The 252,552-nt window shown below is 39.7% G+C and overlaps 5 protein-coding genes across 13 annotated transcripts; 3 read left to right on the top strand and 2 right to left on the bottom strand.

Moving 5' to 3' along the window:
* The first annotated feature begins 14,808 nt into the window (after positions 1-14,808).
* On the top strand, positions 14,809-52,840 carry EMILIN2 (elastin microfibril interfacer 2). Of its 2 annotated transcripts, XM_074899130.1 has the most exons (9): positions 14,809-14,993; positions 15,168-15,290; positions 28,865-29,040; positions 31,770-33,704; positions 39,606-39,941; positions 40,529-40,567; positions 46,925-47,059; positions 47,713-48,074; positions 52,719-52,840. In XM_074899130.1, the coding sequence occupies exons 1-8, from the start codon at positions 14,869-14,871 to the stop codon at positions 48,048-48,050; spliced, it is 3,207 nt and encodes a 1,068-aa protein (XP_074755231.1). In that variant the 5' UTR covers positions 14,809-14,868; the 3' UTR covers positions 48,051-48,074; positions 52,719-52,840. The 2 variants fall into 2 exon arrangements, with proteins under 2 accessions (XP_074755231.1, XP_074755230.1); XM_074899129.1 differs by having other exon boundaries at positions 47,713-52,840.
* Positions 52,841-56,221: 3,381 nt separating this feature from the next.
* On the bottom strand, positions 56,222-102,216 carry LPIN2 (lipin 2). 5 transcript variants are annotated; one of them, XM_074899132.1, is made up of 20 exons: positions 93,427-93,510; positions 87,487-87,687; positions 84,198-84,293; positions 80,498-80,796; positions 77,118-77,225; positions 72,950-73,073; positions 71,979-72,300; positions 71,638-71,737; positions 70,328-70,515; positions 69,061-69,154; positions 68,580-68,649; positions 68,382-68,471; positions 67,562-67,644; positions 66,293-66,437; positions 65,258-65,406; positions 64,717-64,803; positions 62,800-62,952; positions 61,671-61,785; positions 60,873-60,976; positions 56,222-60,551 (listed from the first exon to the last, which is right to left on the bottom strand). In XM_074899132.1, exons 1-20 carry the CDS (start codon positions 93,508-93,510, stop codon positions 60,407-60,409), a joined length of 2,757 nt encoding a protein of 918 aa, XP_074755233.1. In that variant the 3' UTR covers positions 56,222-60,406. The 5 variants fall into 5 exon arrangements, with proteins under 5 accessions (XP_074755233.1, XP_074755235.1, XP_074755234.1 ...); XM_074899134.1 differs by lacking the exon at positions 93,427-93,510 and adding an exon at positions 102,034-102,216 and having other exon boundaries at positions 68,382-68,649; XM_074899133.1 differs by lacking the exon at positions 93,427-93,510 and adding an exon at positions 102,034-102,137 and having other exon boundaries at positions 61,671-61,710; positions 68,382-68,649.
* Positions 102,217-107,255: 5,039 nt separating this feature from the next.
* Positions 107,256-185,941, bottom strand: MYOM1 (myomesin 1). 3 transcript variants are annotated; one of them, XM_074899137.1, is made up of 40 exons: positions 185,815-185,941; positions 181,822-182,310; positions 172,443-172,580; positions 168,065-168,275; positions 166,206-166,363; positions 162,145-162,237; positions 161,126-161,214; positions 160,941-161,000; positions 159,187-159,351; positions 158,435-158,596; positions 154,850-154,991; positions 152,765-152,964; positions 151,070-151,126; positions 150,568-150,692; positions 148,844-149,027; positions 147,654-147,828; positions 145,298-145,419; positions 144,336-144,353; positions 142,226-142,422; positions 141,323-141,449; positions 140,397-140,581; positions 139,249-139,363; positions 134,293-134,449; positions 133,262-133,368; positions 133,106-133,150; positions 129,297-129,433; positions 128,280-128,424; positions 127,600-127,659; positions 127,276-127,343; positions 126,591-126,704; positions 125,829-125,916; positions 125,075-125,113; positions 124,878-124,983; positions 122,955-123,118; positions 121,496-121,532; positions 121,165-121,187; positions 119,500-119,555; positions 114,238-114,453; positions 111,416-111,539; positions 107,256-110,206 (listed from the first exon to the last, which is right to left on the bottom strand). In XM_074899137.1, the coding sequence occupies exons 2-40, from the start codon at positions 182,244-182,246 to the stop codon at positions 109,995-109,997; spliced, it is 5,046 nt and encodes a 1,681-aa protein (XP_074755238.1). In that variant the 5' UTR covers positions 182,247-182,310; positions 185,815-185,941; the 3' UTR covers positions 107,256-109,994. The 3 variants fall into 3 exon arrangements, with proteins under 3 accessions (XP_074755238.1, XP_074755237.1, XP_074755239.1); XM_074899136.1 differs by having other exon boundaries at positions 144,027-144,353; XM_074899138.1 differs by lacking the exon at positions 144,336-144,353.
* A 21,786-nt stretch (positions 185,942-207,727) lies between these two features.
* On the top strand, positions 207,728-214,307 carry LOC141956895 (myosin regulatory light chain 2, smooth muscle minor isoform). 2 transcript variants are annotated; one of them, XM_074897760.1, is made up of 4 exons: positions 207,728-207,863; positions 212,232-212,429; positions 212,591-212,752; positions 213,798-214,307. In XM_074897760.1, exons 2-4 carry the CDS (start codon positions 212,246-212,248, stop codon positions 213,968-213,970), a joined length of 519 nt encoding a protein of 172 aa, XP_074753861.1. In that variant the 5' UTR covers positions 207,728-207,863; positions 212,232-212,245; the 3' UTR covers positions 213,971-214,307. The 2 variants fall into 2 exon arrangements, with proteins under 2 accessions (XP_074753861.1, XP_074753859.1); XM_074897758.1 differs by lacking the exon at positions 207,728-207,863 and adding an exon at positions 210,465-210,601.
* Positions 214,308-224,840: 10,533 nt separating this feature from the next.
* Positions 224,841-232,172, top strand: LOC141957520 (myosin regulatory light chain 2, smooth muscle minor isoform-like). Its single transcript, XM_074899139.1, has 4 exons — positions 224,841-224,947; positions 226,524-226,722; positions 226,880-227,041; positions 230,683-232,172. Exons 2-4 carry the CDS (start codon positions 226,539-226,541, stop codon positions 230,853-230,855), a joined length of 519 nt encoding a protein of 172 aa, XP_074755240.1. The 5' UTR covers positions 224,841-224,947; positions 226,524-226,538; the 3' UTR covers positions 230,856-232,172.
* Positions 232,173-252,552: the final 20,380 nt, after the last annotated feature.

A 252,552-nucleotide genomic window follows, 5' to 3' on the forward strand; every position in this document is an offset into this window, starting at 1 on the left:
GCCTCTGTTGTTGGACACTTCCAGGACTGAAGTGGCTTGGTGTTACACCTGGAGGCTACTGGCAGGTGACTTCAAGAGCCCCCAAGAGACTCAGGTCTGTGGTAGGAACTCCCTACAATTAGATGCTGATGGCAGGGAGAACACAAGCAGATAAACCAGAAACTGCTGGAGTTCCTGAAAATAAAATCCCAGGCAAGTATGTATGCAAGAAATGTGAAAGCTGAACTGAGAGATGGACACATCTATCAACATGAGAGAGAGCTACTGTGGTAGATTTATGGATGATCTCACCAGCAAGAATCCTAAAGCCTATTTCTGTTTCCACACTGACAGGTAGGTGCAGATTTGGGATTCTAGTAATTATACATTGCAAAATCTCTATGCAGTGGATTTCCAACTTATTCCAAGTACCCTGTCCCAAAAGACTTTTTATGGGCCAATTTTCCTCACAGTTGTGATCATGTAACTTCCCTGGGTTTCTGAAAGGTCACACAGAATCAATTTTAAACAAGGTTTAGGGCTACAATAAGCCAGTTTTCTTATGGGAAAGAAAACACTCTGATTTTTTCAAATTTTGTATCTTCCTTGTGGGGTTTTTTGTGGCTCTCCAGTTACTCAACCACCCACTGAATCATAGCGTGGGAACATGTGTTCTAGGCTATGCAAGTCCGAATCACTTTTTATGTTAATATTTCTGAAGTGTAAGTAGTATTTTTAGAAAATTAAGTTAAATGGGCTTGGAGAAAGAGAAATAACCATGAATATATGCATATATACTTCATGTGCTTTACATACAAAATGTCAGGTAATTCTGGAGATGAGTTGCTCCTTATATATTGATACACTGATTCATAAATCCCATAAATTATTTTAAATTGTTCATGATGATTTTTTTTTTCTGAAGTGCTCTACTTTTTCTTTTTTTTAGAATGGCAAAACATATGACTTCTTGTGTAAAGAAAGATTGGAAATATTATTTTAACCAAATGTGTTGAAGTGCAAATAACAAGTGAACTTTTGAACTCTTTTGCATTCTCTGGGTGTCCAGAGAGGTCTCTGCCAGGCTTGGAGAAAAAGCAGAACGTGGATGCTTTTGTTGTAATTTTGGCAAATAGAATTATCTGGAATTAACATAGTTTATTCAGATTTGTTTATATTCCGACTTTTACACTCAGAATGCTACTAAGGAAATTCAAACCTCATTCATGCTTCATGATGTTGAATCAAATGGTATGTTTTCACATCACTTCTTTTCTTTTTGCTTTTTCAGATGGATCTTGTCAATACCAGAACAATGTTTTCAAGTGATCTGTCAGGATTGTTTCCTATTTTAGATCCTCTTGCACTCAGCAGATAAGAAAAATAGCATAGCCATAAACCAAAGGATATTTGCAACATATTTGTTTTGGGGTCCAGTTTATCACTTCAAACTGGATTTCTCTCAAATAAGTGTTACCCAGTTTCTCTTCTTGAAGTTTCTTGTATGTAAGAGAGTAACAGTGACCCTGTGTCAAATGCATGATAACATTATCAAAATAGAGGAATTTGGGGTCAGAGAGTTTGCTGGTTAGCTCTGTTGCCAAAACTGACTGATCCAGATCCTTATAAAGACATGCTGACACATCTATGTAGTGTGTCAAGGACCTGCTGATATGTACATTTTCCACAGCACTAACTTGAAATATGAGCCGTTCCTTTGTTGAAAAACTCTCCTGCATGTTTAACGGTTCCATGTGAAAAATATGCCACCTTCCTGCAGGGTAAGAACTGGAAAGAAATCTTGGCTTTTTCCTGATTTGGCAAAGCAGAAAGCAGTTGTGTTCTGCATTAAAATGCAATTTTGCAAAATATTTTCAATACAGTTAGAGCTTTGGAACCAGCAAGTTTATTAATTGTTACCTCTTTCTTTTGTTCTCAGCTTTCATAATGTTTCTGAATTTCAAAATCACAGCTATCGCTTTTAAGTTTTCTCTGTCTTTGGAACATATTTGCCATATTTTGCATGCACACTGACTGTATATCTCCCTTCACTCCTTCCAGCAGTGCTCCTGATTCCTGGGAAAGAAGGAAATTTGTGAGAACATTCCTCAGGTTTTAGGCAATGCCCATTATTGCTCTTGGAACACTTTGACAAGGCAACTACACAAAAAGAAAGATACAGAAGTAGTCATATCCCATTAAAATTCACTTAGGTGAAAAATAAGCAATGCCATCTCAGAATCCATAATATCTAGAGCTTTTGGCTGCATAATTTCTTCTGTCTGCTTAACTTTTAAAAAACAGCTGGTTTTTAATCCTTTGCATATATATATATATATATATTTAGTAAAGACTGAGAAAGATTTGTGAGTGGTAAATGTAAGTTTCCTCTCAAAAGGAAAAAGGAAAACCAAAATCTTTAGGATGAAAACTATCAGATTATCTCTGCCAAAGGGGCCAAAAGGCTTTGAAGATGAAGTGCTGGATGTCACTTCACAAGATTAATTTTTTTCTTTCTTAAACTTCAGGTTAACTTTGCTGGTATAAACTCCTCCAGGATAGAAATTAAAGATGATTAAATGGGATTCATTCCTCTAGGCAGTGGAGCAGTAGAATTCTGTGGCTGCCAGCTATCCTGTACTACTGAAAATCAAGCCATTGGATTTCCACCCCCAGAACACAATATGGTGGCTCTCTTTAGGTACCCATTTGTGTACACGATGGTGACAACAAGAAGACTTGCTCTGTTTATCATTCACTGTTATAGCTGCAAAATCTACCTGTTTTGGATGATCTAACTATTATTTAGTAACAAAATGCTTTCTCCCTTTTTTTTTGTTTAAAGTATCACAAAAAGAACCAAGGTTCTAATAATTACCAGAGAGCAGCTGAGGATGATGTCTTTTTCAACAGTCTGGCCCTCTACTACACTAGATAAATGTCTTGGCCAGAGGTAGAAGCTATCATTCATTTACATATGTACAATTTTGAATGTTCCAACAGTCCGTATTTTCAGCAGCAGCAGATCCATACAGCCACATCAGATGCTAACGCCTTAAACCACAGGCACAGGGGTCCAGAATTCAGGCTTCCCATCTGAAATGGCTCCCAGGTCCTACAAACCAAGATGTACTCTATACAAATTGCTTCCCTGTATTGTACAATCAAATTCACTGTCTAGTAGAAAAAGCAAATTTAAATGTTTTTTATATTTTGCCTAGTTTCACAGCAACTGCCCACTTTTCTCAATACCCTGCAGATCAGTCTGCTAGTGGTCTAAGAAGCACAAATGGATATATTGTGCATTACCAACAGTCTCAGCTACAGCACCAGCTGCACATGCACTGAGCAACTTCGCACTTACTGCTTTTCTCAGTTTCACAGACCGCGTATGCTTCGTGCAGAGCATGGAACCTGCAGAGGCCCCACACCTTCAAAAGGCCCAAGCCAACCTTGTCCTTAACAGCAGTGAGGTTTTGTTGTCCGTGTAATATCTTTTATAACCATTTTTTGCCAATTGCAAAACAGGACCAGACCCTAGAGACAGTCCGTAGAAAAGGATTGTTTTGTTTCCACCCCTGGATGCGTGTCCAACCTATGTTGCAATGTTTGGCTGTGGACTTTTGTCTTTTTTTCTTTTTTTTTTCTTTTGTTTTGTTTTGGTTCTGGTTTTTTTGGTTTTTGGTTTTTTTTTTAACTGCCTAAAACCAAAAGAGTATATCCATGCAAAGGATCTAGGCTTGAATTTTAAGCTGAGCTCCTCACACTTGGAATCACTAAAGCCTGGAAACAATTATGAAGCCTGAACACTTACTCATCTCAGGAGAGTTTTGCAAGTCACCAACAAATGAGTTAGGCATGAAGTGCTGTCTGTAGATGTAGGGGGCAGCTGAAATATAAATACCTAGTTACCACAGACTGAACTGAGGGAAAAGTACAGTAAGTACCTATGCTATAAGTTTCACACCAATAAGTTAACCCAGATAAATGACCTGTACCAGAGAAAGCTTACACACAAGGAAAATGGAATAAAGTAAATGTAAAGGAAGGCTGAACCGTAAGATAGAAGAGTGAAGAACTCTGATTCCATAATTGGATAGAGAATTTAATTAAAGTCTTTGTTGCCTTTTAATATGCCACATAGCAAATAGTGCATTATTCATTGACAACTTCGGAAGAGCAACTCCACAGGATTGCTGAAAGTCAGAAGCAGTTGGATAAAGACAGTAAGGTACTGCAAAGCTCCAGCAATTAAAAAAAAAAAAAAAATCAGGACACTGGCTTAAAAGTCAGAAGATTTTAAAAGAATACAATTCTTTCTACTTGACTTTTTGTTTCTGAGTCTGTAGGATGGTTTTGAGTCAGGTTTTCAAATTACTCTCTGCAAAGGAATGCCAGAACTAACTTTTTCTTGCAATACAATCTGAAGTGCTCAAATCACAGTGGAATTCCAGGAACTGGGGCTTGAATGAAAAAGCAAAATGTATGAGATGCTGCAATACTAAAAAAAATGTAAAGACGAAGCACAGTAGTTGCAGAGATTATTTTTTCTGCCTCATTTTTTTGAAGAGAACTATGTAACAAAATACATCCCATAAGCTGACAATGATAAGACATTCCTCCTCCATCAGTGTTTCACTGTAATAACTCATGAAGTCCATTGAACTGATCAGATCTCTCTAGGAATAAAGGTCTTGGGAGCATTCCCACTCCAAAAAGGACAACTCATGCATGAGGCAGTGAAGTTTTGGCTGTCTCAGGATACAGTCAGTGAAGTGGCTCTTGTGAGTGATCTAAAACTAATCTAAACCTCTTCAATTACACACATTTGATGTTTCTAGACTTTTAACTTGCTGTAGGCTCTGGATGCAGATGTCTTCTGTGAAAAAGAATTGTCTCCATAATTTGAGCAAATCTTCTACCGTATACTATTTGCAGTGAAATTACAGTGTAATAATTTGCACTGACTTCCTTGACCTCCAATTAGGAAACTTCTTAATGTATTTCAGACAATTTATTTTCCCCTAGTGCAGGGGGGGGATAGCCTACATCTACAAGAATAAGCCTACATCTACAGCCTCTGTGATATTATTTCTTTACTAATTACAATCTTCAGGGAAACAGTAGGAATGAGAGAGTGTGACTTACTAATTGCATGTTTGCCTTCAAGTAGCCTATTGTTTGTAACATTGAAAAACTGTTCGGACTGATTGTGTAGACTGACATGAAGTAAGGTGACATCTCACAGCAGAGATTGTCCCATTTCTCCACAATTAAATTTGAAAGGAGAGAGACGATAGCCAATATATTTCTAAACAGCAATTACAGTGTAAGCTTTTCATTTCTTTTAGAAAGAATATACCAAAACTCCCTATTCCTCCTCTGCTTCCTTCTCACTGCCTCCCCCTCCATCCCAAACTCAGCTGGCCTACAACACTTAGTGTGGGTGCTGTTATTACTGGGATACAGGGAATTTCGTCTGGTACAGAGTTTAACCACTTCCCAAACTGAAAGAGGCTCTACCAGTTTATGCATGATAACCATGTATATATCTACTGATCTTTTTCTGGCTTTAATGCTGTTAATATAACTGAAGTGGCAAAACTCTCTGTAGAGACCAGGCCTTGGCACAAAGCTTGTGGCTGTGTAACAATGAAGACAACAGAGCTCTGATTTTATTCATATCCTTTAGTATCACTGACAGGTACCTGTAAAACCACAGGACTCCTAATGATTTCTCAGCCCAGAGCAGTAATGACCCCACCATGTTCTGTAAATGGCTAAAGGGAATTAGGCTAAAGCCTAACACCAACAGGCACAGAGAGTATTAACAATCCCTGATAGAGTTCATCCTAAAGTTTGGGTTCAATTTTAACTGTCATAAAGAGTATTTTAAATAACACTCTACAAGCCTGAAATTATGTCCTCTTAAAAGTAAAAGCGAATGCTGTAAATAATGCCAGATGCCCTGAATTGAGTCCATGACTGAGTTCATTCTTGAACGCATGCTGCTATACGTAAATTTTTCGTATCTTATGTTCTCTTAAGTAAATTCTGAAGCCATGAGTTCATTTTACCACTACGACATATAGTCTTCTTGTTCAGTGGAAGCATTACAGTCATTTACTGGGTTTCAGTCCACCACACAGGAAACACACCAGCAACATTCATAATTTTTAATTTCTACTCATTCAACCATCATTCCTGTAGTGGTTGCTCTTCCAAAATGATATAAAGGACACACCCTCTTTTGGCAATGGATATTTCCTTTTAACAATAAAAGACAAACTGAAAAAGATACAAGTTGGTGGTTGATCAAAAACACTCATCCGTACAGCCTGCAGCAGGAAGGGTGCTCAAGTGTAGGACACGTCTGAAAGAATGAGAGGAAATGGTGTCACCAGGAGGTTTTGGTCTTGGGGGAAAAAGGAAATTCAAGACTGAGCTGGACTCATCTCTTAGATAACTTACAGATACTGCTGAAATCTCTGAGATGATCTTAGTATTTATCACTATTAATAAATACTTAGCTAAAGGATATTTTGATGCAGAATGGAAATGTCAATGATTAGATATGATACAGTTTAAATACATTAAATACATATTTAGATATTCCTCACTTTCTACTATTTGCAATTAACTACATGGCTATTGCTTCTTAGGAGACATGTATTTAAACCGACTTACCCACCTCTCTCAGTACTGGAAAGAAATAACCAATAAGGCCATCTTATGTGGAAAACACTCTGAACTTCCCCATTCTCATGGGTCATGGAATGGCTTTAATCCAGCATGTCTGAACAAAAGAATATTTGGGTTCGTTTAATTAAACTATTGATTCTTGCCTGAAATTTTCAGAAGAAGGTGACGGAGTGAGGTGCACAATGCACTCAGATATCCAGTGATATTATCCAGCAGAACTTTGATTGAAACAGATCTTGGGTGCTTAAGCTCTAGTTTTCAGGGAAATGTGGGCTGTTAACTCCCATCAAGATTGGTGGAAGTACTTACCTACTTTATGGTGTTGCCCTTGGCTCATTTAGAGTCCTTAACTGATCAGATCAGAGCACTGCTATCACCTGTTTATTTAATTGCAGCCCTGAGAAATCCAATACAAATGGTTTGCATAGTCTGATTAACACACAATCAGACACACAATTAGGATACAATGCAAAACATTTCACAAGAGTAATTTCTTGAGAATAATTTCTGAATAAACACAGATAATTTTTTTTGTGAACTCCGTAAACAAATTAAGATGCAAACTTTCTTTTTTTTTTTTTTTTTTTTTTCCAGTTTAACACACTTCTTTGTATATTTGTCTTTGCAACCACACATCCCTTCAGAACGTGTCTAGGGCTTAATAGCAGAACATTTACAGCCGGACTCTCCCCAGCATACAGGGAGCCTGAGGAAGAACACTTTCCTCTCAGCCCCAACGAACAAACATTCATGTTAGAGTACAAGAAAGTACAATACAATAAGGCAATGTGTGAATAATGACGTTTCTCAGGGTTTGAGCATATGATCCGAGCAATATGCTGCCCATCCTTACACTGCAGAGCACAGCACCTCCTCCTTCCACACCTTACCTCCAACACTTTTTTGTCTTATCCCCAGTTACACTCTTGTGCAGCCCCTTCCATTTAACTTCATCTTCTTCCTTCGTTTAGCTTCTCATTTTTTAAAATTGCCACCTCCTCTGAAAGTCTCAAATCATAAACAAAGAATCAAAACTAACTGCAAAAAAAGATCAGATAGTTTCCTTAGCATTTCACATTACAACAAAACAAGATATGATTTGTCACAATTTGTCAGCTGGATCTTACAGGTGTGCTGAGAAACATTTGCTGCCTGAGTCTGATTTAACTGTAAACTCTTTTGGGTAGAAGCTATGTGTTCATGTTTTATGAATTGGAGTGTGATAGCCTTACTATTACATAGCAAGTCCTGCTCCTTTAGTAGGTCTGTGCACATAAAAGTATTAGAGCCTCCTCCTGCATTTGTAGGAGGTTGCCAATGTCCTTCCACACAAAAGCACCTTTGGGGACTGACTAGGTGCAGAAAAGTGCCTTGGGGAAGGGTGAAGAGAGTGATCTGCTAAAAGGGACTCTCCTCCCCCCTTCCTCCCCATAACTGTCTCTGGTGAGCAATCTCACTGGTTGCAGGCACTGGGGCCTGGAGCTGGCATTTCGCTTTGTTCACCAGAAGCTGCAGACATACATTTTGAGTTGTAGTTTTTGAGATTAAGGACTGCCACATATCATTATCATCCAGTGATAAAATAAGATTGGAGAAAGCAGATTTTAAAAAGAGATTTTGGTTTTGTTCTTGTCTTTCATTTGGATTTTTGCACCTTCAAGCTGCTGTAATCTTAAAAATTTACAGGACAAATAATGAGCAGCACCTTCTACCAGGGAGAAGCCAGGCAGAAACTAGAGAAGCTGAAGAAATTTGTTCAGTTTCCAAATGGCTGAATTAGAAAAATGAACTACCCTATATAAATCCTCTTCCAAAAACACAGTGTGACTTGCAGAGAGGCATGAAATATTTGTGGCCATGGTCTTTACTTAATGAGGTCTTATTTAAAATATTCCAGGTAATTTTGCATTTGGTTAGAGCTCACTTTGAAACACAAAATTTCTTTAAGAACCTTTAATCTTCTTTACAGTGTGCAACTTGCACAGAAGTTAAATTTAACCTTGCTTTTGCATGCAAACCAGATAAGAATCAGAAGAAATGTACAGAAGGCTTCCTTAAAATTAGCAGTCATTTTTTTTTGATTGGGAAATAATTAGGCCAGAATTTATTTTTTCCAAGGAAGCAAGAACGATGTTGTGAATTGCAGTATTAGTTCTTATCAACATCAAGAATTTACACCTCTTCAGGAAGAGCTTCTTATTGTGATTTGAAGTGGATTTACTGCATTTTTAATCAATTCCTTGAAATAACCCAACATCTATTATGCCTAAACTGAGATTGTAATCTCTGCATAGAAACTTGCACCTGTTGTGGTTAAACTTCTGTAATTTACCTGCTTAGACAAAACACCAGGAACTTCAGCAAGAGACTGGATAAACTGATGAAAAGGAATTAAAGCTTCAGAATCATGTAATTTTCTATCAGGAAAAATGTAATTGTTTAAAAATCTGTTGACAACTTTGTCCTAAACACTGCAAAGTCATGGGCCACTCCCTTTCTCTCCTTTCCAGCTCATCTCTAAAAAATTGTGAAAGCTGAATTTTTTCTGACACATGAAATCAGAGAGGCACACCAAGAAGGGCAGTACGTGCTGTGAAACCCTGAAAGCTGCCCTGCATTGGAGGTAGGGACTGCACAGCAATTAATGCCCTCTGTTTTATTCTTTATTCTGAAATACTGCACTACCATCAGAGGTGAGAAATCAAAAACAATACAACAATTCTTGATTTCATAACAAGATCAGAAGAAACTCTTTACAACAAGGGTAAGCAATGCATACAGTTTCAGACTCAGTCTTTAAGTATTTGAATGGTCTGTGTGCAGGCAGCAGAGGTAGCTTTGTATGAACCAACTTTGTCCTACTGTATGTGCAGGTTAGAGCAGTAGTAGCTGTGGAAAGAACAAAAGAGCATATGATGCATCTTCTCCACTGAAGTCACTTGGCAATTCCACCAAATCAAAGATAAGCAGACACAAAAGAAACCTCTTCGCCATACCTCCTCTACCCTCCCACCCTCAACCCATCTGCCAAGAAATGCTGATCTCCTCTGATCTTCTTTCCAGTGCTCTTTAACTTCTTCCACCATTGTGCATGTGTCAGCCAGCCTCAGGCTCTTCACCGAAAGATCTTGCAGAGCATTAAAATGTTTTCTTCTGATTGTCATCCTATACTCTGATGTCTTCTCTCTGCTCAGACTCCAGACTTGCTGTGCTCAGAAATCCATGGTAACAGCGGATGGTATGTCATTCAGTCCTCTCACGTTATATAGCAATTAATACGAGAGAGTGTTTATCATTCCTATGCAAGCAGTGTAGACCTTAACCACTATTTCTTTTGTTGTTATGACTATTCATTACGAAGTAGAAAGGATGTTCCACAGGTGTGGCATACTTGTGGTTTATGATGATCCAACACTCGGGCAGATCATTCTTCCTGGTGGAGAATAATGAATATTGATCTCCGCTGTCCTGCCTTGAAGCCTTGAGCAGACTGTAACAGTGTACTCAGCTAGCTGTTCCCAGAAACTAGCCGTTGTTTGTTTTGTTCTCTAGTCAAAACCATAACTATGACAATAAAGAACATCAGTTTTAATATGAACACTTAATGTATGCCACAGCTGGGCAATGTTAGGGCTGTTTGTAATACACTGATTTGTTTTCTTGTTTAAATAAGTAAACTTAACACAAATGTTTTCCCTCAAAAAGTAAATAACACCAAGAAAGTCTGGAGTTGCCAGGTTGCCCACCCATGCACCAAAACATCCCCAAGCCTGTTCCACGGAGCCCATATTACACCATGTCATCAGTACATAGATAGGCAAATACTTCAGCTAGGTGAAGATGTGACCTAAGCACTGGTCAGGACAACATGGGTATTTCTCTGCGTACTCCAAAGCTGTTAGAGTGGATGTCCACTACAGACCTTTTTTGTGGAAATAACAAATTCTTTATAGTTGCATAACTGTTATGGCCCTCCAAGATTGTTCTCCACTAAAAAGAAAACCAAAATCTTCTGCTCTCCCTCATTTCCTTTGCTTATTCACCCCTCACTAGAGCTTTGATGCTTTTCTTTAAGTTAACATGTTTATAAATAGTGATTTCATTAACATCTGTTATTTATTTTTCATTCGGTCATTAATTTTCGTTAAACATTCACAGCTAAATATGTGTCTGGCTGACTTTAGTGAGGTGATTACGCATTAAAATTTCAAACTGAAACCTGAGTCTTGGAAAAATTTTTTAAAAGATGTTGCAAAAAAAGCTCATGATCTGATCTGAGAGGGGAGAAGTTGGAGGACACCAGTCCTAGACTCAAATTAGAAATGTTAAGATTGCTACGTAGCAACCTATACATCGGGCCAAATGAATAGGACAGGGCTGTGTCATGTCTGCAAAACAATATTCATACTCCTTTTTCCCCACGGAGTGCTTTTCCCAGTATATCCAAACCAGCATGCGTCATACACCTCAATCCAAGCCTTCCTCTGTTAACTTGGAATTTCCTACAGCTTCCTTTCAAACTTCTCTCTGTTCTCTAATATCAGTTTCATCTTTCCAGAGAGACAACTGTGACCTGCTTTGACTCATGGATGGAGTTAATGCAGCACCAAATGTAAAGGCAGACTACACATAGCTATTGGTTGGCCTCTTGTGTCTGATGTCCAGGTGAGAAGTACCTGAAAGACTTTCTGTGCCACAGACAATATTTCTAGATTAGAGAGCTTTTTTATTAAAGAGAATAATCAAGGGAGTACAAACATCTCTCTAAAGGCCACTCACCTCAGGTTATTTTGGCAATCTTTTTAGGTGCTGAACCTGAAGAAAAGGAACCCAGAATTCACAAGGCAATTTATTGCTGAAATCTGCAGAAAGAGCTGATACATAAGAGAGGTAAACTGCAGGGAGAACACCATTTCCCCTCCATGCACCACACCGTTAAAGACACATTTATCTTTTTGAGTTCTGCTATAAACACTCTGATAATGTTTTTGCTATTTATTCTGTCCGCCTGCTCTGTGCACCTTTCTCTCTCCATGAGACCCTTGCACATGGCCCCAGTTGTTTCCCCATCATTATTCTGTAACGAAGTATGAAAGTGTGATTGGTCTTGATGTTGAAAACACAGACAGACTGCCTAGAAAAGAAACTTTAAAACAACTTAAAAGGATTTATCCTTTTAAGAGATCATGTCTGTGATCTGTCTCCCAAGGATGCGCGTACTGACCTCGCCAGTCATCAGAGGCCTCCTCAGTGCACTCGCACACTACACGCTCCATTTGGAGGGAGGGGTGGAGGGATGCTTTCCATGTTCTGTAAGAATCATCTGTCTTGGGATTTCTGTGAATTTTAGAGATGAGAGGATATAGCACAGAAAAATAAAGTGTGAGAGTTGCCGTCTCGTTGAGAGCACAATTAACCTTCATACTTACACTCTGAAATAAAACTAGTTCCACCCACAGAAAAAATGCAGTCATGAGCAGATCTGGGACCACATGTTCAGTGTGCACCTGAGCTGAAGATTCTCCTGGCAAAGTCCAATTTCTCTACTGGTTGTTGTTGAATCAGCTGATATCATAGGCCCAGTGTGAATATCAGAGGAGTTGAGGTCAGCTCTATTCATCTGCCCAAATTCATCCATTTCTATTCAGCTCAATACTTCTCAGAACAAGTCATCCTCTGCTGTCACTCCTTACTGAGCCATCATGCAGCCAAGCATAAAACTTCAGCACTTGCATTCCAGTTGCCACAGACCTCTGGTTTCAGCAAGGAGAAGCAAAGGGTCCTACAGGATTTTGGTTTTCATTGTTATGATTTATTTTAAAAGAAACAAACTCAGAAATACACCATGCTTTGCAGTGGAAGAAGTCTCACATACCCTTTTAAAATAATGGCAGAAAATACTATCAAAGTCCTGTTTCATAATATTTACAAAGTAGTTGATCCAGGCAGTAAAGGCATAACTCCTCTATATCAAGATAGAGAGTTTCTTGTACAGTTCTTTAGCGAACAAATATTCACAGAGTCCTGAAGTTACAGGCAACTCCTGACTCATTATCTGCCATATCCATGGGGTAAGCAAAGGCTGTAATGGCTCTTTTTCTAATAGTGCCTTATGTTATGTTTGATCATGAATCGAGCTTGTGGTTCACAGATTAGAAGGGTGCCCTCATGGTAAATCAGGTAACATCTGCTTTACCTCCCTTCACCAGAATATAAGCTCAGTGTTTTGTGTATGGAAACATACTGTTGCTTCATGCTCATTTTGTTTAAATCAGCCTATTAATTTTTGTACAATGCAGTCATTCTCAAGACAAGCATGACCTCAGTCTTTCATTATTTAATGACTTTCCCTTTGTGGGACAATGTACAGCTCTTCCATGTTGCTCATCGCTTCTGGAAAAGGACCAACTTCATGAGTTTCTTGACTGGATGAGGACGGGAAAAAGGAAGATCGAGCCTTCTTCATTGCTTTTTAGGGACTGAAGACTGTAGTCTTGCTTTCTTCAGGTTGGAGAAACTCCAAATCATTTCTGCTGGCACAAATAATGACGCCTGAATGGCATGCTCTTGCAAATGTAAACAGTGGCACAGCAAATTGTTTAACCTTTGCCTGAAGTGTAATTTCTTCAACAGTGAGGTGCTACCCTCTCCAAAGCACCTGCAGAGCATTAAGAAGGTGCCATTTTTTCAAGTGAAACAGGGCAGATTGAAGTGACAGTAATAATTTCATATTTTCCCATTGCTACTTATCACCAGCGAAATGTTCCTATATAGCTGTAATGGGACATGTTTCTCTTGGGATCAGAAAGCTTTAGTGTATGTTTCCAGTGAAACAATTAAAAACAGACTGAAAGCATAATTTTGACCTCAGCATTTAAAGTTTAATTCCCTGTCAGACTCAGAGGCCGAGTGAAGTTGCAGGGTGAGACCGACTGTAAGACTGGCAGATGAACCCTGCTTGTTCCAGCAGGTTGGGGCAGACAGAGACGTCCAGGTTCAGCGCAGGCAGGCTGCTGCCCACAGCAGAAGGGCCTGGCCCTGCTGCCTGCTTTGCCTGCACACGAGACCCGGGCAGCCTGAGCGGTTGTGGTGGGCAGGGGATGCCCTGGCACTCGTGGGTAGGGTTGGGACTGGTCAGGCTTGGCAGCAGCAGCAGGCACTTCTCCCACATCTCCCCCTTGACCTCTTCTCCACCCAAGCACCGCTCTCTCCCTTCCCTCTGGTGGGAGCAGTCTGCCCTGGCCCAGCCTTGATGCTTTGTTCAGTTTTGCCCGAATCCAAGGCAATTTCTTCAAAAGAGTGGGAGCTGAGGAGGACAGAGGGACCTTCCTGTGGTGCCAGCCATGGTGGCACCCACTGCAGATGGCCTTGCATGGGCAGGTTGCCCAGTCAAGGTGCTCGAGTTAGATTTTCACACCCGAGTGAATTTGAGTGCCCATTGTTCTCTCACCCAGAGAACGGTTCTCCTTACGGTAATGGCCAACCGTACACGGCTGGCAGAGGCAGCCATCCCAAGAGTCAGAACGAGCAGCTGGGCCACGCAAGGGAACAGTGACCACGTCAAGGCGGTGGCGTCAAGCGGGACCAGAGGGCCGCAACACGCACCACGAGTCCGCCGTGCCCCTGCCAGCCCCAGTTGAAGGCAAACCGGGTGCCCCACATGCCAGCGGTTTGGGGGCTGCCCTCTGCCCTGGGGAGGACACGGGCCCTGCCTGCTCCGCTCTTCCCCGGGCGCTCGACCCTCTCCCATCAGCTTTCCCGTGGGAAAAACAGGCCCCGGGGCGACCGCCGGGAGTTCGGGCAGGGGACGGGCAGCAGGGGCTGTCCCCGGGGGGCCCCGCTCATGGCGACCAGGCGCCGTGTGGGGCCGGCGGCTGCCCCTCCGCCTGCGCGCAGCGCCGGTCCTCCTCGGCCGGGGGGCGAGAGCGGAGCGGGGGGCCGGGAGCGAGCGGGGCCGGGGCCGTGGCCGGGGCCGGCCGGGCGGGGGTGGAGGGGAGCGGCGCCTCGGCCGGAGGGGGGTGCGGAGCCGCCGTGGAGGGCGGAAACGGGGTGGGGGGGATTTGCGTCAGTGAGGGAGCTGGGAGCGGGCGAGGGCGGGCGGGACGGACGGAGGGACAGACAGACGGACGGAGGGAGCCCGCGGAGAGGCACCGGCCCTGCCCGCTCGCTCGCTGCCGCCGCTGCCCCATGGAGCTGTGCCCGGGCTCCCCGGCGCCCTCGGGCTGGGCGCTGCCGCTCCTCCTCGCCCTGGGCGCCGGGCTCAGCCACGCCAGCCCGCACCTGCGCTACACCCGACCGGGGTCCCGCAGCAAGTGAGTACCGGCCCGCCCCGGGGGGTCGCGGGAGCCGCTGCCGGCGGCGGGGCGAGCCGGGACGGGCTGGGGCAGCCGGGGGTGCCGGGGCGGGCGGGCTGGGGCGGCGTGTGGGCCCCTTCATGCCGCTGCCCGTTCCTGACGGCCGTTGTCTTACCCACCCCCCCTCCCTAGGAACTGGTGCGCCTACATCGTGAACAGGAACGTCAGCTGCTCGGTGCTGGACGGGACGGAGAGCTACGTCCAGGCCCAGTACAAGTGTGCCTGGAACCAGTTCCCCTGCCAGCCCACCCCGGTGTAAGTAGCCGAGGAGGCGACCTCGGGAGGGAAAGCGCTTGGCCACCCACTGCCAAGCCCCAGCGGAGAAGCGGCCGCTGCAGCCGCGCTCGGGCCCTTCCCTGGCACCCCAAAAAGCCAACGGCCAGGGCGGGAGGGCGCGTACCGCCTTCTGGTTCCCCAGCACGCCCCAAACAAAGCGCTCGCTCTCATGGCAAACATAAGGCTGCCGAAGCTAATTAGAGCCAGATTGAGCGCGTCGCTGGACCGTGCAGCCAGTCCGCTGCGCGCAGCTGGAAGGGAGCCGCGGCTGGCACACCTCGGCAGGCCGCCCTGCCCTGCCCTGCCCTGCCCTGCCCCGCTGCCCTGGAGGCACTGGCCGCGCAGGCCGCCTTCCACGGGCCTTGGGAATGCCAGTGCCTGCTGGGAACGCACCTCCGCTCCCTGGTCCAGATTTGCCAGGGTACACCGGCGCTCAAAACCGGTTTTGTAGTCGCTCTGTGTTGCTGGATCGGTGCGTAACAGCAAGGGAGAACCAGGAACGTGAGCCAGGACATTTACAATCTGTGTATCCCTGTCAGTTGTCCAGCAAGGAGAGAAGCCAGCGCAGAGATTTTTACAGGGGGTAGTAGAAGTTTACTTGTTTGATTTTAAGCTTCACGCTCTGGCGTGTGACCACGTGGTAGTCTGTAGAGTGACCACCTGTGGTGTGCTGTGCTGTAGCGAGGCTGTGTGAGCCTGCAGGTACAGCAGGAGTCAGGGAACAGCAGTATCTCACATCTTCTGGCTAATCTCAGGCAAATCCCCTTTCCTCAGTTTCCCACTTGAAAAGCAGTAATATTTGCAGACTTCTGTTTGAAAGCTGTAGGTGAGAAGCACTCCCTGAAACCATTTCACCTGCCCCAGAATTCAGTGGAAGGACATCTGTAGATTTTTGTGGAATTAGGCTCAGAGTTGGACTGAGGTGATGGTAAGGGTTCTTTTACAACAAAGAATAACTAGTTTTTATTTTGACACAAACCACTGAGGATGAGACTGATACTGATAGGTCCTGGATGTGGCTAAAATAAGACTGCAAACATCGATGATGCTGCCACCCTGGGGCCTGTGACAATAGGTTTTGGGCGTTAGGCATTCAAATGCACTGTTTTGTGTTTGTTTGGATTGTTATTTTTGTTAATAAACCCCCCAAACTTTACTGGAATATATAAACACTGGAATTTGAGGGAAATAACAAAGGCTACAGACATCTGAGTAACACCGTCTTGTGTAATTTCCCTCGATTCTCTTTGGAGTGTCGAACTGGCCATTTTGGACTTCTGACTGAGTTTATGGGCTGTGTAATGGGGTGTGCCCTCTGCTGTGCGGAGTCTCAGTAGTGGAGCTATGGAGGAGTGAGGAGTGGTTGAAACCGAGATCTTTGAACACATAAATCAGCAAGCATTAAGATAAGGAATTTCAGAGGCAGTAAATTAGGATTTTCTTGGACTATCTGCTAGCAGATAATGAAGAAAGTGCAAAGGCATTGCTTCTAGCTTGGGAAATTCCTGAACCAAGAACTGCTTGAGTGGATGAGATCTTTGGCAGGAGTCAGAAGGGGAAGCCCAGCTTGAGCAGGGGGCTGAACTGGGTGACCTCTAGAAGTCCCATCCCTTCCAGATTACTCTGTGGTTCTGTGAAATGGTCTGTCCTTGTGCTTCTGAACATCTGGAGTTGGCTTCTGTGAGAGAGACAGTAAGGGGCTGAAGAGGCATTTGGTCTCGCCTGCTGTGGCCAATCTCATGGTTTTTTTTTTTTTCTTTTGAGAATGGAATTACATACTTATCATAAGCTTTTGTTTCTTCAATTTGACTTTCTTTGGTGAACATCACTGTTATTTTCTTCATAACCATAATGGCAACTGCAAAATAATTCCTTATCTTAACATAAGATATTTTAAATACCTGTCACAGCACCAGCTAATTAACATTGAAAGCAGCTGGAATATCAAAATCTAACCCCCTGTTTATAGGCTGTGACTTTTATTTTTCTGTCTGTTGTTGGTATACACATTCTCTTAGTGGCAGAGTAAGAAAGGAACTAATCCATTTGAAATACACAGTTCAAATCCTGCAAACCCCTAACTTCATTCTTGTGAAAAATATTGTTGAATTCTGTACGAGTAGTGGTCTGAATAACAAAATGTGTTTATATATGTTTCTTAGCTAATGTTGACAAAAATAGAACAGGAAAGAGCTATAAAAGCATCAAAGAAATGACTGTGAGCACTTTTGTGAAATTATTCTCTTTTTTCCTTTATGCGCTTACATAGAGAAGTTAAAAATGAACTAAATAGCAGATATTCATTGGAATAAACTACCGTCCCTGTGTAGTCTCCTCCTGATACCCGTGGTTCATCTAAGAGCTCATTCTGCTGCAGACAGTGGGGACAGTGAGATCCAAATCAAACAAAGAGTTTGTTAACTGTGTCAGAGATGTAGGGGTTTTATTAGTACTTAAGTACTATTAGGGCTTTTTTTTAATGAGTTAGTGGATTTACTGTTGATTTAAATTAGTTTAAGACTAAGTTTAAAGAGCCCTTTAATGTTTAGGTACAATCTAGGTTATGCATAACAATTACTTAAATTTAAAAGCTCACTGTATTTTACATGGGAGCATTTCACTGCCTCGGACAAACAGTGTATACTCCTGAATGCCGTGTGTTCTTCACATACAAGAGAGTGTGTATTGCAACTATGGATTACAGTCAGCACTGATTTTAAAAAAAAATAATTTTTTAGAAATAAAAAGTTCTGGTGGTTAAGTGTAAAAATCCTATGCATGCATGAACCCTTCTTATCTACCCTTTAGGCCCATTAAAATATCAGTTGTCTGAAAAAATCCCCACTGCTGGAATGACAGCACTTCTAGGAGTGTTAACTGTAATTTCAGTTTGGCTTCAGGCTTTATTTCCTGATATGTGAAGTTGAAATTCAGGAAATTATTACACTTCATCGTTTAACTGCTTTATAGTTATTTGGGCTCAATAGTACATTTCCGCACTGAAAAGTTAGTGAATGCTTTGGCTGATTAAGGTGTCAAGGATAAATGTGAGTTGAAGTGTGGCTGCTTAAGAGATAGGAAGAGAGAGAGACAAAAAAAAAAAAGCAGAAGGGCCCTTTGAAGTATGCTCCCTTTGAAGTATCGGGGGCTCCTGATTTATTTTTCTTAAAATGTGACTAAGCAGAGGAGGGAAGAACTTTGTTATTAGTGGGTCACTGGACTGAAAGATACTTATACCAAAATATTAGTGGTTTTACCCACTAAAAATACCTCATATCTTTTGAAATTTAATATTGCTTCATAAATGACTCTTCCTCACGTATTTTGCTGTGAATTTCCTTTCCTAGTTTTCTTATGAGTGATTTAGTAACTTAATTAGCATTATTAGCCGTTTGTAGCTAATAGCGTTGTCTGATTCTAAAAGAAAAAGGTATTGCCCTTCTGGCTAGATCCTACACACTCTTGAGGGTTGTGGCTTCTCTTGGACATCCTCTGGTCAATGTAGCCACTTCAGGGTAGGATGTTGTTATACCAGTTGTTTTGCCTCTTGTGCTGTAGAGTATGTTGGGAGACCTGGCTGTACCATAGGTGCTCCAATTTATGGCCCAGCATTTTTTGTCAAAGCCGCTTTCACTATTAAGGTTTTAATTTTGAAGTGAACTGAAGCGGCTGAGGCAGAGGGATGTTTTCCGGCTTTCCGTCTTTGCTACAGAACTGGCAAATGGGACTTCCCCGCATAAGCTAGTAAATCAAACAGAAAAAAAATCAGATTGGGAAAAACCTCTGGAGGTCATGTAATCTGCCCCCATAGTCCCCAGCTAACAGCAGAGCCAGCTTTAAAGTTTGATCAGGTTGTTCAGGGACTTGAAGAAAGGATGTTCTATCAGATCCCCTGATTCAAGTACCAGCCTCCATTAATTCTGCTCATGTGAGTAAAGATGTTTTTGTGCTCGAGTGTGTAACGAGTCAGGTCACCTACCCTTAGCTTGTGGGGAGTGGATTTCATGATTCAGTGTGAGCGTCTCATCTTAACACTAATGATAAATGTACAATAAGCAAACCCATTATTTTACTAGGTTACGCATACTTAGGAAATGGTCAGGAAAATGATGAATGAATCAATAACTAAATTAGCAAGCCTCTCCAAATCTCTCATTGAGCAATATTTTCCAACTTCTTGTCATTTAATACTTTCAAATGACTGTAAATAATCCCGCTGCCAAACTAATCATAGTTTTATTATTAATTATTTAATTATTGCCAAGAGGAAGATTTAGGGCAAAAGATTGAAATAACTTTAGAGACTGTTACTGCCTGTTTTCTGTAATCATAAATACTGGGATATATGACTATACTTATGAGTAACACTCAGCTTTTAATAAGCAGTATTCAATTTTTATTAATAAAATAATATTGAGTAAAAGTGGAAATTTTATTACTGAAAAGAAGCATATCAGACTTCCAGTTCAAGTTAAATGGCTTCGTCAATTTACCATTTTCTGGAAACCCCAAAATGACCTGGGTGGACCATGTCAGCCCCTGTCTAGGAACATGTAGGAAATCCACACATAGTTTTCAACCCTTCAACGGTCCTAATGTTGTTTTCTTGGAGTCTGTTCAGTTGCTCGAAAGTGCTCAGAGTGCTCAGCACCTGGCAGGATCAACCCCAAGATACACAAGTCAGCACAGATCAGAGCCTATGTTTGCCACTGGCTTCTAGCAATGCATATCTCATAAGAAAAACTTTCAGGATGCACAAAAACTTGAAGGGTAAGTGAGAGCTGTTTAATGTTTCCCCTCCAAATATCTAGAAAGGTCTTTAGGATTTTTTTTTTTTCCTACATGGTGTATTTTGTATGAAGCAGAATTTCTTTGTACAGGCTCCAGCTAGCTGACTACATGGGGAGGTTAGCCTAAAGGGTTGTGCATTGAAAACACTAAGGAAACTTAAAAAACTTCAGAACGTACTTAAGTGTCCTGGAGTGCTTGTTTGAAAATCTTTGAGCGCCTGCTGGGTGTGGTAAACTTTCCTGGCTGCCTCCCTGAGCTTGAAATTGTGCATCTCTGCTCCATGCACTGAATGCAACAGAGTGTTTCTTTTTTTGTGAACTGGACAGGGATTTTTAATTTCACACATCATTCGAGTTTGTTGCAATAATTAAAAAAAATCACAAACTGCTCCTCAGTTCACATTAATATACATAATTAGAATTTTTATGCTTTTCTGGTTTGAGAAATGTGTGACCTGGAGGTCTGGGGCCTCTTCTGTTAAGCACCAAGGTGTTGCCAAAATAACAAATTGTTAATTTTAGGGAGCTGCTGACCTGTTTAAGGCCTGTTTTGTCATAAATCACCCAAATAACCAAGGAACATTCTGCACCATTAGAAAGTGGGCAGTACCAGTATTACATGTTGCAGATTATTACTCCCACCTGACTTTTTTGCATTCACATATTAATTTTCCTCTCCCCTCTGGTTCACTTTTGACCTGGTGTCTTGAAAAGTATCAGCTCTCAAAACAAAGCTGCATTTTATTCTGGAAATTGATGTCCCAGCTAATCCCACAGGTTAGCTCTTGCTTTCATGAAAGTATTGGTTATCTATTCTATCTGTTTATGTTTTCAGGTAATCTGTAGCTCTTTATTGGAATGATCCTAGAAATAAGCTTATTTCACGGGCAGAGAAGCAGAGGCGATACTACTGGAGCTCAGTTTCTCAGGCAGCTTTATCAGGAACAGTGCTCTGCATCCTCACTTGACCTTTCCACTGGTGTAAGGTGAGAAACTTGATCCTTGCTGCTGGAAGAGGCAGGTGAGGATGTCGTTAACACATAACCTGTTGCAAAACTGCTCCTGTTCCATCACTGTTAGACTACATCACAGTCCTGCTCTACAAAATTTTTCTAAAATCCTTTTGAGAGGACTATATTTTCAGGGTTCTCCTATCCTGTTTTATTTAGTGGATTTTTAGCAATTTACTGTTGGTCTGTCAGCATGTAGTTGACTGGCATAGGTTTATCTTGTGCCAAAATGGAAGGAAGCAACTGTGTAAGATAATTCTAGATTGTAAATCCCAAGAATGAAGCTCTTTGAGCCTTGCCACAGACTGTCTGTGACTGTAAGTTACTTAAATTTATCCTATGTCTTGGTTTCTCTGCTCATAAGAACAGGATGCCTACCTTGCTTTCAGGAATGGTAATTTATGAACATTAAGAGTACTAACATTTTAAACCTGAAAAATTTTTGGGGCATTTCCTACTGGACTTCAGGAGTCAGCGTTTTAAAAATAAAATCCTTGGCAGCGGAGAGAGCTAGATACATACATGTGTGCATGCGTGGATATATATAAAAAACAACTAGAAATAACTGGTATGAGACATGGGGACATGTTTCAGAGTGTACAAGCCTTTTGTTGTTTCTTTCCAAGAGGAAGCATTTCTTTCCCAAGAGAGAAAATTGGTTTTTGGATAGAAGAATTCTAACTGAGTGGCATCAAAATCCACTGTGTAAGTAATGAACAATGGCACTTCTGGAGATTTTGAATGGAACTACAAATGAAACCCTGTGGTGTTGTCAGAACAGTTGAGCATTTTTTGTCTTCTACCCCTTCCTGTAAATTCTTCCCCTCTTACTGAAAAAACCCAAACTCCACAGTAAAATTTATCCAGATTCTCTTGAATGTATTGATGTTCAGCATTAAGTAGAACTATGTGAGAGGGACCAGGATGTAGTCAGCTGATTTGGCACCATGATTCTCAGCTTCTTCTCTGGCACCAACAGATGAGGAGACAGTGTTCTTTAGGGGTAAAGGAACTTTTCTCTCTCCGTCCGGAGAGCTGATACACTGGGGATGTAGTGGGAGGGAGGAATGCAAGTCACCTGTGCCAGATCTTTGCCCCCAGCAATTTCTTCCAGACCAAAGGCTCCCATTGTGCTTCCCAGGTGTCGAGAAGGCACAGAATAAATAAACGCTGGAAGAAGTACCTAGTCTCTAACGCTCATTCCTATTTTATGACACATTTAGTAAAATTACAGTGCTTTTGTAGTCTGATACTGAAGGGCTCTTTGCAGTGACCTGAATGGGTGATTTCTTGGTTGTGTATGCAACAGGGAGTTGTGTTCCTGCAGATGTGTAGTGCTTTGATTTGTTCACTTGCTTTCCTTCAGTTTCAGTCCCTGTTAATGCGGTCAGCCAGTAGCAGTTTTTATTCAGGATTTAGCTCAGGGTAGGTCTGGTGCAAATGTTGGCTATGCTGTACGTTAGCGCAAACTTTATTAAAAACACCCTTATGTGCCTGGGTGAGCTCAGAGAAGCTGAGCCTCCATGGTAATATGCACTAGTGGGGGTCATTGTAAATTTATGTATTCCACAGGGCTGCCTCAAATTGTGTTTTTTCCCAGCACAAACAATTTTTACATGCTCTCTGCTTGCTTTTGTTAATGTATATTAGAACCTGATTATTATGTGATGTAAAGACCTGACCATGGCCTTTCAGAAACTTAACTGAGATGGCTGTATCTGGGCCAGGCACTGGACTAGTGGGTAAAGTCAGTGGCATTTTTTTTAAGACAAAGTAATTCCCCAGACCCCATCCCCTGCAAACACATGTACTGACCTTTTTTATATAGATTTTGGAAAGCAAAAATGCTGGCTAAAGGAAAAGTATCAGTGGAAAGATAAGGTGTCTCTAATACCAGATCAAAATTTAAAACTATTTTGGGGTTCACTAGGATTCTTTTTAAGTAGATTTTTGCTGCAGCTTAAAATTGGGATTTATTACTGACTCCACAACTTCCTTTCACTGAACACCTAGACTTCTGTAGACCACTTGCCATAAATGCCTTAGGATAAACTCTTAGTAAAGACATATTTTTCTCAAATGAAGCTCATCTGTGGGCTGGAACACAAGCTAGCTGCCAACACTGCTTGTGTAGTAGCAAGGTTGTAAAAGAACAAAATCCAGAGGTGAGATACAGCTTACCCTAAATTCTACCAGTTGTCTACCAGACAGAGGGATGAATTTAGCATGGGAGCTTAGACACCTGCAGTAGTGGTGACTCAAATGCAAGTCAGTGGTGTCCAGCATGCTTTTTAGATAATCAGATGTAAATAATGATGTTAGGATGAGATGCAGCCCTGTTTCGACTCTGCTAGCTGTATTGTTTATATTTCTGTTGGCCATAATGGACATACAACTAGTGCCTATCCATACCTACACAGCAGGCACCTTAGATTCAGGTGTGCTGAAACTCACTGTTACAGACAATCGCTAAAAGTCTCCATGATTTCAGTGGAACTGTGGTTTCTGCCACCTTTTGTAGGGGTTGCAGTTAGGCCTGCACTCTTGGGAAACAAAACTTGGGATCAACTGGTTCTAGTTTAGTAACTGTGTAGTGTAAATGGCCAATTTACTTAGGTATATTTTCAGCAGAAGCCTTTGCAGCCTACAAAATAATAAACGCTTGGTCAAAATATGATTTAATTTAATTATATCTTCTAGGTAGTATTTTTGGGGGGTGTCTGTGTGGTACTTCAGCACTTCCATTGCAATATATTGGAGACTTAGATGACTGGAACATGCCAGAGCAGACTATAATTTACAAAGAATGGATCTACGCTTAATAAAAGCATTAAATAATGAAGATTCATTATCGTCTATTTGATAAGACTGTGATTTGCAGGCTGCTGAAGTTATGGGACCTGTTCCAATCACTACAGAATTTTGGACCAACCTTAAAGTTTTGTGCTCAGAATAAACATTTTATATGTTGCTTATGTAGAAACATATGCTGATTCTGCAGTCCTTTCCTCACAGTGAGGATGTGGTGGCACTTATCTCCATGCATTTCCCGAAAGGTTGAATGTTAATATCTAGTTACAGAACACAGCCATATGTTTTCCCACCAATTTCGTCCAAATGTTTCTGATTTGTTTTATCGCTATTAGGTGACATTCCAAATATCAGTGCTAACTGCTTCCTTCTGTGGTTTAGCACCATGAGAAAATTATAGCTCATTCCCTAGTCAAAATGTCTAGCATTTGCAGCAAACATGTATTTTTAATTAAGCATTTTCCTAAGAAAATACTTTCCTCTCAAAGAGGAGGAATATTTGAATGCTGTTGCCACGCAGTATGACTTTATTTCAGCTGTGAAATACATAGATATTAAAAGTGGAGATTTGCATTAGCGTTCTGAACAAGTTTTCTCATTTGATCAGCATGTGGAATTCATGGTGAAGGTAGTACGTGTTGGTAGTTATAAGCCTGTTGTGGAAAGACTCTTAAAAACCAGCTGTTCTAATTTTCTCTCTTGTGAGGAAAGATTAGAGACTGTTGAAATCATCTTTTATTCATGCTTGCTAAAAGAATTATGTCATTTGTAATATTTAGCTCAATTTACCACAAGGATATGACCATTGTTTTGGGCTGGAAGTCCACAAGAGGAAGGGGTGACTAGGCACAATAAATGCTGGTGTATTGTATGTAACTTTTAACCACGTAAGATTTTTTTTTTTTTTTAAGTAACTTTGAGACACTTGTAAAAATAATTGTGTTTATTAACACTTACGCGAATAGCAGAAATCCAAGTCACTTGGAAGAAGGTTTATTGTTTTACTATTTTTTAATTACATTCCAGCATATACAGGCATTAAAGTGGAGCCTCAGTTCTTTTAAGAGCTTAACAAAACTTTTGAGAACCCTTTTGACCAAATTGCCTCAGTAGGTAACTGTGTAAAGATTCATACCTACAAGATAAAAGATATGAAACTTGGGCATGTTATGTTCTAACTATGTAATTTTATTTGGCAGCATAGACAGGCAACATTCAGTCTCTCTGGCTACACTGAGTGCCTTTTGTATGTTCTGTATGTTTGTGTTTGTATGTTATGTATCGGCTGTGACTATGAGTGAGCAAATGGATTCAGAATACTGCAAATGTAAATAAAGACATGTCTGATTTCTATGTTCTGGTGGCTCCCAGTCCTATATCATTGTAATATGTAGAATCACAGATTATTCTCAGGATGCGGTCCTTAGCAGAAAGTTATGGTTTGTTTTGTTAGAACTGTAACCAAGAATGTAATTGTGTTCAGTGCTGTTAGACTGTTACATCCTGTCAAAATCCTGGAAGTCTCTAGCTCCTCCAGTGAAATCCACTGAGTGAGCAAAGTTCTGTCTTTAAAAAACTTGTATGACTGAGAATCTCCCTTGGGCGGGATGCATGCTGGTGACTCTCATTTATTAGTGCATCTGGACAGTGCAGGCACAGTGATGCCATTCCCTGCATGGGCAACTTCCACAGCAGCTGGAAGCATATCATTGCTAGAGAAGCTGTAGCAATGAAGCTGTGATTTTTAAGAAACTGTAATGTGACTGAATTCAAATTAGAAAAGTGTTAGGGTAAGTTCCTGTTTCCCAGCCTTACGTGACTAGCCTTGCTGAAGTAAACAGGACTAGATGTGTGATGCATTCAGCTGGACTGGCAGTACAGAGGAGCAATACTTCTTGGTATGTAAATCCCAGTTTAATTTCTGAGCCATCCATAAGTATAGCTGTCTTGTTACCATAGTTCAAGATGTAAAATATGAAAGCTATTCTGCATCTGATTTTGAAACATTTTGATTCTAGCTTATTTTTGCTCTAGGAAAATTGTGGTTTAGGATTCGGGTTAGTCTGTATTTGATGTGCCTAGCTGAAATCGAAACAGATCCAATTCGTGTATTTGCTTGAGCTCTCAGACTTGCAAGAATTTGTAAGGAATAGACTACTACAACGTTTTAAAAGTTGTAGATACACAGTGTTCATATTTTGTAATTTAGAATGGGAGGATTCTGCATTTCAAGTAATTTTTGTCTTAAATCATATTAAAACATTTTACGTCTATTAGGATCATGAAACTATGAAATAAATGAAATACAAGCAAGAATGTTGAATTTGCTTATTTTTTATTTTTAAGGTGGAGTTTGGAAAAGTTTTATAATTTGCCCATATGAAAAATACTAAGCTTGATTTCTTTTAATTTGTTTGTATTCTTTTATATTTGGTTGTGTCTTATGATTTGGTTGAATGTTGAAGTCATCTGAGGGTGTCTACACTGATGAATATGACTACAGAGAAGGTATACAAAACAAAATTGTCAAAAGTGTGATAGGAATGGCAGAAACGGTACAAGGAAAATCTTCATTCTGCAATTTGAGCAAAGAAGTGCACAATTTGCATAAAAGTAGTTCTTATTCCTTTTATAAATTTTGTTCCTAAAACTTTGTTAGGAAAAAATAGAGAAGTGTAATGGTGTTTGAATATCATCAAAATACTGTAATTTTCAGGAAGGAGTTTGGCCCTGAAAGTATGGAGAGGAACACACACAAAGTTTGGAGCAGTTAAGTGTTTTATGGAAATCAGAGGAAAGTATGTCCGACCATTTCCGGCATGTGAAAATTGATCTGGAAGTTCAAAGTTTGCATTTCAGTAATGTGGTGGTTGTGAGAGAGGTTGTAATAACTCTGAAAACCACTTCAAAACACTAAAGCATCTAGCTAATCCTGTCAGTCCTCTGACTCTGGCAGCTAGTTGGAAAGAAAGGAATCAAACCCAAATTACCTACACGAGATGTGGTTTAATGCTTTAGATAAGGGAGAAGGAAAAGGAAGTTCCTGGGTGGCCGGGATGTTTTCCTTCCCAATGGTGCCCTCTACATTGCACTCCTCTATTTAATTTTTAAAGCACTTGACCTTGGGGATGTCTGTACTTTACATTTGTAAACAGGATTTAGCAGATGTTTCAGTGAAAATTGTAAAATAAATGATGAGCTGGAGTGCAGCCTACAGCTGTTTCATATATGGTGTTGCAAAGGTAAAAAAGGATTGGAAGCTCTCTCTGAGTTTACGTGCTTCAAGTCAGAATCTGAAAAGCTGAGAACCACGGCAAACCACTGCAGTTATGAGCAGCTAATAGAGTTGCAGCCTAGCCTTCCCCTGCCTTCCTATGAAGATTCACAGAAGTGAATCTAGAGAGGCTTATTGGAATAAACTGCTCTTTGGCCCAAAAAATAGTTGGGAAAAAAATGATGTCTCTAGTCAAAGTAACTTTTTCCCCTTAAATGAGAAGTCATAGATAAAGTAATAATGCTAAAGAACAGAGTATTTCCTGAGTGCAAAAATTAAAATATATTGTGGCAGAATTGGGAAAGATATTGTTGGAAAAGAAACTGATTCATAATTAATAGTTAACATTTTAACACCTCCACCCCAAGTTTGCTAAGCAGCTTACCAACAAGGGACAGCAAATGGCTATCAGATGTGGGATGTTATATTGAAACTATGTCTCTGAAGGTGAAAGATGCTAAATAAAAAAATACAGAATTATTTCATCAATTATTTGCACACATGTCAAGAGAACCTTTGAAAAGTAACAGTTAAACTCTTAGTCCATGACTTTCAATAGTAAGTCACTCATTATTGGATGCAAAAGTGTTGTTCTAATCTGAAATAAGAGAAAAAAATCTGAAAATGCCATAAGGACGTTAGTAGTATGATACTACTTTTATTCTGAGAAAGGAACTCACGTGAGAAATTGGGGTAACTTTTTTGTTTCTGTGTGTTCCAAGTATACCAATTTATAGAGCACAGATGGCAAATCCCTGTTTTACTTATTTTCCTCACCTCTCAACCTGAAATGAGGTGTGCCTTAAACTGATTTAGTTTTTAAAAAACAGCACAGCCTCTGCTTATGGTCTGGTGGGATACCATAGTGACTGACTGCAGTTGAACATGCAGGACATGTACTGAAGGAAAGTTACAGAAGAAGTCTGTGGTTAAAGAAAATTACACAACCAGAATCAGTTTGCCATTTATTAACTTTTGAGTGATTAATCAGGGAAACTTAAGGTTGTATGTACATAACATATGCATAGTTTTGTCTGCAAGACCCTCTTCAGCTTAACCAGTGAAGTAGGAAAGAGTTGATTCCTTCATTGGTTGTAGCCTTTCATCTGACTCCCTCTTTCATGTCCTTATCTGACTCGTGCTTTCAGTGTTTTGTCTTTCCCTGGAATATCCATCTTAGCTTTGACATTCTGAGGAATGGTTTTAAGTGGAGACTGTGGAAAGACAAGTGGGACAAAGCAGGCAGAAACATGTTTTGATGTCCAGAAGAGTGGCCTCCAGAGCAGCCCTGTGGGTGGGTTTGCGATGAAAAGCAGTTAGTTAGAGGGAAAAGGTTTTTAATTTGTAGAGTGATATATTGGTGGTTACTGTTATTCTCAGCAATGTCTGATGAGTTGAACCTTCACTTCCCGCAGTATGTTATCCCTCTACCCATACATGAAAGCCCCTGTTCTATGGCCATAACTGCTCTCCCTGACATGACTGTGCTGAGTGCAGGTAACTTTAAAACCTAGACAGAAGCATTTGTTCATTTGATGTTTGAAGGACAAAATTTATCATAGATGAAAGTAATTTATTTTCATTTTTTAAAAAGCTGTTTTAATTTTAGCTTTAATGTAAACAGCAGATTAGGTTAAGGATCATTTAAAATGCTTTCTGATTTGGCAGATACCGAACAAGTTTCAGACCTCGGTACACAGTTGCATATAAGACAGTAACAGAGCTGGAGTGGAGATGTTGTCCTGGGTACAAAGGGGAAGACTGCAAAGAAGGCCCAGCAGAAAAGCCAAACACTGCTCGTCGTCCCACAACACCAGCAAAAGCTGTTGTGAAGAAAGGCTTGGGTAACTTTTTCTTTGAATTTTGGTATGCATGATCACGTCTAGTTTGTTCTTTTGTCTTCTAAGTATAAGAACCGTTATGGTTTCTATTAAACTCAGCTACGGGCAGGTACAAAAGCCATATGGAGAACACTGCACGATGGGAAAATAATAGCCAGGCAGTCACAGTCTTGATACAGAGAATTTCCTGAAGAATAATGGAGGGGTGGCTCTAGAACATTGGTCATAAATGCCAGCTGGCTACTCATGGTTCAGGAAAGTCTTTGTGTTAAGGTTGTTTTTTTTGTGGTTTCTTCAATGTTCAGCAAAAAGATGGTATTTGAGAGGAACTATTATTAAAACAAAAAAGAACAGGTACTAATTTTAATGATATATCATGCTCCCTAGCAGTTTCACAGTGGTTTGTTTGTTCAAGGGCTTGTGCAGATTTTACAGATTCATGTTAGATTATCTCTCTTAATACTAAGGAGTAAGGGAATGGTTTCTGAAAAAAATACCTTAAAGAATGAATGATGTTTGTATAAGATACTCTCTTCTGAAAGGGTAAGAAGGAATGCTGTTACTTCAGTATTATGCATTTTCTGCATTAACAAAAAACAATAAACAGGTATTTCCTTCTGAAGGACTTTTCCCCAACATCACTAGACATGAGCGTCACGTATAGCGCTTAGTCAGATTTCCACTTGCATTTTTTGTGTAGTGGAATGGATTGGGACAGAATACTGGTTTCAAACCAGTCCTGTAGATTATATATCTGCTTTAAAAATAATCTTTCAAAATACTTTGTTAGCCTACCTGAAATATTACATCCAAAAGATGATAATAAAACACAGTGATATCTTTAAGTAAGTTGCACACTGCTTATGTCTGGTGGTCTTTTTTCTGCTCTGACCCTGAAAGAACTGTAACGCACTGCAAAAATAGACCAGTGTATATTTAATAGCTACACTCTGTGTGTGCATACTTTTTTGTTATTAAAGGAATTGGCCACCCTGCCAGTCTTGAAGAGTACATTTGTGACTTCCCACCTTTTTTGTAATGTCTTTAAGCTGAAATCCAGTCTAAAACTAAGAAAAATTATAACTGCATGTCCTTCAGACCCTATCTCATGTTGCTCTCCACTGTCTGTCTAGCATGCGTAGCTTGGAACCAGTGTTAAAATACTTTTGTCTGAAGATTTAACACCACTTGTCATCTGAAAGAGTTATTCTAATGCTAACAATTTGTGTGTCTGTTTTCTGTCATGTTTAAAGTAGCATGTTTTCTTCTTCGCTTCTTCATTTACTTTTTTTATTCTGCAATAGTATGACTTCACTGTGCAAAGCTTTTAGGATTACGCGTTGCATAAAAGGTGTCATGCAAAATCCCAATCAGGATTATACATGAAGTCTTCATAGAGTATACTCCTCTGTGCATGATGGCAAAGATACATGGGAGTATGCGAATCAATATGGCATGTAGGTCTATACATTAAAGTGGTATTAAATGTTTGTTAAACTTAAACAATTGGTGGTCTAGCTGCAGGTCTGATAAATACTGGATGATTATTTGGGATCACACTCAGTGTCTTGGCTTACTAGTGCCTTGTTGCTGAGAATCCCAGAAAATAGGATTAGAGGGATTTTAAGAGGTCTGTTTATCCATTGCCTAAGGTAGGGTCAGCTATGTCAGTCCAGCCTCCAGTGGTGGAAATTCTGCTGCTCAAGCAGGCCGTGTCTTCTGGCATTTCACTTTCTGTATAGATATCAGGCCTCACCTTACTTGCTCCAGTTGAAGCCTGTTCTTGTGCTGTAAGTAGCAGATACAGAAGACAATTTATTCCCTACCAGTGTGCAGATGTCTTTCAGAATATCACTCTATCCTCCTCTCTTCTAGCCTAAATATTACTTTGACTTTTCCTGCAGTTTATACTTTCTTGACTGTTTCTTTCTTTCTTCTGGATTTTCTACAATTGCACATTTTGCTTGAAATTGAACATCCATAATTATATGTGGCTCTGCAAATGAGGTGCTGCCAATGACAAATGGATTGGAAGAATGGTTTCAGATTCATTAATAGATTTGTGCTAGGTAAAAAGTAGATTTTACTTTTTTACTGCTTTTACTTTTTTTTTTCATTCAATGAGGATAGTGCTGGTGTTATTTTAATCTAACCGTTTTGGATGTATAAAGTTTATGCTTTTATAAACATTTTTATTGCCTACTTAAATGTGTCAAATAATTAGGTATTTTTGAAGCAAGTGTGATAACTGGAATATCTTGCAGAACGCCATACAGTATATGAATTTGGACCCCAGTTCATCAAAATACTGGAGCACAAACACACTTTAGGCACATAAATTATTGCCACTTAAGTTTTCAATGGGAATTCAGGAGCAGCAAATCATTATTATAGGAGATGGAGTGGCTCAAAGGTGATTGTGATATGTACGGATCTATAATGGTCTGTTATATATGCTATAGGTTAGATTCTTTGCTGAACAAGGAGGGTTCTGCTTGCTTATTTATTTATTTGTTGCCATTGTATCTTGGCAGGAATTGGTCAATGTGCTCAAACGTTCAGTTTCAAGTGTTTTGAAATGATAAAGTAGTGAAAACAAGACTAGAAAATGGAACAAGCTTTATGCAATTTAAATCATATTTGTCTTTTTAAAAAAGTGAAATTATCTGATTAAAAGAGACACCATTGGGAATATTTACATCAAGACTTTGTCTATTATTTCCATGAAATAGATGCAGAACCAACAGAAGAGCCAGAACCTCCACCATATGAGAAGAAAATGCAATTTCTTGAGGATGAATTGTTTAGACTTACACGATCAGTGCTTGAACTTCAGTCCTCTGTGGCAGGTGTGAATGAAAACCTAAAATTGACTGTCCAAGAAGATGCTAGTAAGATGTTAGTCACTTGGTTGAACAATCTTTATGACCGCCCAGAGCCTGATAGTGCAGTTGGTGGTGAAACAGACACTATTCATCTGCCCGGACTCCTCAGCAATAAAGATCAGAAAGACCCTTTTATTGATTTTGAAATGGAAGATATAAAGTCTGAGCTAGCTGAGGTCAAAGAAGCCTTGAAGATGAGGAATGACAAGCTGGAGGAACTGAATGGAAAAGTCAAAGGTTATGAAGGACAATTAAAACAGCTGCAGGAGGCAGCACAAGGGCCTACAATAACAATGCCCAGTGACAATATATATCAGGAGTATATAGACTCAAAATTTGAGTCCCTTAGACAGGAAATACTGGAAGGATTTGAAAAGAAAATGGCAGATCTGAAGAGCTCCTGTGAATACAAACTACAGGATATCCAGCAGCAGTGTGATGACAATGAAAATACCTGTTTAGGAATAATTGATGTTATAAAAGGAAAACAGAATGACTTGAGGAAGGAAATAAATACTCTCCTAACTCAGATTCCATCAAATAAGTCCATTTGTTGCAGGGAGGGTGAGAGAAGTGACTTTGACCAACAAATAAAAGATTTAGATAAGAAGATTGACAGAGTTGCAGAAGCACACAGGATCTTGAACGTCAGAATAGATAATGAAATTATTCGATTGTCAACTCCAGATCTAGAAGACATGTTTGGTGAGAGGTTGGAGGAGCTAGATGCGAGGATGAATGTTACAGAACGAAATGCTGAAGAACATTGCTTTTATGTTGAGGAAACCCTCCGTGGTGCTATAGCCTCTGAGGTAGATGAATTGAGAGACTTGTTTGACCATAAACTGCGGTCCCTAGAAGATAGGCTAGGTGGCACTATTTTAGAGATTGCTAATACCACAGACCCAGATGGAATGTATATTAATCCTGGGCCCATCTTTCCCAGTGATGCAGGATTTGCAAATGAGCAATTCACAGCAGAGATTAATTTCCTGAAGAACAAACTGCTGTCGCTTGAACACCAATGTGGGCAAAAGTGTCAGTCTGTACCACAAGGTAGGGAGGACCTTCAGAAAGAGCTGGAAAATTGTAACAACAGATACAATCACTTGCTTTTGAAAACAGAGAATAACTCTGTTCTCCTGCAGTCTCTAAATAGCTCTCTTAATGAGAAACTCAACTTAATTAAGGGTAACCAACGTGACATCCAGAAAATGCAGAGAGACGTACGTGTATTCCGATATAGTCTAAATGTTATGGATAAAGATATGAAAAATCTTCAGGAAGGCTTGAGTAGCTGCAGGGAGCAGCTTCTGGGTGTCAATTCTACCTGTAGAAAAACACAGCGAGGTGTCTTCCGAAAAATTGATCAAATGCAGAGGACATTTGCAAATCAAACTGCTCATCCCAGTGATAATTGCTGTGGCGAAGTGAAAGAGAGACTAGAACACTTGAATGACCATATCCTGAATGATCTTAGCAAGTGCAAAGAAAAGACCCAAGGTATCCAGGAGGGTGTTTCAGATATTGAGAGCAGAGTCTCGCATGTTGAAAACGTTTGCAGCAAGCTGGACTCTGTCTCGGGTAGCTTGCAGAAGATAAAGGAAGGTCTGAATAAGCACGTAAGCAGCTTATGGAACTGCATCCGTGAAATGAATGGAACTATAGCATCTCATTCCACTGATATTTCTGGCCTCAAAAATTCTGTCCAACATTTCTATAGTCAGGTCTCCAAAATCACCACAGACATTGAAGGCGTGCTGAAATCCCAGCCTGACACAAGTAAGTTTTTTGCTTTTTAAATGCTTTTTATGTTTGTTTTTCAGCTGGCTTTCTTTTCTGAATCATTTATAAAGGAGCTAAACAGGGGAGGAAAAATTTAATATTACACAATTTCTACTTTGTTTTTACAGTGACTCTAATTTTGGCTGTTTGCTCTAGAATGCCATAGAGGACTTTGAATACTTTTAAAAGTATTCTAAAATAAATTAAAAAAAGAAGTCTTATATGCTTTCATGTTTACCTTGAGCTAGAATAAAGAAAGTGGAAAAACTAATATTTTTGGATACTGAGTTTAAAGTAATAATTATCTGTAGATATTATTCCAGTTCATTTGATTTTATTTTTTGTTCTGGTTTATGTTGTTGCGTGAGATTATTCTTGATTCCTCGGGGGAAATTGAAAAGTAAATGGAGAAAACTGAAGTCAAAGGAATTCAAATTTATGATAAGAAAGATTCCCTGTAAGTTTTGTTCCTAGCATGAATTAATGATTATAATTCAGCACCAACTCTTTGAGTTAGGACTTTCGCAAACAAGCTCTGGCATATCTTGGTGTGGCAATGTAAGACTTCTGCTTCATGGCTTTCCCAGAAGTTTGCATTCCCACAATGTAGTTGGCAAGTTGGCAATAGGTGCACACCCCAGCTGGCAGTGTTTTCACACCTTAGCTAATTCTATTAGTAGAACATGTTAGTTCAAATCTACCTCCACAGGTGGTTTAAAGTTTGCGTTAAAGTGGTTGAGAAGCAGAGACACATTACCTTTGGCTCAAAATGCTGCTAACCTCAACATGTTGGTGAACCTTGCCATGAAGGTGTAGAGACCTTGCCAAATGTCACTCAGTTGCCTCTGCAGTTCTTGCTTCAAGTTTCAGCAATGGATTGTTTTTCTGAGAGAGTCAGAGTTTACAGAAGGAAGCTGAGTTCTTGTTAATGTTAGCATAACGTAAAAACGTAGGAATTGGAGATTGTTTTGAAACGGCACTCTTCAGTTGGTTGTGATGCTTCTGGTTTTAATTCTGTGCATGTATGAGATAAATAAGAGGCTGATTTCTGTGACTGGCCTTAAATCAGAAGAAGAGGTGCTGAGGGAAGAGCCTCTGGGCTCTTGCAGCTGATTGTGGGTGGGGGAGATCAGATGCAGGACCATGAGTGCTCTTGCTTGAATGGACAAGTTGTGCTTCATGAAAGGTCTGAAAGTAATTTCCTTAGGGAAGAATATCCTTCTCTCTCCAAGGCAGAGACTTGAAAGCCTGTGATAGATGTATTTCTTTTGAGTGTTTTTTTAAAACCGAATGTATTGCAGTGTTTGACACAAAATCCTTCTGAGTTGAGAAGCTCTTGTGTGAAATTAAAAAAAAAAAAAAAAAAGTTTCTCTTCCTTTAAAGGAAGAAGTGGAAGGGAATGGAGGGTGTCCATAATCCTCAGATAATTCTTTTGGTGAATTCTTGACTTAAACTCAACAGGATTAGAACTTTCACCCCTAGATCTTGCAGAAGCAGACCCAGTCCCCATTAAAATGCAGTATGATGTATCTATGTAATGCTGTTTTTCATCCATCTTGCCCAAAATAAATTTGCACTAAGGACCAACATTGGAGGAGGGTCCAAGATACACACAGTAATATTTCTTCTGCTGTTTAAAGCAGATGTTTGAGTAGCCTCATGGGTTGTATTTATCAGCCCCTATTAGAATGTTGCAAAGCATTAAAAAGCCTCAGCATGCCTGGGTTTCCCTAAAACAATGCCATGTCAGGGCAGAGTTTTCCATCCACCATTGGTTGTTAAGAGCCCATGGAAGGACGCTGCTGCTGGAGGTGGGGTGCAGGCACTCTGGGCATCCCTCACTGCTCTGGGGTGCCTCTGGCCTCTGAGGGATTCATGGAGCGCTCACTTCAGTCCCCAAATGTTTCCAATTACAACAACACTGTCTGGCACAGCAGTCCAAGTAAGTTTTGACGGCTGGAGTTGCAGAAAGATTTTGGCAAAAGAGCCTTTTTTTGGAAGTAGTTTGGGAACCTTGTTATGTGAGTTGAGGTATGGCTTTAACTATTTTTACATTCGTGATCTGAAGCACCGTCTCTTGATACCGATGTTATTTGAAAGGGAAGACTGTCAGTCCTGGCCGTAGATTGGTGTAGAATTTCTTATGCACTATTTGCCAGCATATCGTAGCATTCAAATGATGTCATTTGACTTCAGAAGGGCCGAAACAGAAACAAGTTGTTACTAGCAACAGTAGTTGAGGGCAGTAAGGCAGGGATATGTTGCAAGAAATACAATATAAAATCTTATCAAGCAGTGTAAGCCCACCACACTGTAAACCTGAGCAAAGTCAGATGTCCCTGATTTTAGGAATATGGGCATCTTTTCTTCCAAATTTTATATTACAGGGTTTCAGGTGCCTCAGTCCAAACTAACAAGCCAGGGTAGTGATTGTATGTCAGATATGGACCCAGAGACCCAGAGACCAGAAATGTATTTAATTTTTTATAATTTCTGGTGAAGGTAGTGCAGCGTCCTGCCATACCCAAGGCAGTGGTGGCAGCAGGTGGTGGTCTGCTCTAAGCGTGTAGGGGACCACACACAACGAACTCACCAAGGTAATGTAACCTATCAGCTCCTCATCCGCATTAAATGCTGACTGCCCCCAGCTCCACACCTTGTAGGATAACTTGTTCTCATTGCACTGTGTGCCTCTCTGCATGTATGTTTGCTCTTCAAATGGCATGAAACTGAAAGCCTTGTTATAGTGGTCTCTTTAACGTACTCTGCCTATTCGTATAGATTCATGAAGTTTCCAGGAATCAGAATTGTGGTCTTGCAGCCAGATACCATGCTGGGAGTGCAGTTTGCTTTGGTTACAGTTACTTGACCTGAACTGCAATTACTCTGGTAATGGTCTCTGTAGCAAGGTTTTGAAAGCAACATCAAAATGTTGTCTGGTGAAGTTATGGTCTAAGAAACCAAATATACATCCTGCATTACAGCATCAATAAAGGGCAACATAAAATCTTAATGTTGTAGTGTGAATAGTCATGTAGTCAGTTCCTCTAGGCTCCCTGTGAGCTTGTGCAAAATGGTGCTTTGTAACTTAATTGTCAAATCCCTTTGGTATGTATAAGAAAATTCAAATCAGGTCGTTTTGGCTTCTTGTGAGTGCAGTCACAGATTCGTTTACTCGCAGTTTGTTTCTGTGTGTTTTGGGGGCTGAGGAGAGAACGGTCAGGGCAGAACAGCACTAGAAACAGATGTACCCTGAAGATCTACCTGCTTCATGCATCCAGGTCACTGCTCATCTTCCTTCTAGCAAATCATTCGTCCTTCAGTGAACTGCAGGTTAAAGCTGCCTGGCTGAACAAACTGAATAAAATAAAATATTTTTAAGGGGGGGAGGGGAACAAAAGCATTCTTGTTTTCAGCCAGGGAGGGAAACCTTTCCTTCTGTTTTCAGTTGTGGATGGACATCTGAGGGCAGAAGCTGTTGTGTGACATGGTAACCTAACTGTCACTTACACCAGTGATGACAACTGGAGCAGCAAGGATGCCGCTGCTGAGGACAGTGCTACTGTTCTCAGCTGTGTGATGATCTCAGCTCTGCTCTTTACCTTCTCAGATAGATGGGAAGATGATGGGAAGTATTTCTGGTTTGTCTGCAGTTCAGTAAAGCTTAAGCAGGTCCAGCTAGATTGACTGCAGCCTTCGCTGGGCATTCCTTTTCTCATTGTCTTGTGAATTGAAAAGGTGTTATGGAATTCGGCATCAGGATAGGGTGACTCTAGTGTTACTGTCTTTATCTAGTGATTTATTGGTCCTTTATCTTGTTATGATGCATCTGAGAAGAGGCCAAAAAGGTTGGCAAAGGTGGCAGACTGGATCCCTCTCAACCCACATGTATCTGTTTACTGGCACTTTCAGTTGAGCTTTAGACAGGTAATTCTGGATATAGCTTTATAAAGATGTAGCTGAATAATTCTGAATATTGCAGTATTGACATTGCATGCAAGGAAGCAGTTTGCACAGGATATGGGATTTGAGCTGTTGATTGTTACTTAAAGGTTTAGAAAAGGAAGCAGAGAAATATATTTCTTTTCCCTGTGTCAGCCCAAATTGTTGTCTTAATAAAGCTCAACTTAATTGACTAGAGAAGTGACAAGTACATGCATCCCAAGGTAAAGTATTTTGTTAATTCGCATTTTGAATGAGTTTAATCTGAAGAGTTTAGTTGAAGGTCTAAATCTATGCCACTGTGGACAGATGTCTCACTAAATTAACAACTTTGTTAAACAATTCACTTGGATACTTTCAGCTTTTTTTTGAAAATTTTTATAAGATTTTTTTAAATCCTGGGATTTTTATGAAGGTGATTTTAATCTGCATAAAGCGAAAATTTCACTTCTTAGTCCTCTGCCTTGTGGATAGAGTTACTGAGTGAGCTTCAGTCCAGCTTTGTGGTGCATTGCTTGTTTCAATTCTCATGACAATTAAAAGTCAGCGAGCAAAGTTTAGGAAGATTTTTTTCTAGCAGGCATATCTAGCAAATGAATGCAGGTGGTGTGAGACTGTGACTTCATACAGCCTCTCAGTACTCTGGAAGGCTTACATGGACTTTTTATGAGACTGAAAACGAAATGAGATTCACAAGGGTAAAGTGCAGGTGTCGAGTAGTCACGAAACATCACGTGGGTTGGTGGTGACACCGTCTGGACCCCAGCTGTATGTCATGGACAATACCTGCATGACTTGGTTGTAAGATATCACCCAAAGGTGCAGCATAAGGCCCTCCTGGGGATCCCCAGCGGTGCAGCAGAGCCAGGGGAAGCCTCACACCACATCTGCTTCTAAGCACAGCCATTCAGTTTATCCCTAGCTATTGCTGAATTCAGTCAGGCTGATTTGGGGCTGTGATGAATTAAAATGCTTCTTTCTGACCGCTGAGACCTTAGAGAGGTGGTCTCCACTGTGGACCATGGTGAGCATCTCTGGTGTGATGAGTTGCATTAGACAAGTTCGCAAGGGGCTGTCTGTCCATTTCCCCAGAAACTCACTTCCATCCCTGCACATAAAGCCATGCTTTAGTCTTAAAATGTAACCAAAATAACCAATGCTAATGTTTAATTTAGAATGAAATTCTAATTATTCTTTGTAAAAGCTGTCATTGCATCTGCTGAAATCTACACATTTGTAAATTCCTGTTCTAAATGTAGATTTAGTTCAGCTTCATTCTTGGGAGGAGATTGCATCCTTAAATGTCATCTAGGACTTCATTTTTATGAATAAGCTGTAGTTCCTATAAAGGGCCCAGAACTGGACCAGATACACAAATACAGCCGTGTCAGTGCTGTTCAACCCTGATGTCATATGTCTTGGCTGCCCTACTGGAAAAGTTTTTTAATGGTATCTCTTCTCTTTAAACAATAAAGGCTTTTCTGGTAGATCCTGTCCTAGGGTTCTGCCTTCGTTGTCAGAAAATATTAGTAATGGGAGTACTTGGAATTTTAAGTTTGTTGCTTTTCAAATTAGGGGAAAAAAACCTTGTAGGTTGGTGTTCATTTAATCATTTTTTTTTGCTGTGGGAATAGGTGTGATACACTGCAGAAAGTCAAAGCTGGACTAGCGGGTGAATGTTCACAGGTTATTTGACTGCTGCTTGTTCTGTCTCCAGGCGGTATTCATGCCTTTCCCTGTGTCACAGGCTGGGAAAGAGGGGAGTCTGTAGTACTGCAGGAGTCGAATGGAGTTTTGCCAGTGCAGCCTTGGGTCTGAAGGGAAAGGTGGCCTCAAACTGAGTCCTGTTTTATTTTAAAGTTTGGGGGGGGTGTTTTTTGACAAAAATATGCAATTTTATATAATACTGTAGGTAAATAATTCTGTATCTTTCCTCTTCTTTCATCATTTCAAAGGGCGATCAGAAGTACCACAGCAGCCGTTGCCACCAAGACCACCTCTGCAGCCCCACCCTGGCATATCCCTGCTGCCATCAAGGCCGAGGATACAACCGCCGCGACAGAGGACCCCCCACCTCCAGCCACCGCAGCCAAGACCTCTTCCACGCCCAGCACTGCCAGGGTCAGGAGTTGCACCATTTCTGCCTGGAACAACCGGGATCATCTTGGAGACTGGAGAGGCAGGGCCTCCTGGAACTGTTTTAATGTCAGGAAGAGGGCGGCTTAGGAGTGTGGATGGTCAGGCTGGGCAAAGTACCATGCCCATCACTGAAGGGTTTGCCGGAGCACCAGGTGAGAGAAGCAAACTACTAGTGAATCACTCCTGTCTAAGTGCAGTAGCCGTTCTAGGTCTTGCTGGAGGGGTGACACTGAGATCTGTTGCGCTTTACCAGCCGCCTTTCAGCCTTTCGTGGATGCCCATTAGAGCTGTTGCCGTTGGGAATGGGCTTACGGCAGAGGTGATTTGTGAATGGGCCTTTGCAGCCTCCAGCTGGCTCCAGAAGTAGGGAAAACACATTCAGTGCCAGTTTTGTTGCTTTTGCCAAGGCTACACAAAGCATGAGGTCACCAGGGCTGATGTAAAATCCTTGGTAACTACTGCAGTCTTTGCCATTAGGGAAACTTAATTTTTTTTTTTTTTTTTTTTTGCCACAGCGCTTGCAGTAGATTTAGTACATTGTAGTAAAAATTTGATTTTTCTTTGCTGTGGCCACCCCAGCTTAATGATAATTGAGCATTACATAGGAGATGCTATTTGGTAGCTATTTTGGTAGGTTCCTGTTTGGTAACAAAGGGTGCTTTTTAGAAGACTGCAGCGATATTTTGTCATAATGTACTCCATTATGTACTGTGTAACACATGCTACCTTCTCTTTGTAGGATATCCAAAGTTATCTCCTCCTACCACAGACTCACAAGGTAAGGCAACTGTCTCCTAGAAATTCTTTACAGAGGTATTTAATGTTTATTTCAGTCCTTAGAAAGTCGTGGTTGAGAGAACAAAGTGTTGATTTTCAGTATTTAAGTTTAGCATTGAGGAAAATCAGACAGATTGCATCCTTTGAAAATATGGGTGTTTTGAGGTTTTGAAAAACAATTCATTTTGGGTTATTGTTACTTAATTCAGTGTTTGGGTTTATTTAAATACAAAGGGTTTCTATTTCCTAGCAAATATCCGTAATGACTTTTTTTCCCTTTTAAAAGAGAAAATATATGTTTCTTTCTGATTAATATTTCTTTAATAAGATATGGATAAGGCCAAGACTAAAATCTAGAAGCATTGCTAGTATCTGAGCTAGTGCATGAGTTAGTCCTCCTTATGGAAGAGATTCTGGCTTTGTTAGAATCACAAGGGCTCGTGTTCCTGACTTCAGTGAAAGCAGGAGGGCTGCCACTGAATCATGGTTTAAAAAAATTCAAAATGCAGTTTTCTTGGTTCAGTGGGGGTTTTTTATTTTTTATAATTCTTAGTATTACCGTTCATTTAGGGATTTGTGTGATAAACAGGTATAAATTTTGTGTGGGGCATGCTAGTTGGCCTTGACAAATTAGGTTGATTGGATGCTGCCTGCCCTACAACCTCATACTCAAGATATTATCAAACCCCGGGGAATGGTATCCTGGATCAGAGTGAATATCCCCACACCCTTTTCAAAAAGAATTATTTCATCTAAATTTGTTTGAGGAAATATGAGAAATAGATGAAAATAAAACATGAGGGCTTTATGGCATCCAAAATCCTACCCTTGGGACTTAGTTTGATGGCCCTAACAAAATCACAGACACACGTCCTGAAGACTGGTCTGGGGACTGACAAAAAGAGTTGTAAAGAGTTCACACCGTAATTCTGATATTTATACTTTCTAATTAAAAATCTGTCATAGCCTTAAAGCAATCTTTTTTGCATTTGAGGATTGTGGTGGTAGGAACAAGCAGTAATAGATGAGGCTTCTGGAAGAGGATAAGAAGTAAAGAAATGTTCATTTATCTTGATGCTAGCAAATCCAATATAGATGTCTAGATTTTGGTGATAAATGGATTTCCTGGGGGGTTTTTTCCACTTTGTACAATCTACTATCACTTATAGACAACAGTATTTTAATAAGTTTATGCTAAAACTGTGTGAATCAGTAGGTGGATGTTAAAAGTCTTGAAAAGGCAGGCTGTAGCAGGCAGTGTGCCTGTTTGCTGCTTGGTGGAACATGTTGCAAGAAACATTGTCACCCTGAGATCCAGCGAGAGGTGGGCTTGACCAAGAAGTTCCTTTTCCTGATCTGTGCCCCTGAAGACCTACCTAAATATAAGACATACCTGCTGATCTGTTCTATAACTTCCCCCAAAACGCCTTCCAAACCCCGATGGCAGGTACAGTCATAGAAAACAGAGAGGTAAGGATGGTGCAAATAGCTATTGAACTTCTATGGAGTTAGAATATTTACAACAACTGTCCCTAATCATCAGTGTCCACTTATAAACAGCAAAGAAAGTGAGTGTTCTGGGGCAGAATTCAGCAATTAACAGTGGTGAGGAAATTAACAACTGGAGAAGGGAAGATTTTTGGCTTATTGGAGGATGAACTTAATGCTGAAATAAGGCATCAAGGAATCCTTGATATCTAATTTGTGCAGGACCACAGTTTATGATGTCTTTGTCAGTCTTCACCCAGTACATTTTGTGGTACTGAAATTCAAATTTGAAAGAAGATCAGACCTTCTTGTACTAGAATTCCTAAAATAAGCAGCTTGTACTATTAAATTGGCCTTCTGAGTACTCCCTTTCATTTCTGTTTCTGAATAGCTGTAGTTATATAAAAGCACTGCTCAGGAAGAAGTTGAGGGCTCCAACTCTGTCCTCAGGGATTAAACTAGCCTGCTTTAGTGCTCTTCTTGACTGTTAAGGCACGATTTGCATACTTTCAATACCAAAGTATTTATTGAGTTCTTTCAGATTCATTAGCTATCTGTCTGCATGCATCTCACAATATGACGTTGTAGGTTAAGATCTTCAAGGATTTACAAGTATTAATGAGACAGTACAAGGTACAATACCACACATTAGCTCTCTTTTCACAGGCAATGAGTTTATGACAAAAGTGCGTTAAGTGTCAGGACCTAAGTGCATCTACCTAATACCTTTTACCATAGACAGAGTTGAACCAATGTCAAAACACCAGCAGCAAATGTTATTGAAGCATGGCAGTTTTACAGTTATGAGAATTTTTGTTTGCTGGAGCAAAGAAAATTGCAGAGGCAGAAGTAATGAATTGGCTGATGAACTGGTCTGGGAACTGATGAGAAAATGCTTGTAAGATCCCAGATCACACAACTAGGCAAGGACAGAGCCAAGAAGAGGATCTGGACATTCTGATCGGCATACAGAGGGTCACAGTGAAAAAAATTCACTGAAAGCACAAATTGCCTTTCCCGCCCTCCCCCTTCATGCAGTCTGCAGTGTTACTTGTGTCCTTAACCCTGCAGCTTCAATGGAGAGTGCTTGCTCCTCTCTAAAAGAAACTCCTTGTATGGTGTAATAAAGAAAATAGCTGTGCTTGTAAGGCCTACCACTGTGCAAATGCTGCTGTATATATCCGTGCAGATAAAGGGCTGCACCAAGATTTTGGTTTGGGCTTTTTAATTCTTTTTACTTGTCTGATACCCAACCATCTTTACTTTCTCCATGTGTCTCCAGGCAGCAAGCCTGCAGGACATGTTTCATTATAAAGGCATGATGTTATTGTAATGTAAGATTTATGTTGTTATAGGTGGTTCTTGATTTGAAGAAAGAGTTTACTGAGTACATAAATTACTGTGCTGTGCTTGTGACAGGTTCTGCTGCATGTTTAGCTCTTTTCTTTTGATCCCTGGACAGGGAGCAGTATTCTTGTTAGTACACATTAGTGGTCTAGCACAGGGGAAAGCATATTTGCTGACTTTGAGGTAAAGAAGATGGTATCACCCGCAGTTGCACCAGTGGTTGTGTTTTGCTGCTGTTTGCATCAAAGAACAGGGCAATTAACAGAAGGATGGGGTAGGAGATGGGCATTTGTGTAAGAAGCAGTAGGTAGAAAAGTGCTAGGGCAAACCTCTTGCTGCAATGTGAAAGGTAGGATTTGTAAGAGCAGAAAGGGCTGTTACTAACAGACTGAAGAGAAAAGTAGCTGTGCTTTCATAACACACTGAGTTATCATCCACATCAGAAACACAGTGACTTCGCAGAGCTAATGGGCCCAGCTTCGTTGAGCACTGTCTCATGGAAATCATTGGCACTGAGCTGTGCTGCTTGGCCATCCCATAAACAGAGGGAATGTTCCTGAAAATGAGATGTGTTAGGGTCAAACTGAAGAGTTGTGGGTTTTTTTTTTAAAAAAAGGCAGAAAAAGCATGGAGGTGATAAATTGCTTTATTTTTGTCCCATTTGTTCTAACTGAAATTATGCACTTTGGCCTTATTTAGATTTAGGAGTATTGGCCAAACAGAGGAAATGGGACATCTCCTGCCTACTCCTGCCATATGGAAAGGAGTCATAAGTGCATACTGACAAACTAATTACATACTTATTCTCTTATACTCTTCTGAGTAGATTCTTGAAGAGTCCTCATTCCAGTTGCTGAGCAATTGTCAGCAGCACCATCACACTCTCATTTTTTTCTCCTTTCATCTTGATAGAGAGTGCCTGTGCTGTGCACTGTTTTGTTCTGCATGATGTTTTTTTTCTTCTTTTTCTCCTTCTGGCCCTTGGGCTCTGTGGGAGGCATGAACTGTGCTGGGAAGTCAAAAGAGAGGTGGAGAACCAGAAATACAACTAGCAGATGGTTGGAAGTAGATGTAACCTAACAAAGGCCACCCATGTACCTTCTGTGGTCTTTTGACTTCCCAGAATGCATTATATTAGCTTAGATTGCCATGAACATACATACCTGCTCCTGCTTACGTAGATATATATCAAGTGAAACTTCCTTGTATACATCTAAAGTCAAAGAGTTTTCTATTCCCTAGAAGCTGTAAAACTGTGGTTGAATCTTTTGTGAAACTTTTTGTCTCTGTAGCAGTTTCTTCATCAGTGCATGAGGTTCCCAGCTTTTAAATGCTCTAAAACTTTTCTTCCTGATTTTTATATTTCCACAACACTAACTGCTTAAGTGGAAGCGGTTTCCAAGCCTGGACCTTGCCTAGAGAAACTGGACTTTGATCTTTGCATGAGGAAAAGTGTTTGCAAGTGGGGACATACAAGAGAAGGTGATTCTATAAGGTTCTGCAGAAGCACTGCTGTGAGCTGTTGGTAGGACTTGTGAAAGCTTCGAACAAACAGGCAGAGTTCTAGCTGGGAGGAGGGTAAGAGAGCAGAGACATACTGAGTCTTTACTGCACCTCCTTATAGTGCCCGCTGAACTGATCTGCAGGATATTTAGTTGGGTTTAAGATTTCTCATTTGGACAAACACAGATGGTGTGTTAAACTAGGCTGCAGCTCTGAAGCAATTTCAGCAGCAAACTCCAATAATTATTCTAGCAATCTCTATAGGAAAATCTTGAAGGAAGCCATGGTGAGCCAGGGCAGGAGTCGCTCCCTTATTCAGATGACACCAACCCGAACAGAACTGTAGCTACTCTAAATGGAGAGGACAGCGTTTCTGGGCTGGCAGCAGATAAGTTTGTGCAGTACTGTCTGTGTAGTATGACTGCAGTGCAGAGAAACCTTTACAAGTGAGCCAACAAGAAGTTTGAGGTGCATTTTCAGTTGATTTGTGTCTCAAGGTAAGCTGAGAATACAGAGATGCTTTCTGTAAGTAGCGTGGTATTAAGATGGTAGAGCTTTACAGAAGCTGCTTAAGTAGACTTCCTGCAATTGATTTTGGTCCTTTCAAATAACCTGATTTTAGCTTACAGGAGCACTTGCAGGCACGCTGGCAGGTAGGAGTAATGAAACAGGGCCTCTTGTCTGTTTTCTGAGCATGAGACAAAATACTGAATAAGGAGATTTCCAAAGGTACATGAGGCAGATGGTTACTAGCCCCTGAGGGAAATCAAGGTAGTTACTTGCCATCTCTGAAGTTGCAGGCATGTCTTCCCCTCCTAGCCCCCCATGCCAAATTATTCACACACACACACAAATAATAGCAGGGCATTTGTATACGTACATTTTAGATGAAGTTTTGACACTTTTTAACTTCAACTTTTAAGTGATACAATCTGAATTGAACATTGGTTGCTGACGGGCATCTCAGATTGAGAGAAAGAGAAAACCAAACATTTATTTTAAGGAAGGCAGAAGAAGGGACCCAGTGTGAAACAGTGTGGAGAAGACATGGATCTTAACCTGAACAGGGTGGAACAGAAAGATCAACTAAGGACAACGTTAAGTGTATTTGTTGTTTACCTAGTTGCCTGAACAAAGTTAACAAGCGTTGACTAGTTCTAGAAGTGTGTCCTGCCTTAGGGGAAATGTTTAGAGGGAAGGAATCTAAAATGGGATTAATAAGTGGTCGATCACTAAACACATGCCATTAAATCAGTCTGTTAAAAGTAAAAATTTGTCTTAATTGTCCAAATTGGTTTTTATCCAACACTAGTCTGAGAGCAGTGTTTAGCCAGTAAGCAGATAGCCACTATAAAATATCTAAGTGTCTGATCTGCTGAGAAAAGAAGAAAAAAACGTGGAGTGAGAAGTCCCCCAAAAGAGAAGTGCCACAGAGGGAGAAAAGCCCCAATGATGGTTCTTTCTGCTTTGTTACTTTTTAAAAGAAGTTACTTTTAAATTTAAAAATTGTTACTTTGTTTAAAAAGTGTTACTTTTTGTAGCTATTTTCAGTACCCTTCAGGTGGAGAAGGTAAGAGATACAAGCTGTGTGCAGCTTCTCAGTGTGAGTAGGAAAGCTGGCACGAGCTATATACCTTTAGCACTCCTGTTGCCATTGTGATAGTGACAGAGAACAGGAGATGTCTAAGGGCAGCCTCAGTCCTGAAGAGGGTCCATGGCAGAAGCCTTAATGAATTGAGAGGTGCCAGAATTTCCACTGCCAGCATTGACAAGCCACATACCTTTTCCTTAGAAGGCTGTGGCCAAGGGGGGAATTTTATGGTGCTCAGTAAATTTTATGGTGAGACACCTGGGACCTGGCCAGCAATACGTATTCTGCTAATTCTGGCATTCCTCAAGTGACAGGGTTAGTCCAAGTGGAGTATGTGCAGGAACAGAGAGACTGGATTGTAAGCCATCACAAGGAGAGGCTGTGTTGTCATCCTGATGTGACTCTGACTCATGTTGTTACCCATTTTAGGACCTGCTGCTGCCGCGGCCTCTCTGGTGTCATTTTCTGCTGGGCTCACCCAGAAGCCTTTCTCCAGTGACGTTGGCGTCGTTCACTTTAACAAAGTGCTTGTGAATGACGGGGACTATTATAACCCCGATACAGGTAACAGCCAAAGAATGGACCCGCAGAGATGGCAGACAGGCAGTAGCATGGGTTACTGGTGTTTGATGCTATCTCAGGCCTTGCTGGCATATTGAACAAACAAAGTAAATCCATCTAAACCAGACACACCAGGGTAAAAGCTTCCTGTGGATGTGGACAGGCACGCATTTTGCCACTGCCGGTTTTCCACAACTGCCCTGTAATACTGAGGCCCAGCTCACCACTGCCTCTGCTCTGCCAGCACAGCTGCTTGTGCCTCCCCAGCAGCAGTAACCGCGGGCTGCCTCCTTCCCCAGCAGTGTCATGTCACTTGAGGGTGTTAGACATGCCTTAACCTCCTGGGGATTTGCACAGCTTGTGGGTGCCTCTCACCTCTTCACCCAGCTCTGAGTCATGGCAGCTGCTTAGGCCAGGAGGTTTCTGAATGTGGACAAGACCTGCATAGGTCCTGAAGGACTGGCGGGCTCTAACACAAAAGCAGCAACCCTTTGCCTTCATGACTGCTGACAGTTGGTCAGCAGCCCAGGCTGACCTTGTCACAGTTATCTGTACATAGCAACGGCTAACCCATGTTATGTTTGTCATCGTCCTTAGAGCGATCAGGTCTCTCCATTTTTAATAACTCTGAAAAGCTCAGTCTGTCTCTTCTGCAGGCATTTTCACGTCACCATATGAAGGGCGCTACCTGATCACTGCTGTGCTGGCCCCAGAGAGGGATGAGTATGTAGAAGCAGTGCTGTCTGTCTCCAACGCAAGCGTGGCTCAGCTCCACACAGCTGGGTACAGGAGAGAACTGCTGGAGTATCACAAACCCTACTCGGGGAAACGGACCTGTGGTGGACCCGGGACGTTCCACCTTGTTCTTCACCTCAAAGCAGGAGATGAAGTAAATGTCGTCGTAACAGGAGGCAAACTGGCCTATACAGACTCTGACGAAATGTACTCCACGTTTAGTGGAGTTCTCCTTTATCCTTCCATTTCTCATGTTTAGGTTTACCTTGAACAGGAGAGAAGGGTAAGATATTCAGAAGAAATTAAGTGTAATAAAATTCAAAGCTTTAATATATTCAGTTTATATATTTGATTTCAGTGATGGGTTTATAGTCTGTACTGAGACCTTTTCCTTGTCCCTTGCTTCCAGAGGTAGCTAAAAGACATGTTTCTGTAGCTAAAGTAACTCCTTCCCAAGCCCTTGTTTACTTGTACAAGCAGAACCACTCTTAAACAACAAATATGTTCTCAGTAGATACTTTTCCACTGTGCTCTTGCTCTTCCCTATTAAATTGCCTTTGCAGTCTTCTCCCTAGTTTATCAAATTGTCCCTAGTCTATCAAAGTTTACATCTTCACTTAAGTTTACAGTTGTGGTCACCTATTTTCATGTTTTCAGTAAAGTAGGGGTCAAGAAGGCGAGGTTGTATTGGACATGGTTGATGACTTCTTAGTTCTCGTGTTACTTAATAACAAGTTGGATCAAGTGCATTTGCACAGTTTGTTCAAAGCAATTGCTAACTATGGTGGTGCAAAGCAAAACGATACTTACCTGCATCAGTTTTCTTTCTTCGCTTAAGGGCCAAACACAGTGCTAAGAGACAAAGATGAGTGACTCATTCCAGTCAAATGGAAGCAGCTGTGCAGGCAGAAACTTAACCTTGCCACAGCTTTCCACTAGGCAGACGTGAGTGTAAGGTGCAGTTGCTACTATGGAAAGATTTAGAACAGTTATTTTCAATTGATACAGTAAAAAAGACGCTCACTTAAGCATGATGCCCTTGAGATTAAAGCTTGGTGTTTGAAATGAGTAAAACGGGTCAGAAAAATCTCAATTGTCTGTGCTTAGCTTGAAAAACTGTCATTTCGAAGTTTAAAAAATTTTCCAAAGTTTGTTTCTGGCAGTCTTACAGTATTTGCATTAAAAAGGAAATTTTGTCTTTGTTGCATTGTAGAAAACAAATCAGAGAAAAAATTGTTGATAATAGGAAAATATTATTAGCCAATACCGTCAAACATACAAACCATCTGCAGTGTGCTGTAACAGCCTCCTGCATCAGTGCTTTTGAGTGAGGTTTGTTTTAATATTCAGCATCTGTTTATATGGATGAAGCAACTAGCTTAAACAGATAAACACATTTGGAGCAACAGTATTTTATTTCTCATTCTAGCCACTTCTCAGTGGAGGTAACAAAAATGATGTTTTGGCTCTTTCGAGTTAGCATTTTGATCTCTTTCATGGCTGAAAACAAAATCCAGCCGTGTTTTACTGAGAGCAGGACTATTCCACTGTCACCTATAGCTTCTTATATAAACTTACCTTTTTAATAGTCTGTTCATGCCTCATAGAGTTGTATTTATCGTAGTGGTTTGTGTAGTGTGTTTTCCTTCTTACAAATCCAGAACAGCTGTTTATAGCCTCAGAACAAACAATTCCTTTAGGTGAAGGAAGAACTCCCTGTGCTGTAAGCAGCACAGTGTGGTTTAGCTGAAGCCCTTCCCATCTGAGGAGGTCAGATGAAGATTTATGCCTTTGCTGGTTTTGGAATAGATACTCCCTAATAACTCTGTTTCCAGGCAATGAGATGGGGCCTTCCCACAACAAACTTGCATCCTGGAAGTTGAACTGCTTGTGAGAAAAGCAGGCAGAAAAAGCTTTCTCTGCACAGAGGAACTCTTGAGTCAATCCCTGTGCTAGAATTGTGAGCACAGGAAGGAAACTGAGTGGAGTTTTAAAGCACCTGGTTTAGGAAGATCTCTTGGTACCTCTTTTTCAGAAATGATGGTGTTACTGATACGTAGAAGCCAGGACTGGATGTGTTTTGTAGCAGGAAGGCTGTTTCTCTGAACAGCCGTTAGTCAGTAGCCAAAGACGTACAGTGAACTTGCATTTCACAGCTCGATAAAGGGAGCCACCCCCGTCTCATTTCCCTGCACCTTTGTCTTGAGCTGTGCTGGAGTGTGGTGCGTTAGCATGCAGTTAGCAACCACATGCTTTTTCAAGGGGGCCTGAGTTTTCTCCCTAAATTAACATAGCCCCTTTCTGTCCCATGCCTTTCTAGGTCTCAAAATTGAAGGGGCAGAGAGGAAAGATTGTTTTCTGTATTTTCAAAAGCCAATTACATCAACCACTTTTTTTTAAACATGATTTCTTATGTACAAAAGCCAGAGAGAGGCACTTTTCCTTTTAGGATATTTTTCACTTGCCTCAAGAAAGCTGTGTTCTCTAAGAAGTTGGCTCCAGACTATGTGTGACTCAAGTATTGTTAGATTATTGTTGCCTGTTCTAAAAATGACTCATGGAAACAAACAAAATGAGATGAGTGCTTAGGGAGACCTATCTGGCAAACAACGGGGGGTTTTTTTCCCCCTCCAAGTGAGACATTTTTAAGAATTGGCAGTGCAAGTTTAGTGCTGGAGTTGCAAAAATTGTATCATCTAGTTCTTACCTAACCATTCCGGTAGATTTCAAAATCTAATCCACAGATCTTCACATGCCCAGTTCCACTAATGGGACGGGGTCATCTTCTACCAGAAAGCCTCTCCTTGAAGCCAGGATCTGCTGCTGATGCTGAGATTGTACAAGCCTTCACAGTGCAGCAGCGTAACTGGTATTTGTACACAGGTATAAAGCATTCGCTAAACTATGTCACAGCAGGGCCCAGTCTCAGCGGCATATTTTGAGGACACGTTTTTAGAGCTTTTAGGGATACTTTCCCATCCACAATCTCTAGTAGTGCAGTGGCTAAAGCTATGACCTTTGACAAGAAACCTCTGTCTTAGATTCCTGCCTTTGTTGAGGGAGACCTGACCCTTAATTTCCACTTTCTTGGTAATTGCTGTAATCAGGGTAGGTGGCTCAGTTCCTCCTGAGGAGGATATTTTCCTGGAGCTTACAAGGTGGAATATTCACCCAGCTGGGAAGACCACAATGCTGTAGCCCCTGAATAGCAAAGGGAGGAAAGAACCCGAGTTCCAGTCTCTGCTCCAGTGAGTGCTTGGGTAAAACATTCATTAAAGCAGCAGCTGGAACAGATGCAAGCACAGATGTATTCATGGGCCTTCTGAGTATTTGCTCCATAGAGAACAGCCCAGCTTCAAAGGAAAGAGCCAGATCCCTGCTCCAGAATACCCTGAACCCACTGACAGCACCTTTGTATCTTTGGTGAGAATCAGCAACAGAACAAGGAAATACCTGCACTGAAAGGAACATTTCACACTGTGGGTCCATGATTTGACTACCACACCCAAGGGCATTCACAAGCGCAAATAGGAAGCATCTGTTAACCAAGAAAGCCTTAAAAAAAAAAAAAAAATGCTGTAGGTGGGAGCTCTAAGGCAGGTATGCCGTCTGTTTCATAAATCACAGTGCTACCTTTTAGATCGGCTTTGTGGGTAGTTTTGTAATAGAGTGTATGAGGATTGCAAGATTCTTAGGCAAAACAGTTATCTGTTGTGCCAGGTGCTCATTTGACATCAAAACAGGAAGAAAACCAAACCATACCAGGTGAAGCTGTACAGATATGTGTCTGGCAGCCCCTTAGCCAGGCACCAGGCACAGTGGTTTCTCAGGGACTGTCCACATATCAAAACCAGAGGGGTAGCCAAGGCAGCATCACTTGTCAGACAGACGCATTCCCACAGCCTGGTCATTAGCAGAACACCTGAAGACAAGCCAGCGTACCAGCAGCCGGAGAGACTGCTCTGGCCAAACATGGAAAGTGTATCCTAGAGCAGGTATGAGGAAAGGCAACAAAGCAACATACAAACTATCCCTATCCCCGGGAAAGCTTGGAGCAGAACAGAAATGCCAATTTTCACCACAAAACATGTAAAAAACCTACCTCATTATTTTAATTTGCTGTTGAGACTTCAGAGACAGTGGAGACATGTCTATGCTGACCACTCAAAGCAATGGGGATTTTCTGTGCTATTCCACCTTTAAATGTACACCAGGTTACTTGCAGCAATCTTGTGCATTTTTTTCTGAGACTAGTCAGCTCGGTGAAGTCAACCAGCTATTCAAGAAGAATTACAAATAGTCAAAGAACTAGAACGAGCTAAGTGGAAAGCATAGGAAGGCAACTTGAAACAAAATGCCTGTTGCCACCCGCTGCAGTTTTAAAATGCACTGGGAATGCAAGGTAAAGGGCTCCACAGCTGCAACCAAGAGATTCAAATCAGGATTGAATTGTTTCCCAAGGATACATCATGCATTTGGAAGTGTGTTTCATCTGCTGAGTAAGTAAATCCTTATGTTACAGCACAGTAGTGGATACGGATATATTCCACCAAAACTACAAGTGCATTTACAGTCTCAGGTTGGAGACGGGATGAATGTGCGCTCCACTGAGAGCTGATCAGCAGGTACGCTTTGGCTGCTAGTTGCTCCCAGATAATGGCACAGAGTTCAAATTGTCAAGTTAGCAGGAATACCTGGGGGCTGTGTCCTGTCATCACAAGACAGACTTGCACGCAAGCCAACACCAACCCTCCTGCAATGTACCCTGCAGACTTGAGATGAGATGCAGAACAGCTCTGCCAATTCTTTGTATATGGGAGACTTCAAAGAACATCTTGTAACATGTTACTACATAAGCAGGTTTTGGCGTTTATCCATTTTCCTGTCTTGATTGTGGAAAAAAAAGGAACATTACTATGTTTTTCAGCAAAGAAGAGCACATTTGAAAGAATGCTTTATGACTGTATGTGTATACATATATACATGGATAGCGAGAGTGTGACATCCAGGAACATGAAGAAAACTGTGATGAAAAACAACTGCAGATATGTCCAAATAAAGCCTACCTGTTGTGTGATGTCTTGATGCTCCTTCACTTTCCAGTGAACACAGCAGCACTGTAAGCCAAAATTTTTGCTCTCTCCTCCACAACCTTTAAAACTGCAGTTTCTGGCTCCTCAGTCAAGCTTGCATGTGTATTTTAAGTGTTTATTTTTGGTGTCAAGCACTGTTAGATAGGCTATAGGCTTTGTGGTACAAAGCATAGAAGTTCTGCCAATACAGTTCTTACTGGTCTTGGTTGCTCATTCAGTGCCCTAATTCCTGGGGAATGGAATGGAATAGAATAGACTCAGTTGAAAGGGACCTACAGCAATCATCTAGTCCAACTTCAGGACTGACCAAAGTTAAAGAATGTTGTTAAGGGCATCGCCCAAAAGCCTCTTAAACACTGACAGGCTTGGGCAATCGACCATCTCTCTAGGAAGCCTGTCCCAGTGTTTGACCACCTCCTCGGTAAAGAAATGCTTCCTCAGGTGCAGTCTAAACATCCCCTGGCACAGCTTTGAACCATTCCCATGCATCCTGTCACTGGATACCCAGGGAGAAGAGACCAGCACCTCCCTCTCCCCTTCCCCTCCTCAGGAAGCTGCAGAGAGCAGTGAGGTCGCCCCTCAGCCTCCTTCTCTCCAAACTAGACAGGTCCAAAGTCCTCAGCTGCTCCTCACAGCACATGCTTCCAGCCCTTTCACCAGCTTTGTTGCCCTCCTCTGGATGCATTCAAAGACCTTCACATCCTTCTTAAATTGTGGGGCCCAGAACTGCACACAGTACTCCAGGTGAGGCCGCACCAACTCTGAATACAGCGGGATAATCACCTCTTCTGATCAGCTGGTTTTCGATGCACCCCAGGATGAGATTTGCCCCCTGGGCTGCCAGGGCACGCTCCTGATTCATATTGAGCCTGCTGCTGACCAGCACCCTCAGGTCCCTTTCCTGCAGGGCTGCTCTCCAGGTGCTCTTCTCCCACTTTATACTTGTGCCTGGCTTTACTCCATCCTAGGTGCAGAATCCAGCATTTGACTTGTTAAGTTTCATCCCATTAATTGTTGCCCAGTGCTCCAATCTATCTAGATCCTTCTGCAAGGCCTCTTGTCCCTCAAGAGAGTCAACAGCACCTCCCAGATCGCTGATAAATATACTGAGCAGAACTGGCTCTAGAACTGAACCCTGAGGAACATTGCTGGTGAGCGGTCCCCAGCCAGATGTAGCCCAAATCACCACAACCCTTTGAGCCCTGCCCTTCAGCCAGTTCTAGGCTGAACAGTTCAGGCTACGTTGCTTATTCTCACCAGAACATGCACAGATGAAGTAATAGCATCAGAAGTGGGGAATGTAAGATCAAAGAACAGTGAGATAGGAAGGAGAAGGAAAATAAGGCAGGAAAAGACTGGAACAAAATAAATGCCTAAGAAAACATGAGGTGCACCGGCAATCAGTGCTGGGTTGAGACTGGCAGCCACCCCATCCTTCAAGCAGAATTCAGATGAAATCAGAAAAAAAAACCATTTAGTCAAAACCCTATCTATCTGGCATACTTCCTTACAAGCAAAGGCTTCTGTAGCACTCCTGAAGAGGTGGCTTTGCATAGTTTGTAATTAGCCCAACACACAGTTAATTGTGCCCCATTCAAAGCACTATACCCGAAAGCCATTAACAAGTCCTCCTCGCTCCACACGTGTTAACCCCCCCGAGCCGCTCGGGCTGGGAGGCCCTTCCCACCGCACCGCAGCCCGGGGCCTCGACCCGGCCTGGGCCAGCAGCCACTTCAGCCATGAAGGAAAATACTGCGTGGGGTTATAGCGCCGGAGTCTTTCTGCTACTCTTTGCTACAGCCCCTTGCATGATTAGAGGGGTCTTGGGCATCTCTGGTATGGGGCAGAAACATCACTGTGAGTTTGATTAGTCTAAGGCGAGAGGAGCGGAGGAAATGCTGCTGGTATTGTCATGCTTAGAAAACACATTGCATGGAAGTGCCTGCCCCTGCCAGACAGAAGGCCCTGACAGGCCCTTGCTGTGAAACAGTGAACACCTTCAGAAGCTCTGACCCATCCCGCTCCCTCCCGTGCAGGACATCTGCCCAGAAAACCCTTCTGAGCAGCAGCTGACTCACAGCCTCAGCTCACCCCTGGTCTGACAGCTCGGCCCACAACTGCAACAAGTGGGAGCACACATGTACTTCCCAACCCAAATGCAGCCCCCAGGGCCCTAGGTGTCCAAACTGCAGAGCACAACTCTAGACACGGTGCCCTGCACACACAGAGGAAAGTCCCTGTTCTTGGAAACTGCGATTCTATTCTTCATGCATTTAAGACGGTTGCTTCAAGACCAAAAAATCCATCCACCATGACCAAGATTACCCCAGTAGGAGTCCCAACAGGTCAACAGGGCAAGATGGACAGAGGAGAGAGAATGCCAGCTCAGAAATGTTTTTGCAACAGATCTGAACATTTAGCATGCACAGAACACGCCACCCTTCTCCTGCTTGCACTGGCGCAGTTGCTCACTGCAGGACAAGCAAGTAGACAGGCAGTGAAGAGTGTGTTGTGAGGAGTAAAGTGCCCTCGGTGTGAAGAGAAGGAGAAGGGTGAAGCCTGTGAGCAGAATCACAGGGGAAACCCAACAGAAATGCAGATGATCCAACGACAGCAGAAACCTGCGTCTAGGCACGAGGAAAGCAAGGTGCTGGGAGTAGCAACACAAATGACACACACTGTAGAAGGATCAAAAGGCACAACAGAGTTTACACTTCCATGCAGATCTGCCATACTTTTATGTGTGACTGAAGTGGTTGAATTTTCTAAAGGTAGGCTGCTAATTAGTTGTATTTATCAACAGCAGCAAGAGACCAGGAAGAATAAGTTTCTACTGAAAGCTCCAGGCCCCTTTTTCAAGATGGTCTCACAGTAACTGCCTCAAGCAATTCAACTGTAATGGAAGACAATACCCTCTACCTTTAAAGGAAAAAGTTAACTTTGATGGAATTAGGATAAAACTCCAAATAAGGGCAGATGTACAGGAGCTCAAACTGTGCAGTTGCAAGATTTTTTTCAAGGCAGCTTATGTATTCCCAAATCATGCATCTGTTACCTGATATTCTGTATTATTAAAACCTGTTTCCTTTTCTTTATACTTATAACACAATATTGGTACTGGCACACAATGTAAGTTGGATGACAGCAATTATTTATCAGTTGTATCAATACTCTGAAAAAAGTAAATTGAGTGCAAGAGAAAGCAAGTGTATCATAGTCCTTAGAAGAGCAACTTGAATTCCATGTAAAATTTAAATAACCCCACATTTACTAAATTGGCAATACAAGAATGGAATTCACAAGTACAAAGAGAAGAAAAATTTTAGTTTATGTTTGTTTATTGTGATAATGTTGGTCTGAACATCAATAAACATTGCACTGAAGTATGGGTTACAGTACCCAAGATAGTCCAGTCTTAACAAAAACCACTGTATTGGTATGATCACAGATTTGACAGTTTTAAACACACTACCTTATTAGTGATTGGGTTGCTTAACAATCAAATATTCCACATCTTCAACATAAAAATGAAACGACTGAAGAGAGTTTTCCCACCCTCAAAATAAACCAGCGTTTAACTTTCATCTGGAAGTAATTAACACTGTAAAAAAAATTCAAAACAATTCCATTCTATTCAGCAGATTTTCACTCTGGAAACTAAAACTTCTTCAGGCAAAAGTGACACTTCAAAGGCATCTCAGATTCACTGTGTATTTTTGATGTTTCATTATGAATTTGCATTACAATCGTTTAAACAACTCTCACTCATATGACAACATTTTCTAGAAGACTTGTATGAAATATTAACATGAAATCTCATCTCTTTTGTCTTTACCATAAGCGGATTCAGAGTTTGCTTCAGAAGTTCCATAACAGAGTTGACACAAGTGTTAAAACTTTTCCAGTTGACAAAAGAAAAAGTTTTAGAAGGAATATACTGATGACAGGAAGCTAAGGATACGTGAGCCAAGATTGCACATGCAATTGTATACTGTTAGGGATGAGAGCCCAACCTTTCGAAGTACAAACATGCTCGGTACAATAAAAAAAATAAATATCCAGAAATGTGTACCACTTTAGTTACTGATCGTTAAATCATTATAGAAATGGGTAATGTCCAAGTTACTAAAGTTTTGAATTGCAGTGTTCCTTGTTTATTTCCAGACAGGTATCATTGACTCAGCTTTTGACACGGTTCCAATGCTAAGAGGATCTGCATCTTCAACAACACAGTCTTAACAGGGGTGTGCATGTGCCTACAGGCACATACACTTAGAAGTTCCTCTTTCACAGAAAGAATGATTTAGCTTGCGCTGATTTTAAGTAAGTGTAGCACAACTTGTCCTCAAACATCAGTTTCAGGCCACTTCTCTTGGCTAAGGTAACAAAGGGCAGGCTAATGCATAATTCTTATTTACTCCAATTCATATTAATATTGCAGCACAAGCCTACGGGTTGATAGTAATGAGATGTCTTTTCTAGAGTCAGTAAAGTGCCCAGCAGTCCAAATTACATAGGTATGCAATGACAGGTACAGTGCCCCCCTATTCTGTCCCTAAACAGGGTTAACAAACAATCTGAAAAGCTTCAAATACAAGCCAGATTTAGAAAAACAGAACAAAACTCCACCCTACTCGTATCAGAAATACTGAAGAACACTATTATATTTTATCAAAAAACGTATATCAAAACTGTAGCTGTTACAGAGCAGAAAAAGAAATATTTTAAACTAAGCAACTTGTTGGACATCCCTGTAATGCAAAGTAACAGGTTAGCAGAATGGGGAGCTCTCTACCACTCAACCCCCATATTCAGACCACCTTAAATTATATGTGTTTTGGGATATACCTGATACTATTTTTCCACACTGCTCATTTACTCAAGTGCCCATCTTAAATCCACAACTTGCCTTTATGACAAGCTGAAAAGATGAATGGAACTGAAGAGAAAAAAATTAACCAAGAAAGATACAGACAAATCTTGGTAATAACCTGTCCCATTTGGAAACTTATCCCAGTTTCATGAAGTGCTCTTATTTTTAGAAAAAACCCAGGTAATATCAGGGCCACCAAGAACAAGTTAAGCGCAGTAAAGAAAATTTTGACATCCACTGTTTTAGGAGAGGCAGCTTCACTCCCTTTATGTAAAATATAATCTTTAGATAGAATATTTCATCTTGTAATTAAAATATTATGTTGGATTCTTATTTAAAGTATTTTAGTGACTTAAAAGCTCAAATCCCATTGATATTCAAAGCACTTGGTGATCATGAAAATGTCAGTTTCTAATGAAATCTATGGAATAAAAGGTAAGAAAAGGAGGAAAAAAAAGAGGAATTATGTTTGTAAGTGAAAAAAATAAAAGGAAAAAAAGAAGCGGTAAGAGCAAAATATTCTTTCAGTTGAATCCTGTGAAATCTACTTGAACACTGAGTAGATTGGTGACAGGACCAAGAATATGCTGAAACAGTCACAGGAAGTATTGTTCTCACTGTACAAGAAGGATAGTGCCTTTCAACCCCCATCATGACAGATAGGTATGTTTTCTTTCCCACTCTCATACTCCTGCTTTAAAAGAGAGGTTCCATGTTGGTTTTGCTTGCCCCCAATTCTTTTGTTTTATAAACACAGGAATACACTAGAGTTTTATAAGGGGGGGGGGGGGGGGGAGAGGGGAGTTATTTATTTATATAGTGATCTAAAAATTTACCCCCTCACCAAGCAGTTCACCAATTGTCTAGCATTAGCTGGTGTTACAACAGAACTGTGGGTTAAGACTACTCGGCCCGATAGAAGAAAAATATTCCTGGGGATGGGGATGGGGGGTAAAATCCTCTAAATGTGCCCTTTTGCAGGTAGTGAAACAGAGAGCTCCTTTCCTACAGTAAGCTGAAGCAGAAGGGCCTGCCCAAGCTGTCTCCGAGAAGAGCAGCCCTGGTGCAGGTGCCGCATCAGGTAGCCATACAAACGTCCTCTAAAGATCACTCACACTTCCCTGCTCCCACAGGGAGCTGCGTATGGGGAGCAGTGGGGGAGCTTGCCCCAGAGCCTGGTGGAAATTCTGGGTGTTGCCCCTAGAAGGATATTTCATGTATGGCCCCAGCAACTTGCTTAAGGAGTGACAGAAAAGACTGTGTGCCCAGAAAGCCCAGGATTGACGTTTAAATGACTGTAGTCCTTAAACACTCTGGGCTGGTAGAATGATACATTCTCACCATAGATTTGTCTGAAGGAGGTTAAATGCAATAACTCAAAAAGCAGAACTACCTTTGCCTTCAACTATTTTTTTGGAAAGAGAAATGCTAGCTGCTTTTACAGCTGATAAACACTAGACTTGGAATGCAGTTTGTTCACAGGCTCTGATCTGAACCTGAGGAATGATCAGCACAATGTTTATGAATAACCCAAACCCAAAAAGGTTTATTCTGCTCTGCAGCATTTAACCATTCTCATACCTGGAATCTCACTATTGAGCTGCATTTCCTTCCAGCTACTGAAAACCTGCAATACAGAATTCTGGAAAGACCTGCAGTAGACAATTAAAAAATTAAATACATTATTTTTTTAGTATTACAATTCCCTGAATATAATCTGTACATACATTTTACTGGCCTACACAGCATCACACACATATGCATCATCTCTGTTGAAAAAGGAAATAAAAATGCCAGCTCCCCAACTCTTACAGAAATGTTCAAGATTTTTCTTGATGGAAATTTTACATGACATAGTGCAGCCTGAAAACAACAAAAGCCATACAAGTATCTGAAGACAACTTCCATTTTAACAAGCTCATGAAATAGTTTAAACACTGCATGTAAAAAAAGTAATAAGCAGAGTTAGTTTGAGCGTGAATTGTAAAAGCACAGTCTCGTACATGTGACAAAAGGCATATTTACATTTAAAGAGGCATTTTATGTCTTCAGAGTTTGTCAGGCTAGTAACCTCTACACATTTTCTGTGTTTTAGCTGAGAAAGAGCACACTGGTCTTAGGTTCTGGCTCCTTTCGGAAATGGCCTAATTGCCCACCTGAACATTAGACCACACTTTTTGTTAACAGGTCTGACATTCTATTTGGCAGTTTCCATACACTTTTTGGCTTCATTTTAGAAAATACACTATTAAGACTAATACAAAAAAACACCCCAACAACCTATGTTTACAATAAGGTCTGTATTGATGAAAATGCAAAATCATAGTTTACCTCAGCATTTCGTTGCCTGGAAGCACTTGGGTACCATGACCATCAATGACAGGCCAATCTCAAGTGCCTTAGAACAGGTATATAAAGACAAGCGATAAAGAAACAAACAAACAAAAAAATCAAATCCCCCCCCCCCAAAAAAATAAGACAGTAGCTTTGCATTTTCTTTGTTTTAAACCAACGGAGTTAAAGTGATTTCTTAAGTAAGACTTACGGTACCAGTATATAAATTTGCATCTTCATTAAGAAAGTTCTTCACATTTAAACTGAAGTTGAGTAGCTGAATATGAAATTCCATCTCTAGGTGAGAAGTATTTTTCAGGCCAGGTCGTCCATGTTAAGGTCAGGAAGAGGCTCTCTCCAATAGCAAAAGGAGCTGAATTCTGGGCACGGAAATGCAGAGCTCTGTTCTTTATTAAGCAATGGGAACACATGTTCCACAAGCTCACTTAGTCTGTAATACCTATATTAAAAAAGAAAGATCAATATTTAACAGTCTAGTCACTGTTCAACTGTAAGCCAAAAAGGAGCTTTAGAAGTCTAGACCAGAAAGCTATAGTCAAATAAGGCATCACTATTGAAGAAGCAATTTTCAATTTTATTTTGCCAGTTTACTTTTCTTTTTGAAAACTTTCAGTCAAGTATCCAAAGCTGTAAGTCTCTGGCAAATAAGATTTTTATGTGTTGTATGTAATAGATCAAATCATCACAGTCACAAATGCAAATATTTGGTAATCTCATTCCTAAATACTTTCTTTAGTTGAAATAACAAAAATGATCTTACGAAGATTTGTTTCCCTTAGTCCGTTCTTGGATCAGTTCACCCTTTGGATTCACAGTGAATATTCTGCAGTCTGGAACTCCCACTTGCATGTAGGCATACACATCCTGCAAAAAGCATGAACAGCACATGCTTCAACATCACCTTATTAAACGTATATCACAAACAATTTATTGAAGAAACGAAAAAAGCTGATCCAAAAAGGGTGCAGTAAAACTGCCCCTTTATTAAAAGTCCCCTAAACAACAGCCAAAAAATATAACAAAAAAACCCCAAAGAACATACACACACCATAACAAAACAATCCCCCCGCCTCCAAACATTTAATTCCTGTTCCCGAGCCTGGGACCACAAACGTACCCAAAATCTATACCACACAATACCATTCCTTCTGACAATATTCCTCTTACAATACTCTCTCTCTAGCTCAATTACAAAAGCCTTGAGCTGCAGAAAAAAAATACAGGAACTGTAAAACAGGAAAAAGAATTTGAGACTGAAGAGCACTGAATTAATACCCTTAGGGTATAAAGCTGTCAAAAATGCTAAAAATGAATATGGAATATATTTAATAAAATTCTGAGAATACTAACGCATATTTGTAACCTGTCTCACATAAGCAGTTCTAGCTGCTTTTATTTAAAGTATCTGCATGTGGGCTTTCCTGACCAAACCCATAAAAGCACCAGTGTCCTATTTCCTTACTCAAATTTAAATAGAAACAAAAAGAAAAGTCTATTTCTTTTGCTTCCCAAGTACTTCATGCATTTTAACCCTTCAATTAGAAAGGGGCAGACTTACATTGGGTCTGTTTCCAAAAGCAGCATAGAAAGGCTGTTTACTGGGAGCAAACAAATTCTTGATATCATTCAAACATTCGATTTTGAACTTTTCAGGCTTCTTTTCTATTACTTCCCTAAAATAAAATTTCAACAGTCAAATTCTAAATCATGATTTTATAGAGGGTATTCTCCTTCCCCCATTTATCTGATATTTATATTTTCATTGCTTCCTGTTGCTAGGGTTGGTAGTTATATAGACATTGGTCAGTAGTTATCCAAGAATGATACGAGACAATGAAACAATAAAACATTTGCTGGTTTTGCAACATCCACAGTGAAAAAAACAGGTGAATAACCTGTGTGCAGGCTACATAAATGGGATGAAATTACCAGCTGTGAATGGAGTTTGTGAACACCTTTTATTGTAGATGACCATATGAATAAGAAGACCTGATCAAGTACACATAAGCTCATTACACCTCCTGTCCCTGACAATATTACGGAAGGCCTTAGTGACTTTAACAGAAGTTGCTGTTATTGCTAGCCATGAATCAGTTGTTTTTACTAAAAACCAAGCAAAAACAAAAAGACTTTCCCCCTATTAGCTCTTCCCATCAAGAACAATTGACTATGATTGGTTCAAAAGATCAACTCAGTTGAACCATAGCCAAACTGCATATTGCTTTTTAAGTAGTCATGTACAGAGCACTCCCAATACTGCAAGATCATTTAGTATACCGTCTATAATATTCCCCAGATTTTCTTCTTTTCCCTCTAACTTGTGTAGTAGCATTGCACTACAATCCTTACAGATATGCTTAAAAAGACAAATTTGTACTGATATAAACAGTATTCAGTCATGGACTGGAAAAATTAATAAAAAAGGGAAAATGAGCTGCTCTATGATATTTTGTGTTTTGTGGCCACTTCTAACACGCTCTCAGAAACAGAAGTACACAACAAGTGAAATTCAGACAAAACAAAGAGCTTGTAAATGATGACTAGAGGGACATCAAGTCTCAGTAGCAAATCTAACACTGAGTGGAATGGTTACAGCTGTAATGGTCAGCAAGCCAAATCTTTTTATTTTGCTTCTTTCTCTGAGATGGGGAGGGAACCGATGTATGAAATCCCACAAGCTTACTTACCTATGCAAGGCAGAAAACAAACTGCTAGGGGACAACATGAGAGGGCCCCTGGGGAGAATTGTTCCTTTGTCATTCACCCAGTGTAGGTATCCTCTGGTCATATCTGCCATCCCAATGGCACGGGCAGAACAGTACAGGAACTTGTAGCCATTTCTAGAAAAGAATTATCAGCTTAGTTCATATTCCCACTGAGGAGTTTCTTTGCAACTGTAAGTATATGTTTATAGCAATGTCCAGAGGCACCAGTTTAGGTAGCGACCCATTGCAGTGCTCTGCACACAGGAGAAGACTGTTTCACTGTTAAAAAATCTGCAAGGCATATAATACTTTAAAATGCGTAACTCAATCAAAACCAAGAAACAGGAAAGTAAAAAAAAAAAACCAACAAACCAAAACAAAGTCAAAAAAACCAGCTAGGGATGGTAATATAGAGATGACACAATTAAATGGACTAAAGTGTGTTTAAACAAGTGCCACACTGCTTTTATCCAGCTAAGTGTGTTTAAACAAGTGCCACATTGGTTTTAGCCCAGCTGCAGGATGATAGCAATTATTTAAATTATCTGCATCACATAATACTGGATGCCAGATCTCCTGTCTTAGTTGTTGGACTTTTCAGGTTGTTGGCAGAATTTCCAGTGCAGAGTGAAGTATGGATAACAAGAAGCATTCATCAAGCCCCCAAATTTTTCCTGCAGACTTCATAGGTTTATCCGTCACCCAGATTTGTACAGTTACTGTATGCACAAAAGTCTTAAGTGTCATGTGCATTTTCAAAGACTTGATTCAATTTGGCAAGTAATTCCAAAACTACTCTTCTATTATGCACTGAAAACAAAAAAAAGTTCAGGTTATCTCCCATAGACTGCAAGGAGTCACAGCTGAAATTTAGCCACAGAATGAAGGCCAACAATAGATTCTAAGATCCCAAATATTTTTTGGGGAAAGTAAGACTACTAAACTTAAAATCAAAGATAAGAGTTGATTATTTCAAGTGGATCATTAAGTGTTTAACGATCATCCTGTGATCCTCCCAGTAGCATTATTTCTGGCATCACTATACTTTGAAAAAAAAAGTTTTCTAAAGGATCAAATCTGAAAGAGGAGGAAATATGTAGGTTTATTCTGCCCTGAGTTACTGGACATAAGTATTACAAGGCTATATACCTCTTAGATGAACAGTAAATTTATCAAGGTGTGGTTCATGACACTTTTGAACTAAGCAAACACGTCACCACTGCGGCAAGGGCACATGGGCTGCCTATGCAAGTTCTTGCAGATCACAAGGTGAGCACTTTCACTTGACTAACCCAGAGTGGGGAAGGGGAAATTGCCATTTTGCAGAGTTATTTTTCTACTGCATCAGCTTATGTCAGAAGTACAAATGACAGAAAACTTCCCTTCGTGGCAGTGGCGAGTTGCTCTGAAACAAGCCTAATTAGGATAGTTTTCATGTTAAGGAGCATTCAGCTTGAGTTTGGTAGCAAACACGTTAAAATCATTTATTCATTGGAAGGACACAATTTAGGTTTGAATTTAGACTGTAAAATGTTTGTAACAGGCTTTGTGATCAGTCTGAGCTGGCGGACACAGAGATATGCATGGCTGTTCAAGAAATTATTGCTATTATGGTTCTCTTTTGTAGTCACAACAATATTACGCATAGATGTTAAGAACTAAAATGCAGAATCAAACATTTGAGAAGGGAACTAGTAGAAGTGGTGTCTTCCATTCCTGTAGAAGTATACATCTGGGAAAAGAACTTGGTTTTGTTTGTGAATGACAGAAATAGCTCACTTCCCCACATTTAGCCCAACAAATTGTAATAAACTGCATAATTATTAACAACAATCCAATTATGTGCCCATTAATCCCCAAATTCCAGAAAACCCTATCTATGTTTCATAGATTACATACTCATTTATGGAATGATAGAGTTTTGCAATGCCCTGATGAGTCCAGTCCTTGCCAAGCTGAGGGAGGATCTGTCCTAAAGCATCAGACCTAAAAGCAAAATCAGAGATAGCTGATACTAAGTATATGAGTTTTGTTAAAGTGAATCACTAATAAATGTACAATTTATATTAAGTTTTATGGAAATATCTCTACAGATGGTCTTAATGATTTCAAAAGGGAATTAGTAACTACTCCAGACACAGCAACTAGTGGGGTCATACAACACAGGTTGGTTTTCAAGTTAACCTATGGCTGCTAAACCTGGAGAAGTCTAACTGAAAGGGCAATAATCACATAGTAAACATTATCTCCTTTACATTATTCTTTTAAAAGACATTTTCTAGTTTGCTGTAAATGCAAGTACAAATTAAAAATCAAAGCGGTTTCTTTCATGACAATGAACATTCTTTAATAGTCTTCTTAAATCAAGTTTCTTTATCTTATTTTGAAAAGCAGGATAGGATCAATAAAGCAAGATAAGAAAAAAAGCAATGATACTTACTTGGTTATTGTTCCATCAATGTCTGATATAATGATTTTATCATTCCAGTTCCAGAGATATATTGTTCCTGCACAACGGCAGGTCCCTTGATACTGGGTTGTAATACTAAAAACAACATCATTAGGGCCATCTCTGAGCTTCAACTTTGCCTTTAGAATAAATCAAAATAATTGAAAATATAAGTTGCCCTTACTAGAAAATTGTTAGAATCATAAATGAGCTACAGAAAATGGTTCATAAACTCTTCCTTGTCTATTTTAACTCATCAAGAAGCAAACCATAGTTTAATGCTGGCACAGCTTTGCTAGCAAGTCTGTTTTGTAGATTGGGTACGTGTATTTGTCCATAGCTCCTATATCTGCTTACAGCAGCAGATATTTGACTCTCTGCTACTGTAACTCTTGCTATTACAAGAGACTTACAGAACTATCAAATGGACCTCCTAGTTTGCTATAGGATGCAATAGTATTTTCTCCTTAATGGATGTTTTCATCAAAATTCTTCCCTGATGAAAATCACATTTACACAGTAGCAGAGCTACCTTGCAAGTTAGACTGCAATGAATAAACTGCATACCAATTTAAAGGTACCTTATTGGAACATTCAGAACCTAGGATATCCAAATTGTAGAAGCCAACAATGTCAGCTTTTTGGCAAAATTTTAATACATAAGTTTGATGATAGAACTTTGTAAGAAATTATTCTTTTCAATCCAAAATTAATAAACTAAGAAATTATTCTTTTTAAACCCCAAAATCCAGATTCTTGAAAAATACATAAGAAAAAAATTAATCAACAGTTCCTTGCAGTTGCCCACACTAGCACAAGAAAATACTTTAAATTTCCTTTTAAATTTTAAATTTCCCTATTCCTTTTTTCTACTGCTGTCACATCCCTTAGGAAAGTAACCCAAAGATCATTTTTAATTTGTGATACATACTTATGTGTCACTTCTAAAAAGCAGAAAAAGTCCAACTCTTAGAACCAGAGTGGAATTATGAAGCATCCTATGTACAAGAAAGGCATGCCACTTACTATTTGGTCTGAAGAGAGTCTAAGTGACTTCTTATAAGATGTAATGTTTCCATGGGTTGGATGCTCTACTGGGGCAGAATCTATTTTCAGGGATTCCTTCAACTCCTGTGATGCTTCATCACTAGAAGAGTCATCTTCTGGAGGTCTAATGTGACATCAACCAGAACAAACATAAGCTACAGAAAATCTTTCTTTATTGGTGTAACATTCTCATGCAAGAGTAATTTCTGCTTATGTTGAGGATGTGCTACTAGCCTGATAGCACAGATTAACAAAGTCCATGGTCTAGTGAATGCCCAAATAAAGCTAATATATGCCAGTAAGCAAGTAAGACTTGTAATGCACACTAGTATTGGTGGAGCTCTAAAAATTACTATTACTAGCTGGCTCCACGCATGATGGGTTTAGTAAAGACACGGAGGTCACAAATACTGTGTTGATGAATTAGGTAAACTACAGATGAAAAGGGATACTGAATAAGTAACAGTGTTTTGTTTTTTAAAAAAGCTGCCAGTTACTACATAATTTAAACTGTGGGTGATAAGTTAGTGGAGTAGCTCACCTTTTAAGGTTATTCACAGACTTATTTTTCTGCTAATTAGAGATTTCAAGATTAAAAGCAGCATTTAATTTCCCTAAAGTATTCAATCACAATATATTTAGGTTTTTAAATCTTTAAGACACCAACAACATTTACAAGTATCTTCATAAAATCAGGGGAGAATATGACTATGCATAATAAATTAGCGAGACTGGGACAGTTTTGTGCTAAATACTGCTAGTTTCCAACCACAATCTTGGGCAACTTGTGCACTGTAATTAATACTATTTTATTGTTTCAATTATTTAATGTTACAAAAAACGTCACATGGTTTAAATTATTAATACAATATTAAGCACTTTTTTTTAAAAAAAAAAAAGTCAAACAGTATCTCAGAAACAATACCACTATATTTACAGAGTAGTGGCCCATTGCTAAATGTTACCATATATGTCTTTGTTGTTCTGTTAGTTATGTTATGATTTAAGAAATAAACACAATAGGATTTAGGAAATTACTGTAGTGTATTTGTAGTTCCTACAGTGTTTGCTGCCACATTATTTTGCTTAATGTTTGCTAAACAAATCTAGTTCGTCTTCAGTATCTTAGAGGAAAACATTTCTTCCCACAGTAAAGTCCTACTGAATTCTTCACTCAAAAAAAAAGAGAAAGAAACAGAAAAAAAGATGCTATTCAGTCCACAAAATAGTCTTCAGACAGGAACACACCTACTATTAACTTGCTCTTTTATAGTTGCTGGCAGCTCATTTGCTCTTTGCGTCTCAGCTTTCCCCTCTTTTGCCTCTGGTATCTAAAGCAACACGGTAACAAAGAACATATTGACATTTTAAGCATTTTAAACCAATCCAAGTGAATTCATAGTTCACACTTAAACAGTTATCAATATAGTACATAAACTATATTGTCTCAGAATCGCTCATTCTCTAAATTATTTAACAAAAGGATGCTTAAGAAGGAATGATTCATTGCAGCTTTTTATTATTTCAGGAAATACAACTGTGCATGCCAGAAATGGAGAACTGCTAGTTTACACATGATGAATTTAGCAGTAAGGGAGCTGTCAACCTCTAAGCTTATAAAATTCACTTGGGGGGGGGGGGCAAGTAAATTTAAGGCATAGATGCAAAGTTTAGAAAGCTTAATTTAGTCTAAAATGGGGTCTATCAGTATAACATCTATTATGCAGCACAGCACCTAATTACTTATTTGTGTATACATTCCTAAAACATACCGCAGTGACTGAAAAGTAGCTCTGACAACTGCTTATGGCTTAAAAGAAGAAATTTTAAGAATATTGTACAACAGCTGAATGCAATAAATTTTGTTGAAGCAATCAGTAACAGCAAATAAAGATGTGTTTAAGACTAAATATAAAGAAGCAGCTACAGCAACACTAAGTAACTCTCAGCTGTCAATCAGTGACACGGAGCTGTATGAGCAGAGTTCCGAGGCACTTCTGTCAAATTACAATTTTTTCATCTTTTAACAGCTAAGGAAAGAAAAAAAAATTCAAAACAGGCCTGTTACCTGTTTAGTCATGCTTTCTCTCTTGCGCCAGAACCACCACCTTCCAGACTTCTTTGGCATCTTTTCTTTGACCCAGGACTCAACAGTAGCCTGAAAAGTTAGGCATGTTTTTAAATTGTATAGAAAAAACAAAATAAAGAGATAATAATTTGTTACTACATACGAAATCGTAAAAAAAGTATACGTGTATCTATTTACCTTAGGCAAACTCTTCTGAAACACCTGCAAACTCAGAATCATTGGAGCAGCCAACGCCCAGTTATAATACCTGTTTTAAAACAGCCAACGCCCAGTTATAATACCTGTTTTAAAACATGTTATCGATAAAGATATTACAAAACCTGACTAGAGGTCAATAAATATCAGTGTGCAAACTGCCCTTTCATTGATGAAAAAATATATTTGCTGCCAGCAACTAATATTAATGTTTTCTGCAGCCAGGGTTATTTTAAATATACACAATTCAACATCAGTGGTAACTGCTGAAAAAAAAAATATCTCACTTCAGTTAAAGCTAAATTTACTGCAAATCTTCATTTCAAATTTATTCCCTTTGAGACTGAGAAACAGATCCATCAAAAGCACAAATTGCAATGGAAGCTGAGAAATGCACTCACTTTAAAGGGTAGATTTTAAATGAGACCCTCTATGACCTAATTACATGATATAGAGAATTTACCTGTTATAAATCCTTATTACCAAATTAGGATTGTCTATGAGTCCAGGGTTTTCAGCAAATTCATGATAAGTAATAATATGTTCCATGAATTTTTCTGTAATAGAAGCAGATTTTAATTAGAATAATAATATAAAAATCCCAAGATGACTGATTAGTTTCTATCTAGGAAAATGCTTTCTGTCATTTCAGTCTTTGCTGATCCTGCAACATCACTCAAGATATGCTAATATGGCCTACCTGTCAAGAGTCTTGTGACTGCCTCCTCAGTAACAGGAAAAGCCTTGTATCACTTCAACACTCACAGTAATGAAAATTAAGAAATTAGAAGAGGGAGGATAAGGAGGAGTGGGAACTTATTCAGTTTGCAGGCTGGAAAAGGAGAGTCATGGTTGTCTAAACAATTTTTCTTGAAAAATTATGGCAGGTAAGGGGCCTACATAGTGCAATAAAGGGGAGGGGGAAGGATGTTGTCAGCTTTTCATGTTTGTTTAATCACTGACTACTAATAGCTTTTTCACAACTAGCAACTATACAAATTTGCAGAAATTCATGATTTAGTGTAAGACTCCTGCAAGGAAGACATAATTTTTCAAATCAAATCCAGTATTACTACCACATTACAAAGAGAGCAATTCTGAGCCTTTATTAATAAGTAAATTTCACTTGATGCATTAGAGACTGGATGACCAGTAAAAAAAGTAATACTAAAAATGTTGCAGTTCATGAAGATTATGTGCTCTAAAAGCTCCCTCAAAAACGCATACAACGTCAATATCACAATTAACCAGAGCATTAAGAGAGAAGAATCAGCTGGTAAAAATGTAAAGTTTAACAAACATTTAGGATAGGAAAAATAGAGTAGGAGAAAATACAGTCCAACACAATAGTACAAGTTTTTTTAATCACTTAAAAAAAAAAACTAGAAAAGAAAAATTATCAGGCATTTGAAAAGAATATGACTTGTGAAGATTTATATAAAGGACTAAGCAAGTAATTGCAGTCAGAAACAAGAGTCATTGGTCAGATACATAATATGTGATGCAAAAAAGGAGACAGAAATCTTCTCAAGACATCAAGTGCTCTTGATTAATTTGAGGCTAAATTCTGCTATCTCTGCTTGAGTATTTCAGAAAATGAAAGATTATCCATTCTCTTTTCTCAACAGGAGCATAATAATAAGCCAAAGCTTTGCAAGGTAGAAATCAGAGCAAACCACTTCATTTGTTTGCCTGCCTGTGCTTTATTACTGTCATAGTGTTTCACATACCTTTAGAAATCTCTCCATTTTCATTGAGACCTCCACAAAGTGAAAGTGTAACATCAGGCAAGTCCATAGCAGAATCAGACATGCACTCAGTACCGCTATCAGCAGCAGCACTTCCCACGGATTGGGGTGACTGGGAGCCGGAAAGCGTATCTGACTCTGTCCACTGCCTGAAGCCTGGATCAGAATCACTAAAGAAAAGAAGTCCACATTTTTCATTAGTATTTCACTTGCAAAAACTCTAAAGATTTTAGGTTAAAGAACACACTATACGATTACTCAAAAAAAAAAAAGTTGTTGTTGTTGCTTTTAAGAACTACATCCTTTTACAACATAAAACTAACCAAATAAAAAACAGATACAAACACACACACCCAACCCTTCGTAATACTGGCAAATTGACAGTTTCCAGTTTTCCTAACATGAACCTAAATTGTGAAATAATTACATTTCTCTTGTCTGTAACAAAATTGATATAAATGAGGAAAAGATCCTCTACATCCTATGTTTGCAGAACAATACTATGTTCCTCAGTCTTTACCGGAAAGCTGTAGAATAAGAATAAAAGGAAAAAGAACATTGCCTGATGTTTTTAGAACACTGTGTTTGGAAAAAGTACAATAGAAGAGAAAGATGGGCTTTTAAATAAAAATATATCACATGTCATCTAAGGTTAGAGTTAGTTTGATCCCAAGTAATATAATCAGTAAGTACTGAAGAGTTTACAATTTTAGTTTCAACTGACACTTCTTTATTAACCTGTATTTTTTACAAAGGTCTTCCCAGACAATTATTGTTTTGAAGAGTATTTTAGAAGCATAAAATGCTTCGACTTCATTAAAAAGACCAAACAAGAACAGATTTTAAACTGAGCTGCCTTGCATGAAGATCTTGTGGGCTATTTTTTTGTTGGTCTTTTCTGACATTAAAAAAAAAAAGTTGGAATGGAGGTACAGGGCGTGCAAACAAACTGATGTGTGCTTATCTAGAGCTACCAATATGCCAAAATTGAGTATCGCTGCAAAAGTAGTGTGCAGTTTAAACTTACCCCCTCTCTATATTTGCAGAACATACAGGTTCCACAAAGATGAAATCTCTCAGTAGTGACCTCCCATGTGATCTTTCAGTATGTTTCTTGTCATATCAGAAACAGATTTTCATAATGAGATCAGTACTGATTACTCCACAAAAGCCTAGAAGTCCAATTCTTTTTATCAGAACTGGTGCATAGCCACCTAAATTATACATGTTGCAGCTCACATAGCGTAACTGCAGTATAACCCTAAATCCATAGAACCTTAATTCAAAACTACCTTTTGGGAAAGTAGAGTGCTGCAACTTCAGGTTCCAAAGCCTTTAGGTCCTCCAAGTAAATATCGTCAGGCCCCTGATGATGACTTCGCTTGTGCACCCCTGTTAATTTTAACAATAAAGATTAATAAGATGAAGCTATGGAGACACATTAAATACAAACATAATTGTGGAAGATTCAGACCTACTCGTAATATTTATAAATCCAACAGTTTAATTATAGTTTTAGTCAGATAAGACTTTAAATAGGAAAAATTTAAAAGGCACATTTATATTTTTTCCACTATGGCCTCAAATTTGGTAGATCACACTGAAGGAAAGAATCAACACCTTTATAATATACCTTTCTTTTTTGAAGGAGAGTCTATTTTTGCTGTTGGCTTTGTTTCTGGTAAAGGGTCCACCAACAGTCTGGAATGATGATCAGCATCTAATGGCAACGGATCTTGTGGTTCTATGATTGCAGAAGCAAGAGAATCTTTAACATCCATCTGCTTAAGCAGAGGATGAGTTCTTGGCTCAGGTTTCAGTACTGTACAGACAGAATCTTTCACATCATCATCATCTTCAACTTCATCAGAGCTGAGGATAACCCTAAAATGAGTCTTCTCTGATGGAGTAATAGTAGCTGTTCTCGGATGTTCCAGCTTCTCTTTCTTGCTTATCTGAGAAACAAAACTCCAGTCAATCCTTTCACTTCACATGTTTGTTTTATTCTGGTCTAAACATTAAACTTGTACTCATGGTACGAGTCCTGGTCACAAGTAAACTGTGTAAGAATTTAAGCATGTATTTTAGGAACATAAAACATGTCCCATCTTATTAACAAAGTTCCCTGCAACAGAAGCTTTGTACTAGCTTATTTACAAGTTCAGTAAAGACACTGGCATAGAGGAAGTGCTGACTTGAGCAAACCATGGCAAGAAAAATGCATAAATGTGGACATACCATGGCTTCTGTCAGCAGCTGTCCTGTTAGATACTAAATTTACATTATCAAGGCTACAGTTCATCTGGGATAAACTAGAACTTAGCCTAAAATAAAGGAAATCAGTTTCTAAAGTTGCTTTCTTCAGTTTCTACCTGAAAATTCAAATATTTCAGATTTTTACTGCTAGATTTTCTGGAATTACTTTGCTGACCAGCTTTTGAACCCAACAAATCCGACTATTTGCCAACCACAAGGGGGTGCTACTTCCCTATTGCAGCTGAATTATTCTGCAGAACAGCTGAAGGTTTCCAATCCGCTCTTAGGACAAAATTTTAGATATGCCAAAACTCATTTCAAAAAGTTAGAGAAAATAAATAAATTTACCTTGGTCGATTCTGGGAATCCTCCCCATTGCCATTCCATGTGAGATTCAGATCTGAGCAAGCTCTCAGCAGGTTTAACTTCTAGTTCTGAATCACTTTTAGGGCAGACTGGCTCAGAGAAAGGGCTAGCAAATCAACAAGAACAACAACAAAAAAAAGCTACAGTGTTTAAAATGCATTTGTTGTGCAGCTACTGTCGGCAGAGTTTTCTACAGCTTAACAGAGCTTCAATTATTCAACAACATGGCAAGAAGCCCAGCAGGGTTTTCAGACAGTGAGAAATTAGGTTAAAACCAAAATCACATTAAAGGACTTACATAGTGATCACCCTAAACAGATTCCTCCACTGTATCTGCGGTGTAGGTATAAGCTCTCCCTTCATCCCATGTTCCATTTGTCAAAAAAACCCAGAACAAACCAAAAAAAGTTTCTCTAAAAGTAAGACAAATCAGCTTTAAGTTCCTTTCCTCTATAAAAATAATTTAAGCTTGCTATGCCAAGACTTGAGTAACATAAGTCCTGCAAAGCTAACTCTCAAATGCACAAAACATCACCAATTCCCAATGAATGGAAAACAACATTAATAAGATAACTTAGGAGAGGGAAGGGAGATTACTTGAAAGCTTCCTTTAGATGCGTTTGGACTACATGACCTTTTAAAATCCATCCTATTTTTCCTACAGCTGTTATTATCCATAAGTCAGAAACAGACGTCTGAAATTTACCTTAGCCAAGACTACTTTTAAACCGGAAGAACTCACTCTACAAAATGCTAGAATGGTGTGATTTCAAAATCACTTTGCTCTTATGATCTTAGGGAGGAAAGCAAATACAAGAGGTTGTTTTGCAGTAGCAGTTAGTGTTGGGACAGTTCCAAGTCTATCTTTGTTAAGAGGGCAATTATATTGCTCATTATAGAAATGCTGCTCTTTTTATACTTTGACATTCATAGTGTACTTCCATTTGAGGTGGGGTGTTTTTTTAATATATATATATATATACACACACATATATATATACACATATATATATATATGTATATATATATATATACACATATATATATATATGTATATATATATATATACACACACACACACACATATATATATATATATATATATATAAAAATCTCAATATTTGAATGTGCATTATAAGGACTAGAACCGGACACAACACTCCAGGTGTGGCGTGATCAGTGCTGAGTAGGGCAGGATGATCACATCTCTATCTCTGACAGTAACACCCCTGGGGATGCAGCCCAGGATCCAGTCTGCCTTTGTTGCTTCAGCAGTACTCTGCTGACTCCATGTTCAGCTTGTTGCCCCAGATCAGCAAGGCTGCTGCCCAGCCACACAGATCCAAGCCTGTACCAGGCTCCTTGGTTATGTTGGCCCAGGAGAGACTTTATGCTTGTCTTTGCACTTGTTGCACCAGGAGATGTTTCATCTTGATGTAAGAAAGAATTTTACAGTGAGAATAATCATTCACTGGAACAACTTTTCCAGGAAAGTAGTCCCCATCACAGGAGGTTTTCATTTTGTCACTGCTCAGGGTGCTAGATAATCTTATCTAGTTTCCTTTTCCAATAAAAGGTTGGACAAGATGATCTATTAAGGTCCCTCCCAACTTGGGCTGTTTTATGATTTAATACTGAAAATTTTACAGTAACACCTCCAGGTATAGAATTTCTGGATTTTTTTGTGGTTACAAAATTCCTGGAAGAACTAGTTATCTAATGTGGTATGCTATTTGAAGCTTTCCGGAGGCTTGCGGACCCAGAGTTTTGCAACATAATAAAAGACTAAATTGATCATAATTCAGACGGTAAAAATAGACAGTACACAGATCAGGTCACAATCTAATCCGTAAGAATCCCTCATATTACTCAGAGGGATACCATAAAATCCAAGACAGCAGGACATTTAAAAATGTCTACAGTGGCAATTCATCATCTCACTGTCAACTTCCAGCCTTCATCACCCAGGGACACAAAAAGGAAACTATTTAGAGATTTTTTCCCCCCCCTCAGTTTTCCTTTAACATTTTCCTACAGAAATTACATTTTCTGTGCTGTTAGAAGGGCTTATTTGAAGTAACACATTGACAAAAATACATGTACATATTTGTTGTCAGGAAGCATATAAATTAATTTTTCCTATGTACCAACTAATTTGTTCTGCCTATATCACAAGTCAGCTGGAAGCCACACAGACATATTAACCTGTTTCTACATCTAATTCTTAATATTCAGCAGTACTTGCAAAAGAATGAATACTTTGGGGCTTTGAGAATCTAAGTCTGTTCCACTCTCCCCAAAGTTTTCCATTGTCATTCTCAGGGAGAAATCTTTAGTTAAAAGGCCCGTGCCTGTAGCAGTGATCTAGTCATGCTAACAATGCTTGTTAAAGCAAGAAGAGCATCGATAGTATTAGGTATCAAACACTTAACGGTTATGCTTTTTGGTTTTATTATAGTGAGTAGGACAAACAGAAGCGTACTCATTGAAAAGACTTGGGCTATTATGCTCCCTTCTGAAGAGCAAGACAACCAACCTCAACTAAAAGTCAGTTAGCTTTTTCAGCTCTCCAAGGACATTAGTAAAACCTCCCACTTCTCTTTCACTGTATGACTGTTACATTATAGAATCTTTCTTTGGTGGCTTAGGAGAAATAATTATATGCAAAATTTCTCTTCCTCTAAAGAGAGAATCCCCCACCTAATATCCCCCCCACCCCTAAGAGGGAAAGGAAAATTGTCAATTTCTCTGTTACACCCCAACCTGTACTGGATAGCTTCTTGTTTAAAACAAACAAGCAAACAATAAAAAATAAATGTAAAGAAACCAGGTATCTCACATGATACACAGTCAAGTTGTTAGAGCAGAATATCCCCTAAATATATAAGCAGGAGGAGACAGCACTGAAAAGGGATGAATTATGCCTCCCAGACGTAACCTGCTAGTGTATGTTAGCTAGAGTTTTATAAAGTGAAAAGGAGTATCAGCCTACCTGGATGAAGAACTCTATGCTACAATTAGCTGGGTGATATAATCCATACAACACCATGTCAGTCCTCAGGGTCAAACACTGTGACTGCTTTTTCAGTCACAAACCACAAACCTTTGGGGAACATTTGAAGACTACATCTCATTAAGTACAATTGAGGATGTGGTTGTCAGCCCAAAACATAAAAAGGAATGATAATGAGATTTCCTGTCCAACTGCTTCTGTTCATTAACAAACTATGCACTGGGGCAATTAGCAGGCACCAAGATCGGTGCGGCACATTCACTCTATAGAAGAGCAGGCACCTGTGCACCAAGCAGCTAACACGCAACAATGGATATCACACAAGGCTGACCAGTAATTCTCACTGACACTATGAATGTATCTGCTATGAGGTAGAGTCCTTGGTCCTACTGAAAAGGAGTAGAACTAGACACTCACCAAAGAGTTAAGACTAATCAAGATACTGCTCAGCACGTTTTTTTATATATATATATATATATAAAAATACATATGTCCTTTCCTATGCCAAATGTTCAGAAAAAGCATGAAATTTACCTCAAGTACTACTGCATACAGAATGCTTTCTTACACAAATAGAGACTGATGTTAGAGTGGTGCAATCCAAAGCATGAGCTTTGAAAAAAATCTAGAAACTGAATGCAAGAGGAATATCCAGAGATACCAGAACTAGTAAATCCTCTCTTCTGAAGTACAATATGATTCAAGCTTAGGATCTAGCTTTACATTGAGTAATTTGCATTATTTCACCTGGCAAATTCTAACTTACACACTCAACAATTCTGCTTCATGGCAGATCAAGTATTGCTTATGCTAGGGTGAATCATAAGGAACATATTGATTTTTCATACTCCTCTCAGCCTAAGGAAATCTTACTAACTGTATTCTCTCTCTTTAATAGTGAATTTTAATAAGAAGAGGGCAGTTTTTATTCAAGAAAAAAAAAAAAAGACAAATTTTGTTTAATACATAGAGTATTAAAGTTCCAAATAAGTATCAAATTTGCTGCATTTGATATCACAAAAGTTAAGCATGCTTGATAGTTTTACAGATCAGGGGGAAAAAAAATTAATTAAAAGGCACATTAATTTTTTTAATAGTCACTCATGATTATACATATGACATCACAAATTGACTTACTTCTCCAGAGGGGACCAGTCTCCATCAGATAAAGGGTAATGATCCTTCGAGTGGTAAATCAAAGATTCTTTTTGTTCTTCACCCTTTGGTGATGAATTTGACGATCCTCTGTGGAGATACACGTGACATTAAAAAAGCCAGCTATAAGAAATCTGCATTACTAATCCAGTTAGAAAAGTTTCTTATATGTTATTAAAAATCCAAGATCAAAAGAAAAAAGTGTATAGCTTAAAAAAATTCATTGCTTGCAACACACCTTTATAAAAATTTAAATGTATATAAAAATATTAATACCTGAAAATATTACAAGAATTCAAAAACCTACTACTCTTGACACATAGTAAGTTAATACTGAAGAATTCACAATAACATAAGTGGTATCATTCTATATAGCCAGCTTATACTACCAAAACCCTAAGATGAACATAAATACTTACACATAACCTTCACTATGTAAACCTCAGAATCACAGCAGTTATATAGAAAAGGTAGTTTTGACAATGCACTTTGACTGCACATTTCACAAATTAAAACCAGTAAGAAAACAGAGGTAGGTACTAGCCCCAATTTACCCATGAGATTACAAATTAACACAAACAACAAAAAGTAGCTAGAAGTACTATACTGTTCTGAAAAGCGTAGTACTCCTATACAAAACCAAAAGTTTTAGGTTTTTTGGGGGGTTTTTTTGTGTTTTTGTTTTGTTTTGGGTTTTTTTTTTTGCTCTGGGAAGTCTACTCACTATCTGTAACAACACAAAAAAACCCAACAAACAAAAAACCCCAAACAAAACCCAAACAGTAAGACTCTTTGAGACATGCACTGCACTTTACCCAGAAGACCCTTTTAAATACTTCCATCCTAAGTACCTCAGATCCTTTTACAGATTTTTGAATTTAATTGAATAAATACCTATTCTCAGGATACAACTAACTTGTTTTGAGGTTAGATCAAGGGCATCATGGCTAAACACTGGATGGAATACAAGGAAGACAAGCCTGGAACTTTAGTGTAAAATGTAATATAAGTTATTTTAAGCCATCATTATGAAGGAAAAAATAAACATTATTTTTCTCCCATTAGCAGCACAGTTGCACTGGACCTATATGGGAATACTAATGCTAATTTCTCTTATGGATGGAGAAAAGGAAAGATTTTAACATTATTTATTCAAATATGTAAATATTTAGATTTTACTATTATATCTAAATCATAGCTAGGAAAAACAAAGGACATATTTTAAGAAAAGTTGCAAAAACACTTGGAAATGGATTTTCCCAAGGAACAGGAAACAGCTTGTTTTCTGCTTTATAAGAATAGAACTAGATAAGACATTACATACTGGTACCTGTGCCTAAATTTTTGACCTTCCTGTTGGAACATCAAAATCCCTCTTCCTTTCCCAGTTTCAATTTGAAACCTGAAGCTATGTCTAATAATAGCTAAGTTTCTATTTCTTTTTTTTTTTCTTTTTTTTTTTCCCCCCTCTTTGTTTTTTTCCCCAGAGCCACATGTTTGTAGCTAAAAAAACCCAAACTTGCTGATATCACCTTACATCCTTACAGGATGTGAAAAGAAAGCTTATGAACTTTTTTTCCCCAACTGTATCTTTAGCTAGGTAGAAAATGGTGTACGTCTATTGCAAGGCATTTTATTTCCTGCCTTTGTAGCCTACTGGAATGAATGTGTATGAACGCCACTAACAGATACAATAGCCATGAAACTACTGTCTCTGGGCTTCTGTTACTACAATCTATTTTTTCAGTCCTGCATTTACTTGCTACTCACAAGAAAACAGCTTTATTTCCCAAAATGCATTTCTACTGCTGTTTCTGGTGTGTATATATATATATATATAAAAATAAAGAAATGTGGTTTAAAAACAAAAAACCTTTCAAATCTTTCATTCTAAAGGGTACAAAAAACCCAGAGTAACCTTTATGGAAACACCACGGTCTGTTCAGCAGTGACTAAATATTTGACATTTCAGTCAAACCTACAATTTTTTATTCCTCTCTAGTCAAATTAAGGTAATTGCTAGAATAGCAATTTGAATTCTAAATGCTGGATGAAGACAGCCATTACTGGCATAACATTCCTAAATTCTTTGTATATTTGTAATAACTTATTAAATAAAAAAAAAATAATGTGGGTTTTTTTTCCTCTATTTGATGGTTATTTTTATTTTTGACGGTTTCACTATAACAAGTTATTGTTGTCTTAATACTCTCACACTGAAGGCTGGACAAAGATCTTACTTTTCTTAAACTGAGAAAGAAGGAAAAATCTTAAACCAAACAAAACGCCAAACCAAACAAAACACAGCAGTAAATAGCTAAATGACAATTCCTTGACATACATATGACAATAAAAAAATAAGGTACATGAATTAAGAAAGGCACAGACATTCTAGAAAACACTTTAAAAACTGAATTGGTTGTGGTTTATTGATCATTGTTGTGACAACAGTTAGATTAATGTTTTTCTGTTGCACTAACCTTTGTGATTCGGACTTACTAAATTTGAGACTCCCTTGAAGACCCATACTGAAGTTTTTTCAGTTATACTTTGTTCTCTTCTACCAAAGCATTCTTCCAATTCCCAGAACAGATCTTGAATTTATTCAGACAGTACCACATTTAACATTAGTGCTGTCCAATAAAGTAGCTAGTTTTGTCTAAAAACAAAGTCCACTTTTTTGTTAAGCAGGCTAGGAAACTTCCACAGAAGTAGAGCAGTCCTTTCCCTGGATTTTAAGCATTTATATGCTTGATAGCTTCCTTCTATTACTATAATCTTTCCTACTACTCACATAAAAGCTTCTTCAGCTTATTAGTACATGCTGTCACTTTACTGCAAATTCCACTTTACTAATAGTTTATCCACTTCAAACGACAGGACTGACTTTTTTCTTTTCCCCCTTTATGACTACACACATGTAAAGAATCCTCTTTACTAATGTAAAGGAGCATTCATTTATGTAGTTTTCAGTTACCAAATTAAAGTTCAAGTTATAGAGAAGTCAAATTGAGGCATTCCACACTGCAGTTTATGTAGAGGTTATCAAACATGCTAAAAGGCCACTCTGCCTCAAGAGAGAAATTATGCTGAAACTTCTCAGTCACACAACAGATCATGACAACATTTCATCACCAGAATGGGCTTAATTGGATTTCATGTGCGTAACAAAATGGCCAAACTGAAAGGATTCTGTAGAGATATGGAAGATAATGGTTTGGAGTTTTGTTTGTCTGTTTGAAGAAAAGCCTATCCAGAGTCTACTGAAACTTATGCATGACTTACATAGAGGAAAGGTACAAACTACCTTTGAGAAGTCGGTGATAACAATGAAAACAGACAGCAAGTATTTGATAGTTTACCTTAGGGGTTGAACACTTTTTTCATCATCTGAACTTATTTCCATTTCAAAAATCTCTTCGGTCCCAGCAGAAGAGATCTGATCTTCCTTCCTGCTATCCTGTTTGTATTTCTTTCTTCTTCTTTTTTTCTTTTTCACAGAACCTGGGGTGAATACAGTCTCTGTTTCTACAGAGTGTGGAATTTCTGAGTTTGTACATGTCCTCTCATTTTCACCTGATTTCAAATGATTGTCGGTGTCTTTAAAAAACTGGTCTTCAGTGGGTATTGGAGATGTTGCCAAATAGGCAGGAACCTTTTCCTAAGCAGAAATAAAAAGAAAATAGAGAACAGAATAATTTGTTTACTTTGTTTTGTGCATACAGGATAGTTGTGGGCTAGATTAATCCTTGCATCTATATTTAGACATGAAACCATACAATAGCCCAGTGGTATGAGGCTGATACACAGAAAGGAAACAAGTTCACTAGGGGGATTATAAAGTTCAGAAAAATGAATGTTAGTATTCTTACAGTTTCAGACATACACAATTTTTTGCTATACATACACATATTTGCTATACATATACACAATTTGTTTTGCTAGCAAAACAAATACCCAGTCAGAGGAATGTTTTTGAAATAATCTGCCCTTGAGCACACCAGTTCTATTCATGTTTAGTAAATGTGTTAATAAAAATAGGCTCATTAAATCCACTGCTGTCTATTTTGAAACAGATATATAGAAAGGTGGAGGTTGGAAGGGATATCTGGAAATCTTCTGGTTAAATCTTGTGTTAAAAATAGGGCCTTAGGTTATGTTATCCAGGGCCCTGTCAAGCCAAATGTTGAGTATTTCCAGTGAGGGAGAGTCTACCATTTCTCTAGGCAATCTATTCCCGTGTTACATTGTTCTCATAGTGAAGGATTTTTCTCATATCCAGGTGGAATTTCCTCCTTATGCACTTTATCCCTTATCACCAGGCACCCTTCTGAAGGGAGTGCCTCCGTCTGCTCTATAACTACCTTGTAGGTATTGCAAGACTGTGGTTAGAACCCCCTGAGTCTTCTAGGCTGAGCACAGCCAATTCCAGCAACTGTTCTTCCTATGTCAACTTCTCCAAACCTCTGACCATCTTTGTGGCTCTCCACTGGACTCCATCTAATTTTCTATGTCTCTACTGAACTGGGGAGACCAGAAGTTGGTCTCTCTCCCAAAACTGTGTCCCTGGTTTGGCCTAACAAGTACTAGGCTGAGTGGGACAATACCACATCCCTCCATGTGCTGGCTGTACTCCTGCTGATGCAGTCTTGGACACATGTGCCTTCACTGCTGCCAGGGCACACTGCCAGACTTTACAACAGAGCTGTATTTCATCCTGTCAGACCCCAGCCTGTACTGCTGTGTGGGATTCTTCCAAACTAGATGCAGGCCTTCACATGTATCTTGGTTAAACACTGTGAATCACATTGGTCTGGTCTCACTGCCTGTCAAGTTGTCTCTCTGTGGCTCCTTTTCTGGCCTGTATACTTCTCCTCCCAGTTCAGTGTTACCCACAGAATTGGAGAAGATGCATTCATCTTGTCACCCATGTCAGACACTATTTATGCAAAATATCGTTCAAAAACTCAACTATAATTTATTCACATTAAAACCAATAAACAACCTTCAACTAATTACAACTCATTGCCCTTTGAAGAACAATTCAAATGAAGGAAAAGCTTTACCAATGAACTGGGGTTTATTTACATCATAACAAGAAACTTAAAAGATATTGACATCTAGACTGAAAGAATCTGCATAGCAAGAAGGGTAAGTTATGGAGGAGCTCAATTTCACAGTAAGAATAGAACTAATTAGCCTGTTATTTTTTCAGGACTCTTATGCAGATCAGTCAGGAACTACACTGTGATCAGAAACAGCCTGAGCACTGATACTACTTTTGATATGTTCAAAGTCTGAACTGCTATTATTTAATATTAATTTCTCCATTGAGTTAATAATTACAGACCAAGTCTTGTTCCACTGGTTGTAAAGTGGCAAAAGGACAACAGCCTTATAAAGCACTAACGACACACAGATTTCAAAAAACCTCCAGATAAAAATCATAGCACCTAAAATACTTAATATTCTATACAATTAGTGATAAATAATCCAGAATAACAAGACAAAATTAAGAAATAAGAGGAAATGTTAAAAGAAAATTGGCTGAAAAATCATGCCTAGAAGTTACATAGTCCTGATTTACGTGAATTGTGGCATGGTGTTACTTTTGAACGTCAAGATGTGAAAACAGCAGAGACTGACCACTTGAAAGAACCTTTCTGAATCCATCAAGAACTCAATGAGAGCTTTATCATTTATTTATACCTTAAGCATAGCTTCAAGAGGTGACCGCAAGGACATGTTGATCAGTAGCAGAAATACTGAGGAAAAAAATGTCTAAAAGCACTAAAGCAACTCAGCCTTCTGCTTTGTAGCCAACTCTATCATTTTGGCATGCACTGCCAGCTTTCCGGAACACATTATACACAGATAAGACACTCCTGTTATAAATTAAAATATACTAAGCAAGTGCACTAGCTCCTTTAAAACACTGTACTGGGGACAAAGGCAGTGCTAATCACCCTTGCTCTCTGAAGGTCTTAAGACTGATCAGTTCCTATCAATGGCTGACACAGCCTACATTTATAAAAAATTGCTTTCAGTTTTGATTTTAATCATGGAGTATGCTAAAACAGAACCCAACCTTCCTTTCTCGTAAGTGCTATGAATTCCTAACCCCAAGTTATCATTTAAGTTCTTAATGCTTATATAGTCCTTCCACTTGAAAATTTATTTAACTGCTTTCAAAATGAGAGCTTCATTCATCCCTCACAGTAAACAAGTAGCATCCTACACTAAAAAGTGGATCAAACTCATTTCCTTGAAAGACACTGATTACTATTAACAACAGGAAATTAACACTTCAACTTTCACTTCACTAAGACAAAATTTTTTTCTCTCTCCTCTAGCTCATTGTTTTCATTAAACTTTTTGGAACTTTGTATTTAGAACTTTTTGCCTTCTGTCTTGCTGAAAAATGCCAACAGATTCAACAGTGATCAAAATCGAAGCTCAGGACCGACAAATGTGCTTACATAGGTCCCAAATCCTTAGGAAATCAGACTAAAAATAAACCATTATTCCTGTTTTTCAGAGGCTCATTAGCTTCCAGCTGCAATAAGTTCTTAGGAAATTACTTATTATAATATAAGAAGAATTATCAAGTTGAAGAAGTTATGGTTAACTGGTAAAAGTTTCATAGACAAAATTATGAAAAACTGTGCTAAAAATTATAAGACATTAAAAATATGCCAAAATAGAAAACCTTTATTAGTACAGAAGTCAGTAGCACAAGCTATAAGAGTTTAAGGCAAGAATTATTATAAGGCACTGCAATCTGTATAACTGAAGTCAACAAGAATAAATCTACTAAAACAATTTATTTTAAATTTAACAAATCTTTCAAATAATGCTCTAATAAAAAAGAGAATTAATTTATTATTACTGGTAGCAGAACTGTACAATGCATCTTGGCAAAATATGAAAGTGATGTTAAGATTCAAACACAGAAAACCTAGCTTTCACAAAAGTTACAATATTAACAACACCATATTAAGCCTTTTTAAGACATTACTCTTAATACTTCATCATAGCCCTCATGAAGCACAAAGCCCTTACATTTTCCTCCTCAGTTTCTTGTACAAAGAAAGCTTCTCCATTGTCACCCAGTTTCATATGAAGATCAACAGCATCGCCATTAATTTCTATATCAATCTGCAGAAAGAGACAGTTTAATGTAAGTAATACATCATAGGGGAAAGCATTGACTTCAAGGCTCACTTAGCTCTGACAGTAAACTTTGTTCCATTGTATAATCACGACTTTTTCTCCTCCCTCCGTTTTTTGAAAGAAGTCTGTTATAATAAAGGTCTTTATTTCCTTACCCTGCAAAAAACATCATGCTCTTAACAGAGACCCTAACACCTACAAGAGAGATTGAAAAAAAAAAACCAAACCAAACCAAACCATCTGAAGATTGAATCTTGTTCAACTAATTTAGAAAGCTAGAAGCATAAATAATAATCACTAATCTAGTCTTTATTTTCTGGAAGAATGATTGAAACTGTTTGTGTTCATATGTTTAAAGCTCAACCTGAACTGGGGCCTGGTATAAATCAGAGTCCTTGATACCAAAAGTTCAAGACAACAACCTGGAAGCCTCCTGGAAACAGCCTTTGTCTCAAAGGGATAGAGATTCGCTACCATTATTTCCACAACTCAGTTAACGTTGTTTCAGATTTTCCTGCTTGTGAGTTTATGGGGATATGACATAGGACCACAACCCTTCTGCAGCCATAGTGCTTTCATCAGAGAAAGCATGTATTTATTCTCATAAAGGTACTTTAACTTAGATTATATTGCACAGGAGGGAGAAAGTACTCTTCCCCACGTGTATGAAATAAAAGAAAAAACACAAATGTCTTTCTAAAACCAAGATACAACTATTTTACTACTTCTTTGTGAAATCTTGGGCATCAAGTTATATTCCATTCCAAATTTTTCCAAGCAAAATGTGTTCACTCAGATAAAATTACCATTAGATAAGCATATTTACTGAAAAATAAGGTATCTGTATATATGCATTTAGCCTAACTAATTAAAAATAATCAAATACATGTCAGATGGAAACACAATGAACTTGCCTTACTGCAGAGAATTCCAATAGCATTTCAGGTTATATATAGTTTAGACACTTTTATCAAAAGGACACAAGTTAAATACTGTAATTGCTATGAGATATCCAAGACGTATATTACTCAAGTTCTAGTTTACTGCCAATACAAAAGAAAAAATTACATCCCAAGCCATACAGCTAGTATTTGTGATATGAACATTCATATTCATAGTTAGTTATCATGATATGAAATGGCCAGTCAAAAAGAGGACTAATTTAATATTAATAACATGGACAGCCAAGAAAAAATATACCACCACAGTGCTAAGACAGTATCTATGTATCCTAATACACTCTGTTATTTGTCCACTTATGATAATAAAACCATTAGCCAAGGAAGCCCAGTCATAGGTGATGATCAGATTACAGGTAGATAACCAAACATGCATGGACACTATACCTAAATCCTTAAGATAACATCTTTTCTTTTTCCCCACAAGAACTGAATGGTTTTGATCACTTAATTGTATTTATTTCACTACTAAACACAGTTTATTCTTAAAGTACTTTCTTGAATTTCCAATTCAGTAACATCAGTTTAAAAAACCACCAAAAACTTACCTTAGTGTTTCTTTTTTTTCAACCTTTCCTTTATGCTGATTTAGACAGACAAACATCTCAAATTTTAGCACCTATACCTCATACTGGTCTCTGGAAACTTCAGCATATATCTTAAGTACAGCGTTGAAGCACAGATATGTGTATTCTATGTTCCCATACATCCTACCAATTGATCTTAGCTTCCTAACATGACAGAGAAAAATGGATACACAACACAATAATAAACCTTCAACTGACAACTGAGAGAACACTCAAATGCAGAATGGCAACTCCAAGGATGAAGGGAGCAAGAAACAGCAGACATCCTCCACTCAAGCAAAAGCTGAGAATTATGCTGACAGCCTAGTACAGCAAGTACCAAGAGTAGTTGTTCCTACTGTTCAACAGTTTTTCAGAGATACACAGAAGCTGAAATCCTCTCAGATTTGGTTCAGCTTCTCAGAAGTGTAAAGACATTTAGCAAACTCAAGTTTCAGGTCAATCCTGTTGTAGGTGTATCTTGCTTAGACATCAGAAGAAGTGCAGCTATTCCACCTCTCTTGACCTTGCAGAAAAACTGTAAACTGTTGCAGAATTGTTAAAAAAATCAACTTTGTCATCAGCGTGCTTATTAAGAAAAACACTAGCAAGTGGAAAATCAAAACAAAAAATTAAACAGGAAAACTGGTGCTAGCCTATGTTACGATGATAAACTTGCAACTTTAACGTGTGTAACTCCCAATACAGGCTCTTAACAAAAAAAATGCCCTAACATAACCACTCTTTTAGCTGTGCTTTATTCTCTTTTTACAACCAAAATATAAAGATGGGGGTAGTTTCCTCCAGTGTGTTTTTACTTCTTAGAAAAGCAGCATATAATCCCGAGGTTTTACTATCTGTTTAAATCAATCCATTCTTTGGTAGCACACCCCCAGGCAGTACTGCCATACACAGTACTCCTTACTGACAATAATGTGTCCCCCCACAATAGGACCATTTTCAGTCAAATTTACAACCCAATCCAACTCACTCCCTAGGTAAAATTACTAAAGTCTATGAGAGGGCATAGCAGGACAATCTGCTCAGGTAGCACCAGGGTCCCAGACTGGCTGGACAGGGAAGTGTACCCGGCTCTTTTTCAAATACGCCCACATAGGAATGAAACTTCAGTCCCAGTTTTTATTTGCTTGTGGACATTAACAACTGCATTTTCTACTGCATATCAGCCTTGAACAGAGCTAACAGGGAGTAATATTTATGATAGGTCACCAACCCTTAAGACATGCTCTGTTTGTCCTCCACCCATTCCAAAAATAGCTGCTTGCAACATCAGAGACCAGTAAATGGCATTAAGCATTTCTTTCCCAGCATACTTAAACGTAAATAAATAGCCATATAAACATTGTAAGACTGTGAAGTCTGTATGTTGTACTGTTCTTTCAGCAGAGCTCAAAAGCTGTCAAAGCTTTTCTTTCACAGTATTTTTTTGCAGACTCCTTAGATTACCACAGGAAGTTCTGTTTTGCATTCCAAAACTATCACTCCATACAGCATATATGAGAAACTGCTCTGTACTAAATCAGCCTGCTAACTGGGTATATGTGGGGGGCTGGGGAAGGAAGGAAGACAGAAAAAAAAAAAGGGAATGCATTGGTATTCAAAACTTTGTTTTGGCCCACTTTCTGAACTTACCACTTTTTCTTTAGAGCGCAATACACCAAGCTTCCCAAATCGGACATGAAAAGGAGAACACTGGTATGTACCATCCTGCTGCCGGACCACAATGACATCAATGCATCCTGAAAGGGTTGCCTGATTAATGCCTTTGTACAGCTCCTTCACAGTAACCAGGACTTGTCCTGCAAGTTGTCCTACGTAGTTCATAGTCTGAGACTAAGGGAGAGGAAGAAAAAAAAAGCAGACATATTAAAACCGTAAAAAGTTTTTTAAAGTAGTTTAAAAAACCCCCACCTAAATATATGTTCAATGTCATTTCCCAATTACCCTGGTTACTGTAACAAGCTTTACAGAAATGCCTTCAAGAGTCAACAGAATTTTGAGCCAATTCTTATATTACTAAGTCTTCAGAGTTATAAAACCTAATCTTAATCATTTATCAACTTTAATCTATGACTATTTAAATATTTTAAAGTAAATCTTGAAACATGTCATTTTTAAACCCCAAAGCCTAGATTCAAGTGATGCTTAATTGCTCAGATAAGCTAAAAACACAAATTAATTCTCTGAAGATTGCCAATTTAGTACAACCGATGCTCTACTGAAAAATGAAGATAACTGTACATAAGGATACAAAAAAAAAAATCAGTCAGGAAAAGTTACAGAGTGTGCACTACATGTAACTTCCTTTATAGCTCTGTATTTTAAAAATGGCAGTCACCTTAAAGAAGTTATCAAAAGGTCTAATGGGAGACAGAAGAGTTTGAGAATGAGTGTGGAGAAAACATACAGAAGAAATCCAGTTTTCCTGTATAAGGAAAGCACAACACTAGTGAATTTATTTGCCATGACAAAAGTATTAAAACATCTTGCAACATAAGAGTCATGAGATTGTAAAAGCCTTTCTTGAAAATACCTGCCATTGACCTTCAGAACGTAAAACTGAGATGAGCAACACTTGCACCTGCGGTAGATGATGACAGATTACTCAAAGTTACTGAGACTCTCTCAGTGACCTTTGATTAAATAAAACTACAGTAAGTATCATCTATAGTTATAATGTATACTTCTCTAAAAAGCCTAATGAAGCTTTTGGGTACCTACATTTAAAACAGCTGCTGAAGTAAAATTTGCTCTGTGAATACAGTGAACCTAGCAACATGACCTTTGTCCTGAACACACCTCCTATCCACAAGAAGCAGATGAGTTACCAGGGAACAACCATTATTTCCACAGAAATTACACCTAAAGAATAAACATGAAATTCCAAATGCTACACTTTTATGTGAGAAAAACAAGTCTTAACCAAGTTTACACACTCATGCAATATATAATTTTAAGTGTAGAGTTATCTTACCCACTACATACTTTTCACAGGTTTTACAAAGTTCCAGTCAACAGAAAACAAATGTTACAGGTTTTTTGTGGTTGGTTGTTCATACTCCTGACATCAGAAAATTGAAAAAGAACAAAATGTAGTCTAGGTGAAGGAATCTTACTAGATGAGAGTGGGGAGTTCAGGACAGAATACAAGGAAAGATAGATGCCCCCAACAAGGTTATGCTATAGGTAAACAAGATAACACATACAATCACTTATCAAACATTCTGTTTAATCCATCAAAAATACTTAAGTGACTGAATGAGTTTTGAATGACTGCAAGTCTTTCAGACTAAGAATCCAATGTGAACTATGACAGCCAGTAAGAAATGAAGTCCAAAGATTTCTCAGAACATCTGAGTTTTAACAGAAAGAGGAGGGAAAACTGGTCTTCTAATGGAAACCTACATGCAACCCTTCCTCAATCTGCCCTCTCCTACCTCCTACCCAAAAGACTGCTACAAACTCATTTCAAATATATCCAAGCAATTGTATGCCTCTGAAGTTAAAGGTACTATCTGGGAGGACAAAGAGCCACTGCAAACAAGCAAACCACACAACACTGAACACAAAGCAAGGCTTAAATTATAAAAATTCTATTTTGGCATAATATTTTTACAAAACATTGTATTTGTCTATTCACTGATCTATTTTATTAGCCTCTGAACAAGGGTTAGGATTTTTCTTAATGCCTCTAAATAAAACCATATTGCACTACGAGAGTTCTCCCTCCTGATACTGCTTTCATTATCTAGGTAATTATTTCTGTTGTGAGCCTTCAAAGTCTTCCTTACAGTAGTGCAGGGAATATTGCATTCATTCAAAAGAAAGCTACTTTTGTAGCATCTAACAGTAGCAATATAATTGTAAACATGCAGGAAATCTAAAACTACTTTCATAAACTTAGAGCAGCTATGGAATTATTTTCTCCACCTCAGGCCTAACATGCATTACCTAATCACATTTATAATTTTGGGAAGAAAAAAATATAAACATTTCCTCTCCAAAAGATTTAAAAAGGAAGATGGGGGTTTTCCAATACAGACAAAACTTTTGAAATTATCCACAGATTCCCTGTGCTAGGTAACATAAGAGAATTTGTTCCTGTTGTTTTTGTACAATGTGGTTGATGAAGGCAAAAAGAACAGTGTCATTGCGTGACTAATGAGATTAGCAGAATGGACTCTCCATCAACACTGGTGATTAATAAAATTCAGTTTCATCTCTAAGTAGTTTGATGTAGAACTATAAAACTGACTGCTTGCTAATGAAATAATAGCTCACTCTTGCTAAAAAGAGGAGGTCTCACTTCAACCTTTCTTCATCTGACCCTCTTAATGAACTGATTTTAGCTCATGGACACAGCTGGAAGAAGTCTTCACATTTTGTTGTTGTTGTTTGTTTCAGCAGGTTAGTAAATTAGATTAGCTCACAAAGAAGAACATGACAAACACCAGAGAGTCATGAGGCACAACAGCAGCACCAAAGAGCTAGGGGGGAAAAAAAAAAAAAATGCTAGGGCAGGGAACTGAACATCTTCCTTTTCACAACCGAGAGAGGTATTTGCTCCATTTCATGGAACTGTAACCCAAGACAGAAAGGCAGTAATATCTCTGCTTTACTGTTTAAGCAATTGGTCTTCCCCTACAATGACAGTCCTCTTTATTCTCAATCTTAGGAAAAATTCTCTAACACACAGTCATTATCATTCATGGCTATACCTTGGCTGCTTCCAGAAGTCTATGGTATTGGCTTACAAAGAAAAGTTGATTTCATGTCACCAAGGAGACTGAATTTGTTAAATGTTTGGCACAATCAGGAATAGAAGTCCTTATTAGTCTCCATTCCATATATTTAATTTCAGTGAATAGGACTTGAGAAGTAGACATTAGCCAGGAATTCTCTATCATTTAAGTAGCGACTGTTTAAAAGATCAGAATTTCACACCAACTGCTATGAATTGAGTTCAGTTGCTAAATAATCTCATTTTCCTCACATACATACTAACTGACCTTGTCTAACCACAGAAAATCACAAAAAAAAACAGGACTGAAGCATTCACCTATTTTGCATATATTCTTGCTTTCCTATAGTGAGTTATCTCATAGATCTCACATTTCTGTAGCTCACAGCACAGCCACTTTTATGATCATACATAAACAGAATAATCTGTTACATGTGAAAGAGTTATGAACTTTTGAACCTACTGAGTATTAAAAACAATGTTTATAAGGAAAGAAGTTTTTTATGATCCAAGTCTTAATGCAAACATTGTTTCATACATTGTAAGCAAACAAAATTGTAGAACAGAAACTAATGTATATTATTGCTTATCAGGTTGTAGTTCAGCTTTTAACATAATGTTCACTTTGTAAAGATAAACATGTTATTTAAGAAGGTTCAAACTGCAGCAAGCAAATGATCAAATAGAAGTAAAGTGTCACTACAAACCTGAGAAACATGAGATGTTTAATTTACCTCAAATGTCAATAGAACTCCAGCTAGGAGATTTTAAAATTTTGAGGGTTTTTTTGCTTTAAGTTTTATTGTATATTGTTGAAAAACTTGTGGTGAGCAGTATTGAATCTGACTGTAGCAAGGAACAATGTAAAATGTCATTGTGTTAATCCTCGCAAGTGCAATAGATATAGTCTGATCACAGAATAACCAGTAAAACAAAGTATTTCCTTGATATTTCATGCTTAGTAAACGTTTGCTAAATGTCATTGTCTGAAAGCAGAGAAAACCAGAGAGGAGTACACCTTCATAACCTGTTCTAAGAACCTAAAAAGCATGCCAATTTCAAGTGCTACAATTCAAGGCAGAAGTCTAATGTACAAGACAAGCTAAGAAAGGGCAGTGCAGCAATATTTCACAATACTGTTTAGCTTTTAAGTTTTATTTATTTTGATATCCAGAGTATATACATTACCTGATGCAGTCAAATTCCAGAACACCGTACAAAAGCTGAAGTTAATGTAGCTAACTACTGCTTATTCTTCCAGGATAGCAAATTAAAACACTATTAATACCTAGGGTCTCACAGCAGAAAAATATGTTCTGTGACTTTTGAAGCTCCAGAGATTGATTTTTTTTAATGTTCGTGCAATACTACCTGGTTTGGAAAAAATCTTATAGTTGAATATATTAATACTACTAAGCTAAGTGCAACTGTAATTGGAATGGAGGAAAGGATCTCTCTGTCCTATATCATAAAAAAGATTATTTTCTGGCAAGAAGCCATTACACTGCAAAAGGCAAAAAGTGAAACAGAGAGAGAGAGAGAGAAACCATAACAATAAATACAAAATAAGAAAATATCTACTTTGGAAGTTCAAGAACTAAAACCAGAATTCTGTGCCCACATCTATAAAACACTTAAATCGATTAAACTAAAATTAACCCTGCATATGTTTGTTGATTTCCTCATGTTACAGCAATGAGGAATAGAATGGCTCTCAGAAATAATGACTAAACAGCACTACAGCTCAGATTAAGTATCTAACTTGCTCTACATGATAGATGGCCAAATTTTCAAAACTTACCGCCACAAAATGCTTACATTAGCATAACTTGATCAGGAGGTTTTGTGGATAGGAATTATATCTACGTACCATTAACAAATATGTTATTTTGGCTGCTATAAAACCAACACCTTTTCTTGAACAACTGTATGTTATTCAGTAATATCCATATACAAGTGCAAGATATAATCAAAAGACTGTCCACAAATTTGTGTTTTCTGTGAATTTGGAGTACTGCTTTAGTAAAAGTAAACTGCATTTTTTGTATTCTTAAAGCCAACACCTTTTATACAGGTGCACTCCTGTGAACATGAATACTACAGATGTCCAGTTCAACAACAGAAAAAGAAGAGTGCAAGTTACTCAAAGGTAAACTATCAGGTTGCTCTAGAGCAGAGATACAGCTTTAGAGGGCATAAACTGCTGCAAAAAAAAGTGTTACTTAAATGTAGATCTTTGCTTACAAGAGAGTACGTATTTATACATACCACTTATTTTGAGATACATTTAGAGGATTAAGAGATAGTCTAATGCCACATGATGTAAACAGTAAAGAAGTTGCATTTGTTTCAAGAGATTAGGTAGGAAAACAAAACAAAAAACATGCATAGCAATGGCTTTCCTCAATTTATTTCATCTTGCCTATATTTGCATGTATATATATTTATGAGGCAGGAGCTTTCCTTAACCAGAGAAAACCTTCAATAAGTGTTTTACTAGTTTCTATTTTGTACCCTGAAAAGATTGGGGTGGGGGCTGGGGGATAATAACCATGTGAAACAGGACCACTGTAGCATCAGGTCTACTCAGCAAAAACAAGCAAACAAAAATGTCTTTGCTCCTAAGTAAAGATTTTAATTGGTGTTTAGGATTGCTCCTAGTACTGCACAGTGCACTCATGGAACAAAAATGGGAAACAAAGTAAGTCTGTTGAATGCCTAATTAAAGTCTTACACATACTATGAAATACAGGCAATCAATTTTTATATATTTTACCTATGCTATAGGAAATTACATACCCATAACTTAGCAATCAATCTGTCAAACTCACCAAGATTCCAGAAGGAACCCTTTCATGGACAGCAACACTGCTATTGAAGTCATCGTCAAAACCATCCTTTTCTGAGAAATGCATCCCAGAAAACAGAAAACTAACTTTCCACAGTACAGGTAAATGTAAAGCTTACAGCCATAACGGAATGTTGTATCAGCATTTCTTCTCTTTCCATCGAAGCAGAAGAATTATGTAAATCTTCTGGTCTCTTAGAGAAAAAAGTTTGCTATACTTTCCCACGCAGCATGATGATTAAAAAGGAAGCGCTTCTTTAAGAAAGCTCACATAGAAACTCTCTCACCAATAGGCTTTGCTTGAAATGTCACAGCCCCCTTGCACTCTTTGAGATAAGTAATAACATGGGCAGACTTTGCCATATGTTTGCACTGATAGGTAATGATCTTGTTTTACACCAGGTCACGTGACTTTAGCTGAGGCTCCCTCGAAAAGAAACAGGGATTTAGTTAATGATTCTTAAGCAAAGTCTACATTAGCTCACTTTTCGCCCACTGTTGCAACTCTAACACCTGTAGCAGCATTCAAAGTCCTAGTTCAGCCTGCTGCACACCTAATTCAAGGGTGCCTGCTGCCACTCCATGTGCCCACTCCCTCCACTGATGGTTTTACTGGGCTAGCCAGTCCAGTTTTATAGGACAAATCTGGTGACATTTCAGGGTCTGGTATTTGTGGGCTGTTTCTTCCCCTTTTTGAAATTGCATTGCAACAGTAAAGAGACTACTGATCTGGTGTCAAGCTTATACTAAATCATACATAAACAATATACACCAAAATAAACATCTTTTTTTCTGTGGAAATTTTCCTACTTTCTTTGAACTGAATTGTTACAGCACTGTAAGTTGAGTGTGTGAAGAATACATGCAGGCTTACTGTATACCTAGCTCCATGACTGGGAATAAGAATTAATTTCTGATCTGAGCAATTTTGAAGTGTCATTACTTCTCTAAACAGCATCATGGATAGGTGAAAGAACTGAGGAAGTATAGTAGTAAAACAAAACAGTTCTACCCCTGAATGGGAGAGACATTCTCTGAGGACCATTAATTTCTCCTCAACATAGACATATTCTCATTATTTTAAATCCATACATCTTCTCTCAACCCCCACAGTGTTACTTTGTGTCTGCTACAGAAGACTGTGGAGGACTACTTCTGGAATTACAAGCTAAAAAATAATCCAAGATCCTACTACCATCTTTATTCTGTCCTCTAAATTTTGTAAATTTATGCACTAGGCTCTGATGCAAGGACAGTGAATCACATTACTGGATGCAGACAAATGGCTTGTAGGTTTCCAAAATAATTAATGCGCTACACTTAAGGACAGAACTAAATCACTCTTGATGTCAATAAACTGAGTGTTGGGATTGTTCTATCTGCAGTAAAGTTGCAACAAGCTCCTACCATCTCTGGGCCCTTTTCTATACACTGAATAAATTAATATTTAATGTGGCTCTACACAGGAAAAAATACTGTGTGTGTTAGCAGACCTGACAATATTTTCATAGGATATTAAGAATTACTAGACATACTCAGTTTTCCTCTGCTTGTTCATCATTCCTTTACCACGTGTGTTCTGCTAAAATACAGCAAAAACCAGTTTTGAGCAGAATGAAAGCCAGCTTTGTAAGACAGTGCTTCTTTTCAAACACTTTTGACTTAGCTTTGTTGTCTTTTTGTGTATAATTTTCTGTTTTATCTATTTTGAGTATTTTTCAGTATTTCAGATTGACACTTCAAAGCTTCTAAATCTATTTTAGAAAACTGACTTTCTAGAATACAGAAAAAGTTGAAGTCACTGCAGTAAGGTAAGATTTAGACAGGTAATAAGCTTTGCACACTTAGTAAGCCTCCTTCTCTTTTATTTCTCAGTAGTAATAAGGTAAATAAAATAATTCCCTCCAAGTAAGTTTAAGTACCATGTTATTTGTTTACATTTTATACAGGAAAATTAGCTTTAGTTCTGAAAAGCAACTACCCCAAATTTTGAAGTACTAGAAGCAACGGTTTTCATTCAACCTTAATCCAGCTTTTTGTCATGGGCAGATTTTACTGTGGTTTAGCCTGAGAATGCACAAATGAGTTTTTTCACTAGCTTCATGCAAGTTAATAAAGCTGACAAAGATCACTCATCATCCTATGGTTTTTTTTTTTCTCTGCTCTTTGTGGGTCTACACTTCTTATCCCATTGCTTATTAGTCAAAATCCCTGATGGGAAATATGATTCAATTTTTAAATGGTACTTTTCTATAGTAACCTTCATAGTATATTTGACTGCATTTATTTAGTTTTACAGCATCCCAGAGATGCAGGGTTTTTTTTTTCACCTATGCAATGGAAAAGTCAGGCCAGGAGATTAGGAATTAAGACTACAGGGGGTTTTAGCACAGTTAAATTTACATATCCCTGATGGTCATTACAAAAAAAACCCACCACATAGTTTGCTTGTGAAAGTTACATTGAAGTGATTTAATTGTACTGTATAGGAACTGTAGAACCAGCGTGGCCAGAACACAGCTACAGGACCTTCCCCCAGCTTTCATCAGTAGATGTCATTCTAAATTCTGGAAGGAATGAAGCAGAAATCCTACAGACATGAGCTTCTTTCTATCAGTACACAATCACAATTCACTCCGAGATCAGGGTAACGATGCTAAGACAAATGAATGAGACAAATCCTTCTCCAGTTAACATATCCTAATAGATACAGCAAGTATGGGACAACCTTTGTTCGTATCCCATATGTCTACTTCACCTCATCCTGCCCCAAATAATTTTACTATCAACTAAGACTTAAGCACCACAGTTCTCAGTCTCACACCACATCCTGACACTGAAAAAGGTCCCTTCTCCCCAGAACTCAACACCAATTCCTAAATTCCACCACACTTCTTTATTTTCATGCACTTTTTATATTTTGTAGACAAGGTTTACAAAGGGTGCAAACAAAGTGGAAGAGTTCCCAATTCTACTGAGATTATGAAAGTCAGAGTGGGACTGAAAACACTTTCCTGTGCCCCAAGTTCTTGATCCTAGCCCTGGTCTGAAGCATCTGCTTACTGAAACTGGAAATAAAGCTCTTCTCATTCCAGCTTGTGGTAAAATATATCCAACACAGCATCTCTGTTACTTTTAACTGCAAAAGTCTATCCATGCTCAATATGGGCTTTTAGACCTAATTTAAAGGCTAACTTTGCCAAAATAGAATAAATTTAAACATAACAGAAGACATACTGAATGAAGACCATCTGGCCTCAGATCCCTTCTGAAAGGGACACAAGAATTCTAAAAAACCAGCTAATTTTTGCTCTAGTAGAGAGTAAACATACCATCAAGTTTCACTTCTTATACAAAAATGAATATACTTGCTAAAATTTTCCACATAAAGGCTGAAGGTGGCTAATATATAACTTTAAATTAAATTTTCAACTTCAGCAATATGCAACTAAAAATCAAGTTCTTCTCAGAAAAGCTGAAAAAGACTAAAAGGCAGCGTTACTTGCTTTTACTCACAATTCCTAGCCATCCCAAAAATAATGGAAAAACCCTATCACAAGTAACAGCATTGTACAAGAATCCAAGCAGTTAACGGATGTTAAAGAAACACCAGTGATACAAAAAATTAATAAAATCAAATGTCTAGTTTTCCATCTGTGATGCAAGATGGTAAATTCAATGCTTTCAAGATCTCCTGTCAGGTGGAGGCAAGAGACATTTAAATTGGAATACTTTTTTCAATGCAGCTTACGTATTTTTTAATCACAAAAAATAGCAAGAAAGGAAATCCGCAGTTTATCTGGACTTGAACCTTTTGTAATGTGTCAACAGTTATATCTGTATAATCTATTATTAATCATCTGATTCCAGTATTGTGGCATCTTTCCTTGTATTAAAAAAAAAAAAAAAAACACCATAAATTAAGTTACCTTTTATTCTGTTTACGAAGGAACTTCAGTGAGAACAAAGAATACTTTTAAGAGTCCATAAAGTAAGTTTTACTGTTAAAACTATCAGTTCAATCAAAACCTTAGGTTACATGCACACAAGAAGTTCTTATGTATATGAAGACCTTAACTTCTTTCAAGCCACTGAAAAGTAGTAACTGGCTAATCCAAGAGTGCACCTCTTTGGAATCTGTAGGACCGTATCACGCACAAGTGCCTGCCACACTTGACACACCTATTTCCAGCAGCACAGACTCTTCTACAGCCACATCATCCTTGGTTGAACTTATTCCATCCATCTCGTTTTTACATGAGATGAGAGACAACAGATGAAGCTTTTCCTGTATGTTTCTAGAAAGCCCTAAGCATTTCCCTAATGAGCAATCCCTATTTTTTCCATTTAAAAAGGTTTCTTTCCAGGCACCGATCTGCCTCAGGTGTATTTATATTTTCTTACAACCTTCCGGGATTTAAGAGTCAAAGCAAAAGCACACAGTCATGTCTTTAAGTATGAAATGCATCTTGATCTATTAGTGGTGAATAATTTGTTTACCATATACATGAAGATAAGATCTGAGACTAGTACATATCTTCAGGTTGACAAGAAAGAAGTAATCTTATTCTGATAACTGCATATACGGAATACACTACATGAAGAATTTTTGGGGGTATGTAAACAAGAAACCTTTTTTTACTCAATAGACTCTTCATATTGTTGAACCTATGAACATGTACCAAAACAGAACCACATCCATAAATTTAATTTGCATGTAAGACTTGGCTATTTTATTAGAGACTCAGGTAAAAATGCTAAAATTCCCCCACAAAGTTATTCATAGCATGAGATTAAGGAATGGGGAAAATTAGATATGGCTGAGCAAATTAGCATATGCTTACTCACTCACCAAACACAATCTATTTGCCTTATTGAGATCTAATGAACACAGAGATCACATCTGTCTAACGGATATATCTGTTCATCCCTATCACACAGCATGTTTGCACTGTCTATAGGGGACATGACAAACCTGTAAAGCAGCCTCACAGATTTCTCCTTGGTGTTAACATGCACACTTTTCATTTGGGGAGTCAACAGCTTTAAGTTTGGGGATTTTTTTTAAAGTCATCGTATTTCAGTTCACGTCACAAACTAAATTCTATCATTAACCAAGTGAGAGACAATTAATTTCATTTCTAATGGAATCTCAGATACAATTCATTATTGGAAGCACTTCTCTGACAGAAATTTTGCAAAGAATTCTTTATACATTTCCTTTAAACGGCCCTTCATAACCATAAATACTGAAGTACATTTCCCAAGGAGACAGTTATGCAGTCTGAAAAAAACCACAAGTAAACCTAAAGACTTGGGCCTAAGACTAGCTTAGCATGTGCTTATTTCAGCCACATTAGACCAATACAAAAATGTCACATGGTACACTGGAGACTTTTCTAATATTGTTTTACATATTTACATTTCTAGTATTGAATTTAGGCACTTTGGATAAATAAAAGGGCCAGTTCCTCAGTTAAAAATCTTATCCATTCACTCAATGCAGACAGCAGCGATGAGGAAGTGTCCCTTCGTGTTAGGAAAAGAGTGACTTGGGACAAGTTCCGGTGGTTACTGTCACATTACATTACTGCAAAGCTTAAAGAAACTGGCAACAATAAAAAACTAGGAAGGGAAAACTAGCATCCTTTACTTGGAAATACCCTTGAAAAAAAAAAATTCTATAAAAATTTTAAAAATTTAAAAATTCCTCGCAAATGTGCTAAGTTTCATCCTCACACAAAGACAATTTGGCTTGACTTGGCATGACAGTCCCATATTAAATCAGACTGCCTGCACAAACTGAAATGTAAGTAATAATGTTACTACACACTAGAGTGTCTGTAACACGCAAGATGAGATAGCAGCTAGGCAGAATAAAAACTCATTTTTAAGTGCAACATTATTTGCAAAAGCAGCACCATTTTTACTATGCTTGAAGTAGACAATTTTACTTACAATTTTCTTTTAAAAATCTCTGCTTAGCTATATAACAGTGAGGAATTTACAGATATGACATATTTGTGTTACTGGAAAACCTCTTTAAAATGCAACTGCAACGAGATAAAAGGTTCATAAAGGAAGTACTCTTGATCAGCATTATCAGATGCAAAAATCATCGGGATACAGTATGCTACTATACTACACCCTCAGAAACTCCCTGGTATGCGATGAAGACATCTAATGTATACATTTTAGACCTGAATTTGATCACAAACATATCACCTGCTGCTTGTATAAGCCTGAAAGCTTTTTCACTGAGGATATATGTAATATGCAGCACTGACTCTCACAACAGGTGTCCTTTCATCCCTTTTCAGTTATGTACAATGTATTTCCAATTCACGATATACACAATGTTTAGAAGTTACTTTATATATAAACCAAAGCTATTTTATTAAAAAAAAATATGTTCTAATTCAGCACAGATATTCTCAGATATTCTGTGATCACACACAGACCTTCAAGAACTGTCTGGTTTCCTATATGCTGTGATCTTGCACTTAAGATGTAAAAGACTGGAAAAGGAGAAAATTGTGATCTGAGGTATTAACCATCTGAGCATCTTCCAGGAAGAAAAAAACAAATGTAATTAATTCAACCTCTTGATTTTACAGAGGTTCCCAGTGTGGCTTTGAACAAAACCCTTTCAGCTTTATCTGATCTAGACTGCAAGTTCTCTGGGGTAAAGACCAAGTCATAAAGCATGTCATGCAAAGAAGGGCTATTCTGGGCCTCAAGATACCTAAGGAGATGTCAGGCGCAGCAAGTGCATTTTATGTCTCCCCATAGTTGATCATGACTTTACACTAGTGGAAAGAAACGCTGGAATTAGGGAGAAAGCACAAAAAGTTCTCTGCGCTGTGAAACTGGAACATTTTACATGTATGTCAGCCAAGTAAGTAATAAAAAATTTTGTAAGAAATCAAGAAGTACCAAGACATGTTCAAACACCACCTCTTTTACAGGCCATTAAAAATTCCAAACATTTTGATACACTTAACTGAAAAGTTATGCTACAAGTTTAAAAATTAATACTGTAATTGCTTACAAGAGCCTCTCACCACTATCTAGTTATTCCTACTGTAATTAAGAATACCAGACAATACAGCATTTCATTCAAAGTTCCTGACATTCTGAGTTAATTTAGAAACTTCTTAGTTTATCTGTTGAATATTCTGCTATATAATAGTACTGTGTGTTCACAGAGCACCTCACAGATCATTCCCTTACTCCACTCAAGAGATCTTCCTTAATTTTTTGTAAGAGATGGCAAAACTGTTTACATTCCTGGATGTTCTGGGATGCAAAGAAACAGTAGCAGGGGCTAGGGGAGAAGGCACAACCGATGGTCCTGCCTGGAGGTAGTTGCCTGGTATGGCTAAAAACAATGGTTAGGTATCTACTGAGTGACTGACAAGCCCACACTTTATTAACACAAAGTGAAGTAATTTTGTGACTTCTGATTTTTCATTCCAACTAATTAATATCTGTACATTATTAAGAGGTGTATTACACTACATTTCTTCCCTCTTTCAATATATTATGCAAAAATTAAGAGCTCAGTATTCAAAATTGTCCTGAGAAATGCTGAAGAACCAAAACAATAAAACCCCCAAACAACTGAGTTCTGTAGGGTCGCCTATCATCTCTTCCTTTGATAGTATCCTAAATAATACCATATATGATTATGTTTCTTGTAACGACGATGGGTTTTTGTTTAGAAAAAAAAAGTAATCAGAAGAGATGCACATGCAGCCAAAACACAGGTATATTTATGACATAATTTTGCTAGATGGAAACGCACACGTTTAAACAACATATTGTCTGGCTCTATTAAAATCATTGATGTCTGCTACACGTATTCAGGAAAAATGCAGTTCATACAAGTTCATTTAGACGTGCACTTGGCAAAACCTCAAATATATACACAAAAAATGCAGACGGTGTACTTACTTACAGTGATTAATACTTCATATTCCCTACACCAGTAGGGATAAACATAAAAAACAAAGGAGGAGTGCCCCGCAGGTACACAAGTCAACCGCCTGAGTTTCAGAAATGCATCTCCCTAGAACGGAAGGAGCCGGGACAGCGCGGCACGTATCGCGATTTTTAACGTTTAAGAGTCGCACCGCCGAGCGGAGCCGGCAAACCGCCGTTCCGAAGCGGCACACCGCCCTCGCCGCACCAGGGCTCACTCAGCGCGGCCCCGAGAGTCGCGGCTCCCCTCACCCTGGGTCTATCCACACACCTGGCTGCCAGGGGGCGGGAGGGGGAACCAGGACGGGCTGCGGGGGACACAGGGCAGCGGCTGGGCACGCAGGCAGCGCCGGCGGGCGGGCGGGCCAGGCAGCCCCGCTGCCCAGCGACGGCGAAAGGCGGCAAGGGGCTGGGGGGGCTCAACGGTGGCTGCTCGGAGCCTCCTTCGGGGAGGGGACCGAGGCCGGGCCGGCAGCCGGGGCAGGCCCTCCGCCACCCGCCTCCGCGCCCCCGTCCCCCGCCCCCCCCCTCACACACGGGCAGACACCGGCCCCGTGCGCGCCCCCTCCCTGAGCCGACCCGGCGGCAGCGGCCCCTTTTCGCTTACCTGGAGCGAGGCCCGGCGGGGCCGGCGCCAGCCGCGGGCGGGCGGACGGTCTGTCGGTTGATCTGTCGGATGAATGGAGGGGGCCGGCCGGGGCAGGGACGCGGGGCCGGCCGGGGCAGAGGCGGGCGGGGGGAGCCGCGCTCGGCTGGCGGCGAACTGCGCCAAGCGGCGGCGGGGTTTGGCGCAGCGCGTGCCCGTCCGCGCGCGCGCGCGCTAGGTGGCGGGGGACGCGCGCCGCCGCGGTGGCGCGAGCGGGCGAGCGCGCGCGCGCGCCAGCTCAGCGGCGCGGTCCCGCCTCGCCCCGGGCGCCACGTGACCTTGGGGCGACGCAGGGAGGGGGTGACGGACGCGCGCGTGGCCCCGCGCGCGTGCGCGTGGAGCGGTTGCGCGGGAGCGGCGGCGGCTGAGGCCTGGCGGAGCGGGGTCGGGAGCGCGGGCGATCCCGCCTGACTTGCGCCCTGTGGGGCGGGAGGCGGCTGCGGGCATTTTACCCGGCGCCAGCGAAGGCGAACGGAGGAGCGGAGGCTGTGGGCCACCGCGGCCTTGCCGAGGCGGTCACCTCCGGGCCTGCCTTCCTAGCTCGTCCTCCTCCTCCTCTCCTCCTCCTCCGCCCTTCCCCGGCGCCGCAGAGCCTCCCGGGGGGCGTCGGGAGGCTGTGGCCCGGCCCCGCGTTGCGGTCGCAAGGGCAGAGCGGTCAGGGCTTGGGTGACGCATCCCGGCTACCTACCGCGGTGCCTGGGTAGCCGCCCGTTGCCTCAGGCGTGGGGCTGAGGTGGTCATCAGCAGACTGCTCGGCAGCTGTTTATAGCCGTGGTCTGAGCTAAGTCTCCCAATTAACACCTCCTGACAGGGATGTTTCAAACAGAAACTCTGCATTCAGGGTGTTTGTGGCTTTATACAACCTGTCACTGCATCCTTTTGAAAGCTACCGCTCTGCCCAGAGGAGGCCGGAAAAGAATTTATTGCATGGAATCACAGAATACCAGGTTGGAAGGGATTTCAGGGATCACTCGGTCCAACCTTTCTTGGCAAAAGCACAGTCTAGACAAGACAGCCTGTCCAGCTGAATCTTAAAAGTGTCCAGTGTTGGAGAACGTTTATAAATGGAGGACATTTTTTTAAAAGGAAAGTGTAGAATTGCAAAATCAAAGCGCGTCCAGCAAGCCAGCGATGTATTTCAGGTCAGCGGCTTTATTGGCCATTGCTTTTGTGATTCACGCCGCAGCTCACTGAAGTTGGCTTGATGATGTGTTATTATTTACTTGAGTCACACTATTGCCCAGAGGCCCCAGATGATATAGAGACATAATACGTACTAAAACAGGATAATATTCTCACCCCAGACAACTTGCAGTATAAAAAAGGGGAAAGAGAAGTAGCATAATTGGAAATACAGTTTAGGTTTCAACACATATGAATTGTTTTATCACCATCAGCGTTGCTGCTTTATTTCATTGTACTTTTATTTGTCTACCAATTACTTTTTCATCTGCTAGTCTGTTGACAAGAGTTTTGTTAAAGGCTGGCTTTGCCCCACTTGGTGTTAAGAGCCATTTTGGGCTCTCACATAGGTTTTATATAATTGTAACGCAAGAAATCGGGCTAGTTAACAGAGTATTCAGTGCAACTGACAAAAAGGCATGCTAGCATGCAAAATAGTGTATAGACAAGTTTACTGTGGTAGTCCATGTATCTAAAAAGATCCTTGACAATCTTTTATTACTGGTTCTACAAAGAGAGATCTGTTTATTCATCTGTACCTACTGGGACAAGCTGCCTGAAAGACTGTAGTTGGTGAGTTTGCTTATTTGTAAATAATATAATTAAATCTGGAACTAAAAGAAAATTATCCTTGCATAACATGCAGGCGGGATATTTAAAGAAAATGGTTCGTGGAAGAAGACACAAACACAGAATTATGTGGATAGGGTGACTATATTATACATATGTAAAAAGAAACAAAGGTCCAATTTCACGCCTGCCCGTTCTGATGATATTATTATGTCAGAAATTCTGAGTCAGTTTTGGAACACTTTCCAGGACTCAGGATATGTGGATGCAACACGGACTAATGGAGCAATTTTCCACCCTTCAGTGCAACCCTGTTTCAGCTGCAGCAGTTTTCTGAAGAGGCCTCCCATTTGAATATAATGTCATAATAACAATTACCTAGCCACATTAGCATAACATCTGTTGAAAACACGCAGTCAGCCTAACAGATCACTTCCCTGCTTTACTGAGTTCCTTATTTGGCATCTTAGTTGCTTAGTTCATGAGAGTAACCACATCAGTGGTTGCTCTAACAGAAGTTTTTCTGTTTCCGTGATCTTATCTTCGCTAGTCATAACAGCAAGTGATTCTTTCAGTTGAGGTTCTCCTTTCCAACACCAGACAGCCCTGTTCACAGGGAGGTGAGAGGCAGGGGCTAAATCTGTCATATGTCCTCAAATTTTAAACTAGATCCTATTACAAATTTAAGCCTAATCCAAAAACAAGCTAGCTTCTGAGGTGGCAGAAAAATCTTGACTTGAAAAAGGGTAACAAATTGACAAGCCATTCTTTCCTATTTCAGTCCTGGAATGGGCACTTCTGATTAAACAGCATTTACTTGAAAACACAGTGTTTTCCCTTTAGGTAACCTTTCCCATTCCAAAATTATCATCACCAGACAATCAGAAGGCTACAGACGTAGACAGCCCTCATTTTCCTTTTGTATCCTCTAACTCCTTTGCCCTTACACATGGAAGATTACAATCGAGCTGTAAAAATGGCTTGCATTTTCCACCTCTGTATCAAGTGAGATTTGTTTCCATTCTGACTGGGTGGAGTTACACACCGCAGTGGTGTAGATAGGATCTCTCTTCACTTATGCATGATCTGTGGTCCTTGTTGAACCATAACTCACTGGTAGTTAAACCAGGGCCTTCAGGCCACAGGAAACCTGCCATCTCATTTAGGTTTGTTTTGCCTTTTCACCACAAATGTCGCTGTTATTTTCCCCATCAGGGACAGGGGGAGGTGTGATGAGGTGAGCAATTACTTGCCTTTTTTTTTTTTTTTTTTATCGTGAAGGGAAAATAATTTGAAAGCATGTTACCTAGTGCCATATATAAATCAGTGCCTCTCTGGCTGTTCAACTGCCAGATCATGTCTACCGGCAATTGTGTGTGAGAGAGGAAGCCTGCTTAGGGCTGGGCAAGAAATGATGAAGGGTTTAGGATACAGAGTGCCGGGGGTAAATCACAGGTCTGGGAGGCTATAGGGTGCTAGGCCTGGCTTTGGTGAAGTCTCAGAAAATTTGTGATTTTGCAGATAGTAGAGAGCTGCAGGTGTAGGGATGTAGCACCAACCCCCAGCTTGCACTGGTCCCTGAATGCTCAGCATGTTGCTGATTTTCATAGATAAAAGAAAAAATGGCCACCTGCTTAGTTGTTATAGCAGTTTTTTAAAAAGTCTGGTCAAATAAGGCAAAAAAAGCTGACATGAGTGATATTATGTCATTTTGCTTGCTTATATGCATACAACACCCAGAAACCATTGTTTGGAGCAGTCATTTATTCCATATCCACCATCACCCCTGCTGATATTACAGCAGTCCGGATATCCTTAAACTTTTTTTTTTTTAAATTGTTGTTTACACTCTATCTATTCTGTTTTACCCCTAGTAAACCTGAGAGACTCCTTATCTGCATCTTAGTCATGACTAGCACATGTCCTCTCAGGAGTGTTTCAATAATTTCTCTGAGATCAGAATAACATTATGATAGGATGTAACAATTTAGTTTATCTTTTTAGTCCCATTTAACAGTTGAGACAAAAATGAAGCTATTAGCAAGGATTCAGGGCTGTAAGAAACTGTACCCTGAGCCATCAAAATACGTAAGCACACCGATAGTCCTAGTGTAGTTGATGGACTTCTTGGTAGGTTTAGGGTATTTGGTTAAGTCAGCGCACTCAGATCAAGTCTCATGTGAGCAATATTTCTGTGTTCTTTGTGAGTCATTAGCAGGTGTTTCACAAACCATTTTCTGACAGATATGGCAGGGTTTCAGGCCTCCTATTAAGAGGTTCCGCATCCTTGCCAAAATCACAGCGTAATTAAGTAGGAGGTTTTATTCTGCTCTTGTTAGTACCAGTGATGAAACAGTAAGTGGAAATGACTGTATCAAATAGGATGGATGGTAGAAGATGCAAAGTGAGAAAAGAGGGAAGGAAAGGTGTTGCATTTGAAAATGTGCAGGAGAAAGAATACGGGAAAGGCAACTTGCATAATGAAATGGGAAATGAGACAAGGGGAAGTTAGCGCAAGACTGCAGCCTTCCTCTCCTTGCCATCGGTCTCATCCCCTCACCATCTCTCTCACAGTACCTTCATCTCCAGAAGGCCTTGTGGAATGGAGCAGTTTTCTCTGTTTTTCTCTTTACAGCTTTTACTCTCTTTTGCTTCAGTTCTTAAAACTTAGTGTTCTTTTAGCAAGACAAAAAAAAAACCTCGTGTGGAAAGGTTTGTTTCAGATGTCTGGTCAGTCTAAGCGCAGCTTAAATGGAATATCGTTCACGCATTCACCTTATAGGTATTGTTCAAGGATACAGAGCAGAAGTCCACCCCACACTTTAAGGATGAGCTCACTTTGCAACTACCTGCTTCAAAGATGGTGGCTTTATGTATTACCAAATTATGGTTTGCCAGTCTCAGACCACAGACAGATCTTCCTCAATAATTGGCTAACAAATCAAGCACCAATTCTCAGAAGAACTCAAGGACACCTGGAATCACGATGCCTTTACTACAGTGGAAGGCAAAGCCTATTTTTCACCCTTTCTCTCATCTTCAAAAGTCAGCCTTTGTCATTTTGGAAGGTGATTAGATAATATGGCTTAATGCAACACTTTCCCACGCTGTTAAATACAGTTGTTATAACACAAGAATATGAATTTATAATAGAGTTATAGATTTGAATATGAAGAGTAATGTGTGCTGGAATGGAATATATAGGTGAGAAAGAAGATATTATCCAGAAGTGGCACTTAAGATAAACATTACAACCAGTGTCTGATTTTAAATGTAGTCAAATGGTTCTGTGTGTTTGATAGGAGATTGTTGCTTTAGAAATTCTTTGCATTCCATCATTATGTAATGGACAGTGACAATTTTTCATCGTTATAATGGAGAACAGAATATAAATTATATATTTAGATTGCAAGAAAAATATTATTCAACCATGATAGCATAATAAAATTTAATATACTCAACAATTCTGTTAATGTTAATTTTCAACATTTTGTTAAACATTTGCAAACAACCACAGCTTAAATAATGAACATTTTTAAATTGGTTTTCTTTTAATCTTTGATATGTTTATTTGTGTATTTCATTTACCATGCATAATATTATGCCTCTGGATAGCAAATAGTTTCCAGTAGAACAATACTGATGTGACCGCATTACTAGCTTTTTGAGGAACCATCCAAATTTAACAAAAAAACCCCCAAACCCTAGTGCCTTTTAGTTAACATTTTTAAAAGTATCTTTGATAGATTTTAATTTAAATATCTGGAAAATACTGATTTTTCTTTCATCAAAAAGCTAAGTCCTGATCTGCTGCAATGATGCAAAAGAGAGATCTGCCATTAACTTCATGGTGAGCAAAATGGGCTTTGTAATTTGAGATTTGGGACTTTTTGAGAATATTCTTCTGAGATCCACCTTGTTTTCTATTAAAACTAATGAAAAGACCCCTGTGGTATTTTGCAGGAATTGGATAAAGCTCTCAATGGTACAATCTGTTCTATATATAACTTACACACTGCCATTGATGCTTGTGGGGGAGAGGTTCCCAACCCAAAGGAGCTGTAAGAGGTGACGGATTTTTAGAGAGGTAAGGCAGGTTAAAATAATTGTCATGGCAAAGAGCAGGTAAGAGTTGTGTGAAACTGCCTGCAGCTTTGTAACATTTTGAAAGGCCAGACTCTTAACTCTCTGGCAGAGTGATGTAATCGCACATCTGTAGATATTTATCATTTTCTGTGACAGTTGCATGACAACCTACATGTCTTAAGGTTCTCATTTAAAAAGTCTCCTACCATGGAAATGCTCCTTACTTTTTTGTATGGGACTTACGCTTACATCATTTGCTACTTCAGTTTTCTACTAATTTAAACTACAATACATAGATGTAGAACAAGATGTAATGTAGAACTGAATCAAGATCTGTGTGTCAAATAGTACCTAAGTCCAGTAGAATTATTTTAGCTGTAGTTCAGTCTGTATTTTAAGTTGCTCCGACCACTTTTTTTTTGTGTAGATGTCGATATTTTGATTTGCATATATTTTTTCTGTTCATCCTACATTTTTCTGTTGCTCCGAATGGACCACACAAATTATTTAAATCCTTTACCTTGTTTACAGAAATGTTATTACTCTAATTGCCTCCATATAAGCCCTCTAGTTAGTATTTTATCCAGCAAGAATCTTTCTTTTGGTTTTAAAAAGAATTTAATAGAACCATGTTGGAATTCTACTGGAAGGAAATGGATTTCTTTCCATCAGAAGTATCAGTGTCAGGTGTTACACATTTATATGCTATTAAGACTCTTCGTTTTCTCATGCTAACAATTCTGTAAGGATCAGTTTCTAATCAGAAACTGATATTTCTTGTGCTTTCAGTATTTCTGCATTTGTCATATATCTAACACCCGAGAAATATCAGCAGAGTTCAGTCATCTTTCATCAGTAATTCACCTGGGAAAAGGCAATATAATATGATTGAGCCTTCTTAGACTTTAAATCCATAAAAATATTTTCCTAGTAATTAAAATATCTTGGGTTTATTTCTTGTATTTCATAATTTCCGGTCACTTAAAAGTTGAACTCAGCTTGTGTATTAACAAAATGGATTCTGACCTTTAGTTTTATTGGTTTGTTTTTCAGCTTGAACTCTGCTTCTTCCAAGGTATCTAAACCTCCACAAATGAGTCATATTTTCTTATATCCTCAGTATATAAACATGTGAATGAACACAGTAATGAATGTGGATGAGCACAGTAATGATTTAAAGCAGGGATCCTTGGCTTACAGTTATTTTTCACTTACATGGATCATGAAGCTACACTCTTTTATGAGAAACCAGTAGGTCTGATCCTAGTGGGGGAAGAAGGGATAGTGTTGGGCTGAATCACTGAGGGGAAGGAGGGCAGTGGGTTTAGAAGGTTTTGGAAGCAGAGATATGATTGCTGTAGCAAAAAGGATGGAGAGAAATGAGCATGTGGAACAGCTGATACTTTGAGTTAATGCTATATCCATAGTACCTCAGCAAGGCCAGGAGGGAGTTAATGGAGAGGACTGAAAAGCAGTCACGTGAGGCTCAGTGATAAGAAATGTCCAGATGTCATCCTGATCCACCTGATGAAAGTGAAAGAAACTTAACTATGCCCCCCCTGCATCCATAGGAGACCGTTGTATTTCTAGAGATCTTCCCCTGTGGCCAGATTGGTCATGGTGAAAAATAAGTGCCCACATGGCATTAAGAGGACTGTCTGTATGGTTTCCTTGAGAAAGTAAGCAGGGTCTGCCTGAAGCTGTGATAGCCTAACAAATATCAGTTACAGAGCCACATAATTGATATCAGCATTCTTTTTCAGAGTAGTAAATGTGTCAGTTTTGGATAGGATTTGCTCTGATAACCTCTGCTTATCATGGACATTTTTTAGTAATTAAAATCACCCTGTCAGTACATGGCTCATTATTAAGATACTTAGAAATTACTACAGTGCAGCTACTCTGGTGCTGCGACATAAGTGCCCATCTACTATGCATTTAAAGTTATGAAGCTTTACAACAAATGTTGTAAAAAAACACTAATAAACTTCTGTGTTAAAATATCGTGGCTAGTCTACCACCCATGAAATGTCACCTTGAACTTATCCAGATCACATTCTTCATTCAAGAACGGCAGAGTTTACTCAAGGCTTTTTTTCCAGTGGTTTCTTTCCCTGCTTATCCAAGCTTTCTGTGGGCTGAGGGACCGTTTCTGCTACTGCTGCCTTTCCATCAGTCACCTTTGCTGCTTGCTGCTTACTTTTTGTATTCTTTTCCATTTCCGCAGGGGGGATTTCATTTGCATCAGGTGTCTCTTCTGTAGCAATAATTTCTTCTACATGTGGCCTAATAAAATCTGATTTAGGAGAAGTAATAAAATTTACCTTACATTTACAGTGCTCAGAAACACAGAGGTACGTAGGGTAAGATTTTTCTTCCACATACCCATATAAAGAGATTCAGCATCACAAATAATGTTACTACTTTTTACAGAGACAAAAGCAAGCCCAAGTCCTTATGGTCTCTAATTAAAAAGATAAAGGTGTAGAACCTGAAAAACATTTAGAGATGTAAATAATTGTTTCTCACATAAATCATCTCATTTACAGGACTGCCCAGAAATGTCTAGGTTACCCATACCAGTAAGGCAAGAGAGGAAAGAAATGCAGTTAAATGTTTGTTCTTGCCTTAGGAGCAGAAAGGGGAAGGAAATAAGTATAAAATGTTCCATCAGCAATGATATGACATGTATATACCCTGTATACAAAGAAAAAATACTTAGGCAATAATATGTAAAACAGATGTTCTGATAATGTTGGAATTTAAGCCTTATTTGGAGCTAAAATGCTCTACATGAGGGAGTTGTTACTGTGAAGAATAAATCATTGTCCAAGTAGCAATTATATAGTAAGAGTCTAAAAGAACAGTAAAAAACTGTAAAAAACTGTAATATACAAGAATGCTGAATCACCAGAGAGCTTCTCATTTTCCACCCTTTCTCTAAATTGGACAAAAAAACCTGGTCACTTATAATTCCAACTTTATCATTCAATATGGATGCAAAACTAAAAGAGCATAATTGATTAATCTCAAATAGTGGCTATAAGATCAGGGTTTTCTAAACACTTTGGCATTGAGGGCCCCTTAATTAGCAAGGCCTTTTTTTTTTTTTAAAGTGTCAAACATCTAGCTGCTGAAATGAATTTCATTTTGGAAAATAACACCATCTGTGTATATATACATGCTTAGGAGCTCTTTCCTCTGCATTCAAAAATTTGAAATTATTATGTCTTAAAAAACTGTCATCAGACAGGTGAGCCAAGGTGAGAACTCACAAACTAGTGGAAAGGTGATTTAAAAGTGTTGATTTAAATCTCTTTCGCTGAGGTTTAACCTGGCAATTCATACTTTGCATTTGTTGTTGATTAAGAGCATACATACTGTAAACTTGATTGTTTGAGACCTGAGAAGTATTGATTGGCACAGACTATTAACCACATAATGTTTAACAGTTTTTTCACTGGAGTAGACGACCATAAAGGTGAAAGAGGTGAAAGGCTCTTACCTTTCTTTTCCGCTTCCTTCCGTTTGTTTGCTGTCATTATTTTTTTCTTTTTAGATACAGTTAGAGTATTTTGATCATGTCCTTGGACTGTGTCAGTCTGTCCTGACACAGAAATCACAATCACCTGAAGCGAAGCAAAGCAAGAACAAAAAAAGTGCACAAGCGAGAAATGTGGATGCATCACAATTTCAGTTTGAAACCACCATAACTAATCCCTGGCAGCAATACGTTTAGAAGCAGCTATTACCCAGCCTGTTATATATCCAGCCCACTTGTATTCCCTCACAGTTCTGCCAAAAGGAGTAAGGCAGGAGGACAGATTTTTGTAAATAAAGTAGTAGAAATAATTGCTGCCAAAATTCAATAATCATTAAAAATATGCTAATGCTAAGTAAGAAATATCATTTATGAGGTATTGCAAAGAGTAAGTCATATTCTAGTTTGCACTCTGGAGGATGGATGAAATGAGACACTTGTTTTTAAGGTCTGTGTCTTGGGACCAAGATGGAGTGATGTGCTTATCAACCTTGAATGGCTTTGTGTCATACTAAGCAAAATTATCAAATAATTTTACATTAGATCGTTGATCTCAGAAAGCTTGCTCTATCTCAGATTACAGATAGTCTCACGATATTTTTAAATTTTAAAATGAAACTGTTTGATATGCAGCTGTTGTGACTATATAGTCTGAAATTTTTTTATAACACATCGACTCATTAATGTACATAATTACTCAGTTAAACCTTAAAATTGCAATAATGTCATCAAGTTTGATACTTGAGTTTTAACTCTTAGGAGATAAGGCTGTGTGAACACATACACTGTTTATGTGAAATGCTGAAAACGCAATTTTTTTACATAATTTCATGTTAAAATCCCCATGATGTGATATCTATTCTGGAAGAAAAAAGATTTATACCAGATAAACAACATGTTCCTCAAAACCAGTGGTACTATTCATGCATAAATTTAAGCGCATGCTAACATATTTTGGTAGATCATAAATCTGATCTAAATCTGGATTTTTTTTTTTTAATTGTTAAGATCATATTCATTAGCCCTTTATAGAAACTGATTTTTAAAAGTATTAAAAATTTGTAAAACCCACCACTTTCACCATTGATAACTGAATCTATTGTTACCTGAGCCATTAAGAATTCCCTCATGCTCCCACTTCGCCTTTAACGTTAGGTGACAGTAAACCTCAGATGGCAAGGGTTTAAGTGAGATTAACTGTACAGCAGTTACTAGTGGCATCCTCACAGAAATGCCAGTGCTGCAGCAAAATGAGTGCCTGGGAAACAGCACTATCTCTGCAGTCACAGTAGCTAAAAATGACAAGATATGTGAAATGTGCACACAGATCATGCTTATACTGAAAATATGTTAGTTCTTTAGATTTTGAGGTGAAGAATTGTGCTGCTGTGAGACTAGTAATAAAAATAATTAGCAATCGGGTATATATCATAGATATGCCCATCAGGATGGACATATATCTACATTCTGTTGTTCTTTCTCAGCTAATAATAATTAGTGGCACTGTAAAATAGCTGACATGGAGTTTTTAATCTGTATAAGTGTGTTCAAATATCTGAACAAATGGGTCTTTTCTGAAACATTTTTATCTTTAAAAAATCCACTTTTTTTTTTTCAATGTTCCAGTGAAAATTCTTTTTTGTAACTTTAAAAGATCTTCACAAAATATGCCATTTTTTATATCCAGTGTTAAGTTTGGATGAAATTAATTGAGGTCTCAGTCTAATAATATACTTACCTAGCCTTAAATCAAAATTAATGAGCAAGTCCATTGAATTGTGTGAGACTATTCCTGTATCTGAATTTGCCAAAATACCTTGTTGAGTTGAGATATGAAGTAGTGAAGGTCTGGACCAAAGGTGTGAAGAGATGCCATTGTGGGTTTTGTCGTGAACAGTAAAGTGAAGATTAACTGGGATCTAAAGGGAAGCTAGAGGTAACAGAAGTGGTGAAAACATTAAGACTAAGATACTGTGCACAACTACCAAACCATGGCTAGTAAAACAAGACACGGTGAAACAAGCATGTGTGGAAGCAAAGAAGTGAATTCAGTTTATTTGTGAACATAGAGGAGAGTTCATACATTTTTGCAGACACACACACACACATTAGTATTCTGGCCTCCTAAGCCTAATTTTCAGTTATGTTACAGTACTTTTACCCCAATTGGGCAGATTAAACAATATTTATGGATGTAAACAACACCCATCTTAAGGCCTCTTTAAATTAACACAACAATACAAAGAGTCCTTAATGTAGACAAAACCCATCACTAATTCCTCCATTATTTAATTCTCTAACACATTCCATCTATTCTACCTTACCAAAGTTGGAACAAATCTAAACTGCTGCTCAAAAATGCCTCGATCATTTTTTATCTTTCCATCTACCTCATCAGTTGCCTCCACTGAAATGATTCTTCACCCTTTTCATTTTTGTTGTAGAGTCAAATGGCAGACCTGTGTTTACAGGCAGCATGCATTTGGCCTAGCTGAAGATGCTACAACTAGGTTCTGTGAAGTTAGCAGTAAGAACATATTTAGAAAAGGCCCTGTTTTCCCTGGCACAATTAAGTGTATTAGAAGCAAAAGTGAAGCGAATGGAAAAATCCAAGGCTGCCTGCTAAAGCAGAAAGCCATTTACACACACAGATTATGTCAGCCTATCATCCAAAATCTCCCCCATACTTCTGTTTTCTAGTCTTAAATTCAGGCTTTCGATTTCTTATCTTCTTTCTCTTTCTCTTGCTCAGATTGTCTCTCTTCCTCAGGTATGAACACACTTACAGTTACGTCACTGGTCTCTGTGCCATACTGGTTCTTCACCACAATGCTGTACTTCCCAGAGTCGAGTGTGGACACAGCAGAAATGGTAAAGCTGACTTTTTTTCCAGATTCAAATTTCAGGGTGCAATTAGCATCTGACACAAACGCTTTTTCGTTCTTCAGCCATGAGACCTCTGGGGTAGGATCTCCCCAGACAGTACAAGAAAGATTAAGTGCCTATAGAAAAAGTACAAAAGGATTATAAGAGTCAGTAAACATTTCCTGTGGTTTTTGATGCCTGACTCTCCAAACTCCCCATTTAGCTTTCTACTTTTAGTAAATGGATGCATATCATCATCAGTAATCAATACATTTTGTCAGTCTTCTGTATCATAAAGGGAAAGAAGGAACTCAGTTACTTCAAAAACTCCATTAAAACCTTTCAATATTTTAGGGACCTTCTTTTCTACTCTCATAATCATTAATAGAGCTTTCTCCATGCATACTGTTTAATACAAAATTAGATATTATCTGCATTTGAGTGTTAGACCTGAAATGAGAACTTAAGGAACAATCAGATGGATTTGTTCGTGTTAAGCTCACTATATATTTACCCCAGAACTAGACAGTGTGCCTGCCTTTTTAAACAACTAAGAACAAAGCGTGGCTGGAATATTTTGTTTAATTTAGAATCTTTTTAAACTATGCCCTGACAGCTCTTCCAGCAGACCTGAATTGTTTTACGCACTCTTGTAAAACTATTTTTAAGTGAAATCAATACAGTCTGTACCCGTTCTTTGGTGTTCATGTATGTATTTCCCTTTGATGTTAGTAATGATCCTAAGGGCTGTATTCAGTCCCATCAGACTGAAAGAAGTATCTTCATTGTCAGAGAGTCAGTTATTGGAGTGATCACTGGCAGTTGGATACTTTCTGTAAGCTGGTGAGTCTATTGTATACACAATGTTCAGGCCTCCTCTTTTTGTTGTCAGCTGAGAAATTCACGTTTGGGGGCTAGTGATACATATAAATGATCCCCTCCTCTGGTCAGTGCCATGGGAATCTCCTCAAAAGAGATTGCAAAAGTGTATATCACATTGCGAGTCAGATGTGAAAAATGTTCACATGAAACTTCAGTGGTACATAGGCCTTTCTCTGGACCTTTATTAAGGAAGGAATCCATTTATATCTAAGTATTAAATAGTAAGTTGTTCTGAATTTATATTGTTATTCAAAACAAAATCTAATTTTTTCTCAATTGGAAATTGAAGAATTTTTACTGCAAATGGTTTTCGGTGGTTCATTAAGAATGGACTAAGTGATACATAAGGAATGGACAAGCTTCCACTTAACTGGAATCAAGTTTCTCTTCCTTTTTTTGATAAAAATACATCAAAAATAGAGGCAACTGAAGAACAGTCATATTGTTGACCCTATAGGCTGTCATGGTTAAAATCTACTGTGGGAAATCTATTTAACAAGCCACCTTCCCTTTACCTCTCTGCTTCTTATCTGGTAGTGTGATGGTGGAAGATGGGACAGAGACTCCCAGAAGGCTGTGGAAATGAGCAGATAGAAAAAAATGGATACCTCTATAAAAATGAAAAATTTTTGTACCTCTGAGAACAAAATAAAAAATAAATCCCACATGCCCCTAAGGACCAAAATGAAAACAAAAGGGAGGTGGAAGAACAACACATAATTCTTGGTACCGAAGGAAAGGCAGATTCCAAGTGAGAGGTGGTTACAGCATGGTGGAACTGGCCTCTATCTGATTTCCTGCAGCACCTACAGCTGGTGACTGTGTGGGGCTATTGACTGCCTTCTCTCATAGCCCACTGGTGTGAATGGGAATGTGGTTTTGATTGCCATATCAGTCCATCTTTTTGAAAAACAAGGGGAAAACAAGAGGTCTTACATTTCCCTCTCTCCTTTATCACTCTTAATACAGACATGCCCTCAGCCTTGGTCAGGCACAGCATATGGGCCCCTTCAGGTGCTTGGTATTTCTTTATTGTCTTTTGATTCTCTAACAAGCGAGAGGTCACCACCGAGTGGCCCCAGTTGCTGCTCCAAGATGCTAATGATCTGATGTCCATGTCCAGACAGCTCTATTAGTAGCATCATTCAAACCTTGGGTGTCTGAAGTGGTATCAGTACTCCTTAATTCAAAGAGATTCAAGCCACAGTGATGACTCTTTTCTTCTTCTAAATCTTTCCTTAAAATAGCTCATTTTTCTTAACCTTGCATCACTAGCTCCTGTTTGACATCGGTGGTTCTCTTGATGTTCTCAGGTCTTATTATTTATTTTCCAGCTAATAATGTGCAGAGATGTATCTTATTCGCTATGTAGATGGTGAGGTCTTTGGTTTTCTGGAAGGTAATTCCATAATTATGGAGCTTTAGCCAAGGAGAATTGATTCCCCACTCTAACTGAATCTGTCTGTTTCAGATTTTCTGTTCTTTGGGCAGTAGAATGTCTTTGCTCATGTATGTCTTTATTACTCACTGAAACCCCAGATTATAATGTTGTATTAAACCTTATCCTGGTAAAAAAAAGTGTGTCCTGTACTCCTGGGGGGAAATGGCACCTTTCCCCTTTTCCAGAAGTTGTCTGGCTCTGATCATTATCTGGGGCAGTGGGGGGCGGGGGCAAGAACTGGAAACCTGTCTAGATGTTGTGGTTAGTGAATGAAATCTATCAGGAAATCTGATCTATCTCACGAACGGTAGATGAGTAGACCCCATCTCTTTGAGCTGGATCTCAGTATTTCAGGGTTCCACACAGAAGTTCCCATAACGAGTCTGGATTTGGGGCATTGAGGCATATGCACTTGGAGAAACTGGCAGCTGCAAGTCCAGACCCTTTGTGCTCCCCACTACCTTTTCTGCCGTTCACTGCAGATTATTGTGAGTAGGGTAGTGCAGGTAGCAGAGGGAAATGTGTCATTGTATTTCAAGTATTGCCATTCCTCTTGCATATTAGCACAAATTCACATTCATGGGTGGTTTGGGCTAAGATGCCAGTAAGTGACTTGAAGCAGCTCAATCAAGGAAACCTGCTCCCTTCTTCCAGCCTATCTGTGAGACCACCTACCCCCGGCAGAAGGGTAGAATGGGGAGTTGGTGGGCAGAAGGATGTAACATGTTGCTGTCTGTCAGAATCCTAAGCCCCTCCTTCTAGAAATAAAACCCCCTTACTCACTTACAGACCTTCATTAAAACAGCCACTTAGGTTAGTTAATTTGGCCAGTTGTACACAAAACTTATGCCTCTATTCTCTGTCAGGTCAAATTCCTCCCTAATATGAACTGACACTTAGCCTTTTCCAATTATATCACACTGCTGAAGAGCATTTATGTCTATCAGTGGAAGCCTCTTAGGCCATCTGGAATGCTGTTTGATTAACACTGGGTGAACACTGGTTCATTCGTTCTCACACATATCCTTCAGCTCACATGTATAAAGCTAATAAAAAGCATCACAGTCACAGTGTTAAGTTTAGGTTTGAGATATGCATATGCTTGGAAGTTCAATCTAGGGACACCAATCTGTTCATATAACCCTGTATTTATGGCTGCGCTGGTATTCAGAATCAAAGTTTGCAATTGCCAGTCCTCTGCTACCTCATTTACTGTTTTTTAAAATCCTTGGTGATTGTGCAATTTGCATGAATTACACAACAGAGAATTGCTTTCCCCTCTCTCCAGCGTATATGCAAACAATAGACACCACCACCCAAACAAGCACTGTTCTCCCTGATCACTTTCTGTCCTACTCCCTGTCTCAAAATGATCATCAGCTGAATCCAGACACATAAGGTCAAGGATATTTGTCTCGAGTTCTGGGAGGTTTTCAGTCACTTACTCAGACATTACAAATGTCCTTGCTGTCAAGGACAATGTGTGTCTGGGTAAGATTTTGCAACTCATTTTCTACAAACTCCCTTTTTATAACCACTAAAAATTTTGCTTTAGTGAGCTCATACTCAACTTCATGTGAACTCTTTTAAGAAAGCTTAAAACTGGTAATAACCACCCAAATTTATCCCCTGCCAAAGCAGGATGAGAATCTTGTCTCCAAGCACAAGCACTATTAGCTGAGAATCTGCAAATTCATTGTTTCTTTGTGTCTTCCACCTACAGTTACAATGCTCACGAGTGCTTCTTCTACAGCATTTCCCAAACTGCCAAATCCTTTAACAAAAGGTTTAATCAAATGTCATTTCATTTTGTAATGCCAACATACTTAATTTTCCCAGAACTGCTGCAATCTATCGGTCAGCTGTGCTATATCTTACATTGTTAAGCGATTCAGACAAAGATCTTAGATTCTTAACACTTCTGCTCAGTTTATAATCAAATATTTTTAACCCAGCTGACCTACTGCTAGATAAAGCCAGAAATATCAGGAAGCTGCCTTACTGTAGTTGTCTCGTTACAAGTTTCCAATTACATTCACGTGCCCTATTTCAGTGTTCTCACACGCTGTAAAGAGGAAGTGGCTAGCAGCTGACCAGGGGGAAGGGAAGAAGAGCAGGCCCTTCTTGGTCTTACTACTACTAAGCAGCAACTTGCAGAAGCAGGGTGCTGGGAAAAGGTTGTGAGATTGACAACGGACTTTCTGGGTCATCTGTTCTGTGCTCAAGCATCAATGTAGCCATGTTCCTCTGGGAGTGCCTTACAATAATCTTTCAGCTAAACTCTGCTAATATAATCTAGCGTAACACCAGTGATTTATTTTGACTTCTTTATCATTTACCCTGATGAAATAGAGAAAACTTTCTCCTTTTGTCTGGACGAGAATTGAGTTGTTATCATTTACTACTTTTACACCATTTAAAAGCCATCCTTGACAGGTGTGACTATCTTACCACATTGCAAGGAAGTTAACTGCAAAAGACATAGAATGACTAGCTATCTTGCAAAAAAAGGAATTAAGCTTCCTTGATACCCTGTTACAAAAAAAAAAAAAAAAAAAAAAATCTATCTGTGAAACCTGTGCATGAATTTTTAAAAAGATGGTTATATAAGGAGTTTTAGTCTCAACTCACATTGTCATCTCACTTTTATCTAATGCTTAAGAAAAGACACTGCCCTGAATACATAAACCCATCTGTGCAAGACCGTTGAATTATGTTCAGAAGGCAGGGGATGAATAAGTAATGTACCAGATTTTAAAGATGGCATCTTTAAAAAAAAAAAAAGGTGAATATTTTCCCATCATTGAAAGGCATTCAAGCTGTTGGGCTGTTGTGTAAAGCTTCAGTTAATTTACTGTACCTTGCCCTCCTGGATGGTGACAACATCGGGCAAACCTCCAAGTACCCGTGCACGATCTGGAAATAAATAAGCGTAATTTTCTTTAGTGTCTCAAAATCAAATGTGTCCCAGATTCTGTTTCCCCTCTAGTTCTTTTATCTTATTTATGTGCAACTTGTTTCTGATATCTGCGCTAGCAGAGAACTATTCGGCATTCTTAGCACACCATTTGGATTTTTCAAAACGTTGAATTCACAGAAAAAGATGTGTTAATAGCTGGTGTCAATCATTTACAGAGGGGAATTAAAGTACATGTGCTGTGTCCTGCAGATTTTGCCATCAATTCAGTGTTACTTCTGAGTGCACAAAAAAAAAAATCTGAATTTTTGAGGTCTGATGCTCTAAATTTTTAGTGTCGTAAACTACAAATGTCGTGTTTCCAAAAGGAAATTAATGACATCTAATGAAGTGGTGGAGATTAGGTTTTAATCTAATTACAAAGAGAGGCTTCAGTGAAATTCCACCACTTCGTATGTATCTGGATGTAAATGAGATCTATATCTGGTCTAGTTTTAAGCTCAGAGTCCCATAGGAAGCTTCTACAAATACAAATAAACTGATCACATGCAGGCTTTGGTGCACTTATTCTGGAATATGGATTTTGTTTGTTATACATCTTAGTGGAGCCTGGCAGAGGAAGGAAATGACTATACAGAATGTTCCCCTCTAATGTATTCTGTAAAAGATGTATTCTGGAGCATAGAGATAACAGCCTTATGAGAGGAGGAACAGCACTATATTATGTCAGTTAACATGCCATGAATGGTCCAGGGTTAGCAATGAAATGCCCAGGGCAGGGCTATTACTGATCCCTTCATGCTGTCTCAGCTGGGTTGTGTAGGGATCACTGCATATATCCAAGCCTTTCTCTGTTTGGAGTATATGTCCAGGAGGAGTTAGGTCAGATCTCTCTACACAGTTTTCTCCAATAACTTTTCAAATGCCAGTTCTGCCCTAATTTTTATACAAGTCTGAAAGTCATCTGCAGTGGGAGAACTTTTTGATGTGTTACATTATTTCCATGCATCATTCTGTAAATAGGGAGAATATTGAGATTAATAATTCAAGTTGACTTATAATGGTTTATTCCTTAAGTAATTAACACATACGTTTTAGTTGCGATGTTGGGATTGACACCCAGGTAAAATTAGGAGGAGATTCAGGGATCTGTCTTTAAGCAATGCAAAAGCTACTGTTGCTTTCTCACCCATTTCTGTATGTAACGCAGAGTCATTTGACATTTTATCTAGTTCAAAACTAGCCAAGTGATTTCCTCAATCTTTGAAAACAAAGTGACTTCTGTATACAGAACATGCATGAGAGATCTCAGCAGTAAAGCTAATTTTTAGAGAAGGTTAACTGCTAATGAGAACAGGAGCTTAGATGGGGAAAGTCATCGTAACCCATAACTATAATGTGATTAGCTGCAATGTGCACCAATGTTAAATCACCAGAAGGTCACTCTCCTTGCTTCTCCTTGGTGTAAAGACATACTCATTTTAGGATGAGCACATCCACATACTCATGTATACATGCCCTCTCTTTCCCAACACACAACCTTCCCAGAGGTGAAGAAAACCTTCATAAACAGTGTATTGCAACCATCGTCAAAGAAGTCCCACTTACTTTTCTCTGCAATCGCAGCTTGCCTGGAGTTGAAAGAAACAAAAAGAAAGTCCAGTTTCAGTTAAGGTTTGCTTAGAGTGATTGAAAAATAGCTTATCTTTTTAACTGCCTTTAATCCATTAAGGAATATTTCATTGTTTGGCAAAACTGATTTTTCTTTGTTACTTAACAGTTATATAAGAGTTACACTGAAGAAGTCACATGCAAAACTCCTACAGTCTTCTGTAGGACTAGGATTTGTTTCATAGGATATAGTTAGCTCCAGCACAACATAAACAAATACTATTATTTTATGGCTGCTACTACTGTATTTAGATGTCATAATACTTACTTTAATCTCTGGAACTCAGCAAAGGCTTCATCAAATGCTTTGTAAAGAGAAAAATTGATTTTAAAGGTAGGTTCAGAGATAAATCATCACAAGTTTAACTTTAAAATGTAGAAATACATTTTAAATGTAGGTATCATTAAAGAAATATTAATGGATGGATGCATGTATATTGTATAAGCCCTAAAATGCTGAATGGTTCAACTAATAAAGGCCATCTTGTATATGGCAGCTATTATATATACATATGAATTCATAAACACTCTTTTTTTTCTTCTAAAAGTCAGGCTTTAAAACAAAGAGATAGCAATAGAGCAATAGGCTGAAATCATTTTACAAACCAGAGGAAGAAACCCACAATACACCACCTAAATGACAGCTTACAGCAGTGGTCTCCCAAACTTTTTTGATCATACACCCCTATCAGAACATTTTTTGAGCATGCACACCAAATATATGTGTACTTATTTATAAATTATGTAGATGTACTACTGAAGTTCTCATATTTTCTTCCCACACCCCAGCAGATCATCTTGCACACGCCTCACTTTGGAGACCACTTGCCTACGAAATACAAGAGATCTGTTTTTTCCAAATGCTTTTCACATCTGCTCTGAAGCATCACACTGATGGCCACAAACAAACCAAAAAGCAAACTGTTGTCTCCTTTGTAAATTCAGGCTAAGCTACTATCATGTGGGATGTCAATCTCTCCTGCTTTCAAAGGGAAGGAGAAATCTCTTTTCTCAGAAAGTGGAGATAGAGTACAGAAGGATCAACATGGAGATGATTATGGGGTTATTGCCCTTACACAGAGTTTGCAGACCCAAAGTGAAGCTTTAGGGGTGGGAATGGCTGGGGATGTAAACTCAGCAGTTTGGAAGGAGTTAATCTGTTCTCTAGGATCTGAGAGGTCTCTCAGAGTAAAAGCTTCCAACAGTCAATCCAAATAATTTTAGCTGTTCCCCTAACAGTCCATCATCATGCTGATGAAAGGTCTTGACATCTCTGAAGAATAAGGAGCCCTATTATATTCATCAAAGAAATACAGTAGGAAAGTAACAGAACAAACTTGTCCCTCACTTCCTCTGCCAAATATTACTTGGAAGGGAGGGATACCAAAGGCATTCAGTGCTACAACTTGTATTTAAAACTGCCAATCAATGCCAACAACACAAAGGGTTCTGTAAGATAGCTCAGAAACTGGGCTGACATCTCAGTAGGCAAACTGTAAGTGGGTATTTGGAATAGGAAAAAGCTGCTCATAATTTATGACCCAAGAGCACAGGCTGGGAAAAACAAATTGCACTGTCCCCACAAACACTGCCAGGCTGCTGGGTACACACATAGAGCCTACAACCCAAAGGGTAGCAGGTCTGTAGCAAGATCCTTCTGTAGACACTCCTACCCTACCACAGTGTAATGCCCAGTACAGAGGATGTTAGCAGAGGGAACGGCCTACCTTGTCCTGAAAGATCCACTGTCTTTTTGTGTCCTGTTTTACCATCAAAGAGTTCCATTGTGTATTTGCCTTTGTCCTGTGGTGTCGGCTCATTGATCTGCAACCAGATCTGCTCCCCAGTGACACCAGTCTTCACTCGGTCTGTAAATCTAATCTGGGTATCGCTGAAAAACACAAAACAACATTACCCTTTTGTTCTACTGGAGTATAAATGGGATTTGCTCCTGTTGAGTCACTGAGTACATCTGCAGTTACTAAATGATTTCCAAGGTGTTATGGTATGCCACCATATTTTAAACCTTTCAAAATCAAATTCTTGCTAATGCTGTGGACCAGCTGGGCAGAACTGGTATGAGAGTCTTTCCCTGTTCAAGGACCAGCTCTCCTCAAAGCTTGCTGAAAAGTTATGCATCTTAGTCTACGACCTGAGCCGTACAAGGTTTATACAAATTTAAAAGCCAGATCTCTGAAGGGTAATGAATGCATCCTCAAATGTTCATGTTCTTTTTTTAGCATAGGTTTATTTCTGCTTGGGCAAAACAAAACTATACAGGGCTGTACCTGCAAAAAACCACACTTCTGTCACAAATGGTGTTTGCCCAGTCAGAATGTTTTCTGATGCTCTGCTATGCTTTGGCATCTACAGTTAAACATACTTTGACATAAGTACATCTTCTCAGCTTCCTAGCTGAGCAGTTCATTGCCCTGAATGAGGCAAAATATATTTGTCAAATAAGCTACTCATTTTCTTTTTATCTTTAGTCTGATTACTTTGAATATACTGGATGGACAAAGAACATTTTTTCTAGATTAATTTTATGTGCTTCAAGATGAAACTAGTTTATAAAAATTAAATAGAGAAATGAGGGGGGGGGTAAGGGTGGGAGGGAGATTTAAGAGAGAGGAAAAAACCAGAATACTTCATATTCACTTCCAGTTTTGAAATATTTAGGGCTCCTAGTGATACCAGGTCAAAATGGGTGCCAAGAAACAGGAAAACCTCAAACTGCTTTCATTTCTCTGGTGGGGTTGCTGGTTAGCATCAGTGTCAATAATTATAGCCAGATTGACACAGCACATCCTGGGTATTCTGTTCCTCATTTACATAAATTTTATAGAGAGATCAGTAACTCAGATTCAATCCTAAAGACTAAATACTACCATGTCCACGGGAAGTGAAACAGCAAGAACAGTAATAATAGATTTGAAGATATCTAAGTTGTTTACTTCCCTGGGCTTTGCAGTGCATGCTGTTTGTGCTGGCTGAGTATTCAAAGCTGTCTCGTGGATTTGGGTATGCAACTCCCATTAATTTTATGGGGGGCTGGGCATTCAAATTCCTTTTAAAAATCTCAGTTCTTCTGTCTGCCTTGGTTAGGTTTGTAGAGCTCACAGGAGGGGCTGTCTGGATTTTACTGCCTCAGGCACATGCTGGAACTTGCTTTGACTCCTAAGCATGAACCCACGTGTTAAGAGGACGTGCCCGCTTGTCCCAGTTCCTGTGAACTGCAGCTTCTAGACAAACAGACCTCCAGGCTAGGTATCTCTGAACGTGTGGTGCTGGCCTCTTGAAAGCTTTTCCGTCTCTCAGGTTATATTTGCATCATTCCTTGAAACTGTTTCAGGGAAAGGTGCAGCCCCCATCCAGGAGGTGGGAAGCACTGAAGCAGCATGGCCCTGACAGCATCCTCTGGCATGGGACTGCCTGTCTCATGAGGCAAATGACGGAAGGGCCCTGCACCACCAACACCTGTCTCATACTGGTTTCACATCGGTGTAATTCACTGACACTAACTCATATGAGAGAAGGACTCATGAGAGATGAGAGGAGACTTGGGCCTTGTCTCTCTCATATATCCAGCTTCTCCCTGAGTCTATAAAAACAAAATTGCACTGACTTCTGCAAAGATTTTGCATACTTACTTGTGCACCCAGCCTACTCTCAGATCTTCCACATAATAAGTAACATAGGAATACAGTCTGATACCCTCAGCTGTACTCCGAATTTTCAGGTCTGTCGCAGATAAAGCTGAAAGAAGAGCACATGGTTTTATGCAGCCATGCAGCCATTCATTGAGCGTCACAGTGAGACACATTCAAAAAAAGAATTAAGTGCTTACCAATCCTTCTGCATACTTCATTCATCAGATCTGCAAAAGCTGTGGAAATAAAATCCAGAGACTAAGACTTTGTGTCTGCAGCTCAAGCAGAGTCAATAATAGGACAAGTACTGGCTCTGAAATGTTCTCCCCAGTATGTTTGAAAAAGAAATTGGACCTACCTTATAAAGCACATTAGAAATCTAAGTAATGCAGAAATATAGCCTGTTATTCTATGATTTCCAGATTTTATTTAACTGCAGCCTGCTGCAGCTGAACTCTTTTTTTTTTTTTTTTTGTAAATGACATTATTCAGTTGGAATGCTAACCCATCTATATACATTGTAATGGATGGGGCTTTTCTCCACTTGCTTGGAAACATATGTGAAATTTTAAAAATAGAGTAACCACAATGAGTGGAAAGGCCCCTAACTAAATGAAAGGCAAAACTCAATAAAAATGTGAAATCTTTTAAAATTATCTAGTTCTATAATTTCTTTCTGTACCTGTAGGCTTCCACTACTGATGGCCACCTGAGGAAACCTGTTACCATTTTGCTTAGCGTTAGTCATCATATTGTCCCAAAATTATACAGAATCTGGATGCAATAAACTGTATTTAAACATTATTTGAACTGAAAAATCTGTTTTTCTATGAGATGATCTTGTATACAGTAGGAACACGGCCACAGGAAGGCGACACATGCAATTTCCTGCATTACCCTGAACCCACTTTCAGCTGGTGTGGCTGACAGCATGCCGAAGACGGCTCTGACCTGTGTCCTTAAGCTTTAGCTCACTGGAGTCCTTTCCTCTGTCGTCCTTCAGAATGACTTCATAAGTGCCAGCATCTTTCTTAGAAAACTGCAACAATTGTAACAGTAAAACCAGTTTTTAGAACAGTTGCTGTAGTAAAACCTAGATTTTACTCCTGAACTCAGGTGATGTCCTGTCCCCATCCCCAGGGAGGTGCCTGATGTCTGGGGCTGCCCAGATGCCCCCCGACTGCCCTGCTCCTGGCTGGGGTGGTGGGATAGGCCTTAGCTGGGGAGTCCTGGCCTGCAGCCATGGGGAGCCCCCAGCTCCAGGGGTCCCTGACACTTCCTCCCTTCCTCAGCCGAAGAATGAAGAACAAAGAGATGAAGTGGTGAATGCAGGTCACCTCCTGAGTCTGCAAGAAGGCTGGGTATGGACCAGACCTCTTTGGTGACTCTGAGAGGGTGGCCCTCAGAAAGCCTGAGTGACAAGCAATTTCCAAATGTCATTCGAGATGTAAATGTGGTCTCATTCTGCTGTTAAACTGACATGTAAAGGAAGTGACAAGCTTATCTCTTCTGCCATCATTTCCTGAAAATCTGAACGAGCAGTTATAGATAGACATTTGCTTTAGCTAAAGCACAGACGCCTCGTGAGTTTTTCCATTTTTAAAACCCACTTCCTTTTTTGATTGTTCTGCTGAAATATCAGATTAGATCGTATCATTCATCTGAATTCATAACACTAACTTCAGCTGAGGGCTAACAGGGACAGTCACTCACCTCTGATATCAGCAGAGTACACACGCCATCTTTAAAGTCATGTTCTTCATCTACCATTATCTCCCTGTCATCTTTGTACCATACAATGTGTGTTTCCTTCTTAATATTAGCCACCTAAAATGGATGAAAACCACATCGTAATTATTCTCTTCATTTGAGCAGGGGAACTTAGTGTCACATAGGTTAGCCTGTTCAAGTCTCTCACAAAACAAGGCTTTACAACTTGATCATAGTGAGTCACTGCAGGCCTGCATTTTAAAATGAGGAATGCAAGAGGGAAAACAGCAGGAATTAAAATGGAGAGAAAAGGACTGCTGACAGCTTCAGGGAGCCCAGGGAATGAATGTATCCTGCCCAGGGGATTGCTACACAAATAAACTGGCCAAAAATGAGAAAGTCCCAGTATTTGCAATGACCTGTCACTCCTATTCAGGTGTCTTTTCCTGGGTGGGTGGCTGACAGACCTGAAGAAAAAAGTTCAAGCTATTTTCCAAGGTGTTTTGTTACACGCAACGAGCAGTCACCCCAGCAGGATTAGCCTTCAGAGGCTTTGCCACTATCCAATATGCAGCTGGAGGTACAAAAGCAAAGGGCGTGTCTTCAGTCCCTTCCCACCCTCACCATCTAAGTAGTGGTAGGTCAAAGTGCTCTGAACACTGTACTCAATGTTTTCCTTGCACCTTACCTTACATTTCAACATCACGTTACAGTCATCAGTAACTTCCCATCCCAGTTTATCCACAAAATGAGGACCTGTTTAAAATTACAGGTATATTTTTAAAGATCACATCAACGGTATTGATGATATAAAACCAAAGACAAATATGTTTGTCTTGACAAGAATAATATTGTATTTTAATGTGGTTTTATTTTTCCTATTTGTCCTTCAGAAGGTAAGCAACCTTAAAACAGAACAAAACCCATCTATTTCAAATTAATATATATAAATATAAACAAACTCTTAACAGACTAACATATAAGTGATTCTTATAAATATCCATATTATCACCTTGTTTCCTGTGCCATTCTTTTCTCTGGAAATCTGCTTCATCCTGCAGTTTCTTGAATACTAGGAATTAAAACCAGCAAGAAATACAAGGTTAAACATCACGTGCCATTCGTACGGTACTGAATGTCACCGTAACGGTTAGGTGCAACCCTGTCCCTTGGAGGTCAACAAGAATCCTGCCATAGGGTCAGGTTTTCACTGAACATTTCAAAGTGTCAGAAGCTGATTATGGCTAACCCAACTTTCCCAGCTGCTTGCAGCCATCAGGAGTTTAATGTGTCATGTCTGATGAAGTGTAATCCCCAATCATACAGCTACTTTCTGCTCTCAATAAGAAGGCAAACGAGCGGCAGCAGAGTCAGCAAGCTGCTTGAGCTCTAAGAGGTTCAGCTACTTGTTCCTGGCTAAATGGGCTTTTTATATGGGAAATTTTCATTCCACCCATGGAAAAGCAACAGGCTTCAATATTTCACAATTCTATAAAAATTCCCCTTCCTCCCAGCACTTTAAAAATTTAAGTTCACACAACATGACCTGTCCTATATGAGGCAGGCAAGCACTGTGACATGAAAAAACCCTGGAATATCTATTGGTATTGAAAACAGTGGAAAGTGAAGATGACAACTGAGGTAACCTCAGTATAATTTTTCCAGCCTACTGTGTAATATAGATTATCTTACCATCACCAATGAGGACAAGGCTGGATTGATTGGTTGCTTTTCCATCCTGCAGTTGGAAAGTGTAAGTCCCTTCATCCTTGTCCTCAAGTTTATCCATAATCATTTCAACAAGGCCAGTCTTCTGGTCCACCTTCATTTTATATTTCTTCAGGAATGGAAAGTAAAGTAACAATGGATAGCAGAGTCAGAAAATATTTGTCAAATGTTATATGGTATCTTTAGGAGAATTTTTTTTTTTCTTTATTCAGGTTCCCACTTATTCAGATTCCCGCTATCACTAGTTCCAGCTCTAACCAAATAAATAAGAAATCTGTTAAAGGTGAAGCCTATTCAGTGATGCTATACACCATGTGACATGCCTGTAGTATGGTGATACTGTGTTCTTTTTCATTAGAAATGTTTAGATTTGCATCTCTTCAGAATAACACTTTCTTAAAGGATGATTATAATATTTTTATAAGGTTTTGTGTAGAATGCTCCATCTCTGCCTTCTACATAATAGCAGTGTTGCAACAAAAGGATGCCATGTCATATCTTTCAGAGTAACATGTTCTGCTGCTGGAAACAACCACTTGGAAATTTTCCTTTGGTGTAATAAATTCCTCCAACAGCAAAGAGAGGTGAGAACTAAGCACAGGGGTATGCTAGGGCCATAGATGAAGGAGACAGAATGAATATGGGTTAATGCAGTGACTCCTTGAAGACCACAGTAGCTGCTTACCTGGGACTACCTCAGTGCAGGAACTCCTGTGGTCCCTACAAGTTAACAGAGCACATGGTACTCACAAAGGTGGGAGGAAGTCATTTAACTCCACTTTATAAACTGCATCCAGCAGAATTCATCTGGAGCTCAGAACTACGGATAAAATCTTTCTAATGATGCTTTCACAGACATGTTATTCCTCATGAAAATGCATTAGAGTGGAACACTAGTTGGAAGTATATCGGAGACAGAGACATTAATGCTCATTGATACTCAGAGAAATGCAAATGCATGTAAGCAATGAACAGGCTTACCTCTCCATTGAAAATCTCCTTATCATTAAATACAAAGTTGGCCTTTGCATTGCCAGATAGTTTTTCAGCTTGCAACCAGAATCTCACTTCTCCTTTTTCTAAAATTTCCACTGCCAACTCAGAGGCAAGTGGGACAGCTACAAAGAATAAAGAAAATAATGAATCATATACTTTGCCTGTTCCCCCAAAACTATTTTATTTTATAATCAGAAAGCCACTTCTTCCTTTCATGCTTGGATCCTCTATGCAAGGTAACTAGCTTATGATAGTTCTTCATTAGACAGAATGCCTCTCCACCCACATATACATAGGATGACAGACAAGATTTAATCTTTTGATCCTTCAGTCACCAGGTCTGTACAGACTGGTACTGTTTAGGACCTGAGTTATGCTCCATTCTCATACAAGGCTATTTCAAAGGTAAGTTGGAAGTATCTCTGCAGCATGATGTGAGTCTGTATGGCACAGACCCATGTTTAATGAGTTGCCTAACAATATAACTGTAACCAACTAAGTGGAAAAATCCCCAACCATGAAGCAAGATTAGAAAGTCAGCTGCTGAGTTATAGGTTTGGAGATTTTTGTAAGCACTCTGATCCTTTTCTGAGGGGAATCTGTCTCCAGAATTCATCAAGTATCACAACAGACCCTCAGTCTCCCCAGTACATTCTGTTTACCTATGCATAATGAAAATCCCCCACATATAGACAAATTTCTTGTGTTAGCAGGAAAAAAAATAATGTAAAGTGTACTATACCATAGGTAACATTAGTCTGTTTTTTCATTTTTCCTTGTTCTTGTTAGTAAATGTTCTCAGCTTGCTTTCACTTTAACTTTTTGTTAACTTAATAAGCAACATTAAACATGAGTGTTTAGACTCTGATATTGAGGCTTATTGCTCATTTTATTGGCTTCCATCATTTTTAGCTGTATTAGTGGATGCTCATATTCCCAACAAAAATCGTACTCTGGGGAGTACGTATGCTGTAGGTGAACTCTCCCCCAATCCCCGCTTTCACAGCAGTGTAAAGTCTGCCTTGCTAGGGTGTAACATGGAACAGCTGAAGACAGTGTACAAACACATTGCAAAATGCTTGATGACATAGTCTGGTGATAGTGTAAAGACACACCTCCTCCCAGACAAATCCCAGGGCAGGGTTGTTTCTTTAGCTCCATATATGCAAAGGCCCAGATACAGCAGGAGAGGGCTGGGACTGAGATAGTGTCTAATTTCTCTCATCTTTCTATTTGCACCATCCAGAAGAACTAGGGTGCCTTCTGGAGCCACCCCACTTCCAAACAAATTTAGGGGATGAGCCCCCCCGGTGTCTTCCTTTCCCACACTCACCCCTTCCTCGCACCTATGCACTCCCACACCTGCATGTGGCACAGGACCTGTCTCTGGTAAAAGTAAGGCTTCAGGGAGGTGAGGCAACAGTCACAGGAAAAAAAGAGAATTATGAAAAAGACACAGGCTTAACCAGAGAGAGGAAGGCCTGGAGCCTGAAGGGACAGCATTACCGTAAGAGAGCAGGGCAAAGAACAACCCCATCAGAGTGTGACCCAGCAGTGTAAATGGTCCGTGTGAAGCTTCCTCACCCAGCACATCCCTTTGCTTGTAAGAAACAAAAGGAATCTCAGGTCTTGCATAATTTCTCAAAACAAAGAGACTGAAATGCTACAGGAGCCAGTGAAAGCAAGAGGGAGAGGGTGTGAATAGGCATCAGGCTGCACTGCTTTTGTCTCACTGTCAGCTCTATGGCAATTTTAAACCCCCACTTGATTTGCATGTAATTAACTATGAATATCTTAGTCTAACATGGAAGAGAGGAAAGTATCTCAGAAACTGTTAAATAAAGGGCTGAAAGGATGCAAAAATACTCTTTTTGGGAAAAGGCCATTCACTCCTCAGCCCAAAGGAACTGGACAAATCTGCATTATAGCTGTCCATGAGCAAAAGCCTTATTTTAAAATATTTCCATAAGGACCAACTGACAGCTACATTAGGCATTTCCCAGCCATCATGCTTACAAGGTTTTACATGCTATTTGTACAGCATCACAAATTACCACGAGCACTTGACAGGGAGTCCTCGGGCAGTTGCTAAATTGAAAAGTTGGAACCATTTTTACCTAGCACCAATACACTATTGCACCCATACGTAGTTGCATTCTGTAAGGCTGCAATATTCAAGCAACCCATTTTCCCATGGAGTTACTGGCTGCAGCTGTTTCTAAGTAGAAGTTATAATGAAATGCCGTTCAGAAGTACAAACAAAGCAACATGCAAGAGCTCATATTGAATCAGAAATCCCTATCAACTAATAATTCTTTATGAATTTGGGTAATTTTCAAACAGATTATCTGGAGATATGACTGAGGTTTCATGTTGATCCATAAGAGCTCATTATTATTTTTCTAGCCTCATAGGCATAGCCAGAAGAATCTCAAACCCCCTTTTCTTTTTTTCTTTTCCATGTCCACAGGGCCTAGAGTGGCCAAAGCAAGTCAGACAGTTTTCTCCTTAAGGATACATTCTGCAGTGATCTCCTTTTTTGCCTGTGCCTCCTGGAAGCTCATGCACAACTAGAAGTGTACTGTTACCTAATACAGTGCAAGAAAGAAGACACTATCTGTGTCCCAAGGAGCTTATTACATGACATTAGTTATGAACACAGAGCGTGGAGAACACTTAGAAGAGAAGGGTCAGGGCAAGTAAGGACATGTGACAACAGTAAGGTTTTGTGATGACTAACTTTCAGCGTGAAGATATAATTAGGAGAAAAGAACTGTGAGGAGCAGGACTAAACAAGAGGATGCTTGGGCTGTCATTAAGCTGTCAAAAGGTGATACAATATTTTGAGAAGAGTAGAGCTGATATGGAAAGACACAGAAGGAAATGAGAAAGAGAGATGATGCGGGCAAAAAGACAGGCCATTTCTGCAGCCAAGTTTTGACTGGGTTGAGAGGCACAACGTGGGCTGAGTTGGCAGAGGTGCCAGCAGTGCACACACAAAGCTGAAGAAGTTAAAACATAGGCAAGAGTTTTAGTGCCTGAAACAAAAAGGAAGAGAATGTAGTGGGAGAAGATGGGACCAGGTTTAGGTGTCATCTCATTGTGTGTAATAGGAATAATTTTTCCCAGTTATTCAAGTTAAATTCCAGTGAAAAGAACCAAGTTGTGCTACTACCAGGATATCACAAAGGTATGGGGGGGTCCGTGGAGTTGACAAAAATATCACTCCAAGCAGCAGGATGTTCATATTGTCAAGTGTTACAGGAAAGAATGAGGGAATTAATTTCAGCAGGAAAATTCTGTATATATAGGTCATTTCTGATGAATTTACTACATTTGCCTGTTTTGTTAACCTTAAATTTAACTTATGCTAACTTCAGAGAATTAATTCAGTTAGAGAATTTTTCAAATTCAGTTTTCAACTCATACCTAACCTAAGTAAGTATACTTGTAAGTATTCATACTGAGTATACTGAGTACCTAACCTGAATAAGTATACTGAGTAAGTATAAACAGCTGTTCTAGAGAAGAAACAAAGCCAATGGGATGCTTAGTTTCCAACTGTTATATAGACATTATATGCCTAGACCAGTAGCCTGCAACAGATCATGAAGAACAACGGTAATACACAAATGTACTGAAAGAGAAAAAAATAAAGGAATCTTAGATTTCCACTTCAAAACCACTTTCACTTGAAATTACTATAGTGACTTCCCTACCTGATGGTGGCAGGAGCTTTGTGATACCCCACTGCATGCAAAACTTTCCCCTACAGACATGTTTGATTCACTTACTTGGGAATTTGCGTTCATGGCTCAGAGCAAGCAGGCGTTTCATTTCTGCAAAAGATATAAAAGAAGTAATATAAAGTGTGCATGCTTATGGATCTGAGAGACACAGCAGCAGGGAAAAACAGATGTGAAAGCATGCTTAACAGACATTGTGTCTACCTTCTTCATCAATTGTGTGGCTTGATGAAACTCCATCAGTGTCTGTAACAACACAAGAGTAAACTCCCAAATCATCCTCCCCAAGATCCTTAAATGTAGCTTTTGACCTTTAGGGAAAAAAAAAAAAAAGAAAGGCATTTTGATAAAACAGATGAGATCGGTCTGAACCAAACCTCTCCTTTATAACACCAGATAAAAGTAGTCTTGTATTAGTTTTTGCTGAGTGACAGGCAAATGTGGGGCTCTGGCCAGCATAAACCAGGCTAGGTCCTACCATGTGTGGTACAAATGGAGATGGTACAATGCTCAGATAGTCCCAAAAGCACTGGAGATAGCCAGTTTAACCTAGCTTAATGCTTAAAACCACGTTGTCAAATCTTTGATGAGCGTGGAAGGATCCTGTAAGTACAGACTGATTCAATTTTTATATGCAATACCATGAGTATGGTGAGACACCGTTTCTTTCTGTACGGTTTCTATAACTGAAGAGCGCATAGGCACTTCACAGACTGAACCTGTGCATGTGCCATTTCTTCCTTTCTGTTTAAAGCCTGAATAAATAGAGCAGGCTTGTAGAGCATGAGAAGTTACCAAATCAGACTGTGATGATGCCATCAGAAGAGAGTCCTGCTTACTCCAGCACCTCAAAGATTGCAGGAGTGTTACATGGCAAGAACATTTTGCAAGCAGTCAGATAATTTTATCCCTTGGACACTTAAAATAATAACACTAGGAATAATAATAATTTGCCTTGAGTGACAGGTTATAAGACGACAGAGCACAGATTTTCTTTCCCTATGCCTAAACATAACTAAATCGCCTAAACAGGAGGTCTGACTCACTCTGTGCAAGCTACAGTTTCCAAATGGTCTGCATATGGACTTGCTGGAGAACAGCATACTCATGAAGTAGCCTTCCAGTAACAGAGGCAGATGTAACTCTTACTGGGGTCATACATCCAAAGGATGGATTTCTGTGACCAGTCTAGATCTCTCAAACATGAGACTATTGCTACCCCTGAGGGTTCTTACTTCCCGCCTTTGGCATCAATGTTCAGTCGAGAGTCATCCTCAATTGGTTCATAATTCTTGGACCAAACAAACTTAGAGTTTGGAGACATCTGATCACATTCAAAGTTCAAGGAAATTACTCCATTGTCATCTACATCAACCACCACTTCCTTGGTTCCTGGAAGAGCAGAACAAAACAACTCCGCTTTCTCAGAGAAGCCAGCAAACAAATTTATATAGATATCATCCATAGAGTGGATTAAACACATCTTTGCCATTTTCTCAGTTGGCACATAAATTGCTGAAAACATTGGCATCCTTGCTCTTTGATTCATAAGAAAAGTCCTTATTCTAATCCACAGATTAAAGAGCATCATAAATCAACTGATTTATTTGAGCAAGTCTAAGCACACATGAGAGTTATGCTATTTGCTCTGTAAAAACCTGAAGGGGGAAAAAAAAAAAAAAGCAAGCCTCTAAATCCATGTTTGAAATATTAAATAGCAATATTTTCCATGGTAAGCAGCAGTCAGAGCTTTCATTATGCAGCATGAATTTCTTATTCCCTAATAAGATAAGAGCTCCAAAGGGAATACTGTGTGCAAATGTGGGTGTTTGAAGAGGTGCAAGAGGAAACCATTGAATTGCCCCAGTAGTGCACACTTGTGCAACTGAAGCACATTTTCAGTGACGCTGGCGTCACTCTGGGAGGTTGGTTTAATTGCTGTGCTTGGCACCCAGCCTTGCCGCCGTCTGCAGCATTCATCCTGGGCCCACAAAGGGAGTGAATATTTGCAATTAGCTGCTTAAGTCGCCCACCCTGTTTTGCCAGTACCTACAGTCCTTGAGCTGGATAAGGTGACCCAGTTTGTCCTTTGAAAGACCCTGAGGTGAATCCCAGATCAGAAACCCAGAGGCACCTCTATCCTGCCCCTCGCACCCCAGTGGAGCTGAGGGAATTTCGTCTGGGATTTGGGCGGCAAAACGAGCTCGTCGTCTGTGGCGTGAACTTTCATTTCAACAACTTGTCTGAGAATGTCAGGGTGAGCATGTGCACTGAGAGGTGCTGGAGAACATCCAGCCTCCTTTTCTGAACAGCTCTGAGCTGGATCTCACATCTGAATAGGGCACTCATGTTATATTACTTAGCTTAAGACAATTCTGAGCTGCCCAGAATGCTAATGACACACTTTCTCCACAAAGTCTTGTACCTTAAAGACAAGAGCCTTATTCCTGACATTGAGATTAAATGTTCTATTTTCAGCATAATTCTTAATAAGTCTCAAGCATACAAGGACATTTCTGTGTTTCATCATCCTAATACTATGCACGTCCTTTCCAGCACTGAGTAGCTCCTGTAATGACAATTTGTGTACATGCAGTTTCTTAGTCTTTATAATTTGCCATAACCATTTAATGAAAAATGAGACTGATATTCCCCTTTTGGTACTGTTATTTACCAGCCCTCACAGTAATGAAGCACATAAGCACCAATGTATGATAAATGAAGTATAAGGTCTACAAATATTTTACTAGGCAGCAACATATTTGCAAATTTTTTATAACTGAATTTATTATATGCAAATTCATCACAACATTTCATTAGTGTTTAGTTTCCTGTAGAACATTAGCACATGAATCTTCTGATGGCAGTTTATGCAATGTGCAAAGAATTACAGCAAGAAGGTTCATTTCAAGGACAGAATCTTTTATATTTGTTTTAAAGTATTCTCATTACAATAACAATACATAGCATTTGTTTCCAGAAGTGATGACGGTGTTTACCTCTAATATTTATATGAGTAAAAAAAACCCTTTTAAAATTACTGACCAGAGGTCTCCATCTATACTACAAAGGAGAACCAAAGAGGCTGCCATAGTAGTAGCAGTCAATTTCTCCCTCCAGATAGCTTGGTGGTTTCAACGTATCATCCAGAGATTCTCTTAAAGTCATCATAAGAAATAAAATACTTAGGTGTCATATCAAATGTCTGCTTATCTGAGCTTTTTACTGCATTGAAAGGAAAGAAATAACATGAAGATAAAGCAGACAGCTTCAAAACACTACAGTTAATTGCATCATTTTGAATACAGCTAGTCAGAAAAGTCGAATGGGACAGGGTTTCATTAATTTCTGATATTCAAGCCCTTCTCAAGTGACTGATGCAGGGTAAGAATCTAATTTTGGTTTGCACAGAGATGCACAAGGACTAAGGACAGCAGTGGGGAAGAGTTGCAGTTTGCTCTTGGGTTTCCCCTGCTTCCTGTGAGATCTACACACACTGAAATGCTTTCGTCTAAAGACAAAAGTTACACCTCAGAAGTAGCCTGGATTGGTATTTATGTGGGTAGGTTTTTTCATTTAATTTTAGAAGATAACTGTAAAAAATAAATATGGTTTTCAAGCAAGAGAAGGTAGATGCAAAGTATTACATCATTATATTTACACATTCTACTGGATAAAGACAATTGGTACCATTTGTATTAAAGCAAGTATTTTAATTCAGGATATTATTTCCTTACATTCTTTGATTAGAAATCTCAGTCATCTTGCTATTTTACACATCTGGCAAAAGCAGCATTCCAGCAGGAATTGTCTAGAGAGACCTGGCAATATTTTGTCTCCATTCAAGATGGTAATAAAGGCACCATTCATCGGGCAACACCAAAAGACTTGTGGTAATTTTAAAAAAATGGTATGATTGTTCTTGAGATTTGTGTGGTTTGAGCGAGAAAGGTGGAAGCCTGCCCAAGTGACTGCTTTCTGAAATATTTTTTTATAATACGCCTTTTGTCCTTTCTGAATACTTTTAAGAAGCTTGGCTTGGTGGATGCCATATCTGCAGATCTCAGCTCAAAATATGCGTCATCTAGATTTGTACAAATAAAACATTTTCAGCTTCCCTGAGATTTCACTGGGCCTAACCCTGACTTTCCTGTGATCTCTCAGACATTACACTTATGAACCCAAGCCTCACTTGCAAAAAGGCCACGATCCTGAGATGAACCTCCTTCTCTAACAGTGGATTCTGTAAACCAAATGTTCTGCTCCAGTTCATTGCCAGGTGGGCATGCACCTCATTTGAGTGAACATTGAAAACACTGTGCAAATTTCTTTTGTCATGATGATCATCTTCACAAGAATTTATGTTCTTTTATTTTTAATTGTAATGGTATGACCAATCTTTTATTTAGTACACTTGAAGACTGTTCTCATAACAAGGTTTTATCAGAAGTCTGGCAGATAGATATTAATCCTCAAAGAAAATGGATTACTAAAGCCAAAAGTTTAATACTAATACTGGTTTCATTCTCCTTTTAGAAGTGTTTGGTGTATATTAGCTGTTTTCAAGAATAAGTTTCTAAGTTTTGCCTTATTTCACTTTCAGGTATGGTATGGAAATAGCTCAGCTTCAGTGGCTTGTACATCTGAAATTATGGCTACTGTGTTTTTGAAAGATCCTGGTCCCAAGCCCTTCTTACTCACATACTTTATTTGTCCTCGTATCCCAGTCTTACACCCTCTCAACTTACCACTTATTCCTTCCAGTCCCTTCTTCCCATCACAGCCTCACTAGCAGCTGCCCCAGACTTCCCAATCTGAGTTTTTCAGTTCTTTTACACCCCCAGCTTCAGACCTCCTTCTCCAGACTTTCTTCACTTACAGCCTCACTGAGAGCTAACTCAAGGCTTCTTAGGATTTTTGTTGCCCTGGTCATAAGGACCAGGCATTTACGAGAGCTGGGCCAGTGCTGCTGCAGGAATAGGAGGTATAAAAATGGACCTGGGAGTCAGAACAGGGAAAGTATCTTGGGGAAATTCTCATGAGGGAGCTGGGGTGGGAGTGGGAACTGATGATTGCTGGTGATGTCTGCTGAACACCTCACACTTAATACCATCTCAAATAAACCCTGACTATTTCTCCAGGCAGGAGCAGCTATAAACCTAATTGCTATTCATGCTCCCTGTGCCTGCCTGCCCCAGGGCCCCACGCTGTCCTGCCTGCCCACTGCCTGCCTTTGTTCCTGTTCTTTTAGGATTTTTGGAAACCTTCCTGGGTGGGATCAGGTATGAGAGTCTGCAGGTGGAGGAAGGGAACTTGTCAGAAGAAAAGAGGGTGTATGGTGGATCCAAGCTGGGTTGTACCTTTGTACCTTCTTACGTCACATCAACCTTATATTAGATTTGTTTAAAATACCTGGGAGTTTGTTTTTCCACCTTGTAGGACCCTCTGCTTCTAAAATAGTCTATAGATGAGTAAGCCACAAGCCCATGCTTGTGTTTTCTGTTAGACACTTAGTGACAAAAAGGTGTTGACTCCAATCAAAGTCACCTATGTTACCTGTATAGCTAAATAAAATTCAGGGGTTTGCTGAAGTTCCAGGTACAGATATTTTGCCTCTGCACTCATTCCCATGTTTCTTGCTAGCATTATAGAAACACTGCCTGGCTCCAGGGATGACTCCAGAACACGGCTGCACTTGAATGTGAGAAAGTGGTCTCCAGACTGACCTCATTATGTTTTTAAAGCCTTTATGTTAAAGGCCAGGGGAAAAAAAAAAAGTAATTTCTTTTACCCTTTCCTCAGGCACATTATGTAAGTTAAAGAAAGGAGAATGATAAAGCATAAAGAACTGGTTTACTGCAGAAAGGGCAAAATCTACAACTGTAACATTTTTTGGTTGAACTGATCTTAGTGGGTCCTCTGCTTATGCATCTATCTATAGATATAAGCAAATCTTACAACTCTGTTGTATTATTATATTCCTGAACCTGTAGTTAAGGTAAGAAAATCTATTCTGACCTTAATATATACCAGGCAAGAAAGTAAGATGTGACCCTCAACTCATTTCCTGCTTAGTAAAACGTTAGACTTGAGAGGGGTCAGACTGTTCACATGCAGCCTGTATGTAAACACATCGCACAAACAGGAACCTGCTTAAATATGATGAAATAGAGGAAATATTTCTAACAAACCTGGTCGTGTTTCAGCTACGACAGGATCTGTGACATTTGATGGTTTCCCAACACCAGCCTGGTTTGTTGCCCGCACACGAAACACATAGCTCACACCTTGTTTTAGGTCACCTATCTGGAGGAAGCAAATATACATGCACGATGTGTTACAAAACACTGATATTAATGCCACGCTTATTACAGATCAGTCTGGATACTTGATGATTATATTTCCTTTCTTTCTTTGTTTTGCTTCTTTTCCAGTTGACAAATATTTCTTCCTTTTTTTTTTTTTTTCAATTCCAGAGTGACATGAGTAATCTGTATGGCTTGCTCCTTCCTTGTATGCATAGCTAACATTTATACAGCGTCATTACTGTCATCGATTTCTTTGCAAAAGAAACACTGTGATTGGAACAGGATGTTTTTAACTCATGTACATTGACCTCTGAAACATCATAGTCTTTTACTGCAGGTAAATTCTGGCTTTTAAAAATGAAATTATCAGGGTAATAAGCGCAAGCCACACCTATTTAGAAACAGAAGGGCATTTAATTGTACAGATTTAATTGTAATGACTTGAGGAATCATATTGACATTAAAATACCTGTGAATATTCCTTTAAGACATATATGAAAGGATCACACTTTAAAGTGAGTTGTCTTTCAAATATTCTGAAAAGCATAAAAATAGCAAACCTACTTCAGACATATCTCTAGAACTGAGATACTGTGATCCCTTATTTAAAGGTCATTCCACAAAATTAGGTAGCAAAACAGTGCAAAAAACTTGGGTTTAACTTGCTGTGAAATGTGAGAAGGTAATCTGTATTAGAAAGAATCCTCTGCCACATTATCACATCTGGTTTTGTGTCATCTGGTTTTGCATAGTGATACCCTTTGAGCCAGAAAATGCTAGGGATGCCTTCTGTGTTACAAGAATGGTATTTTGGTTTAGCAGTGATTTCTTTTATTTTTAGGTTTGTCATACCAGATTGTCTTCTGAGCTACTGTCTTGTCTGACTATACAGGCATTACATGCATGTATCCTTGGCACAACACAGCCTACTAAATATTTAATTAAATGGAATCATGATCAGCACAGGGTGGTGCTAGTGAAGGCTGACTTCCTCAACTGTTATATCAGTATTTGAATCTCAAGCTATTTACCTTTAAGAATTTCTTTTGAAGTGGCTTCTCATTGACACTTCTCCAGCATTCCTCCTTTGCTTCAGTTTCCTTCATATCAACATAATAACCAGCTATAGGACTACGACCAGTATAAACTGGTTCCTTCCACAGTAAAACCAATGAGTCCTTCCTAACTTCTGTGCATGTGACATCGTGGGGTGGCCCTGAAAGATAACAGTGAAAGTTGGAGTTGTGGTATCAAAATAAATCCCAAAGGAGCCAATGCATAAGACCAGAAACCAAAACCAGACGCCATGTTGTACACCCAGAGCTGACCTAACACGTGCAGCTCCTCTCTATCATATCTAAACCCAATATAAATACAACCCATGCCTATTAAAAAGACCCAAAACCAATCCAATTTGTTGAGATTTGTATCGATCAAATATTCATGAACAAACAAAAATGACAAATAATCTACAAACACAGGAAAATAAATTAATAATTAAGCTAATGTGCTGCTTCATGGACTGCTCTAAAGTCCACTGAAGTCAATGGAGATTGTTTTCATCCATTTCAATGAGTGTTAAAAGGCCAGTGATCTGGCCTTGAAGTAATACATTTAGACAAGGGTTACAGGACCTCATTCTTCTCTGCCTTGTACCTTAGACAGGTATTTATGTCTCCCATTTAAACTAGCAAGCAAAGTGTTCAGACCCAGCACAGGAACCGAGCACGAAAGATAAAGAAAATACAAGCTCCTTGTAAAATGCTATTGATTAAATCGGGAATGTTTAATGCATCATCGTAAAGGTACTAAATCAAAGTGATGGAGGTTCAAGCCTGGGTATGAACTTCAGTGACCATTGACTCCCCTGGAAACTGAAGGCATTGAGAACTTAGATAATCTGTCACAGAGTACCCCTGGGCTGTGTGTAACCTTCATCCCCCACCCCAGCTCCTACCAGGTACAGCAATGGTCCATTCTTCACATTTGAAGGGCTGGCTGGGTAGAGAGGGTGTCCCAACCCCAGCCAGGTTAGCAGCAGCCACCTGGAACTGGTACACCATGTTTTCCTTCAGGTTTTGAATCTGCAGAATCAGTAAGATGGTACTTACTAACTTCGGATTAAGGCTTTAGAAGAAATTCAGAATGACAACTATTGACCGCATGAGCATGCTTTTAAGTGCCTGAAGAGATGAAAGCATTATTGACATCATACATAAGGTGATAACTATCTTGGCTTTTCCTCTAATCTGTGGTGAAGCATACATGAGTGGTCTTAGCACACTCAAATTGTAAACCACTTTTCCTATTGATAGACACTTTGGTAGTCAGGGAGGGAGCAGGGTATTGCTCAACAGTCATATTAATCTGTCTCGTGATACAGAGCAAGTTCACTTAAGGCAAGAGTTGTCCTCACATTGGGGTGAAATTCAGTCCTGGCATTGCTTTTCATTTGTAAAGCAGCTCAGCGAGGTTGTAACTAGCACTATCTCTAAATCGGGTCAAGGACTGATCACAAAACTGCAGCTGGCACAGAGCTGGTTCCAGCACCAGAAAGCACTGGGGTAGGTTCACCAGGCCCAGTAAAAATGCCATTTGTTGTGAGGGCATGAGTTACAAAAATTCAGGCTATGTCTAGAGTAGTGGATTCACAGATGACAGTTGGTGCCAGACTAACAGATAAGTGTACAAATAATTTTGCAGAGAAGTTTAACAGAGCTAAAGAAATTTATCATCATGGATATAAAACCCTCTGAACAGCAATCTGTACAGTGAAACACAATTCATCCCAATCTGTCTTCAAGATCTGTTTTGGAAATATTGTCTGCATCCACAGCAATAACAGAAGTTAACCTCTTACCCTGTATGCCCTTTCACTAATGGCCTTAATGTTGGCCTCCATCCATTTCCCAGGAACTCCATCAACCACTTCACGATAGTTCACGTAGTAGCCGGTAATTTCAGTTCCACCAATGACTTTAGGTTGTTTCCATCCTAATACCATTGAGTCACGAACACTCTCAAGTACCATGATGTCATAAGGTGGAGAGGGAGCAGCTGTTTCAATGTGAATAACACATAGGAAGGAAGCATATTTCAATATTTCACAATATTTCAATAGTCAGACTGGCATTCAGTCACCATATTCAGGTGGCTCCCATCCTGCATTTCCTAATCAGGACAATATTTATGTGGTCAAGGGAAGTTTCTGGATTTGGAATAAGAAATGCAGAATAAAAGCTTCCATAAACCAAATGAACAAGTCCAAACTGGATAGGAATTAGTTTTCAGGATCATTTGTTTTTTTGAGAAGCAAGCTGATATACAGTGAAAGAATGTGTTGCAATTGCAGCTCTGATGGAAGTGATCAGGACTCACTTTAAAACTGAAAAATGAGGAACTAAAATTGACATTACAGGTAAAGTAAAAAAATTGGAGATGCAATGATGTATTTTCTTTAGCTGAAAGCAAACCCTTTTTCATATATACAACAGTTGTTCTAGTTCTTTTTTTTAAACAGGCCCACATTCTTCTGCTCCAAGAATGGACTTTATCTGTTTGTTTGTTTTTTAAATTTATACACTGTGCAAATTTTATCATTGCACCCATCACATGATCTTACCTTAATGGAGGGAAGCGTGATCATAGGCACTGTAGACTGACCAGAAATGGTACATGTCTGTACTGGAACTTACATTTAAAAAATAGTGGCACAATCCTCTTAAATTTCTTTTTTAACAATACAGAAATAATTAGCTTCATCTCAACCCATTTTCTTATAAAGCCTTTTCTGTATCTAGTGCAGAAATGCTTGCCCACACCAAATATATCATGCACCAGTGAAAACCCCTACTTGTGACCCTGAAGTCCTACTTTTGATAGAAATCCTACATCATATATGTTTCCTTTTGTCTTTAATGTTTTATATTGGTGTCAGCTAGCTCCAGGTGCCTCTACTTTGTTTTCTGTTCAACACTTTGCACAAGCCTTTTGAGTTTCACTTCAGAGGCCTGGGGAAGAATTCAGTTCACTGGCCAGGTACCAGGACTTAAATGAAATTCAAGCCCCACATTTCTCGGGCACAGTGGGTGTTTAGGTGTTGACAACATAAAACATGATTTTGTGCATGTGCCGTCAACTTGATAGGCTTTTCTCATTACATATTGCTGTCAGTCAGAGATACAACACAACATTCATTAGCACTGTCTCAGAGGATAAACTGTAGCTTAGGCATAAATCCACAAAGGATCTTCATATATCGTAATACAAGACAGATTTTCATACTTACCATCATAATCAGATTTTGTTTTCTTCACATGTGCATAACCCAGAGACTAGGTAACAAGACTCCTAACAAATTACTGAAGTGATTTAGAAATAATGCAGTATCTTGTATACATTAATATGTCATCAAACAAGCTACTAAATTAGTTGTATTTGCATGTTTCACTTTCAGTAGCCACTAAGTTTGTAAAGTGGTCTCCAATACCATTACATGCATAACGATCTTAGTGGAGAGTTGAGCATATAATTAATGGATCTGATGGAAAATGCATTACTGCAGAGAGAGCATTCACTTGTGGCACGGACAAGCAGAGGTTACAACCCTCTGATGTGGATGTACCAAAGCAGTAAAATCTATTTATTTTATCAACTCTCACCTGTATCTTTCTTCTTTGTCAGTTTTTCCAGTGTCAAAAGATCCCCGTGTGGAGACTTACTTGCCTGCTTAGCAGCAACTTTTTGTGGTGCAGATGTGACAGCATCCTTAACCATTTCTCTCATGTTATTGTCTCCTCTACTGCCCAGTTTGTCAGAGCTACAGGGTAGTGTGTCACTATTAAATTTAGCATTGCATTTTAGCAAAGCATCTGTGTCAAAGATAGGCTGGGAGGACTCATGCATGCCTTCCCAGCTGGTAGTGCGGTCTGTTAGTCCACCATCTTTACCACTCAGTTCAGGACACACACCATGAAGCAATCCTTCCCCTATAATTGCCAGAAAACAGCAAAGACATTTTGAATTAGAATACATTATTTTTTCTTCATTTAGCCAACAGAATGAAGAAATGCGTACAGAGAACAATACAGCTCCAGTATGACAAATCACAGGGTTTGCACACAAAATGTTAAGCCTGAATTCACAAAAATTTAAAATGCATAGAATACCTCTCAACCTGCTCACAAGTAATGCTCTTTTAATATCATCTACTTTTCAGAGCAGAAGAAATATGGAAAGTTAATAGTAATCTTCATTTGCTACAATTATTTTAGTATTAGACCTTCCAAGCCATATTTCTGATCTTTTCAAGATGATCTCACAAAATTGCCCTAGGCCAGATCTCTCTGCTCTAAGGTTGTGAGGTATGCAGTTTTGATACATATGACAGTGAGGATGTTGCAGACATACAGTTTATTCTAACCCAATGATCTCATTAATCTTTATGGATTAGTTCAGGCAGTGGCAAACAGAAATAATCCATCAGCAAAGGGAGAACACACAGGGTTACAGAAGGTGTACAAAAGACACATTGCACTGATTATTAGGTTTAGGTATGGAAACAAACTTCTTGGGAACTGGCTGCATATAGGATGGTGTGCATTAGAGTTGATAAATACCACACTGCAGAATCAGAATGACATTCCATTTTCTAGGATACCTATGAAGTGAACTTGGCAGTGCTCTCTTACAGTGGTTCACAAGAAACACCTGAAGAAGACTGGATGGTGAAGGTGAACAGTCTACAAGAGTGCAGTGACTGTGAAACTATGGCCGTGAGACCACAGGATCTATGGATAAATTATTATTTGTGGACAGAGTTGTAAAACAAAACAATTAGTTACAAACAATGGCTGAAAACATCTTTACTTGTTTAAAAAAAAAAAAAACAACCCATATTTATCACTGAAAAGAGCAATGGAAAATAGCTTACCAATGGCTGCTTGCACTTCTATAGGCTCCGAATCCTGTGAAAATTCACTGAGCCCTGCTGCATTAACAGCTCTGACTCTGAAAATGTACTTTTCACCATTGATGAGCCCATGGCAAATGAATCTAAAACAAACCAGTGAAGGAAGACTCAGAAAGTATTATGAAGGAAATAAAAATCTTGGGGGGGAAAGCATTTCTTCCATCAAATTTATTCTGGTTTCTGAAAACTGAGGATAAAACATGACCCCGGTCACTTAAATGATGGTCAGAGAATGCAGAATGCCTCTAAACACCTCATTCATGCAACAAAGATAATGTCTAAAACCATGTCTCTTTAGACATATCCTTTACCAACACTTTCCTTCTTAAGACTACACAAGTTTTTCTGTTATCAGAGGGTCTACCTTACTTCTACCAGTATATAAAATCCATACTTCCTAGTGGAAACAATGCAAAAGTCTCCAGAGGTAAGGTCTATATTTGCTTGTGGGATATCTTCAAGGCATAAGTAAAAGACATCTGAAGCACATGTTCCTGTAATTCCTTTCCAATCATAAATGAAAAATTGCAGTGTTAAAAAAAATTACAGGGCATTGTACAAGATCTAAAAAAAAGCGTCCAATCTTTCATTTCACTTTCTTGCTTCTATACATGACACAAAGTCCAAGTCAGACTAACTTTTATTACAATAGATTTTCTACTGGATTACCTGATGATCACATAAAAAACCTCAGATTTTCTCTGGTGTCCACTCCGAAAACACAAAATCCCAGGACAGGAATAATTTATTTTGGAAATTTAAATATTTTATTTAAAAGAACATTTGCTTTTCAATACACATTTTAAGTTTATTTAATTTCATGTTACTTTTGTTTTGTTCTACCTCAATGTCATGTCTTGCACTACTAATGCTGACATCATGCAATAAGGTACAAAGCAAATATAATGTGGAAAATAAAATGTATTTTAAAATCAAAATTTTATTTTTGGGGAAAAAAAAACCTGAATCAAAATTTTCAGAGCACAATTTTCCCTACTCACTCTACCAGACTTTTCCAAATTATTTGCTTTCACTGGAATGTGTGCAGAAGACAAATTTTAAAAGATCAAAGTGTACTGCATAATGCAAACTATGAGCTACAGCTAACGCTTTGAGATTGACTCAACCAAAAAAGCCAGGAGTTAACAGACAGCCTGTGCCTGACTGCATCATACATTATATCGTAATGACTAAAAAGGCAGTGATAGGAGCCTAAGCAGTGTAGTTACATCACAATATATAGAAACGCAGAACAATATTTTTATTTTTACAGTGAATAAAGATCACATTTAATATTTTAAAGCAAGCAAACAGCACGAAACTTCACCAACGCTTGACGTAACCACAATATAAATCATAGAAATATATATGAAAGTATAAATATTGGCACATACAGCTGTTGCAATATAATGCACAAAATACTTAAAGGAAATGGTTGTTTGTTCAGGCAAGTGGGGTTTGAGGTGTTTTTGATATACTAAGCATTTACAACGCCCTTCCAAAGTTGGTCCAAGAGTGTTTAACAAAACCTCATTTACTCTAATAAGGTTTGTCATGGATAGCCATTACAAAGAGCATAATCAGTCATAGCAAGCAGGTACCGCTTCTGGATTGACATCAAACCACTGGAGATCAAGTTCTGAAATTTCTCTTTTAGACTCTGAAGATTACATCCTTATTCAAACAAAACCAAATCTGTTTTAGCTTACAAATTTTTAAATCTTGATTAATTTTCTGACTAGAGACTGAGCTTCATGTCAGTAAGAAATGTGAGTTTATACCCAATATTTAAGAGTTCCAATAATATCTTGATAATTGCAAGTGAAAGAGCAGTTAGAGAGTAATATTGTTAGCATGATATAGTGCACATGCCATCCTGACATTCTAGATATACAGTCCAAAAATATTTACAGCAGTCTTCCAAAACAAAGGACTTTGCTTCCAAACATTATGCAGTTTAGTTTTCCACATTTATAGCATCCACCATTGCTTGCTGGCCTGCTTTACATCAAACTGATAGTCTGTACAATAGCTAGAACTAGCAAGCTGCTTCTCTTTTCTTCACTAGCAACGTCCATGTTTTCTCCCCCTTGACTAATTGTTTCTAATATAAGGTTGATTATAAATTCCTTGTGGACAAGACTCACAGTTTGAATTATGTTTTTATAACTTCTTGTGAACTTCACCGGCAAGAGTGATTCCAGCCTGCTGGCTGTCATGGAACAATTAACTCTACTACCACTAATGGCTGGAAAACACATCTATCCGGTAAACCAAAAACTCATGACCATATTTTCCATACTTTAAAATCCATTACCTTGTGCCTTTCACTGGATTGTTGTTGCATGGTTCCCAACGACCAGATCCAACTACACTTGACTCAATATAGTACCCAACCAGCTCTTTGGCATCTGGGGGCTCTGTCCAAGTGACAACAACTGAGGTATCTGTATTCCTAGTAGGCATAATACGGCCAGGAGCTTTGGGAATATCTGTGGGAGAGAAACAAATAAATTAGTGACCAGACAGTCAAAATTTATAAATAAAGTAAGGATGACATTCTATTCTTGATTATATTAGCATGTTTAATACAGATTTAACTCCCAAAAAACTCTTCTGATTTAAATTAAGTAATCTGGCACGTCGGGACAGAATCAGTAGGTTCAAACCTTTGGTGGTGAAGTTCCTCACTTCTCCATAGCCAATGATTCAAGACATTTCCTTCAAATTAGATTTAGTTTATTCCCTTGTGCTGAACATCTGCACCAGAGATGGGATTTAAAGCTTTCTAAAAAGGAAAATATGTTAGGTGCACATTGAAGATTTTGTGCAGCCCACAGAATGTTCAGAAACCAATGCCCCTGTTAAATACCAAAACACATCTAAAGAGTTTTTTGAGAAGAGCTGTTTTACTGTTCTGAAAGAATGTAGTTCATGTGCATCAAACTGCTCCGAGAACAGAACCAATATGAAGTAAACAGAGACAATCTGTGAATTGGTTTGAAATCTGCTTTGCTGTTTGGAAACAAATTGCTACTGTAGGTGTAGCAACTGATGCTTTACTGTGGTGAACATCTTGGCTTCTCTTCCAGTGGAAATAGTCTCTGCATTCAAGTAAGTATTAAATTCTTCACTTTTGTTTAATTTGGCAAACAAGGAAGGTTAAACTCTGCCGATGTCCGGGCTTATATTCAGTAAAGACTCTAAGTAAAACAAAACATTTTTGTACATCATTGAGTTTTCATTTTCTTTCACTATTTGCAGCCTTTGCAGTTTTGGCATTGTTATTTGCAGCTTAATTCCCTTGGTTTGCATGTGTCATTTGACTACACATTAAAGGTTCAACAACAGAAACCAAAATTATTTTAGCTAAAGGCAATAAATCACTGACAACTTTTCATGCTTGAATTATTTACTGGGCATCTATCAGTCTTCAGACAAAACAATTACATCATAAACTGAAAAGATACCATGGAGGTAATTTAATACATACGACCACACATTTACCAAGTTTGTCGTCCACTACAGTGGCTTCAGTTGCTTCTGAAGGTTCACCAATTCCAGCTGAGTTGCAACAGCGAACTCGGAAACAGTAGGATTTGCCTTCAGCCAAATCAAAAACTGCAAAGCGAGGAGACTTCACTGGGATCTCGGTGTTCACCCTTTGCCAGTCCTCTGTGCCGGCAATGCACTGCAGTCAAACCCAGAAACCGTGTTTGGAACAGAAGTCTTGGAAAGTTGTGTGCCTAACCCAACAAGACTTTCTACCCAGACCACCAAATGCATGTCTGCTATGGAGAACAGAGAGTCACATTCCTGGTTTTGGGCCTTTCCACAGAATGAGCACATTTCAAAGCTTACGAATCTGCCATATATTGACCTACTCCAGAAAACATACATAAAAGCTTGCTGGTTTTAATATATCAGAACTAAACTCCTCTCCACCACAAGGAAGTGATGTTATTATGAACTGCATCCAGTTCTGGACCACTTTCAAAATAAGTTCTGCAGACATTCAACATAACACAAAGAACAAAACTCTAACATTACCACATTGCTTCTAGATGTTCTTGTGTCACTCTTAATGTTTTTGGGGTGGCTTCCAGAATTAATAGGGATGTGACCTTCATTTTCCAGAAAAAAAATATAACATGTACAATTAAATTGTGAATTGTTTTTATTTCTGAGGCTAGAAGCTCTACATACCATGATCACTTATATATTAATATTAGTGATTAATTTTTGCCTGTGATTTACATTAAGGATAATTTCAAGTAGTGGTTCTGGTTTCTGAGGGATTTCAAATTCTCAGGAGAACATTATCTGTGACATTATCACTATGTGATGTTAGTGCTCAGTAGTCAGCATGCAACAGGTTATTAAAAAGCTTTCTTATATGGAAACTCAAAATTCATGTATTCATCCTCTCTAAGCCTGTTGCTAAGTGAAGCTCATTTATTTAGACCAGATTTTGTAAGAGAGATGAAAAACACATAATGGGAAGATATTTGTGTCTCCCTTGATGACACCTCTAGACTGATAGGGAAAAACATTGATAAAAAAGTTTGTGAGCCATGAGATACAATTAAAAAGGATGATGGTGTGAAGAATTTTCTAGGCTAGCAGCCATGCAAAAACATCTCAGAAAAGCAGGACACTGAAATTAAAACGGATTCTGTTCTAGAAAAGAAATTTTGTCATCTTTGTTGAGTTGGTGAAGCAAATGCAAAGTTAATGTAGAGGATAAATATGAAAAGGCAGCTGGAGGAGAAAGTGCTGATGCCAAGAAACTCTTGCAGAATGCCTCCATTTAAAATGTTAACAATCTGTCCCACCAGACAAGTTTAATTTATACGAATGTTAATTTTTTATATATTTATGTATATGTCTTTAAACATATAGTTTACATATATAGACATGTGACTTTGCTCTATGCTTTCTCATTATAGAGGGAGTTCATCAACCTGTTTACTCTAGAGTAGGTCAATGACACAATTCATAAAAGGGTATTACATTGTGTGACACATTCTGCATCTACTTTCCTCTTTCCCATCTTTCTTTTCTTCCTAGTTTATCTTAATCTGCGGTAACAGTTATCTTGATGAAGTTCTAGTCCTGGCCGTAATTTGGAAGTCTCCGGTGAAAATGAAAGTTAACTAAAAGTCCATAAGAGATACCAAAACAAATGTAAAATATTGCCACAACAGGATTCTGATTTTGTCCAATTTTACCTTTTCCACAAAGTACATGATACCCTCATGGCCCCGCTGTCCAGGGGGTTTCCAGCTGAGCACAACATAGTTCTTGGTGGCTTCAATAACTTGGAGGTCTGTAGGTGGACCAGGAACAACACCCTCTGAAGGACAGAAGAGAAGAATAGGAAAAGGAATTGGCATTTAGTTCCTTCATATTTGTATCAAAATTAGTGCCATAATTAAATATAGAAGTAGTATTAACATACCTTGGCACCTGACATTTTTTTAAAACATGGAATTAAAAGTCTTCTAAATACTGGTTTTAAATGTCCTTCTTTTAGCTCTAAGCATGTTTATTTGTTAGGTCCTGAATAATAAAACCTCACCTCCACAACCAAGTTGAGAGTTATTCAAGGTCGAGTGACAAAGAACAACAAACTTTGGGTGCATGCCAAAGTCCACTGAACTCCCTGGGGGTTTTCCTAATTACTCAACCAACTTCACATCAGACTTTTGTAGGCAAAAGGGCTGTGTTTACCTGCAGGTTCTTCCTCTGTGACAATAATCTGGCCAGTCCAGGGAGCAGAAGGGTGACCTGAAACAAATATCAGAGGTATCATGGAAATGGGGCACTTCAGGAACTTTTGAAATAACAAGAAAACTGACTCTTCTGTGGTTCAAAACTAACATTTGCAAGATTCATGTGAGCTCCATTTTTGGTTACTGCTGTGACTGTTGCTCATGTAGCAAGCTAGTTACCCAAGCTAGTTGTAGACTTACCAGCTTGAATATTGACAGCAGCTCAGCAATCAATATAACTAGAAAATTTAATCCACTGAAACATCTATTCCTTTCTGAAATGTCACTGAAGTCACCTAGGTGACAAGCAAAGGTATTTGGCTCACTCAGCTCATTGTTTTCAGAGAATTAAGTTCATTTTCCATACTCTATTCATTTGCTTTAACAGCTCACTCATAAAGGAACAGCCAAATTCCTGCAGGCTGCTCTTTGTCTCCTTTTAATCACTTTCCCTCACATTACCAGCTTTCAAATCATGGGTCACAGTCACGAAGAGAAACGGCTCAACCTGACTCAACATATCCACTTGATATGATGTAGGTGGCTCTCTCAGTGCTTCTACATTACTATATTATTGCAGTTATGCATTCAGCTACCAACCAGGCCAATGCACTTTCAGAGATGATTTTTGCAAATGCCATTCTCCACCTCCGCGTGCTCACCTTACTAATCTGTTTTGGAGATGAGAGTAGAGAGGGAGCAGGTGGGGAGAAAAGAGGATCATGAGGGACGAGAGGAGGAGATAAATGGGAATAAGCCACCAAGACCACACTTCATCTCCTGACACAGCTTCCATGCTTCCCATTGAGAAGAAGAGACCTCCCCCAGTGTTCAGGTTTCACATGTCTGTCAGTACACAATGTTTCCCAACAGTGCAAAACCTCCTTCCTCCCACCTTCTGGTTTTATTTTGAATGGGAACCTTGATCATCTGACAGCAGTCTGTAGCTTTCAGCATTACATACAGTAAGACTACCAGCTGGGACTGTGGGAGCCCTGTAGCTTTGCATACAATACCCCTTCACATTGGACCATTTTAAATAGTAAAACTTCAGAAACAAGTAGAAATATTTGGAGTTCAGGCATATGATTTTGACATATGGGTAGAGAGGTGGATTTGGAAGCAAAATGTCTGGGACGTTGCTAGGCCACAGGAGAAATATCCTTGACTTGCCAAATGTTAACTTTAAAGCAGAGAGCTTGGGATCTGTTGGGCTACCGTGGTATTACACTGATGTTATTGCAAGACTTTGATTGTCACATGAACACAGAATCAGACACCCTTGTCTGTGGCTCAGAGAGAAACTATTCACAGGATCTGTTCAGCTATTTTGTTGGCTGAACAAAAGCGAGTCTCTCTCGGCAGTTAGTTCCCCTGTGCCTTTTCCCCACGTCCTGTAAATTCAGAGCATAGCACCGCAGCCAGCCAAAGCCATTTCAGCAGATAGAGCACTTTGTGCACAGAGCACAGAGATGATTTCTCTTGGCAAAGCTGTCTCCAAATATTTTGGTTTTGCATTGCTCCCTCTAGTGGGATTTCGAATGTTTGTGAGTAGATAGTCACTTTTTTTTTTTTAGAAGAAAAAAAAAAAGGGAAAAAGAAAGAGTTGTGACTTCTTAAACCTCTCAGGGAACCTGCAAAAAGCACATCTTACTTCTAAGCCTGGCTCTGTCAGCAGGATCCAGAGCAGCCACGGGCTCTGACACCCGGGACGGTAGGCTGATGCCAGCTTTATTCACAGCTCGGACTCGGAAAATGTAGGACCGGCCTTCAATCAGACCAGTGACAGGAAAACGAGCAAACTTCACGGGAGTCTCATTGCATTGGGTCCAGTGGGTGGTGCCAACCTCACACCTGAAAAATACAAAGAGCAACAGCAGTGCTGGGAAGGGAAAAACGCAAAGTCGGAGCACTTGCCCCCCTTTACACTTCACCATCTGTTCATGTTCATTGGCTAGTCCGGACCAGTTTCCTGAGCAGCATTGTATACTGGTAACACCAAAGCAGCTGCACCGAGGGGTCAGGGCTGAAACACCGTCTGGTTATGCACTAAATCCCTGGCAGCTGCACCTCTTCTCTCCTGAACTGACGAAGGGACAGGAGCAGAACTCACTTTACTGTTTAAAGCCTCCAAAGTATGCTTAGGGAGTGTCAGCTTTAGCACACTTGAAGGGACATGAAATACATTCATCTTTTGCAGTTGCCAGAACATGACTAGTTCATCTTTCATGCAGTTCTCCACTGTACATACCCCAGAATGATGAGCATTATGGGGCGTGGAGACCTCCATTGTGAGTTCTGTGACCAGCCCAACACACAGATGGCTGTGAACAGAGATGAAGTCGGGGACTCGGCCAGACTCTGCTTTAAACACAGCTGGGGCTGCCAAGGGAGCCTGCGGTGTGTTACCGTGCCTACCCAGATTTCTTGGCACATGCGAGCATCTCTTTTCTGGGAATTGTTACCATCTCTCTCAGTGCAGTTTTGTGGTTCTGGTTTCTGTTTGGGGTGAAGGATGCCCAAACTTTGCCTTTAGCATTAGCAGAGACTAGTCCTGCTGCCTCAGGCAACCTGCTCACTCTACAAGGCAGTTAGGGGCTACCCTGGCTGAATATTTGGGTGTCTAAATACCTTTGGTGGGATCAAATACTGGAGAGACGTAACACAGCTTTGAATTTAGGAGCAAATGTAGAATTAAGGAGGTGAACATAAGAGAAAAAGCAAAGTGCCATTTGCCTTGCAGCTATTCTCAGTGCTGACATCCCTCAGTAGGCTAGTTTTAAATGAGGTATTATTTTTAATAGTCTAGTCCTGTCTTTTGTTTAGGATTTTTCAATGAATGTTAAAGAGATGTAGCTTAGACCTAGCACAGCATAGTTTCAGCAGCTGCTAACACTCAGAAATTATCAAACCAGTAAAATTATATTTGAATTGAAAGTACTGATGTTAGATTTGTTTACCAAAGGAATATCCTCTTTTTACACATATATAATTTAGGTATATACAATGGCATAATATAGTAACATATTTGTTCTATATATATGATGTTTGGGGATTTTTTATATGCATCTGAATAAGCCCACATGAATTCCATATTACTAATTATGTATTCTGTTACTGAAATTCAAAGAAACATTATCAGCTCTGAAGATCATTGCAAGTCTCAAAATACTCACTGAATTTCTTCAATACCAAGCTTCTGGAATCCTGCCACTGTGTGACACATTCAGGTTTCACATTTGTAAAAATTATTTCCAATTCTTATTGTTGCAGAGAAAAACACATAAGTGTGATCGGCATGAAACTTGTGAATCTAAGAGCTTGGGAAACTACAGCATGTAAAAGAAATCCAAGTTCCTTTGAGATAATATTTTGCTTTCTGGTACATAATAACTATTTGGAAAGAGGGGGGAGAGCACTGATACAGAAGGAGCCGATCCTGTAAGCTACCAAACACTGCAAAGACCCAAGGCCCCTCAAGGCTCACAGGAAGCAGCGAGGGCTGAGCTATGCAGCGTCTCACAGAATCCTTTCTATGTAGTTAGATGAAGCAGGATGTCATTATTTCCATGCAAGTTAGATCAGGCCCAGCCAATCTAAACCAAAAAAAAGTTACTTTCTTCTGGCCAGCAACAAGAATGAAAATAACAAATGACCATTTTATCTCATGTTTTTCAATGTGCTTTTTGAGTTAGAGTGAGCAGCAATATGAACTCTCCAGTCTGGCATGCCCACTGACCTGTCAATGAAGTATCCAAGGATGGGGTTTCCTCCATCGACAGCAGGCTGCTTCCAGGAGACGATGACATAATCTTTGTTGGCATCTAAGCACTGCACATCCAGTGGTGCACCAGGAGCTCCAGGGATTTCAGCATCAGCATCTGTGAGGATGGAGACATACGTTTCCAAATGTGAACCATAGTTCTTTACCCATTACTAACCTCTAAGGACCAAACTCTGTTTCTCTGAGCCAAAAAAAGAAGTTCCACTACTGGCTTCAAAAAGTTTTTATATTGCTAGTTTGGTTTTCTCTTTGCCACATTTACAAATACTTAATAAGTTACAGTATACTGTAAATGTAATTCACCTAAGCATTTTAAATAAAATTAGTAACATTCATTCTGGTTAGGTAGCTGCCAGAGCTATAGCTGAACTAAAAACTTGGCAGACTACATATTTACCTGTTGTTTTACTTAGGAGAAGAGGCCTTACAGATCTTGCCTTACAGCCAGGCAATAGCTCAATCAGAAGTATTCACCCATTGGATATACAACACTGAATTAAATATCACACATAGTCCTTCATTGTTTGTTTTTGGTTAGCTATGAACTGCAAAGGCATCAAAACCTTTTGAAGTTTAATTATGTTACACGTACATTATCACTGTGGAATATTACCTTCATAAAAATGAGCATATTGTACCTTTTAAGTGTTTATCACATATCTGTGACTGCTGGTGTCAAATGGTCTTGACTCCAGCATCAGCTTCTGGACATAGCTTATCTAAAGCATTAAAAAACAGAGCATGGTGCTAGGCACTGGGGAATTTCACTGTTTACACAGTCAGAGTATGATTTGTGAGATGGGGTAATTTTCATGTAGAGAAAAATAACCTTTGCAGGAAGATTTTATGAAAGACTTTCAAAGAAGAGAGGTTGTTTCTCTGCAGAATTTGTAGAGCACACCAGAGCACACCATTGTAGAGTACACCAATTCGTACAATTACATGTAGCATTTTTCAAGCCTTGTTGTGAGCACTTCAAAAGAGGACCTGACTTAGACAAGAAGGATGTATATACCTGGAGAAAAAAAAATTTTGCTAATAAATATTATTCATACCTTCCATCTAAACCCCAGAGTTCTTAAAAAGGCTTGAAATTTCAAGGCATTACAGGATTTTGTATTACAATATACATTTTTTATGCTTTTGGCTTTCAGGAAAAAAAATTACCCAGGAAAAAAATAACATGCTTCATTAAGTAAAAGAGTACTCTCCAGAAAAAAAAAAAACAAACACACTTTATACTTCTCTTAGAGTAGCATCACATGGAGCTTCTGAAGTTGCACCAAAGTTACTGAGTCCAGGTTCTAATTACAGCTAACTCAATGCATTTTTAAAAACAGTAACATAGAGAGTTGGCAACCCAGTTAACAAAATAATACGAACATTAAGAGTCATAAAAATGTCTTCAGTAATCTCTGTACAAAAAGTTATAATTGCCCATATTTACTGCCTGACGAAACATGAGACGCCACAGTTTCTTTCCAAAACAGACTGGGAAATAGCCGGGACAGCCAGCATTGCTGATCAGTCTCCAGGAGGCTAGGATTTCATCCCTGATGGCTTGCTGACAAATGCTGACCCGTAGCCATGGCAGAAGAATCACACACACTCTCTAAGCCTGTCTAAAGACCTAACGCTATGAGCGTTATCACTTCCATCAATACACAGGGATTTCTGTGCACGACACAGAAAGACAACTGCATGTGCTTAAATGCCACAGCTAGCCATTTATATAAAATTTGCCTACAATTTAGGAGGAGCAGTGAGGAATATACTAACCAACTGAGACTGTGGGGACCATTTAATTAGGAATGGAGAATATAATTAATCTAATTTGAATTTGGCAAACACACTGATTGGCTAGCAAGATGATTATCTCTGGTGAAAGGGATAGTGGGTTCACGGTCAGGTCATACTTGCATTGCTAGAAGATGTAACAGGAATGAGGGTGATCATTTACTTACATGGCAGCATAATTTAAAACAAAGCAAGAAAGACAAGTCTTATTTCTTGTCACAGACGATCATTTCAGTAGACTCTTTCTTCAAGTGATGAAAACATCTGCTTCAGTCATATTTTCTGAGCAGGCTGCTATCTCACACAGCTCTGCCAGACTTGGCAACACAGTGCCATTCTGGGCATGGTCTCAGAGCCAAGAATTTCCAGAGCCTTTTGAATTGGCATTACACACTTCAGCTGCTTTCAGCAGCTGGGACAGATACAGAATTAGCACACAACCTGATAGCCATGGCTCCTTTTAAAGAAATAGTTCTCTAATAGAAATTCAAGGAAGTTTTTCATGGTACAATCAAACAACACCCAGAGAAATGACATTTTAATTCTACACTTAGCTGCTTTATTTTAGAGAATCACAGAATGGTTGGGATTGGCATACAACTCCCGAGATTGCCTAGTCCGACCCTCAGCCCAAAGCAGGGTCAGCTAGAGCTGGTTACCCAGGACCATGTCAAATCAGGTTTTGGATATCTCCAAAGATGGAGGCTCCACAGCCTGTCTGGGTAACCTGTTCCACTCTTCAACCACCCTTGCAGTAAAAAAAAAGTGTTTTCTTATGTTTAAATGAACTTTCCTGTATTTTAACTTGTGTACATTGCCTCTTGTCCTCGCAGTGGGTGCCAGTGAAAAGACCCTGGCTCTGTCTTCTTTACTCCCCTCCATCAGGTATTTATACATGTGAATAAAGACCCCCTAAACCCTCTCTTCTCTAGGCTGAACAGTCCCAGCTCTCTCAGTCCTTCCTCATATGAGAGATGATCAAAGCCCTTAATTACTTTCACAGCCTTTCACTGGACTCACTCCAGTGAGTCCATGTATCTCTTGTACTAGGTAGCCCAGAACTGGATCCAGCACTCCAGATGAGTCTCACCAGTGCTGAGTGCAGGGGAAGGACCACCTCCTCACCCTGCTAGCACTGCTCTTCCTAATGCAGCCCAGGATGCCACTAACCTTTGTGACAAGGGCGCATGTTCACATTGGTGTCCACCAGCACCCCCAGGGTGTTTTCTGAAAAGTGGTTTTCCAGCCAGTCAGGCCCCAGCCTATACATGTGCATGAAGTTATTCTTCCCCAGGTGCAGATCTTTGTGTTTCCCTTCCACTGTATTTTTTCCTGCATTGTGCGTTAGGGAGAATCCCTCAAACGGTGCACAAAATATTGATCAAAACAGTACACTTTAGCTAGCAGTGAGATGGATATAAAAATACATTTTTAAGTTATTTTGTAGATTTTTCCTATTCACCGGCTGAAATCGAGAAAGAGTAGTAAAGTTACATCAATATCCTAAATTTCATCCTCAGAATGCCACTGGAGTTTAGAAGTCTTCTAGCACATGACACCAAAGCATGAGTTATGCATTTTTCCAGAGATAACAACTGGAAGCTATATTGCTAGAATCTATTAATAGAAAATAATTATTCTCTTTTTATTGGGAAAAAAAGAACCTCAGATGTCTGAGACTGATTTTGCCAGAATGTTTTCCTCATTTCTGTAGTGAGTTTTATTCACAAGACAGTATCCTACCTCGAACAAAGACATAACCACTGTACTCTTCATAGTAGTCTCCCATCACCACTCGCAGAGTGTAAAGACCTTCATCTTCCTTGTTTGCATGAGTCAGTGTTAATGAAGCTCGCTCCCCACTCCAGTGCATCTGGACCCATTTGGATGGTGTAATAAGAACACCTAGAAATTAGATAATTTCATTATGAGAACTAGCTGGATCTACTGAGGAATAGATTCTGAATACAGAGAATATATTGGAATAAATTAGAAATACACGAGACCATTCTTATTATGCAACTTTCATCTTTGAACACAATCATAAATTACAGCTAATTCTGCTCTCATGCCAATTTTGTCTTCACTTTCAAAGTGTAACTTCAGAAAGCAACAGCTTTTATATCAGCTGTTGCACAAAACACTTGTGCAACTACTTAAGAACTGTGTTGGCATATAAATAAATAGTAAAAGCTATGTGGGGTATGTAGATGGACCACATAGATGTTGGAGCTGATCGAAATGCTTCTGATTTAAAAACTTTTTTAAGAAAGAAAAAAATCCCTAGAAGACATTTTCACAGTGCTTTGTCAGTTTTCTAACTGTGGTTCCATTTCAAAAAGTTAAATTTTGAAAAACTTTTAATTGAAAAAAATCAAATATTACTGTTTGGAAATCCGAGAAAGTGATGACCAAATCATAACATTCACATATGCTGAAATAAATAAAGATTTACATGAAAGAAGTTTATATTTCTTCTTGTCAAACATTCTCACCATTTCTGTACCATTCAATGTCTGGTTTGAAACGCTTGATATCAGGACTGATGACAACTGTGCAGCCCAGACTCATTGTCTCGCCTTCTCTCCCAAAGGCTACATCAAACTTGTCGACAAATCTGATTTCAAACCTGGAAGCATAGCCATGAGGGGTAACGCCAACTGTATAAGGGGAAAAAAAATCTGGCTGTTTACATTTTCTTTCTTTTTGCAACAAGAGTAGGATGCAAAAGTACCCAATGATTATGAATACAATCTCAGGTGAAGTTTAAGGTATAAACAGGAATAATATATATCCAGTCATCATCTTCAGAGATAATTGCAGTATTAAATAATCCAAGCGCTCACTACCATAGAGAATCAACTATTTCTTTATTCATACAATTCTAGTTCTTACAGATATTTCATTTTATCAGGGAGAGACTCCTGCAGAATTTAATTCTAGAATCTCCAAAATTTCAGATCCGGTGTTTTATCATTTTATCATAGGCCTTGCTTTATAACTTAAAAAATATTTATGATTAATGATTTGTTCATGTCAAGCTGATCCTTTAGTTTACATGATTCTTGTCTTTCCCTGTTTTAACTCCTTGCTCCATCTCAGGGAAGTCATGTGTCAACTCAGTCTTCATTTTTATAAGATAAATAACCTGGGGCAGAGGGAGGGGGGCATGCAGAGCTCTTAATATAAAATGAACTCTCTATTCCCCAGGCATTCAGCCTGCTTCTGTACTTGCTTCTGAATTTATCTTTCCCGATGCTGTGTGACCCAAGTTGTGCAGTGTTCCAGACAGAATATCCTAAGTGCCTTACACTTTCACTGCACATACGTGGCTCAGAGGCTTCCATGTTTATTCTGAAAATAAGCTCAGCTGATAAAACCTGTGGTCACATTTTCCTTTTCCTCAACCTCCCTACACTGGTAGTTCTCAGTCTTCCTGTGATCAATGAATATATGGAAATCATTGTCTTCCTTTCCCATAATCAAGTAATAAATCCCAAACTATATGGGAAATACGTGGTCTTGCATTTTGCAATGTGGTACATAATTTTGTTTCTATTATTTCAGAGCTTTGGTATATAAATGTCAGCTAGTTTGCCTTTGCAGCATACCTCTGATTCTATTTGTGCTGCTACAATAAAAGAAATGTCCATTAGTCTCATCAGTCAAGCCGTCCATGCACAGGGCCCCTAGGGCACTTCACCCACATGGCATAGGTAGGTGGACTGTCTTAACATCTTGGAAGTATCTATGCAATAAATCACTTAAAAATGTGAGGTTTTCAGGTAAAACAAACTACATTTTTTACCTTGATATATCCAAAATATTCAAATTAGGTTCTGGTTATTTGATCATTTCTATGCATTTTCGCAATACATGGAAACGTGTAGCTGCAGACAAAAATGATTACGTCAACTACTCTACCTATGCACATGCACTCCCTTGCTTTTTTTCTAGGTCATGTTTTACATATTGCAAAAGATGAAGTGTCCCTCTCTTCGACAGCTTTTATTCCACGGTGAAGTGTGGTATTAAAAGGATGTTTCTTATATAAGAAAATAGCCATAGACCTGGAAGGCACCTCACCCTATAGGTGAGGCTAAGACCACCTGAAATTGTAGAGCTCAGTACCTTTGTAAATCAGACCTGCTTCCTTTCTAAATAATGTTACAAAATATTCTGCTGAGTCATTTGTCATGATGTGGCAACTGTAAATGGATGCATCAAAGAAACATATATTTCAACTTACAGCCCAGAGGCATGGAAGTTCCAGCATACAAAAGACTTGCATCAATTTCTCCTTTGTACCCTAGACAGAAAAAGAATAATTTCTGTCACTATCACCAAGAGGTAAAGGCTCTCTGAGCCATAAAACCAGAATTGGTAATGTGCATCTTCACAGAAAAACTCAAAGGAAATATTTTGCAAACCTACTCTTTACCACGAGGGAAGCATAAGCCGAAATTTCTCCTTTAACATTCATAGCAGAGGCCCGATACTGAGCAGTGTCATCAAAATCACATCTAAAATGACAGAAATGATTAGGCAGGGCACCCATTTACTCCTTGGCATAGCCTCTCCTATGTTTTAGATTAAAGAAACCCTCAGAAATCTGGGTAAAATCTATAAAGAAGTAAAAGCTTGGGAGACAGACGTACTGGACACTGTAGACTGATTGTAGCCATTAAGTTTTTATCAATGTTAAAAATCCAATGTTTGAAATAAATGTCTCTTTTCAAATATCACTTACAGATTTGAAATTGAGAATACAGCAGAAGCAGTAAAAAACTGTCTGATAATATTTATGTAAGTTATCTCTAAGTTACCTCTAATTTACTGTTTCCTATGGAGAGATGCCTAACATGGAAGCTGTAGAAATGGTAGATATCATAAAATATTTTCAAAGGGCACCTACCAGTGTCTAAATTGACAAATACAGGGTGTTGCTGATTGTCAAATTAGTTGATTGGGTCTCATGTTTTCAATGTTTTTTAATGCAAAGTGACTGCAAAAATTTCCCATTTGGAGGATGAGTACTGTTAAAGATCTTTCTTGTGTGTGAGGACATCTCAGTTCTGTTCCTCTTTTCAGTAAGAATCAGGAACTTTGCTGTATTTGAAAAAGAGTTAACTCACATATTTTTACCCTGAACTAAATTTTTCTCATGTTTAACTGTACTCATGCAACAGACAAATGGAAAAGTAATCACAAATGTCCCACATGTTCCTGACTCAGCCATAAATAGAATAATAATCCAGATAAATTAGGTAAATTGCATATCTTCTACTGAGGAAAACCAGAGCTGTTTCAAAATTTAGTAGACAACATTCATCTCAGCTGTACAAACTTGATATCTCTTACATCCCCAAGAGACACGTTCACATTTTGCAGGTCTCAATCTATAGCAACATTTCATTTTAAGATATATGTTAAATTATCTAGTATTCCCTTACGTGTTAATCTCCAGTGAGTGCAGCCCATATCGACTTTCAATTATGTACTTGTCAGGGTGGGTCTGTACATCGATGGGCACGTTGTTTTTGTACCTATGGAAAAATGAAGGAACAGTATGTCACAAACAGAAATGTATAATTATATACTTTAAGAGGTCAGGTGCTTGATGTTTGAAATATAACATCAGTTTCTGCATGTTTCTCCTAGATAAACTGTAGTCTAATTTCCTGCAAAGACATTACATATCTTTGGAAGCTTAACCTCTCTCTCTCTCTTTGACCCACCCCAGGTGTATTTTATTTTCCAATTAAAAGGAGAAAACAGTCTTGAATGGTACTAATACTACTACTACTTGTATTACTACTACTTGTAAAAGAACAGAGGAGTCACATGAGCAACATCTCAGAGTTTTGTGAACTGCAAACAATGAAAAATCTGTAGCATCCTTACCTACTAGGTATCATACACATTTTGTTTGGTTTGCATACTTGATCTACTTTTAAAACCTGCATTTTTACTTGCATAGCTAGGTTGGCAGAAGCTCTGATGCGGTTAGACTGGTAAAGAAAAGTTGTCTTGCGAGTAAAGTGCATTGCAGCGGGGCATCTGGTAAAAGCTGTGCTGCCAAAAACTTCTCTGCCTTTACAGGTATGACTGTAACTATGACTGTTTTCTGGTACAAGTATATCTTCAGGTAGGAAAATTTTGCTGTTCAAAATTCCCAGTAAATAATTTGAAGGAATGAACAAGTACTGATCAGTAGTGAGCTGGTACTGCTAATTTCAGAAGTTATATAAACAGCTTGAGACTCACAGAGGGAGACTTCAGAGGTTCATGATAAATTCTTCCTCACCACTTGCTGCATAAAAAGTCACTCATTCTGGACAATACATGGTGTAACCAAGTAAATGCTCTAGTGAATCCTGTCTTAAGTAAGCACTAGTAATATGGAACAAACTGGCAATGGGATCCTAATAAAATTACATACTGAATTGTATTCAGTACATTTGGGATTGATTTGAGGGCATAAAGAAAGAATGTTTCTTAAGAAAGTGTCTTCCTTTAACATAACTTTCCCTGTGCTCCATAAAGTTTGTATAAAAGGGAAGTGGAAATATAAATTACCATAGATAAAAGTATCTTTATCTCTTACTTTGATGTAGCTTAAATAAACCTTTCTCTTCATAAGCCGTAACAGAGACCCATCCAAAGAGCTTTGCTTCTTCATTTCATATTTTACATTTTAAATCTTATGATTTTCAGGAACTGGTCTGGTGCCAGTGGCTTGCCTCACTTCACCAAACAAGTCAGTAATAAGCAGTTTTATTTTTACATATTTTTAATATGTCTCAAGATCAAGCTATATCTGCAGTAAATCTGAAAATTGCCTTTCAGCACTTTCAGTGTTGTGGAATAAAGAATATTTCCCTGGCTACATATATTTGGGCACAGTAATACACTGGGATTTGTCCAGGTGCCAAAGTGAGCAAGGATCATAAATCCTAATGCTTTTCATCCTCATCTTCCTCTCAGCAAGACATCTATGAAAAGGGACTCAATGCAGGGCAATACTCTCTATTCTGGACTTCAAACTGTTGCAGAGATGCTTGACCTCATTACAGATCTCCTACTGCATTATCCTCGCTTATAGCAAAAAATAATACATGGATCCGATAAGAGTAATCCATTTGCCACCACTCTTAACCTCATCTGTGCGATGGTGACCCCCAGACTGATCTGCCTGGGAACATCTGGGCATCTTTACATTCCATGTAGTGTGTCAAATAGTTTAGAAAATAGAATAATGCCATCAGTTCCTAGTATTTTCCAGGGAATAGGAAATCCTGTGAAACAGGACTTGATTTCATAATCTCTTTAATTTTTCTTTAAAAGACTGGGAAACCCTTGAATCTTGTTGGCAGCAAAGGCATTTGGTAGCATGTGGTGCTGTGCAGAAACAAGTTTTAACTGAGTCATGCCAGCAGCAAGAAGTACTTTCACTTCTTTTGTCTTCATTATCAGGTAAGCAAAACATAATTGATTCAATTATTGTTTATTTATATTAATCTATGGAAAGAATAGGGCTCGTGTTAGAAGGACCACTTGTTATTTCTGGAAATGCAAATTCCAGAACCACCAAGTCATTAGCTAATGTTGGACTGCAACCTCCCACTGTCATTATGCACTGATAGTTTATGCTTTCTGCTACTGGTTTCAAATGTCCTGGGTTTTCCATACACTTTTTCCAAGGGAGTTGGAACAGCTGCATCAGACAGTAACGTTTTCTTTAGAGAAAGTTCATGAAGCTTTGTAATTTTTCAGGCATGGTATGAAAAAAAGGTCTTCATTGTTTATAAGAAGAACGACTGTTTGGAATACATGACTGACATTTCATTAGAAATGCTGAATGAAAACTGACAGATCCAGGTCAGCACTATTCTAGATCTCAGAGAAAAGACACCTGCTGAAATGGCTGTGAACACTTTTTTACCACTAGTAGCCTGTGGCAAACTGAAATCCCTTTGGAATTCAGACGTATGGTAAAATGATGTATTAATTTCCACCATCCACATTTAGCACTTAGATGAAAGGCTGGTTCACAGTGAGAGCAAAGGCAGACAGCTGAAAGCTTGGTTTAACCATGTCAGTTTTTTGGGAGAGGGTGAATCTCAAAGTGAAAATGGTTCAGCTCTTGTGTAAGTGGTTAGGATTCAGGTTACAGAGCTGGGTTACAGCCATGAGAGTAGCTGATCATTCCTTATGCCCAGCTGAGACCAGACCTGAAAGGTTGGTCTGGAATCCTCTCTAGGAGGAATGTCAAAACAGGGCACTAGCAACCCTTATGTGATGGGAAAAATGTGTCTGTGCAGAGCCTGGCTATTGGTTTTCATAGTCTAAGGAGAAAGATCAAGTGACTTTGTGGGCACCAGCTCTGGTCTATTAATGTACTTCTTAGTAGCACTTTTTATCATGTCCTGAGATTAAGATTTTTAAGATATAAATAAAGACAGAGTCCATGAAGCAATTCAAGTAGTAAATTGAAAAATATGAGTATTACTTGACATCATGACATAGTAGATGTTTACTGTTGTCTCCACGAATAGAATCTCCATAGGACTTATTCCTAATTAACGCTTAACTGAATACAGGCTTATTCTTTGTTCATTTTACAAACACATACATACATTTTATATAAACATTCCAGAAGAATATTTTAAATTAAATAATGAGCATCAAATTTCATTTTATGTTTGAAAAAAGTTATTACATAGTATCTTAACAACTTGATGGCATCTGTGTAGCATGAAACAGATAAGAAAGATCAGCTCAATAGACGGTGACACAGTAAAGCTTCACAAGTCACTGTTAGTTAAGCTAAGTTCAATTCCAGTCAGGGTAAAGTTTAACACAAAAGTCAAATTAGACCTTCATCTATGACTAAGAGCATATTTTGGAATTCTCACAGTAAAGATTTAGTCCAAAGGCCATTCAAGTGAATAGAAGATTTCCAATAGTCTCCAAAGTTTTCAGAAGACCTGGACGGTCCTGGATCTATCTGCAGTCTTTCACTTTGAATAATTATGATGTGTCTGCTATGAACACCCTGCATCATGAGACTTCAGTTTCATGGAGATACAGTACTATAACTGCTCAGCAGCCAAGCAGCTAGTTCTTAACCAAAGCATGCTTTAATGCTTCAGGGATATTAATGGCATTTGTAGACTAAACAGAAGTATTTGGAAAATATTATTTTAAAGATAGTACTTATGATAACTTAAACTGCTATTTTTCCTTCATCACCAGACAGAAAGAATATATTGGATGTCTCTATGAAAAAAAAAAAAAAATCTATGTATTTCTATTGCTACACAAAGTATTATTCTGACTTTTAATACTTTGCTTTCTTTTTGTACAAGGTGAATTTCAAGGTGTTTAACAGGCCTTTGTACCTGATTTTTTTTACTGAACTTGTATCTTTCCAGAAAAAATACCATTTTCACTGAGATGACTCCAGATATTGGTTATGCGGTGACTTTCAGTGCTAGAGATACAAACTTACCATGTAACACGGGGTGCTGGCCAGCCAGCCACAGAACAATGAAATCTGACATTTTGCTTTTCCCAGATAGTGTGGGAACGAGGCTCAATAATAAACTCAGGAGCATGCAAAAGTTTATCTTGATTCAACTTCTTATGGAATGCCTGAGTGTCTTCTAGCTGAAAAAGAAACATTTGATTATAAACTTCAGCAGTTATAAGCGCAAATTATTAATACGCAAAAAACCCATATTTTTTTAAAGAGCAGTAAGAAAATATGCAATTTTTATTTAAAAATCCGGACAGACATACTTAATGTATTTATCTCATCTGGACACAGATAACAAAATTTTCATCTTCAAGAAGTTCTCCTTCCCAAATAGCTAGATTTTTCTTTTCCTTAAAACTATTCTAAGTAAAATAATTTTCCACGTTTAATTATTTCTTTTAATACAGAGCAAAAGTGAAAGGTGAAGGTCTGAAACTCAGATGTCTTCTGTACTTTTGCTCTAATGCAAGATTGTATATGCCTAGATCATCTCTGGCAGACCTGCTCTCAAACCCTTCTTGCGGATGGGATCATTCATCCTCCCAGGGCAACCGTTTCAACTGCTTGGCTATCCACTGAGCTGGAAAAAAAATCCTAATATACTATAAATCTTGCTTTCTGCAAGCCAAACTATTTATTTTCTGCCCTAACTTTCACATATATGGAGAATGACAGGTCCCTGCATTAAGGTTATTAAAAGAAGACAGCTTTCATAATCCTCTCAAGTCTTTTAAAAACTGCGCAATAGCAATTTTCCTTACAATTGTTGTTTCTCAGTTCTGGACAGGTTCTACTTGTCCTCAACATTCATAAGACAGTAACTACTCATTATCAGAAGTCCAACAATCTCTGACACAATTAAATAATTGTCCCTATATTTTAATGACAATACTTTGTTAACACACTCAAGAATGGCATTTGGTTTTATATGACTGACAATAAATTGACTGACATTAAATTTGTGACCAGACTTCCAGATCCTCAGGTACTTCTACCTAGCCAGGCATTCCTCATTTACTTATTCTTTTCTTTCGTGTGTAGTAATTTCCATTGGTTGTTAACAAATTTTATCTTCACTGTTTCTCAGTTTTTGAGATTATTTTGAATTCTTACCTTGTCCTTCAAAGTGTTTGCACCCTTTCCAGCCTCACGTCATGAGGATATTTTATAAGCTTATCACCAAATCTTTTTCTCAAAACATTAATTTGCTAAATGAAACATATTTGCACTTGATATATTCTGCCAGTCTAGTCATAACAGATTTGTATATTTTTCAAGGAGTTGCATAATAATATCAAAGCTACCCACAATTAGAGATTAAGTTCCAGATGTCTTTGGCAATTCCTTCCCTAATTTACACCCTATGATTAAAACTCTGGGGTAAACACTTTGGACAAGCTTATTCTCGGGCCATTAAAATCCAGAAATTACCCCATCACCTTCTTATTGGCAAGATACATATATATCGGCACCTTTCCTCTCTGCCCAGCAACTGCCTCATCATCCAGGTGAAGGATGCTGTCCCATTTACCTAGGTGTGGGCATGACCAAAGAGTGTTCCCTGGCCCCATTCTCCCTCCCCTTCTCCCAGCACGACACGTTCCGGTGCCTACCTCAGGCACAGTGCCTCTTTTCTTACCCACCTGACATGAAGATAACAAGACTTTAAGTCATTGAAAAGGTTTCCATTGAAAGTACTTTGGGTTTTTATTACCATTTTTGTGATTGCCCATAGTGTAAATCAGGGCCTTGTTGTGCTAGGCAGTTTACAAACACCAAACAAACAACACCCATGCTGTTTACAGCCTAGGTGTTAGCTTCTACTCTTTTACCGTTTTCTTCAGGGCCACACGTTCAGCAGACTCCCGGATTGCTACTTTCCTTGATTTTTTTTCATGATGTTGCTCTTCAGAAGTTGACTTGGCCACCTTGCTGACACTAACTCCTTCACCTGTTGCAAAAAGGTTCCTCTTGGCAACATACGCAGCACTTTCTTTAATTCTTTCTTCTTCTGTGTCTGTGATCCCACTGATACTCACTTCTCTGAAAGAATTTTCAAAAAGCAGAATCCCATTGGAAAATGCTGAGAACGTATTCCAATTATATTTTCCATCAAATTAGCAAACTACAGTGGCCAACATTCTTACATATTTCTGCTATTATAGTCTCATATGTATTCAAAGCAGAAACATGGAAGGATACTGCAGAATGACTATTGTACTGTCTAAAGTCATGGCTGTTTTCAGTGCCTCTCTGTATAAGTATGCCATACACATTTTCAGTTTAGCCATTATCCTGCTGTGGTCTTATACCTCCATCACTATAAAGATGACTGTAAGGAATACCCACAGATCTCCAGTTATTGACGTACAGCTGCAGCATTCATCATAACACTACCAAAGGGGCAGGAGATAATTGTAGCTAATTGATAATTGTATAACATGTCCTCATTTGTGATTTATATAAAAAGCCACATTACTGTATATCACAAAAAGTTGTCTTTATTCACAGAAAATTCAGTCCTGTAATGTTTGAATGTAACTGTTCTTCCAAATGTTCGCAAGAAGATGATTAAGGATTTCCTTGAAACATCCTCCTCAGGCTTTCTACAGAGGTAAGATGCAAGGAATGGTTACTCTCAGTGGGTACAACCCTGTTTCCATACGCACAGTAGAAGTACCCTTGCAGTCATATTGTTTGGGCACTCTCAGAACATTATAGCTGCTAGTAGTGCACATACAATGAGAGTTCACTGACTTAAGGAGAAACGTTAACATCCTTCTGCTGAGTTTAGCTACTTTAGGGTAACATCAGATGGCATACTGAAAAGAGGTTCTGTGTAAGTTCTTGTTAAGTGCCATCTTGCAAGAACTATAGAGAAAGCAGCCTCTATTTATTTCCAGAATGCACTTAAGCACAGCCTTACTATCTTATCATAAAATTCTTACTACTGCTACAAAGCAAAAAAACTAAGAAGAATTATTTTTTTCTGTTTTCTTTAAAATTGCTAATATTATGCATTTGATAGCACATCTCAACACTCAAGAAAATTTGGATTCAAGCCCATAATTAACTGTCCAGCCCCTTATCTTTGAGCTAGAAGATCAGTTCAGAGTGAGATGCAAGACAGTCAAGCGGTGGCATGTGCTGTAAACTTAATTACACATAAAGATTGCTCTAAAGACTAAAATTAAACTTAATTAACAGCATAGAGCTTTGACCTCCCTCATGTGTTCAACTTGAACTTTGTGTTTCAGGCTTCTTTAACAGGATGATCCTTAAATGTATCAGTGGGATGATTGATTGCCCTCACTTAGGCGCATCAGCTGCCCCACATATGTCTTCGGAAGGTGCAGATATATGGCAGAGATTTCTAAATACAATCTTAAAAACTCACTTTAATGAATATGAATGTAGCTGTCTACATTCAGTTTAAATGGATCAGTGGCATTTTCTTTCGAAGGCAAGCTGACATTATTTCCTCCTTAATTATAATAGTTACGATCTCGGCAAATTCACAGTATGGACCTGCTCCTCAAGGCATAAAGCATCTTCTGGGAGCTGATTAATATCCTCAGACTAATATAGGACTTGGCCTAGTAATCTGCAGTAGTGGTCCCCAGATGCTTTTGATCAACCATATTAAATATTTAGATTTGCTAATCATTTCTTCCTGTTATAATCTTCCCAGATCAAAGAGAAACATGTTCCCTGAAATGATGAATGCATCAGAAACAGCACACAGTACCATTTAAGAATTTATTCTGCAGGGGTTTCAGTAGAAAACGTTTTTCAAACAGATACAACAGGATCAAACCCCAAATGGCACCCACAAAATATTATTTAAAGGGTATCTGCCATCTGCAGTCTTTTAGCATAGGCTTATTAGTGGTTGCAAATAGATCCACAAGACACATCCAGTACCTTTAGCACCTGTGGTATAAAATCAAGCTCTGGGTGTTTTATTATCTAGAATACTGGCTGGCTGTCCTTAATTTTATCTTGCAATGATTAGGCTAGATGTTTAAGAACAGTTGTGAAGTGAATAACCTGAGCAAGGGTTTTTTTTACAGCAGAACCTGAGAGCTCCAAAATAGAACCAAATAATGGAAATGGTGACATGGCACTGAAGGTCATCCAGCAGTACAAGCAACAGCTCCAATGAACCCACAGAAAGCTGACCTTTATAAATAACTATTCCTTGTAAAAGCTATCTGCCCATGGGAAACAACACACCAATTTCAGAGGGGAATTTGGGAATGACATAGAACATGCACATAGTTTGATGGGCTTCAGCTGTTATCTTTCAAACAAAAATAAATATCTGACAGGAATGTGGCATGCAAATTCCATAGTCTTGGCATGTGATCATGAACATGATGCCAACAGAAAAAAAGCCTAAAACAGATACCCCAACCAGTTCATGCCATGTTGAGTTGGGCACCCTAACAATCATCATATGCCCTTTGTATATTTTTTACCTAATAAACCACCCCTATTTGGGTCATTTCATGGCACAAAAGCACACATAACTTCCTGAGTTGCCATATACAAAAAGTAAGATCAATACTGACAACACGAAGAAGAATAGTAACAATGATGTAAGAATCCAACAGTATCTTTTAATATAGTACTGCACAGACACAAAAAGATTAAGATACACACCATCACACTGAGTTAGATATTACTGTATGCATTTTACAAAAAAGTGAAATAAGAAAAGATGATTTGTTAGGATTTCTTAAGACATTAACATGACGTGATAAGATCACAGGGGCCTGTAAAAAAGCTAAGATCATCATCCAGGAGTACTAGCCATCAGTCATGATTTTCAACTATTGACCAACACTATACATTTACTTTTGTAGACTTAAGACACAATAAAGAGGGAGGCTATTTGTGCTTGAGGGCATAGGAGACAGGTGATGGTGAGCTGCAAATCTACTGCTACGTAAGCAGAAACACTGGGTGAGATGCAAAGGTAGTGGAAAACTTTGAAAATATGTTACTGCTAGTTTTGTGTGAGACATATTTATGTGTTTTTGTCACAGAAGATTTAGCTGAAACTCCAGAACGATGGTTTAAAAAGGAAACAGTGTCTGCTTCTGATTGTTGGTTGGATCAAAGAGTAGTGAATCTGACACAGAGATGTACAAGGGGTGAGGAAAAAATTACTCTGAGATAGTGGAAGGGAATTAATAAAAACCCAAACTGCTGGTCTCATCACAAAAGCATCACAAATGCTCAAAAGCCAAAGCAATAGCATCTCCCACTGACAAGGTGGAACTTAGTTTCACATCAAAGCACAAGTCTGGACACAAAGCAGAAGTGCCATTGAGTGCTGATTAAGCAGTAGACAGAAAAGCACTGGCTCCCAGAACCTTGGAAGTGTCCCATGAAAAATGTTGTGCTGCAGAAAAAAGACAAGTTGAAGGAAGATTTCTGTTCAACTGCAGGTGGGCAAGGAATTTTTCTCCTGGCCTCCAGTCAGGAACCAGTTTTCCACACCCCAGTATGTGTTAATCTGAACAAGTGACTATGCTCAAACTGCCAAAGACTCCTAATAAAATCAGTATGCCATACCCCAAAAAGGGCAGGGGAGCCTCCTTGCTCATGTTGGTTCTGGCTTCCACATAAAGTTCACATTCAGCTTTACTGAGAACATTGCTGCAGTAAAATGTATTACATCAGTAGTAACCATGCAATAAATACCACCAACACGTGAGATCAGCATGAATCATTACGATGGATTTGAGAAAGTATTTGGTTTAATTCCAGGTTTTCCCTGTGCCAGGACAAAACATTATCACATCATTTCATTGTTTCCATATTTAATGCTTGGTAAAAGATGTTGAATTACAGAACAAGTCTTCAAACCAAAAGAATAAGCTAAATAACATTGACAAGATGCTTGTCTGGTTCCCAATAATCAGGGTTATAATTTTATCTTAATTTAATAGAAAGTGGCCCTGGCAATGTGTTCAAAACAAACTCCAGACACCTAGGTTTATTTGTCCTGGCTCTGGATGATCAACATCTGATTTTCTGCCAGTCAGATATGACTTGTCTTTGTCTTTTTATCATTCATGTGAGGTGCAAACAATCACCTTGAGATCCATTAGTGTAAAAAAAGATTAATGGATTTGTTATTTTATACTTGTTAATAAAATGTCAGAAAAAAGATATCAAACAAAAGTAAAAAGAACATACCGTCCTGTGAATATGGGTACTGAGTAGTCTATGGCTTTGTTCTCTTTGTCCTCAGATACCAAATTCTGTTTTGCTCTCTTTGCTTTGGGACTCATCTTATAGGATTGATCTTCAATCATTAAATTGGAATCTTTCAGTCTGAAATAAAATAATATTGTTAAACTCAGAAAAAAAAAAGCTGTTAAGAAACTCTCCAAAATAAAATTAAAGTATTAAAAGTTTTTGCTCTCTTATTTGATAAGCAAGAAAATATAATTTTTAAGAGTCACAGCTTCAGAGTTATTAAACACATAACTAAATGCACTTTTGACAAACTCATCATTACAAATAAAACATTGGTGCCCCTTGATATAAAACTTAAATAGAGAGAATAAGCAATATACCTGATAACAATGCACATTTAATAGCTTCTTGATTTGGGACTTGGAGAGTTTGCATACCCAGTTTTGGTAGATCTTGAAGTCACTGAGACCACTCAGTAATCCTGAAGATTGTATTTGAACTCATAACCTCTACTTTACCAAAATTTACTGTCCTGAAATTGTCTGGTCCCCAACCAAAATGTTGGTGTGCAAATATATTCAAAGTAATAATGCATTTAAGTCTCTACAGAAATTGTAGTTCACACATTGCTCAGTAACCAGTGTTGCCATACCCACTGCTCTCCCATACTACCCCAGTCCATTGAAAGTGAAAAGCTAAGTAATGCCATTTAACATAGCACAGATAAATGATGAGTGGAAAGAAAGAAGAGCAAACCACATGGAAGGCTTCCCTCCACACCAGCCTGAGAGGGATTCTGAAGATTGTGAAGCATATTTGAGGCAGTCATGTTGAGTTCATTTTTAACATGGTTACCTGTTGTGTTAACAAAGCTCCAAATACCTCCTTCCTCCTTTCCCAGTACAACACATCTCTAACTCCCAGATCCATGGAGTATCCTAATTATAGCTGTCAGCCTTTTAGAAATCCCCAAAGTACCTATTCATCTCTGTCGCAACATCACCAAGGGAAATCATATGTGAATCTGCTTCTGGTTCGGAGATTCATCTACACAGCAGAAGCTTACCACTTACATGCACAGACTGAGGAGAATTAAGGCACATGCTTTCTCAGCAACACTCGTTAGCCCAGACATATACTTCTAACGTGGCTAACCTGCTTCCCATACCCTGGGTAGCTTACATTGGTGGCTCTATGCAGCATGCTGTACACATATAATCAAAACTCATGCTAGCATGGGGCCTCTGAGAATGTTACACATGTATAAGATTACAGATACATGCTTGGGCTAACGTTTCCCTTAGGCTGCAGCCCTGCAGAAGTACCAAGCTCCAGAGGTGCTACCAACACAAGTCATACCAAGAAGAGTGCTTGATTTCCAAAATACATGTTGATCTAGCCATGTGAGGGCTAGAACTGGGTCCAGTTTCACTCTCCTATCTTTCTTTCCTTTGTTTCTTTGTGCCTGTTCCTTTGCTCAGACTGAGTTCTCTCCCTATCCAATGCCTGTTAAATCAGTCTCCCGTTCTCTAGCTTTATTGTCTTTTTTACTGTCGTGTCTTCTTCTCCATCTAATTTCTTGCCCAAACTTCACATCCCCTCCTACATCTGCTTTCCAGCCCTCATCTCTTTGTCCTGCCACTCCCAGCACCATCAGTAAGAGTTTCCCCTCCCTTCTGATTGGTACCCATCTCATCAGACTTGGCTGTATTTGGCTCACCCAGCATCGCAGTGAGGCAGCCCCCTCCTCTGTGCTCCCCAGGTGCTCACTTTATAACCACTGTCACCAACTCTACAGCACCACTGCTGAGAAATGCTTGGTCCAGGGGATAAAACCATGCACCAGTTCCTCCTTCCTCCTCCCCCTGTATCCTGGTTTCCATGCAAAAAAACCCCACAGCCAGAGAGCAGCTGTGGCACACACCGCAGGAGTGGGGCCAAGGGTTTACCACGTCAGGCACCACTGGGTGAGCCAAGGCACAGACCAAGTCTACAGGAGAGAGGCGCTGTCTGCTCCAGGGTCTGATGCCAGGCATTACCCAAAACAGCCCAGGACAGAGTCCAAAGGAGGCGGATCCAGCTTTAGGGATGGAAATCCAAGCAGAAAACACTTGGAAACAGTCCAAACAGAGTAAAATAAAAAGGAAGAGACAGAGTGAAACAAGGTATGCGATGGCCTCACTCCCGGGTTGGGCAACAATGTAGTACAATCACTAAGGCCAACCACAAATGCATTGGGAGATCTTGTCATCAAATAAGTGGTGGGAAACATCAAAGCAAAGTATTTTCATTATTTTTCATAATTGAACTATAGTCTGTAAGGAGCTGCAGTTCTTTACTTAGCAGGTGATTTTTATTCCTGTCCTTTTTTAAAATGGGACAAACCTGGAATTTTGATTCTGCCATCAGATTTCCTAGGGCCTTTAGGCTGAACCCTTTAGGAGGCCACTTGATTCCTGCTTTGTTTCTAGATCAAGAAGAATCACAGTATTTGAACTTCAGTTTAAATGTCAACAAGTTTCTATTTGCTTAAAGCTAGATGAAATGTGGGGAAAATTTCAGTTCAGGCACTTTCAGCACTGTTAAATCCGGACTAGCTCTTCGTTCTGAAAGAAGAATTTGGCTGTTCTGTAAATTTAGTTTTCAGTTAAGGTCCAGATTACATGCTTACGTAGAGAATTAATGGGGAGCATACATAGCAGTTCCCATCACTCTCTGCTAGGCCTTTTGTTGATGTCTCCTACATGGTTGTTCTTTTCCCTATTTTTCACTTATAGCTCTCTAAAATTTTGTGAAGAGGAAAGAATAAATTGATATCCATTCTGTTTGTTTGGTGATTGTTTTTTTAATCAAACACTCCAAGAGTTTGAAGTTGAATATCTTTCATTTTTTCAGCCTTCCACAGCTGGCTTTATGAAAATATCCTCCAGATCCTTCAGATTAATGCCAGAGATCTCCATCACAATGGAGCCTGAGAGACAGGGATGGAACTAGGACTTTTATTGAAATATGATAACTAGGATGAAAACTTCATACATGCAAGCTGATTCCCACTCTATTCCAAATTTTCTAAGCCATATGTCTCTTGACTGAGGCACCTTTTGCTGCAGCCACCTGATTATTTTCTGGATTACTACTCCTGAATCCTTCATGCTATTGCATCCTTTGGTTGGCCTTTGTGTGTATGTGCTCAGGACCAGAAAAGCACCTTTCTAGATATCTTTTCCTCTCTTCTTCTTTCTCTGGAAGGGGCAGCTGCAGTGAGAGTTGTGCTATCTTCATAGAGCAACAGTTGTGTCCCAATACTCTGTAGTGGTACAGAAGAGGGAGCACTCAGCTACCAAAAGTGCAGATGATAAATGTGAGCTGAATAATGGATCCATGTGGATCCTGGAATTTTCTACCATTCTCAGATTGCTAACACAATGCTCCGACCCATTTATTTCAGTCATTTGCTCTTCCAGAAACTTGAGCTGGACTAAGTAAGGCCCCGGTGAGAAATGTTTCATTGAATAATGCCAATGGTGCTTTTTGACCAGTTTCCTATTCCAGCAGTGGCCAAGAGCAGGTAAGAAGAAGGTTTATGTAGAGAAATATCTCCCTTGACAAATCTTTTTCGTTTCAACCAAAGGCCTAACATCCTGAGCCAGAGGTTGCATCCTGGCTGTAGCAGTGAGCTTAACAATTTATTTGTATATGAAAATAATACTTTCTTTTGAACCTGTTTTAATCTGCCAATTTATAATCTCTTTTGTGCTCACTTGCCACTCTGTGTGAAAAATCGTTCCTTGTTCACTCTCTGCACATCTTTCACTATTTTATACATCAGTGTTACATGCCCATGTTTGCCTCCTTCCCAAGGTAAGAGCCCTGGTGTCTTACCTTCTCCTGACGGAAGTTATTCCACACCTCCTACTACCCTCCTTGCTGATATCTGTCCCTTTCCTAGTTTCTGACTGTATTTTTTGAGATGATCAAAACTGCAGCTAGTATTTCAGCTACGAGCATACCCACAGACACAATACACTTTCTTGTTTTGTTTTCACTTTCTCTCACAGCTGTTGCTAAACTTCTAATTGCTTCAGAGCACATCAGAGCATCCGGCTGGTGTTTTCAGAGAGGTATCCAGAGTCACTCCAAAATCTTTTCAGAATTTCTCTGCATAAACCAAGAGCTGAGATATAAATTTGAAGCAGCAGAAAATGTTTTTCCTTTCCAAATCCTCTTATCATTTGCTTCCATTCAGGCAGAGCTATATGGAGGCTAGTAGAAATGCATATTCAAATGGAGCTCTTTGCATGACAAAACAAGTTGATCACTATTTCTATCACGAGGTTAATTTCCCCTTTTTCCTTTTTTCTTATTACAATTTCTTCCTGTGCAACACAGAAACCAAACCCTGCCTACAACCATTATTTAGGTAGCCCAAAGGAGGATTCTGCTTTCTTGAACCAGAATCTAAAATCTTGCCCTTTATTTTAAAATGTTCCAACCGTTTACCTGATATGTGGAACAGAATCTTCCTGGAGGAGAAGGAGCAGGGTATCGGTGCTCTCTAGTTTCACAGGGAGGAACAGTATCATGACCTTTTAACAGCTTTCAGCCTCACTTGATACACCCAGCTAGCATATGTATTTTTTTTCCAGGTCAGATACTATCTGTACTGCCTTATCAAGGTTGGTGACCCAACCCTACTGTCCTCATTTCTTGATAGTTTTCAGCACATTAAAATATCAGTGTCAGCATTTTCCTAGTTTCTCAGTAGAGTCACTGAAGTGGGCATTGGGTGACTGTAAATGCTAAAGGCACAGGCATTGTCCTGTAGAGATGTAAAAAACAGATAGACACTATTAGCTTTTCCCTCTAGCCCAACAGAGAAACTAAAGACAACAACACTGTGCAGAGTCTCTGAAACTCCCAAACAGAGGTTTTGTTTCAGTGTCTTATTCTCTGATAGAAATATACTTCAATATGTTGGTACTGCCCTTGTTTCTGTGCTGAAAAACCTGAAGGGACAGGTTTTCCACTCTGAACAAAGAGAGTCTGAGTCCAGCTGATGTAGAAATGTGTTCTAGGAGTGGACTGTAACACCCTATTCCTTACTTATTCCAACCCTGCATGAAAAGGCACATGTCAGCTCTTCTACACCTCTAGAAAATCATGTATCTTGTCCTTAGCATGCTTTTGTTATCTCTCTCTCTCTCTCTCACTTTATTCTGACAGCAGAATGGGATGCGTTTGGTATACACACACAGCTGTACCAGCTGTACCTGCCAGAGCTCCATTAGCCAAGAGGCATTTTCTAATTTTCCAGACTCTTTCTAGCAGCTGCTTCTCTCCTAATATGCAGTGTTTGAATTTACTGACTGTAAAGAGGAGAGAGCGGATTGGCAAACCCAGTTATAGGAAAGAAAATAAAAAAATTTCAGAAGAGAGCTTTTTAAAACCAGCCTCTGAAGATGAGAGGCACTTTCTGGTGACTATATTCATTTTAAGTTGCTGACAGATTTGTCACAAGCCCAGGCAATATTGCTGGCAATAATGGCACTGTTCACTAACACAGCTTCCACAACAAATTTTTCAAGGGGAATTGTTTCCACATAGCAGGTCTCATCAAAACAATTTCCATGCTTGGCTATGATGTTTGGAAGCCATCATCTTATCCCTCACCTATAATAAACCAAAGGATAAGCAGTGCCAAGATCATGGTCTTCTCATGTTTCTTAAAGTTTATTATTTACTCAGCCCTGTCCCAATCCTGCTTACAATATTGCTCAGAAAAACTTTCACTCTTACTGTCTGGCATCCTAATTAATTGCAATTTAGTAAGGCATCTCTCCTCTGCTTGGTTCACCTGAATTATCCCATGTCTTCTCTGTTATTTCACTTGACCTGCAAAATATACGCAAATACCTGAGCTGCACCAATAACTTGTTTTCTCTCTAAGCAAATCTCTGGTCCATTTGCTGGCAGATAAACTGTGACACAATGGGATTAACTGATGCTGCTGGCCAGGAAAATAACACCTGGAAAAGCAGTGAAAGTCTGAACAAAGGCTAATGACTGAGCTTCCAAAAAAAAAAGAGGTACAAGGGTTTAATCCAGCAGTCCCATGTGACAGGTCTGTAGTGCTATGAGCAGTTTTGGCAGACTTAACTCAAAGCTTCTCAGAAGCACACAAGGATGGAGCTGTGCTGTGGGAAGAACCACACAGGAGTTGTAACTTCTCCATGCTGGCAGCCCCTGAGGATGGGACAGAGAAGAGGACGGGTGGCTACAACAGCTTTTGGGAGAGAGCTGCCACCCCTCACCTGTACAGACTCTGCCTGCTCCTTGAGGAAGCAACACACCCCACTCGTCCTGGCTCTGCAGAAGCCAAAGAAGCAGCGTATGGCTGGACCCATGAGCTGGTAGGGAGCGCTAGGGGTGAAGTGGAAACCTTTACACAGTGACACTGACTGTCTTTTAGGAGCCCAAGGTTTTGCAGCTTTGGCAAACTGTAGCCAACAAAACTTCAAGCTTCTGTACTTGCTCTTGGTTTTGCCAGTTTTCATTTCTCTCCCTTTCACTTCTTCAAGCTGTTATGGTGTGAAGAAGACTTGAAATGTGGGGAAGGGACAGACCACTTGCAAACAGAGACGTTTTTTGTCCTCATGAAAAAGCAAGCTGCAGCTCCTTCAAGCTGTCTGTCTTCAATGTTGAAGCTCTCCTTCAAGCAAGGCTTCAACATCAGAGAATTGGGTTGACATCAAGGTCTCGCAGTTTACCTAGTCCACTTCTCCACTGTTTTCCCATGATAAATTCCTCACATAACACTAACTGCATGTTAACACCATTGCTTTATGAACAGCCTCTTCTGTATGGTGGATACAGAAAAGGATGAGTCTTAAATTCTGCAAGTATAGTAAAGTTTAGCAGAAGCTACTTTAGATAAAAATAAGTGACCGGAATAAAAGCTTAATATTTGAATAGTATACTTTTCATGTTGGGCTTAATGGGGTTTATCCACAAAAATATATCCATAGTACATAAATATATATTTGATGTTAAAATTCAGTGATATGTAATAATAGTTATGAAGAATTTTATTGGGGTTTGGATTCATGTGGCCATTCAGGTTTCAAGCAACCACTAATGATGTAGGTCATTTAGATAGAGCATTTCAGTTCAAGGCCCTTTCTAGTTTTTGAAAACTGAACGAGTTTGAAGACTCATCTTGTTTTTTTGTTGTTACTATACCATTCCTTTCATATGGATGAAAACAGAAGGTTTTTGATTTGCCCAATTTATTTTAATAACTTTTTTTTCCTCCACATTATCCCTTGAGGTATTTTTGGCTATCTGGGGAAAACAGTACAAACTTGAAAACAATTACTTAAAACTGGCACTACATTTAACTGTATAGTTGCATTATTTGTTCTACTCTACCTCTTGCAAATTGCAGCAAAATGGGCTGCAAAACCCAAACAAATACCAACACAGATGCCATATTAACCATAGATTTAGTTAAATATTGAAATTACCATTCAGAACCATATTCTCTCATGTATTTTTTGTGCAAGAGAGATTTAAATTGCGTGGGTCTAATCTCCTGAGTCCTAGTCTTACATAGCAGCACTGAGTTTTCAAGCCTTCAACACAAGCACAAGATCACAATAAAAAAGAAGTTACAGCTGAGACATTCTCATCTCCGATCACCAAGATAGTATATCAATCTGCTGGCAACTCTTGTAGTACAGAGTAGCTTGGAAATATGACCAAATACACTATTTTAAAACAAAACCTATTATCTCAAACAAAACCTCAGGAAACCTGGAAATGTTTTAGATTCTCTCCCAATTAAGAAATTTCATTTCCTTTAATATTACTTTTTTGATGTTAGAGTGGTTCTTGGTGAGAATATACAGGTTTCAGAAGCAACTAATCGGAGGTAGCAGAGCCACTGAAGTGTTTGTAACTGGGACTCAGAAGCAAGTTTTGTAAATATTTTTTTGCAACTTTAAGTAATTTTCCCATTTCTTATGGGAAATTTTCTATGAGAAGGAGGCGGCTTTGGGTTAGAGTCAGCAATAGTGTGTAGGCACAGCTGCATCACTGCAAAAATTTAGAATATCTTCCCCTACCCAACTCTGTCTGGAAACATAACCCTCAGTCCCAGCATCTCCAGTTTGCTTCCCTTCATCAGATTATAAATGAGCTTCTTGCTGCTCCACTCAGTAGTTAATTATCTGCACAACTGAAATTGTTTCAACAGCAAAGACTGGGTATTATGCAGCCCAAGACAGTCAAGTGGTCAAGTCATTCATCTGGGCTCTAACAGCCTGACGTTCAAATTCCTGAGCAGACCTTGGCAAATAGAGACTTGACCCTGAACTTTCTGAAAACCAAGTGAAGGCTGTAATCACAAGAATTGTTTACTGCAGTACAGGTAGTCTTTCCCTCAGTGGTTTTGGTCAAAATTCCATCTTTATCCACAATCCTTGGAGTATATTCTGTTTTCAAAATTTAAATTTTCTGATGGACAAGTCTTGTTCAGTTCTGCTAATAATACTCTAAATTTTATATTAATATAACAGTGAGCAGATGTTTTGGGCTATAATCTGTTGATCATTTCCTCTATTGCTACCAGCTGCTCTAATCTTACTTTAATACTTCCCTCATTTCTGTAAATCTCTGAGATACATACAAATAATGTGAGGCTATGATATCTAAAAAATTCTGTTAATGTAATTGCTTGAGTAATTTTATCTTAATTAAACAAAAAAACATGGCAGCTAAGCATAGGTGCTCTTCTAGTGCAAGATGGACACTTCAGGGTATTCCTACTTTGGAAATAGTATGCCTTAATCGACATATGTGTGAAAACTTCAATTTTAATCACTCAGCATAAAAGTGAAACCATTAGGCCAAAGCACAATTGTTTAATGATGTATGGACATGTCAGCTCAAACTTGCATGAACAGCCCTAAGTTTTTTTAGTGCTCCAACCTGGCCAGATAAGAGCCACCCTCATCTCAAAAGCTTTCTCAACACTGCATATTAAATTCAGCTGTAAAAAAACAGCTAAACAGCTTGGAAGGAGAGGTGGCTCATGCCTAACCAGTTTGGAGCATGAATATGTCATCATTCAGTTACATCAGCATCACCAGTGCTCTGCTTATGCCAATCCAACCATCACACACAAATTAGTCCAGCAAACTAAGCTGTCTTTCCCGTTGCCAAAGTCCAAGGAAAACACCAAGCCTGGAAAATAGATTAACACCAAGTTACAGAGACAATTTCTTTGGAAGAGGAGGAGAGTTTTGCCACTGATTTCAATGAGAGGTTGTTGGACATTTTTGTTTCAGAATATTGTTCCAAAGACAGATTTACTTACCCAAGACTATAGGCTTCAGACCCCAGCCTGTAGGCTGCAGCCAGCTTGTTGATGGATTCAGATCCATGCCTGTAGGCAGCTGAGCTCTTGCTGAGGGATTCAGAGTCAAGACTGTAGGCAGCAGATCTTTTACTTTGTGCCGCAGAGTGATCATAGGCTGTAGATCCATAGCTGTAGGCTGCTGACTCAAGGTCATAGGCTGAAGAGCCATGGCTATATGCTGCTGAAGAGTCAAGGCTGAAGTCTGCTGCAGATGCATGGCGATAGGCTGCAGAGCCCCTGGAGTAAGCTGTAGATCCTTGAGCATAGACAGCAGATTTGCTCTTTGTTTCCTTTTGGTACTGGCTTACAGTGGACTGCAGCGCTTTATGGCGGTATGCACGGTCATAGTGCTCATGGTGTCTTTGGTAGAAAGGTAAAGACATTATGGGCGTCTTCTAATTTTGTTTTTTACTGCACGTTTCTGAATGTAAATAAACAGGACAGTGTCTGAAAAAGAACAGATCAAACATAAGGACTACTGTCAAAGAAACTTCTGAGTTAGCATACAAATAATATACAACACAAACACAGAACTTAAAACTTCAAAACTAAAATGCAATAAATTTAAGCTTATCTTTTTATGATGCGTCCTAGACTTTAAGACAGGTTTGTATTTAAATTTCAAAAAGTTCATGTCATTCATCATGAACACAAAACCTTGCACTATTGTCTGTTCATTTGTAGTTGGTCTCCCTGTTACTGCAAACTATTCAAGTATTACATGCTCCACTTCTCCACTCATTACTGTGAACTAATGAAATTTTATGTGGTCAGCTTCTTCAGAGATAGTGTAAATATCTTTTGTTAAATTACAAAAGAGATGATAAACTAATACATTTTTTTAAAGGTATGAGAAATTCCAACAAGGTTATATAAGCTGAAATAAAAATCCATGAAAATTTAATTACTTCTTGTAATCCAATTTTCAGATTGAATTTAATATTCTGTTTAATATCTTAACAGTGAATTAAAAACGTTAAGATTGAGACAGATGTCACTTCTTCTGTAAATGGGCATTACATTGATTATTTTGTATGTGCTACCAGAGATCCATTTAAAATGGCTTATCATCCTTTTACAGTTTAATCAAGGGTACAGTCTGTATGCAGTGAGTAAAATAATATCATGCTCCTCAGCCTAAATGACCCTTTTTTTTAACCTAGAATGCCATGTTCAAGATCATCAAGAAACTTCCTCCAGATGATAGCCCCATCTAAGTTTTACTTTGCACAGTCATCAGTAGATTGTCTTGCAGTTGCTTGTAGTAGGAAATTTGATCAGGTGAGAGGTAGTTCCCCTCTCAACATGGGATGACAGTTGAGTCCAAAAAGGGTTTCCCTTGAGGGTTTTTTTAAGATGGCAATTCAGTCTTTATTTTGCTAATGTTTTGTTTTGCTGATGTTAAAACTGACTTTTTCTTCTTTGACATGCAAGCTTACCTCTACCAATTCCTGTGATAACTTTTCGTTTATGAATTGTGATTAGGCTTACAACATGGCTAGGATTGTCCCTAAAAAGGTGAATAGAAATGAGCTACAGTGGGGAAATGTTTAGAACAGTTTAAAGAAGATCAAAAAACAACGGTGAGAGGTGTTTGTTACTGTTGTTTTTATATATATATATATATCAATCAACACAATAACAGACTTGTTCTACTTCTGTTTTGTTTTGGTTTTTTTTTCATGTTGATGAATAATGATCTGCTGTTTTGACATAACACACACTTACAGAGCTGGAGAGTAATCATGATTTCATGAAAATCAATATACATTTTCATTGGTCTCTATGCTTCCTAGATTTCAGTCCTTGGCTGCTTCTTTAGTATTTGGTTCTAATAGCAAGTCAACAAACTGCAAACTGTTCTCTTTGGTAACTGCTCAGATACCCCGACTAAGACAAATTTTGAAAAAAACCCCAATGTTTCAACTTTCTTATATTTTAGGAGTTTCTCAGGGGAACTGCTGTTTGTGATAACAGAACAGATCACTTGTTTGCAGAAAGTCAACAAGAAAGTCATTCAGAAGTCTTTAAGTATGTAAACCGAAATTGCTGGTATCTTGACCACAGTGAAACTGTGACTTCAAGGAGACCAGATTAGACATTTACTTTATTTTTATCTGAGAAAGGGGGAGGAATGGGAAAAAGTGGTAGCCCATTGTTCTCTATGGGAAAAACTGATGTTCCTTTTTAATTCCTTTATTTCTCCTGCTGGCCATTTTTTCATGTAAGTCTGAAGAACACAATTATTCTGGCTAATAGCCTTGTTCCTAATGCCCATCAATATTTTGTGTTGTTATTTATTTCACTTTGTTAGCTTCCAGTAGTACGTAGTTCCTCTTAATTTCCCTAGTTTCAGAAGATTTCTTCTCCGTTTTTCTGCACTGCTTTCTCTCCCAGCTCCTCAGAGCTAGCTTTAGTGTTTGCAAGCCATTGTAATCTCTGCTGAGCAACGTTAAGGCGTACACATGAGTATTGTCTTGCACCCTGAACGGGAAAGAACATGAGAACATCCTGTTTTCCTTCTGCAGAGTACTACAGTTGTCTCTCTTCATCTGCACCATCTTTATTTGCAGCGTTGGCTAGCTTCATCATGGATACAACAGCCACAATGCTAACAGACATTCATTCAATCCTGTTCCTTGGGGATTCCCACAACCTTCCAGGCTTCACAGTAATGAAGATGATCTAAAAGTACAAAGCACTGCATGTGTTGCCCATTAGGAGAAATTAAATGAGGCATTTTATTTACATCTTATTAGAGCAAAAGAACAAGCCGCAGACTTAAAGTCAGCATGCTTAAAATGTACAAAGGCAACCTTTTTCTTCCAAACATAAAAGGTCCAGACCTCACTGTCCTCAGTGGAGGACTCTATGATAAGAGTAAGAACTAAGGCAGTAAGGGAGGAGTTGAACACCAAGTCAGCTCTTCTGGTTCAAATCAAAGGCCAACTCTGACTCACGTCATATAAGAGGAAACTCCTTTTATAGGTATTTTATCACACTATGAGTTATGTTTTATATTTCCTCTGAAACATCAAGCATTGCTCACAGGTCAGGATCAGTTAGTTGCACTAGTCTGATCAGATATAGTAGTCTGACACTATCTGAGATGGCAAGAAACTCTGAACCTCATGACAGTTTTGCTCCTATTTGGAGCACTGTCTTATTATCGAATTGACTCCTGTCTCATTAAGTTTCATAAAATCCATGCTACCTGTACCTACTTAGTTTGTGTCCTCCCTTTACTGTGAGGGCAACACCCCCTCTCAAGACCTGTGTAGCATTTCATAACGAGAGAGCTTGGCCTAAAAATATTAGTGGCTGTAGTTAGATTAATACATAATTTTTGGAGCTATATGTTAGCAGCTGTTGAACCAAATTTTCAAAACGACTACTGAGCAGACAGACAGTTCTGTATTTCTTCATAGGTTGTAGCTATACATTAAAGGAAGCTATTTTATTGGCATTATCTCTTGCATTTTTTACCATTTTATGTAATTCTTTAAAGATCCACTCCATCAATCAGTGAAAATAGAGAAATAGATAAAATACAGAAACTCTTACAAGCAGGAAAAAAAATTATAACATTTCCTTCAGCTCAGGCAATGGCTTTACAAATCTCAGGACATCCTATGCAACTAGAAAATATTTAGATTATTTACACATTCTGTAAGCCCAAAGGAGGTTACATGACAAATTCCTCCTGTATCTTAGTAACCCATGCTTCATTTGAGAGTACTGTGACAATATGCAAGGACAGCTGAGTTGGTAATAAGTGAACCCTTGCACTACTTCGCTTTGTTTGACAGCTGAACCCTCAGAGGTCTTCAGTCCATTTCCACGAGTCACTCAAATAACTGCTGAGCTGAGAGCTACTATCAACTTGATGTTACAGAGTCAGATTAAAAATAATTGAACACATAAAATCTCCTGTCATAAATGAAGACTTACCACGGCCCAAATGAACAGCAGCAAATGGAATAGCTCTCAAGTGGATGAATAGCAGAAAAATACAGCAACGATGAAGCTAGCAAAGAAAGAGGTAGTCAGGACGAGGGGTAAGGACTGGACTTCAAGGTCCAGAACAAAAATAATGCCTGCAGTCAGTGGAATGTCAGAGCCCCAGTCCAGGCCTTTTATGGCCATGGGGGTGATAAATATAGCATCGAAGAGGGAGAGACACAGATACCGATACCCTGTGCTATCTCTGTGCAAAGACACGATGAAAGCAGCTTCAAACTGAGAGTTCTCCCTTTTAAGTATCTTCACTAAATTCCATATAAAATCCAAATTCCTATTCAAAATTATTTCTAGGATTTTTTTCCTTAGTTAAATCAGATTTAGGAGAGAAAAAAAAAAATTGTGTCATGAACCAGAAACAAGGAAAGATCAGTCCCTATATTGACCTTTGACATGGCTCAAGCAAATGAATATTTTATGGTAACTTTTTTTTTTAATGTCAAGCCACAGTGCACGTAATGTAGATATTTCAACTTAATGACAACCTAGAGAAGCAGTTAGCAAAATTCTATAAAGCCATACAATGTGTTACAATTAAATAAAAATGTAGTTTCTTTGTTCTGTTGAAAAAGTGTTACTTTTGTATCATATTATTTAAGATAAAATACAAATTAAGAACATTACCTCATGAGGTATTTAAGTAGATATAAACAATACAGCTCTAAGATCCAACTTTTTGTTTCTAAATTAAACAGTATTACCTCCAGGGATGATTAAATGGGCTTGTCTTCTTTCATTTTGGTCATAACATTTTGGCACAGAAATATACAATCAGTGTGGCTGAATATTACATCAGAACAATTTCCATCACCTGAGGTCTAATATGTTGAACACACTGTGACTTCATTGTAAATACAAATTTTGCTCTGCACTGTACATTTAACTTTCAGTACAAGTGATTAGTCCACTTTATTTTGTCCATTTGCATTGACAGAACATTAACCCTCTCAGTTCTGCTACAGCCACTTTCCACCGTACCCACCATGTGACGCAACTGAGAACTTTCCAGATCCTTCTCCTCTGCTGGGGCCTTCCCCCTTATGGGTGGAACCACGAGCAGAAGGTCTGGAAGAGATCAGCAGGTCCCAGGCTTTTCTGTACAATGGTACACCAGTATCCTCTTCTTCACCTCAATGCTTTGATTCCACCTGAAATCTCTTTATTCTCCCCACTACCTACTTGTTCCCTGGGGAGTTGCTACCTCCTGCCTGATGCTACACCATGGAGTAAGTTCACATGCCTCTTCACCTACTACACTGGGAGCTGCTCAACTACATTAACCATATGGGCTTTTTTGGTCTTTGTCCCAAGCGCAGAAAGTACACCCAGCAAAAAGTTGTAGTCATAGAGACTGTATCTTGGCTCAGGAAACTGGCCAAACCTGCAACAGACAGAATGAAAATTGTGAACACTAATACAACTTTTTCTTTGCCCCAGAATTCTGTGCCAATGGCAGTGCCACTGAGCTATAGAATCTGGCCTATAATGTACATTTTTAATTAGAGAAAGTAGGGGCCCCTCAGTGGATGGACTCCTGGGTTCTATTACAGACTCCTGATCCACTCCATCAATGTGGGTTATTTGCACTCACGTCTTAAAAGACTTAATGACATGCAAGTTGTTTTTTGACAATTCAGAGATGTAGAGAAATGAAAACAATTAAACATCTTGTTTCTTTGCTCTCATTGCAATACAGTTGTATAGATCACAGATGGGATATAAAAATCCAAACATTTTCAGTGGTTTTCTGGATATAATGGTACTACCAAGTCCAATACAGTTTTCAAATTCTGTGCTGCCTCTCTTTATTCTGTAAATAAAATGGAAATAGAGTGTGACAGCAAAATCTTGTGGGTTCTTTCATTATTTTGGCACTTAAATTTACACACTTTTATCTGGCTTTAAAATGAGATAAAATCCACAGCTAATTTTAAACCACTTAACTCCTATTTGAATATCAAAATACATGTTTCAAACCACTCGGAGCTCTGTAAGTCTCAGAATCCCTGCAGCGCTGTGTAACCACATGTATTTAGTCACACTGGTCCTGGGAGAGATACTCTGGAAATTTCAGTTCTGTCTTCTGCTAATTAGAATTACATAGTGCCAGAGACCAGTTTAATTTTCTGAATGGGAAAGCTTGAGGATTAATTTAGAACCTGACACAGTGGAAAATAAGAGCTTTCTAGACTGTTTGTCCACTGAAGCCTTGAGAACTCCAGCACCCTGTAGCTGTGGGTATTAGTCAAATTCCACAGCATCCAAGACCATCTATTTCGCTAGAGTCGAGTCCTAAGTAAAACTAGCAAACCATTTTTCGGAGGACAGAGTTTTTGAGTATGTGTGTTGTCTACTGGAATTTATTTACAAACTTCGGCCCAGACATTTTTTCTCCAGAAAAAAATATCACTTTGGGAAGATGTGCTATTCTCCATTATACCCTAACTAGGCATCTTCATAGAACACTGAAGACAAGGGAGATCTGCGTTTCCTTACCACCCATGAGAAGGTCTTAATCTCCAGGTAAAGTCAATCTCTGTTTCAGTTTATTCTCTGCATCACTCTCAGTTCATGTATTTCATGCAGAGTCAGACTTGTAACAGAAGGGACTAGGAGCAGCCTACTGCTGCTTCAGAGTCTGGCCTCACACCTGGAATACCAAGCATAAGACCACTTTCTCCTTGCTATGGATAGATATTACATTCAAAGCTTCCTGTAGCTCTGATCAGAGCATTTCTCCTCACTGACGTGAAGGCTGGGTTGGACAAAGAGGAGGACATTGCCATTTTCTCCACTGCCCATCTGTGATTCTAAGCGCTCCTATTGTTGCTCTACCTGAAAACAAAAGTTAAATAAGAAAGCTATTTCTCAGATTTTATTTTAGCATGCAAAAGTAAGGGGAAATAAATTAGGTAGGAAATGAACCAACACTGGTGCAAGTTTTTCACTAGGAGTGCTGAATCAGGAGGTGCTGGTCCGTTATTTATTCCAGAAAGAAAGGCACTCAGACTCTGTAAGATATTAGTCAAAATGTAATGTATTAGTGCTAACACTGTAAGAAGAAAATAGTATAGACGATTTTACATCCCCTTATATGCTGGGGGCTCCAAGCAGTGTAGAATCAAACAGGACTGCAACCCACATGCAGCACACCATGCAGACCCTGTCAGGAGAAAAGAATTCTCCATTTCAGTCATTTGAGCTATTGTAGGATTTTCTTACAAGAAAACAACTCTATTTATCATTTTTACTCTCAAACAGAAAGGATGTTCACAAGAGAACTTCCTGCTGCACTGTTGGATACAGGCAAGGCTGTGCAGCTGGTGCCGTCATAGGTACTGAGCAGGAGATGCCTGCAAGCTCCTCTGTGCGATCAGCTGGCAAAGTTTATCCTACAGCCAAGGGATATGTGCAGCACAACACAGCCTGAAGGCCACACCATACCTGCAGTGCAGCCTGGCACAGCAGAGCACAGGCCCGGGCGTGCTGTGCGGATCACTGACTCCTCCAGGTGCAGAGGTGTCCCGTCAGGCCGACTGCGTGGCTCCACCTCTGGTCCCAGCTTCCGCACTGCCAACGCGTGCACAGGAGACACCAGTCTGCGCTCCTTCCTTCTGCCTGTTGACAGGCAATGATGGGAAATTTTTTTTTTCACAAATATAGTAAAACCCACCTGTATCTGGTCCTGCTTGAAGTTATCTTTCTGCACCATGGGTGGCCTGAACTATACACAGTACCCCAGAGGAAGTTTCATTAGAGAGGGTTACTCTCATACTGTGACACATTTCTGTCTCTGCTGGAAAAAAACCTTAACCAATAGACTTTAGAATTGCATTGGCCTTTTTCACACATCCATTACATTGGCATCTTACAGTCATCCTGGCTGATTAATGTCTTCAGATCTCTTTAGCCCTCTGTCACTCCCAACTGAGGCAATCTAGGCACATCTTACATCTTATGACCTTACACTTTATACTACTGAATTTCATCTCTACTACTCTAAACCTTAATACTCTATAATATTCTAATCCTTCTTTGCAAGACGGATGCCCCTCAATGTTATGTAGTCAGAAAATTACATTAGCACCTATTTTCTGATAATAAAATCACCAGCAAAAACATTAACTATCATTTCCAAGACTGTTCATTTGCTACTAAAATCTCTCCTCCAATTCTTCCCTTCTCAACAAAACCTGGTATTGTTTGTCTAGCTACTGAGCTAGTGTAGTGCTTGGCTTCCCTATACCTCTCGTGTAAAGACTCCATTTTAACTGTTTTCCAGGTGTTAAAATATCAAATACAGATGGACTCAATCAGTTGCATTTCTATTGTTTGGAAAATTATTTATCATGTTATTAAAAAAGTAAAATTTTACTTGATCTGTTCTTCCTGATTTTATTCTTGCTGTAGATGGGTTACATGATTTATTTGTACTGAGCACATTGCACCTCTATTTCCATTTCCCTCCAAATGTTTGATAACTTTTTAATCAAAACTTGTTTTAAAGCTAAATTTTTCCAAAAGCCTTTCAAGCTATTGACTGTTGGTGCCTAGATCAATTTTTAATTGTACAGAAATATTTGCCTTACCATTATTAGTAACATCTATTCCGCAGTGTCTCTCTGGAACTAGAAGTGTCCCATAACAAGTTTGTTGCTGGCAACATTTATTTTCCTTCCTAACACCTTAAAGGTTTCTGTTCACATTAAAACCTCATCCTGAGAGTCTATAGCAGACTTCTAGAGCTATTCCAGCACAAAATTCTTATCATTTCTTTAAGTGCCTTTGGCACTTACATGTTTTTTTGATCCATAGTATCTCCTGTCATTTTAAATTACATATTGAAAGAAATGGTTGTTAAACGTTGTCCTATAGTGTATGTGTCAGACTTTCCTAAACACCAGAGATCCTTCAATACCTTTATTCCAATAACAACAGATAGTTTCTGTTACCCTCACTCTGTTTAGTTTTGCAACTTGGAAAGACTGGCCAAAACACCTTGACACATGGCTGCTGAAGGATCAGAGAGTCACTCCAACCACAGATAACCTAAAGCCAGAAAACCTGGCTGAGGCATAATATCTGAGCTCTTGTAGTTTAGTTACACAGCATTTAGAAGCAGATAATATACTTCAAAAATATGAGGTAAGTCGTTTGGCGACGATACTGGCCAAACAAAGGTGCCCTATCACTGCCCCAGTGCCCGCCAGCTGCTCTGCTTCTGACTGGGGCAGTGGGACTGGTCCCCACTGCCAGGACCTGCCCTGAGGGATCTCATGGGCAGAACCTGTGGCCCCCAGGGAGCCCAGACACTTAAACACTTAAACTTGTATTGATTGCGTTCCCCTTTCTTGTTATCAAAAGTCTGTTTAACTAACTGCACTATTTCATTACAAAGAAAATGATCTGTAGATACCATCTCACTCAGATTTAAGCTACTATTGCAATAATAGAAAGAAATTGCCTCGGGTATCATAAGAATCATTACCACAGTCATTCAGGCATAGCTAACACAGATTTACCACCCAGTACGTAATAACAACTTTCATTTTCCTTGTCCTCATATTGATTGATTAAATGCTTTTGAATCAATCAAATGTTTCCATTAGATGAAAGGATAGTGGCCTAATAGAAAAAAAAAAAAAAAAAGGCTTAAGCTATCACACTTGGAAATTATTTCCAATATAATAATTAAACTGAACAAATTTTCAAGGAAGATTTGCATCAGAAATTTACAAACTGATTATTTTATTCAATACTCCCTGCAGGACAGAGCCATCAAATTTAAAACATCAGTTATGAATGAAAAACTTTTCCAGAAGTTGGGGACGTAATGCAAAAAGACGTCAGTATTTGAAGAGAAGGAGATACACTGAAGAAAAGAAGGAACTGAGATTAGAAGGATCTGATGGGTGAAGGAAAAATTCAGAGATAATTCTGGTGATTATTTGCCACGTGTGATTTAGCTTTAAATAAAGTATCAACATCAACAGCATAAATTACAGTAGCAAAGGATTTTGGGACAACTGCCAAACACATCAGGACTTTTTATAAATATTTAGACAGTTAATCAAATTATTTGAATATTTTTTTCCAGTTACTTAAAACATCTGCTCGTGACATCAGGCTGTAGTGCAGTTATATTCAACAAGGGCAGCAGCATATTTACCTTTGAAATAGATCTGTTCTGATTTTTATGTGATGGGACAGTATGCTTGTTTCTCCATCCATGTTGTAGGACAAGTTTCCTACATTTCTGAGCAAGTTCAAGTTTGGAGTGCCAGCAAAAGGAACCAGTTTTGCTGAAATAAGATGCTTCAAAGACTGGAGAATGTATGAATTTGCAGGGCAAGATCAGTCCAGTTTCCTGACTGATGGTGGTCAGTACTAGATGGTTCAGGAAAAGATGCAAGAAATCCCACAGTGGACAGGTTTACAATATCCTTTCCAAGGGGATGTTTCACCTTATCATTTGTTGTTTATCAGTTATTTTATGATCTTATAACTCATGTGACATAGGAGAAGTTGTGGTGGCTTAACGAAGTCCTTTATTTAAATATATATATATATATTTGTAGTAGCAGCTTATAGTAAAACTGCAGAATTCAATATAATGCTAGTCCTACAGATGACAGCTCAACCTTTACTGACTCTCTGAAAATCAATTTGGAATTGGTTACTTTATAAGCTGTCAAAAGTTACTAGTTCCCATCTGTCTTTTTCTTGCTATAGCTTGTTCATGGCTTTCTACCAGAAGCTGTCAATGTCCTGTTAGCACATCCGTGCCTCTTCCTCTGAAATCTCCTTCAGCAGGACACGCCAGCAAGGTGGCAGCAGTCTTCCCCCACAGAAATTGGGAAGGAGCAGAGGACCACTGCCTCATTTCTAACGACTGGGATTCACAACCCAGTATCTTTATACCCAAAGCAAGCCTCGCAATTCACTGTAAGCTTAAACATCAGCAGTGGCAAAATACAAATCCTAATCTAGCAAACCCATCCCTACCGAGTCATTTAGCCACACTAAATTTCAGAAGTGCTACTCCAAAATATTATACATGCCAGCAGCAAAAAGCACTTACTTCTGGATGTGTTATTTACACCTCTTTTTGGTATTCCCACCATGTAAGTTGCAGCGATGTTGAGTGGGAGACATATACCATATGGGCAAGAGATGTGCCCAAACCCCACTGACTGCTGTGGCTCCTGAGGAAAAGGGACCACAGGTTCACTGCCAGAGAAAGAAATCTCTGGGACTTCACATGGAGGAACTGAGAGGAGGTACCAAAAGCAACTTACAGCGCAGGGGAGGGCCAAGCAGGGGGTGAGTTTCAGCTATTAAAATACCCTCCTCTGCCTACAGAAGCAACTGGCTTAAAATGCAGAACATCTGTTTTTTTTCCTGATAAGAGCTATCACAAAGTATACATTTATCCATGCTAGATTTAACTAGCTAAATCCAGCATCAGTGATGGTGTAGCTCTAGCAACACAAAGCTCAGCATAGGACCTTTTCACCTGCTACTTACTGAGCTAATCAGTTTGGGGTGACTTTTTCAGTCAGCTCTGATCTCAACAGTGCTGCAGGTGTACAGGTAGCTCAAATGAACTACTTAGTTTAAGGTTCTCTCAGATATATCTTTAGATAATGGCTGTGTGGACAAATCATTAATTATTTTATCAGTGTTAGAACTTGAGGTCATCAAGCCTCTGTTCAAAACCCAGATGAGTCATTTCACAACCGCACATAATGAAAAAGCCCCGTTTCCTAACGAAAACAACAAAAAAGTACTTACCCAACAGGAAGAGTGCTGTTAAGTCCAGGCTGTGCTTATACAGCCTTAATTCTGTCCCTGTGTCTGGTTACATGTCTATACTTCCTATCACTTCTCCCAGTACACAGCACATCCACACTACTTGGATGTGGATGCACACTGATCACCTGCTCCCTCTCTCTCTCTTCTCGTGCTGTTCTTAAAACCTCTACTCTGATTTACTTTTCATCCCCAAGTTTTCATCCTTCTGCACGCCGATGTTGTTCCTCACAATTTGAGATAAAATATTAAACCAGGATATTTGGCATGCCTTATTTGGTCTCAGAAATATATACATAAAGTTACCATTTTACATGCTGTCAAAGAGGTAAATAGTACCCCAGGAGCTCAATTTCTGAAACCTTAAATAAGGTCTTAAAAGGCTGAGATATGACATAATATGGCAGAAACAAGAGACATATAGACCATTGCTGTTGTGCAAAGCATAGGCTGTAGCACTGATGAGTGTACAGCCTGGCCCATTCTGCGTACTCAGCTTCTCATCTACAGTATTTTTTGTTTAGTGCTTCAGTCATTTTAAGCAGATGCTGAAAACAAATCATTGTCCAACTGAACTAAAAACCCTTCTAGTAAAAATCTTTGTACTCTTTCACACTACTTTGAATCTCTTCCATGCTTTGTCACTGCTCAATCTCTGTGTGGAAACTGTACAAAGATTTTATATGTGCTTGTAAATTTGACAGGCATATGTAATACAAATTTATTCAGAATATGCAAATTGTTAAGGAGAAACATTCTCTCACTCTTTTTTTTTTTCTAACTCTGATGATGATTACTGTTGCTTTGCATGAATGACAGCAGAGCTGTTGGGAGCTGGAGAGATGCAAGATTCAAGCTTCCTATGTGAAGTCATATGTCAAAAATCTTCTGCATGCTGATGTGCCTTCAAAAGAATCACTATTTTAGATTTAAGATATGTATCTCACATCTCCCAGTTGTTTTATACTTTAAATATTGCTTCATTTAACATTTATTTATGGATTTTTCATCAGTTCTTAGTTTTTTTATGTCAAAACTTTTTCATGTAGTACCTATCATGGCCACCTCAGCTAAACTGGAATTCCCTATGATTTAAATTAGACCTCTTTCCATTTGAAAGAACGGGGGGGGGGGGGGGATGGTTTACCTATTTTTAAAATTTTTAAATAAAGAATTTCTGACTGTTGACCCATAAAGTATTATATTCTTGCCATATTTGAAAACAGGCGGGAAGATTGCAAAAATAAAGGAAATTTATTTTAAATATTTTTTATTTTAAAAAGTCCTTTTTTCAAACCTACCGAAGATCACTCTAGCAGACAAAGAAAATAATTTCATGTGTAATATGAAGGAAAACCCAGCTGCAATTTGGTTTGTAAAAGGAAAAACTGCTTTTCTCCATGTCTGTGGGTCCTGCTCTTGCAGCCATTGGCTCTTCTAGAGTACTGAGCTGGAAGCCCTTACAGGTGAGTAACTCAAGTGTTGCTAGCAAACTGAGACAAAAACTTTCTCAGCACTAGATAAAAAAATTAACCTTGAGAAAGTGATTAAATTCCCATTCTTTTCTGGAGTCCAAGAGGCCAAACTCACCCAATGACTGTGGCAAAACACCCCCATTTTGCTGGCCAACTTGGTACTGCTCACTTTACCAAACTGTAGGAATTTGGGAAATTTTCCCAGTCTGTAACCATTACTGCTGCGTTCTGCCCAAGGAATAAGAATCAGAACACTTTGGTACATATTTCTTCTTTTTTATAGAACTTTTTGTCTTGTTATTATGTGTTCTTCCTGTATTTTCTTCTTTTTCCTCTTTCCCCTGAGTATTTTGCTCTTCACAGGATCTTAGTATTGCTTAACTGCACAAGACACTGATTTCTAAATTTTCCTTACACCAGAGGGAATTACTGTTTAAAACAATGCACCACCAGTAGAATTTCTAAATCTAATTCTACTTCAGTTGTGATTTCAATCACACTTCCAACAAGCCTGAATTACATGCAACAATATAAGAACAGCCCTTTAAGCTACCCTGGTTTGCATCTCTGAAATAAAATAAAAGAGTGGTTACTACTTTTATTGGATAGCATTTGCACACTTGGAACATATATTCAGTTGCTAAGAAAGACATTACTGATCTTAAGCAGAGAAATACCTCTCTTGGAAAAAATTAAGCCTACGTGTAAGTGAAGGACTTCAGAAATTGGTCACGTATTTTTGTAAGATTATACTGATGGTGCTAGACAGAGCACAAGTGTCCCATCATTTTACTGTGATCTCTATTGGCCATCATTTCTAATTTCTAACCTTACATTTGTAGAAAATTGTGTACTCTTTTCCATCTCAGGGTACCATACTGCTAGTCTAGCTAATAACTTCTGTTAATGAATTTACTATCAACATACAGTAAAGCACATCTGAGTGGCAATTTGGATCTACAATGAGAATCACAGAATCCCAAAATTATTCAGGTTGGAAGAGACTTGGGAGGTCTCTTGTCAAACCTCTGGCCCAAAGCAGGGTCAGCTGTGAGATTCCCCTGTGAGACTGTCAACAGGTTTGTTGAGTTGTGTCTTGAGAACCTCCAGCGATGGAGACCGCACAACCTCTCTGAGCAACCTGTCCTAGCCCTTGACTATTCTAACAGCTGAAAGACAGGATCATCATCCATAGATGCTCACAAATTTGGGGTTTCCCCTCCAGAATCATAGTCTGATTCTTTGTTTGCATTTTTTAAGGACTGTGACATGTTTCTGGCTCTACAAGTCTGGTGTCTGAACTCTGACACCAGACACAGGTTGCCAGCACTCTGAAAGTTGCCAAAAAATAACAACAGACCATTTGGAGGTCTGATGACAGATTTGTTTTAAAAATCTCTGTAGTTTAAACAGTTCTGCATTTTACTATTGTTACCAGTTCAGATCTGTTAGGACCAAAGTCATCCCTGAGGCCAGCAATTTGTCAATGGCACAAAGCAAAGTGATTTTGCTCCACTGCACAAGTTTTCAGTGTCTACCCGTGGATGCAAAGCTTTTCTTCAACCCAAGGGTTGACAGTGACAGCCTCTAAAGAAGATTTCAAGGGTATTCTTACATAGCAACCTACTTGCCCAGTTTTCCACCTTCCATGTTACATCTCTATCATATAGTTTCTGAGCTTTGCCTTACCCTGGAAAATCAGTAGCAGAGCTCAAGTCATTGGGCTTGGGACCATTTGAAGGGATGAAGCTGGTGAAAGCCTCCCAGGAGAACAGGTTTCCCTGCACTCAGTTGGGCGCTATCATCAGAGGGGAGGTTTTTCCTAAGAAGGTAAACCTTGACATCTGAATGATCTTTGGATGTAGTTCCAGGAAGGGTTAGTGCTGCATCACTGCTAGACTGTCATAAGGGCTCACGGAGTTACAAACATTTAATATTAGTAAGTGTATGATGTCCAGAAACATAGTTAGGTCTTCAGCTGCATGTCCAGATAGAGGATGTGGACCTGAGAAGAAGGAAATAATCTTTCCATGGGTCCTGAAAGAGCTGTATACCAATCCACAGAAGCTGAAGTGGTTTCAAGAGTTTAATGACCTGTATGAAGGAAGATTAACTTCTTCACACTGGACAATGGCAAGGGAAAGCCACTGATAACAGCCATCAATGTTAGAGACCAGCAAACTGTATTTACCTTATTTAACCCTGAAAGCACTGAACTGTACAGATATTGCAAGCTGTGACAACACAGAGCTGTGACAACAACAGGCATTTTAAAATTTGAATCTGCTCACTAAAATTGCTGAATAACATTAATTTTCAGAGCACTGTGTATAACCAATAGATCAGTATTCTGAATGTAAGCTCAGACTAGCTAATCAACCACACAGTTATTTGGACAGATCAGTGAAAACTGATGAAAGCGATATTGACATTCGCAATCTCTAGCAAACACAGCAATGCCTTATTTGTTTCTTAGTTTTTCTTTCTAAGTGTCAGATACAAGCATAGTATTATTTCACTGAAAATAACTTTGAAGTAATGAGAAAATAGAAACCAACTACACAATTCACAACCTTTAGTTTCAGTTCCTTCTTAGCACAAGTTCTTAAAACAAGCCTGTAATGTCAAATTGATTTTGGAATTCAAAGAATTTCAAAGAATTTTACCTAGGAGAAGCAATTACGTGGGAAAGACACCTCTTAAGAGTCCCAAAATACTTCAGGGAAGAAAGACTATACGTTAGGGCACTACAATTCAAGTTGTAGTATTCAGGGAGTTTGTGAACAGCACTTACTGGTAAGCTGCATATATACACTTAATTAACAGCCAGCTTTTAATAACAGTGGACTTAACGGTGGAGTTCATGGGAAACTAAAGATTTGTTCACCATTATCACAGCCTGGGCAGGCAGATGTAGGGCTGACAGATCTGAATACAGTCTCAGAGAATGGCAGCAGTAGGGTCTGGGCACAGGAGGGTTATCCCTCTCCCTGCCTTTTTTGCTCCATGATCTCAGTCTGCCCATGGAGGTGGAAGGTGACAAGGCAACACGATGTAAGAACCAACTATGTGCAAGACTGACCAGAGAATATAGCACTGGAAATGTATTTCAAACTCCAGACACCTAGGTCAGATTTACAAACATTAAAATGCTGCTACATAACTGCCTTTGGAACTTTTCCTTTCTTTTTTCTCTCCTTTCCCTGTAGCACAATTCAATGGAGATCTATTTCCAAAGTATACTTGCAAATTATTTGGTATTTAAAGCTTTTGAGTCACAATTGTTTTGCTGCTGCATAGCTACATCTTATTCTGAAAATGGTTTCTCTGAAAGTTTGTTCGGTAGAGTGGGTACCACCCCTACTTAGTGTCAGTATTGCTGGCCAAGGAAGATGTTGCAACCTAATTCTCTGCAACAACTGTAAGGCTGGTGATGTCCTCACTTTGCTTGGGTTTCTCCAGTCATTTGAAACCTGCCTGGGATCTGGCATTAATAATTCTGCATTTTTGTCACAGAATGTCTTTCATTCTGATGTCATTATATACACTTCTTTTGTGATTAACATTAGCCATCTTCAGTCAAGAAGCCAGAGAGATACCAGCATCCTGATTTTTGTCTTTCTGTGAGTCTCTGAATTGTTCTGATAAGTGCATTACAAAAACATTTCTTTGCATATGCCCTTTATTACTTGATCTCACTGTTGCTGGAAGTGAGCTGGCCATGGGGTGGAAAAATCTCTTTTGCCCAGGTACTTTCTACTTCTGAACTTCTTATAATAGTTCCTCCAGCACTCATCCCCTGTGTGTTAAAACTGACTAGATGAGTAATTCAGAGAACTACACACAGAGGGCTGTACTCTATGGATAGGCACGCACTGTACATGATCCTAAAATGCCTGCTAACATAATTGCAACACAATCTCTTTATCGCAAGATATGGTGCTCTGCATGGCTCATTACACTGCTAACCCCAATGAATACAATTCCTAATCTTTATATCTATCATGAGAAAAACAGTAGGAAGGGAGATAGCCTCTAGAATTATCATCTCTATATACATACAGTCTTTGGATTAATTAGAAACACTCTCACAGATAACAGCATAATCTTTGTAGGAGTAATTAGAACAGTGATATGGACCCACAAACACTCAAAGTTATTAGATAAAGTTAGAAGATTGTGGAGTCTGGAGTTCATATGATTCACTGTGTTATAAAGTTGATACCAACCCAAGGACTAAATGGGCACTGCAGAAAATATGGGGCGTATCTTTCTTTACTATTTATAGTCACATGCAAAAACAGAGGGAAAGCATTTGTCCACTAGATGTCTTATTTTCTATGAGACGGTCCAAATTTGAGCCCATCTGTTGACCATTTATCACCTCCTGGCAGTTCTTTGAAGTTTAGACACAGTTACTGTATTTGCTCTTGAAAAAAAGATTTGTTTAAACATCGGTTTAGCTCTGGCCAAAGGCCAAAGAAAATTAGAGTTAGCTACAAGGGAGAGATCAAACTGAATAATTCAAGCCTATTTTCACATTCTGTGGTTTTATGAATTAAAGTTTTAGGTTACTTAACTTGTGGAGGAGGAACTTTTTGAAAGTTTCAGATTCCAATGGGATTTTGGGAAAAATCTTTGAAATGAAGCCACACTGGAGAAAAATGGCAATATTTGGGATCAAAAACATCTTAAAGATTTTTTGCCAGCATCTTCTTGTATTTCTATAGATACAATGGAGAAACAGTATTCATCAAGCCATTCAGAGACACCTTGAAATTTTTAATACATTTATTTATCGTTACTTCTGCAGGTCTGAAAGTGTCATTAAAATAAAATACACAATGAACACTTTTCAGCTGATATCAGATTTCTCTTGTTTTGCCTACAGAAAAAAAAAGTTAACTTATTGAGTGTACCACAGTACTGTACATTTCCCACCAACAAAAAAAATCCTGTGTTTGAGGTTTCAGAGCGGAAGGGTGTGCGCTGCTCCAACAGCCATCGCAGGCAGACAGCTGAATCCTCAGCCCCCGGCTGTAAGTGCAGGGCATGTCTGAGAACAGCCCTGAAAAAAGGTATTTTATACTCCAGCTTCCTGACACAGGGCTGATTTCCCACTTACCCTCCTGCATCTGCGTAAAATTTTACCCTTTCATTATAGCTCTCTAGAGACAGTTACCCTAGCTGGCAGAGTAAATACGGAGGGAATATGTGCCTTCCTGCTGCTAATGCCATCAGGGACTCACGTCCAAGCGCAGCTGCATAATGACTGCTAGAGGGTTAATAATAGCTGCTGATGAGCTCCAGAAATTCCTGGTGGAGCAATTCAATTTTTTTGCTGCCGGGTTGCTAATGAAGAGGGGAACAAGTGTGTCCGCCGACAAATCTCGAGTGAGCAGTGTCTGGCTTCGCGCATGCACTGCCTGCCCTAGCAGGGGGATGGATACCGCCCTAGCAGGGGGATGGATACCTCCCCAGAGGGGTGCGGGAGCATTGGGAAACCCAACCTGCAGCAGCATCAAGGAAGCCAGAGACCCGTCTGCCTCCTGCACCTGCTCTGGAGAGAGCAGCAAGGGCAGGGCAAATGGAGTCTGGTGGGAAAGGACTGGACAAGGACTTTAAAACCTCCAGTTGGAAAAGTAAGAGCTTGTCCTTTTCCTTTAAATCAGTAAAAGGGGAAAAAAGGATTTTATTACATGTGTCAGATAACCCAGGGGAGCCTTTTTGAGGTGCAGTCTTGGGGAAGCAGGTCTGTCAGCAGCTATTCTGCAATATGAAACGCTCACAAGAAGACTACCTTTAAAATGTGAATATCTAGAGGGACTGCAAAACATTTTTTTTTCTATTCCCCCTACCATTTGCAATCAGCTCCTGTTCACTATTATCACTCCAGAGCCATGGGTCAGATTACAGTTTTGGGTGGAGTGTTTGGAAAATGATTCTGCTTTCCCTTATCCCCACTTTCAGTTGGAGAATTTGAGTCAAGTTACACATGCCATTTCACCTTATCGTCTGGTTTCTGGTCTCAAGGCTGCTTTCATGCGTAAAATGGCCAGAGACTTAATTCTTTGGTTTTTAAAGTGAGATTTCCTTTTAAAAAGCACAAAAGCCAGCTCTCTAAACAAGGGCTTTTGAGATGTCTTTCCAGCTCATCAACAGAAAAAATCGTATTTCCTTCCATAGCTGGCAACAGGGAGCTAGTGGAGTCCTGGGTGCAAGCAGAACATCCAGATAATGTTCAGTGGGATAGGCTTACACATAGGAAAATTTCAAAATACTTTATTTTAAAAGCATTCATGTCTTTCATCAATTTTTCACAGTCCTCATTATGTCCTCATTATTTTTCCTATGCTACACAAGGGAGAGAACATGTTCTTAATCCTAACATCAAAATGAACATGTTCTGTGGGCTATCCAGGTAGGCTTGAGCTAGGAAGCATGGCTAGAGAAGGAAAGTGTACCTAGAACTTTGTGAGACTGGCTTTAATTTGCTGTGGTCATTTGCTCATATTTTCATTGTAATTTGATTGTTTGGTCACTGCTGTCCATGTGCTCAATTCATCAATTCTCACTGTAAAGGATTCATAAACTATGTGTTCTCCAGTTGCTTCCAGGTTTCAATGAAACTCACCCCAAATCTCATTTTTTCCAGCTCTTGGCCTACTCTAAAATATTTGTTTTCATACACTTTCCAAGCACTTGGATATTTTATTCAACCCAGATTTATTCAAAATTTCCTTCTGGTCTGGTTCTAAACTCAGTTCAGATTGAGGGGAGGATTTGCAAACCTCATTTGAGTGGTAGGTCAGCTCTGGCTCACCAGGCTGACTGCTGAAAATGAGGAGACTAATTTTATAATACAAGCAGAAAACATATTTTGCCATAGGTGGTGTTGATTACTGTGATGCTGTAGCTGTTATTTCATTTACAACTTTGATTGCAATACCATGAAACAAAATGCCTTCTATCCCAGAAAAAAAATACTCGAGCTTTTCATAAAATGAACACATGGATTCCCAGCCTGTACGGAAACCAGAGACACTGCTCCATCGTTTCATCACAGGTGAAACTGTGATGTCAGGTTTTGCAGAGCTTTAACAGCTGTGATAAACCAAGCTCTCGGGAAAGCTTCTGAAGCAACCAAAGCTTGGAGACACTCTTATAAGTTTCTGGTGACTGGGCAGAAGCAGTTAACAGCACTGAAGAAGAAGAAAGAGGGGTTACTATAGCAAGACCCCCGGTGTGTAAAATGTCCAGCAATTTCTCTCGGTGGAAGCGGGCAGACGCTTGCTACAGACATTCGAGGAACCCAGAAGCACCCCACGTGTCATGCCGGAGCCCGTGGCACGGGTCTTGCCCCGTCCTTTTCCAAGCCACAGCAGGATTTAGCCCAAACTCGATTTAATGTCATTTTACAGCGTCCTCTCCTGTCCGGGGGGGTACCCGACCTCGCCTGCCTCTCGGTTCCTACCCAAATGAGGAGCTCCCCTTGCTGGTGGCAGCCGGTACGGGAGCTGCCCGCCCGCTGCCCGCCCGCCGCCCGCCCGCTGCCCGCCGCGCTCCCGTCCGCCGGGCGCCTCGCGGTAACACAAGCGCGGCCAGCTCAAGGGCACAACTAGAAATGAAGGCGAGTAAATCATCCTCAGCCTCCCCAGAGCCTGAAAGCAGGCGGCAGCGGGGCGGGAAGGGCCCTGCGAGAGGGCGGGCTCTGAGCCCCGCGACACCGGGCAGGTACGGGCGCGCCGCCTCGGGCGGGGACGGAGTCCCCCTGTCCCAGGCTTTGTAAGGACCGTACGGAAAGGTAGCAGGCTCCTGCTGTAAATAAACCAGGCATCTTCCTCCTGGAGCAAGGCACAATCATCAGAGCTATTTCATCTTAAGTGTAGTACAGTCAACACCCACAGCCATCACAAAGAAAACAACCTGGAAGAAATAAAACATTTCTAGTACAAGCCATATCTAAATTACAGGTTGAGGATTACAATAGGAGCTTAACGAATGAAGGAACGCTGCTACAGAGAGCAGGGATGTCTCACCTGCCTCCCAGGGCGGCCTGGGAGTCCACAGCGCCAACGCTGCGGGAATGTGGCTGTGCTGCTCCCAAACCTGACCTGCTCACACAGCAGCCACGTTGGGTTTGTGCACCCCTAATTACTGTACGACCTGCATAACCCACCCACAGACAAGCAAGGTGTGACAGAAGTTGACACAGAGCAGGACAGGCACAGAGGATGGATGGATGGATGGATGGATGGATGGATGGATGGATGGATGGGCCGCCGTTCCTTTTACTTCCAGTGCTTACCATGCCCAGTGCCTGGCTTGATGCCTTGCATTCAAGATCAGAACAAGGTTTTGTCCCAAAATGGAAGGACAAAATGATTTCACACATAATGCAACAGTACAAAATGAGAGAGTGATGTATTTGCAAGTTTAAAAAGAAAAGAACATTGCAGAGTTTTCAAACTAAAAACCTTTCTGTAGTACTGATCACAGCTAGAAAAAAAGTAACATAGCCTATGTGATCAATTGCAGATAGAAATCTCTGGAAAGACCAAGAAGGATAACTAAGATCCGATGTCATCCAGTGTACCGTAATCAAAGGTATTTCTAATCATTACTTTGCAGTTGTTTGCTGTTCAGCAACACCCGAGAACTAACTCAGTACACAGACACAGCTCTTCAGTGTGGACAGCCCTCCAAAGGACTTCAACACTTCAGACACTCTGGTTGTTTCTCCTTCTTTCACGTGCTATTGCTCACGGCCTCATGGTGCGGGGGAACGGCAGCTGGGCTTAGGCAGTGCTTCTGTTTGGTTTATTCTCAAGCGTATTGGCGTCACTTTGCTTCTTGCACAACTCGGCTGTCCCACTCACAGTTGAAGTAAAGACACATTTTGAAAATGCAGACGGACAAAAAGGCCAAAGCAGCTCGACTTGCACCATGTGAGGAAGGAGCAGCAGCAGCTCTGGCTTCCCCATGGGCACATCTTCCCTATTCCCGCGCTAAGAATGCCCTAGGAACAGCAGCGCCAGGCCTGCATCGTGGCACCTTCCACGTGCCAGTATCAGGTGGAGTCATGCTGTTTAAGTACACTCACATTATTCACTCTAGTGTGGAAGACGTGCGTTCACTGCTGGAGCCGGTAACAAGTCAGAGCATGTTCCTTCCTTCCTGGCTGTCAGCATCGGCAATTCGCAGCATATAACTATAGTCTGGCTTCCTTGGTTTATTTTATTTAATAGTCTGACTATAGTGTTGTTTACACCACTGAATATAATAAAATAATATATTATCCTGAGCTTTGTTGCAAATTTATTAAATTATTATTATTATATTGTCATTGTTATTTACTTTGGTAATTGTTTCATTTCTAGACAAAGTAAATAAAACATTTGAAAAGCATTAGACAAATTGCTAAATTTGATGTAGGGTTATAGTAGGTAAATCATCTACCAGAAGACACTGGTCTGCTTTTGTTTCTTTGAATGCCCTTGGTCCCACTGAGCTGTTTGGGGATTTTTATGAAGCACGAGCTTCATTGAAGTATGTTTCTCCCAGGAAAATGCATCCTCACAGAGAAGACACACTGATGAAGAGGTGTGACATCCTGGCCCTTTACCTCCATATGGCCAGGATTTTGCTGGCTGCAGACCCTTCTTGGTAAATTGATATAATTCATTTTAGGCTGCCATGGCCAGCCTGAATTGCAATATGATCATTTCCATGTACATATGTGGAAAATACCGATCTACATGCAGAGTAAGGTGCTATTGAGAGTGAGAAGTTCCCAAACAGCGTATAGAAAGCAGCAGTGGAGCATGGTGGAGCATGAAAAGACACGGAAGATGCAAAACGCAGCGATGCCAGTGATCAAGCAAGCCCAGGAAGGCAAACCCTTCCCCAAACAAGCCACTGCAGAGGAGCTGCCAGGCAGATTGCCTGCTAGCCAGGAGAGGAGCCTGGCTGCTCCATTAATACTGTATTTACTGCAATGACACTGCCCTCACACACAAAAGAGACACCAGTCCAGAACAATTAGCCTAAGTCTAGCATATATTCAAGACTGAGTTTAAAAGCAGCCTTGGAAATTTCCTCCTTTAGGGACCTCTGGCCTCTGAGGAAGTAGCAGGTAAGTCATTTTAAGGTAGATTCTAAAGTTAAGTAGGCATTCAAAGGCTGGAAGCTCACAGGAATTTTGGAAGTGTGCAAGCTTCCAAATCCCACTGAAGGTAGACTCTGAAACTACTTACCTTACTGAAAAAGCTTTTTCATTCCCAACTGCATTTTTATCATTTATGTACTGTTGGTTGTCTAGCCCACCTGTGTTTCAGTTTCACCATCTGTAAAGTGGAACTCATGATGCTTTTATACCATTAAAGAAGTTTAATGAGAGATAATGAAGAATAATGCTACAAATGAATCATGGGGGTTTTTTTATATTGGTTAATTATTATTTCTGGAAACAGGATTGCTCTTCATGGATCAATATTACTGACATCTGTATTTCTTAAAGTTGCCTGAAATCTACAGAGTCTCTAAATTTATCTCTAATTCTCAAAATAAAAGGTTGCATACCTTTTCCCATTAAGAAATTATTCAGAATAAAAACTTGCAAAAGGTCAACAGTCAATAAGGTGAACTCAACTATGCTAACTTAGAGTATAGGCTTAAGTCCTCTGTGGTTAGTCAATATATTAAGTATTACTCATTAAGTTAAATATTAAACCTGGCAGATATTCATATCCAGACACTTCAGACAGAGATCCCAGGTAGAAAGGCTTATTCTGTCAGGTCTTCCTACATATTCTTAATCATATTTTAGCCTTTGATTGTTCTTTCATTCATACATTTTTCACTGTTCCAATTTTGGGTAAGCTAAAAAATTATTTTAGAATAGAGCATAAAAATAAGCATGCTTATAAATCATTGAGTTAGTGTTATATCTTTTTTTTAAGGAAAAATCAGGAAATCATTGGTATTTAATATTATTTATTTAATTGTTGGATAAAAATACCTCTATTACAGATAAAGATTCCCATTCCTACTCTTACCAAGGCTAGTTCTGCTAAATTACACATCAATTTTGACACCAACTCCAACAGTAGAAGTACTGGACTCTATAAACATAAGAAACAAAGATTGAAAAAAGTGGTTCAGAACAGGCACGAGTTTCATTTGCGGCACGAGGAACAACCTGTTTCTGGAGCACGAGAGGAATGGTTGTCTCTGCTTCCATGCTGTAGCCACTTTGTGACAGAAACATGTGTGCTGGGGCTCAGGTGCTGTCTGTTGGGATGCAGAAGACCCATACACACGAGATGTGACAGAAACCACCACGCTTCCCTATAAATAAAAAGTACTGCTGGCAACACCTTTGACAAGGAGAACTATGCAAGCGGTTTTTTCCTTGGCTGGTGCTCAGCAGCTGACTGGAGGACATGTGTTCCCAGAGCAATACTCTCTGGCCCAGGGAGCACCGCCTGGCTGCTGCAACCCCCATCACCCTGTTAAGTTAATTTCCCCTCAAAAAAGTCAGAAATATGGGTAATCTCTCACCATTTTCACTAACTATGTGATAACTGAATATACCCATGACCTCTGGCTGCCTGTATTACACCTGCTGGCATAGGCCAAGGCAGGTAAAAATTATTCCAAGATGGGACAACACACAAACTGGCATAAACCCTTTTTCTTAGACAACCAGGCCAAATCTGCAGCCTCTGAACCCAAGATATACAAGTAAATAACTTGTTACAAACAATCTTCCAGATGCACCAGCTCCATCAGTTGTTGCAATATACTGCCTCCTGAAAATGCAAGACTGCATTGCAATAAAATGGTAATAATTGTATTTTTTACAATTAAATTGTATTTTTACGATTAAATTGTATCGTTTACAATTACAATTAAAATTGTGATAAAACGTATTTTTAGACTTTATTGGGTTGGTTACCTGCTGGCTGCCCTGCACTGCCACACTGTCCTGGATACTGAAAAGACAGCTGGGAATATGGCTTATTTTTCTCTCAGAAAATGGGCCCAGCCGAGGTCTGTGACGCTTTATGAGGCAACCGCAGCCCTAAGGGCACGGAGGGGTCCCTGCTGAGGCGCTCGGAGCGGCAGCATGGCGGCGGCTCTGAGGTGCCGGGAGGCGGGAAGCGGGAAGCGGGAAGGAGGCGGCGCTACCCCGGGGGCGGGGCAAGGGAGGTAAGACCCGCCCAGGCGGGACGGCGCCCGGCTGGGGGGCGGAGCCAGGCTGAGGCCCCGCCCCGCTCGTCGCCGCCAGCCGGGCGAGCAGGAAACTCCCGCCGTTACCTTATTAGGGCAGCCGCGGCGCTGGCTCCGCCCCCCACCCCTGGAATGCGGTGACCGCACCGCGCTGCACCAACGCTTCGTTCCGCCGGGGGGGGGAGCGGGCGGAGGCCGAGCCCGGGGCCTTCACCTCGTTCTCCTGGGAGGGTCGAGGCCCCCGAGAGGGCGCGCTAGCGTGCGGCCACCGCCGGGGCCCCTCCCGGGGCCGGTTCGTGGCGCCTCTCGGCCGGGGCCGCGGGCCGCACCGCCAGCCCTCCCCCTCCCCCCCGCGCGGATGGTCTCGCCCACGTCTTCCTGGCTCTGGGGCGGCGGCCGCTCGCTCTCCGGAAGTGCCACCGCCGCTCCCCGCCGAGGACCTTCTCCTGCCGCCGCCAGGTGAGGCGGGGTCGCCTCTAGCGCCGGGCGGGGGGCTCCAGTGGCCGCCCGCGGGGCCTGGAGCCGGGGCGAGATGAGGGGCGCGGTGGGACCGCCTGAGCAGCCGGGCCGGGGGTCGCTTGCGGCGCCATCCGCCTTGGGGGCAGCCCCCCCTCCCCACCTCCGGCCCTCGCCTCGGTGCCGCCGGGCCCGGCTGGAGTCGTGCCTGGGGTGGGCCCCGCGGCTCTGCCTCAGCGCGGAGGCCTCCTGCGCCCTGGGGGGATTGGGGGCGACACTGGCCGGGTCGCCCGCGGCCTGCCCCGCGAGCCGGGCGGTGGGACGCTACCGCGGGCACAAGGACCCAGTCGGAAGGGCTCGGCTGCCTGCCGGCCGCAGCGGCCCTCTCCAGCAGTTTCCTCGCCATCGTTAGAGCCGGGAAAGGGCTAGTGTGAAAACTTCCGCCGTTGGAAGAGTCTGAGTTAGCAGAAGAGGTCCTGAGCCTGTCCTTCCCAGCTTCCTTTTTGAAGTAACTGGCGGCAGCAAAGCAGTTAAGGACAGTTCACGGTGGTTTCTGCTATAACTTTTAGACAGACGCTTTGTTGAGTCACAGACACTAGATTTCGAGGCAAGTTTGCCTTCTGTTTGAGGGTTTAGGAAAACTTAGCAATAAGGGGTGTATTAAGATAGCTTTCAAGACTAGGTGAGCTGTCACAGGGCGGTGCTTTTTTTCCAAAATGTAATCAGCCCTTTATTGAGCTTTACCACAGATCTGCTGGAGTGCCTTGGTCTTACCTTTTCCTGCTACCACCCAGGCAGTGATGGATGCGTGGTTGTACCTGATGCTGTAATTATGTGGACAGAATTTGGGATTTAGCTTTGAGGCTGACTATTGAATTTGATGATTGAAAAGAAAATACTATCTTTAGTTCATGTAGAGACTCTCTTGGGTGTGGATTGTGGGGTTTTATTGTCTGGTGGTTTTGTGTTTGTGTGGTTTTTTAATTTTGAGTGATAGACATTCACAATCCCTATAAAACGATGTTGAAACATGAGGGTGTTTTCTAAAGTGCAACTTTTGGTTGCTGCCTCTAAACAGATCCAGCTTGCACCACTGTTAGTGGGTTGTAAAGTTTTGTATCTAGTTGTCTGGCTCAAGCTCTTTAGTTGCTCAGTTTTGTCTCCTCCTAGAGTTTATCTTTCTCCCTGAGATAAGGACCATAAGATGACTTTGTGTTTCTCAGGTTTGATATCCATTGCTATTGCTTGATAAAGCAAATGAATGTACGTGTACAAGCAGCACAGACCGGCACTAATATCTGAAACTCTTCCTAAATAAAGGTTGTGTTATGGTAAGTCTTAATAGGCAGGATCTTACATTAGAAGTTTCTTGGACCGTTTCCAAAACAAGGCCCAGACCATTCAGTGCATCACAGTATTAAAAACAGAGACTAAACCTGCCTGTCATGACTTGTACTATCTAATGTGAGGTATTTCCACTTTTTAGCTACTGAAATTCTTCGATTTTCAGCGTATACTTACTCTATTTCAATTATAAAAGCATGGGGGTTTTTTTAACTCAATGACCTGGTGGATTTATCAGATAAAACCCTATTTTCTCTAAAATTAGTGGGTCCAGTGCTTAACTTGAATGAGGCTAGCTCTGGATTGGTACGTTGTTCACTGTATGCAGTGAGATAACACTAAGTGTAAACACTTCTAACTTTTCTGTCATAAATTGATCTCTTTGGCTAGCTGAATTGATGTCCTTGTTTTTCTGAACACATTCCAATTTATTACCCTCATTCTAATAGTTTCCCGGTGCTGAGTGCAGTGTTTCAGGCATAGCTGCACCAAACCTGTGCTGAAAGGCACTACAATCTGGTGAGATCAAATGTTTCTCCAGATGCAGGCTGACAGGTGTGGGTTGTGCCTTCTGTATTGCATACAGCCACCTCCCAAGCCTGGTTGAGAGAAACTTAGAAAATAGTAACACAACCATCAACAAACTTTTCATCTTCTCTAGTACAGTATTTTGATAAGGCAATCTTTTGAACAGAATTAGAGGCTGTCTCACCACCATTGGTAGCTACAGTTGGCAGTACTGTGCTTTTGTTACCTCCTCTTGATTAGGATTGAATTGTACATAGTGGATGGCTGGGAGCGCTACCTTGCAGCGTGAGCAAAGCAAACTTTTTGGTTTACTTTAAATATGCCATAACCTGAAAACTATGAATTATTTCAGAGAAGGAGTTATTAACAGGTATTGTTTGACTGTATTTTGGGTAGTGGAACTTTAATCAATAACTCAGAGTTTAACAGTAACTTGCACGTGTTTTTACTGAGGTAAGAAAAACACTGAAGTTATGCACAACCCATGACTGCAGCTTGAAAGCAAGCTACCTTTATTGTCAGCTGTCTTCATACATATCTAGATGTCAGGAGTTCATATTTATTTGTTGGAGTGTTGTTGGAGGCCAGACATCTCAGATAGCTTGTGGTTAGTGAAAGCAATGAAGAGAACTTCAGTGTTGTTGAATGATGCACACTTGCATTTCATAGGCTATTTTTAGTTCGGGACATAATGGTTTGTTTTACACGTCAGAAGAACGTTGTATATGCAGTAGGATTTAAAAGTGTGGAATTAGCAGGGGAAATCAGTAACGCTCTTTGTAGACAGACTGAGAAGGACATAACCATGGAATATCCTTTTATGATTCCGATGATTGGTACAGCATGTCAGGTATCTGATACAAAGCAAGGTAAAATGTCTTGTCTTTTAATTAAAACCAAAAAACCCTAGCTGATTGTTGTCTGAATATGGGATTGATTAACCATGTAAGGGAGTTATTTTGCTTAATTTTGCTCATTTTTTTAAGGATGAATCCAAGTTAGTGACTTTAGTCTTGCTTTTCAGAAGTCTTAACAGAAAATACGGTAACTTTGAGCAAACTCTGAGAAACAGAACTGTGCTGTGACTGATTAGAATTGCATTTCTGATCAGGTGATTTTTTTTTTTAAGTTATAAAGGTAATACTTGGTGTACCTTTGCAAAATATTGTGACTACCTCTTGTGACTATAGAGGAAGCTTAAATTTGTCCTCTTTCAGGACATGCTTGCTGCAGGTGCTTCCTGTAAAAATCAAAATCAAGGATGGAAGGAATCTGGTTTGCGTAACATTTGGTTTGAGCATAATCAAGGATTCTAGAGGCATGTATTGCTTGCATTAGATAAAACTAAAGCACAGAGGAGTGCAAAACTTTGAGAAACAACATTAACAGGGTCTACTTTCTTCTGATCCAGTAACAGTGTTGAGGTTTTTGTGCTTCAGTGAATGACTCAGCTTTTTGTGTTCATACTGTCAACCATAGTTGAACCCTAAGTGTATCCTCTCAGCTAAATAGAAGCAGTCAACTCGAAAGCCTCACTTCTGCCCTGATTATATTAGTGTTATAACTACCATGTTTATTTCCTCATTTGACAGCTCAAGGGAAACAATTAAATTAGTATATTTGTAATACATGAAACTGTATAAAGATTCTGTGAGAATATATAAATGTTTTAAAAGGTTGATAATTTAAAAGAAACAATCTTCAGATTTTCAGAACTATTATGTCATTAATTTAAAGAAGAGTATGCTGGCATTTGCATATGTATTGTGCAATAGTTCCACTGTGTAAGAGAATGGCAATGTCGTACTTTTTGAACCACGTCAGTGTCCTTTCTTTAACACACACAATCCTCCGTTTGACTTTGATGAAAGCACTTAAGTAGTTCTCTTGCAGATCTCTCTCCCAGACTTGGCACCATCTAATGATCTTCACAAAAACTTCAGGCTCTCATCAGGGTCATTCTGTGTCCTGAGAATTACTGCTTTTTTTAACAGCAGCTATTGTAATAAAATGCTATTCAGAGCCTAAAATACTCTTCTTTTTTTTTTTTTTTTCCCCCCCCTTCTAAATGTTAGTTTAGCATCCTGCTTGATTTATTTAACCACTACATAGTATGCTAGGTTAGCAGCCCATATCCTTCTACATGGCAGGTCAACAAGTGCCTCCTAAGCTGCAAAGTATGTAGTCATCTCAATTTGTGGAAGATGTGGGATTGAATCAGCAATACAGTGTGAGTTTCGTTTCAAGAACTAGGATTTGTTTTTTAATGTAGCCTGCTCTTGGCCTACACTGCCAGTCCCTGAATCCTGAAAGACGTTATGCTTAATAGCAAGTGAAGTCCAAATGAAAGAAAATGGAGCAGGAGATATTAAAATAAATGTGTACTTCGGGGTATTTGCTTGTAACATGGAATTTTATATTCCTTCATCCATCCCTCCCCCAAGGACTTGTAATCTGATTTAATAAAGCTAAGTCTGGGATCTGTTTCTGTCTCCCTAGAACCGCCAGCCAACATGTCTAGCAAAAGGGCAAAGACGAAGACCACCAAGAAGCGCCCTCAGCGTGCCACTTCCAATGTATTTGCAATGTTTGATCAGTCGCAGATTCAGGAATTCAAGGAGGCCTTCAACATGATTGACCAGAACAGGGATGGCTTCATTGACAAAGAGGACTTGCACGATATGCTCGCCTCCCTTGGTAATGTCACTTTTCTGTGTATGGTTGTCGAGCAAATTTATGCTGTTAAAATAATTGAGTTTGGGATAGCTTATGAGAGGTCTGAGTTTGTATTACACTTTTCAGATGGCTTTTTCTTACAATTTGAAAGCTAAACCAAATACGAATCCCTTTCTTTATAGGGAAGAATCCAACGGATGAATACCTAGATGCCATGATGAATGAGGCTCCAGGCCCCATAAACTTCACTATGTTCCTCACAATGTTTGGTGAGAAGTTAAATGGCACCGATCCGGAAGATGTAATCAGGAATGCTTTTGCTTGCTTTGATGAAGAAGCAACAGGTATGGGGGTGAAATAACAGTGTACATGTATTACTTCTACGTACTTTTGTAAAAACAAATACTTGTATTCATAGAATGGTGAATAATTTTTTTAATTAGGAAAAATTCTGATTTCTGCAAACTAAAAATCATGCCTCTGTTCTCATTGACTGAAATTACCTCTTCAAACACTATAAAACTTTAAATCCCAAACTTCTGGCACTTCTGTTGTCCAAGACAGGAGAAAGTTTTTTAAAAAAAAAAAAGTTGACTTGGAATCAGGGTCTTCAATTTTTCCTAACTTAAAATTCAGCTTCAGGACAACTTTTCTAAGGGGAATCCTGTCTTCAGAGTTGTGCTTTTATGAAGCACTTGTCTTCTGTCAGCAACTTATATCCACCTTCCCTCTGTTAAGCTGCACTTACAGGAGAAAATGAATACAAGAAAAACCTTGCGTGATTTAAGTGCTGATAGAAGGAACTGCAAGTTACATAAGGCTGTTTAATAAACAGTGCCAAAAATGTATTCTTTGCAACCAGTCTAGTAAATCTGAGTTTTGTCACTGTTTTAAGATCAACTTAAATTTTTTGAAATATTTCAATGTTTCCTGCAGCTATTGAACACAAGTAGGTAGTCAAGTTCCATCATTATTTTGTAGTGATTTTTCATTAGGAATGTTGAAGACAAACAGATCCCCTTTGTGTAAAATACACAGTTGCTAGAAGTCTCTCAGTACTGCTGGGAGTATAGCCCTGATATTGGGAAGAAGGTCCAATATGTATACTGACGAATTTGTATGTTCTTTGTAACAACACAGGCAAATCATAAAATGGCCTTTACTTGAAGTAGTGGGACCATGCAAGTTAACTGAGAGGGTTGACTTTTGATGGAATGCTTGTAATTATTTGGCAATTATAGTAATAGGCTTTAATGGTCTTGTTTTCATTTGGTAACAAACACTGCAGTTCTCCTTAATTGAAACAAAGAATTCAAAAAAGGAATGATCATGCTGTATTAGCAGATAAATGGAAAAATTCCTCTTATGTCCTCTCACATTGTGTTCTAGGGTTCATCCAGGAAGATTACCTGCGAGAGCTGCTGACGACGATGGGGGACAGGTTCACAGACGAAGAGGTAGATGAGCTGTACAGAGAGGCACCCATCGACAAAAAGGGGAATTTCAACTACATTGAATTCACGCGCATCCTGAAACACGGAGCAAAAGACAAGGATGACTGAGCAAATCTCCCGATACCTGCAGATTATCTACTTTACACTTACGTTTATTTTTGAGGGTTTCTTTCTGATAGAACTTCTTGCATGCATTTAGCTTTACAGCTTTCGCCTTTCTCAATGTATTTATCTATTCCAGGCCATTTAGGCACATTTGCGCCTGTGTAATCAGACTGGAAGTGGGGAAAATATTGTGAGGAAAAGGATACGGGGACAAAGATCCCTGGACTTCATAGTCCAGGAAAATAATCTCAATGTTTCTGGTTTAGCTGGATTTTTACATTTTTGTAATAAATGCCATTTTGAAATAAAGATTGCTATATAGATAAAATACCTCAAATTATTTTGTGGAGAATGACATTCCTATTACGCATTTACAAATGCAAGTGTGCTAATTGTATTTTACTTGCAGTTGCAAATCAAGCTGGAACACATTTTTGTAATGTTTTGTTAGGTGTCACAGTTCTGAAATTCTCCTAGTGGTATGTGCTGGTGTCTTTAAAAGTGCAGCTGAACAAATCTCTTAACTCAGGTTTTTGAAGTGGGACTGACTGGTCTAAGTAGTTAGCCAAAGAATTGGTTAGGGAAGATTGTTAAAGTTGCCTGATAGCCTGCAGAGAATGTTATGATTCTTAAGCAGATAACATGCCCAGCTTTTATTTCCTTTCAGTATTGATAGCTTTTTAGCAATATTTTCATGTCAAAGTTTGCATTCCTGTTGGCTGGCAGTAAGTGGTAATGAGGCAATTTTTTTCCTTCTGCTGAAGGAAGCTTGCGCAAAAGAATCTTTAAGCGACACTGTCTGTCCTGGCACTAATTAACAGCAATACATGGCCAGGAAACCTACATGTGAGAATTTAAGAAAAGTAGTTCTGAGAAGTAACTTTATATAACCCTATACCTGCTGAAGTCCCTCTCATTTTTTAAAGGATCATACCTCTACCTCAGCTTACATTACAGCTTGGGGAGGTGTGGCTTGAAGAGAAGGATCTGGGGTTCTCATTGACAAGCAGCTGAACATGATCCAGCAGTGTGCCCAGGTGGCCAAGAAAGCCAATGGCATCCTGGCTTGTATTAGAAACAGTGTGACCAGCAGGAGCAGGGAGGTGACAGTCCCCCTGTACTCTGCACTGGTGAGGCCACACCTGGAGCATTGTGTCCAGTTTTGGGCACCTCAATACGAGAGAGATCTTGAGGTGCTGGAGCAAGTGCAGAGGAGGGCAACGAAGCTGGTGAAGGGCCTGGAGAACAAATCCTATGAGGAGCGATTGAAGGAGCTGGGACTGTTCAGTTTGAGGAGGAGAAGGCTGAGGGGAGACCTCATCACTCTCTACAGCTACCTGAAAGGACATTGTAGAGAGGTTGGTGCTGGTCTCTTCTCACAGGTGATTAGTGACAGAACAAGAGGGTATGGCTCTAAACTCCAAAGGGGACGTTCAGACTGGACATTAGGAAAAAATTTTTCACCGGATGTGTGACCAGACAGTGGAATAGGCTGCCCCAGGAGGTGGTGGAATCACCATCCCTGGAAGTGTTTTAAGGGTCGTTTAGATGAGATGCTGGGGAATATGGTATAGGGGAGAACTTTGTAGAGTAGGGCTGATGGTTGGGCTCGATGATCCCAAGGGTCTTTTCCAACCCGAATGATTCTATGATTGATAATATGGCTTTTCAGCAAGCAAGAAATCATTCAAAAGCAGCTGTGCTGATGCTGCTGTCTCAGATATCGAGGAAAGAGGCAGGATCTTCTCTTAGTTCTTGATGCTCATGTCCTTTCATGTATCTTACTCTCTTGGCCACTGCAAGCTGAAAAGCATAAGGTGACTATCATACCTACACATTTATCAAAGTGATGACTTCTTGTCCAGAAACCATGCCCTGAGCTATTTCACATGACTTAAAAGACTCCAAGGAATAAGAATTCTACTTCAGCATCTACTGTGGCTTTGTCTCTTGTGTACCCTGTGTGGTAGCATGAGGGCTTGGTTAGGGGGTGGGGACAGGGAACTGTATTAGTGTAGATACCTACTCTAAGAGGTTACTGACAAAATTTCTGAGGATGTTCAAGCATAACTAATGCTGACCTTCCTAGTTCAGGTTTCCCTAATATCAGACCAGTATTAATACCTGCAAGTGTGCACAAACCCCTTAACCCCTGGATGGCTTAAAGACCTACACCCGCAGCCAAGAGACCATATAAGAGCATCAGATGCATTTTGTAGCTACACAGTGAGGAACGTCCGGACAGCTGAGGTTGCATGCGGAGGGCTGTAGGGATGTGTCATCAATAATCCACTTCCAAAAATAAAAATAACTTTGGTCACTGAAACAGCTTAAGATTCTGATGACTTAGACTTAGCATTTTGCAGTGAAAATCTTGGAACCTAATCTCTTTTCTCTTGGGGTTCATATATAATGGTCTCTAAGCTCCACACCAGACTAAGCTTATGATGGAAAACTATTTTCATAGGCTGATGCACACATTTAATAGTCTTACATCTGCAGTGATATATAATGCCCTGTGAAGCACTATTGAAAAGCAGTGATTTATTTTACATGACCCATTTACCCTCTTCTAAGGCTACATTTGCAAAGGTCAAATGGAAGCCAAAGAGGTATTGCAGCTGCATGAGAAACCTCCAAGATGACTACGTTTGTGTGAAGTGCTGCCAGTGTGTGCTTGCCTGTTGCTTTTTTTTTCCCCCTCTGCTCTGACTCTTGCTGAAGACACCGGTAATATGCAGCATTTTATTAACTCAGGATACACTTGTTTCTGCTCTTTACACTGCATTTAAGCAAATAAAACCATCTTTTATCACACAGTGATCAGATGACTGAAGCATTTCACAACATTAAGTCAGCTTAATATACTAGCTCAGCAACTAACTGATGTCACAGAGGTGGTGTTCATATACTCTGAAGTATGGATCCATTCCACCACTGACCTAAGAACTATCTTTAGATTGCTTGTTTCTAGGATCACTGTCACTATGTTGAGAAACAAAATGTAACACAGGGGCCCCATCCTGGCACAGGACATCAGTAACTGTATGCCTTTGTGTCCTGCCCAATGCATCTGGTCCAAAAGCTGGAAAATACTTGAAATCTTGTCATCACATTTCTCATGACTGTGGCCTTTTCTCATCCGGAATGTTACTAACCTATTATTTGATATGTTCTGGGGAGATTCAAATGGCAACAAATAGCTCTTTTACCATACTGAAGGCATTCAGGCAATGTAAGTCCAAATAACAGGTGAGTAACAATCAAAGTAGAGTCAGGAACATCTTAGGTATCAGCAGTTAATCTGCTCTTGGTATTACCTATGTACCTATGCTCCAATTTTGGCTTGCTTACTCATTTTTTTCAAACTCTACTGTCATTTTTAGATAACCTCCTCCTTTGGAAAAATGATTTAGGATAACAGTAACTCAAAAACAGTATTACAGAAGCCAGGAACAATATAAAAGCAAAAAGAACTCAGTAAATGCCTCTCAAAATGCAGCTTAAAAATAATTTATCATGAAATGTTGAAAAGCAATACTGGGAAAAAAAGAAATTCCACACAGCTCATTTTTTGTTGTGCTCTGAGCAGCAACTCCATAGAGATCACAATTTTCCCAGACTTTTGACATATTAGATAAAAAAACTTTTCATCTTTTTAATAAAAAAAAAAAAAGGCAGCACATGGCTGCTCTTCCTATTTCCCTCTGCAGCTCGTGGGCCTGCACACACAGCATTCCCTGCTCCCTGGGACCACTTGGGTAGGAGCAAGCTCCATTGCTGCGGGCATACAAAGCAGGCAGGCTGCTGTGGTAGCACACTCTTTGCGAATCCCTGCGCTAGACCTTGAAAAAAAATGTGTTCTGCAAATTTTCTTCTTCAACAGAAGAAAATACTACAAAGGAGTGTGTTCAGACCAAATGTGTGATATTCCCAAGAGAACAGATCATACATAATAGGCATTGCATCACAGTGTTTAAGGGGTCATGCAGTCTGTATGAATGTAATAACCCTAAGGGAACATGTTTACTTGTTTCTCAGAAGCATGTACTTAACAGGAGAGCAGGAAATCAAACTGCCTCCTGGAAAATCCCAACTGCTTGCTGCAGGCAGACTCTTCTGCCACACAGCCATGATTTGGTCCCTTAGTAAACCAGCCTTGCACTTTGATAAAGTTTGGAAATCAGCTACAAATACTACAGGATTAGGCAGGTCACGGCTAACTTTAATACACGTGCCTAAAGGAGCAGATAGTATGTGACAGCAGCATTCATTTTAGCCTTCCTGTAAACTGCTGCTGCTCATTTTTGCAAATTTTAATCCTTAATTTATAATTTCCTCACTTTGACTACTTCAGGGTATCAGTGAGTACAACCTCACTAAACATTGAACTACATTTTGGGTTTTTTTCCTCATGAATGTTCTGTGCATGGCTCCTTGGGAGTTAAAAGACAGTATTTAACGAAAATTTCCAACCTCTGGCATATTCAAGTGAGAGGGTGTAAAACGAGGCCTGCAAGCCCTGTCTTAGTATTTGCTAAAATAGAGCTGGCATCAGACATGACTAACTTGAGCCTTGACTTAGTATTGTATCTAACAGGTAGTGTTTTTTTTTTCCTCTATCAAATTCTTCCTTAATTGTGAGCTAACTATCTCTAACGCAATAGTTTTTATACTGGCAATGTACTACCACCCCACAAGAAGCATGCTGATTTTGAAATTGCTCCACCAGCCAACCAAAACCTGCACAGGCATCAGCTAATAAGAAAACTGGTAACAGTTTACTTTTTCTGTCAAACACCTGACTAAATACGCTCCTTGTTTTCTGGGTATGTTTTTAAAATGCCATTGTAGGCCTTTGGCCAAGCACTGAGCACATTTTACTTTCTTCCTTATTTGTACGTACACATTGTCAGAGAGATACAAACATGGGAGGAGAGGGCACACATGTATGTCTTCAGGTTTAGCAGAATTAATTACATGTATTCGAAAGACTGGAGGCCTCACTCTCTTCTTACTAAGAACACCTTATCGACACTTATTTTTGCATTTCACTTATAAACACCGTGAAATCATGGTGTCTGGCAATATTTCTGTTTAAAACTATGGCAAAAACGGGAGAAAAACCTATAAATATTTGGCTAAAATTATTGCAACTTAACCATCTGGGACAAAAACCAAAGAGATAGACAGAGCACAAGTGGCAGTACGGTGACTTCTTTATCACAGAGAACAGGTAGCAAGGGACAAAAAACTAGCAGAAATCAACAGCCCAAGATGTACTTTCTAACTTTTTCTCTTTTTTAAAAATTTGTGTTCTTATATATAAAGGACTTTGGACTTGGGAATGCAAGGAATACCTTGACTGCTGAGTCCAGTCCCCTCATACTCTGTTAAACACGTTTCAGTGCCCATTCATACAAGGATTAAGCTGCATAAATTATATTGGGATTTTTCATTTTCTCCTGTTTTACAACACTTCAGACAGTGACTTTATATATTTATGTTCCACTACACTTCTCTGCATTGTCCTTGGCCCAGCTATATCGTTGTCATACGATGCTCTAGAGAACTTATGTTCTCACATTTTCCTCAGCTATGCACACTGGAAGTTACCAGAAAGTAATTTTCAATACGGAGAAAGAATATATCCTTCTGTAGGCTCCAATACATTCTCTGTCAGCTTTTATTTTTCATGCTTCAGCATTTACATTGTGGCAGGGACCACCTGGGAAAGTAGTAACTTAACATTTCTATTCATGAGGTCTTCAAAAGAAAACTAGGAATAAATACCCTGCAGTCAGTTAAAAGTCTTGCTCTGAGGCCCTCCAAGGGACCCAAGCAAAGACATGCATTCAGAATCCCTTCTTTTACTCATGACTTCTCAAACCTTTTCCCTTTGGATCACAGAATGAGTGACAGTCACTCTGACTGATACAGCACTGCACTTGGGATAGCTTGGTAGAGACAACACATCTAGCGGGAATCAGGGAAGAAGGGATGGAAAGACGGAAGGATGAGTCAAAATACTAGGTGAAGCAATTGACGGCCAAAATGCTTCTGTTAAATGACTGTTTTGACCTAGAAATGACAGAACAAAATTTTGAAATATTTGATTGTGCTGTCAATACTTAACCTCTACAAGTAGCATTTGCTACTTTTGTTGAACAGTGATAATATGCTCAGAAAAAATATCTTAACTGGCAAAACTATCTGACTTTCACACATCTTCAGTTTTTAATTCAATGTGAAAATCACAAATATTCTTTTCCATCTAGTCTCCTTTTCTATACTCTTTTGTTTCCTATGCATATTCTCAGTCTTAATTCTATGATGTAAGTGTACACCTTCTATGGTATGAAATAGCCTCCGTACAAGAAAAATTACCTAAGCAGGAGTCTTTGCCCCAGCTGACAGAACACACAAGAACTGTCTAGAAGCAAAACACAAAAGAGGTGGACACTCAATTCAACCTTCGCATTTCTTCCAATACAAAATCTAGAGCATCAAATAAAAATAGGAATAGGTAAGTTCAAAATTAATAAGGTGAAGTTCTTCATGTAACAAATAGCAACCTTGCAAAGGAAGCCAAAAACACCTGCAAAAGATATTATGGATATTAAATTTACAGCAATTCAAGGATTACATATTAGGCAAGCTGATGAAGGAAGTTCATCGTTAATTACTACATACCACATCTGGCTCAGGGTGGCTTACTCCTCCATGAGTTAAATGTAGTAGAGGTTGAAAGAGGATTCTGGGAAGATATCACATGCTTCCCTGATTCTTATTCTTCCCTCAATACCTGCATATGGCCACTGCTGCTGCTCTCACCTTAAGAATAGGCTAAAAGCACCCAGTGCTGCTCGCTCTCCTCCAAAAAGAAGAGGAAGTATAAAGAGATTTTCAAAAAACCTGAGGATTCCAAGTTTCAGAGGGGGTAAAAACTAAAACACACATACCCCAAACCCCTATAAAACCCTTCAGGGACCCGATAGGGGAGATCTCACAGCATCTATTATCTGTTGAAGGCATCCAAGGAGCCAATAGACACATCCCAGTGGTGGTATACCTAGAAATGCAAGAAGCAGGGAGAAGACACAGCTGTTGGGCTTCCCCTTACCCACTTTATGGGCCAATTCTGACTTGCTGAAAAATCAGGGTGAGCCTTGGACAATCTCATTTGACCCCAGCTTCATGGTTCTCACCTTCTTAGGAGGCAGCAATATCTGAATGTTGAGCAAAACTCCAACCTGAGCAATCCTGACAGTGCACATACAGTCCATGGGGACAGCAGCTCACCAAACAATGGCCAAGACTTTGCTCCCTGCTTTCCACATGCAAAACACACATCTCTTTACAGACAGGGCACGCCAGACGAGGCAAACTTCTACTGCGAGCCAGTGCAACTGTACCACTAACATTAATTAGATTTGTAAAGAAACATCATATGACACAGACTGATTCTGCTTCATTAAGCAACCAAGTTAATCACAAAGATTTGCACTGTCATTGTAACTCAGCAGAAATGAGGGAATGGAGAGAATTAAATGAAAGGAGGGAAAAGGTTTACTGTAAATTGCTTGTTGTCTTTAACAGCCTTAGAACTTAAGTATGAAACAATTTTGAAGGCTTTTAGGCAATCCGAAGAAAACAAGTCTAGGAAAACATTTCAACAGCACCGAAGTATTTGAGTATTTTAGGTGGAAAGGATATGAAAATTGTATACATTTTGCTTAAAAGGGTTTTTTCTTACACAACACTGACATAAATGAGAAAGAAGGTGGGACTAATAAAGGAAAAAGTAGTAGAAAAAAAAGAAAACTGAAGCAGTTAAGAGCTCAGCATTTTTTTAAAAAGATCACGTTTTCAGAATGGATAAATTAATTTCTATTCTGTATGGTGTATGCAGGAAATTATGCGGTACTGAGAAATAATTTTTTGGCATACATTCTTGGATGTGGTAGTGCAAGCATTTTTTCCCCCGCCCGCAAAACAAACTCTGTCCAAAACTGAAACTCATCACTAGGCGGCACTATTTGTTGGTACAGCACCACACCAGCATCCATCCTTTCAGCACACACTCTCTCTGCAGAGCAGCTGTAGAACTGCTTCACTCTGGACATACTTGGCATTGTGTGGTGGCAGAAGGCTGAATGAACCACTCAGCAGCAGAGCTACCCATTTCATCCTTGGGCTTCCCAGAACACGCTCTCCCTAGGATGTGCCTGGACTGTTCTAGAAGAGCCCCAAGGCCGCCTTCAAGACCAGGCCTGCTGTCCCGCCAGATAGAGATCTGCAAGCACAGCTCTCTGAGCAGTCAGGGAGCACCACCAGTGCGCAGAGGAGCCTGCACGCTCAAGAAAGGAGCCGGCACACTCAAGAAACAGCCCGTGGCTTCGCTGTACTCAGGAACAGTCTGTAGGGCAGCAGGAAGTGGGATTACAGCCCCGCTCTTCTCCTGCATCAACCAGGGCCCAGCAGTCACAGTGAGCAAAGCACTGTTAAGGCTGCGGGCAGCTCACAGGTACCACCCTCAAGCAGCATCCTCTCCAGAGGGAGGTTTAAACAGAAGAAACAAAGTCCTGTTCACCTGAGAGATCATCACAACACATCCTCTTCATTAAGAGCTGAAGCACAAGCTAATACATTCACAAAAACAAACCTTGACTTTTCTTTCTTCTTAAGATTTATGTCGATGAGTAAAAAAATATTCTCCAAATATTCCAAGAGGCAAAACAATTCCTTTTTTTCCCCTTTACATTTCCTTAGTGGTATAATGAATGCTGGAATCAAGTAAAATGGAACCATTTGTAAAAGCATTACATAGATTTACATCACACAGAAGATGGTCTGCATTTAACAACTGCTTCCTTTTCCACTATGATGCAACAAATTGGAGACAAAAGCTTTGAGAGACACAGACAATTTTATCAGTAAGAACCTATCTCATAATGGGTGAGTAATATTACAGTACCTATTCTCACATCTTTGAAATTTAAACACTGGGAACAACAGACACAGTGACAGGTTTCACATAACACCTTTTTAATGGCACAAAAACTGATACAGCATAGAGTAGCATGTTTGCAGCAGTGGTTCAATTTAAAGTAACCAAAAAAAGCATTTTAAATTAAGATATCAAATAACTATTTCCATAATTAAATTTCAACACACAATTCAGTTGTTCAAGATTATCAAGGAGTATTTTAATAACTCTATGACCATCTTGGTGCTTCTACTGCCTTTCCACCCGCTCACACTTTGCATATAATTATCCTGAAACTATGTGCCATGCCTAGTAAGTACAGAGGATTTTTCCCAAAAACATTTTTCATGAGCATGCTCTCAATTCAGCAAAGTTTAATATTATCTTCAATTGCATTTCGAGGCAAATGTTTATAAGAGCAATATTAAAATTCATTGGGGAAGTATTCTTATATAAGCTAATTAGGCCAAATTCTCAGACCTCAAACTCTTCTGGTTTGAGGAGAGGGTAAGGAAAGAAAGTTGGGCCTTTCAGCAGTTAAAGCGTCTCATTTCAAATCTGGGACTGCAACTTCTAGATTATATATTAACTTCAGTGTGTGCAGTGCCTAAATATAATCCATTTACATCTGCAAATATAATGGGTAATTTCAGCAAAAGCCTGTTCATCTATTTTTTCATTTACTCCTTAAAAGTTACTGCTTGCCAAGATACCGACTGTATAGCAGCAAATCTGGTAACATGTAGGAAAGCAGTTAAAAGAATGATGAACTGACAGTACAGCTTTCCCATCTGACAGTATTTCAGAATCTATCTGTGTACCAAACAACTGCTTCTGAAGCCCAAGTGATTCCTATCACCCTACTTGGGGCCCTACTTGGGCTTCAATATGCAGAATGTGAATAAGCATTCCGTTCAGAAAAATTTCAAAAATGGGCTAAAAACGAACGGCTGCTGAAGTAATTTCAGACCCCATCCTCAGAGGAACACTAAGAAGAGCCTGTACCTCAATTTCTTTGAGATCCTACATTAGTAAATGAACACAGAAAAAGTGTAATCCTTTGCACTGTTTTCATGAAGAAATTATAAGCAAGAATAAATCCTCCAAGGGGTTTTATAATCTATGACTGCAACTGGTGTTCAGACTTGTTCATGCGGGAGTACTCATTTAGGAGACTTAAAGATGCAAGCTAGAATTTTTCTGATCCCTTAAGCGAAACATGAGGAAGACTGAGTGTAAGGATACGACCTTGCACGTAACTCAGTCGGTACGTTACCCACTGATCAGGCTCCGTTTACCTCACTGCTGGGACACCATCAAGCCCCCGTTAACTCCGCGGTCGCCGGCTGAGGCTTCAGGTACACGGATCTTCAACGTGATACATAAAAAATAAAGCACACGGGAAGAACTCGGTGGCCCGAAGCAGCCCTCCCACAACGACGTTTCCACCTCTCAAACCAACAGCGCGGAGCCGTACCCCCGCCCGGCGGGGCTGCCCCGTGGTACCCCCCGATCTCAGGCATGCGTTTTTAAGGCAACTTGGGGTTATTTTTCCTCATCGGCCTTCTGGTCTCTCCCCAGCCCAGCACCCCCCAGCCTCAGGGCCCGTCCCCGGAGCGGCGTCAGTCGCCAGCGAGCCTCCCCCCTTCCCCGCAGCCCGAGCACCGGCGGCGGCGACTTCCTCAACGGGCTGCGCCAACGCTGCCGGAGCGGGGGAGAAGCGTTTGCGGAGACGCCCCGAGCCAGCCGCCCCGCGGAAAGAAGAGGGCTGCGATCTTTAAGGGAAAGGGTCTCGCTGCCGTTTCGCTGCCCTCCGCCGCTCCTCCCGCCGCCGCCCGCCGTCGTCCCACCGCTCGTCCTCCGCCCGCCCCTCGTCCCCCACCCGCCGCTCAGGAGGGTGATGGTTTCTCCGGGAAGCACCGGGGCTGCCGCCGCCGCCGCTTCCTCTTTTCGCCTCCGTTTCGTACCGGTTTCCCGCAGCGATCGTTGGGGTGAGGCTGGGAGGATCCCGGGTGCTGCCGGTGGGGAGGTGTTTGAGGGCGGGAACGGGGCTGTGGAGAGAGTGACCGTTGGGAGACGCGTTCGAGTCAGCGACCGTTGGCGGCAGCCGTTGGGGCAGCTGCTGCTGAGGGGAAGCGATGGCGTCCGGTCGCCACACCGCTTTCCCGCCCTCGCCGACGGTTGAGGCTGAGGCTCCGGCAGCCATGGCTGCCGGAGCCTCAGCCTCAACCGTCGGCGAGGGCGGGAAAGGGGAGGGGGGGGGGGGGGGGTTGCCCGGCGCCATCACCGGTGGCGTCGTTTCTTCCTGGAGAGAGCAAGAGCTCTTCGATTCTCTGCGCCCTTCAAAAGCGTGTTGCCGCTCTTGCAGAGAGATCAGCGTTTCTCCGGGCGCCAAAAAAATTTAAAAAAAAAAAAAAAAAATTTTTTTCTTTCTCAAATCTTCTCTGTGCTCGCTGCGCGTCGTCTCCGAGATGGATTCTCCCCACGGGTCCAAATTTAGGGCAAGGTGCCAGGTTTGCTTTCAGGTCACAGCCTTCTGGGGTTAAAGCTGAAAGGGGCTGCGTGTAAGTTCCCCTCCCTCCGTCCCTCCCACCTACCCTAAAGGATAGACGCAGTCTCCACTGGTTCATTTTATAAAAATCTTAAAGCACTGCACCATGGAAACCTGAGCCGGCTTAGCAACAGGTAAATTAAATAACAGCGGTAGCAATGAAATGGACCAAAGCGTGGCCGTTTCTCTGCGTTGTTCAGACCCAAGCTCATCCTGAGTGTTGGAGGTGAAGATACCTTTTTCTGAGCAGTTTTTCTAGGGAGATGAACAAAAGCAGTGTGAGTTGGTTGCTTTCCCTTATTGCTTAAAGGAGTAGGCAGCAGAAGTCAGCTTTCAGGTATGGCAGGCCTGTAGTATATTTCAGGTAAAATTAAATGTATAAAAGTAAATGGAGGTGAGGCAGAACTTACTGGTATGAGCAGAAATGTAGCTGGCACAGTTTTCTCCTAGTTTTAGGGCGTTTTAAATAACGGAAGGCAAGTAAAGGACAGAGACCCATCATTATACAAAATAGTAACTACTTACAGTTGTCAGATGTCAAGTACAGGCACTTCAGAGTTTGGTCAGGTAAAGCGAGTTGTGTTTCTCCATCCCCAGCTATCCAATACTGCACACAGTTATCATATATCCATATCTATACAGATCTCTCTCCCAGGCTTAATAACAGCGCTCAAAACCTCGCTTTGCTCTTTTAGACTTGAGAGCAGCCTGAGTTCCCTTCTTGCAGGTGAATGTATCAAGAAGGGATTCCAGACAAAAGCTGTCCCTTTGAAGACTGAAATTCAAGTATAACTTAGGTCTTGTTTTAGTCACTTTTGCTATTTAGGAGTCTGTCGTTCATTTGTTCATATTTTCTGCTTCTCTCCCTTTTTGATTAGAGAACTACATTCTGATGAGAGGAAATGGAAGTGTTAGAGGTGGTTTCTATCTGTAAACTTTAACGTTAAACTGTAGTACAGTGGGGTTTTTTCAGTCCTAACTCCGATCTTACTGTATTTACCGTATTCTCTCCCTAGTGTCCAAAAATCAAAATGTCTAGCAAAAAGGCAAAGACGAAGACCACCAAGAAGCGCCCTCAGCGTGCCACTTCCAATGTATTTGCAATGTTTGATCAGTCGCAGATTCAGGAATTCAAGGAGGCCTTCAACATGATTGACCAGAACAGGGATGGCTTCATTGACAAAGAGGACTTGCACGATATGCTCGCCTCCCTTGGTAATGTCACTTTTCTGTGTATGGTTGTCGAGCAAATTTGTGCTGTTAAAATGAGTTTGGGATAGCTTATGAGAGGTCTGAGTTTGTATTACGCTTTTCAGATGGCTTTTTCTTACAATTTGAAAGCTAAACCAAATACAAATCCCTTTCTTTATAGGGAAGAATCCAACGGATGAATACCTAGATGCCATGATGAATGAGGCTCCAGGCCCCATAAATTTCACTATGTTCCTCACAATGTTTGGTGAGAAGTTAAATGGCACCGATCCGGAAGATGTAATCAGGAATGCTTTTGCTTGCTTTGATGAAGAAGCAACAGGTATGGGGGTGAAACTCAGCCACTTGGGGAGGGGAGTACTTTTCTGTTGTTTATTTGGGTTTCTAAATAGTATGCTGATTTTTGCACCTTTATAAATGAAGTATGACACAGTGATTCTAGATGGCATATTCTACCAAGTAATGAGTCTTTGACTTACCACTGAGTGAGAGTAAAACCTGTCTGGCTGTTCTCTGTGAATAGTAGTAATGTTCTTCTGTGAAGCTTTGAAGAAAGAAGAGTGTTTTAACTGGACAGCATGTATGTTCCTCAAAGTGCAAAGTAAGATGCATTTGCTCTAAGAAGATGAATTCAAATTGGTAATAATGTGATTTCCCAAGGCATTGAAAAGGTAACGGATGTGAAATCTGTAATACAACTGAGTTTGTCCTCCCCCTGTAGGAGATCTGAGATGCATCTGAATTCTTCAGTGTTTTTAATATTTCAAGACAGGCTGTCCAGACTACATAAACTCTTTTGAACCCTCATCTTGCCTAGTGTATGTTAAGGCTATGATGACAAATGCCATGTGTCATGCCCTCACCCGCAGCTCAGTTTGTTTTCAAACAAAAACAAATGCAGAGCCCAGTTTTACTACATCAAACTTTCAAGTTTGTGTCTGCAATTTTGAGGTTAGAGTTTATGCTTTCATTTATTTATTCATGTAGGCTAAGATTCTGAAGAAATGTGTAGCAACCAGGGATGAATCCTTAAGGCAATTCTGCAGAGTCACAGAATATCAGCACTTTGAGCCGTTATGAACACAGCTTACTGCTGGGTGCCAAAATTTTGTAGCCTCTCTACTAGAGATGTCACTGCACCTATAATTTTTCTCACAACCGTCCACCACAGTATTTCAATCTAACATGTGGATAGGTGCTCTGAACCTTTCAAAGGATATTAGTCCATTTCAAACAGCTATTTTCAGTCTGTGTATTTTTAGCACCTTTTGCCTTTTCAAAGAGCATCCCCTTCCTGCTGAGGTGTAGGTAAACAGGCTTTCTGTTGGTAAGGCCTTTTCAAATGTTAATTGACTTCCTCCCTCTCAAGGGAAATCTCTTTACCATCTCCTAGAGAAGGAAGTTTTGTTAGTAGGTTAATTATTTTCTCTCCACAGGTAGTCTGACTCACTGTGCTACAAGGTTTTTTTGTGTGCACCAAAACAAGAGCCTGCGAATTACAATATAAAGAAAATGATTGTGCTACCAGTTCTTTTGAACAGTAACCTTCTATGTAAACAATAAGTTACTAGTTCAGGCCCCCATGTACTGATAAGATTGATTTTTATCATCTTTCAACTCTGTGTGGTACATGTTTTAGTCTAGTCCTAGGATGATTTGAGCATAATGGTTCCACAGTCTCTTTTGTGTCTTATGCCATCCTCAGATTTTATCCAGGAAACGTGTTAGATTGATATACTGGTTTATTGTTCTTTGATTCCTAATAGTCAAAATGCAGTCTTCAAAATAACATGTGATGTATTTGTAGAACCCATGTTATGTTTGCCTTTTATTCATTTTATTCTCAGATTTGGCTTCTGATCAGTTTGTTCCTTTAAAAAATGAACAAAAGCATTTCCAGCTACATCAAACCTTTCTCTTTTTTTTTTTTTTTTTTTTTTTTTTGCCACTTCATAATCTCCATGTGTTTTATGGGCCTGATTTTCTGGCTCTACATCAGTGTAGTTCTTTTGAAAGAGAATAATGCAAATCATATCCTCTTGATGAGGATAAGGTAGTTGTACTTGCTGGATTTTACTTACATTTCCTATATTGCCAGTCTAGTTGGGTATATTGCTTCAGCATTACTATTGTACGTAGCACTACAAAAATAGTATAAAAGTTACATCTGTCTGCATTTGGTGTATCTTGTCTGCTCTTTGATCTTGCGTTGTCATCTGTTTTGTGCTGTCTGCCACAGGCTGAATCTTAAATTTTGGTTCATTAATTTGTTACTCCCCATCTACATCGAAGCTGTGTGCAAGGGAGAGTGGGAATACTGTTTGCTTTGCAATTCGGTGCTGCTAAAACTTGTAGTGTATTCCTAGTTTGGCAACCTCGCTCAGTGTTTAAACACCTAGCCGTTCAGACAGAAGCAATTAAGACCTTGAGGCTAAACTTGCAGCACCAAAGGCCTTGCATTCTTTGAATACTAATCCTTCTGTCATCTCTCATCACTGCTTGGTCTCTGTAGGGCTGCAGACATAGAGCCTAATCTGTTTAGCTGGTTTTTCCCCTTCTTTACGCACATCTGCAAAGAGACAGCTCCAAAATTTGACCCGATTAAGATCGGCCTGGCTAACTGAACATTCTCCCCGGTTTTACAGTAGAACATTGCTCTTAGCCTTCTTAGTTTGGAGTCAGTAGTCAAGGGCTTGTCTACACTGGGATATGATGCTGTTTTAATTAGCATATATTGAAACACGGGGGTTTTTTTCCTTCCTTGCAGCATACACCAGCCCATGGTAATTTGTTATGCTCACTGACTGCCTTTTGGTCCCCTGATTCCCTGTTCGTTTTTTGTCTCTCTAATCAACTCTGTTTGCTTAAGTTATTCAACTCTCTTTCCAAAGCAGAACTTTTTTTTTAATCACATCCTATTTGAATCTACATCAGTTGATGTGGGTGTCTACATATGATTTCCAGCTGTTCTGCAGTTTACCTATCTTTTTTTGTTTTGGAACACGCTTCTACCTCCTCTGTTCTGTTACTGATATTTGTCCAAATAAAGTTCAATAACCAATTTCTCAAATGAAGCAACTATTGTGCATTTAAAGGCAGGGTAGGTCTTATTTCAGCGTTAAGCAGTTTCTGCATTCTTCTGTCTACTATTTGTTATGCGCATTCCTTTTTTCATCTCTGACCTTTCCTCGAATTATTTGGCAACTGGCGGTTCTGCCCATCTATTGAAATTGAATTAACAGAACATACTTAGCAACTGCTCATTTTTATATCTTTGTTAATTTCCTCCAAAGTCTTCTGCTAGTATTTTAGTATAAAATACTTAATATATCCTACCTTTTTTTGACTAGCTTCTCCACCTTTGCCTTTCTACAGTAAACATTATTCCTCCCTCCTGAGTTAACTTGCTCAATCCTGTCTGAAAGTCTTTTCTGTTATAAACTCTTTCCCTGGACACTTGCCAGTAGTTCACTGTATCCACATAAACCGCCTCCAGCAACAGTACTGTGTGGCATTGAAGAGCCAGCCAGTGGTTATTTAGTCCCCAGAGGAAACTAGTTTATAGAGGATGCGCAAATATATCTAATTAAGTCAAGAAAAATATAATTCAATTAAGGGAACAGCTTGTGTAATGAAGACTAGCATTGACAAAAACTTGTTTTTCCAGTTTGAGCTGTTGAAGATCAGTAGATGGAAGTAGGTGTTACTAGATCACAGCAGATCAGGCCCTCTTTTCAGAAATCCGTAATGAAATGCATCAGATTTGCCCCCCTTCCCCTTTGCATTCAACAGATTTCTTTAGAAATCAATTAAGAAAGTATTTTGGGCTTTTGGTGCAAATGCATATATTAGATGCTGTATTAGTTACTTGCATGTCTGTTGGTATGTCTGTCTTACTGCTTTTGAAGACTCGGCTACAAAATGGCTTCCCTCTTGTGTTTCTCTCAATATGTCTCATTCTAGGGTTCATCCAGGAAGATTACCTGCGAGAGCTGCTGACGACGATGGGGGACAGGTTCACAGACGAAGAGGTAGATGAGCTGTACAGAGAGGCACCCATCGACAAAAAGGGGAATTTCAACTACATTGAATTCACGCGCATCCTGAAACACGGAGCAAAAGACAAGGATGACTGAGCAAATCTCCTGATACCTGCAGAGAGCTTTTTATCCCTCCCATTAATTTTATTTCTCAGGATTGCTTTTTTCTTTTTTTTCTTGTTGGGACCTTTTGCATATACTTGTAGCATTCCAGCTTTTTCCTCTGTGGACTCTGGGGCTGCCTAGGCACACCTGCACCAGTGTAATAAGACTGGAAATGGGCAGGAAGAGAGGACAACTTGCAGTGATAGAGGTTTAGGGACAAAGATCAGTGAGGGTGGAAGCCCAGGTAAAAGTGTCAGTGCTACTCATCCTAGCTAGGTTAATTTTACATTTTTAATGGGAACTTTTCAAATAAAACACGGCTATATTAAGTATATAATTAAAATCTCCATGCTAGAAGTGGACTGTTTAATCATAACCGTAAGATTTTTTGCAGCTGTATGCAGTCGTGTTGTTACCTATTTTTGCCTTAAAAATGAAGCATAAGTCACTTGAGCATACTGATGTTTGTACTTCAGCAACTGAGCACTTACTGTTGTGAGCACATGCAATGAAGAAATTATATCCTTCAAATTTTAGTACGGTGTAGATTAATTATTTCTGTCCAAGACTTGCACATTAAACATTTTCAATCTTATGGTTGTAATTGAGGGGGTGTTTTACCACCTTAGCACCTCCATTCTTGACACCCGAGTACAATATTAATACTGCTTTTTAAAAACTTATATGGTAAATATTAGTGAGTGATATCTTAAAAAAAGATACCACATGTGAGTAGAATGCTTGAGTGATGCCTCTTACCAGATCTGCAGGACTGACCATATAGAATTCATTACATTTCATTGCACCATTTATTTTTTTCTTTCTTTTCTCTTCCCGTCTTTTTTCAAAGCACAGTGAGAATGGGGCTGGATGAAGGTGTGATGCCTCTGTCCTTGTTGTTTTCTATCTGAAAATGTCATTCTTACTTTCCAAATGAAATAATATACAATATATTTTCAAGAGCTGCTGCTGAAGGTAGTGCTTTTGGGTGTGTGAGGAGGAGGCATTCCTTTTTGTTCCATTTGTCATGATTATATCCTCTAGTTCTTGTGGTATGGAACACGTAGCAGATTTGCTGCAGTACTCTGAGGCAGCTTTGCTATAACCTGCTTGTGGTTCTGGTTTTTTGGACTTGAGAGAAAGAGTGATCAGAGCTGCTTCTGTCACTTTTTTGTAATTACGTTGTTATCCCTTACGAATTTAGGTTACAAAATCAAGAAATGTCATTTGGCTGAGAGCGTTTCGCTGTTTCTTGGTAGGCTGCTATTGTGAACTGAACTTCTAATAAATTTCATTAGAGGACAGCGATTATTTGTTTTAGAAATAGACTTCTTTTATGAATAACCTACCAGGACTGACCTCTTTTGAGAAGGACAGTGCAATAAAAATCGTTCACTGGTACTTGTAAGGAAAAGCTCTGAAGGTTCTGCTCTACCTCAGCCCTGGTTTAGCTTTGCTAAAGAGTGGGAACTCTGCAAACATACCAAGGATCAGAGGACGCTAGCGGTAGGCCTGTCAGAAGGGTATGGAAGATGCTGAAAAACAGGGGGGAAAAGGTTCAAAACTCTTTCCGAGAAGACAGAAGAAATCCAAATGCTTCAACAGTAAGTTTTCTCTCAGTCGCCACTTTTGCGCTGAAAATTTTTACATTTAGAGGGGGCAGAGATTAAAACTCCAAACAGAACTTTTGTAAACTATCGGTGAAACCGATTTTGCCATGTCTGAAGGAGGTGAAGCCGGCCGGGTCCTCACGGGGTCGCCAGCTGAGTTCAGTCTCCCCCTTCCCTCCGCTCCTGCCCCCGCCGCTTTCGGGGCCGGGCCGTGAGGCCAGCGCCCAGTGCCAGCAGCAGGTGGCATCACAGCTCCTGGCTCGGGCGTGCCTGAAGGGCAGATGGCTCACAACACTTCTTTTTTGTTGTTTTTTTGAGTCCCGAAGAGCGCGTTTGATGCAGCATACAGAGGAAAATACACACAGTTCACACAGAAGCTCTGCTCCTACCGCAACAGGGTTTAATGCTGTCGGGATTTTTCAAATTGCAGCTTTTGTATGTGCTGAATTTTGGCTCTTTAAGCAAATTCATTCATTACCGAAGAGAGTAAAATGAGGTATCAGCAAGCCGTTGTTACAGTCATGTATGTGCAAACACACATGTGGTGTATGTTTGAAAAAGATTGGGTTTCAAAAGGATTTAGAGGCTTCCTTGTAACTCAAACCAGATACACTGCTCATGCATTTAACTTCTCAGTATCTCAGTAAGCACTCTTGTTTTGTAAGATTAGCTTTGAAAAACTACCCCAAATTCAAACTTACATGTTTGCATAACTTTGTTTACATATGAAAGACTAAAAGCTGTGATACAAACTAAACTGTTCAGGCTCAGAGTGAAGCAGCTGGTATTTATCTATAGCAATAAATGTCAATTGTTAAACCCCAGTTCTTGCTTATGGGCCAGGACCATGTTGCTGTATAGCAACGCCTATATGCCATTTGGTCTTGTGATGACAAACTGTAATTCACTAATGCTATTGTTCTTAGCTCGACCTTTGGGAGAATCTTTGTTTTACTCTCTCAAGTTTAATGGTATTTAATGCTCTCATAAAAACATGTCAGAAAGACTGATAAAAATGGATTTTTGGTGAGTAATTCAGAGACCTGGGATTTCTCTTGCAAAGAAATTTTAAACCCCCCATTCACCTCTGATGCAGAAGGTGCCTTAAAGTCTGTGTCTGTCTGGAACCAGTAACACTGGTTTTATTGACTAATTGTGGTTCTCAGTCATGGCAAAATCAGCCTCAGTTAAGAGCCACGCAGAATCTCCAAGTGCTCCCACTGAAGTGGGTCAGCAGAACATGAAGGCGTTGATGGTGGGATGTCTTTCTCCTTTTTTTATTATAAATTCAGTTGTTTTGTAGCTAGGTCACTTGAGTGGAGGGCTGGAACAATGTGGCCTTGAATACTCTCAGCTAGAACAGAGAATTAAAAGTAGGTCTGCAACATTCAGGCTGAATGTTACACCACTGAACAATTGAACAAGGGAGGGTGGAACCATCGCAAGCAGCTGTGTTTCTTACTGTTCATTTTTTTTTCTTTTTTGGCAAATGAAAACGCTTAGGCAATGATCCCAGCAGAAAGGATTAAAGAGATCAATTTTACCTGAAGAAAAACTTTCCTGCTCTTCAAGGTGAAGTTCCCAAAAGCTATGATTCACAAGTGGGGCTGGTAGGCTTGTTTCCTGTGGTTACAGAGGCAACGGAGCTGAACCCCACATGAGTTTTAGCTTATAAACCATTTCCTCTCCAGGACTGTTTGTGAGAAGCAGTGCCTTACCATCCCCACACATGCCATCTGTGTAGATAATAACTTGTAAAGGTTGTCACTGCCCTTACTCTGCTTTATCCTTGTGCGTTGTAAGCTGCCTGTGGCTCAGCACCTGATGATGCTTGAGCAACTCAGCTCCCTCTGTACCGTACCTAGGGCAGTCATTTTGTAAACTGTGCTGTCTCTGCTTGTGAATTACAGCCCCAACTCCCACAGAAAGTGCAGTGGTGACTCTTTGCCTTCTCTTCAGTATTTCTTGTTGATGAGATTCAGCAGATCCTTACTCAGTATGCTTGTTTTAATAGCTACTAATTTTAGTGCCTAACTCCCCTAGATGGGGAGAGAGCAGCATCTGTCAATCTGGCAGGCATGCCTCACTGTGAATAGTACCAATGACGTCAAGCATTCTTCCCTGTCCTCCAGATACCAAGTAGCGGGTATTTAATATGACAACATCCAAATGTCAAATAGAATGATGCTTTGTCTAAAAAAGTGAGAGTCTAAGAGAATTCACATCACCAGGGTGGTAGTGTCTAAATACTAGGCACTTCATCTGACCTTTGTGGACTGTTTCCTAGCGGCAGGCACGGTTTATATTGCTATTCAAATAACCTTAGCTAACTGCTGACTCATCTCTAGTTCCACTCTACGAATCTCATTGCTTAAGTATAAAAATTGTTTTAGTAGCATTCATTAGCTGTGAAAGGCAAACCTAACTAAATTTCCTATGTAATCATCATGAGATCAGAAAGTGTCATGTAAACCGAGTATTTAAAAATATAAAAAAGCATTCACACAGCTTTAACAGGGAAGCATACCAGTCCCAGCAGGCTTCTTTCAGTGAGTAGGTAAGAGCTGCAAATTTAAAGATACTTGCAGCTGGAAACTTCCTTTTCAAATAACTGCAGGTCACTGTGACATTGGAAATGGTTGCAAAAAGCTACAGTGAGCCACAGTCATTGCACGCTGTCTCCCCCTGCATACACAAGATTTCCTGAGAAATCTGCTCAGCTCCATGCCCCACAGCCCTCGCAAGCTTCAAAGCTATAGGGCTGGAGTCAGTTAAAAGGGGAGCTGACAAGCTTCATGTTAGCAAGATAAGCTCCTGAACTTTGTGATACGTTTTTGGAAGAGAATTAAATGGAACAAAATTACTTGGAGTTAGTGCTTGCCTGTTTCTTTTACCATTCAGGGGATAAGGTACTGTGTATTTCTTAAAATCTGAGATATATGTTGTGCGAAACACAAGTTGTAACATTGTTACTGCAATCCTGCCGGCAAACAGGGAAACTTGGCCACGAATCTAAACCCAATCTAAACCTTTGCCTGCCCTCCTCCTCCTCTGCTAATTAAGGGGAAAAAAAAAAAAAAAAAAAAAAAAAAAAAGGTAGCAATGCAATTTTCAATTGTCCAAAGACATTTCTTTCCCATTTTGACTTTTTTTTTTTTTGTAATTAATTGAACATAATCTTAGAAATTAAACAATAACTAATTTCTCTGCTGTAATAAATGTAGGTGCACAAACTGCACCTATGTTGCCAGTGTTTGTTATTGGTGCTTTTTAGCACATACATCTATTCCATGGCCTCTTCATCTAAGTGAAGCAGAGAACAGCAGCACTGTTACAACTGTCTCTGGGGATGTCCTACCACATGTGGACCTAAGAGGAAGGAGGAGTCATCAAACTTGTACAAGAGGATGAGTAAGGAATACACTGCAAAAATGCAGAACACTTACTTACTGGAAGATGACTGTGTGCTACCTGAACTCCCAAAGATGAGGATAAACTGCTGCCAATGAAGTGCTAGTTATAGCTGTGGGATTAGCAGAAACCCTACCTGGTAGCAGTTGTAGCTTGGATTTGGAAGCAAGTTGCAATGTGGATGGGACAGCAATCAGAAGACAGTGATGAGGTTTGTGGGAAGTACTTGATTTTACTCTGTTCCTGTTGCAATGCATGCAGCCTGCTGCCCCTGAAATTTTCTGCCCCGAGTTCAGGACACAGAATCTGGATAACTGAGTAGCCATCTAAACTAATGAAGATTAAAATACCAGAAAGAGGAGAGAAGACAGGGGCTGAGACACTGAAGTATTTCCTGATGCAGCTGATCAGAGAGATGACTCTAGTTGAGATCCTAGTAGTCAGCCTTCTTCAGAGGCTGCACCCCAACACTTAGCCAACTCTTTAGGTAGCCCCTTACTTTGGCAACCCTCAGCAGGTCTTGCAGGGTTGTTTCATATCTGATGTTTCACTCTCCCTCCCCCCCCCTCCTGTCCTTTATGCAAGCACTTAAATGACTTCCACATGTCAGGGGCCTGCATCTACCTCTTCTCTTACAAAAGGGTTGAGGCCCTCAAGCAAGAAAGACATTCCCTTCCCTACTTTGTGTACCACACCTGGGGCCTCACCTTGAGATAAGATTCAAAGCAGCTAATAGGCTGTAAGGCAGGCTTTGCAAATTTTGACGAGTAAAAATTCAAGCAGCTCCGGGATTAAGGAGCAATTCAGTGGCATTCATTTGAAAATGCTGGCAGTATCTAAATGGGAAGTCAGTACCCGAGACATTTCAGGCTCTTGGCTGAATGTGCAAATGAGATTCCTGTGCACATCTCTGGATGCACAGCAACAGGGCAACACATGACAAAACTGCCATCTGAGGGCAGTAGGTAAGTGTGCTAGGAAAGCAGGAGACTCTTTTGGCTGATGATTTTAGCAGTGATGCCTGGAAGATCTTACCCTATGCCATGTTTTCAGGGCTGGTAATTATGCCTCTTCCACCACTGATCTCAAGTATTGTTATGAAAGAGCAAATATCAGACAAAGGGGTGCTAGCTGCTTGTTTTTCACCACCACTTTCCAGACTCAAAGGGTACTTTACACCTGTGTGACTGATTCTGGATAACTCTTACCTATGACAGATTTAGTGCTTGCACACACCCTTTGTAGGAATGTTTTTGTTACCTACTGGCGGTTTTTAAAGTGACTATAAAAGCAAGGAAAGCATCTGGGAGATGCTATTATTACGAACAGGTTAGGGTGTGTTTATTTTAGTTATTTCTTCTTTCAATCCCCCCATGCCTCCCTTAAGCCTATTCACAGGCTTTCCTTCTACAGGGAAATTGTACTGAATTCAGTAAGGTTCACCTAAAAAGGCTATTTCAGCAACATTATGCAAGTTTCCAATATTTACCTTTACATACCAATACGTAATTCTGGCTCATTTCCTGACTCTGCTGTTCTTAAGTTTTTGGTTTGGTTTGGTTTTTTTTTATTTTATTTTATTTTATTTTATTTTTTTAGGTGCTTTTTTTAATTTTTTTTTAGGTGCTTTTTTTTTTTTTTTAAGGTACAGTTTGCTTGAGTTTCAGCCTCTAATCCATGTTACATTAATGACTTTCCTACTTTCCTATACAGTTTCCTCCATTTTATCTCTGTGGCAGTTGAAATTTTAATTTAGTGACTCTCCTTGCATTTCTCTGCTATATGAGGCTGATGTCAGACACCTGTGGTATACGGGCATGTTCTTACACAGTCCACAAAGGTTTGTTTCAAGCTTTTTTCCCCGGAAAGCTATGGAGAAAAGGACTGTATAAAATCTGTTTAGAACAGAAGTTGGTTGGGGGTAGGGGGCAAAAGCTTTATCCCTGGAAATAGAAGCAATGTGCCATGAAGGTATTTGTAATATGGGCTCCTTTTAATGAATCTTAGCCACTTAGTTGACTGAAGACATTAAATTGTTCTTTCCCTAAAGTAAGTAATTAACTTTCCACACAGAAAATTAAATTGCTTAAGATTATTACACAGCTATCTGAACAATACTTCTAGTGTCTTGTTGCTTTTATTGCTTTTTTGCCCCTGGCATTTTGTATGTAATCACCCAGACACTGTGAGACATATTGATTAAATACATTGGGGCCCTTTGCAGAGTACAATCTTGGCTTGGTTTACATAATCTTATATGGTACACTATTACTGTAGCCAAGTAATAAATAAGAGCAGAATTAAAACAGATAGAAACTTTGGGCAAAGCCAGTCTGTCCTATAATCCGTAGAAGTAGGTTGGACCACGTCTTTATTGGGAGAGAGACAGACAGACTCCTGAGTTGACTTCAGTAGATATGCTGATATTAGGCTGATATTTCCTCTTACTGCACTGAAAAAAAGCTGGCTGAAGAGCAGCTTCCATGCCAGTGCTCACAATGCTCTGGACAGGTGAGTAGGTCTCCCTCTGTGTTTGTACAGTGTCTAGCAAAACAGAGGGAGGGTGTGTGAAAATGTAATGTCTTAAGGCATTTTCATAATAAAAGTAATAAGCATTGTTTCTGTAGAGGTAACAAAAGCTATGTTTGAACAGATTCCACCCGGCCCCTGCTAATTCATCAGAACATCCTTTCCACCTCTGGCTTTGGCTAGGCTGATTTAGCAGCTTTCTGTTGGCAGTGTTCCAGATAACAAGTGGCAAACAAAATACTCCGAGGCTGCCTCATCCTTTCTTATCCCACAGCCTAATAACAAAAGGAGACAATTGTACCTTGTTTGCTAACTACATGCTGTGCTTTATCTTGCGTTTTGGTTTAAGCTGTCATCAAGTTGCTAATCATCATTCTATGACACTGTCTGCGCAGCTCCTCCGTGCAGCTCTTGGCTACGTTATGGTTACATGGGCATGGTATCACAAAAGAGCAAATGCAAGCGTTAGCACCTGTCGATGACTCTTGTTTAGAGGGAAGTTGTGCCTTTTGCCAGCCAGTGGAGATTCAGATCTCCAGGCCACTAAATAAATGCTATTATACATCATCTGGGCACCATATGGTCTGCGTGCTTGTGATTATAGATGAGTCACAGCCCTCCAAGCAGTCAGGTGAGAGAGTTTAGCCTCAGTAACTATCTGCTTCAGCAGCAGTAAGGCTGCTTTGGTGCACCTTTGGTGGCACACATTGGTGTGCTGTGAAGAGAATCAGGGAAAGCCTCTCATAAAGTACCGGAAGGATTCTGTTCACTTCTGGAAGTGCTGAAGTTTCTGCTCACCCTTCCAGGCATGGATAATAAGTAATCTAGCTGTTTAATTTCAGTTGTGCTGCACAGCCTACTGGTCTGCACCCTGGTATATCTGCAGCTCTAATGCCCCCTCAGAGAACTTGTATTCAGATGTCCAAAACTGTGGCTTAAATAAGCTCATCTCATCTCATGCAGCTTTTGCCTTGCAAAAGAAGTCCATTCTGTGTTGGAGTCTTGCTTTGGCATCCTGCTTGAACGGACAGAACCAACAAGTGTGCATAGCCAGAGGTGACTGGATTAAATGTGTCAGTAGGCTAAGTCCTTCCAGGAGGAGAAAGAGGAAATGAGGTCTGAATCAATTCCTAGAGTAGCACAAATTAGTGAGCTACTAAGAGCCCTCAGAGAGGTTCCCAGAGAACTTCACACTTAACCCAGGTAATTACAGCTGCAGGTGGCTATGCAAGCATGAATCACATAGGTGAAAGTAGTGCTGATGCTTCAGCAAGACTGGTTTTATAAGCCTAGGAACTGAGTCCAACTACATTTTATTTGCCTTACTGCCAAGACACCCTCAATCCTTGCACTAATGGCTAGCCAGAGTACAGCATGTTATTGCCATTTAAAACATCTGGGACTGGGACAAGCTGTATTGGCCAAATCCTAGTCTACATCCATACAAGTAAATCCAGCACTCATACAAGTTTGACAGGGAAATTTTGGCTCTGTGCCTGCAACTCACTTCTTTTAACAAGTGAAGATCTGTTTCCATCCTAAAGTGCTTGAAAGGAACTTCTGTTTTTGAGAACACAAGATAACTAAAGTAACAAATGACTTCATCATCTACCAATGTCCCTTAAGCATGGACACACGGGTTTTACAAAGGAACTTAAAACTTCAGGTTTCAATCCATACTGAACTTGGGCTTTGAACTCTTAATAGACAAGTGACCTGTACTTTTCCTGTCCTAATTGCTTACATGCCTGATTGTCTGAAGCAGCCTTTTGAATTTTTTTTCTAGGAGATTCATAAGATATTTAATGTTCTAGGCTGAGCTGAACAGCTTCAATGTTATTTCCAACCTAAAGCCACATGCGGTCTGCAACATGAGGATGTCTTTGGGCCTAACTTATGTCCTGCTCCTTCACAGCCTGAGCCCAGCAATCATATGCTGAATGTTTAGTGAGGGTGGGCAGCACTGAGTTAAGCACAAGCACAGTGGCATCTCATGCAAAATCATGACTGATGAGAGTCATGCTTTTGCATTCCAGCTCAGTATCTAGAGTTTACATATGGCAAGTGGAATTTCTTTTTGAGCCTGAGAAGGCTCAAGGCTCTTATACCAGAAGCTGTTCTAGAATGAGACCTTTTTCTACTCTTCCCGTTGAAGCTGGACTTTTAAAAGAGGGTCAGATTCATGGGAGGGCAAGGGAAGACAGAAAGAGACAACATATGTGCCTGGCTCTGTTTCTCAGAAGTTTGTGAAGAACTTGACATCGGGCTTTTTCAGTGTGAGGCCCAACATGGTTTTTGCATTTTGTTCAAAGCGAAGAATTCCTCAGAAGCAGCCAGGCCTGCCTTCTCTCCTAGGAAGCGTCCTTCTTACTGAACTGTAGAAGTGGGTTCAGAAATATTTTCTTTTTTCCAACTCCTTTTCTACTATGTACATACCCTTATTATTAGCATTTGGTTTTGTCCAATTAAGAGGTTTCCTTTCCTAGTATGATGGTTATCAGTCTCATTTCTGAACACAAAATTGTATCTTTTTATTGGATAGAGTACTGGTGAACTGCAGATGCAAACTGGGTGATGGGACTTCATACGCTGCATTAGTCATTATGGCAATTCCTAACAGTTATCCATGATTATTGCATTTTAAATGTCCTGCTTCAAGGAATACATTATTCTCATTTGTGAAGGTCTGGTGTACAAATAGATGTTATGATTCTGTGGACGGAAATTACATGAATGAAAAGGAACTCTTAACAGGTCCTCTTCCTAAGGATAAAATCCCAAGATGGCAGCATGATCTCAGGCTCCCCAGAGGTCATTGCAAATAAGTCTCAGTTAAATGGGGCTACCTGGAGGGTTGGATGTTAATGCAAAGATTGATCTGTTAATATCAAATTATCCCAGGCACAATCCCCTTTTTTAACTTTTTTTTTTTTTTTTTTTAATAGGGCAACTATCTGGAATTAATGGGAATGTAGAGTTAAGGTGCTGGTTATCTGACAATTAGGTTTGGATACTGTGTTCTGTAAGAACACCCTCCACTTCAGTCTAGACTTCTAGATGGTATATTTCTGTAGGTTTTGAGAACACACAGGCAACGGGTGCTTGACTGAAAGATGCTCCCTTCTGCCCTTCATCTACAGTCTCCTCCACTAGATATCCAGTAGAGCATAAGTGTAGCCTCCATCACAGCTATAAGCAATTGCTAATGAGGCTGAGGTTTGTGCAGGCAAGGGATGAACTCCTTCACTGTGTAAGTCAGGAAGCAACTGCACATCAAGTATTTCCCCAGGTGGGGAAAAGTCACAGGGCAAATCTGGACCTGCCATTTCTGGTAAAACACCTGCAATGTACAGCTCTTATGCATTCTCTCTCTTGACCTGCTCCCTCTTCAAATAGTCCTTAAATATTCAACAGAAAGATGGCCAAAGCCCTGTACAGCAGGTACAGCCTAGGCCTATGACCTGTGGAAAATCATGGAAGAGCTCTTCAAACCCCTTTAATGGTTTTCAATGCCAACACACCTGAAGCAATGTTTCAAGTTTTAATCCCTGTTTAAAGGATTACCATTTGTCAGGCCTAAATAACTGTAAAAGGTAGTGGGAGAGGGGATGGTACACAGAAACATACTAAGTCTGTGCTACACATTACGTCTGCTTCTGCTCAGGTTCCTGCCCAACCCCACCCTCAAGACACCAGTCTTGCCAATTTTTAGCTCCCTCTCAGCAGAGCTGTTATGCCACAGCCCAAGCATGCCAACACACAGGACTCCATGCCTTTAAACAATGCTGCTTGTCCATGCGTGGATTTTCCCTGCACTCAGCTCCCCAGCTAGAGTGCCTCTCTGGTACAGGATTAATTTGAGAGAGGGACATCAATACACTCCCATTGTATTAGTTTACCATAACAGAGAACGACAGGATAATGGTCAAGCTCTGGGGGGAAGGGGGTGTAGGAGTGCCTGCATGAGTTAAGTCAGGCATTCACCCTGTTCCATTTTTTCCAGATGTGGTGCTTAGGGTTTGTAACACTGCAATAAGTTGTGTAGTTCTGTCAATGTTTTTACAGCATACTGTGGGAGAATTCATCTGTCCCTACCCCAGATCCTGGCAGAAGTAGCATGGGTATGGCAAGCCATGAAAGTAAATGGGTTCTGGCTCCACATCTGTGGTTCCATCAGTGGCAAGGCATTGATCCAGTGGTTCATTCTCTGATGTATGTCTAAGTTATGCAACAAGCCTGCTTGTTTGCAACTCTCCTTCTTTTAAATCGTCTGGAATCAGTACATTGAGCCTATTCCACACTCCAGATAGGTCCGTTTTCAGCTGTCTGATCCAGGCAGCCCTTTGCACATCTGCTGCATCCCAAGACATCCTGCTCTTAAGTTTTGGTGATATGCAAGTCAGCACATTCCCCTCCTCCTGGCACTTTTCTGTACAAGCCTGCCTCTTCTCAGCTTTCAAAGCCAATTTCAGCAATGTCAGCCTGTGCCACATTCCATGCCTTTCTAGTCCCAGTTTCTATCTAAACTCTGTGAATCCACAGAATGGCACAAGATAATCTGTTCACAGCTCCTGATCCAGTCCAAGCAGTCAGAATATACCCAGCTGAAATACCTTTTGGTACAAGCTGACATGATTGCAGAGGAGAAAGAATTAGGACCAAACATCACAGTCTGATACAACCCTTCCAGGCTGCCACGGAAGAGAAGTCATGGTACTAATAGGGAATCACTACAGACTAAGGGAAGCATCCTAACAGGGAAGATGCCTGAATAACTATATATAAATATATAAGCAGTAATTAGTACACAAGTTGGTACCAAGTTCAAGAACACATAAAAACTATCAAGAGAAAGGAAAGCATTAGTAATACTGTTATTCATTACCTACTGCAAAATATTAATAAAGGGTAAAATTAGTTTCATTTGGTGAAAACCCTAGAAAGATAAAACAAAGGTGCTTTCATGATTCGCTCGCTGAAAAGGGAGCTTTTGAGATTCAACAGGAAGCAGTCAGACTGTCAACATGAAAGGAGCGATTGATCAGAGCAGAGTGCAGAGGGGCTCCCGCTACAGAGCAAGCTCAGGAAATCTGTGTAATGGGCAATAATAGTGATGCCGAAGAGCCCAGACCAAATGTTATAGGGGGGTTTCTTAAGTGATTGGAAGGCACAAGAGCCTACTGGTATGAGTCAGAGGGAGGCAAACTAGTAGTAGTAGAAGTTGGGGGGGGGGGTTGAAGGAAAAAGATAATTTAGATTAATACAAAGATAAAAATTCTTTGCATGTGGCTCAGGAAAAAGGCCAAATGGGGAAGACAAGCTGAGTAGAGAGATGGAAGTTACTGGTATTGAAAAGGGAATCAGGATTATTAGTGTCTTCTGATAGCAGTGAATGACAGAAATTAGTGTGCTGCTGAGAGCACTGTAGTATAGTGTAGCATCAGTATATCTGACAGATGAGGAAAGCTATTATCTTCATCTTTTCTACTTGAGAATCCCAAATTACTTTGTGCTGCAAAAAAACCCTGAGGCATGGAGAAAGTTCCTGGTCTTGAAAGGTGATACCAATAGGCCAAATATAACTGTTCACTTTCATAAAGGCTAGATGAGAAAGGTTAGCAAGGGATGGAATAAAATGGTGAAACCTGGCTGAAATAGGAACAGTATGTTCAGAAAGGCACTGACTGGTCATTTTCTGAGTGGTGAGATGATGGAAAAATACACAGAACAAAGGAGCATAGCTAGGTAGGTGAGCTCAGGAGCAGTTTTTGGAGATGAACAAGAGAATCATTCCCAGAGAGGGCAAAACCAGAACTGACTACACGGAGCATAATCAGACTGAGAAAAATGAAACCACAAAGGAAAATCTGCATCAAACCACATGTCAGTTCTGCTGATTTGCTTCATTGAGAAGTTTACTTTATATTTCATGTGGAAATCAAGAGTTCGCATTTATTCACCTCCTCTGTGCTCAATTTTAACAATGTAAAGCCAGAACTCTGACAGCCATTTTAAAGCAAAAGTAAGAAACTTCTTGGAAACCAGAAGTTTTGCTATCCATACAGCTGGCACAATCCATTCAGATGTGTACACAACTAAATGCACAAAAAATAAAGTAACACGTTAAAGTTAAAATTTTATTGTCTTCTGTGCCCCCCTGCTTTTTCTACCTAGAAAATAGGTGTATAGATCAAGCCTCCTCTTTTCCCTCTAATGAGCACTGTCCTTTGTGTGCTGCCCCCCGGGACAGGGGATGAAGGCTGGAAACCTAAAGGGAAAGCTTTGCAGGGCAGTGGGGCGTTACCAACCAAAGGGTGCCAGCAGAGAGAGACAGAGGAAAGAACAGTTTATGGAGCTCGTGGTTTGGCACTGCAAGGGGCAACGGCCACGATCAGAAGTGCTGCGCAGGGCACGGGTCCTGGGGAGAGACCAAGTAAGCACAGCGCATGGGTTATGGCCAGGGCAAGTGGGTTGGGAACCAGCCACAAACTCCTGTAACTGATGAGAGGAGGTAACAGCCTTACCTGGCAGGGATGATACCGCCCTGTTTCTAACCTTCTCTCGCTCTGCCTCTTGAATTTTTTGAAGCCAGTTGTCATCCTTACTCATAGAGATTCATTCTTATCCTGGAAGTGACTCTATAGATTTCAATTCAGATGTTAATTGTACAGACACAAATGTGTCATGCAAAGCATTTAAAGGTAAAATTGTGACCTAAAAGTAATAGAATAAATGTTTGCTACACAAAGTAGTTTCCTGTGTATAGGTTTTCTTGTCAAAGGCTGTGTTGCAACATCATTGAGTGACTAAGACCAGGACTTTGGGCTGACTAGGACTGTTTTGCTATCCTGCATGAGCTTTCAGAGGCATCGACATCTATATGAACCAGCAAGGTCCTCAGCAGACAGCTGTATATAGCTACCGAATAAACTAGCAGGGCTCAGTAGAGGACAAATGCTACTTCAGTGAAGAAAATGCTAAAGGTAGCTGAGGACCTAGATGACAAGTAGATTCAGTGGAGACATGCAGGTACAAATCCTCCCACATTCACAAAATATATCACCAAAAACAGAAAACAGAAATACTGAGGTGGCACCCAGATCTGAATCAGGTGCTGCCTGTCAGCATTCATGCGCAGAGGACCTGACACAGTGGGGCTTCAACAGAACAACTCCTCTCTCCTCAGTGGCTGACCAAACATTGTACCCAATGGGCTCTGCTGCATCCCTGCTCCCTGCCACATAGGCAGGCGAGAACAAGGACTCATCCTGAGAGATGAGAAGTTATGTAGGAAGCTATTGAACTCCTTCAGAGAAAGGAAACAAGCTAAAAAGCCACATAGGAGATGGTTTAAAACTGAAGTGTTTCTGGCTGGGTGCCCTCTGGAGGTCATAGTACTCTTTCTGATTAGAAAGAAAAACATTAGATTTACTAGAAATATTTTTGGCAAGAACATGGAAAAGACATACTATATGATGGATATGGTTTTGATTACACTTTGAGTTTGCCTGAGTGGAACAGTAGCAGCAAAATAGTTTGCTGTTTAAGTTATCCCCCTCCAAACTTAAAATAAGGCTTTTCTGCTTAGCCAAATATTAAAATGACATTTCATTACAAGCTCCGTCATCTCCCAAAGCTGCTCTCTCCTTACTAAGAAAACTTTTGATTTGCACATTAAAACAATGATGGGTAAAAATAATCTTGATCAATCAATCATGGATCATCTCCTCCTGTTTACTCAGATGTTAAGCCAGTATCTTTTCCTTTTCTCATCACAGCCATCACTTTAACAGCAGACTTGCATTTAATGTTACAGGAGCCTTTTAATGATGATTGATGAATGTGAACAGAGAAAGAGAAGTTATTTTTGCAGGTAATTACTGCACAGCACTATTGGCTGCAGCAAGCACTCTTTGTTAGAACATGTGCAGTAAAAGTTGAAATTATTTGCAGATCTCCATTTTAAACTCTAACTTCATGTACTTGAGAAGCCCCATTTGTGGTCTGAGTCCAAAGGAGAAACATTTCTCCTTTTGTTTAAAAATTATTTCTGTCTCAGACTGGAGGTATTTTGTTGCTGTCAGTGTTCCTGCTGTTGTTCATGGATGTTGTAGACGACAGGCTAGAACAGAACTGTAGAATAGCATTTATTTTGGTGCAGATCTCTGAACATTAGAAAAAGGGTTGGCAAAATGGGAATCCAAATACTGGACCTGGGCTGTTCCCATTCAGTCAGGATATGAGCAAAGAGTTCTCCCTTTTTATTTGCATACTCGTGCTAGGGTTTGGATTTCTTAGTCATTCTCTCATACAGACACCATGAAAAATATGTCAACAAATCACTCTGACTAAGTCTCTTCAGTTCAAGGCCTCATCTATTATATATTTGACCAGTCTTACTGGAGTTCTATTTCATGGCAGAGCCAAAATCTCCTCTTTGATTGTCATGGCAATAGTCCAATTCTAAGATACGATGAACAGGATCTCCTAAAAAAATTAACATGATCTTATAGCTATGAGTACTAATTTGCATTTCCAAAGCAGATAAAATAATGCACAAGGTAAATGTTAATGTAGCTGGATGCACTGTACAGCAAAGGCCAAGGTACCAAACACAGAATTTGCTTCTCTTTCCACAGACACCTAGTTTAACAACTTAAAGTAGCAAGGTAATCTTTAATGCATCTAGCGTTCCTGTGCAAAACTTTAATATATAACACTGTGTTTCCACTAAACTAGCATTCTGAACCTAGGCAAACACTTCTTCCACAATCTTTATTTATGAGTTTTCCATCAAAATCCTGTTGGTGGTGGGCAGCTAATTATCTTTTTAAGCAGACTAGGGTTCTTCAACAAAACTAAAACTTTTCAATATAGAATTGGAAATTAAAACAGCCACATCAAATCTGGTACTCAGGAAGCACATCAGATTAAAGTGGGATCCACATTTTGTGAATGCCACTTTCTGATCTGAGAACGTCCTGCACCCATCATAGCAGGACACACTAAATCAAGTTTTCTTCCATGTGGAGCCTGAGCATTCCCATGGTGCTGCCTCACAGGCCTGCTGGCATAGTCCTCACATTGCTAGAACTACCCTCCCTTCCATAGTCAGATGAGGCAAGGTGGTCACAAGCTTCACGCTGTCGCCTGAAGGTGGCTGCCTTGAATATTGGGAAAGACCCAAGTACAGAACAGGAACTCAAGGGAACTGAGGTTTTGAATCTGTTGTAATACCATGCTTTCACTGGTGGAGCTGGGTGTGCTGGACCCTTCCCAAAGACTGCAACTGCAGATGTGACGCTGACCTGCACATAGCGCAAATCGAGGATGTCGTAGGGCCCTTGAAGGTTTAACTGAAAGCTATGTTGGCTTTGCCTTTCAACCAAGATGACTGATGCACTAGGGCAGCTTAGCTGCACAGTTCCACTGCTCAAGAGTGCCATCAGAAGGAAGCCATGGATGTGGAGATTGCTTGTGAGCCTTCATGTCAGAAACCGTAATAAATTAATATGCCAAACATATCAAGGAGCAGCGTGCCATGCCTCCCCAGAAGAGTGACCAAATTTTTACATGTAATTATGTATCCTAAACCTGTCCTAACTCTACTCTGCCATTGCTTAAACAAGGAAAAAACCCTCAAACTCAGATCATTGTCAGGCTTAAACATCAACCGTACTTTTTTCAAAACAACTGTGCAAAAAAGACAAGTAGAGAAAGCATGCAATATTTACGAGCATAAACTGAAATAAGGACTGAAAAGAGAACTGTGGAAAAATATGTTGTACTTGCTATGGTTTAGGCCACATCCTGATTTCACATCCTGATTTAATTCAGCACAAGTCTGAAACAACACTACTAAATCCACTTTGCATTTACCCCAGGTAACTGAGCAAATGAAGACCTGGAATTAAATTAAACTTGATGTTAAATTAACAGTTAGGCTTAGTAGCACAGATGAAAGTATAATCCCAAAATCTGTTCTTCTTCTTCCTTCATGCCTCATTGCATTTTAAACATATCCAGACACAGAAACTATTGCAGAGTTGAGCAGTTCCTTAGTCACAGGAACACAATTTGCACAGGCATCAAAAGTTTGTGCTTTGAATCTGCATGGGTTACTTATTTAGTAGCAGACTGAATTTAAGCAGCTGGCTTTGCTCTCGAGACCTCCACACAGCTCTCAGATCCATCAGGTTATACTGCTCTATGCAGTGAGCAAGTACAGACTAGTGGTTTTCTCCAAAAAGGCTGCTCAGCTTCCCACTGCCTACCACGACTGAAATAAAGCAATTGCTTTACTGATCTTCTGTCCATGCTGCAAAGCCTATATATTTTCCTGACTTCCAGAGTCTATGAAAATGCTCCCGAGAACAAAAAACCACAACTGTTAAATACTTCCTTTTGGAGAGGAAGGGGTAGGTTGTGTTCCCTCAAGCTTACAATGAATGTATCTTTAACCAAAATGCAGTCACTCAGTCTCTTTTCTAGTCACATTTTCAAATGGGTCAATAAGCATCTAGGAACAAGAATGTGCTTCTTTCTTAGGAACAAGAACCTAAAAATCTACAAATGGGTTTTTAGATCTGTTTATTCCCTAAGAAACTGAGATACTTTCACGAATGCCTCAAGGACCATTTTTACTTTCTTTGGTTTTCATTCTAAAATGACAATACTGGAACTCATATAGCTAATCCCTTCCTGTATCAGTAACTCCAACTTAACATATAAACAAGGAAGAAAAGGTCCAACAGCAAGTTAGACAACTAAGGCCACTATACACATTACTGATTTCTACAAAAGCTGCTTTCTATCCCTGCTGGTAGGTACACTTTCATGATCTGATGTCCTCTAACCCATCCTAGCATCACTCCATAGGTATGTCACTGACTGAAGCAAACCCCTGAAGTCTCAAAGCAGAAACCTTCAACCCAGCTCTTCCTCCAGCATGTTCATCAGGACAACTGGAGCCCGTAGGTGAGCTCTGAACATCCCTAAGCTATACGTAGTGGTCGCAAAAGCCAAAACAAGACCTTTTTTTCCCCCTGTTTAGCTTACCTTCTCATATTAGCTTAGTGGTTAGAGTATTTACAGCTACCATGGAAGACCTTGTTTCAGGCCCTTAAACTGGACTTTAACCCAGGGATCTGTAACTCTGTGTAATACAGGCTGTTGGGTAAGTCTCTATTAGGTAAGCTGTTTAAGTAACTTTATATAGCTTTGTATAAATAACTACACATCCATTAAAGTGAAAATACGAACCACACTCAGTGACAATGCAGCTGAGTGAGCGAGGAAGTAATTCTCTCTCTCTGACTTGATAAATATTTAGTTACAAGAAAGGAAGAGATCTCATACAGAGCACACAGGAATCCAGGAGCTGGAACATTCCCTTGGGATGTGTGTCACTTCATGACTAAGCAGCATATGCCTGTTCTAGCTAATGACTGGCATTACCTTTGAATGACTCACCAGATTTAAAGATCACAGCTTTAAAAAAAAAGTTTCCACGGTGTGGTGGGGAAAGATTTCCAAGAGAGGATGATGACAGAGGGAGAAAGATTACAACCTTAAGCCTTAAGGAGGACTTTAACAGTCCTCGTGATACTGGAAATCACAGCTGTTCCAGGTCACCCTCCTGTTTGCACAGCCAGCTCAATATAGTGACTTGGAAAAACAGCAGTCCTTCCAAAAGAGGTTTTAAATGCAAGGACATGATGGCAAGACTAGCTACCTACTCACAGGTGGAGTGACTCAATGGTCTGAATTGAAACTGAAAAAATATATAGTAGAGTGAAGACAAGTAAGTAGACTGTCTCTTAACAGTCACCAAGACAAACATACGAAACTTGAATCCTCGACAAAGAATTAACTAAGCGGCGTGGGGGAAATCTTCAAAAATTAAACTCTCTAAAATCTTACAGTGTTTAAATTCAAACCGAGGAAACCAGCAAGATGGTCTGAAAACATAAAAGTTTCTAACAAACACCTTATTTTTCCTTCTTCTCTCCTGCCATGTTGGATATAAACTCCTGAAACAGTGAATATCAAAATATCAAAATCAATTTTGCCCAATTTTACTTCTAAATCATGGCCCTTCTAATATGATCTCTAGGACACAGATCAAGGGGAAAATGACATGCCACACAAAGGTATGGTTGACCCAGACCTCTGGATCACTGTTTTTTATCAAATGACCTGTGGGTGAGAGTTGATCACAAGGCATCCGACATGGTACTAAGCACAATGTAAATAGTTTTCTGTAAACAAACACACGTGGATACAAATAAACATGAGGGGTGGGGGGCGATAATAACAGTCAGTTTAGATGCATTTTTAATTTGGTTGTAAAGGGGTAAACCACTCCAGCAATATTGCATAAAATGTGTGTCCCATCAGGATGAGATGTGACATGATTCAGCATTCCCTATGCCGTTCCTTCCATACAAGACAGCCAGCCAGGAGCTGCTGTACACACTGTCTGGTTTCCCACTTGGTATGAATGAAGGAACAGGATGTAGAGTGCCAGCATATCATTGCGTGTATTCATTCCTTAAAGTAAATTCAGCCCAAGCCTTCCTTGGACAGAGTCGGTGTTAGGGATTAAGACAGGGCTGACTGCCCAGTCAAACAAATGCCACTTACAAAGCTAGACTTTGCACTTCAGTGCATGCAGGGATGACCAGCACTAAGAAGTCAGGTCACTGGTCCCAAAGTACTTTTAAAATTGCATAATCACTCTTTCTAATGGGATAACTAGATCTAACCAAAACCTTCCTCATTTAATCCACTGTTTTGAAAACAAACAATACTGGCACCAAAGAAGAAACACTGCAGATCCAGGTTTTAATTACTTTAGCAGGGCAGTTCCACCTCAGGATCCTGATGAATGGCGGAATGATGACACTCTGCAAGATGCTGCAGGAACATGGTACGTGGCTGGTTTTAGCTTATCAAAAGGAGGCAGAATGATTTAGCTTAAACCTTTTTCCTGGAGGTTCAAGCTAATACATTTGACCTTAGGCTTCCTATAGCCTAGCAGCACATATGCAGTGGCAGTTAACACAGTTAACACACAGTAACTCTCTGAGCAAAGAAATTCAAAATGTGTTGCCTTTTACCCAGATCTCCAAACTCTCAGTCTCTTACACAGAACACTTCTCAGAAAACCTAATGTAATTATTTTCAGTAAGTTTTCCCTTTTTATCTTCTTTTCCTACCTTTTAAAATTTTTTCTTTTCTTAAATGGTGAAATAAAAGTTCATGAAGAAAGAAGTACTCATCTGTTGCAAATTGGTGCATGATCATTATAGCCTTATTGTAATTCTTTAGCTCTGAGTTTATGTCTGAGTCTGTGAAGGCATTCTGTTAATTGCAGAAAAAGGGAGTGATTCTTAACAAATTTGAACTCTGGCAGCTAATTCACTATCTTAGTAGCAGATAGTGAAAATGCTGCTTTATAGTTAAGCTCCAGAAGTATGTCAGTACTATCACTGAGAGGTGAAGCTACACAGAGCAAGGGAAGACAAAAACCAATGTCAAGGTCTCCCCACAGTTAGAGAAAATGCAGGAACTTACTCTTCTGCTTCAAAGGATAAACATTGTGAGCAATAATTTCACTGATATCAAAGCTAAATTCATGATAAAATACTATCAGACTGGGAACAGGTCCAATGCGTTCTCAGTGCTCATTACACAACACACATATGTCACCTCTCAGTAAAGCACTAAGTACAGTACCTAAAGATAGGCACTGTAACATTAACATTTGGATCCAACTCCCCCATTAGCATCTCCATCTTCCATTCTTAAATGGGGATCATGACTTGCCCACAACAACATGGCAAATGAGGACCTGCAAAGAACCAGAGCATCACATTGTTCCTATTCCACAAATGCAGCCAGACTAGAAGCGCCCAAAAGCTGTCATGGAAGACAACAGCAACCATTTCTGCAACCTTTGCTCTTCTGGAAATCAAGATTATTCACAGCATTAAGAACTGCAGGATCAAAGATTGGTACAACTCTTCACTGAAATCTAAAGCTGAGCTCCCAGTCCTGGGCTAACAGCTAAGCTGCCAGAACAGTCAGCTGAAGCCAAAGCCAACTATTTTTAAACCAACTTGGTTACTGTTTCA

This window comes from Athene noctua, chromosome 2 (genome assembly GCF_965140245.1).
Source record: "Athene noctua chromosome 2, bAthNoc1.hap1.1, whole genome shotgun sequence".
Lineage (NCBI taxonomy): Eukaryota > Metazoa > Chordata > Aves > Strigiformes > Strigidae > Athene > Athene noctua.

Excerpts from the sequence above, each read along its gene's own strand:
- EMILIN2 (XM_074899129.1), top strand. The coding sequence starts at position 14,869 with ATGGAGCTGTGCCCGGGCTCCCCGGCGCCCTCGGGCTGGGCGCTGCCG. Across the intron at positions 14,994-15,167 it reads CGACCGGGGTCCCGCAGCAA|GAACTGGTGCGCCTACATCG; the intron begins GTGAGTACCGGC and ends CCCCCTCCCTAG. Across the intron at positions 47,060-47,712 it reads CTATTATAACCCCGATACAG|GCATTTTCACGTCACCATAT; the intron begins GTAACAGCCAAA and ends TCTCTTCTGCAG.
- LPIN2 (XM_074899134.1), bottom strand. The coding sequence starts at position 87,678 with ATGAACTACGTAGGACAACTTGCAGGACAAGTCCTGGTTACTGTGAAG. Across the intron at positions 72,301-72,949 it reads GATTCCCAGAATCGACCAAG|ATAAGCAAGAAAGAGAAGCT; the intron begins GTAAATTTATTT and ends TTTGTTTCTCAG. Across the intron at positions 61,786-62,799 it reads TTGTTTTCTGCCTTGCATAG|GGAAGTAATAGAAAAGAAGC; the intron begins GTAAGTAAGCTT and ends ATTTTATTTTAG.
- MYOM1 (XM_074899136.1), bottom strand. The coding sequence starts at position 182,246 with ATGTCTTTACCTTTCTACCAAAGACACCATGAGCACTATGACCGTGCA. Across the intron at positions 168,276-172,442 it reads GTACCCATATTCACAGGACG|AGAAGTGAGTATCAGTGGGA; the intron begins GTATGTTCTTTT and ends AAATTCTTTCAG. Across the intron at positions 125,917-126,590 it reads GTACTCTGCTGATATCAGAG|TTTTCTAAGAAAGATGCTGG; the intron begins GTGAGTGACTGT and ends CAATTGTTGCAG.
- LOC141956895 (XM_074897758.1), top strand. The coding sequence starts at position 210,538 with ATGGAATATCCTTTTATGATTCCGATGATTGGTACAGCATGTCAGGTA. Across the intron at positions 210,602-212,231 it reads GGTATCTGATACAAAGCAAG|AACCGCCAGCCAACATGTCT; the intron begins GTAAAATGTCTT and ends CTGTCTCCCTAG. Across the intron at positions 212,753-213,797 it reads CTTTGATGAAGAAGCAACAG|GGTTCATCCAGGAAGATTAC; the intron begins GTATGGGGGTGA and ends ATTGTGTTCTAG.
- LOC141957520 (XM_074899139.1), top strand. The coding sequence starts at position 226,539 with ATGTCTAGCAAAAAGGCAAAGACGAAGACCACCAAGAAGCGCCCTCAG. Across the intron at positions 226,723-226,879 it reads CGATATGCTCGCCTCCCTTG|GGAAGAATCCAACGGATGAA; the intron begins GTAATGTCACTT and ends CTTTCTTTATAG. Across the intron at positions 227,042-230,682 it reads CTTTGATGAAGAAGCAACAG|GGTTCATCCAGGAAGATTAC; the intron begins GTATGGGGGTGA and ends GTCTCATTCTAG.